Below are 252,593 nucleotides of genomic sequence, written 5' to 3'. Positions count from 1 at the left end.
AGACAAGTATATTTGGGCAAAGCAATAAGAGCGACTTTAAGAGGTTACACTGGGAGATAGCAGTTATTCCCAATAAGCAATCTTAAATAGAGTGCTGCTGACAGCAGCCTCGGGCAGGTTCAAGAGTTCCAAGATTTGCAACTAAGAGATTAACCAAAATAGATGTCTTATTACAGACGAGGTTGTATCTGAATCATTTAAAGGGCCTTCAGATGCTGTAATGTTTTTCCTCCTAAGAGCATTCAGCATTTCCGCTACTTTCTCTTGGCTTTAGTGGATAAGTAACAAGAGAACTTGGAGATGACTCAGACAACTAGGAGACCTAAATTATCTGAAATTGCATGTGTGGATGGGGAAATGCAATAGTGCAATAGGACCCCAGGACCTTGGAGACTGCCTCTCCCTACATGAACCTACTCAGATCCTGTATCTATCATCCAAAGCACTTAGTGTAGTAAGTATCAGTTACAGGTGGGTAGCCGTGTTGGTCTGCCATAGTCGAAACAAAATAGAAAATTCTTTCCAGTAGCACCTTAGAGACCAACTGAGTTTGTTCTTGGTATGAGCTTTCGTGTGCATGCACACTTCTTCAGATACGTAAGTAGTAAGTATGTTAGCAATGTAATGTTGTGGTGTTGCAGAATGACAACAACAATTTGTAGTTGCATAAACAGATGCACCATATGCAAGACATAGATGGAAGGAGTGCCACAATAGCTAGGCATCATTTGCAATGTTCTCCCAATGCTAGAGTAACCCTGCTAGGGTTCTAGTCAACAAGACAACATCATCTTTCCCCTCATGCCTCTGTACAGGCAGCGACTGTTTTAGTCGCATCCAATATGTGCACAACCACAAATACACGTATCACATCAAACCTGGGAGTGACCTGAGAACATCACAAAAACATCACAAAAAGGGGTGGGTTGCATGCTTTCATTAAGAGATGTCATTCCAGCCCGATTAGGCCATTTAAAGAACAAAGTCAGGTACTCAGGGTATAGTAACTTTGCCCACTGATGCAATACTTTCATAACATTCTTCAGTTTAACTTATGTTACTACACATATAAAAATCTCTATGCAGGCAACATAACTTTTGGTTAGTGGGCAATTCCTTCGGAACACATGACACACAATCATATCAACATACTGAGAGACCAAAACAAACACTTGGCCTCTACAATATACCCTCTTCTAGATTTCAGTTCTCAGTGGAGCGCCTCATACTTGTTATGTCCGATGCTGTTTTCTGTTCAAACCTGGGCCTGCCAACAAATTAGAAATAAACTATAGGTGGTTTTCCATCTGCTCTTGGCTAGGCTGACTGGGAATGAAACCTTGCCCTTTCAATGGACACTTTTTCTCCTCTGCACCTGTGCTGCATGCATGCAGGCCAACTGAAGCCAATCCCCCAACATTTTCACCCCTCTTTACAGAAAATAAATAGACAGCTAGCTCGAAATAGGCAGAGCCCCCTTTTAGATGTCATGTTTTAAGGAAAAGTGCAAATAAAGTGGAGAGAACTCACAGCACCCTCAAGACAATGAAAAGTCAGAAATTCAGGCAGGGCGATCTTAAGCATATCCTGCGGCGTGGTTCAAAGACCCCCCACACCCCATTTCCCAAATTTGTCACCTTTTCCCAAGCCTCTGCAGGGATCGCTTTCCTCCCACAGAGGCTTGGGTAGGAAGCTGCACGCCTGCCAGCCATATGCTTGACAGGGCACAGCTGGTGGGCTAGCTATCAGGACCAGTGGTCAGGGATGATGGGAGTTGGAGTCCCAAAACATCTGGAGGGCCGAGTTTGCCTATGCCTGGCCTAGATGAATGCAGAGATATGACTGGGGTGCAGGTGCATACAAAAACCCACATTGCTCCTCCCACTTTTTTTTCTGGCCCAGCCCACCAGTGTCATGTGGGCTCTTGAGGAAATGCAACCCTTGAGTTCATATTATTATTACTATCCTGCCTTTTCCCCAGTGCAGGGCCCAAGGCAGCTCACAGCATGAATTGAAACAAATACTGCTAAAACACACATGATCAATACAAATATTAAAGAAACTAATTAAATAAGTAACTCTGTTAAAAACAGCACTGAACACACTTAAAACAATTTAAAAGCACACACGCACACAAAGTACCCCGGAAATCTGGTTTACCATAATGTTCAAATGCAGCCCACCAGTCTAGTTGGCTCACATATGCCTTTATAGCACCTGATGAATGTCCACTTGGTGACCAGCTGCTGGACATGTGAAATCGCTGCTTTTAAGGTAATCCAAAACTGCAATCTGTGATGGTCCAATCCTACATACAAGTCACCACAAGATGTTGCAGCCATCAAGAAATGCACATGCATGTGTGAAGCAGCACCTAGGAACACTTCGGTTACATTTCTTAATAACTAGTCCATAAAACACATATCAATTTAACTGCTTTTCGCACGTCTCTCATTCCCCCTTTTCGGAGCCCAACACGACACCAGTTCTCTGTGCCAAGCTACCTTCCGCTCACCGTTCTCCAGTCCTCACTGTCTCTCATGACTACTTAAATTGTCAGATTTAACATTTTTATTATTTGTGACTGTGCTGTTCCCAGCACAATGGTCCTTGGCTAGGTCCTCTAGGTGCTAATGTAGTAGTAATAATCATAATAATAATCATAATAAGAGTGTTAAACTATAACTTAGGACTCCCTGGGTTTTGTCTGCCAGAGTCAGCCCCTGCATATCGTTAATGTTGGGGGGTAGGTCAGGGTTGTGTTCAATGAAGCAGCCACACTATAATTTAGCAATTACTGTAACCCACACTTGTAATTTGAATGGTTTTCTACAAACTCTTACCAGCGCTTTCTCTCCACTTAGTTTAATGCCTAATTTGATAAGCTGCCTTTAACCCACTCAGCGCTGGCCTTTTCCCTAATGGCTTGAGGAGAAGAAATGCCACAATTAATCAAGCAGTATGGAAATGGAGAGGCTTGTCTAGTCCTTGGTGGTCTATTCTTCATGGACTTAACTGTGTAACCTTCAGGAAATCACCTTAAGCTCTCCAAGTCTCCCACACAGCCCATCTGCACAATGCTGTTATTGTTACCGACCTTGCGGTTAGGGGGGAGGGCGTGAGGTTTAATTAATGAGGGCTGGTATTAGGAGAGTTAAATGCAATGTTTTATTACCTGCTGTTCCGTAACTTGTATTTATCCTTTTCCAGTGGCATTTCCCACAGGTTCAAGGATTTCAGAACCGCAATCGCTTCAAGCTAGCAGTCAACTTAACCAGTCATTTAAAAGCGAACCTATATTTACGTTTAGTGCCATTGTGCTGGAGCAAAGCTCTGTAGCTAGTGTTTTAAATGAGAGGCTCAGAAGCCCGGGGCTCCCAGGCCTTTGTGTAACTTGGTTAACTTCACAGGTCTTGGGATTTTGCCCTGGTATGTCAATATGCAAATCATGGGGATGGGGGTAGGTCCTTAATAAAATCCAAAATCTCTCCTCTCCCTCCCCCCAATGTTAGGGCAGCCTTCTAAATGCAGTAATTAAAGGAGGCACCATAAAAAGTAAAGGGACTGGTTGGTTCCCTCTGCCCTCTGGCCAGTTATATATTGTCAAAAAAGAGGACGGGCATCACCAGAAGAGAAAGAAGACAAAGGCGGCAGCAGTCGGCATAAAGCTTGCAAAGGTAATTTATATGCAAAGGTGCAAATGTGGAAATAATTGCTATGGTTTAAATATTTAGTATTTGTTTGATTATTTCATGTCCCATCCTTCCTCCCAAAGGAGCCCAGGGTGGCAAACAGCAAGCGATGAAGCAATAAAAACATTTAAGAACATATTTAAAACAATTCCAATACAGATGTACACTGGGAAAGATCTCAATTTAAAAGGCTTGTTTGAAGGAGGAGGTCTTCAGTAGGCAACAAACCAGAGATGGAATTCAACAGGAATTCCAAAGTGTAGGTGCCACGACTCTAAAGGCCCAATTCCCATATTGTCTGGAATGGACCTCCTGGTAAGATGGAATCTGCAGGAAGCTTGTACCTGCAGAGTGCAGTGATCAACTGAGGATGGAAGGGACACGATTATCTTTCAGGTATCCTGATCCTAAGGTGTATCGGGCTTTATACACCCAAACAGCACCTGAACTTAGCCCAGTAGCTAATTGACAGCCAGTGCAATTCTTTCAATAGCCAAATAATGAATTGGTGATGCCCCAGTGAGCACTTCTTTGAAGTCTCTCGGCCCCACTCACCTCACAGAGTGTTTGTTGGGGGGGGGGAGGAAGGGAAAGGAGATTGTTAGCAGCTTTGAGACTCCTTCGGGTAGTGATTAAGCGGGATATCAAATCCAAACTCTTGTTCTTCTCCACATTGCAGTAATCCAGCCTGGAGGTTAACAGTGCATGGATGAGTGTTGAGGCTATCCCAGTCCAGAAATGGCCCTAGCTATTCTTAGCAGTTAAAGGTGATAAAAGGCACCGATGTCATCTGGGCCTCCAGCAATAACGATGGATCCAGGAGCAGCCCCTGACTATGAACTGCTCTTTCAGGGAGAGCACGACTCCATCCAAAGCAGGCAATTAACCAATTATTCAGACAAAGAAACCACCCACACATAGTGCCTCTGCCTTGCCAGGAATCAGTCAGTTTCTTGGCCCTTGTCCAGTCCACCACTGAGTCCAGGCACCAGTCCAGGACTTGCATGACCTTCCCCGATTCAGATGTTATAGAAAAAATAGAGCTGAGTAGCATCAGAGTACGGATGACACCTTTCCCCAAATCTTCTGTCCAATAGCTTCCTACAAATTTTAAACAGCATTGGACACAAGCTACCCTACAGCGTCCCACAGTATAACTGCCAGGGGACTGGAACACAACCACCCACTGCTATATAGGGTAACCCTACGTCCGGAATTACCCAGACATATCCGGGTTTTGGCCATCAGAAACAGCATCTGAGTGCAAATCGCTGAAATGTCTGGGGAAATCCGGATGTATGGCAGCCTATGTCAGAAGTGTAGATTTTGGTGAATTTCATTAACTTTGGCAAAAAATAAAAATTCACTTTTTTTGAAATATGGCAACCCTACTATAGAACTACATTAAATCAGAGCCTCAGATAACCATCTCATTATGTCATCTCAGGATACTAATGGTATGAAAAGCCACTGAGAGATCAAGTAAGAATAGCAGAGTCACACTTTCTTTTTTCCAATAAAGGTTACCCACCAGGGCAACCAAGATCGATTCAGCCCCATAATCTGGCTTGAACCCAGCCTGAAATGGGTCAAGAAGATAATATATGTCTCATCCAAGAGTATTTGCAATTGTTGCACCACAACTTCTTTCTCTAATTGTTTCTCAAAGTTTGGTCCCCAGCTGTTGTTGGACTGCAATTTCCATTATCCCTAGCTAGCAGGACCAGTGGTCAGGGATTTTGTAGTCTAACAACAGCTGTGTACTCAAAAAAGTGCCCTAAAAAAGTGAGTATTGACAGTATGAATACTTCTCACCATAGTAGGGAAAGCACCTGGTGATTTGTGGACCTGCTCAGTATGCTGACCAGGTGCTGCTAACTGTTCATGGGCAACTTTAAAACACCTGCTATCCCTTATGATTTTTATAGGATTTAAACAAGGACTAGGATAGCCATCAAATTGAGGACACCTTCAAAATAGAGGACCATGCCCCATAAATTAGGACAAATGGCCACTCTACTTCCTGGTAATTCAAACACTGCCTGTGGCATTGCAAATAAGATAAGGCAAACCCCTTGATAAACCCTGGCTTGAGTGACTTTTGCCAGAAAATGGGACCCTGAAATAATATGCAACCACTGTGCATCCTATCTAGTGTGCTGGTTCCTTTTCCTACTTTGCAGGGGTACAATTTCAGGAGTTGGAGTCACACACATGCATTTCAGACCACACATGGTTCCTCAAGAGCACACATACCTGGCTTGCATTGTGAGGTATGTAACATGCAGACTGGCCCATATTTTGCTGAGTGTCACCTGTGTCATTTGCAGGATAGAAGGCATGGGAATCTGGGAAAGCCTAGCCACAGAGTTAGCAGGCAGGAAAACAGACGTGTAAGGCACGGAATTCTGAGTGTGGATTGGTCAGAGGGATGAAAGGAAAAGGAACAGCTGGAGGGGAGAAGAAATGCACAATGGACAATATATTTGGGTTACTTAAGTTATTGCTGAGAGACAGGGGAGTTAAACCAAGGGTGAGATTCAACAGAGCAACAAAATGTCTGTTCCCTCTTCTCCATTCTGTGCCCCTAAATCTGTTCCTGGGGTTCACTCAACCCTCTGGAGCAGATTTGGGAGGCCGTGGGCTATGTGCAGGGGGAGAAGAGGTGGGAAAAGTATCTTTGCACAAGTGAAAATCCTTGCATCTTTGGTTTGCAATCGTTGAACACCGCCCCAGGCAACTGACTTAAACTGGGTATCTGGATGGGTTTGTCCATTAGTAGAAAATTCACAGAGGCAATAATGTCGCTAGAATTTTATTATGAATTAGGGTACTTTACCAAAAACTTGCCTGCATAGATAAGCTAAAATCAAGGGTTTTTTGATTCAGCAGCCATAGGTCACATTCAGGATGGACGTGACCAGTGCTTTTTTCTGGACGGATGCAGGGGTACGTATACCCCCAAACATTTTGTGAATCTTTGTACTTTTGTCCATTTACTGTATTTATTTCCCCCAATTTGAACTATAAAATGGTGGTTTTCTTGAGTCAAAATGAGAGTACCCCTAAACATTTTTTTTTTAGAAGAAAACACACTGGACATGACTAATTTAATAAGCCAATCAATTTCAGTGGGCCTACTTTAAGTGAAACAAAGGTAAAGGGAGCCCTGACCGTTAGGTCCAGTCGCGGACGACTCTGGGGTTGCGGCGCTCATCTCACTTTACTGGCCGAGGGAGCCAGCGTACAGCTTCCGGGTCATGTGGCCAGCAGGACTAAGCCGCTTCCGGTGAACCAGAGCAGCGCACAGAAACGCCGTTTACCTTCCTGCTGGAGCGGTACCTATTTATCTACTTGCACTTCGTGCTTTCGAACTGCTAGGTTGGCAGGAGCAGGGATTGAGCAACGGGAGCTCACCCCGTCGCAGGGATTTGAACCACCAACCTTCTGATCGGCAAGCCCTAGGCTCTGTGGTTTAACTCACAGTGCCACCCATGTCCCTAAGTGAAACTTACCGGTAGTTAGCTACAATTCCATGCCTATAAGGTAGTTGCCAGCCACCCCATAGCTAGATATCCTTACATTTGGGAATAGGTTAAAATCCAGCTGTGTGCAGATCTGCCTAATTTACTGGGTAGAGATCAGTTTGCAAAGCCCCTACCACTCAAGAAGTCCTGGCAAAGCTGCTATTATGGGCAATGAGAGGCATGGAGGTAGTTTAATGGCGTCTCCAAAACTGCCCATCATGAAGCTCAGTATGAACCTACAGGGTACACTGAAGCACAATATAGATATGTGCCTCAGTGCAGTGCCCTTTCAGCTCCATATATGCCTTTCCATGAACCCAGGAGAATGTACACAGATGATAATCTGATGAGTGGTTGAATTTAAGCCAAGATAATGCTATCTTAACATTTATGAAGCCTTGTAGAAAACAAGGACCTACATTATTTGTGATTGTTTGCTTGACATTGGTCACATCATTGGGTATCTCATAGACATTATTGTTTCTGTAACAATGTAGAATATCCTTTGATAATCAGTGCTGAGGAACGGGTGTGTAAATTTAAGCAGATGGCACTTGGATGTGTGTGTTTTTGCTTTAATTCCTTTTTTAAAAAAACGTTATTTAGCTAATAGCATCGTAGCAAGCAGTTTCTATCTCTGAAAACATGACATAATTCCTTCTTGAGAACTTGGCTCCTTCTGGAAAAGAAATGGGGTGAACTCTTGAGAGTGCTCTCTTTTTCTGAACAGCCATTTCAGGAGGTGCAACACAGATTTCTCACCCACCCTCTCGAGTGCAAGAAAATGGCGGCACTGGCTGCAAGAGCTCCCTTTTCTTTCTTCGAGTCACCCCCTTCCTACCGCTCATCTTGACACTGTGAGACAGATGGCTGTAAATCTCTCGGATGCCTGTGTTTGTTGCCTGCAGGTTAGGCGTGCTGACTTATTAACACACAGTTTTGTCACTCAACCTTGTGGGCAAAGAGAGAAGGGAAAACAACGCAGCATAAAACAAATTTACAGCCGTTCACCCTAGGCTCATTTGCATAGCACACAACTCCTCTTTCCCTTACCATGCACATCTTCATGTAATTAATTAATACCACATCCATCAGAGTTTAATTCATGTTTGTGTAGTACACAAAGATGTGCGGGGGGGAGGGGCTGGAGAGACCCGCCAGTGGTACGTTTCGGCTCCAGTATTCCATCGGAGCTTCGGTATTAAGCTTGGTAGAGCTTAATTAGACCCCATGACAATATTAGATCACTTCCTGCAGTTTCCATGTCATCTGCTTAGGAAACATTTTACCGCTCCCTATTGCCAAGACTGTGCCACGGAAACCCTGCTGTCTCTCAGAGATGGCACGCGCTCACGAAGGCAAGACAAAATGTTTTTGCAAAGCCTCCGTTGACTGCCAAGTGGAAACCCACAAGCGTGCATTGCAGCTTGGTTGACAAAGCAACGCACACCATCTGCAAGCTTGGCTCCTGGCTCCTGCCACTGGACGCAGCATCTTGCATAAACAGAACTGTAATCAAGGTGTAGCCAGTCCAAAATATTCTTACGAGCTCTTAGTATTGCTAATTGCAGGGGTACTTCCCTCCTCCCATTTTTCAACTTCTTTTTTTAATGACCCACTTTCAGAAGCAGCACATCCTCTATTGTGAAAATCCCCATGCTACCTTAGCCACAGCAAGAATCCCACCCAGAAATCCACTAGGGTAGGGTGGGGGGAGATGGGCATTTCTCCACATCGCTTCTACTCTGTGGCAAAAAAACAACAACCCAACAACAGTGAACCTAAGCAACAAACAAGTCACATTCCAACCAATATGGAGCATTAGAAGACGGTCATAGCTACTTGGAGACCCTCAGCAAAAGCATCCAATCTTTAAGGTAACTTAATTGCCTGCAGTTTAATTTGCACTGGTCTACCACTTGTGTTAGGATCTATGTACGTGCCAATTTTTCTTTTCATTAAGCTTATGAATTACATCTTCCCTCCATCCCCCCTCCCAAAAACAACAACATAGCAACAATTCATTCATCAGCACTGTATGACGAGAGTCGACGGGGGTGGGGTGGGGGGAAGAGACCACAAACAGAGATGCAAACAGAAATGGGATGAAAAATCAAAACGAGTCTATTGGCTGGGGGAAAAAGTCACAATCCCTCATCAAAAAAACAAAAACAAAAAAACACCTATGCTCGAACATGTTTGTTTGGTATTCGCCGATTTTTTTTCTTTTAAGTCTGCTCTCAGTATTAAAAATGAACGTGCGGAAATAATGGAGGCAGAGGGAGACTAATTTTTTTTTAAAAAAAAATCCTTTGCCAAAAACAAAGACTGAGCCAAACAAAAGCGGAAAATATATACTGCCCAGCGTGCCGAGGTATTCAGTGTGGGATCGGGCTCCTTGCCAACTGAATGCAAAATAAGCGGTTTTTAGCGTGTATGCAAAATGCCATTGTCTTAGCTAATGGGAGTTGCGAAAGACCATGTCTCGATTGCAAAGAAGGGTGACCTGTTGGGAGGAGGAGGAAAAGTTAAAAAGGGGGGGGGGAGGACACGAGGATCCGTATCTAGGCAGGTTTGTGTCTTCCTTCATCTTTGCCCCACTGTTTCCTTTAAATCCAAAATGGCTGGCCACGTTCCCCATGCCTTCCCACCTTTCACTCCCCCTGCCCCCATTTTCTTTCCTTCCCCTCTGTTCCTGATTTCTTTCCCCCCCTCTCTTGTCCTCCCTGTTCAAGGATCTCTCTGTTTAAAACGTCATAGGTCTTGAGCTTGAATGCAAAGGCTGTTTTCTGTCAGTCCGGCACACCATCCCTGCAAGATGCCATCTCGCTCGCATTCTTCCCAACAACGCTAGACAGGACTGAGGAATCTGAAAGGCATTATTGGTGCTCCAGCAGCTTTGACGCGCCTTGTGCACTTGACTCGCTTGATTTGCATATGCAGTGCAGCCATACTTAATGAGTGTGAGTAATTATGCCAATCAGACTTTCGGGTTGTGTACGCGCGGGTCTTTTATTTTTTTAAAAAATATTATTATTATTATTATTATTATTATTATTATTATTTCCCCCCCTTTCCCCTCCTTTTTCCACCCCCACCAAGAAGCCTTTGCCATTAAAACTTAGCTACCTCTTTTGGCGCAGGGTAGGGGAGCAATAGGGGGAGGGAGGGGAAAAGGGGGTCAGTTGGCACAGCAACTGTTGTTAAGGGAGAAGAGAAGCAGCTGCCAGCCTGCATAGCAAATACGTAAGACTTGGCACCACGCCAGCTTCCTTGAGGGTTTCAGAGGGATGGTATGTTGGAGGGTAAGACTAGCTAATTAATCTTCCGGCAGGGAACAATGTAATATCAGACAATTACAAAGACAGAATGAAATTACAATGGTGGGAAGGCTGGCATACGAATTTCTCATCAAGTTCCCTTCTTCGGCTTCTCTCTTATAGATTTATTTATTTTTAAAAGGTGAAGACGGGCAGTGCGAGAGAGCGGACTGGCGGGGGTGGGGGGAGGGAATCCCAGCCACATGCGCAGGTGGTTATTTTGTTTTCTCGGAATTGAATTACACCCACTGGAAACTGGGGTGTGTGTGTGTGTGTGTGTGTGTGGCTGCAGCAAGTAAACCCTGGGATTGATTTGGAAATAAAAGAATGAGATGAAATGGCTCCTTTCTAACAAGGGCTTTCTCAAGTAGTGCAGCACTTCAAGGAAGCAGGCAGCTGGCTATCTCCAATGCCACCCAGGCCACTGGAATCTTGTGGTGGCATTGTGATGCAAGATGATGTGGTCAAAAATTTTCATAGGTTGTGAAGGGGCACTGACTGGTCTGATGGGGCAATGCCCAATGCCACTTTCAAAGTTTGTGAGTAGCAAAGTTCTGAAAGTTCATATCACTTCTGCACAATTGACATCAGGGGGTTGGGAAAACACCTAGACCTCATTCCATCCATTGCACCTTATTTGCCGTTATCTGCTATTGGGACAGTTGGTAAATATAAAAATGCATAAGGAGCAGATTTGGAGATGCCATGGGACATATATGGGGGTAGGATAAGGAGGAATTCCCATTGCTGTAGCAGGAATGCTTGCACTGGATTCTGCCAACACAACAGGTTGGTTCAATATGGCCCATACTGTCTCTGAAAATGGAGGTCATATATAGCATTACGACTAATAGACAGCCTTATTCTCCACGAATTTGTCTAATTCCCCTTTAAAGTTCTCTGCACTGGCAGCCACCACTACATCCCATGGTACCAAATTCCATAGATTAGCTATGTGTTGTATGAAGCAGTACTTCCTTTTTCCCCTGTCCTGAATCTTCCACCATTCAGCCTCATTGAATGGCACTGGGTTCTATCATAAAATGCTAATTCGATGCACATTTCCAAGAATCAGCATCCTGGTACTTGGGGACATCTTCACCAGTTGAAATCATATGCTGATAATCTTAAAGCCAAGTGAATAATGTAAATATTTGACCAATATCCATTTTTTCTCATTTTTCTCTCTTTAAAACTCTGATTTCAAATTCCCACAACCTCATTTATTCAGATTTTCTTTTATCAGTATAATAAACATTGGTAAAAGAAGCCCTATGATTCCCACCTTCACATCACCAGAATTTGTGTGTGTGTGTTCTCCAGACTATCTGGATAAACTGTATTTAAATCAGCATTACAACTGGTGGTGGGAAATGCCTATAAAGCAATATGGGAAAGGGTGCATGAAATACCAGTATATGGGATACCCAGTCTTAAAGCAACTCAGCTGAGGATCATGAAAGACCCATTTTCCTGTATTAAGTGGTTCTTGGTGGCTGAGAGTCACTTGAAAGGGCTGGCATAAAATACACAGAAGACATGGGATTCTACTTAGCTTAAAGCAAAAGTTGTACAACCATTTCATCCCAAATAGCCTGAAAATTTAGCTGCAGCTGAAGATTTTTTTTTAAGTATATGAAACCAATTGCGATCGCAGTCATACTGAAATTAAAGAAAAACATGGTGTAAACGAAGGTATACCTGAAGAACAGACATCTGTAGATTTGTGTTGAGACAGAAACACGAAGGATGGCAAACACACCTTTCCAATACTCAGACCAAAAGATGCAGCACAAATCTGGTAGCATGAGGCATTCCATCTCTGAACACTATTTAAAAGGAAAACCTCTAATTCCAATAATACACCACAGTAGGGTCCCTCTGATGCTCCAGAAGGAAGAAAACCACTATAAAACCTCTCCTGTACTGCCTGAATGTTGCTGATGCAACACCTCCTTCAGCCCAGCTCCTAGATGTGGAGTGCTACTTCCGATTCCTTAGCTGGACAGCTCCCCTGCTGATTCAGCAACCTTGCATGCCCTACTATTCCTTCGCCTTGCTGGACAGCTCCCTGACCTCTCCTCACTAGTAAGAAGGCAAATTTCAACCTAGAGAGCTCTGCCTTTCTGGGACCGGGACTCTTTACTCATGTCAAAAGACTGCGACTCAACTGGGCAAGTCATCATTCACCAATGGACTAAAGTCAAATGGCTGGAAACAGATACATACATAAGCAAAATGATATTAAATAGAGGGAATGACGAAAGCCCCTACCGCTGAAATGAGGATTCATGAATTCTTTAACATATACAACTGTCCTTCCCCCCCCCCAAGTCTTCTTTAACAATCAGCAGAGGCAGAAAAGTACTTTTAACACTCGTGCTACGTTTTTGGAGATTCTACATGAAGCCCCTCACTAACACTTGATGAAGGCTTAGCATAAGTGAGTTCACAGATACATGTTTATCACTGGATGATTGCAATATCAATCAATATCAATGGAGGTCTTCCACATGTGAAACAGTCATCACTACAAACCACTTTCATATCACCTGAAATCAGTTCAAATGTCTGAACACAGAGGCAGTTCATGCTTCCAAGTGAAAGTAATCAAAGGATGGAACACAAAGGTGTCCAACTAGGGGGCCTATGAATGGATTGCTGAGCTTCATTAGGGCAAGAATGAATTCAAGGGCAGGTGAAGACAGGGTCCTGGATGCCAGTGAAATGGGCTCAAGAAAATGCATGGTTCTTAAAAAAATATTTCCTGAATACAGCCTCAAATCCTGATATAGAACCTGATAGCTTTAAGATTTCTTCTCTACATTAGTCAATGGCAAAGACAGATCCTGTCTTGATGAAAACATGCAGGAACTTCCTCAAGCTTAACCTGTTCATAAAAATGCATAATATAACTATGCTTTTGCCAGTTGCTTACTGTGTTATTACTACCACTGAAATTAGTCTTTACTTCATACTAATGCAATGATGATGGTTTGCTAGATAAATGGCCCATGCTTAGACTGCTTACGAATCAAGTTAGATGAAACAGGACAAAGGTGATTGGAGAGAATGGGGAATAGAAAGAACAGAATAACACATTGCAGTCTCAAGAAATGAGGCGAGGGCCTAACAAACCACCCAAGTAATCCAATCCAAAAAGGAAACTTCTTTTAGAATCACGTTCCCAGCTCTCTAACCCAGGTGACCAATCACAGACAAGCAACTACTACTCAGGTAGTTTGAAGTGAATACAGATGGGGCCTGGTTCCAAAGAACAATTTAACTAGTTCCACAGACCCAAGTTAGACTAGGATTTGTGTTTCTCAACTAACAGTCCACCATTGCCTCGTGGGAAACAATAGTTCCAGTATCTAGAAAATCTGGATTAGTTTTTCTTTATGGCAGAAATTTTGGATCTGTTGTCAACTGCCCAGTGCCCTACCTCTCAAAGTTGAGCTGCTACCCCATATGAAGAGGCCTGGCTTCAACTTACATGGCCATATTCTCACCACAAAATGACTTCATGACAGGTAATTTGTGGTGGAAACTTGCATGATTTTAAATTGAATACAAATTGGAACAATGCTGGGAATAGACTGAATCCAATCAAAATAATCACCAGCATTAAAAACCATCTCCAGTATTTCAAAAAAGAAAAGAAAAGAAAAGATTTGTCTTGGTGGATTAGTTTAAGGTCCATAAAAACAAAAGAGCCCTGCAGCATCAGACCAAAGACTTATCTACCATAGTTCAGCAGTCTGTTCTCATAGTGGCAAACCAGATCAATTACGTGTGAATAAATCATTCAAAAGGTCCCAAGACAGAAAGTAAGGTAAAGGGACCCCTGACTGTTAGGTCCAGTTGCGAACAACTCTAGGGTTTGTGGCACTCATCTTGCTTTACTGGCCGAGGGAGCAGGCGTACAGCTTCTGGGTCATGTGGCCAGCATGACTAAGCCACTTCTGGCGAACCAGAGCAGCGCACGGAAACGCCGTTTACCTTCCTGCCAGAGCGGTACCTATTTATCTACTTGCACTGCGTGCTTTCGAACTGCTAGGTGGGCAGGAGCTGGGGCAGAGCAACAGAAGCTCACCCCATCGCAGGGATTTGAACTGCCAACCTTCTCACTGGCAAGCCCTAGGCTCTGTGGTTTAACCCACAGTGCCACCCGTGTCCCAAGACAGAAAGTACATACACATTAAAAAACAAAACAATGTAAAACTAAAAACGTAGCAACAACATTATAATTTAAAATCAAATCACAAACCAAAAGCAGCAAGAGCAGGGGAAACAAAGGACTCTCAACACACGAGTCCCTACTCATTGCTGGGTTTTTTTAATGAAGGAGTAGTGGGTGGCAGGCACTGGATCTGTACTATGACTCATACTAATTTGGATTTGATGCTTACCTGTGTCTGGGTTGGGCCATGCTTAGGCAACATATGGTCATGATCTCATCAGTGCAGCCCACTGAAGTTTCCCTTTCAGGATGGCTAGCATCATCCATACATCTACGTTGTTGACAGGGGTGGGGTGGGGTGAATAACTGGTGCAGCCCTTGGGCCAGGCATTGCCTACTCCAAACTCAGGTTTGGGTTCTACTCAAACCTCTGTTCTAGGGTCCTGCCTGTAACCAGGAATAGGTTTGTTTGCCTTGTAAGCAGCGAGTCCTAGTGTTATGTCGACTGCTTCCTCCTCTTTTCTTTCTCTGTCTTCAAAGGAACGCAGAGAAGGAATGGAAAGAGAACCAAATGCCTGCATGCCGCGTGGGCCTGCAGTGGACTGAGAGAGGAGACAAATTCTGATTCCCCTGCTCTTCTCCCTTCTTGACCCTCTCCTCTGACTTCCTACTATGGGTACTCTTTGGGAGGTGGTAATTCTGTTCCTAGGAAGATGCCCAGAGAAGAGAGAAGGACCCAATTACATTATATATGTATGGGAAAGTGAGGGGGGCCAGGAGAACATTAGCATACCATTCTGTTATGCATAAAACCCAGAGCAAACCCTTCCTCTGGGGGGGATATATTCAATGGGTACACTGAGGTTTGGACAGCACCCAAAATACATCACCCCCACATTGACATTTAAAGTACATGGCTTCCCCCCCCAAAAAAAGAATCCTGTGAACTGCAGTCTATCCCTCAGAGAGCTACCATTCACAGCACCCTGAGCAAACTACAGTTTCCAGGATTCTTTCAGGGAAGCCATGCACTTTAAATGTATGGTGCGGATATGGCCATTATCTGTATCTCCTGCCTATGGCAATGCATTTCCCCCTTTTATTAAAGTGGTGCTTCTTCAAGTCAAACACTTGACTTGGGGGAATTTAATTTGCAATAAATCTAAATTACAGTACAAGTAAATCAGCTGCAGTGGCTATGAAAATTAATTTCCTATCCTAAACATTATTATATAGCTTTTAAAATGAGTTGATTGTGGTTGGGCATGCCAGTAGGTGCCATTATTGGTAATTAGAGTGACCAAATAGCATTGCAGTAACAGCTCCCTCTTCTCTACCCACACACCCACCCCCTCCCCCTTTCTATTTTTCTCGCATGCTATTTCTTGTCCAACAGTAGTGTGTTGTGTGTGTGTATTTTGTTTTTTTAAAAAAATTACTGTGGTAGGGACAGTATCCATTCCGTTTTCATTCTCAGGGGAAAGACATGCTTTCAAATTTTGCTGGAGGATTTATGGCATTTAAGCATGACACCCATAAAAAGCTCATGATCAGACTGACTCAATAGCTTGGGACTGACTACTCCTAAAGACCGGGAAGTGCCCTTCAATCACACCTTTCCATTCTCATCCTCTGCTGCAACTAACCTGGTAAAACACTGGCTTCCCAGGGAGAAAGTGAAAACAGGCCAGACCAGTCATGGATAAGGAATGCAGTTATAAAAAGCTCCCACAACTGCTAAGCGTACATTTGTAATTATGAACGTGGTCTTGCTGACACTAATGGAGAATTCCACTGGAACAACCTTTCCTCTGCAAGGAAACACACGCGGAAGGCATTATGTCACATGAAAAACTGAAGATGGGCTTTGCAGAAATGAACTGTCAACAGCATCCTAGATTCCTGCCCAGTTTTGCTCAAGTTCCTACTCCACTCCCCAAACACGCCTTAGTTTTTCATTCTGACATAATGTTTTCCATGTGTTGGGGGGAGAGGTAGTTATAGCAGAGACTGAGATTGAGAGTCCTCTAGCTCAAACCCAGCCTCTGTGTGAGTGTCACCTGGTAACCCAGTTGCCAATTCAGAAGGAAAAGAAGGAAATGGTTACTTGACTTTCCAGAAAAGTACTCTAGGGAATGAAGAATGGAAGCTTGGCCCATTATCCTTACTCTATCTTCCTAGAATCTCTTCCAGAAAGTTGGAGCTGTTGATAGGGCAGCAATCCTAACCTCATGCAGCCAGGAGGAAGCTTCGTTAAGTTCAAGAGAACTTACTTCTGAGTAGATATGTTAAGGATTGTGTTGCAAGTTGAAGCAACATGCCCATAGACATCAAGGAAATTATTGCATTTCATTCCATTATTTTCAGGGTTAGGCTGCAACATGACACATTTTCACCTATATTTATTTTATTTATTTCATAAAATTTATACACTGCTTGATTGTAAACCACTTTGCATAGCTGTCAACTCTCCCTGCTATTTCCCAATGCTATAATAAGGGAATTTCCTGCAAAAAGAGAGGGAAATGTTGACAGCTATGCTTTGAGGTTGCTGTTTCTACAAAGTTAGTGGCTTTGGTCCAAAATTTATGGGAATGGAACTCTGCTCACAGGATACTCTCTGAGGGGGAAAGGGTTATGACAAATTTTGTCAATTCCCTTTCCCATGCGGCCCCTCTGAAAATTTGCTTTGGGGAGTTGGGGTTCCCTCCAAAGCAGTATGGGAGGTATTGTGGAAGACTGTAGGGTGATAGAGGAATTGCAAAAACTCTGCTTCCCCTCTTCCTCCAGCAGAAGCCTCCCCTGGGTCTCAGTACCTCTTGTTCATAGAAGGGTAATCCTGGATCCAACCTGGCATGTTTAATATTACGCACCAACTACCATTGCTTATAGTCTGCAAGCTGTTCTGTTTAGTTTTACAGAACTCTTCTTTAGAAAATGAAACCACCTTATTTTACCCCCACCCCATGCTTACATTTTTAATACTTTGAGACTGGGATTCAACCCCATACTGGCAAATTCAGATTGTGTGATTGCACAAAAACCTGCTCCCCGCCCCCCACCCCCACACTTCTTGCAATACAGAAACCGATGGCAAACAAATCAAGGAGAATGCTTAATAAACAAGGTGTTTGGAAGCAAACTTAAATATTGCTTTTGCAAGTAAAATACTGATCCTGAACCGTTAATACTGATATTTTAGTAGGGGAATCTCAGACAGCATACATAAGAGTGGTTTTACCAGCTCTCTATAAGCCTACCCTGCGTCCTTCAGGGATTCCGTCCAGGCAGTTAGCTGTTGCAACACGTCGTAAACACATACATACACACTCAGTGTATGGGCAGAAAGCAATTAGAATACTTTCTCTAAAATACAACAATACAGTGAGCCACCACCCAGTTCTGAACCAAAAAGATATTTTTTGTACAGAAAACTTAGCAATTAATACAGCTCAAAACTTACAGGAGTTTGGCTTTTGAGTTCATCGGGCTTCCCTAGTCCTTCACGTTCTCCTTTCAGCTGGCATCGCCTGGCAACAGGCGCTTTTCCTTTGCCTCGTTCATTGGTTGCCTCAAGTTGCCTCTTGTTTTCCATTCCACATGGGTGGAGTCAGCAGCAGGGGGTGTAGAGGGGAGGGGATTGTGCGGGGTTTCAGAGCCTGAAGGCACCATTTGCTACTTTCCTGCTCAAAACTCGCAAACTCTGCCCTGTTGCATTCACCTGCACTCACGTGCACGACCTCTCTGGTATCCCGAGGTTTTTGCTCTTGGGATCTGCATTCCACTGTGAGACTGGAGCGCCGGAAGCTTAGTTGGATTGGGGAAATAAACTTTGCAGCTGCGTGCCTCTAAAAGGCAACACGTGAATCAAGTTGCAAACAATATACACAGCTGTAGGGCAAAACCAGTACAAGAAGGCTTGTGGGAAGCAGTGTCCAAGGGAGGCAGGCGCTGTCTGGGAAAGGTGAATCTCTCTCCCTACCCCCCAATAATAATAAAATAAAATAAAATAGGCTGATCCATTCGCATAAGGTTGAGCTCTCTCAGGTTGCATGACCTCCTATTGTGTGTGGGCTTTGAAGTGCTGATTAGCAGGGCTGGGAACATGCTGATCAAAAGTTAATTTCTATTTGCTGTTGCTTCATAATTGGATGAACACGAAAGCAATTAAATATTAAAACATACAAACAAATAATGAAGTCACTGTAATTAGCCAAAGTTTGATCACTGTCATATTTATTTAGGGGGAGATGATATGTCTCAGCAGGTGACATTTTAAATACCCTTGGACGCTTTGGCGCTGCCTTTGGAGAATGCTGAATAATGTACGTAGGATTTAATTAAACCCCATTGTAAATCAGCTGTGATGACAGGCAAATGACAGCCACATGTTGAAGAGAGAATTAGGCCACAGAGAGGGATATTTAATTAAATGGGCTCGGTGAGGTTCAGTCTCAGCTTCTGGAGCTGGTGGCTTTGGGCTGGCTGAAAAGAGTCTGCATTTTAAAAAACAAATGTTACATTTGAAACAAAGATGGTGGTTAATCAGTCAGGCCTGCTTTAAAACATCTTCACCATTTGAATGGCAAAAGGATGGCATGTCCCTGAGGTAAACTTTGAGGCAAAGTGTGCATCCCCAAGGTAAACTTTGAGGCAAAGTGTGCATCCCTGAGGTAAACCTTGAGGTAAAATGTACATCCCTGAGGTAAACTTTGTCCAAACATGCTGTTGGATGATGTCACAGGATGGTACTCTTTTTCTTTTTAAGCTAATACTGTATGTAGTTATGTATCTACCTACCTACCTATCTATCTATCCATGTATAATTGCTAGTTGTAACTACTGTCTAGGTAATGGTTCCTTAGAGAGTGTCCACTACAGTGCAGGAACTGGCAGAAGCAAAATGGCTACCACATACAGGCAAAATGCAACTCCTCACAAAGCAGAGAGACATGCAAGAACTGCCTTGCGTTCTGCTTCAAACTTCAAACACTTTTACATTCGCATGTTAAAGCTGCCACAATTTTCAGAATAAGAAAGAATACCACTCTCTGGGTTTCCACCAGAAAAAAAGAGTTGCAAGGGGAAAGTAGCTGTCATATGAAGTAACCAACATATATATATATATATATATATATATATATATATATATATATATGTCTTTTGAAAGTGAAGGCAAATCCGGTACATTTTCGTTTGCTTGCTTGCTTATAGGCATTTATAGTCAACCGTTTACCATGCAATCCCAAAACAAGTTAATAAACCAGATGGACTGGTTCCCAGCCATCTTTCCAATGTCGCAGCTGCCCCCCCCCCATATCTCATGTATGAGTCACAAGGTTTAGTCAATTCATCTGCCAATGAAGTCAGTGGAGGTGGTGAGTGGCAGGTGTGCTGCTGGGTCCACCTGATCCCGCACAATGTAAGGTCCTGTTGGTGGGTAAGGGCTTAATCTTCCTAGGTGAGAGGAGGGGAAGATGTCCATACTGAGTTGAGAGGAGAGATGGAGGGTGGGAAGTTTGTTTTCCTGCTGCTGTTGAATTGTGTTATTCAGTGGACCTTTTTTGTACATTATTATTGGTTAGTTCAGGGGTGGTCAACCTTTTTATACCTACTGCCCACTGATGCATCTTTCTTGATGGTAAAATTTCCTTACCGCCCACCAGTGCTTGATAGAAGGTGGATTCAGCTTGTGCCGTAGAATCCCCTACCACCCACCTAGAATCCTGAAATGCCCACTAGTGGGTGGTAGGGACCAGGTTGACAACCCCTGGGTTAGTTGAACATTTGAATGTTTTCTTGAATTGAGAACTGAGTGGACGGAGTAATGCAGTGGATGTAAGGAGAGTGTGATTGTGTATGTGGAGGTTGTGTGTTTAAATTAGCTGTGTGTCGTATGAATGTGTATGCAGATGAATTTGGTGATTGCACTGTTACGTGTGTTGAGTTTTTTGTAATATCCATGATATTTTTGTGATATGTTATATGATTATGCTTTGCATATGATATGTTTTGTACTACTTAAATTTTATTTACATACATTCCTCAAATATACGGTACTTATTATTGTTAAATAATATTACTTAAATGAAGTTGCCTTATACTGAGTTAGACCATTAGTCTATCTAGCTCAGTATTGTCTACATTAACTGGCAGTTATTCTCCGGGATTTCAGATTGGATTTTCTCCCATCCCTACCTGGATATGTTAGGGATTGAATTTGGGACCTTTTACATACTAATAGCAGAATAGTTATGATTTTGAAATGTACACTGTATTTCTTACCTTTGTTTCTTTTTGTTAGGATATATAAACTGTGTGGTGATTTTTCTTAAAATTTGAAGGGGGATATAAATTAAATAAATGAACACAGTTCAATTCAAGTAAAAGATACAAACATTACTAGGATATATACTAAACCGAATCAGCAATAATTGGAAACAACAACACTGCAATGGGAGGTGTATTCTGGTCTCATCTTCCACCATCTGCATAAAGGGGGGTATACAGAGTCAGAGTGGCCTGTGCAGAGGCACCACAGTCTTGCACATAGAGAAGTGTGAATTAATACTACTGAAATTGCAACCGCTGCTTTCTGTACTTTCAGCTGCATGCTGAGAGGTTCAGTTATGACTTTGTCAGGCAGCCCTGGAATTGGCTTCACAAGAGGTAGCCCACTCCAGTGCCCTCTGTTGTCCTGTACTTGGGAGTCCAAATTAGAGAGTGTTCACTTGTTCCAGCGATGCTGCTGTGATCAGGATGAACAGTTTCAGCTAGTGGTGTGCCAAATATGTATCTCATTTTTTAAAAAACAAAACATTCTATGGAGTAGCTTAGTCAGTACAGCATGAATCTCAGGGTTATGGGCTTGAGTCCCATGTTGGGCAAAAGATTCCTTCATTTCTGGGGGTTGGCTAGATGAGCCTTGTTGTGCCTTCCGATATGATAGGTTGTCTTGAAACCCACTAAAATTCTAAAGTCCACTGAGAATGAGGCAGGAAAACTTTTGAGAAATTTGAGGACAGGTTTTGACACAGCACTAGTTTCAACAGACTGATGCCTGAATTTGTAGGACCACTGTGACCTGTTTTGTGAAGCAACTGATTGTGGTGCCTTATTACTGTTGCTATTATTTTTATAATTTCAAGATTGCTGTCATTTTCACAAGGAGCTCAAGGTGTTGTAAATGGCTCTCCTCCTCTCCGTTTTATCTTCAGAACAACCCTGTGAGGTAGGTTAGACTGAGAGACTCTGAGCTGGCCAAGGTCACCCAGTGAGAGGACATCTGAACCTGCTCTTCTAGGCCATAGTCTTATACTCCAACCACTACACAACACTGCCTTTATGGGTAGTTTGACTGGTAGGGAAGTGTTCCAGCCTACTTCTTGATATGAAGCTCTTCCCAGCCAGCAGATCTTCAAGAGACTGCTTTTGAACAGCAGGAAGGAAAGCAGCTTGTTAGTCTGTGCTTGCTGTCAAGTCATTTTTAGGCTGCTCTTTACAGGTATGAAAGAAGCCCTGTATGTCTGCAAAGAGCAGCAGGAGAACATTCTGCAAGGAAGAACAACAAAGAGAACTCATTCGTATTTCCTCTTTCTAGAAAAAGTATATAGTGGTGCCATCACACTTTTAAAAATTGTGACCTGATTCTTAGCTTCAGTTGGTGCTGGTACTGAGAAGCATGATATAATTTTTTAAAAAATAAATAAATATTAAATTTTATTAGAAGTGCTGGTATATTTGCTGTTTAGATGCCAGAACCAGACTAGAATCATAGAGTTGGAAGGGTCCTCCAAGGGTCATCTAGTTCAACCCCCTGCAATGCAGGAATCACAGTTGAAGCATCCATAACAGTTAACCATCCAACCTCTGCTTAAAAACTTCCGAGGAAGGAGAGTCCACAACCTTCTGAGGGAGTCTGTTACACTGTCAATCAGCTCTTACTGTCAGAAATTTTCTCTGTATGTTTAGTCGGAATCTCCTTTCTTGTAACTTGAAGCCATTGGTTCGTGTCTACCCTCCAGAGCAGGAGAAAACAAGCTTGCTCCATCTTCCATGTGACAGCCCTTCAGATATTTGAAGACAGCTATCATATAATATATTACCTGCATGTGCTGGTAAAAGTGTAGGTAATTTCCTCCCTGAATAGTGACCCCTATTCTTGATGTATCCTGCAAAAGTAGGCATATCTTAGGTTGTGGCAATGAAGTTATCGTATATTTCCAGATACTAACAAATCCAGGTAGTTAAGCGACCCCCCCCCCCCCCGAGTTTCAGGAAGCTGAAACTGGTTTAAAGCAGTCTTCAGGTTTTTTTTAGTTTTTTTTAAAAAAATATTTTGTAGTGGGATTCAGATCATCTGATGTGAAAGTCATAAAAAAAGATATTTGCACACCTTTTTTATGAAACGTTGAAAAGAAGCCAGAAATCCTTTTGTTTCTGCACCAGTTTAGCCTATCGGTTTTAAACTAATCTACCACAGCTGAGAGCCTGTGAGAGAAGATGACAGGTAGCTTGCTAGAAAGGCTGATCTGGAAAGCAATGTGGAAGATATAAACTTCATTTCCAGATGTAGCATTCTGTGGGCAATGGGCTCTCTGGATCTGTTCCCTTCAACCCACAGGTTCCATTCTCTCTGCTGGTCATTCATTGCTAGTTGACACTGACTAGCATGGTTACTCTAACAGCACAGCTACCACCAGTACAAAGTGGTGACTTTGTTTTTAAATCCTTGTATTGGTGTTATCCTTGCATTTCATAGAATCATAGAGTTGGAAGGTATTGTGTCCTTTATTGTATGGAAGGAATTCAACATAGTGCTGTGGCAATTGTCCTGTCAGTGCAACCATGTCAGCTTGCCAGATGGATTGACCCCTCTTCTCTTCCCTGCCCCTGTGCATACTATTCTAGAGGTTCTCTCAATACCACCCCAAGCCAATTTTGAGGGGTAGGCAGTGGGAGGAAAGTGTGGTATCTACACTGGTTGTCTATAGGCCACAGGGTCCGATTTAAGGTCCTAATGTTGACTTATTTACTGACTTCAGACTAAGTTACTTCTTGAAGTTCCTCTGCCAGTACTAGCCACTGCAGGCCCTGAAATCACCATTGGGGTATTTCTTGCTGTTCTGCCAGTGGGTGATGCTTGCAGTGACATGAAAAGGCACCTTCTCTGTAGTGAAGTCCTGACTTACAATGTGCTGCTTCCTATTAGTTGCTAAAAGCTCTTCTGCATGCACCTGATTTCCACCAGAATTATATATGCTGCTCCGCTGCCTGTACATTGATTTGTAATCAAACATTATCTGATAAAAATATTACTGTCTTGCCCCTGGAGGCATGGATGGCTTCAGCTTCCTTTGGATTCTGTTGCCAGGTTAAAATATATCTGCTCTCTTAAGCCTTTGGGGGGATTTAAATTATGTTGTCTGTTTTAATGATTTAATAACTGGCTTTAATTTTAGTTGTATTTTATTGTATATATGTCTTGGAAATAAAATACACAAACTATACAAGAGTGGTTCCAAGGAAACGTGAGATGAACCTTCAAAATCATATCATTTCCTAACGTGCTTCTTACTGATAACTGCTTCATGAAATGATTCTATCTACTGTGAGAACATTTTTTTAAAAAACTGTTTGGAAAGACTGAGCTTTATGTACATAGAATTGAGCGTTGTAGCACGGTGGTTAAGACAGTGATTTGTGAATTCGGATGGGAACCCACTGTTTGAAGGATATTGGGGAAAGGTTTCTTGCTGGCAATATTAGGAGACAATTAAGCTGGCAATATTAGGAGACAATACACAACCAGCTTCTCTTGCAAAATTTGCAGAATTGCTATCCCATCCCCCGTGTTTAACCCAAGAAAACAGGAGTAGCTAACCTGTGGCCCTACAGATGTTGGATTATTAGTTTTTGATTGAATGCTGTGGGGGGGGGTGCATCCAGATCAGCCCTGATGCTCTCAGCATTATTTTCCTCTGTAGTATTCATCACCATCAGTTTATTTATATGCCACTTCTCCTTGAAACTGTGCTGAAAGTGGCTCACAAAAAAATACCAAATGAACAGTAATAAATAGAACAACTCAAAAACACATTTAGAACAAAAATAATCATAATGTCAACAAACAGAGAAAATAAATCCGTACAACATCATATAAAGCAATACAAATAAGTCAGCTTGTCATTGTAAGTTGATTCTCCTTCCTCCTTTCAGCTCATCTTCTTCTTTTTTCCTCCCACAGGGATGCCACTGATCTCCAGGAAGGTCTTCAGGGAGGATGGGTTTGAATGGTTTTTCATGGGAAGGTCAGCATCAGAGATTCTGCAGCCCAACCTAGCCAGGTAAGAGCTATGTGAAGTGGGGTTGCAGACTCGGCTTGTCTTCTGTGGAGCTTTGATTGGGTCATCATGGCTATTGAGCACTGGTGGAGCTGGGGATGGGTGTCATGACTTCTAGTTGTGCCATTTCCCCTACTACTGTGGATTTCTATGGTTGGTTTTTAACAGGATTTATAGCTAGCATTGGATCAGTTCCACCTTCCATTTTGTACCTATTTATGATTGTAATCCTATAGCTGCTTTACAAATATATTGTCTTCCACAGCTGGGATAGCGTGTACTAACTTTGGGAAACTTTAGCATTTGCTAATGACACTTTAAATGAATTATATGCAGGTTTGCGGTTTCCAACAGTAAAACGTACCTTTATAGGTTGAAAGGTAATGTATATACAGTATGTTCTCATTTATCAGAGAGCGTTGGGAGGCATCCAAAATGTATGGATAACCAGATGTCTGTGGCAGAGGATGGGGTGCTTAATATAGAGAGCTAGTTCAATGGACAACAAAAAGTCAACTTGGGTAACGAACAGTGCATTCCTATACCTGCCTACTCATAAGTAAGCTTCACTGAGTTCAGTGGGAGTCTGTGAGTATAGGATTGCAGCCTAAGAGACTTGGATAATTGGAGGTTATGCTGTATTTTGAAGGATAATATTTCAAATATTTTCCAGACTCCATAGAAATGTTTTTATTCTATGACTTGATCACAAGTGTGGTATGCAGGACTCACATAACACAAACCACATGTAACCGATTCCTTCTGGCAAATGGAGAGGATGTGAACTCCTGCCTTCCATTACCCGTTTCTTAATTTACTAAGCCACTTTTAATTGCCATCTTTCCCCTGCACAGATTACTGCACCCTTTCTTCAGAAAGAGTCGTATGGCTGAGGGTATTATAAGGTTCAGGTGTCCTAACAACAACACTCAACCTAACTTAGCTTCTCTGCCCAGGAGGGACCAGTCACATGTGGAACCTTGAAAGCCAATGTGATAGAATGGATAGAGTGTTGGACTATGACCTGGGTGACCAGGGTTCGAATCTCTGATCAGCCATGAAGCTCACTGGATGACAGTGGACCAGAAGAGTTTGGATTTGATATCCCGCTTTATCACTACCCGAAGGAGTCTCAAAGCGGCTCACATTCTCCAGTCACTGTCCCTCAGTGTAATAAGGTTGTTGTGAAGAGAAAAGGGGAGAGGAGAACCATGCACACACCACCTTGCGCTCCTTAGAGTAAAAGGTGGTACAAAAATAAAACATAGTTTCCCATCCTACCTGTAGAGGCAGTTTTAGGGTAGTGCAACTGCTTCAACCACACTGGAGGGTTGCACCACACCAATGCTGTAGAACACAGCGAGAGAGATTGGGGTGCACTAACTTTTAGTGTTGCACAGCACACTGTTGAAATTTGAGACCCCAAAGTCTGCCACTGGCTGCTATCTTTTTTTCCTGACCTGGAGTTTATCTGGTAGTAATGGATGGGTATCTTTGGGAGAAGAAAAGGCTAAGGAGTAAACACTACAAGAATTTGGAGTGGAGTCCCTGATGGTTGGATGGTGCTTTGTATGCCATCTTCTGGCAACTCCTGCAGCCAAGCTGGTGCCAAATGCATTGCTCTGCTTTCCTTTGGACCACATCAGCAAGAATGAGAGAGGGGTCTTGTCGTGTGGGCAGCCCAGGACTTCCAGACACACTGCCCAGGCTTGTGCCCTAGGGAGGTCACTTTGGTATTGCTAATGCAGCAGTTTGACTTCACCCCTGGAGGCACACTCCATCATCTCTTGAGACAGATGGATGCCAACATTTTAATGGATGGGTCTGGGAAGTCATGCACTCTTTTAAATTCCTTTCAGCATCTCTGAGTAATATTATTTCAGGAATTTCTGGGTTATTAAAATGGTGGGTGGTTTTAGCTGCCTGCCACAGATCACACCACTACTGTTGTTAGTTGCACCTGCTAAGACTACCAGGAGCCCCAATGATGTTGGGGAACCTGTGGCCCTCCAGGTGTTGCTGGACTAGAGCTCCCATCATCCCTCTCCATGGGCCTTGCTGGCTGGAGTTCATGGGCGATTATGTCCAACAACGTATTGCAGCCACAGGCTCCCCGTCTCTGACCTGCTTCCTTGCTCCCATTCTGCTTGTATGAACAGCAAGATCAGAGGAAGGTCAAGAGTGAAAAGTATGGGAAGGAGGGGGGACAGGTGTTTCTAAGGTTAAAGTTGCAAAGCAAGGTCATGAATTGTTTTGCTGGATCAGACTAAAGGAATATTTAGTACTCGTGACAATGGCAAGCCCAGTGTTCCAAGAAAACTCACAAGGAGTGCCTCAGATTGATAGCAATTCTCTATTGTTTAATTCCTGTTTACTTTCCTGGGACAGAGGTGTATTCGTTGTATTCTATAGGTGTCTTGGAAAGAGGCAATTCCTTAAAAGCAGGTAGTGCTATTAGTGAGGCAGTATATTCAGTTAATTGAAGAAAGTGAATGGACTGGTTAAATGAAATGCACAGGGAGCCATCTTGTGGTGGATGTTAAACACATGTGAAAGGTTCCTCTGCTGGGTCAATTTGTATTGCGGTGTGTGTGTAAAGGAAATAGGGATTTAGAAACATTCTGGGATTTTCCTCCTCTGTATGCATTTATGTCCCTTATCACACTTTCAGAAGCCTTTTCTAGGGTTTATTTCTAAAATTATTTTGCTTGTGCTTTGGGTAAAAATGTCACGTTCTAAAAGGATGTGTATGCTTTCTCCCTCTGCCCTATCACCAATAGCATCCCACCATCGCCATCAGAACTAGCATAAAATACTGGCTGTGTATACAAGGCCAAGTGTGTTCTGATGGTGACAGTGGGATGATATTGGTGCTATTAAACCCAATTGGTGTCTTTATTTATGCTACAAGTAATATTCACTCCTACAACTATGTCGATTTTTACTAACACTTGCATATTAACAGTGGTGATCTTGCTACAGTGTGCCTAGGTGAAGTAATATTATGAAGTATTCCTGGAAGTTTATACACCAGCAGTAAAAAAAAAAGTATTGTGCTTTTCCCTTACCACTAGTAGTACTTGAACATGAATATCAGCTTCATGATTATTTTAGAAATGCTCAAGTCAGACTGGAATTTAGTGAAAAAGCATATTGCTAATGTTTGGTATAGCCTTTTTAAAAAGAGACAATTCTTATATTGCTGGAATATGTCCAAACTTTCTGGGAGTAATTCAGTGCAGGTCACGCCATCAATGGGAGCATTTCTTCTTGCCTGATGGAACAATCTCCCACCCCCGTTGCACTGTTCTGTGAGGTTCTCCCTGCAGCCCAGCCAATTTGGGTGTGTGCAGGGGGTGCACAGAGGAAGAAGAGCCGCATTGCACTAGTGGATGCTCTTTGAATCTAGCCCCCTTGTTGGGTTTTCTCTGTTCTAAGGCAGGGGCAGTGAACACGTGGCCCTCCAGAAGTTGTTGAACTACTGTACATCTCCCACAATCCCTGAGCATGGGCCTTGCTGGTTGGGGCTGAAGGGAGTTGGAGTCCAGTAATACCTGGAGTGCCACAAAGTTCAATATTCCTGACCCTAAGGAGTTAGGGAACAGGGGGTGTTTTCATAGTTGGTGTTTCTTCTGTCTCTTTTAAGACCACAGAATATCTGACTTTTAAAAAGAGAGTATAACTGTAGTGCAAGATTGCTTTAGCATGACTCTTCTATCCCGCCTCTCCTCCTCCCACCCCCTGAAATTGGCTCAGAGGGTGTGTATCCTGGAGAACCCCTGGAACAGCACTAGGGGGGAAAGGGGGTGTGTTTTTTTCTGGTAAGCCAGAATGATTGCACTAATGGAATGATCACTTTATGGTGGATTCCTCCCATTCTTCACAAAACAAACTGTATCTGTATGGAAGCATCTGTTGGGAAATAAAGCTAGTGAGCAAAGTATTTCCTTAGTATGGGAACTTGTATGCATTCTTATTTTCTGTTGAATATATCCTACTCCAGAATGGGACACTTGTGTTTGTATGTCTGTGAGTGTCTGAGAGAGAGAGAGAGACAGAGAGAGAAGCAGAGAGCACCCCCTCAGCAAAGCTGCTTACTATTGTCTTGGGATTTTGTCACATTAGTATTTGCCCAGATGTTAGCTTCCTGTCCTGATTGCCTGTTGTGGCACAAAACTAGAAGCTTCTGAATTGCCCCAGACAACGGCAAGTGTGTTTCCCACAGAGCACTCGCAGGAAGCCACCACAGCTGGTCTTTGTTATGCTGTGTGCACCATTCAGAAGTTGAAAAGTCTCTCACATCTGGACTGTAGGAATTGGAAGTGATCTGAATCTCTAATATTAGAGTTGTCTGGAAAAGTCCTTGGTATTGGAGCTCAAACTTTTTTTCTCTACACAAGTTTGAGGGTCAACCCCACCCACCCACCGCCACTTTTTGAATTAGAGGCAGGGTTGCAATGGAAAAACCTGAGAGTTTCTAAATACATCCAGTGGCGACATAATCTGTATGCACCTTGGGGCAAGAAATTCTTGGCAAATGCAGTAAAACTGTTTTCAGGAATAGAGTTTACACTGAGCCCTGAGGCTAAGGGACATCTTTTACTTCCAGCAATTCAATTGCAAATGGACATGCCCTTTCCCATCCTTAATGACCTTTTTTTGGGGAGGGGGGAATTGATTTTTGTATATAAACTGGGAAGGTGTTACAAGTACCTTTTTAAAGCTTCCTCCTAGCTTTGTCCAAATTTCTTTGATTTCCATATAGATCTTCCTGGTGAGTGGAACTGACAGGGCCCCGAGGGCTGCCTGTTCATTCAGAAGGATCCTTCTCTTCCCTTCATACTCTTTATCTTGTCAGTTGGGATAAGACCCTGATTACGGTGCTTTCCACTCCTTTGTGGTGTCTCTTCCCTCAGCCTAGATGCCTGTCTGTCTCTACAAAGTGGAGGTGACATCTGCACTTCTCTGGCACATTACTGTAGTGAGCAGGGGATTAGGCAAAAGAAAGGAAACCTGAGCAGCACCAGGTTACTTATAGGCTCAGAGCCAAGCTAAGGCTTGTGTCTGTCTGCAGTAGGGGAGATGACCCTGGTTACGGAAACAGACATAATTAAAGCCCATTGAAACAGCAGGGAAATCTCTGGCTGGGGAATGTCGCGTCTGACTGCAGCTGAAAACAGATGTTCCCCTCTATGTCTATTCTCCAAGTGTTAGGAGAACAGATGCAAAACAACATTAAAATGGTAGCAAGGCTGTAAATACCATCCCTAATTACTTTCCCAGGTAACACCACTTGCAGCAAGATTCTTTCTTTCTTCTGAAGGTTGCTGCTGGCGCTGCGTGGACTTGATTTTTCTTCTTTAAATATGAATCACTTGCTCCTTTCTCCCAAGCCCCTGGTGTCTACTGGGATCCAAGGAATGAGGCTGCTGTGGTGTTAACAGCTGTTTTTGAGCAGTGGAACATGCCCCTAAATTAGACTAAAAGATAAGCAATTTTGGTGAATGGGAAGGCAACTATGAAAAAGGAGAACTGGTTGGCCACTGTGAAAACAGGTCACTGGACTAGATGGGCCTTTGACCTCATCCAGCAGGGCTCTACTTACCTTCTTAGGTGGGGGGTGCCCATGTAAATGATAGCATGTTCACTTTCTCAAATTAGGACAATAGAGTAGCAACCCAAGGTTACAACACAGATTTTTAAAAATAAAAAGATGGTGAGTGAGTGGGTACCATTAAGGCACATGGAATCCTCTTGCCATTAAAACAAACAGAGAGCCAGATATGTGTGATGTTCACAAGTCTTGTTTGTTTGAAATATTTGTATTCCACCTTTCCTTCCACCGTGGATCCAAAGGGTGGTTTAAAAACAGAGATAACAATGTTGGCTATAATGAAAGCTGCATAACCACCACAATATATGTATAATAAACAACAACCAGAAGATGAAATAATTTATTATAGAGTGAAAAATTCTCTGACCATATGCTGAGTCTTTGTATGCTCCTGCTGTTTTAAAGTTTTTATTAAGCTACATACCACATATCTTTTCCTGAATGTACACAGAAGCAGACCTTTTACTGTTTTTCTGGTTGACCAGTTTTCTCCACCTCCAAGCTACCCGGTATTTCTGCTCATGTCACATTAATCCTTGGCTATCCTAGTACAACATTCAACATGCATGAGTTAAAGCAGTTTTCACCATTCTGGCATCCCCCAGGTGTTTTGGACTACAACTCCCATCAGCCATAGCTGTGCTGGCAAGGTGCCAGGTTGGTGAAGGAACGAAAGAAACAAGGCCCAGCAGTGCAGCTACTTAACAGTTTGAGTGTTTTTCATCTCCATTTCACTGCCATTGTAGCATGCTTAAGCATTTATAGAGTGGTTTAGAACATTCAAAGCATGCTACCACCCTTATTTTGCTGTAATCCACACAACAATCCTGTAAATTAGGTCTGTATTATTTCCATCTCATTTTGCTGATGGGGAAGGCGGGGACTGAAGCTGAGAGATGGTGGCCCCCAAAGACCACTTAGTGCGTTCACAATACTGTATAGGTGAATTTTTGCAACACAACTTCCTGAGTTGTCAGCTAGACTCTTCACTTCTACACTAAACCCACTCTGCTGTTGAAGGGGCCAGTTCCTTTGGTAATTTGTACTGGGAGCTCAGTGTGAACTGAGAGCGCTGTTTCATGATATATGCAAACCTGTATAAATGTGCACACACGTGTGTGATTATTTTTCGACAAAAAGGTGTGCTGTTGATTTTACCTTCTGAATTCCCTTCAGATTCAAATCCTCAAGAGACATGAAGAAAAGGTGCATTAACTAATCAAACTGTGATTTCAAATTGATTATTGCAAATTGCCAACCATAATAGAATTCTCATAATGGGAGCCATAAAAAAAGGTAGAGCCTGCCGCAGCTGCCTGCAACTGGCTGTCCTTGGCTGCCGTCTCAGCATGAATTTATGTTTCCACTCCTAATGCAGAGATGTCTCTGTGAGTGAATAACTTTGGGCTGCTGTCCTATAGCAGGGACCCCTAACCCTTTCATACTGAAGCAGATGTTCAAGCTGCTGCTTCAGAGTCTCTCTCTCTCTCTCTCTCATACACTCTCTCTCTCTCTCTCTCTCTCTCTCTCTCTCTCTCTCTCTCTCTCATACCTCTCTCTCTCTCTCTCTCTCTCTCTCTCTCTCTCTCTCTCTCTCTCTCTCACCCTTTTACAAGACACCCCTTTGTCCTGCCAACCATACAATATAGTTGGCAGTAATTGGCAGAGCGCCAGCCAGGTGAGTTTGGCTGTGGATTGCTGGCATTTTTTCACACTTCACAATGTGGCGGCAACCCCTCTGTACCTCTTTGCTGGTTTCCTTGGTAACTGCATCACTCTTCGGGAGCTTTGCAATGTAAAAAAATAATAAAGCAAGATGACATGGGGGCACCTTTCGCACAAACAACTGTCCTGCACTCCCTCTCTTTCTCTCCCCTCCCCCCCTGAAAGGAGAGGGTGTTTGGGAAGCATCCAGGAGGAGCTCATTGTGCATGTCTGGACTTTGTATGAGGTGTGCATAGGGGAGGGGAGCGCAGGGATCATTCTTGCTTGAAGACTTGTCTGCACAGAATACACAGTTCAGCCGGATGCTTAAAGGCTGCTAGTTTGGAAAATGGCTGCCCAGCAAATTGAAGGTGTACATGGAGATGAACAACTCCAGAATTTCTGTGCTGCCTGTTCCCTTGCAGCCAGCTTTAGCAGAGTTACTGATGAACAAAGATTCAGGACAATCTGGTGTATATTGCAGTAGATTAGGCCTGCGTCAGTGTTTACCTCTCTGAAATGTGGTGGCTTAATTCAGTCTGGTTTTCTGAGCCTCTTCACCATATTTGCCTTTAAGCCTTCGGTACTAAGAATTATATTTATACAGCAGTGCAAAAATGTGTTGCTAATGTAGACCCTATATGTATATAATACCTTTATTGAAGCTTACTTTTATAAATGACAGAGGAATGAAATAAGTGGCAGCAGGGGCGTACCCAGGATCAAAACTAGGGGGGGGGGGCAAGCCATGGTCGTTCAGGTTGTGACATTTCAGCACGGAAAGGCAAATGAAACCAAAATTTTAGGAAAATTATATATAATTATAGCAGTGCTTTATTACGGTAGTTATTACAATTATTTGCTTGATTTTTTTTTTTATTCTAGTTACATGTCTTATACCAGGGGTGGCCAATTCCCAAGAGACAATTCCCGTTTTTTGGGGTTCAGCTCAAAGTTGTTGACCTTTTTTGGGGATGAGGAATGCTCCATTTTTAGGGGTTCCCCCCAAACAGAAAGCCCCCAAATGGCTGAAAAACTCAGTTTCCTAGGATCCTCAGCCATCGCAACTCACCATGCAAGGGAACTGTTTCCAAAGCTCCTTTGCAACGATCAACCGGCGCAACACACACACGCGCACACACACGCAGTGGCCGGCTCAATTGTTATTTAGATTTTGGGAGGGGGAGAAAGACCGGTAGTTGAGCTTTTTAGGAGAGCTTTTTTCCCTTTTAGGCTGCCGATAACCATTTAATTATTATTATTATTTGCTGCCCCCCCTTGGGTACGCCCATGAGTGGCAGGTTAAGGTAAGGAAATTGTGTGTACCGGTAATTGCCTAACGTTTAAGCAAAGTTCACTTGGCTGACATTGAATGACCGGGGCCTAGTGACAACCAGTGGCATAGCGTGGGTTGCCAGTGCCTGGGGCCACATGGGGGTGGGGGTGGGGGTGTGAGAGAGGAAAATAGATGATGTACACAAGGGCATTTTAAGGTTACCTTAGTGTTTCATGGTATTTATGCATCACCCTTCCTCCGACGGAGATTAAGGTGACCTATAGTAAGGGGTGAACAATGGAATTACATCCATGGTTAAAGCAAATTCTCCAGGTTCTTTGGTGCATTTCCTCCCTTGCCATGATACCTGACACCCCTTATCTGAGTGTGTGTCTGGGACCTTTTGTGTACAAATCATCTTCCCTGCCCCTGAATTTGGCTCTACCCTGTTGGAAGGTCATTCTTAGTAAGTGAAGGTTGATGGTGAATATACCCATCTGCCTTTGGCAGTCAACTTGCAAGATGGGTGCCTATCTCAGTTATCTCTTTCATATATATTATTCATTATGAACTGATTAGCCAAGTCCCACAATTGCAAAGCTTGTATTCTTCCTATGTACTAACATTTGAATGAATGAGCAGTCAAGTAGAAAATGAATTTATTAGTGTCTGATTGTATTACCAAATACTTGTACAGGCAAACAGGGAGCAGTCTTTAGTGCAGGGGGAGAGGAGAGAAAAAAGTATTTCCAGAAATTATGCATATTCCTTCATGCTTACTGCCAAATAAACGGTATATCTCAATACCAGTTGGGTACCTCTTTTATTCAGTATGAAGGGAAATGTAGGGTTTTTTCTGTATTTATTTATCTGCTATATTATTTATATAAGGGTGTCCAGTAACATTGTTCTGTGTCTGACTTACAAACATAAAATAAAAATTGCAGCTAAAATGCAATATTCTTATACAACCTGCAGCAGGAAAATATCTATAGCGAGAAGAAAGCATCTTAAAACATACCGTACATAGCATGTCCAGTGAAAGTCGATTGTGGGGTGTGGTGCTTATCCTGCTTCAGGCCAAGGGAGGTGGCATTTGTCAACAGACAGCTTTCATGGTCATGTAAACAGTAGCTGACCATAACAAAGGTACTAGACAAGCGCCTCTGGGCAGGCCATTCCACAACCAGGGTACCCAACCAAGAATGCCCTCACCTTGGTCGCACCTGCCTTGTTTCACTTGTTAAGGCTTAAACTTTAAGTACCGTATATGCAAAAGACAGTCTTTCAGACATCTTGATCCCAAGCCCCTTAGTATTATGACCCTGAATTCAGGAGCAGCAGGAATCCTGACACAGTTAGAGGCTGAGAGGCCAGCTCAAGGACTCCCTGGTCTTGAATGGGGTAACTGTGCCTCTGAACTGCGCAGCCTGGGAGTCATTTTGGACTCACAGCTGTCCATGGAGGCACAGGTCAATTCAGTGTCCAGGGCAGCAGTCTACCAGCTCCATATGGTACGCAGGCTGAGACCCTACCTGCCCGCGGACTGTCTCGTCAGAGTGGTGTATGCTTGTTCAGCCCAGACACTGAGGTCCACCTCCGAGGGCCTTCTGGCGGTTCCCTCACTGCGAGAAGCAAAGTTACAGGGAACCAGGCAGAGGGCCTTCTTGGTAGTGGCACTGACCCTGTGGAACGCCCTCCCATCAGATGTCAAGGAAATAAACAACTATCTGACGTTTAGAAGACATCTGAAGGCAGCCCTGTTTAGGGAAGTTTTTAATGTTTGATGTTTGGTTTTATTGTATTTTTAATATTTTGTTAGAAGCTGCCCAGAGTGACTAATGATTCTGTTACAATGGGGAATGGCTTCTTGTGATTATGTGTAGGTCTATCCAGGGCCGTCTCGTCCATTGGGGCTGGTGGCGCGGCGCGCCAGGGTACAATGGCCTGAAGGGAGCCTCCGCCCTCCAGCCCCGCTGGCAGCGCCCGCCGGCAGCGCCCTCCGGCTGCCCGGCGGAGCAAGGGAGCTGGCCGGCCATGCCACGCCCTCCGGCTGCCTGGCAGAGCATGGCAGCGCGAGCCGGCTGGCTGCACTGTGCCATCTGCCAGCCTGGCAGAGCGTGAGCTGGCCAGCCACGCCGCACCCTCCGGAGCTGCCCGGCGGAGCATGGGAGAGCAAGCCGGCTGCCCTCGCCTCCCGTCCCAGAAGCACTGGAAGGGCGCGCAGAGCCCCGCGCAGATCCAGCGCCATACCCCTCATCCCCCGCTCGCCCAACCCCCTCCCGAGGGGTGTCAAGCACGGGAGGGAGGCGGCACGCCAGGGGCGCCGGAGGGATCGCCGTGCCACGGCAGCCGATCTCCTTAAGACGGCCCTAGGTCTATCCCACCCCATGACTGGAATTTGCCCTAGCCAATTGTGGCTCTTCTTCTGTTCTTAATGTGGCCCTTAACTTCAAAAGCGTTCCCCATCCATGTGTTGAAGACTTGAAAACACACACACACCCCGAAAAGAAATTGACAACCCATTGCTATCATTGCAATGATACAATGACCATTTACAACAAAAGTGGACATTTTTCTTTAATGGTGATGATATGATGGGGAATGGGGTAAGCAGAGTCAGTTTAGTGCCCTCTTTTCTTCATAGAGTATAAAGAAAGGCTCTCTTTTTAATACAAGACAGCTAGAACAGAACGTTTTGTCTTGCCCACCCAGATTTCCCAAGAACAGTAGGTGAGATTCATTGGGAGAATTCCCAGTCCATTAAACCAGATAGGATCGTTCAGATGAAAAGCTTTTTGTTAAGCATTAAGCGTCACATTTTAAATAAGCATTAAGAAGGAGAAATAGGGAGTTTGAAAGGGACCTGGCCAGCCAGTTGCATTCATTTCCTTCCCACTTGTGTTTCATGCATCTGATGAAGAAGGTGGTTTATGAAAGCTCAAAACACAATAAACCAGTTAGCTTCTAAAGTGCCGAGGAGGAGGAGAAAGACTCTCAAAGAGCTGAAGAGCTGGTTTTCTTTGTTAGCTTTCATTTGCTTGGCACTTGGGGTAGCTTTGAAGTGTAGCTCATCTTACATCTGTAGTTCCTCATTGTGCAAGAGGTATTAAGTCAAATGCTACCTCTTACCTGTATGTGTGCTACTTTTGCTGCACATGCCTTTCATGGCTACTTTTTCAGACATAAAGATTTTGAAAGACACAATTATCCCTTCAAATAGCTATAATTGTTTTTTGTTTTTGTTTTGTATTCTTACTACATAATTGCATGGCCCTAGCCACGTATAAGCTGTTGGTGTACAGTTACAAGCAGGTAGCTATGTTGGTCTGCCATAGTAAAAAAAAAATCAAAAAAAAAATCATTCCACTAGCATGTTAGAGACCAACTAAGTTTGTTCTTGGTTCTTGTTCTTGATATGAGCTTGATGGCAGAAAGCTTTCATGTGCATGCACATATCTGAAGAAGTGTGCACACACACGAAAATTCATACCAAGAACAAATGGGAGTGCCGGATCACCTCATTTGTCTCCTGAGAAATCTCTATGTGGGACAAGAAGCTACAGTTAGAACTGGATATGGAACAACTGATTGGTTCAAAATTGGGAAAGGAGTACAACAAGGCTGTATATTGTCTCCCTGCTTATTTAACTTATATGCAGAATTCATCATGTGAAAGGATGGACTGGATGAATCCCAAGCCAGAATTAGGATTGCCAGAAGAAATATCAACAACCTCAGATATGCTGATGACACAACCTTGATGGCAGAAAGTGAGGAGGAATTAAAGAACCTTTTAATGAGGGTGAAAGAGGAGAGCGCAAAATATGGTCTGAAGCTCAACATCAAAAAAACTAAGATCATGGCCACTGCTCCCATCACCTCCTGGCAAATAGAAGGGGAGGAAATGGAGGCAGTGAGAGATTTCACTTTCTTGGGTTCCATGATCACTGCAGATGGTGACAGCAGTCATGAAATTAAAAGATGCCTGCTTCTTGGGAGGAAAGCAATGACAAACCTAGACAGCATCTTAAAAAGCAGAGACATCACCTTGCCGACAAAGGTCCGTATAGTTAAAGCTATGGTTTTCCCAGTAGTAATGTATGGAAGTGAGAGCTGGACCATAAAGAAGACTGATCGCCGGAGAATTGATAGTTTTGAATTATGGTGCTGGAGGAGACTCTTGAGAGTCCCATGGACTGCAAGAAGATCAAACCTATCCACCCTTAAAGAAATCAGCCCTGAGTGCTCACTGGAAGGGCAGATCCTGAAGTTGAGGCTCCAGTACTTTGGCCACCTCATGAGAAGAGAAGACTCCCTGGAAAAGACCCTGATGTTGGGAAAGTTGGAGGGCACAAGGAGAAGGGGACGACAGAGGATGAGATGGTTGGACAGTGTTCTCGAAGCAACTGGCATGAGTTTGGCCAAACTGTGGGAGGCAGTGGAGGATGGGGTGCCTGGCGTGCTCTGGTCCATGGGGTCACGAAGAGTCGGACACGACTGAACGACTGAACAACAACGTACAGTTGGTTTTCTCATGTCACAATACAGAGGGCAGAGTCCGTGCAGAATGGTAGGCTTCAACCTTATTCCCACATGTTTCAGAGATATTTTGCATCTATAGGCACAAAATCAGCTGCTTGTCATGACCCCCATCTTTAATAAACTGGGAATAGCAAAGAGGTTGGTGGCATTTCGCACCCAGAAGATTCTCTTGGGCCACATCTATCCATTTGTCTATCTAATGTCAGTTTTGCTTGAATCTGGCACTGTTAATTAGATCTCAGTGAAATTCTGGCATTTGAATTTTTTTAATCCTCACCCTTCATTTCTGGTATGTCATCTGTTTATATAGATGAAGATGACCCAGTCATTTGCATTGAACCTAGCAGGGCTTGCCTTAGGGCTGCATTGGACCTGATATGGATTTTGCTCCTTATGACTGAAATCCTTCAGTTAAAAAGCAGGGCCTTTAGTTCTACTCAAAAATTATGGCAATCAGCCCCCTAATTACTGACTCTTTAAAAAAAAATATTGTGGAATCTGGCCTAGAAGCTAAAGTAATGGATCAAATCATTATTTATTTATTTTGGTTGGTTTGCACTCCTAATTCTCAAATGGAGACCCTTCATTCATAATGCTAAGGTACAAACTGAAGGAGCCTACATGAAGCACTGGGACTCATGTGACCACTAACCCTCCACCATAAAAATGATTTAATCAGAGTTAGCCGAATCCAGACCATTCAAGTGTCCCTATTTTCCAGGGACATCCTGGTTTCTGATTTGATCCCGGAATGCCCCACTTTTCCTTGGGATGTCTCCATTTTCATTGGAGAAATGTTGGAGGGTATGGAGTTATCCAACCCCTGAGCTGTCTGAAGGCAATCTTGTATAGGGAAGTTTTTTAAAAATAAGGTTTAATGTTTTATTATGTATAGATATATATACATATATACATATATATATATATATATATATATATATATATATATATATATATATATGTTGGAAGTTGCCCATAATGACTGGGGCAACCCAGTAAGATGTATGGGGTATAAATAGTAAAAGTATCATTATGGAATGGGGTGTCCCTATTTTCATCAGAGAAATATTGGAGAGTTTGTGAATCTTCCATGATTCTTGACTTGTTGTTACATGCAAACCAGGAATCACAATGTCAAAAAACCTCTGGTTCATGAAACGAGCCTGTTTCATAACCCATAGTTTGGAGTTGGCTTGCTTTAAAACTGACCAGGGTTTGATGTTTAAACCATGATCCCCGGTATGTGTGTGCTGCAACCCCCATTGCCCCAACTCAGCTAGGAGAATAAATTTATTGCATGAGATTTTCACTTTTCCAGTCACCTCATATTCCCTCTATCGGCCTCAACATTAATCCATTCTGACAACCCACCCCTGTGAGGCAAATACTCTTGTCCACGCTTTATCTCCCAGGGTGTCTCGCTTCCTCCCATCTGTAAAGTGATTTCCCTGAGGTTGCATATTGCAGCGTCAAATGGCATCTGGGCGACCTGCCTCTACTAAACACTCCCTTCGCAGTGGAATGTCAGCGGCTTTCTGTCAGGGCCTCTTTCTCTTGCCCCAGGAGATGTGTATGCAAAAGCAGGGTGGGATGCTGTGAACGGTCCTTTCAAATTATCTTCCGTGCACCTTTTCATCTTTGAATCACTGGCTGTGAATAACCCTTGTAGGCACGTTCTTTCACTTGGACTGGGGATACACACACACACACACACACACACTCATATATATATATATATATATATATATATATATATATATATATATGAAAGCCATCCTTTAATTTTTCAAAGCTAGTGATGTTTTGTCAGTAGCAATCTGATATATATATAAAATAACTTTTGGTTTTGCATAAGGAATGCAGCCATAGCCATTACTCTTTTGTTGTGGATGACCCAACAGACATGTTAGCTGCCTGAAGAGGAACCCAAGTGGTGTTGTTCCTTCCCATGCTGTAGAACCAACACTCCAGAATACTTGATGCATCCTTCAGATGCTAATTCTTGCCTTCACCTCCTTCAGGTTCCTGAATCAGGTTGCTTCACCCTGCTGCATGGCAGCTCTGGCCCGGTAACCTGGACAGCTTCACCTAATAGGAATTGTTGTTATGTACTAAGCGGGTGGCACTGTGGGTTAAACCACAGAGCCTAGGGCTTGCCGATCAGGTCGGCGGTTCGAATCCCCGCGATGCGGTGAGCTCCCGTTGCTCAGTCCCTGCTCCTGCCAACCTAGCAGTTCAAAAGCATGAAGTGCAAGTAGATAAATAGGTACCGCTCCGGTGGGAAGGTAAATAGCGTTTCCGTGTGCTGCTCTGGTTCGCCAGAAGCGCCTTAGTCATGCTGGCCACATGACCCGGAAGCTGTACGCCGGCTCCCTCGGCCAATAAAGCGAGGTGAGCGCTGCAACCCCAGAGTTGTCTGCGACTGGACCTAATGCTCAGGGGTCCCTTTACCTTTTAAGCTTGGATCCTAAAACAATAGGCAGGTAGGATCCTAGAATGCTCCAACCTGACTGGCCTGCAGGAGCAGCCCAATCAGACCCCAGGAGGAAGTTAATCAGCCTATTAGGCCGGTAGGATACTAGGATGCAACAACTGATTGGCTTGCAGCAGCAGCCCAATCAGGCTCCAGGAGGGAAACATAATCAACCAATCAGACAGTACTCATTGTGTAAATAATGTATATAAAGCCTGAGGTTGGGGGGGGGGGAACATAGGTGGCTGCCTTATACTGAGTCAGACCATTGCTCCATCTAGCCCATTTTTGCTGACTGGCAGCAGCTCTCTAGGGACTGGAAACGCTATGGTGGTGGCAGGGGGATCGAACCAGGGACTATCTGCATGCAAGGCAGATGCTCCCCTACTGAGCGTCGGCACTTTTTCATTGTTGCCAAGATAGCACATTTCCCCAATGCTCAAATATTTCATTGGTCGCACAACGCAATTCTCTCAGGAGATTGTGCCACCATTTCTTAGAATTTGACATGGTTTCTGGCAGCACAAATGTCATGGGCACCCACTGAATAATTCTCATGATGTGACAAGTAGCGCACACGCATGCACACACCTCCTGCCTCTGCCACATTTTTCTTTCTTTCTTTCTTTTTTACAGGATGGCCAGTCCCATGATATACGTACCAGTAGCTTCATCAACAAATTACTCAACCAGCTTTTATTTTATTTTGTTTTATTTTATTTTTTAAAAGAGAGTCAGAAGCAGTTCTGCATATAGGCACTTCAGCAAAAGGAGACTGAAACCCATCAGTATGGAGAGGGGCACAGGTCTATATATTCAACCAGAATTCCACAAATGTATGTTCCCAGCCTGGGTGCACTCATCCATGCTATATAAGCACAGTGATGGTCAGCTATAGATAATACAGGCTAAGAATCAGTCCATGACCTACATAAAGTAACTACTTTTATAAAAGATGTTCTTCCTGTGCTTTCAATTCAGTATAACAACGATCATGCTAATAGTTTCATTCACTACTCTTGGCACTCCAGAGCCAAGATTCCTGCTCCAGGACTGGTAGATAATATGTGACCTCTGATTATCTCTCCTAATTGCTTTATATATACACAAAAAAATGATAGAAGTGCAGATCCCCAAATAAATCCACAAGGCAACTCCCATTCTTGTACTCTCCTCCCCCAGGTCAGGCCTGACCACGGGGGCGGAGCTGCAGCCAGGCACTAGCGCCACAGCCAAGGTGCAGCAAAGTTGCACCCAGGGCCACGGATCTCATGGACCCCTCCACCTCTGTATATTATCTCTGCAAGCATCTGGACCAGCTAAGCTGGGAACCATGTGTTGTGGCTACACACTCTCTCTCTCTCTCTCCTTCCTCCATCTTATCCACACCACTTGTTGTTGTTGTTCAGTCGTTCAGTCGTGTCCGACTCTTCATGACCCCATGGACCAGAGCATGCCAGGCATGCCAGTGCAGAACACACCAGTGCAGAACACCAAATCCAGTATGTGATCATCTCCGCTACCTTTGTTGGGCTTCTAATACACTGGAATAGCCAAATATCTGCATAGCCACCCCCCAAGTGCATCCAAGGGTCAAAGAGGTGCTGCCTGAGGGCACTAAAGTTGTGTCCTTACTCTGCTTATTAGAGCACCTAATGAGAAGGATGAACACCTGTAACAACAGCAACTCGCAGGAAGCTGCTGCTGTTAAAAGGGCAAACAGGGGAGAATGTGTGGGTAAGGATTAAGGGTAACCCAAGGTCAATTCAGATCTGTCAGGCAGGGATGAGTAAGGAAAAGAAGACATAGTACCACTTCCCTTTCTAGCTGCCTGCTCCTCTTTATTGTCTTATGGGTGGAAGGATGACAGGGTTGCACGAGCAACTCGTTTTAAAGCAAAGTTCATCTTTGTCCTCTGCGCATGTGGTGTGCACACATGCCTGTGTTTTCATACCATCTCTCCCCCTTCCTGCTGCCTGATATTCTTTATTGTCTTGCTCAGGTAGATCATTCATTGCTATAAATTTTCTTATCTCCAGTGCTTTTCCAATTACAGATAACAACAGAAAAGCAGTCATTGGTTTCTAAAAGGTCATCAAGATATAGGACCCGATTGGGAAGTGAATGACTTATGGAGTTGGCTTGTGTAAATCTAGGGAAGTTTTATGCACAAATCAGGCACAAAATGTAAGGGGGATTCATTTTTTTTCTTTTCTTTTAAAAATGAGATTTGCATTTGTTTTGGTTAGCAGAAACCAGGGCAGCTCTGATCATTTCCCACCTTTCCATGGGCTTGTATTTATTAAAAAGAAAATGCCTCTGAAGTCTAGCACCGGGCACTGGCATTTAGGCAAACACCAGCTGCTTGCTCTTCACAAAGTGTGGGTAAAGGCAACACAGAATTCCCACTCCCCTCTAGCCTTGCTCATCCATTGACCTAGAAATGACCCCATCCATGGATGAGAAGCTAGTCTAGTCCCTTCCGCCTCAGCACAAACTTTGCCAGCCATCCCCTCAGCTGTGGACACTTGGTGGCAGATGCTGTGAGCTATAGGGCTCTCCCCTCCATTTTCCATGTGAGCAGATATGACATTTTTGCTGACTTTGCCTCCCACAAAGGCTAAATGTAGGGATGATGCCATGCCTATTCTTAAATAGGGATGAAGCCTATTTACCTTCCTCAGTCATTCCCCACTGAAAGGTGTAGTTCATTTCAGTCAGAAGATACTTCACAGGCAGTTATTGGCGTAACATGATGCCAACCTTCCATTTTCTTAACAGCAACATACAGTCCTATGGATGATTGCCTTGTGAATGGGAATGGTCATCTTAAGCAAACAAACTCACCACAGATGCGTCTGCATGTTCAGTTAATTTGAGGACCTGTTCAGTGTACATACTGGCCTTAGTCCACTTCGTCAGCCTTGGGACTATGCAGAATGGTTGGTCTCAAAATGTTTGCATCTTCCTGTATTGTCCTATTCACTCATTACAGCTGGCTGCAGAGAGGCCCTCTTTGTTGTTCCACATTTCAGAGGAGCACTTTTGTTGGTAACCCTGATGAGGGCCTTCTCTGTCATGACAGCATCTGCCCATTCAGCTAAGACTGATGCTTCCTGTGATGTGTCAAAAGCTTATTAAGCCAGGACTAACCTCCTGTGTGAGGTGATAGCCTGGATGATGGACGGTTAAGACAGCAAAAGATCATAGGAACTGGGAATGAGACACCAATTGAGTAGGGCCCATCCATCCCTCTACAGTTACAGAGAGCTTACAGTAAAGAGAGGTAAGCAATAGAAGCAGTGTAGGCTAGAAGCTTAGAGTATGAAGTTAGGAGTGAGGTAGCATAGATAGTAAAACAGTGGGCTGGAGAGAGAGACATAATGGCTAATGTCTGTTTGAATCCAGGAGGTTGGGTTTGGAGCTGGCAATAAAATGTCACAGCCAAAAAAATAAAAAATAAAAAAATTCACCAGCCATGCCATAAGCATAGAAAAGCCAAGGTATCACAATCAAATGTGCTGAAGGACCATGTTTTTCATCCAAAACTGTCAATTCCACCTGAATCTTAATCAGAGTCTAAAACTTTAAGGGGGATTAGAAATGGATCCTGCACCTTTGGCTAGTTATCTATTCTTAAACATTGTGAAGGAATATAACCAAAATATGTTATGTATTCAAACATGCATTTGTAAGACCTTGTTATGTCAGCCAATGATGGAATAAAGTGATACGGAATGGTCTTTGCCTAATAAGCGCATTGAGGTCCCAGCATAGCGGGGGTTGGACTAGATGACCCTAAAGATCCCTTCCAACTCTACAATTCTATGATTCTAGGTGATATGGGTTGGTATTCAATTAATTGTTACTCAGAGTACAGCTACTGAAATTAATGGCTCTAACTTAGCCATAATTCTTTTCTTTCAAGGGGTCTACTCTGGGTAAAAGTTAGTTAGTAATCTGTGGGGATCGTGATATAGACATAGCTGTCAACTTTTCCCTTTTTTAAAGGGAATTTCCGTTATTCCGAATAGGATTCCTTGCAAGAAAAGGGAAAAGTTGACAGCTATGGATATAGAGGTACCATGGGCTGCACTGAGGAACTTGATATGGGACCTGGGGCCTTATGTTTGGCAAATCTTCGTAGTATGTACTGCATCATGGATGCAACACTTTTCTAAGAAAACATATCTAATATATGCGGAAGTCAAGATGAGGTCATGGTCAAGTATGGCTTACTTCATTTCATGTAAATTATTCTCCCTTCTTTGAAACCTGTGCATGGTCGCCCCATCTCGAAACTCCCCTCCAGCTCTAATATGGTCTCTTTCTTGACAATCAATCATCCTCCGTAGCACAAGAGAGGAGAAAGACAAATTCATGGTATTGGCATTTTATTTTTCTACAGGACAAAAAAGCTGGCAATTGAGTGAGTTTTCCTGTTTCCAGATTGACACAGCCTCCAGTAATCTGTTCATCCAAGCATTTATCACTTCTGTGTGTTATGAAGTAGGGAGCAGGTGTGTGACCTGCAATGACAAAAATGTGGCATATAGAGAGCAAGGGTGGGGAGGAAATAGATAAGATGTCATTTTTCAGCACAATTCCTCTTGCCTTAATGTTCTCCTCAATTATGAGAAACAATCATAGCTGGCAGTCCACTGATGTTTTATGGTGTCAGTAGGGTTTAAGGTTTTAGCAAAGATGAAATTAAATGTACATTTTGGATACTGTATATTATGGGACATTTATAGGACAGGGTGGTAGTGGTGGGTGGCTTGTTTGTTTACTCAAGGGGAAAAAAGATAAATGGGTTTTGCTATTCAAGGAAATGAAGGTGCCGTGCTCTTGAACTTGGCCTCCACACAGGGCAGCAGCTTGCTCCAATAATGACTTTGGCTAGGGTTGGAGAGTCTGGGTATTCCCTTCAGAGAAAATTATCCTGCCTAGACTGTTGAATTGAGGTGTGCTTTCACTTACCCATCTCTGGTTGCATTCCTTAGTGAGGTAGCCTGTGGACAGGGCTCCACAAATTTTGACTGGCTTTGGGGGGAAAGCCAAAACTTGTGGTCACCAGGACCTCATCCTTCCCCTTGTCTCTGATGTCTGACCTTGTATTGTTGTGCCTCTGTATGAGGCTAGGGACAATGCCCATGTCTCCCTGCAAGGTTCTAGTTTGGAGTTGGAGAGGGGGTTGAGGGTTGTTTCCACAGCTGATCTGAACTTCAGAAGCCCACAGAGCAACTGTATCTTGGAGCTGGGCAGGAAGGCTAGGGGTCCCCTCTCCATGCTCAGCAGAAAGGGATGGAACACTTGATATGGCAAATATGGTAAGCGGAGTTGTGGATCCATGCTCATTGACCTTGGCGTGACTTCTGAGAAAGCTTTCATAGGACTGTGCACTCTAGCACAGTTAAATATTTCAAATATTGTTCTTCTGCCAGGTAAAGGGTGATTTGTCTCTCCAGTAAGCAAAACAGTTGAGGGTTGTTGTTTTTTGGTGTGGGGAGGTAGGCTGTGCTAATGGGCAGCTCCTTCCTTAAGCCTCTCAGCAGCTCCTCTATCACTTATGCCATTTTGAAATCTGACATATAGAAGAGCCCTCCCCCTCTAACTTATCTCAGACTACAAGTTTATGCTTGAGTAATAAAGCAAACCCACCCCCCTGCCCACATCATTTGCACCAGGACTGGAGGATCACTGCAGATAGCAAGTGAAACTTCCCTTCTAAAAGAATCAGCATTGGGAAGGAGCCTTCCCTTCTTTCTGTAACCACTGTTACCCTCCTGGTGTTGATGAATTTTATATGGCCCTGCTGTAGATCTTATTTTCTGAGAATTAAACTGAGCTCACTGGTGTAGGAAGGGCGGGGCGCCCCGTGCAGCGGGATCCCGATAGGGTTCCATCTCAGCGTGCCCCGCCCCCAGAACACGCGCCAGACCCACCCCGCCTGCTTCCCGCCCCCGGTGCCAGAGCATGAAGCTCTGCCACTGACTGAGCTGCCACACCCAACTCATGTCAAAGCCTCAGAAGTCAAAAGGTATTCAATATTACCAAGGGGTTTTGGCATAGAGAGCTGATCCCTCCAGTTCCACGCAGCATGTGTGTCCCACCCCCGCCCCCCGCTGCTCCATATTTTTACATGGCTAAGATGCCCCTTTTGGCACAGAAGCAAAATTGACAAAGCTCACCTGTTTCCACTTTTCGCATAACGGCATTGTTCTGCCTACAACTATTATCTGCTATTATGCAGATACGGAGCTGTCTTCAAAGCAACATTCCAGGGGAGCTTTAGCTTTGAATCTGGATTTTCCCCATTCCTCTAAATCTGACAAAAGAATTGCTTACAAAATAAAGGATAATTGGGATTGTGTGTTGTTGTTTTTAAGTTCTTAATTTGAGGTTATTATCTTGAGTCAACAACCTCAAATTTATTTTTTATTGCTGTAAGAAGGAAGAAAAAGAGAGAGCTGAAGATGTGTGGACAGCATAAATGGATTTTATTTTATTTAATGCATTGTTGATGTTTTATATCAAAACTCTACGAAATCATTAAGTGGGAGGGGGACTCTGTTTACATAGGCAGGAAATCCTCAGGTCATGAAAGAACATGTAAATGAGGTTAGAGAGCTGCATGGGCCAGCCTTCCCTCCCTGCTGTTCTGCCTGGTGGTGAACTCCCTATTGTTCATGCATTCAACTGGCATGGGAAGGGGCTCTAGTAATGTATACATGTGAGGGGGGGCGGAATCCTGGCCTAATCATGATAGCCCTTTGGTGTTCTTGCAGGGTCCCTTCTCACACTGCCTGAATATAGGGCCAGCCTAGTACATTTTGGTACCTGAGGCAAAGCACAGAATTGTGCCCCCCTCCCACCAGGGAAGAAAAGGTACACCAGGAACAAGGTGGGGAATAAAGAAATATACCAGGATGTGCTTCCCATGTGGCTTCTGCCGTATGAGGCAATTGCCTCACCTTACCTCATGGGTGGGCTGGCCCTGCTGGAATGCTTGCGTGGTGGGTACATTGGTGCCAGAAGGTGGAGCTAGTCTATGTGGCCCTGTGGCATCCCTCACATGGAGGGTTTGTATGCTTACATTGAGTAGTTAATGCATCTGAAAAGCATCTCTTGAGGTATGTGGCAGTAGTAGACTACCACCTGTTAAGGAAGTGAGAGAAGTGGAGTCAGAGCCCCTTGCCTTGATTATCCAGGGGCTGTTTTCTGCAAGATTGGAACTCCTATCTATCTATCTAATCTATCTATCTATCTATCTATCTATCTATCTATCTATCTATCTATCATCATGTCATAATCAGGGGGAAACACCAAAGGCTTTCATTATCAATTGAAGTCTGTCCCCATGTTCAAATAATGAGCATGAGCATCAATAGGAACTGTTAATGATTGGTTAACAAGCAGAAACATTTCCTCTTGATTAACACCAACATTCCAGATTAAGGAGGAACCAAGCACAAATCATGCCGGAGACAGAGGCTCGTCCATGGCAGGAACACACTCCCAGGTTGCACCCATTCTGCCTTTCAAGTTGGCAGACACAGACTTAAGTGGCACAGCGGGATGTGGTGAGCTCCCCAGACTCCACTGGAGAACATTGCCAAGATTTTTGCCTCATAAATACTGGCTTTCCCCTGCCTGAACCTCCCCGCTGCCCACAGAGGGCAGCGAGGAAGACCACCATTGACTTGTGATGTAGCCGGAAACCCTGAAATACACATCTCTTGAACTTTCCAGAGTTACCGTACTCAGTGGCCAGTGGTCATCAAAACTTGCATGTCACATCAGATTGTAAATAGGGAGGAAAATAGAAAGATCTGTAGTTTGTTTGAGACCACTGATGAACACGATCATGAGTGAGTGTACTCAAAATACAGATAATTTCAACACAAAGGATGATAGTTGTTTAGACAGGCCAATTCTAATTACCATACAGGCAACATGCTTTATGAAAAAACTGTCACTTCCTTTTGTGAAGTTATTTATTTTTTAGTATAATTTGAAGGCACTGCAAAAAGATCAAACTTATCCATCCTTAAAGAAATCAGCCCTGAGTGCTCATTGGAAGGGCAGATCCTGAAGTTGAGGCTCCAGTACTTTGGCCACCTCATGAGAAGAGATGATTCCCTGGAAAATACCCTGATGTTGGGAAAGATGGAGGGCACAAGGAGAAGGGGACGGCAGAGGATGAGATGGCTGGACAGTGTTCTCCAAGCAACTGGCATGAGTTTGGCCAAACTGCGGGAGGCAGTGGAGGATAGGGGTGCCTGGCGTGCTCTGGTCCATGGGGTCACAAAGAGTCAGACACGACTGAACGACTGAACAACAACAACAAATAATTTGAAGGCACGTGAGACCTTGCTGAAGCCAAGCAGGTGTGGAACTCGATAAAGTCCAGATGGGAAACTGCTTGGGAACCCCAAGTATATCACATTGAGTTCCATGATAGAAGCAAGGTGGGATCCAAATATAAGAAAATTATAATTATATGTACCTGATGCACTTTAAGATGTTGAATGTTGTGAAGCTTGCCCCAGAGAACACTCTGATTGCAAGCCTCACCTCCTTCCTAGACAGCTATGTAGTCTCAGAATGAAGCCCATGTAGGTCATTGGATTAAATTTAGCAGCCAGGTTTGAAAATCTTCTATTTCTCAAGGTAGGTCTCCCCTCTCCCATTTTATTCTCCATATCCAGCCTGCCCCACGACCACACCTTGCATCAGGGATAGCTAATGTGGTTCCCTTCAGATGTTGTTGTACTACAGTTCCTATTATTCCTGACTGTTGGTCATGGGGTAGGGGCTGATGGGAGTCATAGTACTGTATTTAACTACAGTCTGCCACATTGGCTGCTACTGCCCTGCATCTGTCTATCTGATGCCTTTGTAGATCTGTAGGTCCACATGATGCTCCCATAAAAAAGTTATCTACATGACTGTATGACACTTGCACAAGCAAACAATTAATACAAAGCCTAGATGAGTTTCTTTCAAATGAAATACTAGTTTGTGGATGCTTTCTCAGGAACATTGCAGTGTGTAGCAAGTCTTCTTTGTTGGAATGGCAACTCTGTGTTTCAATGGCATTTAATGGCCCTATGATTGTGCCATAAAGGACCAGGTTGATAACTCTTGTCTGTTCAGATCAATGTCCAAACCCTCATGCTGAGGGCAGCCCATCAGCAAGCAATTGCCAAGAGGCACCCTTGAGAAGCAATCTCCTCTCTCTTCTCTTTGACAGAGACAATGTCCCTGAGATCTCTTCCCATTAAATCTGTAGCTTTCATATCTCTTGAATCAAATCAAACTTTGAAGGTGGTGATGGTGGGAGTTTAGGATTTTATTTTATCTTGTCTATGGCAAACCTCCCCCAAGAAACCTGAGTCTGAACAATAATTTGAAAGGGACAATATTTAAATTAAAAAAGGTGCACAGACTAGATGGATAAGTGTTTCAGTATGGAAGGAGAGCCGGAGAACCAGGGCAGAGGGGAGAAGAAACGTGCATCTCTTTGAATTGTCAATATCTCAGGGCAAGGTTGCTCCAGACGTAATGAGAATCCCTATGAATTATCTCTCGCCTTTATTGTCTATTGCTACCAAGGAAAGGGGGAGGAGGAGAGCAAACCAACTTTTTTTTTTAATTTGGACAGACTTAAAGAAGTGGCATCAAATTTGAAGGGCACCCTATCAATCTGTTGTCCTAGCTGCATGAAATTGTATTTCCCTGCCACTTCATATCTTATTTGCAGCAGCTGGGCTGTAAGTCATTGGTGATAACATTCTTTATTATGCAGCCGTGTTTATGAACTGTGCCTGGAAAGAGATGATAGAAATATGCAGCAATATGCAAAGGGTAAAGGGGGGGGGGAGAGAAATGGAAGGGGAGGAGGGGAAATAAATGCTAGTTGCTAAGGCAACCAGGGGGCTATTTTGGGCATCAAATTTTTGCAAATGATGAAAAGCATTTTTATGCAGTGGTTGGTCTTGCCATGAGGAGAAAGGGTGGAGGGTACACAGTGAACTGTGAGATAATATTTGAAAAGGCTGCAGTTTATTTTATTTTGCTATGTTTAAATTTTAGCTAGATCAGATCCAGGGTGCCCCCGCCCCGCTGCAAAAATGACTTTGGATTAGGAAAGGAAGTTGATGCATGCTGATTTGGTATGAATTGTGGCTGTTTTCACTAATACACACAAACACCATCCAAAAATTGTACCATCTTTCCATAATATCTTTCTTTTCTTTTCTTTTCTTTTCTTTTCTTTTCTTTTCTTTTCTTTTCTTTTCTTTTCTTTTCTTTTCTCAACTTCTTGCTAAATTTTAAAACAAGGCACCACTCTTAAGACCCACAATAGATGTGACTTCCTGTACAATATCCTCCTGCAAGCTGAACTCCCAGAAAGACTCAGTGTGCCTCATAAAGAAATATTAGCCTGATTTCTTGAGCTGATTCCCCACCCCCTCCATCTAGAGTTAAAAAAGCTAATTTAAAGATGACCTTGGGTTTCCCCAGGGTCTCTGGTTTATCAAGGAAGAGAAAAAGTGAGCTGATAGAACCAACTGGGGCTTCATTTATTCAGACATCCCCTCTGGAAACATCTGGGTTAGGGCGTTCTGGGTGGGTTGGCCAAATAAATAAGCTGCTGAGAAGGAATAAGATGCAAAGCAAGAAACGACTGGGCAAAAAAGCACCCAGAATTCAGATAAGTAGCATTTCATGCCAGAAAATTTCCCTCTTAAAAGCAAGAATAGCTGGAAAGTAGGAGGTTGCTTCCAGGTGTGGGGTCTAGAGCAGGAATGGCTAACCTGTGCCCCCCGATGTTACTGAACTACAACTCCCATCAGACCTGGTGGCCAAAGCTCAGTGACGATGGATGCTGCAGTTCAGCAAAATCTGGATGGCCACAGGTTAGCCACCCCTGGTCTAAAGCAACCATCTCCTTTTGGGTATCACATCAAATAGTTCTTTCTTCCACGCTGACTGATCCTGCTAGTCTGTCTTGACTGCAACAAACTGGAGAGGAGATTGGGACTGGCACTCTGATTCAGAGTGCATATCACTTATGAAACCGTTTATGTGGAAGTGCTGTGAGAAGGGGTATCTTCACTATCAGTCTCAGGAATGGGCAGACTCTGGTGGTGTTTGTCCTCAGACAGCATCTAGAATTTGCCTCTGAGCATGAGTATTGTAATTTTGGCTCTCATGCTAGTGGCCATCTCTGCATCTTATGACAATTAGTGCCATAAACTGGTTATGCATTGCGTGGAAAAGGAGAAAGCCTGCTCTTGGGAAAATAGGAGGCTGACTTAAAGTGAGTCAGACCATTGGTCCATGTAGCTCAGTACTGTATTGTACACTGACTGGCAGCAGCTCTTCATAATTTCAGGTAGAAGTACCTGGAGATGCTGGCGATTAAATCTGGGACATTCTGCAGGCAAGGCAGATGCTCTGCAACTTTTCATTTTGTTTATCCTGACCTAATACCAGAATTCTAGTGTATTATTGAAAAACTAAACAAAAAACTCATTTGAATTGCCATTTTAGCAATGTGGCTTTTCCCCAATTCCCAATTTATTTTCCAATTTATATTTCCAATCCAAAACAAATGTTAAATACTTCAGGGTTGTTGTTTTTTTTTAAAAAAATCAACGGGTGATCACAATTAAATTAATTAAGTGCTTAGTGCTAAATAAATAATGTATTGGTGGCGCTGTGGTCTAAACCACTGAGCCTAGGGCTTGCCGATCAGAAGGTCGGCGGTTGGAATTTCCGCGACAGGGTGAGCTCCTGTTGCTCGGTCCCAGCTCCTGCCAACCTAGCAGTTCGAAAGCATGTCAAAGTGCAAGTAGATAAATAGGGACCGCTCTGGCGGGAAGGTAAATGGTGTTTCCGTTATCTGCTCTGGTTTGCCAGAAGCAGCTTAGTCATGCTGGCTACATGACTCGACAAAACTGTCTGCGGACAAACGTCGGGTCCCTCGGCCAGTAACCGAGATGAGTGCCGCAACCCCAGAGTCATTCGCAATTGAACCTAACTGTCAGGGGTCCTTTACCTTTTTTACCCCCCCCCCCCCAATCCTGCATGGCCACTCAGGTAAATTGCACCTTTCTCACCCACAGCAGCAGCAGCAGCATCGCAGCTACTGGTATGAATGAAATGCAGCAGGAGGCACATATAGGGAAAGCGCAACAATCCCAGTCGTGTAGAATGTTTTTTAAAGTCTGTTTGTAGCTTAAAGTGGAAGAGCAACAATTGATTCACACTACCAGTTGCTTGTCTAAAATCAGCTAGAGAGGCCATCCTTTCCCCCTATCCATGGTGCTGGTAAGTCTTCCCTTGTGGCACCCAGAATGCTGTTCATATCCTCTCTTACCAGGAAACTGACCCATCGTCTTCAGAATTTCTGCCTTGGACAATACCTTTTCTTGTCTAGAATATTGTTCCATTCCTCAGAATTGATCAGAAATTCTTCCAGGGAGATGGGTGGAAATAAAATAAAGTAAATGGTGCCAGTTTTATCCAAAGAGGCTAAAGTTATTTTGGGAGGGGCGCTCAGCCTTTGAGCTACTTTAAAGATGTCAAAGTAGAAATCTGGTTTTTGATATAACAATTCCATCAAATCACTTGTCACATACCCTAGAACTTTTCATTATGTTCAGTTGTGGACTACAACTCTCCATCAGCCCCAGCCATCATGGCCAATACCTAGGAGGTGGGTAAGATCATAGCCAAAAACATCTGGAGGGCACCACATCGGCAACCCCTGATTTACAGGACCTTGAAGGTATTGGTAACATAAAGCTAGTGAAATTGATAGTTTCTTCCTTCTGTATCATTGCACATCTGCATTATTGCTCTTGTAAGCTTGTGCCTTATAATTAAGTAGTGTGCAATACTGACTTCCACTTGTAATAATTGAATCATGGTAGCTTTGTGAATAATTATAAAAGTGAATTGTTGAGACCAACAAGCTCCTGTTGAGATAATATGGCTTGTTTTCTGAAATTAACCTAAGGATCACATGCTTGGGGGGGGGGGGTTGTAAAATGTTATCAAATCAGATTGAGGAATGCCTGCTATACCTCTTGTTTTCAGCTAACTAGAGTAATTTTCTCTCCAAACAAATGGCACAACCCAGTCAAAATAAAGCACATTTAAATCCCATTGATTTCAGTGAAGTAGAGATGACATGAAGGCTGGCAACTTTAACTCCTTTTTTTTAAAAAAGGAATTTATTGGTATTTTAACAGGCAACTTTAACTCCACCATGTGATAATCCCTTGCAGACAACCACAGTGCCTGGAAACAGTCAGTCAGGTGTATCCACAGCAATGACCAGAGAAGGAATGACCGCTGGGAGGAGTGCAGAAAAAGAAACGCCATCGTATATCTGCATCAGCACAACTAGACACTTTGATCTGCCCCAGCTACAACAAAACATGTATCTCTCATATCAGTCTCTACAGCCACAGCAGGCACTGTAATTTGACTTCACCCCCAAGACACACTGTTCCATTGTCTCCTAGGACAGATAAATGCCAACCAACCAGAGAGGACCACATATTTAACCCATCCAATGAGAGAAAGAAAGATCTCACGTCTTGAAGGGAATTAAGCGGCTTTAAACTCTGGGTTCATGCACTAAAGCAAAATGACACATGATTAGCAAGTTTCCACCACTGATACACTCAGGGTACCACTAGGTTGAAGGTCAAGGAAATAGCTCATATAGCTATATTTTCCACATATTCTTATACACATTCTTAGCAGTTGTGAGTTATCCAATGGAATGAGATCCATAAATAAACTAAAAAGCACCTAAAGAATGGTAGAAAACTACAATTGACATTCGTGACTTTTAGACATTACTGAAGGATGAGATTAATTCTTAGCATTCATGTATCAGTGTTTCAGCAATACTTACAGCAAACATGTAAGGCAGAGGTAGAGAACCAGATGTTGTTGGACTACTCCCTGCCATTTGGCCATGCAGGCCGGGGCTGGTGGGAATTGGCTATTTTCAATTATTTGTCTTTCTATTTTCTTGCAAGGGACTGGTTTGGATGTTTGAAAGTCCTTCATGTGGGGCAGCCCTGTGGAAAATACCATATAGAGATAGAAAAGTCTGATCCACCTTCTGGGATATGATATATGAGATTAAGAAAATGTTGAAATATACATATGTTAAAAAAACCAAAAGCATTTCTACTGGGAATTGTAGGTGCAGAAATTAACAGACGAGATATCAAGCTTTTCTTATACGCAACAACGGCAGCAAGAATTTTATTAGCACAGAAATGGAAACAAGAGGAATTACCGACAAAGGAAGAATGGCAATTGAAGCCAATGGAGTATGCGGAACTGGCCAAAATGACGGGAAGAATCCAAAAACAGCGGGACCAGAAGATCATCAAGGACTGGACCAAATTTGTAAATTATTTGAAAGACAATTGTATTCAATCAAATACATTGGTAGGATTGCAAGAAGCTTTGTAAGGAAAGGTACAAAAACCACTGCAGATAAGAATAAGAATGTATGATTTTATTTTTTTAAAGCAATGGTTAAATAGTGAAAATGCAGAAATTTGAAATGAAAGATATAAAATCATAAGGAAGGTTTGAAGGAAGTCAGGGCCCTAAAAAGCCAAAATGTATTATGTAAGAGGAGATATTGCAATGGAAAGTATTATTGTAAAACTAATAAAAATGATATATATATATATAAAAGAAAAGTCTGATCCACAGTGTATGTTTATTCAAAAATGCGTGTTTACTTAGAAACGTCACATTGTGTTTAGCGGGGGGGCTTTACTCCCTAATAAGATAGCAGCCCTGATATGGTGTTTAGTTGACTAAGACCAAGGAGAACTAGGTTTGACTTCCTGCTCACTCATCCATGAGTCTCGCTGAGTGAATTGTGACCAGTCATGCACATTGTCAGCCTAAACTGGTTTTTTATTTTATTTTGAATATTTGTTGTCCTGCCTTTCCTAAAAGTTAACGGCAGCTGACAGTAATCTATAACCATAGAATATAGAATCTTAGAGTTGGAAGGGACCCAAGGGTCCTGTAGTCCAACCCCCTGCAATGCAGGAATCTCAGCTAAAGCATCCGTACAACCACACGTCAGTAAGTGTCCAAATAAAAACAATAAATACAAATGCAACACAAATATACCCTACCCTATGGTTGTTAGGATACAGCGGGATAATCCCCATATATACTATGCCATCTTAAATTCCTTGAAAAAAATGAAAGGATAAACATAGCAACACAATACATATATTGTACCTAACTCAGTGAATCTGTGGTTATAGATGCCCTGGAAAATGTATTACTAAGTTCATGCCAAACACCACCCAAAAGTGGTACCTTTAGCTGTGAATGTGCTGGGTCAGACTTCACTTTCTCTGTGTTTGGCTGTGCCCACGATGCTGGCCTTGAGTGCTGCTGTAGTGCTGTTAGCTGTGCAAGCAATGTTATGGTGATAACTAGGGATGGAAAACAAGTATCGCTATGCACCTTTAGTGAACCCAAGGCAAAGCAAAAAGTACCTACATGTGCCTGTCCAGAAAGGTTGCACTTATACATGGAAGTCTATACCTTCTGATATTGAATACAAGTGATCCAAGAACCACACAGAAATATAGAAATAACTCAGCCACATAAAGATACCCATCATATGTGGGTGGCAAACTCTCAATGCAGCCCTTGGACTGCAAAAGCTTAGTCTCTTCTGTGGATTGCTGATATGATGAACGGAATTCTTTCAGGACTTCTAAATGGTAACCATAATTTTAATCATACAGAATAATTCATTTCACAACTGTTTTCAATATATTTCTTTGTAGAAACTAGCCATACCTGGTTAAAAAACAGGATGTAAGTACTGTGCATCTTATTGACACTGAATGGTGATTGATCTTTCGAAATATGGCAGTTCTTGAACTGTTAACAAATGTCCCTAAATAACAAACACTTATTTGGATATCAAACAACCACAGCTCAATTACCTGCATTTTTAATAGTTGATAACAATATGACGGCACTCTTTCTTTTTCCTAGGACATGGAAACAGCTACATGTGAATATAAAACCAAAGTAAACGAGGATCTCTATGAGAACAGAAAGGTCAGTCTCTGAAATTTGCTTCACATGCTTTCACTGTTGCATCATTCCAGTAGATATTTTAAAAACCCAACCCCCTTTTCTCGTATATACATTACATGGTGCATAAAGTAACAGGCAGCCCCACAGGAATGCTCAAGATGTCTCTGAGATAAAATATATATGCATGTGATCTTTTTATTGGGGTGGGGATTTCCTTAACTCATAGCAAACTAATTAATGCGGCATAAGTTTCCTGAAGTAGGGGTATATGGATGTGGTGCATTTTTAAGAACCATGCAGTTGTATGTGCTACATAGAAATAGTAGGAGCCAAATCCCACAATGGGAAATGTAGCTTAACAATGATTTGCAGGTTTTGCATTTAAATATTATATAGAATGTGAACTACCTATTTTATTCTTATGTCAGAATTGTGTTTTCCACTTGCACAATGGTTTTAGCATAAAGTATGCTTTAAGTAAGAGACTAGACCTTGATTGACCTTAGTGGTACTAAATGATCTCAGGAATCTATGGTTGCATAAACAGGTAGTCATAAGCTTCCAAGAAGAACATTGCAGAGAAGCTGTTGTAATGTAACATTTTGTGAGTGTAACATTTTGTATGGATTCGAAGTGGATCGCTCAACAGCAGGCATAGGCAAACACCGGCCCTGCAGAGGTTCGGGGCTACAATTCCTATCATCCCTAGCTAACAGGACCAGTGGTCAGGGGTGATGGGAATTGTACTCCCAAACATCTGGTGGGCTGGAGTTTGCCTATGCCTGCTCAACAGACTGTCTGACATTACAGTCTATCAGCATTCTGGTTTAGTTGCTTACCTTGGGACCTATGAAGGCTGGAGGCCACTCATTTTTAAAAACTTGTTCTTTACTCTTGAACATGGATGTGGTCCTCCAAATCTTGTTGAACTCCATCTCCCATCTTCCCAGCTAGCAAAGAGGCCCAATGGCCAGAGATTATGTGAGCTGTAGCACCGAAGCATTTAGACACCCCTGTTCTACACCATCAGTTCCAAAGAAAATAAAATATGCTTCTTATCTCAGATGTCAGAACCCCAAATCCCACCTTTACTGTTTTAGATGGCTTTATGTATAGGATCTCCCTGTTTCTGTAAGCCACTTTCGCATGAAACTGGAGCATTTTGCTGTCAACATATTATGGGGTGCCAGAAAGAAAGCCATTTCCAATCCTCCTTAAATGCCCAATTGATCTTGCCTCAAAGTCTAACAGTCTTTCCCCCCCCCTCCCTGTGACAATTGTAAATTATTCTTTTTAAAAATTATTATTATTATTTTCAAGATGCTCTCCCCCCCTTCCGATGTACTGCACAATAACTCTCCCCTGGAAACCCAGCTGAATGTATAATTTTTTACCACTCTGACTGTCAGATGCTTAAAAGCTACTGCTGGAGGTGTTTGCATAAAAGAGTTCCTTTGTGGATCTCTGAGAGAATCTAGCAATGTTCTTGATAGTATCCCACCATGCTGATAAGGGCTGGCTGCTCTAGTTGCATCTGACTTAATGACTATGCATGCTTTTTCTCGGTGTATCCATCCCATCAATTCTATTCTACATTAGCATGCAGCTTGTGGAAAGCTTGTACAAAGCAGTGGAATTTGGGAGCTGTTCAAACCTGTTTTGGGTAGAAAAATAAATGTAGAAGAACAATACATACAGGAAATCTGGACCTTTTTGTCTTTGGGCTTGTTTCCTTGCATATGTCCAAGTTCCATGCCAGAGAGGGTGTAGGAGGGTGATGGGGTTCAAAAGTTCCACCTGATTAATTGGAGTCTACTCCATTTATGTCATGATAGATTTGCTATTTTTAAAGGAAGGTTGGTATTGTAGAATTGTTATCTGATACAAGAGACAATTGTCTGTAACTGAAAATTGGTGGGGCAAATTCCCCGGACCTTTTTTTTTTTGTCCTCAAATTTCTGATTATTCAGTTGGCCTGGCACTCCGTGTGAGCTCTAAAAAGCACATGGGGATGCTGTGTGTATGGAGATTTCAATTCCTTTCAGCAGAGGGAGTTGATAAGTCGGTGCTGCGGGATGCCTCTGCAGACTGGCTTCCTCTTTGGAAATGCATCGAGAAGTGGAGCAATGCACCAGAGTCCCCACACAGGCAGAACAGATAGCTGGCTTGGAAGTTTTAAAGCATTTGTTTTCTCCTTCCCCAACAGCTCAAGGCCTGAAAAATACTTCAGAACAAAATGTAAATATAGATAGTCATTGGGGGAGAAACATAATGCATTTATGTTAATGCCAGCTTACACTTACCCTATTGGGAGCTAGTGAAGACAGGAAGAAAAACAGTCAAAACATACATGATATTTGGCTTTTCTCTAAAGAAGGCCTGTCTGTTTCAAACTTCAGGAATCCTCCTAAGAATGCTCCTCTGCACACCCTTTCTGTTTAAACACTAAGAAGAGATGTGAGAGCTAAGATGGAAAAATTGTGCTTTTGTTCCCCTACCCCTCAACCCCAGCTCCCTGCTCGATGCTCCTCTTGGTCTACCCATCCTATTAGGATAGACACCACTACGCTGCCTATTGGGATATTTACTAGCACTGTGGGTGCACCCATGGTTTGGGAAGGCTGAGGCTATTTCTGCATACATGCATGCATGCATATTCCCAAATGGTACACCCTTTATCCCACCAATTTCTTTCTGGCACAATTCAAGGGGATGGAGTTTACCTTTAAAGCCATATATATATTAGGTCTAGGTTAGTCATCTCCTTTACTATCCTGCCCTAAGACCTGATGGGGTGCTCTTCTCTGTCCCAAATCTGGCAGATTTTTCAAGTAAGCTGAGAGAGCGCCTCTTTGTCCTCCATTCCTTGAGAGGGATCTTTGGACTCCCCTCTCCACCAGTCTTCCACCAGCTATTTAAAACTTTTAACAGTGTTATTCAGACTTCCTTTGCTGTAGAAGTGCTGTCTTTACTGTAAAAGGACAGGACAGAAAATTCCCCAAAACAAATAAATAAGCTGCTCACCTACAGCCATCTGGAACTGCCATCAAGTCCCATGTAAGGATATTTATTATTACATTGTGATCTGAAAATAGCAAAGTATGCAATCTGGACAGAATTGCATCTCTGAACTAGACTGAAGCCAGGAGTAGATGACCATTGTTTAATGAATGCCAGAGACTTCGGTAGAATAATAGTAAAAGTCTAATATTATTTTTAAAAAGACTAAAGAATAAAACTTCACTTTCTATGCCAAAAAATACAGTATATGACATTGCCCATCATAGGTGCCAAATCCTAGGGGCTGTGGGGGGCTTTGAGGGGGCTGGGCCCCCCAAAAGTTGATGGGCATTCCCATTCAAATGGTGTGTGTGCACTGCGTCATGTGATCAGTTATGCAGGGCAGGGCTTTCCTGAGCCCCCACAATATTTTATTCAAGTTGACACCCCTGTTGTCCGTAGAAGGCATTGTTCTGAGTTCAAGGTCACATATCACTACAATCATTGTATGGTGGAAAGTGGAAGACAAAGGAAAAAAGGATTGACACATGGGTTTCTCTGTGATTCTGCACCATGCCATATTCAGATGTCTGGAAACCTTCTCAGGAGAAATTGAATATTTTAGGATGAATATTTCTCTTTTGTATCAGTTTAGGATTCTTCTTGCTGTGTCGTTATTCCACACTTACTCTCACCCCATCTTTCTTTTGTTGGCTGCCACATAATAGTTGTTGTATTGTTTGTTTGTTTAATATACATCCCTTCATCCGAGGTTCACAGGGCAATTTACAGTATAATACATAACATAACAAAAACCAAAAACAGTAACCGTCCATCACCCAGCTTAAAAGGCCATAGAATGTTCAGTCAGCAAAAGGCCTGGTTATAGAGGAACCTTCTCTTCTGGTGCTGCTGCTGAGAAGGCACTGTCCCAATGTACCTGCTAAAGTGTACCACTCATTGATGGTTGGGGAACTTCCTGTAGGGGTGAGGATGGTGTGTGTTGCTCCAATGCAAGATCCTGGACTAGATGACCTTCAGGTTCCTTCAAGCCTCACAATTCATGACTGTTTAGTAAAATATATAAAGTCAGATTACCACCCAAAAGCTGCCCGTAGGACATAATTCTTCCTGCTTATGTTATTAACGAGGCAGACCTGTTGTCCCCTTACAAGCTGCAAATTACACAGGCAAATGTAATTACCCATTCCCTTTGTTATTAGCACTCAGTGAGGAAGTTTCCAGCCACCCTTCCTTTCATGGCATTTCAAAGCTTTCTCATAAGATGCATTCCTGATATTAAAGACAATGAGATGTCCTTAAAAAAAAAAAAAAGAATTCAATTAAACATATGCCTACTGTGACTCTTTATTCACAGCAAATTGTCTCTGTAAATAATCTTCATCAAAAGTCAGAACCAATCCCCATTAGTTGTTTAGATTAATTAATGAGTCCCCCTGGAGCCACCCAAATGAATTCAATTTAAACGTCAACAACTTGGCTACGGAGTTTCCCAGGTTGGCATTAAGACAATATTAAACCTGCAATAAGTCACATTTAAAATGTTAATTCGGAGAAGCTCTCCATTTAGAGCACTTAATTAAATCCTTAAATAAACTGCATGGGCTCTGTACCAGATGGTTCTGCATTTTCATTGCAGCAAAGAGCCTTGAAGTCATTGAGGGAAGTAATATCGTAGGCATGGTGAAGATAACCAGGATATATAGTGTAATAAAATCTAATCTTGTTTCCAGCCGGGAGATTCAGTGTATGTACACAACCCAGGCTAAAATTGTAAGTTAATTACATTAACCCCAGTATACTCTGGTATCTGAGCAGCCACGAGACAAAATTAGTCTTTTCCCATCATAAGATTCTTTTCAACTTCACTATATTAATTTTTCACCAAATACTTACTCATAAGGAAAATTGAAGTTAATGTAACCAAAGACAAAGTAATGCAGTCTTAATATTCTGAAGGGATTAGAAGGGGCTGCATAAATACACTCAGCAAATGTCAGTCACTTGGAATGGATTTTAAGGAAGTGGAGGGGGAGGTGCAAAGGGGAAAAAAATTATAGCATCCAGCTGTGTTATGCATTATGTTGAGGTGCCCTGGAAGTTACTATTTCAGGAATGCAGGCCTTCAAATAAATAGCTTAAGAGAGGTGGCCTGCTGATAGGAAGCTGGGATCCTGAGTGAACGCTTTGCATGGTGGTGGCTGTAAATCAAGGTGGCAAGTATGTCTTCCCTCTTACCAAAGGCTCCCATACGACAGGTAGACACTGGAAGTGAACAAAAGGGGCTGGCTCCAGCTGATGAGGGTGATCAGCAGGGTACTCAGAAACTGAGACTCCTCCTTCCTCTTTCTGCCTTCTAAAAGTTAAAAGAAAATACGTCGCATGTGACATTTTACCGGCAGGGAAATAAGTGCCATGTAGCAAAGAAAAATCCACTCCTAGTGACAGATAGGAACATATGGTAATCCGGGAAAACCCAGATTGCCATTTGCTCCTCTGAAGCGGTTTTCCTGTGGGGAAGGGAGTGGAAGGAAAGGAAATGTGGATAAGCCCAAGCTTGGCTTACCTCTGAACCAAGCCAAGACTAGCCATACAGGTGAAACTCGAAAAATTAGAATATCGTGGAAAAGTCCATTTATGTAAGCCATTGTTTTCATTAGCTACTGCAGTTTAATATATGAGGTAGAATCATATATAATATAATCATATAATCATATATATATAATCATATATATATAATCATATTATATAAAAGGTGAAACTAATATGTGAGATAGACTCATGACATGCAAAGCGAGATATGTCAAGCCTTTGTTTGTTATAATTGTGATGATTATGGCATGCAGCTGATGAAAACCTCAAAGTTGAAATTGTTAATTTGGGGTTCTCATCAGCTGTACGCCGTAATCATCACAATTAAAACAAATAAAGGCTTGACATATCTCGCTTTGCATGTCATGAGTCTATCTCACATATTAGTTTCACCTTTTAAGTTGAATTACTGAAAGAAATGAACCTTTCCACGATATTCTAATTTTTCGAGTTTCGCCTGTATATGGCTCGCCCATTGCTAACTTATACTCAGATGTTTCAGGGTTGTGCTCTTCACATTGATTATTTTGAGCAGAACCAAATACTGGAGTGTACACAGTCTCTTTCCCCCAAGCAACCTTAGAGAAGCTGTCCTAGCGCTACAGGACATAAGAAGCTGCCACTGAGCCATTTCCCTAGCCTAGTACCAGAGTGAGTGCAAGCCATGCCTGGGAGGCCTAACCTTATAAAAAAAAAAACTATTTTAGCTTTTTTTGTAGATCAGGAGGGGGAAGAATGTGGAGGGGGTGGGATGCATAGCTGTCAACTTTCCCTTTCTTATGGGAAATCCCCTTATTCCAGGTCCGTTTCCCAATGCAAAAAAAAGAGGAAGGTTGACAGCTCTGGTGGGATGCTTCAATAATCACCACTTCCTGAGCTCCCCTCCAAATGGAAGAGCAGCTATAATAATCTGTGTGGTACCATTTCAGTTGATTTCAGTCTCCAGCCACCATTATGCTTCAAAATCAGCTCTTCTTTAAAAAAAAAATTAAAAAAGAGCTCTTCTTAAAATGAGAAGGAAGATGGATTTTACATCTGGGGTTGCAGCGCTCATCTCGCTTTACAGGCCAAGGGAGCCGGTGTTTGTCCGCAGACAGTTTTTCTGGGTCATGTGGCCAGCATGACTAAGCCACTTCTGGCAAAACCAGAGCAGCACATGGAAATGCCGTTTACCTTACCTACTTGCACTTTTTGGCGTGCTTTTCAACTGCTAGGGTGGCAGGAGCTGGAACAGAGCAACAGGAGCTCACACCGTCGCGGGGATTCGAATCGCCGACCTTCTGATTGGCAAGCCCAAGAGGCTCAGTGGTTTAGACCACAGCACCACCTGCGTCCCATGTAGGGATGGAAGGATATGTCAAATTTGGTTCCCTCAGTTGTTGGCATCTGTCTTTCTTGGGAGACAATGTAAGAGTGTGCCATCAAGGGTGAAGTCAAACCATTAGAGAGTTACAGCACCATCTGTGACTGTAGAGACCAATATGAGAGAGACATGTTTTGTTGCAGCTGGGGCAGGTGAAGGCGTCTGGTTGTGCTTCTGCAGGTGCACCATGGCATTTATTCTTTCTGTTCTGTTGAATTCACTGTTCTGCTTCAGTTGGGATGGTCTTTACTGTTCACTTGTTTTTAATGTATAATTGTAACCTTATAAATAAATATAGGTCTGGGAAAGACTTCCTGCCTGAAGCCTTGGAGAGTTGCTGCCAGTCAGTATAGACATATCAATGATCTGACTATAATAAGGAAGCATCCTATGCAGGAAAGTAGGGTGTGCAGCACAGGATCAGCACCAGTCAGCTCACTTGTGGCTCTATGTACCGGTAGATACCAAGGTACTACCACCCAGCTGATTGTAAAGCAAAAAGATAGTGGCAGCTTCTAGTGTTGGTCCATGGAGTTGCCCCAGCCTCCTTTGCAAGTAATCTCAGAGTGATTTAGAGTCTGACAAATGTTTGCAACAGGCTGTACCCAGTGACATCCCCACCCCTCATATACTTGCACGTATGAAGTATTTATGGTACTGCTGGTGAATAGCTCTGTGACACCCTCTTAGCTTCGAGGACAGTGTTCTCGAAGCTAACAACATGAGTCTGACCAAACTGCAGGAGGCAGTGGAAGACAGGAGTGCCTGGTGTGCTCTGGTCCATGGAGTCACGAAGAGTCAGACACGACTAAATGACTAAACAAACAAACAAACAAACAAACAAACAAACAAACAAACAAACAAGCACCCTCTTAGCATGCTGCTTTTAGCCAAAAGTGAGCATTGGGCACGAACATTGTGCATACAAAAGTCCCACAGGTGAACAGCCACAGCTAGCTGCAACAATGTCACCAGCTAGTGTCCTGACCACTGTGTGCTTGCATAGGCTTTGTCAACCAGTGTCAAATGCAGCCCTATAATAACTAGCTCCTAATGCTATCTGCATGCTCTTAGGTTCCTGCAAGTGACCTGCTTCCCCCAAACGACATTGAGAAGTGAGGAGATCTTGACACATTTGTGGAATGTCAAGCATGACTCAGTTCGGGGAGCTTCTCCCACCTTTGACTAATTGCTGACCTGACATCTTTCTGATAGTGACCTTGTTTCAGCTAGTAATTCAAATATCTTTCAGTGTCAGAAATAATAAGTGCCACAGTGAGATGAACAAGCAGAGCTTAAGTTGAGCACAGATTAATGGGGTTTTAATATTCCTAATTTAATCACTCCTTTCTGTCTGAATGTGTGCAACATGATGTAGCAGCTAATTATTTTTTTAACCATGATGGGGATCTTTCCTAATCATTTTTATATTTAACATGGATGAAGGAAGGGCAGTGATTAATGATGGAATAAATCTTATGACACAGAAGCAAGCACAAGATCAGTTGAAAATATGGCTCTCTGGTGTGTATCTGTGTGTGTTTTAACCCCCGTTTTCCATGCAAATCATCACCAGCACATTTTCATTTCATTTGTAAGATTTCTGCCACTTCCTACCCCTCAAAAAAGGGAGGGACCCTGAAAGTTTTATTTTAGAGTAATTCCACTAACAGATGCCTGTAAGCATCTTTCAAAATGCTGAGGTACTCCTGAAACTTTTGACTCTAATAGAATCGCAATTACAGTGGTACCTCGGGTTAAGAACTTCATTCGTTCTGGAGGTCTGTTCTTAACCTGAAACTGTTCTTCTTCTTCTTCTTCTTCTTCTTCTTCTTCTTCTTCTTCTTCTTCTTCTTATTATTATTATTATTATTATTATTATTATTATTTTGAAACTGTTCTTAACCCGAGGTACCACTTTAGCTAATGGAGCCTCCTGCTGCTGCCGCGCGATTTCTTTTCTCATCCTGAAGCGAGGTTCTTAACCCAAGGTACTATTTCTGGGTTAGCGGAGTCTGTAACCTGAAGTGTCTGTAACCCGAGGTACCACTGTATTTGCATTTGCAGGAAGATCGGTGTCTTTTCAAACATTTGTTCTTGACATAGTGTTCAGAATTACAGGTGAGGCAGAAACCTGCTTTTTGAATCTCTCTGTTGGCCTAAAATGCAGTCAACTGACCTTCCAAGATGACTGCACTGAGTAAAATGATCCTGTTTCTGAAAAATGCATGGTCAAAGGATCAAATTATCGTTCTTTCTTTCGGCATTGGTTTTATGACTTTGTTGGGACCCTGGGTCAGTCCCTTAACGAAATTCAGTGCCATGATCAACCAGGCTGCATCATATACATATCCAGTTCTGGTTCAGGATGATGGCAATATGCCAGATATTCCCTCCCACTCTTGTGACAAGGAAGGGCCGTCTAAAGAACTTCTGAGATAGGTCATTGTGATGCACAGACCTAGAGAACGACCACTGAAGTGGCAACCCAGGCATGCACTGCTCTCTGCTCTTTTGTGCACATGTGTAACATTTCCAGGATATAATAAACTTGCTAACTTAAAAAAAAATGCAGTCAACTGCTTTACAGTTTCACCTTGTGCTGAAGTAGTGAAGAAAACCAGGTCACTGGAATCATAATGTCAAGTTAAGGCCAAAGCTACCTGGAGTGGAAAGTGTGTTTGTTTTAAAGAATTCCGATTCAATATGGTCATTGGATAGTTTCCCCCCCAAAACTTTGAAAATGCATTTATTCAATGTCAAGCATGATTTTTTTTTGGTAGGTTATGATATTAGTGTTTATACAATGCCTTTTGCAAAGCCCTCCATGTACGTTATTGCAACAATCCTTAAAACACATTTGTAAAGCAGACCAGTGAGTATTGTACACGGGGCAGAAAGATTATAACTTGAGTTGAGGCTTAACCTGGGAACTTCCTGTCTCACATCCCCTGCTCCTATAGTTGGAGCAGACGTGCCTGTCTCATAACCATTGTTCAGCAACCAGGAGTATGCTGTGGGCTTATGTGCTCCCGCCCCATTCTTCCACCTCTACAGATTCTCCCATCCCTTCCCTGTTACGAATAACAACAGCACATGGCAAGCAAAGTGGCAGTGGTGCCTTGCTGGGAGCAGTGCTCTTGCTTGCCAGGAAGGAGATGTGGTCAGGTAGGGTCAGGTGTTGGTGGTGGTGAAGTCAGGGGAACTTCAGGTTGGCAGCAGTGTCCCCATGCTACCAAACCTGTGTCCCCTGGCCTCACTAGTATCTCTTCTCACCCCATATCCATCCAGGCTAGCCGCAGCACCACTATCAGAAAAGCATCACTGCCCTTCCTCACACGCCACTGACAGCTGTTGGTAGCTATACTGCAACCTTGAGAATCTACTGAAACTAGCCAAAGCTGATGATAACTCTGTTTAGCTTTGGGACCAGGGTTAGAAAATTTCAAGCCATGATTAAAGCTATCTCTGGTCAATCCTGGTATAGACATGATTCTAGTCAATAATAAATAGGAACGGAGGAGGGAATTCATGGTCAGAAAGGAAGGAGGAGTATGTACCGTATATGTACCATATTCTCAGTCTCCTAAACCATGGTTTGGAGACTGCTAATACTACATCTGCACTGGGCCTTAGTTGCTATTCCATTCCAGCTCTCGCATGTACAAAGCATCTGACATGTCAGTATTGGGACAATTCCCATAGCTATATGTTTCAGATTTTGAAAATTCATTGTTTTGAATGTGAAAATTCTTAACTGAGGACTCAAGACTTTAAATTCAATTTGCTGTCATATTTACTCTGCAAACAGAATGGAAGCTTCATGAATATGGAACAGTGTATTTGTTTCAGACCAACATAAATGGGCACTCAGCATAGCTCTAACATCAGATTGTTAACAGCTTGTATTACTGTAGATAGGGAAACATAAAGCAAGGCGGAGACAATGCTTAAACTTTCAAGATCCTGTTCAAATGAATATATACATGATGATTAAGATGGCAGATTTACTAAGCATTAGCAGATTCCGCTCCCTCCCCATAAAATTTAATTCTGAGTTTTTCTTGAGCCTTTTTCTTATACAACATATAGCAGTGCACATATTTATGGTATAATTGCATTTGTCTTACAAACTCCTCCCCCCCCCCTTTGAGGGCATGTTCACTTTTGCCTTGATTTGATTGTCTACTTCTAATCTCAGAGAAAAGCCCATCACATAAGTATTCATTACAAAATTGTATTTTACATGGTCAGTGTCCTCTTGTCTAATTATTGACCTCCCAAAAGTTATATATTTTTGGTTTTCTGTTTTTAGCTCTCCTGCTGTGATTGCGTGCTGCTCTTTGTATCAGTTTCACATTTTAACATATTGAGGGGTGGGTCACTTTTTCTTTCTTTCCTAGCTGATGGGACTCAAGGCATATGCATCTGTTTGCTACTTGATATAATAGGACTCAAAGTGACAGCATTTTGTAATTAAACTGATCTAGGTTTGTAATGCAGTATCATTAGCTGAGGGAGTTTAATTACAAATTGCAGCCCAGTGTCTGCTTTGGCTAACTCAGAAGATATGTGATTCCATCAGATATGTTAATTCTGAACTGCTTTTCCTGATGGAGATAAATATCGTCCATGACCTTCCAGTGGTTAATTTCTAATGAGAGGTACAGGTGCTCATGCTTGCCTTAGAGGTAGCACTTTGCATGAGGCTTTGCAGATGCTACTGGTCAGCTGATCAGTGGCGAGACTGCCCCATATGTCACATATCAAGTTGGGTGTGACTTTTCACCAGATGTGGATCCCTGTCTGGGCTCATCAGGGGCACAGCCTGGAGGTTCCACACCCTTCCTTTGCATGCTCGGTAATTTTATATTTAATAATGTTTTCCACCAGTTTTCCTGAAACAGATGTTAAACCAATTGTCTTGTAATTTCCCAGACAACAACCCCCCCCATCCCATTTTAAAAGTTGAGGTGGCCCCTTCCCATTGCTTGAGTACAGAGACTTACACTAGGGGTAAGTTACATATTTTCATTAGATCAACTATTTCTCATTTGAGCTCTTTAAGAACTCTCAAGTGGATGCCGTCTGGACCTGGCTATACCAAATTCCAGAGAATAGAAACCTGAAAGGGGGGTTTTCTGTCAGGGGAGTGGACAATGGGTTGTGATTTCGTGAGCAATAAGGTGATAATATGGTGTCTCCTATCAACTCTCAGCACCCTTAACAAACCGCAGCTCCCAGTATGCTTTGGGGGAAGCCATGATTTTTCAAAGTGGCATAGTGCTTTAAATGCGTGGTGTGGATGTGGCCTAGGTAAGGATCTGTTGCCCCAAGTATTTCTACTCATCTAAGAGACTGACAACTGATTCAAACAAGAATTTTGCATATCGGGGTATGATCCCAGAGTACAAAGTAAGCACACACTGCCCACCCATCTGAACTGAACTGTGCACCATGCATGTTTAGCTTCAACCATAATCTGTCCCTTTTGTTGTTGTTGCCTGAGCGTGGGACAAGCATATATAAAGACACAAATATGGCGTGTGGCCAGTGTGTATTGTACCTGATTTTCTTTTTTTAAGGAAAAGTGTGAAGCAGGTGTAGAATCTTGTTCAGGCATGAACCACAAGGCATGAATATACCCTTGAACAGAGACTGACACCAATCTTGTTTCGTAAAACTTATCCTTTTCCCCCAACCTCTGGGTATGCTTGGTTCACCGCCTGGTCCATTACAGGCAGCCCGAGTAAATTAACATTCTTTATTAGCCTCTCACTTCAGAAAATGAAATTGAGGAAAGGGTCTATGATAGCAGTGACACCAGAGTTCCACTGAAGAAGAAATGCAGCCACAGGGCTTGGTCATATATAACCAGCTTGGAATGAGAGTGTTCAGGTAAGGAAATGGAGGGCTGAAGGGCTCAGCTGTGCAAGCAAAAAATAATTAGAGCCTGTTTGTCTTCATCTCAGACCTATGAAAATGGAAGTGAGGGATGAGCAGCACGACGGGGGGGGGGGGGCTGACCCACAGATTCATTCCGGTACAAACTCACTCCCACTCTTTTCTCCCTTACTGTCCTTTGAATAATTGTGTTTCTTGCAATGCCAATCCCAGCTTTCAAAAACCACAACTGAAACCTGAAACTGTTTTGATACTGCCTTAGTAGTCATGGAAGTTTTAAATAAGCGACAATATGCTTTTATTTTGCTACTACATCTAAGCATTTGTCTGACATTTCCTATTTCCTAACAACAGTGAGGAGTAGAGTTGTAGTTGTAGTTGTTTTATTTCGCCACAATGATTTTAATGTTGTGAATTGGTCATGTTGTGAATTGGTCATAGTGCTGGACATTGCTCTCTCAGGGGTGGGGGAACCCTTTTCAGCCTGAGGCCTGCATTCCCTCATGGACAGTCTTTTGGTTGCCGGGGGGGGCAGGGTGGGGCGGACATGAGGTGGATGGGGCCTGAGGTGAAAGTGAGTGGAGCATTTGAACAGTAGGCCAGTCATGCAAAAGACAGAGGTTTCTACATACAGCAGCCCCCTCCCTCCTCCAACAAGTTTTATATTTGGGCATTTGGCTTCGTTGGTTTAAAACTGTTTTCTTACTAAAATGTTCTCAACATGCTGACTACATGGTTGTGAAAACTAAGCTTATGTTATAAGGACATTTCACCAGGTTTTATCTCCACTGGACTTTGGGAAAGTATATCCAGAGCTTCTCTCCTTGTTTATACTTTCTTGTGGCTGGAAGGAAGGGAGGGGCTCAGAAACTCCTCAGTTAACTGTACCTACTAGGGTAGTATGGGACGCGGGTGGCACTGTGGGTTAAACCACAGAGCCTAGGGCTTGCCGATCAGAAGGTCAGTGGTTCAAATCCCTGCTCCTGCCCACCTAGCAGTTTGAAAGCACATCAAATGCAAGTAGATAAATAGGTACCGCTCCGGCGGGAAGGTAAATGGCATTTCCGTGCGCTGCTCTGGTTTGCCAGTAGCGGCTGGCGACATGACCCGGAAGCTGTCTGCGGACAAACGCTGGCTCCCTCGGCCTGTAGAGCGAGATGAGCGCGCAACCCCAGAGTCGTCCGCGACTGGACCTAATGGTCAGGGGTCCCTTTACCTTTTTTTACTAGGGTAGTAGGGTCATTCTGTCTGGTGGCAGTCAATCATACTTCTTTTTTGGAGGAGTGGGGTAGACCCTTATACAAAAAACCAGGTCAGCCAGTAAGGAAAAAAACTCTTCCCCTTCAATCTATCACAACTGCCTTCTCCATACATATCTCCCCAAGCTTTAAGAGCAGTTTCAGAAGATGGTATTCTTTATCCTGTTGTCACATGAGATAAGGTAAATAAGACAGGCCTTTGGGGCCCAATTTCGAGGTGTGCCAGGTTCCTGCTTTCAGTGTGTATTGGACAAGACTTTTTACAATCTTTAATGATCTGCTGCTTTTAGATCCTGTCCTGCTGTAGTTTTGCGTGCTCAGGTGGAGACCCCCAACCTCAAGAGCCACCCGGAAGAAATGAATGACTCACGACAATGTGTTATGGGATTAAATTGGCCACAACTTTATTTAAATTTTCAGGAAGACCTTGGCTTAGGCATTGGGCATGTATCCCTCCCAGTCCCCAGTCGGGGATCTGGGGCACATCAGGGTAATCAGGTCTGTCTGGGAAGTGGGCTAGCTCTGGAAGACATTTGTTTTTGCAGAGTGCCCGCCCCCATTTCAGCGCAACTCTGGGGAGTGCACTGACAACCTTTCAGCATATGGTCAGTGACTCCCCTCCAACTCAGCCCCTTTAATGGGGAACTCTGGGATCACCGTCGCGGGGGACACGCGCATCACCGCTTCATCCCCCCCCCCATTTAGGGAAGATAGAGTAAAGGATTCCGCCCAAGGCCTAAAACTGCCAAAGTTGCGACATCTGCTATAGGGAAGATGAAACCTGCCAATGCAGGGAAATTCCTTAACAGCAACCATCCTAAGACCGTAGCAGCACCCGCATACCTGTAAAAGAAGTTAACCTGTAATAAAAAAGCATTAAACAAAGGTAGGGTAGGGTAGGGCGGGTGACTGCGTGCTCTCCCCCCGCCACAGATAGGTTCATTAGAACTGAGGTTTGGCGGGAACCTCAAAGGGCTGTGATGTTGTCGGGATAACCAGTTGCCGGGATAACCACTCGTCTGAGAGCCTGCTCCGGCTGGTTATGAAGGTTCGCTGGTTATGAGGGTTCTTGAAGGTCGTGAGGAGTTTTAGGAGTTGCAGAAGGTCTGAAGAGGATAGGATAGGCAGCAAGAAGCAAAGCAAAAGGTGTGGCCGAAGAAGCAGAAAGGAGGCCAAAATAAAGAGACTGCAGTCGGTAGTTTCAAGTGCACTCAATGCGAGCGAGCTCTCTGTCGCTCTGCTCGTACTCGTCGTCAAGCTAACAGAGGCAGGGCTATTTATTTGCAAATTATACAGCGTCATCAAATAAGCATCAACCAATAACAGCATTGCAGTAACGAGTGTTTCCGGGCAGGAAACCAGCCTTGCGACCATTACTAGGAGGCTTCCTTGGCGCGCTTTCGGGGAGGTGCGGAGGGATCCAGGCTCCAATCTCTGGCCGGATCTTTTTTCCTTCCACGCAGTAGCGCGGAAGGATTAACAAAGCGGCTATCACGCGGGAAAACCCTGAAACGTATTCCCACATGATGTGGGGAGGTGGACCAGGAATTTCTGCCATTGTGTCAGGGATCGAGGTACTGCATGCGGCCACACAAAGGGTACCTTCTAGTTGATGGGAAAGTGGTCATTATTATTTTTAGCTATCTTGCATTTTGAATTGGCTTGTTGTATTTTTTATTTTTTTTTTGCAAGTTACTTTGGGTGCTTTTTAAGCACAGACGTGGGCTACAAATCCCCCCCCCCAAAAAAATGTGCAGCTGTAGGAAATGGTTGAGTATGACCTGGTGGTCACTCTTGATTCATGCAGGTCTTTTCAAACTCCAGTAGACCTAGACAGCCTTTCATGTGTCTCCTAGAGCATGCTTCAGGATCTCCTCCATTGCATGGAACTTCCACAGAAAATACTCAGAGGTTTCTCAGTAAATGAGTCAACCCTTGGAAGTAGAAAGCTTGATCAGGGACCTAGGACCATTTGTGGCCTTGAGAGCACAAGCCATGGCTTGGTTAGCAGCAAGGGCTTTGGAATGATGGACCTTACACCCACCTGCTATCTGCTTAATGTTCCAGGTTCAGTCCCTGGCATATCTAGGTAGGACTTGGAGACTCCTGTCTGAAACTCTGCTGGGACCCTGCCATTCTGTGTACACAATACTGAGCTAGATGGGCCCAGTGGTCTAACCCAGTTTAAGGCAACTTCTTATGCCTCTTATAGCTTTCCATAGATTGCATGTTATTGGGCTAATTTGATAGGACATGATGGATCCTGCCACCTTGTAAGGGACTCGACTGCATTGCTTTCACATCCTATCTGGTCCTACTACAGTTCTGGGATTTCCTAATTTTTAAAGCTCATGAGAATTGCTTGTTTTTAAACTGGCATGCCAGGTTAAGTTAGTCACTTGGCTGCCTACAGCCCAATCCCAAGTATGGAGGCTTTCTTGCTTTTAAATCAGCTTGGCCGGGATTTCTACAAGATACAATTGCATCCAGGATATGAAAATACCGTACATGCGCTTGAATGGTGAATCTCTGAGCCTTGGCGGAGCTGCCTCTTGCTCCGTGAGAGGCCGTTGCCATGGCTACACCTGGGTGCAAATAGTTTCCTCATCAAAGTGCCTGCTTCTGCTGCCAGAGTCACTCCTGTGCACTCAGTAGAGATCACAGATGAGGGGCAAGCTCGGGACAGCATCTTGGCAGGAGCAAGGTGGCAGCATCAGCATCAAATAATAGCATCAAAATAGCCTTGTAATTTGAATTGGAGGTGGGTGAAGGAAAAGCGGTGTGCGTGCGTGTGTGTGTGTGTGTATCAGGCCAAGGTTCCTGATAGATCTGTCAAAATGCAAAGGTGCTATTTTCTGCTTGAGAACAATGCAGCTGGCAAAAATGCACTGGGCTGGAATTTAGGCAAGAAACCTGGCTTCAACTCCTAGATTCTTTCTTTCTTTCTTTTCTCTCCCACCCTCCCCCGCCCCGCCATTCTCTTGCCCTTCTGGGTGAATCAATCTTCCGATGAAGCAAGTCAATTTCCCTGTTTCCTCACCCCTAAAATGGGAATAATGGCCTTCTCCCCAGGTGTGCCAAGCATTTTGCAATTTATCAGATAAAACTGCCATATGTGTTATAAGCATTATGGTTAGTTGAACTTGCTGTAGGAAGTGGTCTTGCACTAGGCAGGCTGCAGGGGCGTGGTCGAATGTATGCCAACCTTGCAAAAAATATGTGTTGTTTTTTTAAAAACCAGTGTGTATTTTTAATTAATTAGACAGGATTACCTGAATTTGCAAGTTTTACATTTGCATATGGTGGTAGTAGTAGTAGTAATAAATAAATAATAATAATAATAAAAAGATCAAACATATCCATCCTTAAAGAAATCAGCCCTGAGTGCTCACTGGAAGAACAGATCCTGAAGTTGAGGCTCCACAGGGCCGTCTTAAGGAGATCGGCCGCCCTGGTGCGGCTATCCCTCCGGCGCCCCCGCCATGGCGACTCTCCGCCGCCTCCCTCCCGCGCTTGCCGCCCCTTGGGAGGGGGGGTGGGCGAGCGGGGGATGAGGGGCGTGGCGCTGGAGCGGCGCGGGGCTCTGCACGCCCTTCCAGCACTTCCGGGACGGGAGGCGAGGGCGGCTGGCTCGCGCTCCCGCACTGCGCCGGGCAGTCGGATGGCGCGGCGCAGCCGGGCAGCTCGCGCTCCGCGAGCAGCCGGCCGGCTTGCGCTCCTGTGCTCTGCCGGGCAGCCAGAGGGCATGGCGCGGCCGGCCAGCTCCCTTGCTTCGCTGGGCAGTCGGAGGGCGCTGCCGGCAGGCGCTGCCAGCGGGGCTGGAGGGCGGAGGCGCCCTCCAGAGCATTGCGCCCTGGTGCGCCGCGCCACCAGCCCCAATGGATGAGACGGGCCTGAGGCTCCAGTACTTTGGCCACCTCATGAGAAGAGAAGGCTCCCTGGAAAAGACCCTGATTTTGGGAAAGATGGAGGGCACAAGGAGAAGGGGATGACTGAGGATGAGATGGTTGGACAGTGTTCTCGAAGCGACTGGCATGAGTTTGGCCAAACTGCGGGAGGCAGTGGAGGATAGGGGGGCCTGGCGTGCTCTGGTCCATGGGGTCACGAAGAGTCGGACACGACTGAACGACTGAACAACAACAAAATAATAAATTCCAGACCACACATTCAAAGAAGCAGCAAAAGTAATAGTAGGGTCTGCCATGTTTCATTTCTGCTTCCCATGGAAAATGACGCTCATGGAACTCTTTCTGCACTTTCTGCACCAGATGATCATGAGGATGGGAGATCAATGAGTCCCACTGTCACAGTGTGCTGAAAGTGTTTTTTAAAGGCAGCATTACTTCTTTACATCCACTTCTTCTTTAAATATATGACTACTTGAGTTTCAAATCTGGCATCCAAATTTTATGAATACACTTTCATTTGGGGGATGACGATGAATGATTGATTAGTGGATCAGTGCACATAAGTACTGTGTTGTGTATGCTTGAATTTCATATCCCCAAACAATTTTGAAACTTCAGTATAAAATTTCAGTTAGTTTCCCAGTACTCGCAGGAAGTTCCCTTATGAAATATTCAGTGGGTTGGATCTAAGAGGGACTCCTTTCCATTTGTGGAAGGGACATGGATGCAGTAGAAGGTTTTGCAAATGAAAGTGTATGGTGGGGTGCAGATGTGATTTTTGCCAATTGCCTTACCTCTGGGCCAGCTCCCATACTATTTCAGAGGGTCTTCCCAACACTCTGCAATGGGGTTTTTTGGGGTGGGGTGGGGGAGGGAGGTGACAGGGGGAAGGACAACCTGAAACCAGAAAGCACCCCATGAGTCAAACACTGGATCCAACCCAATGGCTTTCTTGCTGATATTTAGGTACTCTGTTACCCCCCCCCCCCAACTGGTGCTGAAGAACTGACGTTCTAAAACTCTGAATGTGCAAATCTTGTTGAATTACACTCAGGGCCGGCGCGTCCATTAAGGCGAAATAGGCAATTGCCTAGGGCACCAAAATGGAGGGGGCGCTGGCCAGGCTTGAGCGGGGGTGGTGGTGGTGGTGGTGGTGGGGCTAGCAGCAGCTTCTCCACTGTAGCAGAGAGGTGCTGCTTGCCTCTCCACCACCCCCCACCTCCCGCTAAAGCAGGCTTTGGCAGGCAGCGGGCGGCGGGACGGGCGAGCAGCAGCTTCTCTGCTGTAGCGGAGAGGTGCTGCTTGCCTCTCCACCACCCCCACCTCCCGCTAAAGCAGGCTTTGGCAGGGGCAGGCGGCGGGGGACGCCAGAAGATGGTCTGCCTAGGGCACAAGAAACCCTAGCACCGGTCCTGATTACACTTCAGGTATAGCAGTAGCACACACTGACCCTTTCACATCAGAACATACACTTTCCTGACTTTGGTATCAACTAGGGCTGGACTCTAACTGAACTGTGAGTTTCGGTTTTCACAAAGGAACGTGCACACATAGCTAGGTAGAAATAATCATGTTAGTTAGATGAGAGCTTTATCCCCATGATTTGCCAAGATTTCACTGGCTTGCCTTTCTTGTTTTGTTTTCCAGTGCATGTGCATGCTCTTTAAATGTTACTGAACAGACACAATAAACTAGTGGTGGAAGATGAGGGACTTTTTTGTGTGTAATGTATGAAGCCACTTCCAGTCAACCTCTTTATTGAGAATTCATGCTGATAGGTTTGCACAAAGTTTGCAGGGAGGTGAGCCAATGTTGCCTATTTATTGGCCATTCATTCTAATTTCTTTGCAGGGAGGTTAGAGGATGTTACATCAAGCAGATATTGTACCACACTTTCTAGGACATTTCCCCAATCAATTTCTTTGTCCAGGGTTTTCTTGGGTGGTAGGATGGGGAGAGTCTGTAGCAGAAGACCTCCAAATCAGCTTTAACTGTGTTACCTGAATTTACTGGTATTTATCCCACTGGTAGAATCCCACCTAAAAATGCTTTCCAGAAGTGCTCTGAGTCTTGGGGGACTCAATGGGACACTATAAAGAACCCAAGCTGGCCACCAACAAGGACAAAAAGAACAGAGACAGAACTTATAAGATGTATATGAATGCCTTTCAAGCTGTTTAGTTTCACATGGGAGAGTTCTGAGGTCATTGTGTTCAATTCTGTTGTTATTAATTGTGGATTTTTAATATGAAATTGCAGCCGAAGTCCCTTATTAAAGTGGCTTTCTGCTGCCGGAGACTCTGTGTCTTAACGAAAACCCTGAAAATCTCCCCCTGAGCTGCAATGTGGAAATCCAATTCTTTGTAGCTGATGATTCTGCAAACACATTTCCTGGAATTCATGAAAGCCTTAGAAAGCCTCACAATCATTTGAATAAAGCAAAGGACCATTTGCTGGCAAATATTCTCTTTTGCATATTCAAAAGTCCAATCTCTATTCTGTGGCAGCATCCTTTCAAATGAATAAGACCATGAAGAGGCAAAGTAGCAGCGCTGAGGATTTAGCCAAACAGCTTTCATTAAAATGAACCACATACATTTTGGTGTGTGAGAGAGATGCTATGTCTTTGGTTGTCATTTACAATATAGGCAGAATAGGGTGTGCCGGATGGTTTTCAGATAGGACCTTTCTATTGTATCTCATCTCTTATTGGGCCAGTCTTGGGGCAGCAGGGAAGATCTTCAAGAGGGTTTTAATTGGATCTCATTGCCTTTAGCAAGAAATCAGGCAGCTAACATATGCTTCCCCAGAATTTAAACTAGGGGTGGGGAACTGGATCCAGCCTATGGGCCAGATCCATATCTCACCCCCAAGCATAGCTGTCAATGTTTCCCCTTTTTAAGGGAAATTCCCTTATTCCAAATAGGATTCCTCGCAAGAAAAGGGAAAAGTTGACAGCTATGCCCCCAAGGCCAAGTTTTCCATTGTGGCAAGATCGCCTACCTGTATTATTATTATTATTATTATTATTATTATTATTATTATTATTTAGGAGTAGTAGACTGCTTCACAGCATATAGCCATCAATGCAACATAGATCAAAACAGAACAGAGAAACGCAAGTGCTAAAAACAATACAATCAATTCAGCAAACTCTGAAAGCACTAAAACCATCCCTATAAACTTCAGAAACAGAGCATTACCCTTCAGCCCTACTAGCTGGTATCTTGCCTAAGTTTATTCTTTATACATATCAGTTGTATGTACCTGTGTGCTGCCATTTTCTGTGCTGGCCCATCTGAGAGGGAGGAGGCTAGTGCGGACTGCGGAGGTGCACTGAATGACCCCAAGACTATTAAATGTTTGCAATATGTATTCGTCTTGGGCACCATTTGGGTAGCACCTGCCATTTTAAGAATAAGCAAACACCAAGCAACACTTGCCCAGGGAGTAAATATCCCTTTCCAAATGAAGAAGCGATTAACAGTCAGATTTGTTCAGCCTTAATTTTGCAGCAGCTTGAGCGCCAGCAGATTGGCTGGTTCTGCCTCTTTGGCATCATTGCGAGATGGCGTATCTCATGGTGTTTTAAATGGGGATGGAGCAGCATTTCTGATCTCATTTTCCAGTATTTCAGCTGTGCCATAATCTATTTACCACACAATTTGTGTCACTTTGATAAGCGGCTGCTTCAAGACGGCATTTATTAAAATCAAGAGCAGGGACAGCTTTCAAGTCTCTCATGTGTTGTAATAAATGTTTGAAATTAGTTATTACAGTGTTTGGCATGGTTCGTATCATCTACTCTATCTTAAATGACAAATGATCATATCCTGGACATGCATTTTTGGGTGTGTGTGGACAAGCGATCATACCACAGACACTTTGTGTGTGTGTGTGTGTGTGTGTGTGAGAGAGAGAGAGAGAGAGAGAGAGAGAGAGAGAGAGAGAGAGAGAGTCAGAGTTGCTTGGGAGAGAGATGAGTGATGAGAAGAATCAAACTCTGCTAGCCCTACAAATTGGCAATGGTTTTCGGGAGGGGGGGAGGAAAGGTGAGCTAAAAATCAATTGGAACTATGAAACAAGACCATTAGCATCAGCTCAGGAAAACAGTTCAGTCCAAGGAAACAATAGCTTGGCTTTAACTTCCATGGCTAAAAATGAAATTAAAATTGACCCAAAACATGCTTGAAGGCTAAGAAAGAAGAGCTTTTTAAAAAAAATAATAATGTGGGAATATCTTGTATGATGGTGGGTTCACATGTTAACTTTTGGGAGAAGTCCAGCTGATGTGAGAACTGTATATACCTTTACATACCTCCACAAATTATGATGTAAATTCATAATGCAGAGATTTGAGCCACATACAGATCTGTTTGCTCTAGGGAACCTTTGGGGATATGTATCAGATCACAGCTGAGATTCCATATATTATTAGTGATTCAAATTTTACATTTTGTTTCTAGGTATGAGGCATAAAGTAATATTAGGATTTCATTTTGGTTGAAAATAGCTCCCGCATACCAAACAAGAAGTAAATCCTCCACTCCTTTTAATGCATTATTTGCTGCTTTTGTTTGTTGATGTGCTTGCCAATGTTTGAATTTGTCCTTAAATGTATATTCTTGTGTGTGTATAATTTTATATGTATGGGTATGTGTGTGTGTATATATACACACACACACACACATAAACATATACATACACACATACAGATGTATTAAACACACACAAACACACACACACACACACACACACACACACACACATACTATAGAAAAGAGACACTTATTAAGACAAATATTCTGTCTCAATTCATTTCTTTCTTCATTTTCCCATCAGGAACATAATAGCTAAATTTATAGTGTTGAGTCTGGGCTATAAATTCTATTATTTTCAGTCACAATATCCATTATGTCTCTTGAAAGGGCCCCCAGGGCAAGGGGAGAAAAATCTGAGACAAAAAAAAATATCTTTGAAAGATGGGGGGGGGGGGGAATGCCTTTCCTTTAGTTTGGTGTGTACCTTTGTGCATTCTTGCTGATACTCTTACCCTAGCTTAATCCATCTGCCTAGTTTCTTGATCACTGGTTGTTGCAATCACATCCATCCCAGTATAACTGACAACTCATCTGTGATGGAAGTATTTAATTATCAGGTAATTTATTGCACCTCTACAAACCCAGGTATCAGGCAAGAAAAAATGAACTGTAAGAATGGTGATTTGGAAGGTGGAGATGCATACATTCTGAAAATGTCAGTCTGGAACCTATTTCTGCCATCAGAGTGCTTTTGGGGAGATCCAGGGACCATTTGGTTTGAGGCTGAGATATAGCATAGCAGCCAGTTATTCAAAGACCTCACACAGTCCCTTTGTCTGGCACAGAAAAGAAGGGTCAAGGAGATAAACAACTACCTGACATTCAGAAAATACCTGAAGGTAGCCCTTTTCAGGGAAGTTTTTAATGTGTGATATTTTTGTATCTGATTTTTGTTGGAAGCCGCCCAGAGTGGCTGGGGAAATCCAGCCAGATGGGCGGGGTACAAATAATAATAATAATAATAATAATAATAATAATAATAATAATAATAATTATCCACACTTACCTTTCCTCTGGTCTTTCCAGACATGGTCCATGCTTTAAAGCAGGCATAGGCAAACTCGGCCCTCCAGATGTTTTGGGACTACAATTCCCATCATCCCTGACCACTGGTCCTGTTAGCTAGGGATGATGGGAGTTGTAGTCCCAAAACATCTGGAGGGCCGAGTTTGCCTATGCCTGCTTTAAAGCTCTGTGTCTGAATGCCCTTCTTTGTGCTGGAGCTTTCCCTACAAAACCCACTCTTTGGTGCTCAGTTGAAACAAACAGTGATCCACGGAAAACCTAAGTTCATGTTTGGTCTGATTGAGCTCTAAAGAGTGGATTTCCATGGGGAAAGCTCCAGGCAAAACAAAACAAAACAAAAAAACAAAAAAAATGCTTGGACTTGGAGCTTTTAAGTGTGAACCTGTGCCTGGAAAGAGCAGGGCAAAAGGTAAGTGTGGATAAGCCCTTAGTGTAGCATTGTGTGATTGGTAAGCTAGGTAAGGTCTCTGACTTGGTCATGCCCATTATAATGTCTGACCTTCTGCATTGCATGGTCAGTAGACCCCGTGCCGTGGAGACCCAGCACTTGACTGCAGAGACTAGAGGGTGGAGAAAGTCATCTCTGGGTCTTAAGCCAGGTATGCATGCTTTCAGACTAGTCTTGGCCTTCTCTAAGTTAGAGTATAGAAATGCACAGCTGAAGTTCATAAGTTCCTGCTCTGGGCATAAAAACAGAATGGGCCTCTTGAACTCCTAAAGAAAAACAAGTATTGACCATTTAGCAGGAGCTCATCATGTTGATATTCCTCTCCATTTATGGCCCTAACCGGCCCATGGCACATACTGTATTTGCATAGATGTATAGAGATTAAGGGCAGATTAAGATTGTTGAGTGGTCTCACTGGCACTGCATTTTGCAGCACACCCAGCTGCCTTGAAAGGAAAGTTGGGGTTATTTTTAAAGTGATCTTGGGAAAGGCAGCAGATCTGGGGTCTGGCACAATAAACTCAGTGAATGACCCTGGGCTGCTCCCTAAGAACTCCCCTGGTCACTAATGTTTCAGAGGAAAGAGGTAGAGCACTACATCCACATGTGTGGTAGTCACTTTAAATTAGATCACCCAGAGGCTGCCTCTGCAATTCTAGTCATTTGTCTGCAGGGTCAGCACTGTGGTTTCCCTGCACACACTGGCTTCCTCCCCCATCCTGCACCTTCTTCCTCCCACCCTTGTTGCAGCACTGCAGATATGCTGAGTCTCTCCAGGTCCTCACACCTAAAAATGCCTCCCTTGGGCAAAGAAAACTGGATCAAGGTGTGGGTGGGGTGGTCCTGTAGAGTGCCATCTCCACTGCCATGTTGCCATAGTGGTAGGGTGTGCCAGGTGTGCCCAAGCACAGCCTAATGTTTGGGTTATTCTTAAAGGGCGGGTCATGTAGGGAAGCTGCATGGAGAAACAGTGGTGAGAGACAGACAAAGGCAGAAGGGAGCAGGAGGGAAGTAGTCAGAGAGAGAGACGCAGGCAGAATAAAAAGGCTGGTATGGATCTGCAATTTCTGCTTGTGTCTGTCCCTGGAAGCAGTGGTAGGGTGAATCGCTCCAACGGTGACAGTGAGGGAAGAGGAGGGAGTCATTCTCTAGGCAAGGAAGATGAAGAAATCTGTTTTGGTCAATTCGGGTTACTTCATCTGACTAAAGATAATGAAAACAGAGTGAATCTTTGTATATGCCTCGTTATCACTATGGCAAAAATAATAATTAAAAAAGTGTATTTTGCGCCTCATTTTTTAAGTTTGCTTTTTTTTAAAAAAAAGTAAAGTTTAGTTGTTAGTTTAAAAAGTTAAATTTAGTGAAGTTTTAGTTTCTTTTGTTTATTTGATGAATAAAAATAATGTCCTTTATGACTATGAGTATGCAGGTTAACCTTTTAAAAAAAAATATCTCTGGGTGCATGGCCTAGTGAAATGTGCTGCACGTGCCTGTGGTAGAAAATACTATATTTACAGTAGTAACTTTTATTACTATAGCTACTATAAGCAGTATTTGACTCAGCATAGGGGCAGTGGTGCAGACACTCCTTGGGGCCACCACTTCCAGGATGCCTCATGCTGATGAAGGACGCTTGCTCAGAGCAAAGTATGGGTGTCCGGGTGACACCAGAGAGCTCTCTAGGACCCTGCTGACCTCTTTGCCACAGCAGCAAAGTGGAAGTGGCACTTCTAGTATTAAATAGTGAGTGACTGGGCCAGGGGAGTACAGCATACACAAATCGGCTGCTCTTTCATTGTGCCACCTGGACAAAGGTCTCAGTGTGATTAATGGTTGGGCCGGCCCTGTCGCAGTGGCCCATTATGGAGAGAAGTTGGGCACAAGAAACCCACATCTACAGAGAGGAGAGTATCATGGCATCATAACAAAAGGTGTATTTCACTTACTTTTGTACAGGTATACATGACAGAATGTCCATTCTTTACTGAAGAAGTCAGCCAGTTTTCTACATCATCTATAGCTTCCCTGTACAGACTCGTGATTGAGTTCAGACTTATTTGATTTTTTTCTCTTTGTTATCTTCCACATTGCTATTATTTTCCCCAGTGGGAATCTTGGTAGCGTTAACACAGATCACTTACAGACAAAGCTGTTTTTTACCTTTAGTAAATGCATCCATTCCAATGTTACCAGGGAGCTTTTCTGAGCATCCTCTTGGAAATTCATGCAGATGATATTTAGACATGCAGATCGGCATTCCTGTTTTGCATGAATGTTTGACCTTGGGCAGAACTGCTCGATATGCGATGAATTTGTTGTGGCTGCATTTAATCATTTGAGTCAGAGATGAAGCCATGAAAGAGAGAGAGAGAGAGAGAGAGAGAGAGAGAGAGAGAGAGAGAAGGAGAAGAAACACCAGTGCACACAAACCCAATTCCCAGCCTCTGGATGGTAATGAACTTCTGAGAAATAGCTAATCAATAAATTGAACAAAAGACTCAGGCAGCTCAGGCAGTTTGTCAGGGCCTTAATTACAATTGCAGAAATAAATTAGGAGGGTTGGGGTGGCGAGGTGCATTCTCCAGGCAAAACTAACCCTTTATTCTCATGGATTAACCTTTTCCAGGCAGCGTGAAATATTTCTTCTGATGCTGTTTGATGTCAGTGGCTGCACGTTGGCACTGAGTGATGACCTTGCTGATGGACAGCAGAATATTTATCATGCCCTAGCATCCTTTTTCTTTGTGTGTGTGTGTGTGTGTATGCTGCCAACTTGAAGGAATCTAGATGCCGTTCAGTCAGACCTCGCATACACCAGGCGTATGTTTGGTATTTGATCAGTGCTGGCTCTTTCAGGCAGCATATGCACAACCAGATAATATTAATGCAACTGAACACCCCTTAAATTTATGCTCATGAATATACATGGGCAGCAAGGCAGGATTAAAGAATGGATTTCCGGTGCAGCAGCCCAGGGTCGTTGTCCACACACACACACACACACACACACCAGCATTCTAGACTCACTTCCAAAATGCCATGCACAATATTTTGTTCACCGTGTGACAGACCACACTTTCCACACAGAGCCCACTGGCCAGAGATAGGCAGGGTGGCATTCCCTTTTAAACAACCCCTTTTAAGCAACAAAGGAGCATTAAGCCAAATGTTCCTTTTTATTTTATTTTAAAAATGGGCCACTTACATGCAGACAGGTAGGCTTCCCTGATGTAGCCACTCAATGTGCAGCTGCCAAGGGTGGGGCCAGGTAGGTTGTGTGATGTCAAGAGTGGATCCAACAGCACAGTGCCATGACGCTTTGGACATGAAGAGAGTACTTCATGTGATCAATGCTTGAAGGCTCTGGAAAACATTGCTTTCAGGAGAACACAGATGATGAAGTCCCACCAAGTTTTGTAGTATTTCTCTGGCCCCAGCATTGACATTGCATACAACATGGGCTTCTTTGACTATGTGTGTATGCCCTCGTGCAAATGTTGTATGTGTGAATTCACAGTTGGTGGAGTGGGGGGGGGCTCTTGATAAAATTCATAACCATTCCTCCCGTCTCTCCATAGTTTTGGCCAAATTATGCCGCTCTGTAGCCTCCTAAAAAGGGCAGCTAAGAAAGCCATCATAAGAATGAACCCAAGGGAGCAGAATTTGGGAACTGCAGGAGATCCAGTTTGGTGCTGTATTATTACTAAAATTATCAAAAACCAAACAAACAAAAACTACAGCACAAGAAAAAGAAACCATCTACACAAAAGCAGGAATTGTATAAGAACGTAAGAACACCATACTTCTAGATCATTTTATGACATTCAAAGCACTTCACATACATCACTCATGAATCTTGGTACCAGCCCTGTAAGGCAGGTTTTGTTATCTTCATCTTCTGGATAAAGACCAGAGGTGGAGAGAGTAAGTGATTTGGAAGGTTACTTTTAAGTTATGTGTTGTTGTTGTTGTTGTTGCTGCTGCTGCTGCTATGGTATGTATTTTTGTGCTTTTCTATTGTAAATCACACTGCGATCTTTGGATGAAGGGCAGTATAGAAATTTAATAAATAATAATGATAATACTCCATGGCAAAGGTAATATTTGAACTGGTGACATGTGCCCCAAGATCAGACTCTGTACCAATCCAATAGAGATAATTGATTTCCTTATTCATCCCTCCTGAGAAATAAACCACACACACACATTTAACCTGTGTGTGTGTGTACAGGTGAAACTCGAAAAATTAGAATATCGTGGAAAAGTCCATTTATGTAAGCCATTGTTTTCAGTAGCTACTGGAGTTTAATATATGAGATAGACTCATGACATGCAAAGTGAGATATGTCAAGCCTTTGTTTGTTATAAATGTGATGATTATGGCGTACAGCTGATGAAAACCCCAAAGCTGAAATTGTTAATTTGGGGTTCTCATCAGCTGTACACCATAATATCACAATTATAACAAATAAAGGCTTGACATATCTCACTTTGCATGTCATGAGTCTATCTCACATATTTGTTTCACCTTTTAAGTTGAATTACTGAAAGAAATGAACCTTTCCACGATATTCTAATTTTTTGAGTTTCACCTGTGTGTGTGCGTGCGTGCGTGCGTGCGTGCGTGCGCACCCACTTTCCAGCTTCCCCCCACCCCCACCATAGGTTTTCAAACACATGTTTACAGAATAAGTAACCTGAATTGGCACACAAGACTGTGCATCTGAAATAGGTGGCAGTGAATAGGAGATATTTTATGGGTTGTGGAGATCGGGTGCACTGAAATAATGCATCAATCACCAAAAATTGACCCGTGCCGACACATTACTACTCTGTGGCATGTGGTGATTAATCCAGCCCTGCTTTAAAATAAGGAACATCCCTTAACCTCCATTTGGCAAACTTGAACATTAAGCATATACATTAATGCCATGCTGGATCTGGGCCGAGCTACAATAGCTGTGAACTGTTCATGTCCCAGAGATAAATTTCTACCTCCTTTAATTCAATCCAGTCTGTTGCTACTGTTGAAAAGAGGTGGTGGTGGTGAGGAGGAGCAGCAGCTGCTGCATAACAAGGCAGCCATGGCTGCCAGTGACAGAGGGCTGCTGTGAACAAGACAGTTAGCTCCCTCTGTGAGCTGCTCCTTCGTTGCCTCTATGCCAGGATTTATCCTGGAGCAGCAGATAAATCGCTTTCTCAGCGAGGTGGCAACGTTCAGAGAGCAGTCCCTTGGAAATGAGTACAGCGCTGCTGTCAGTGCTGTGTTTACTGCACAGATAAAATATTTACAGCTCCATCTTTGGTGTGAAATGTGACTTGTCCAACCCTCATGAAGGTCACCAGAAAGTCAGTAAAATTTATTGGTGGTTTATAGCACTTTTGTGCCGGAAAGCAAGGTTACAGGAATGTACACCTCCAACACGCCAGGCACAAAGACAAAAGGGGGGGGGAGGAAGGCAAGAACTGAGCAGCTCACCGTACATCACCAGGTTGGCCCCCAAAACCCAGGCATTATTTTTAATTAAATGATAAGCTCCAAGTAGCCGAGGGTTAGTGAGGCTTTGAACAGTCAGTAGCCCTAGATATCATCACTTCAGGAAATGGATGGGTTGCTCTTGGAGTGCGCCTCCATTACACAGTGTACTTTTTTATTTTACAGTGTGTTTCTCTGTTCTTAGATTTAGTCATGTTACTGTATGGATGAAATGCACAGGCGAAGAATCCCTCCTTTTGTTCTAGTCATTACTACTAATTATGGGTGAAACACCCAACATTATAACAGGTAAGATGCATGTGGAGAGTGGGGACCTGCATAGTGCAAGAATCCCAAGGTGTATATGTACAGTGGTTGCAGTGTATGGATTGCAATAGATTAACCTGCTCTGGTAGGGTCCTCTTTGGCTGCTGTAGTGTGTGTGTGTGTCCCCCCCAATAAACAATGACAGGTGGGCAGGTTTTGATCCTGCATCCCCCCCCCAATCCCTGGCACCACAGCAATAATGTAGGACTAGAAATTTAAAGGGGGCATGATGCCCCACCCTCTTAAGTTTCTCGAATATCTTCCTTGGCATTTTGGGAAATGGACATAGAAATTGGATTCTGGTGAGGGACTGACTAACTAGCTATCTGAGGAGTGGAGATCCCCCTTTGTTGAACTCCATTTCTCTGCTTTGTATCAGCCAGGCAGCCAGGTACATGCTAGCTGAGTCCAGTAGTGATGAGGACCACTTACTGGTTTACATTTGCATGCCAAATAGCAGCATTTAGGCAGCTGGTCTGTAGGGCAATCATTTCAGATTTTAAGGGAGTGGGAAGGAAGATGCAGAAGGTTCACAGAGCCTATTCTTTGCATAAAAATGGTGAATAAGCTGTCTATTTTAAGAGCTTCTTAATGCTGCATAATAGTAAAGTGTGTCCTCCATCAAAGAGGGCACGTGTTGCAGTGTGACCTGGCCACCTGACCCAGTGTTGTGGGTGGGTAATCTTGGATTAGCCACAACCCCTGATAGGTGGGTCCCGTGTTGCTGGGGTGCGATTTGACCAATGGGGTGCTGAGAAAGAGCAGCAATGCGGGACCATGTGAGGCTACTGAGCTTCCTCTTTGGGGCTATCGCATCGGAACACCCACCCACTTCTCCCTATATTTAGGGCTTGCGCTTGACCTTGCTATGCCATCGTGTGTCATCTGTCGTTGGAGCAGGAGCATGGCAGGAATTTTCCCCGCTTGGCTGATTGGCTGATGCCATTTGGGTTTCGCCTGCTGCGTAGCAAATAGTCACAACTTGTAAGTTGCGGATAGGCTCTGGTTCAGGTGATAGACGTGGCACATGATGTGGCCATGCCTATGCAAATGTAGGATATTCTGGTAAAGGAATCCAGGGACTCACTGGTTTGGTGTTCCCTGAAAGGGGTTCGGCCTGCGCCCGAGTCCAGGGGACATCAGGTTGGCTGTTTGGTGATCCCTCCCATCAGCTGTCCCTGGTGTTCATCCTTGGCTGTCCTATGAATGTGGCTCTGGGACAGCACTGCCTGCAAGGGTGCAGGGAGATAGTCGAACCAGAACCTATGCAACCACTCACTTGATTGTAATCAATAAAGTTGTGGCCTAAATTCTGCCCAAAACCAAACCAAATGTCTGTCTCCTGTGTGAATTTATTTTGGGGAAAGGTAAAAGGTCTAAACATGCAACAACTATAGTAGTGTTACCAACACAGGCAACACTTCTTTTTTTAAGCAAAGGAGTATGAGCATACAGTATGCATCCCTAAAGCATTTCTCCCATTTAAATGTTTGTAATAAAGTCTTGGCCAAACTGCGGGAGGCAGTGAAGGATAGGCGTGCCTGGCGTGCTCTGGTCCATGGGGTCACGAAGAGTCGGACACGACTGAACGACTGAACAACAACAACAAATAAAGTCTTTGGCAGCAGAGTATTCTTTGGGGTGGATATAGGGCAAACCAATTTTATCTGAAACATTGGCCATTGATGAGAAATAAGAATTCACTTTTGGCTGGACTGGTTGTCATGTTTAGACAATGAAATATCTACCTGTGCCCTCATTCCCACTAAGAGCTGGCAATGGACATTTTCCATCAGAACTCTTTCTTCCTGCAATGTGTATTGTTCAAATGCGCTAGTGGCATCAGGTATGGAATATATATCGTTAGCAGAATCTTCATCAAATATATTTTTATTAGCTGCTGTCAGTATTGTGATGTCTGAAACCATTGTTACACTGCTTTATTAAGCAGCCTCTTCAATCACCACAATTATTTTAAGGGCCTTTGCTCAAAGGGAAGGTACAGGGGTTATTTTTCATTCTGCATATGATATTCTTCTTTTGTGGTTTTACATCCTCCTTTGAAATCAGGGGTGGGGAATCTACGCCCTTCTTTTGCCATCTACGCCCTTACCATTTGCCATGCTGGCCGGAGCTGATAGAAACTGGAACCCCCATCTGGAGGGACCACAGATTTCCCACCCCTGATGTTCAGTGAACCCCCAGAAATGGATGCCCAAGTTGCATGGAGCATCTCATGGAGCCTATAAATATTGAGCCACCCCATAGTGGTAGTAGAAGTGGGACAAGGAGGAGACTGGAAAATGGGCATGGGAACGGTGGTGTAGCCAGGGTGGGGCATAGGGGGTGGGGTGCCCCTTGTTCCAGGGGAGGGGGGTGACACTTGGGCCGGCTTTGTCCTGCCCCGTCGGCAGGCCCTGAGCAAGCCGCGGAGCGAGGTAGCCTCGCCCCGCAGCCTGCTTGCAAACCTGCTCAGCAGCCTGTGAGGAAGCAGCGGAGCGAGGCCGCACCCTGCCTGCCAGCGCTGCTATGGGGCTGCTGCATGCAATCGGTGGCTCGTGGGCTGCCACCGCTGCTAATCCCATGGCAACCTTGTGAGCAGCTGAGCGTGAGCAGCGGGCGTAAGGCCATGCTGCTTTTTGCACGTGGCAGCCCCACAAGCTGCCGATTGCTCAGCAGCTTGCACGGTCGTTGCGGGAGCAGTGGCGGTGGCCCGGCGATGGAGTGAGCATGCGCTGGATTTCGCGCGTGTGCACTCCGTCCTGATGTTGCGTCGTGACGTCACAACGCAACGTCACGACGCCCTGCCCCCAGGGAGTGCCTCCGTTCGCCGCCCCAGGTAGTGAGGAGGCTTCCTCCATGCCTGCATGGGAATATTGGGGAAACAGTCCACCACACCTCCTGTTATGATATGGCTCTTCCCACAAGGCAAGGAGAGACCTCTCTTTTTCTTATGAGCAACCATGCTCTAGCTTAAGAGCCAAGCAGGGGTGTTCTTAGGGGTTGACACATGGAGTCCTCAGTCTTGTGCCCCTTTCCCCCACTCTGAAGACCCTAAACACCAATTGCTAAGACTTGTTAAGTGGGGAGAGTGGGCTGTTGTGCTCAGGCCCTGCTTGTGGGCTACCTATCAGCAACTGGCTGGCTGCTGTAAGAACAGTATGATGAGCTAGATGGGCTTTTGGCCTGATCCAGCAGGGCTCTTCTTATGTGCTTAACAAATAGTTCCACTTTTACAGGGCAATGTCAAGTGTCTGAGGTAAGCTTACCCTGCTCTTGAACAAGGGTACTACTGGGGCACATTGCTATAACCTTCTAGAGAACCTTCCATATGTGTAGGTGTAGCTAGGTGACTAGGTGACCACTTGTTAATTGTTATCTTACTACAGTCATTGTTTGCTCACCACATCACTATTTGCTAAGCCAGTCAACTCTATTGTCCTTTCAAGTGATGGGAATTATCTTACCACACTTCTGAAGCTGATAAGAAATCCAGTGAAGCGGAGGCATAACATATTTCTCATGACTTGTTAGAAATCTTTGCACCCAATGTCTCACATTGTTCAACCAAGCCTGCACCTCTCTCTCTCGCTCTCTCTCTCTCTATCTATCTAATTCATATCCCACACTTGAGCCCAGGACAGCAGGGTTCTGGTTTTTTAACAGTTCAGATGAAGCAGTAAAATAAACTCTGAATTTATTTTGGACCAAAATACAGGGTTTATCTACACTTACCTTTCCTCTGCTTTTTCCAGGCACAGTTGATTCTTTAGAGTTTTATGTCTGAGAACACCCCCCCTTTTTTTTCTTCCAGAGCTTTCCCTGCAAACACCTGCTCTTTACAGATCAATTGGAGCAAATGGCAATCCACAGAAAACCCTAATTGACATTTGCTCCGATTGAGCATTAAAGAGCAGATTTTCTCATGAAAAGCTCTGGCAGGGCGGGGGGGGGGGGAGAGAGAGAACCACTCAGACACAGAGCTTTTAGGAATGGACCTGTGACTGGAAAGAGCAGAGCAAAAGGTAAGTGTGGATAAGCCCACAATTTCCATGAAATTGCCTATCATCTGATCCTAAACATGGAGTTCAGTGGGAGTTAGATCTTCAGGAGGATGTATAGGATTGTAGCCTTATGAACACAAACAACTTAAGACCTGGGCCATCCAAAAAGCAAGCCATCCGTGCTGCATGTTTCCTCTGGTTCATATGGCAAACCTCATCATGGGATGATTTCTATGCAGTTGGACTGGTGCCAAAGTTGCAAAACTGAGGGTGCCACCATTAAACTTCTGAAACTAGTGCTCAGTAATTGTACTATGCAGAAATGCCATGGGAAAGTATAAAACATAAGCTCCCATCTGATATATCTGCATCGTTTGGTGGTACATTCTCTTCCTGGCCTCCACTGCAAAGAGCAATCAGTTTCAGGAGTAAGGCGCCTGACTGGTCCCCTGGCAAAGGAGGAGGAAGCCTTGAGAACATTTTGACGAAGAGCACCAAGTTGAAATTAAATATTGCAATGATATAAAACAGTAAGCAGATCCGCTTGACAGACCTGACAGCTATTTGTTATAGAAAACAGCGTTTATGATGTCAGTCCTATAAGGGAATGTATTTGAATTAAAATAATTACAGCCGATAGTACAACAAAGACTCCTTGTAGTCAATCATCCTTCACAAACACACTGTATAAAAATCTTTCCAGTGACTGAAGGTAGGCAGGCTGCAAAGAGACAAATAAATACAAACAGCTGGTGCTGAGCAAGATTTAAGCTTGCATTTGCAGATTGTTGTTCGTTTTCTATGCAGCTAGCCTCCTAGAGTTATATATTTAAAGCACTGGAGGGGGAGGGGGGCCAAGGATAAGTAGAAGTCATAAAGATTGGAAGGGAAGAGGTGGTACAGGTGGATGCATTGAAGGATAATTGAAGCTGCTCTGGAAATGGGAGAGTGTATTTGTGTAGGGAACAGGAGCCATTCAGCTGCTCAGCTCTAGCGAGTTCACAAGATTTCCAACTCCTGGGCATTCCATATCTTTGTTTATTTATTATCTTTCCAGTGGGCATTTTCATGGCAGATAGATATGTCACACTTGCCATGATCATAGAGCTAGAATTGTGAGGGATTTTTTAAAAAATGTGACCAGTAATACAGTGGTACCTCGGGTTACAGACGCTTCAGGTTACATACACCACTAACCCAGAAATAACGCTTCAGGTTAAGAACTTTGCTTCAGAATAAGAACAGAAATTGTGCTCTGGCGGCGCAGCGGGAGGCCCCATTAGCTAAAGTGGTGCTTCAGTTTCAGGTTAAGAACGGACCTCCGGAACGAATTAAGTACGTAACCAGAGGTACCACTGTAGTATTGTTTTCTGCCATTCCGTGTTTCTTCATTTCCCAATTATTTTTGAGCAGGTTGCACATCTCAGAATAGTGACTGCCAAACAATCTGGACTGGCTGATTCACAGGATTAATTCAGGGCCATATAACTGGATGTGGGTTGGCGGGAGAGTGGTCGTTCCTCTCTATACCATCTCCGCAATATAAACTCACCCGGCTGGTGACTGGAGAAGACACCTTTTCAGTCATGGTGCGCCACCTGTGGAATCTCTTCTGTGGGGAAACTCACCTGCCTCCAACTTTAATATCATTTTTGCACCTTTTAAAAATTTGCCTAGCTGTTATATGACAAAGTGGACATTTTGTTTTATCCAATCTGGCGGATGTTATATTTTTAAGTGGTGCTTTTGATTATTCTGTTTTTAAATTTATTATGAACAAGTTTTTTTTTGTTTTGAGGTACCCTCATTGTACCTGTCTCTCTTTACACACAAACTCCACCCACCCTGCTTTTAGCAAATTCAGGGAGGAATTTAGACTAAGTCTAACACCACACCATTTATCTGATTTGTTACCCTTGCCTTCTGTAGCTGCTTTTCAGAAAAAGGCACTGGGAGATCCAGCCATGGATCTCTCACATAAGGTGTAGTCTGGCCCATATAAACATTAATAAAATAAATGAATGAATGAATGAATGAATGAATAAACCACAAAATTTTAGGCGAGGGAATAAAGAAAACATAGTTCCTTGGGAAATTCCCTCTGTTTGTTAGGGAAACCAGCTTCATTCCATGAGAGGCATTGAGACAGTTTCTCCCTGATTAGCCATGGAAAAGCACTTGTTTTGTTTTGTTTTGTTTTAAAATTTAAATAAATAAATTAAATTAAATTAAATTCCAGCCACACTAAACAAAACTGAAATAGTTTCAAATATTAGCCCAGTGAGAATGCAGCATTCTCCTTGAATCCTATCAGCAAACCAACAGCAAAGCCACAAATTTCAACTTTCCCATTATGGTTGAAACCAGCATGTCAAGATCAAAATAAACCCCATTCTCTCCTTCTGGGTTGCACTTCCTGACCTGAAACTCTCTGCTGGGCAGCAAAAACAACAACACAAAAACCCATAGTGGCTGAGATTAGCTGTCGCTGTGCATTACACTCCTAAGGGCTTGAGCCACCTTGCTAAGGAACGCTTAATACAGTTAATCTCAAATCAGCAACTTGCAGGCTTCTCAGCCTCCTGCATTTTTATGTCAACATCCTGCATGTCCTATGGCATACTGGAGTCCACGAGCACGTGCAGGCTGGAGTTTAATATCTTCACAGATATTTAGTTGGCCTAAATGCTGGAGGTTTTGCCTGAGTTTCTGAGCTAATGTTTGTATATATTACCGGTACTCAAAAAGCAAATACAAAGAGTCTGATCTCCCAGCACTTTTCATGCAAAAGGGCGCAACTTAAATTCTGAAAGGAAAGGTGCTGGAACTCAAGTGTACCTGGATGTCTTCAGCTTTAATATCATGTTGTGCTGGGGGTTGTTACAGTTTTTTCAGTAATAGTCAAATGCTTTGATGGATTCTTTTTATTATTATTACTCAACATGTTCCAGGCACTGAATATAGAATGTGGAGAGCAGCCTTAGCGAGTCCTAGCTGTACCTTGCAACATGGCAGCTTTGCTCTTCTTCTGGGCCCCTTGATGGAGAACCATCAACAATGTCACCCACATAAAGAGATGAGCAATTCCTGTTTAGCTAAAGTTCGGAAAGGGAGAGATCTAAGGACAGACTCACTCTTTCCTGGGTTTTCTCATGTTCTGGTTTCTCATTGTCTGCATTTTCTGGTTCCAGCCTTTCCAGATCTCCTACCCAAGCCCCACACTGACCAATTTGTTCTATAGAAAAGTCACCAGTATCTGGGGTAGGAGGAAAACTCCCATCCTGATTTTTGTTGGATTGTTGTTAAGATTGCTTCTTTGTTCTGACTATATTAGGTAGCTGTTGAATGGTTAATGGTCTGTCTTCTTCAGAATGCCTTCACAAATTGAAAAATAGAGAAGAGGGAAATATTTCTGGCAGCACTTTAGTGGCACACACCAAGTCACTGTCCCAGATGACCCTGCCTAAGAGTTGGCTAGATTGGCACATGCCCAGGGGGGCACAAAAAGGATGCACCTCTCCATTCTGGCTCAGAGTGGCTAGGAGCCTGCCCACCTGCACACTCCCTGGGTTGCTCCTCTACTGCTCTGGACAGCTGGGCAAGACATGCAGGCTCCTCTGGGTGTCTCAGCAGAGGAGTGCACGGGACAGGGGGACACAAAAACAACTCCATTACCAGGGAGCCTAGGTATGCCTCTGCCCACCTTATATACCTTGGAACAAATTGGAGAGTCTGGCTCAGTCTTTATTATTTCAGAAAGAAGGAAACTTCTTCAGACACAGTCTCTCCAGCCACTACCACTTGCTCCAAGCACGGGTCTGAGAAATGTGCCACATAGGGCTGTTTCAGATGTTACATTCCTGGTTTCAAAACTATGATTTGAGAAACTGCTGGAGGAGCAGTAGGGAGAAGTGGCACCAGTAGGGAGGAGTGGCACCACACGCCTGGCCTCCCATCAGGTGTGCAGTTCGGCTTACCAGGAGGGAGAAAGATGAGGCAGCAGGGAGGCAAACACAGCATTGGAACCAATCTGGTGGCCCTGCTGTTGACATCTCTATGGCCTCACGCCTTCCCCTCCCAGTAAGCACAGTGACACACCTGACATGAGACCAGATGTGTTGTACCATTCCTCCACTCCTGTGAAGCTGGGAATGAGTGTTACATAAAATATAAGGAACTCTGCTTTAATGTCAGAATACTAACCAGATTATGAACCCTGATTTAGTAAACTGACATTAAACCATAGTTTCCTGTTGCACTTGGACACTTGCACTTGAAATGCAAATAGTGCGTTCTGAGAGGTACAATTTTGTTTGGAGGGTGGGGAGGTGCAGAATTAAATTCCTCTTCCCACAAAGGCAAAACATAAAATATTATATTCCAAATTCTGCTCAGTGGATAATTGGGTGTTCCTGTCTTAAATCTTCCAATAAGTAAATATGTTGCCTAGATTTTTTTTTTTTTTTAAGAAAAAGGCAAGATTTGAGCTTGGAAGGAGCTAAAGGTGGCATACATGGTTCTCTTACTCTACTTTTTCCTCACAGTGGCCCTATGAGGTAGTTTAGGCTGAGAGACTGGCTCAAGGTCACCCAGTGGGTTTCATGGCTAAGGAGGGATTTGAACCCTGATCTCCAGGGTCCCAGTTCAACACTCTAACCATTGCACCACACTGGCTACAACTATAGCCAATGGCTAGATGCACTGCTTTTCAGATGGTGGCACAAAATTCCCGCCTTTGGTGGTTTATATCCTTTGGAAATCCTAACTTAACAGTGGATTTTTATATGAGCACCTAAGTGCTGAAGGTGAACCAGGAAATTGAAACTACACTTTAGCAACCTTGTTAGTATAATTAGTTAGGGCCCCCCACCTAGAAGTGCATTCCTGGCAGGAAAAGAAACACTGAACATTGTTCAACAGACATTCAGAAACAAATGATACCTGGGTTTGTGAGGTACAGCCATTGGCCCAACCCTGATTCTGTAGCCCAGGGAGTCTCCAAATGTAATCCATAGAACCAGGCACTGGAGGAAATCGCCTTCAGTTCAAATTCCTAGGCTTCAGTGGCTTTCCATCAAACCTTCGATGCTATTTGAACACATATTTTGTTGGTGTGTAGTTTAATTATAGTATGGTGCTGCACTGCCTCTCCATTAATAATACAGTGAATTTCAGCAGCAGATTAAATTTCTATAAAGTAGTAAATTGCCGGAGAAAGTGGAGGAAAGTCGTGGTTGAGGAAAATAAGTACATTATGGGTCCTTTATTAGATAGAAGCCCATGGCATCAGGCAGATGGGCTCTCACAAACACACATATATGAGAAAAACAGGGACTGCATCAATCAGCTTATCAAAATCACTTAAAAGAAATGGGCTTCTGCAGAATGTGTGGAGTGCAGTGAAACATCAGTGTAACCCTGGACATATATTAACCGGCACAGGAAGATTATGACATGTCCATTACTGTGCTTGCTACTCCAACTGGCTGCTGAGAGGCTCCCAAATCCTGCCTAATGTATTTTTTAAACATTATTTTTATTAGCCTCGTTATAAGCAGGCATATTGTAAAATAACATTAGGTGCAGAGCCGCCATGGCGGAGTTGCTGAGTCTGCCCTGAACATATAATGTATGCTTCATAAAGGGGCATGCAAATAGGCTGCTAATCCAAAGCAAAGTGGAAAACACAAACCAAATGAAAAGTGAGGAAAAGACCTTTGCAAGCACTTCTCCTTTGTTATTAGTTTTGCCCTGATAGCTGCATCCCTCCACCTCACCCCAAATCATGCTATTTTCTCCTTGGACATCCTTCTGCCCCCCCCCCCTCTTTTCAGGTTAGTATTTGTCATTATGCGTGTAATGCAAATTTTAGGACTGACAGTGGGAAATGGTTTCTTGTTTGTTATGTTGGGCAAGCTCCCCTAAGCCTCAGCTAGACTAACACTGCATTTCTTCTGCTGCCCAGGGAGGAATAGAGTGCTAGACATGGAAAAGAGCCACCCTTTCCTTTGTGCAGGGAAACAGAAGAGAGGTTTTCTAAGGCTCTCCCTGGTGGGGTGTCCCTGCACCAGGAAGGCATGGATCCAGCTGATTAAAAGAAAAAGAAAAAATCCTAAAGATGCTGTGAGATTCCTTGTTGTCCTTTTCTGCTCCCTTTGTCAACATTTTACTTTTGAAAGCTTTCTCCCAGTTAGGCTTAAAAAGGGTCAAGCTGTATGTTGCACTGGAGATTCAGCATTCATCTCCCAACATACTTTTTGGTTCTTATTGAAGTTTGTGTGCTACTAATTTATTTGGTGCTGTGGAGAGGGATGCCTGCATCATTATCTGATTGCACTTGCCCCTTCAGTTTACACTGTGGGCATTGGGGATGCAGGCACTACTCAGGAAATCAGGATCTCTTCTCTGTATTCCAAGAACAGCCACTGAAAGTTCCTAGGGACTCTAATCAGCTGTTGCCACAAAAGGTGGTATCCTAATTCCACATGGCGGTCGCCATTTCCCCTGGTGGCTGTGATATGAGCAGCAGGATGAGTAAAGGACAGGCCGTGGGGGTGCCCAGTGGTTGGCTTCCATGTGTCATTGCCCTTTCCCAGATTGCTGCAACAGTTCAGAAGGAATGGCATCTGGCAAGAGGCACATATGGCATGTTTCTGTTGTTGTTCAGTAGTTCAGTCGTGTCCGACTCTTCGTGACCCCATGGACCAGAGCACGCCAGGCACGCCTATCCTTCACTGCCTCTCACAGTTTGGCCAAACTCATGTTAGTAGCTTCGAGAACACTGTCCAACCATCTCATCCTCTGTCGTCCCCTTCTCCTTGTGCCCTCCATCTTTCCCAACATCAGGGTCTTTTCTAGCTTCTTCTAAAACTAAAAATGGGGAACCCATGGCTCTCCATATGTTGTTGGACTTCAAGTCCCATCAGCCCTAGCCAGTGTGGCCAATTGTCAGGGAAGATGGGAGCGGTATTCCAGCATCATCTGGTAGACTGCCATCCATAGTCTAAACTTTCATCACTCAGGAAAGGGTTTTGTTTTTTGTTTTGTTTTTTGTTTGTGAGTCAAGATAAATTTCCTTACAGTACCTTTGATGAATGATATTTCAACCCAATCTATAAGAGACCTCAGGGGACACTGGATTATGGGCACTTCTGACTAATATAAAATAAACAAGACAAAATTATATGTAATTACTCCTTAAGTCGTTTACGTGTCTCGGTAATTGACCTGTGCATTCTTTAATCTTTAATGCTCCTTTCAAATTCAACCTCAGGGGCTCATAATATTTATTGACATTTGTCATGGACGGAGGCTCTGGAAGAATCTGGCTTTATTAGAAGTCTTTAAAAAAAGAAACAACCCACAAAGTTTTCAAGGAAAACTGCATCAACATTTTGAATGCTGCATTTTGATTCTATGAGAGCTTGGAGCCTGCTTCACAAAAGAAACATGGGAGAAAATAATGTAGGCAAATATGGTGATTGGCCCTGGTCTGTAGGTGGAGTTGTGCCATCCTTCAATAATCTCTGCTGCTTTTCCTGTGCAGCATCTTTTCATGTGGATGCGCAAATGGACCTTTGCCCAATCCATCAATCCTTTCCTCCACCGAAGCATATGTTTCATGCTTTATGTGGGATGCCATTGCACTATAGAAGAATTTGAAGTGGCCGGCAATCACCACGAGTTGCCTGTTAGGTTTAGAAGAGAGATGGGGAGTTTTTTTTGTGTGTGTGCCTGCTCCAGATTTGTGCCTCATGCATGGATGATGTCTGGCACCATTAGGGCACATGTGCCAAAATGACATAACATCTGGAGATAGCCCAATCTGCTGCCTGAGAAATCTGAGAAAGAGTGGGCAAACCATGGTTCATCCATATTAGTTACAGCCAGTGTCAACCTAGCATCCTCAGATTCTCTCATTGTGGTTCCCTGGATACAGCCTGGCTCCTTGCACACAGCACCTGCACCACAGAGGTCTGAGAGACGCCTTTTTCCTGCCGAGTGGCAAAGCAGAGGTACCTTCTCGTGTTGAGCATTAAAGATTCCATTAAATGGTGGAGGAGGGAGCATTGGACGAGTGGGAGCCTCACCTCAGAGACATTACAGATTGCCTCGCGCTATTTAAGTGGGCTAAAATTAGAGGGAAAGAAGCGGCAGCTAATTGGACATGTGCATTAATCATAGTCTGTTGCTAGAGTACTTCACCCATTAGAATGTGTTAATTTGGTAATTACAAATCAGGGGTGGTGGGGAGGGGAGGGGGCTGAGGAAAGGGAGGTTTCTCTTTGTGATCCAGAGCTCTTGCCTTCCACATTGTGCATATTGGGCGAGTTCCCTGCCAGGTTTCTCGTTACAAAGCAGCAGCATTTTGCCACATTTTCTTACAGCGGTGCCATAGATGGACATGCTATTGGCCAGGGGCTCGTGCATGATTATTGTGTACTAATTAATTAATTCAGAATAAATGTCACCCTCTGATTCTGCTCCCTTAATTGCTAATATGGATTAGATAATTACCACTCCCCACTTTAAGGTTCATTTTCAACTTCACAGAACAGATATCAGCTATTCCCTAACATTGTGTGTGTGTGTGTGTGTGTGTGTGTGTGTGTCTTTGTGTGTCTTTTCTTAAACCAGGGCACTTACAGGTGCTCCGTTGGTGTGATTAATGAGAAGGGATTTCCACCCCCTCTCCAGAAAGTGCTTAAAACATGGCCCTGTGCGTCTTAACAGAATCTGCCAGATAATCTTGTTGGGTAATATGGGATTTTGAGACCAATCTGATAGACATGAAATGAAAGAGAAAGTCACTTTTTTAACAGCACTTCTGCTTTAATGCTGCAATGCGCATGAAAATTTCTCCCCATACCTCTGCACCTTCTATCCAGTTCTGCTGGATGCAGCCCAAAAAGTCCCCCCTCCAATTTATGCTGACAGTGTATCAGGTCTGCCATCTTGCTATTTGTATGAGGAGTTTTCCAGGGCTCATTGCAAGGTCTTATAGCCCCTCAGCAGCAGACCATGAGTGGCCTTTCAGCCCCAGCTCCAACCAAATTCAGTGACAGAACAATCATACAGGGGTCGGGAGGGAGGAGACTCTGGCAAAGGACCTTCCACTTCTTAAGCCCTACTGGGCTTGCACAAGCCAGGCATTTCCACCTAACTTTTCTCTCTCACTTTCCCCCTATTGCTTTCCATTTTGGGGTGGTGTATGGGAAATATAACCTTGGAATACCCCCCCACACACACACTCTTTGTTGGGTTGCTGTTATCAGTAGGGATAACCTCCACAGAAGACTTCTCTCACTCTCTCAGCTTGCAGATGGAAAGGACCACAGTATCCTAAGACCTGAGGGATACCAAGGACCATGAGATTTCACCCTTCTGTAACTCACTATTAGAGCATCTGATTTGCATGCAGAAGGTCTCCAGTTCAATCTCTTGGATCTCCAGGTAGGGCTGGGAATGTCCCCTGCCTGAACCTTTTGGGAGCCACTGCCAGTCAGTGTAGACATCACTGAACTAGAGGAACCAATTGCCCAATTCAGTATAGCACAGCTTCCTATGTTCCCATGCACTTTTAATCACACAGTAGAGGATGCAAAACAACTTTCAAAAGTATATATTTACTTATCTAGAAAGTCTATGTTCATCTCCACACTCGGACTTTTATTTATCCTCCCCAATCCTATCATTTTGCTGATTTCTCAGCCCTGCACATGGATGCCCAGATTTCTGCAGTGGCCAGGATTGCATTTACACGGTTAAAGCTAGTGCACCAGCTGTACCCATTCCTTGAGATGTCTGATTTGGCCATTGTAACCTGGGGTGTGTTGATTTTTTCAGCTTTCAAAATCAAAAAATGAGGGGTGCTAAAAAGTTATAACATGACTTGGGAATTCAAAAGATATTTTGGTTAAATTAATATAATATAATTTTGCTTGGTAAGTAAAATGTGTGTAGAATTTGCACAGAAAACATTTAAAATGCTTGCCAAGAATGTGCTTCTATCTATCTATCTATCTATCTATCTATCATCTATCATCTATCATCTATCTTGCAACCTCGGTGTTATCAGCACCACACTTTGAGGGCCACTGGGGCCAGAAAGTATAACAATGAGTAGAATTACTATTATTATTAATAATAATCTCATAGTAATATTTGTCATTAATTTATGCATATTCTGTTATACATCCAACTCAATATGGATATTTTAGAATTCACTGGACACAATATATTGAGACAGCCTCATAGGTATTGTTGGCAGACAAGCTCAGATACAAATTGAAAACATGTAGCAACAGCCAGACGTGAGAAAATAAGGAAATGTATCTATCGAGCAAATAATATTTGCAATTGTTATTTATAGTGTTCATAACAAGGGAGCTTAGAAAAATGGGGGGAATAAATCATTTTATATGCCTCTTTCCATTCTAGTATGGTGTGTAGAAAAATCACACCTTTTCATACCATAGTACTACCATCCTTTCCATAACAGTATGCTATTTAGACTCACCCAAAGGCCATGCATCAAAGGCCATCTTTTCACTGCTTTTTATCTGCTCTGATTAAGGGCAGAAGAGGATGGGGGAGTAATTAGATTGTTTCAAACTATCTAATGCAAACTATCTCATTTGCACTTCCCAAAACAATATGTGAATCAAAACACCAGCCATCCTTCAAAACTGCGACTGCTCTGAATTTTTTGGTGCAGTTCTCCAACCAAAGGATGTGTGCAGAAAATGGCCTGAATTAGTGAACATAACATATGAAATGTGTTATATTTAGGGGAGATTCCTTGCAAAAATGTGTATATTGGGCAAAATTACATAGAAAAATGAGTCAATTGTGTGAAATTTGCACCAAAAACACTGGTGAATTTTCATGAAGCCTAAAAAAACAAAAACAAAAAACCCCCAAGAACTGCAGCAGAAATGTGAAGAACGAAAAAAGAGAGAAACAGAGAGCAACTATCCCTAGTCCATCCCTGGTCCCAAGATAACTAACCACATTATGCTGACTTCAGGACAGAGCTAAAGACGAACCAATGCTATAATCGGCTGTAGCCCACCCTTTAAAGTAGTGATATCTTCTTTATCTAAAAATTTTAAAGTTTAAAGTTTATATTTATAGTTTATATTTTAGAATGTATTTTGGATTGTTTTTATGGGTATATATGTGTGCTGGTTGAGAACCGTAACAATAAATCATCATGCTGACTTCAGTATGCCCCACACTTCCCACATTGCAAAAGCACTGAGCACATGGGCAAGTGCAGGGCATACGGCAATCCCTCCCTTCCATTCCAAGACTGAGTGCAGAATATATAATGCTGAATACAGAGGGAAACATAGCAAGAAAGCAAGTAACAATGAATGCATAGAACTCAGCAGTGTCTGTGTGTGCATCAGAGATAGTCATGATCCCATTTGAGATGGGTCTGCTCCTGGATGTTCACCAAGTTTGCTTGGTGCTGCAAGTGATTTGGGAAGCCAGGCCATTAGTGGGTTTCCTATGGAGGCATGGGTCCTGGGGGGGGGGGTGGGCCCGAGTTTGTACACATATGAATGTTTTGTACTAGTTGCTATAGAATTTCTTATCTTTTGCGCCATTAGGAATGGAGAAAGGAAGGGGAAACTGGGAGGCTCTGCAGGGGAATATCACAGGGGATTTTGCTGACTTCTTAGTAGATTTTACTGGTTTTTCACAGCCATTGAGTTGCAGTCTGCTGAAATTCACCCTTCTGTGTAAACATTAATGACACAAGAGCCCCTTTGCCAATACTCTCAACTTGGTAACCAGCCCTGGGCCTTCTGATCTGAGCTATAACACATGGACTATTTTCTATTCACACACCAGCTGTGTTTGTTTAAATAAGTGCCCTAGTGCTCTTGAGCCATTGGAATCTACAGTGGAGCAACAGATTTTAAGGACTATAATTGCATTCTTCGCTGTTTGCTGCGCAAAGAGGTTATTTTAGTTAATTGCTTACCTGTCCTGTGATTTTTCAGATATCTGCATCATAGTTTAATAAACTGCTTTTAAGATATGCTTTGGGACGTGGGTGGCGCTGTGGTCTAAACCATAGAGCCTAGGGCTTGCCGATCAGAAGGTTGGTGGTTCGAATCCCCACGATGGGGTGAGCTCCCATTGCTCGGTCCCTGCTCCTGCCAACCTAGCAGTTGAAAAGCTCGCCAAAGTGCAAGTAGATAAATAGGTGCCACTCTGGCAGGAAGGTAAACGGCATTTCCGTGTGCTGCTCTGGTTCACCAGAAGCAGCTTAGTCATGCTGGCCACATGACGCAAAAGCTGTATGCCGGCTCCCTCGGCCAGTAAAGCAAGATGAGCGCTGCAACCCCAGAGTCGTCCGTGACTGGACCTAATGGTCAGGGGTCCCTTTACCTTTTAACATATGCTTTAGCCTCTGGATAAGCTGCTTAGCAATAGAACTAGTGTGGAAGTGTAGCATTTGGACGGAACTATTAAACGGAGGAGACTCTTGAGAGTCCCATGGACTGCAAGAAGATCAAACCTATCCATTCTGAAGGAAATCAGCCCTGAGTGTTCACTGGAAGGACAGATCCTGAAGCTGAGGCTCCAATACTTTGGCCATCTCATGAGAAGAGAAGACTCCCTGGAAAAGACCCTGATGTTGGGAAAGATGGAGGGCACAAGGGGAAGGGGACGACAGAGGATGAGATGGTTGGATAGTGTTCTCGAAGCAACTGGCATGAGTTTGGCCAAACTGTGGGAGGCAGTGGAGGATGGGGTGCCTGGCGTGCTCTGGTCCATGGGGTCACGAAGAGTCGGACACGACTGAATGACTAAACAACAATTAAATGGCTGGGATGATGGACAGACTGCTCTGCTGCTCTCACACACAACTTGCCTCTTCTACTGTGGGTGCCTTTGGGTGCCCTGTATTTGTGTGGTTTGTTAGATCTGCTATGCAGACCTCACAGGAACAGTGTCCTTTAAAAAAAAAAGAAGAAGGAAAGAAGGAAGAAACCCACATAATTTTCCACTTGGGCAGCCCCAGATTGGCTCTTGGAGTCTGGAGAACCAGGGGGATGGTTTTCTTTCTATCACAATAATTTGTTGGCTCATTAGCACTCATGCCTTAAAGGGGCTCTTGGAATGTTAGCAGGTGTGAAATGTGATTTCCCCTCCTTTTCCTTCTCCTGCCATGATATCACCTTACAATCTCCTTGTTATTAATCTTTGGATGTTTTTAACTTTCTTCCCAAGTCCATATCTTTATGAGCAACTGTTTCCCCCCCCCCCCTCAGTACCAAAATACTAATGTTCGTTTAGTGAGGTTATTCTGCTCCCCCTAAAATCAGGTTGGTTAAAGCAAAAAACAAAAAACAACTGCGAAAAAGCTCTAACAAGATCTCTACAAAGTGGGTGAACGGGTAGTAAAATGGCAAATGCAATTCAGTGCAAACATGTGTAAAGTGTTGCACATGGGGTTTCCCCTTCCTAATTTCACATATACGCTCATGGGGTCTGAACTGGCAGTGACTGACCATGGTCAATGGTCAACTATGGGGACATAATGGATGAAGATGTTGTGTGGCAGTTGTGGGGGGAAAGACAAATTCCATTTAATGTGCATCACAGCTGTGTGTGAAGGTGACATCTACTGCACAAGCTGCTTTGTGCATCCAGTTGCCACTCCTTAGTGTCTCCACACTCATCCTATTCCAAATAGATCCTTGAAAGGCCTCCAATCTGCATAGCAGCAAGTGAGGTGGCAGTCATAACCACAAGACTGCTGCCACCTCCTTGGTCTTCATCACACAAAGCAGCAGTCAAGCTTCAACAGTCAAACATGTGTTTCCTTTGCAAATTGATTTTTTTTTATGAGTGATATGAGGATTCAGTTACATGCAGGCTGGGATGTGCACCTGTGTCTTCATTACAATGTTTCTCTGCTTCCACACTGCACCCATGGTTTGCACTCCAACAAGGAAACTACTGCTTCCACATGGGGGCCTCCCTGGCTAAACCATGCCAGAGTTTGTTTGTACCATTCTTGCATTCCGCCTCCCATCCCCAACTCTTGTTACCGGTAGTGGATGAGAACTGGTGTTTTGTAAGAACAGTCAAAGACACTCTCATTTACCCATCCAATAATTTGAACAACATTATTGCGCTCATGGAGTGAGATCCTGTTGGTGCTTGCATAGGGAAATGGGGAGTTGGTGCAAGGCTTGTGCTCCAGAGTATTGTTTTATGGTGGCTCTGGGTGGCCCCAAGTTGTGTGGAAATTGCTTTGTTTCACAGCCATGGGACTGTAAATGTAGTTCAGAATATCACGTTCCCATCTCATGTTCTGTCCTTCGTTGGCAACAGCTGCAAAACCCCTGTGCTCTGTAATTGTTGTTGTTGTTCAGTCGTTCAGTCTTGTCCGACTCTTCGTGACCCCATGGGCCAGAGCACGCCAGGCACGCCTATCCTTCACTGCCTCCCGCAGTTTGGCCAAAGTCATGTTAGTAGCTTTGAGAACACTTTTCCAACCATCTCTGTAATAGGTCTCCTTTATTCACTTCCAAGAATGATCATCATGATTGCCTGGGAGTAAATGCAACTTGGCAGGAGATGTTGCGGGGGGGAAATGTCAGGAAGAGAAAGACCCTACCTGCCCTTTATACCTTGCAAAAAAATGCCCCCCCTTCCTTTCTGAAGTTTGCACCTTATTCTACACCTCATTGTTCTGAAAAAAAGCTATTACTGCTTTGCATTGCAAGACACAAAGGTTCAAATACCTGTGCACCCTTCAAAACTAAAATATAATGAAGCAGAAGTTTATTATTACTCTCTCTCTTTAAAAAATGTTACTTGAAGGGCCGTTCCAGATTGCCAGGGTGTTTTTTTTAAAAGTAATCAATAAATAAACCCAACATTTGCAACCTTGGGATTCTAAATTGATTTCACCCCGAGGCTTATGCTCTTCAGAACCAACTCTCAGTCTTCCCAGTAGTAAATAGTCTGAGGCATCCCAAATCTTGGGAAGTTTATATAGATCTCTGTAACAGAATTTTTGTAAAGCCTCTTTCCATAAAGGCTGGAGGTAAAAGCCAAGTCCAATGCAGTCTTATTCCAAATGCACTGTGGAGGGTAGATGCAAAACATCCAAATTACTTGTTCCAGGGACGATGCTATTTTTGTAAGGTAACACTAATAAGGAGCAAGGTAGGTGAGTGCATAGTGGATTAGGGGAGTTGTCAGCTTTGGGTAACAGAGGCTCAGAAACCTGGGATTCAGCTATACTGCAGTTGGGTAAAATATTCCTAATTCTGATGCATTCCGGGGTCAAGTGTCTGCTGCGGTGGAAGGTCCTTTTAAAACCTGAGCCCAGCAAGTTCTTACCAAAGGAGCTAAATAGGATCCCTAAATGCTGAGATTGAATTTACAGTGGTGCCAGCATTTCAGCCGAGTGCTTTATTATATCTTTAAAACAATGGATTGACACCAGAAAATAGAAAGATGGATTGGATGACGGCAAGAGCCACCCTGCATGAGCTATTCTTTTCCCCCACACACGGGCTCCATCTAAATTGTGCAATATTAGAAATGCATTCTGGTGTGTTTGTTAATAAAGACGCACAGCTGAATGAACACTCCCCCCCCCCCCGTTGTTGTTGTTTTTCTTCCAGCCTCACTGTCTATCTCTAGAGAAATGTTATTGGAATCATATTGCATTTTCAGGTCTGATGAAACTCCAGTAAAATAAGCATTTTATGCAAATATAGTGTGGTGGAAAGAATAACATGTTATGTGCCATAAATCTTTAGGTAACTGGGGCTCTCATTTCTGTTTCCTGTTTAACACATCTCAGTGGGAGGCAATTATTTTTAGGCTGGGGTGGGCTACTTATTCAGCACTGAGGGTCATGCTGGAAATGATACAAATTGAAGGACTACAGCAAGTTTTGTGCACTTTAATTTGCTCCTAAAGTAATATACACTCTTTACCTGCTGTTTTCTGTGGATCGTGGCTGCTGGTTTCATGGTGTTTCATCTGATGCTACTTGTGAGATGTGGCACTATGTGGGCTACTTACCTTGCTCACATTAAAAATCTATCATGTACCAGAGGAATAAACACAACGGATGCAGCCAGCAGTAACCTTTGTGCTGTAATATTACTATTGTTCTGAAACTGGTACTCTCAAATAAGAAAACTGGAATCAGTCCGGGGGGAGGGGGCAATGTTAGGTAGATTTAGAACTCCTGGGAGTTTAAGAATAATGAATTGGGGCTGCTCTTTACTTGCCTCTTTTTTTCCTGCCCTCATTATACCTGCTATTAATTAAGGTTCACATATAACCTTGCTTGCAAATGTATAGACCTGGATGAGTCATCTGAATCTGTTCATTTGCCTCTTGTTTTGCCTTGGTGCACCTTTCCTCTAGCTGATGCACACTGTAATGAGGATTGTGTTGGTAGGTCTGCTTTGGTTTGGTGTGTAGCTGGTCCTGTTTGGCACCAAAGAATTGGAATACCTTGTGGTTACGCTTCCTTCCTGATCGTGATTGTAATGTCAGCTTAGATACACATTGCATCAAAGTTGGTATATCTTGAAGACAGCAATATGGTTGGACCTTGGGATGGATCAGCATAAGTCCTTATGAAGCTTCTCACAGAACAGTATGTCAATAAGGCAGATGCATTCATCTGAAATAAACTTTAAGAAAAGACAAACTAGTGCATAGGAGTTCAAAGGGTCAAGTAAATCCATAACCAAAGACAGAAGCTATGAAAATTAATTCATGACGATTCATTCATTGAAAGTTACAAAGCCTACAATATGCCTGATGCGTATCTTAAGAGTATTTAGCACGTATATATTCATTCCAACTGTCCCTGTTCACTAGGGACTGTCCTTATTTTATCTTGCTTGTCCCTGGTAAATCATTTCTTTATTTTCCCTTTTCAAGGACAGCAGGATAGGAGGACTGAGTAGGAGAACTGGATAGGAAAGAAGGGGAAAGAAGCTGATTTCTTCTCTAGCTGTGATAAAATTCAAACTGGAGAATAATTACAGTATTCTAATTGGGGTGTGTGTGAATTTGTCACATTTTTGTAAAGCAATTCCCCCTAATATAATGCATTTTTGAATGCTATTTTTACTAATGTATGGATTTTATATAACCACTTTATACAAATATATGCATGTTTGTGCACATTACTTGGCTGGAGAACTGCACTGCAAAATTTGGAGAAGTGTGAATTCTGAAGCATGGCTGTAGTTTGGTTCATGCATTGTTTCAGAAAATGTGCATTAGGTAAGTTTGCCTTTAAATGTGCACTGAATCAAATTTCTCCCTCATCTCTAATTGTAATGCTCACTTCATGTTGGAGGCAAACTTTATAAGCACATGGAGTACATATTTCTGAACCAGGTAGTGCGAACTTCAGCCACATTTTGTTGTTGTTGGCATTCATCTGCCTCAAGAGTGTGTTAGCAGCACGAAAGTGACCTCTTCAGGGCCCAAGCATGGACAGTGCATATGGAGGTTCTGGGCAGCCCAGACGATAAGATTCCCCCTCCTGGCCTTGCTGATGTGATCCAAAGGAAAGCAGAGCAATATGTTTGGCACTAGCTTGGCTGCAGGAGTTTCTGTACGGAGGGATACAAGGCATCATCCAACTGTCTTAGGGACTCCACTCCAGATCACTTCCCTCTACAGCACGTGCAGTAACCACTTTCTTGACCGTTGGACCCACTATTGATCTCATCCGCTTAATCTGCCAGAGCCTGTATTCGCATGCAGGAGAATTCCCTAACTCATTGGCTTTGAGACCCATTGGCTACCCTCACCTGGTTTAGCCAGTCAGTCAAAGGCGTTCCCGGGGTGTGGCCCAAATACCCCATACTCATTACCAGTCCAAATTATGCACTATGCAGGCAAGTATGTAGTATGTAGGGAATTCTGCAGTATTGATTGATTGATTGATTGCATTTATACCCCACCTTTTCTTTCAAGGAGCTGAAGGTACCCCCTTCCTCATTTAATCCCCACAACAACCCTGTGAGGTAGGTTAGGCTGAGAGGCAGTGACTGGCCCAAGGTCACTCCGTGAGCTTCATGGCCAAATGAGGATTCGAACCCTGGTTTCCCAGGTCTTAGTCTGAAACTTTAACTGCTACATCACACTGACTGGCTGATAATAGACTGTTCCCAGTGTTCCCAGTCCTTCAAGCAGCATGTATGCCCTGACAAATGCAGGGGGTGGATTAGTATGAGATGTGTGCCTCTAATATAGATTAGGGCCCCTTGCAGAAAAGTTATCCTTGTAGACTAGAGGCACCCCAACAGACACACAGAGCAGTGATGGAGGAAAGACAGTGACTTGTGGGTCTGACATTCTGAATATCCACTTGTTGCTTTCCCACCTGATGTGATACGGCTCAGCTTTGTTTAACTCCCTGCCAGTGGCAAAACAGCTCAGTCCTGGAAAGGGTAAATAGTAAGCACTGCAGAAGTTAAATAGAAAGCAGCTGGGGAAATCAAACAGAATACCTGAGCCCAGCAGCCTGGGCTGATTTCATTGTGGCCAGGGAAACAAGAGAGAAAGTGGAGGAATGATCTCTCTTTGTCAGACAGCTAAGCTGTTAGAGGTTATGAGATTCTTTTATTGCGCTAATTTGCAGGGCGATGCGCTGACAATCTCTCCCTGTTGCACAGAGAATATATAAATTATGCCTGCAGGACGATTAACTGTTTGTCCAGGCTAATTGTCAGCATTAAATCTTGCTCAGTCACAATTTTAAAGCTCAATTTAAACTCTCTATCTTTAAGGAAGCCTTACTCCCACTCCCCACTCCCCACTCCCACTCCCCCTCATACACACACACACACTACAGAGGGAGGTGGGTATAATAAAGATTTAATGGTTTAAGTCAGCTTCTCTTGTAACGGCTAAAGTTATAATTGGGTGTGTGTATCCACAGACGACAAGCCTGCAGAGTTTCCCTTTGCCTTGGCCACTAATGCCTTATTTCAAATCCCATTGTCTTTGCTACCATGTATTAATTTCTGAATTATGGATTATTGTTCAGAGACCTCAGAGTCGGAGCAATTCCCTGCCTCTATTACTGCATAAATCTCTCCCCGCCCCCTCCTGTCTGCCACTCTGCTTAAAATAGCCATGATTCATCCTGAAGGACTAAGAAGAAAAGCAGGGACTTAAGAACACATATCCTCTCTGTATAGTCATATTCAGAAGCAGAGGGGACTCTGTGGGGCCTTGTCCCCCCACCCCCCAAGCTGGGTATCTACAGGGCAAGCTGGCCCATTTGCAGAAAGTGGCACCCAATGACGTCTGCCTCTGCAGCTGGCTTGAATGAGTAGTTAGGCATAAGGCTTACCCAGGGAGGAAACAGCAAAGAGCTCAGCCTTTTCCCAGACAAATGCACATATAACTAATGTGGATGAGGGGGCAAGGGCAGGTTCCCCATTACCACACACGTGCTTGTGTTCATTGTGTACCTCTTCACCCTCACCTTTGGAACTATACATTCATTCACACAATCTTACACTTCGCACCCACCTGATTCTTCTGACTGTAAATTGTTTTAACTGATTTTAAGTTTATATTGTTTTATCCCTGCCTGGGTCCTTATGGTGAAATGCAGTTAAGCAATTTAACTAGCTGAAGTAGTTGTAGTAATTATTAATAATAAATACTATCTGAATGCACAACACACATTTGGAACTCCTGGAGAAGAAGGAGTTAATTATTCTCAGTTGGGAATGCATAGCTCAGTCTGTTTCCAATCTGTGGCAATTCCACAGTTGCATTTATGTATAAGACTGCCCCCCCCCCCGTTTCCGAATTACTCCACAATTTTATGATGGAAAAAAATTGCATGCAAGCTCATGTGAAAGGAGTGATTCCAGTAGTGCTTAAATACATATTTTTTTTGTTGTGAGGGAACCCATGTGAATCCATATTTTTGTTGCAACATCTGCATTCCTTGTTCCCCAGCCCTTTGCTCTCCATGACAGTTTCTCAGTGCTTACGGGGGGGGGGGGGGAGAGAGAGAGAGAGAGAGAGAGAGAGAGAGAGAGAGGAGGGCCCAAAGAGTTGTCTAAGAATTGAACTGATGACTTTCTGGGTAAAAGGTGAGGGATGCGATCAAACGAGCAGCGCCGACATCCCATGTAGCTCTTAGACACTTTAATTGCTGTGAGTGAAAGAGCAGGCTTCCCTGCATCGCCATGGACGCTGCACAGCAGAGCACCCAGGGGTTTCACTCGAGAGTGGCAAAAGGTGAACGGATCGATGGGCAGCAGAAGAAAATAGCCACCTGGGAGCTGGGAGGGGAAACACTCTTTGCTAATCTCGCTGCTTTTGACAACCAGTGGAGACGCAAAAGGGCTTCTACCAGCTCTTTTGTTCTGTTTGCGTTCTCCTGGATACTGACAGCTTCTCTCGGGTTTTTTTCTTCTTCTGCCTGCTTCTACAAAATTAGGCAAGCGAGAGAGGGTTGTCAGGAAGGAGAACAGAAAAAGGAGAGGGAGAGGGAGGCAGATAACTGCAGTCAGAAAAATCCCGAGGAGATGTGGAAGCCTCTAAAGCTAAGTGGTAGTTAAATCAACATTCACTTTCCTCACAGTCTGCTGGGCCAGACAAATGTCGCCCCCCCCCCCCATCTACGGTGGGGGTTAATGCCAGAAACATCAGGGGAATTCTATGCAAGCAAGGACCAAGCAACAAGGTCTCTTGGTACTTTATGAAAAAGAATTTGGAAATGATGGGTCTGGGAGAGAATTTTATGGAAGGAATTGACTCAACATATAAAGAGCAGAATGCAAAACCCATTGCAAATAATGTATTATCAGAGAGTTTTCAAATATCAAAGGGCACCAGACAAGGGTGCCCATTGTCGCCCTTACTGTTCATATCTGTGCTTGAGGTATTGTTACAAAAATTAAGACATACAAGAGCTGTTAAGGGAATAACATTAGGAATAAAAGAATATACAGTGGTACCTCAGGTTAAGAACTTAATTCGTTCTGGAGGTCCGTTCTTAACCTGAAAGTGTTCTTAACCTGAGGCACCACTTTAGCTAATGGGCCCTCCCGCTGCCGCTGTGCAATTTCTGTTCTCATCCTGAAGCAAAGTTCTTAACCCGAGGTACTATTTATGGGTTAGCGGAGTCTGTAACCTGAAGCGTCTGTAACCTGAGGTATCACTGTAAGCTGAAGGCTTTCACCAATGACCTAGTGTTAACATTACAGGAACCCCAAACGAGCGGGATAGTAGCGCTGCAAATAATTGAAGAATTTGGATCACTAGCAGGATTTAAAATTAATAAAGCTAAAACAAAAATGATGGTTAAAAATATGAATGAGGAATTTACAGACCAACTACAGAAGGAAATGGAAATCAAGGTGGTAAAGAAAGTTAAATATCTAGGTATATGGTTATCTCCAAAGAATATAAATCTATTTAAAGACAATTATGTAATAATATGGAAAGAAAACAAAAGAAATTTAGACATATGGAATAAACTGAAAATGTCATTCTGGGGAATAATAGCCGTGGTTAAAATGAAGGTGCTACCCAAACTATTAAACTTGTTTCAAACCATCCCAGTAATTACAGAATTAGGACAGTTTAAGGAATGGCAGAAAACAATCTCAAGGTTTGTGTGGCAAGGGAAGAAGCCCAGGATAAAATTTAAGTTGTTAACTGATAAAAGAGAAAGAGGCGGATTCTCCCTACCTGACCTGAAACTCTATTATGAAGCTGCCTGTATAACATGGTTGAGGGAATGGATGAAACTTGATAACACCGATGTTCTAGACCTGGAAGGGTTTGCAAACAGGTTTGGGTGGCACACATACCTATGGTATGGAAAGGTCAAAGTACATTGGGATTTCTTAAATCATATTATAAAAAGACCATTATATGAAGTATGGATGAAATATAAAGACTTGTTTGAAAGGAAAACACTGTGGTGGTTGTCACCCCAGGAAGCGTTTTCAGTTAAAAAATTAAATATGAAAGGAGATTGGATAACTTACAGAGATTTGTTGAAAGAAGACAATAATATAATCAAAATCAGACCTTATGAAGAACTAAAACCTAGATTGTCAGGATGGATGGAATATCACCAAATTAATGATATATTCCGTAAAGTTTAAAAAATGGATTTGATCATGATAGATCAATACTGGGGATTGGGATATTACAAGGTCGTACAAAGATGTTGTCTAAAGTATATGAATTTTTATTGGAATAGCATACAAAAGGTGAAGAAATTAAGGAGGTCATGACTAAGTGGGCAATGGACCTAGGATATAATATCGAATATGAGAAATGGACAAGACTATGGAATTTAGGAATAAAATTTACCGCTTCCATGACCTTAAAAGAGAATTTGTTTAAAATGATGTATAGGTGGTACTTAACAACCACCAAACTAGCAAAGATGTACAAAATGAAAAATAAGAACTATTGGAAATGCACTTTAAAAGAGGGCAATTTTTTCCACATGTGGCGGTTGTGTGACAAGGTGAAGACTTTTTTGGGATAGTGTGTATAATGAGTTAAAAAAGATATTTAGGTACACACCTTTTATTTTAAAAAGGGAAGCATTTTTGCTAGGAATGGTTGGAGAGGACATTAAAAAGGAAGATCAGAAATTCTTCCTGTATGCCACAACATATCTCCTCGCACAGAGATGGAAACAACAGGATATTCTGACAATTGAAGAATGGCAACAGAAAGTATTGGAGTATGCAGAAATAGCAAGGCTAACTGGAAGTATCCAACAGCAGGATGGTGAGAAATTCCAAAAAGAATGGTCCAAATTTATGGTATACTTAGAGAAAACTGTACATAAATAAAGACACTCACAGGACTGAAATAAAACTCACAACGTTTATTGTAAACATTTGGTTAGACCATAAGATGTAATGCTGTAATATAATAAGGAATGTATGTTTAAAGTATACTACAAAAAATTATTAAGGAATTATAGACCTTTATAGAATGTATATATACCGTAGTATACATATACATGCTTGAGTAAGAGCAGTGTAGAGAAGCCAGAAGAGTGGTGGAGAGAAGTTAATTTGGATAAAATATAGATTTAAAGGAGAATAATATTGTTAAGCTGTGTTGTGTTTAAGATATTTGGAAAAAATTAATAAAAATTATTGGGGGCGGGGGGCGGAGGACCAAGCAACAATGATAATCTGCTCCCATTAATCTTACAGCAGGCTAGGGGTATACCCAAGGGCCACATTCCATTCTGGGCAACCTTCTGAGGGACACAAGCCACTGGTGGATGGGGCCAGGCCAGAGGCAAAAGTGGGCAGAGCAATGGATGTAAATTTTGCCTTTGTACAATGAGGCTAGATTCTACACACACACACACACTATATATATATGTGTGTGTGTGTGTGTGTGTATATACTCCATCTAGGACTGCAAGAGTTATGATCAGAGTTCAAGGATGCATTCCTGGGCAATGACGCTTGGGGTGAGAAGCAGGGCAAGTGAGGGGTATAGATTGAGGATAGTGGCGGGCGCCAGAGTTGTGGCCCCCAGTCCCATGGTTTTGTACTCCTCCGCTCTATATTATACATGCATGAGTGTTTGTGCATGTGTGCACATGTTTTGAATGAAGGATATTATAGGGGGGGGATTTAGCATGGAGAAAAGGCAGTAGAGGAAGGGTGTCCTCTGCTCCAAATCTCATCCCACCCCCCCACCCCATAAGCGATGTTTGCCTCCTTGGGGTCCCAGAAACATTTTGGTTCACATTTCAAACATGAATATGGCATCGTATTTCATTATGGAATTGGGCACGTTACTCCAGATTCCAAACCCTGCCATCAAAGCCACCTGCCCACTAAGATGGCCTGGTGCACAAGGGGAGAGGGCTCCTGCACTTTTAATAGTTATGTTAGAAAGGGGGGGGGGGGTACAGCAGGTGTAACTGTTATGACAAGCTATGCCTGCTGAAACTTCTGCACAGTTATTAAAGGTGCAGGAGCCCTGTCATGGTTTTCGCTTTTGCTTTTGTTTTGTTTGAGAGCCAGTGTGGTGTGGTGGTTAAGAGCAGTGGACTTGTAATCTGGTGAACTGGGTTCACTTCCCCACTCCTCCACATGCAGCTGCTGGGTCTAGTCACGCTTCTTTGCAGTCTCTCAGCCTCACTCACCTCACAGAGTGTTTGTTGTGGGAGAGGAGGGAAAAGGAGATTGTTAGCTGCTTTGAGACTCCTTAGGGTAGTGTTAAAGCGGGATATCAAATCCAAACTCCTCTTTTTGTCAACCTGGCCTAAGGTTTTTGTCAACGGGTTTAATGCGCAGATTGCTTTGGTACACAATTCAGATTGCAAAGCACAAGGTCAACAGGTGCAGCAGAGCATGGGGCAGGCACAGTCATTTGTGTGGTTGGCATCCTAAGCCACAGGACTGTGCAAGCAAGTGGGCACTCCTTCAAGTGGTCTTGGTTTGCTGAGTCTGTTCATGCTAGCACACTGGTCTCCACATCCTTGATAATGGAGTTGAAGTTGACAGGACCAGCTCACTGTCTGATCTGACTCGAAGCAGCTCCCCAATGGGAAGCGATTCTTCAGGGGCAGGATGTATCCCTGGCACTACATTAGGCTGCTGTGACATAGGACCTGAGGTGTCCAATGTCCTAAGAGTCTGCTTGGCCCATCCCCAGAGTTTAATTCCTGCTGCTTACCATTCTACCCCCTTTTCTCTTTCGCCTCTGGAGGAGGAGTGGTGGGTGCAGAGGTGGGCAAGCAGGAAAAGAGTGAAGTAAACAAACTAACTAACTAACTAACTAAAAAAGGTCATGTGACCAGCTGTGGCAAGAGGTCTGCTGCAGCCTGCAGGTAGCCCAACATGGGGGTGTATATGGTACAAAGAGTGTGGGATGATGGGATAGTGGGCAGGCAAACTGGCTCGCTGGATGTTGGAGCATTAGGTGCAGGGATGCAGGTGGACATAGCCTACATGCAGCAGGAGAGCCTCACACTGTGGCATAATTAAAGACGAACCCCCATGTGAAGGTCCTTCTGTGCAGGCTGCATTGGAGACAGGGGTGAGGGGCAAAGAAGGCTTTCCTGGGCTGGGGTTTATTTTATTTTATTTTTTAAAGGCAAGTTGCGAAAGCAAGTCCTTCAATGACAATGGCAAAGTGAAAGGAAAATGCTTTTTGCCGACAGGAGAACAAAGGACGGGTGGCACAAGAGATACCTGGGCTTCTCAGCTGAGGCTGGTAGGGTGGGGGGAGAGGGAAGGCGGGAGGCAGGGAGGATGTTATGTTGCTCCGACTAGGCAGGGGAGAGGCTTTCTTTAGCATACGCTCTGCATATTTTACTGCCAGCAAAGATGTGGTAATGATTTAATATGCAAAGGTAGATAGCTTGGCATTGATATGCATCCACACTGCATAACATGCGCATACATATTTCAAAGTGGGGTGTGAGAGAGCGAGGAAGCGGGTGGTTGAAGGCAGGCATTTGTCAGGGTTTAGCCCTGGGAAAGATTTTTCTCCTTGAAATGGAGTTGGAGTGTGGGGGAGGGAAGGAGAAGGAGAAGGAGAGGGAGAGAGAATCATGGTCAAATCAAATGATTGAGACCTTTAAAGCATTAGTGAATGATGCACAGAATATATATATATTTTTAAAAAATTATTCAACAGCATTAAATATCAGAATATTAAACAACACTTTGGAGATGGGGAAGAAGGCCAAATGGGCAGGCAAAGGATTAAAATATAAATAAATCAGGGGAAAACAATGCACATTTGTTTCCTAAACAAAGCACTGGTGGGGAATACGGGGGTGTGGGGGGGGGGAAGCTGAAATTGGAATCCTTCCCCTCTGCCCACCTTTTCCTTTGAGAATTTGCAACAAGCTGGAATGAATAGAATAAGTGCGGCATCCTAAGGGCTTTGTTTGGCTCTGGTTCGAAACTGAGCAGTGCCGGGGGAAGAAAAGGAGGCTGGGTGTTTTTCAGAGTCATACAGCTGAAAGGGAAGGAAAGGTTTTGGAGTGCCAGTCTCTGTGTGTTTGGCATTTGCTTGCCATTCTCCTCTCTGCTGCTCCTGGAAGAAGAATCTGGTGTCTGTTTCACAAATCTAACTTCACTGGTCACACCCATATCATGCATTTAAGAACTATTGTAGCATGCTAATGGGTCATGGAGAGCCCTGGGAACTGCAGCTTTTGTTTAAAGGTGCTGGGGATTCTAGCTCTATGAGGTCAACCCCCCTAACAAACTACAGTACTTTACAGGATACTTTGTGGGTGGGAGCTGGGACTGTTAAAGTGAGATGAGTGCTTTAATTGTATGGTGTGGGTGCAGTCTATGAATTGACAGTGAAGTGAGGGGTGGGGGAGTTTCCATTTAATATTGGCTACATCTATGTGCAAGTGACCCATGGCACACAATCCACACAGTGCCACTATGGGTGGGTCTACCTGCAGGAAGATTGACTGCCCCCAAGAAGACTAAGCTAGGTGGTCAGAGCTAGCCCACCCATGACACAGGGTGAGGCAGCTGCCACAGGCAGCAGTAGCAGAAGGGGCAGCATCTCCACCGAGTCGGCAAGAGGGGAAGCGTTCTTCTGCCCAGCTTTGTTGCTAGGTGGAAAGGGAGTTTCTTAAAGGGTTTCTCCTTGCCGAGCCTCATGGCCCCCCCATCACTGTGGTGGCAGGGGGTGTTTCACCTCAGGCACCAAAATGTCTTGGATCAACCCTGTATGTGGCCAACAAGCAGCTTCTTCTGTCTTTCCAGCATAGCATTCCCAGGGACCAAAGTGAGCAGCCAGCCACACTTATCAGCTAGCAGGGACCAAAGTGGGCCAGTACAAACCACACACAAAGACATTAGTAAAATGGCTGTTTCAAAACTAAATAATAAATGTGAACAGGATATTAAAGGATGCAAACATACCAAAAGATGCCAGCATGGTTGAATAGCAGCCAGACATGCTGCAAAGGCAAAAGAAACGTTTATTTTAATGTGGAAACCTTGGGCCAAATTAAGAAAACTTAAAAACAAAGAAGGTGCATGGCTATGAGGTTTGGGAGAAGGGATGGTGCTCTTCACCTATCATTGGTGGGCATGAACACATATGAGAGGTGATGTGTGTGTGTCCAGAGTGTACAAGAGTGAATGGTGTGTGTGCCTACATGTACACACAAGAGCAAGAGCACCCTTTCTCCTCCAGGCTTGCCTCCCCCGCCTACCTCATTTGCATGCCCTGTAGTGCTTATTCTGTGCTGTGGATTTACAATATCTGCTATGGGGAACTTTTTAGGTAAACATAATGCAGGAAACTCCCAAGGAACACACAAAGCCTCTGAGAGCACATAGGAAGCATTTAACTGGCCAGCAAGTGATCCCTGCCTGCTGTGATTGCCCCTGCGATGAAAAGCAGCATTTCAGATGTGGTTCCTAGGCAGCTTTAAGCCTCCAGCTCTTAACCACAGCTCCCTACAGAGCCTAACAGCAACCTCCACAGAGTTTGTGGGTGACTGAACTAGGCATCAGGTAGTTTACAAGGGACAGATGGATGCGAAATCCATAATGATCCTTCCATGTGGCCCAAATATGCTACAAATTGGTCCAAACGACACCAGAGCGTGTGGCAGGGAACAGCATCTGTTTTAGTCAGACTGAGCTCTGTATCGCTCCCATCTCTGGGGAGCCAGCCACCGAGAGTGCAGCTTGCAATGAGGTGTGAAGAATAGAGAGGGCTTTGGTGGTGTTAATGACAGTGGGACACACTTCCCGAGCAGTAGAAGCTACTCTAAGTCGATCGCTCTTTAATTATCTGGAATTATAGTGCCGTTATCTAACCCTTTTTATGTTACGGTGAAGGAAATCAGGGCATACATTAATTATCTAATCCGTATGTAAAGTGTCATACATAATTTTCCCAGAGCAAAATGGTTCCAGCTTTCAGACCCGCATTGTCTCTTAGTAACCATGTTAAGGGGAAGAAAATAACAGCCGTCCCTGCAGTGGTTCCTGGGCAGCGTGCTATTGGGACTGGGTAAGCTTACTCAGAGGAGAACCTGACCCAGAGGGAGCAACTTTACCAGTAAAGCTCTATATAGTGTGTCCTCCCAGGTTAGGCACTTGCAGGTGGAGAGGAGAAAGCTGTTTGCAAAGTAGCACCTACTGTAGTATTGATGTAATATAGGCCTTCAGCACTGCCCAGTCCAGATGTGCCTCACCATTCCCCAAACTGGCATGAGTAAGCTCCGTGGTCCAGCTAGGCAATTTTAGACACTGGACTTAATGGTCTTTAGAGAGTCCGTTTCTTTGGCTGTGAAGCACACAAGTGACATATCTCTTCCACCTTCTGTCCAGACAACCCACAACCATTCCATTCTTTGCAAATGTTTTTACATTCCTGGTATGTTAGAGCAAAAAACAGAAACAGTTTGCCAACCCTGTTGTAATGCAGCATACTTACTTGAAGAAAGAATCCTCATCGGGCCTATTACCTTGTCCTAAGATTTGATGACCTGCTTGTTTGTACATGCAGTCAACGTACTGAAAGGGCCAGATTCAGCTAAGTAGTTCTGCCAGAGGAAGCCCACGTAAGGACATGTGCTAGCATAACAAGGCCTTCCCTCCTCTCGTCGTCCCATGTGCCCCTCTATTGACTTGGGGAGGCATGTTGAGAGAACTTCTGGGACAGCACACAAGAGGAGGAGACAGCTCTGTTGGTTAGAGCATGGTGCTGACAATGCCAAGGTTGCAGGTTCAATCCCCATAAGGGCAGCTGCATTGCAAGGGGTTGGACTAGATGATTCTTAGGGTCCCTTCCAACTCTATGATTCTATGAGATATCTGTGATAGGGCAGAGAGTTCTAGCATGCAAGTAGGAATGTTCAAGCAATTTGCTAAGTGCTACATTGCATTCCACTCAAGATGACTGCACGTACTTGCTCCAACCTTGGTCAGAAATACCACAAATATAATACAGATTGGGGGTAGGAGTATCAGAAAAGGGTGGTGCTTTAATATTCATTTCAAGAAGTCTAGTAGGTTAATGAATAGCACCCACATGTCCTGATGTTTTTGGACACTTTTTTTTTAAATAAAGGCATGTGTATGTTTCCCTGTATATACAGTAAAACCTATGTTCTCCTTCCCTCTTGTAATGTCATAACTGGCATATCAGGTTGCTTACATTTTTGTAGTGCTAAGCCCAGCATCCATGAAAAACCAGTCAAACATCCAGAAAGGGCTGGTATGTCCTGTTACTGAGGTGTGAGTAGGGAATGGGGTGGGGGTGGGGGTGGGGATTCATTCAGTTAACCTTCTAATGTGAACCTACTTCCTTTGCACTTCTCAAACCGATGTGTGAACCAGTTATCCTTTTGATATTTGCATTTCTCCAAACTTTGCAATGCAATGCAGTAGAAGGTACTGGTGGGCATACTGTCACATGTGGATGCCACATGTGCCACCCCTGAACCACCTTACAAAGATTCTCAGAGGTGCTGCAATATTTCAGTGCCATGTTTTGTTTACTTCTAGTGTTGTCATAAGGAGCTCATAGCTACTCTGCAGGTGTCCCCCACCCCATTTGCTGTTATATGATAGTACTGTTACAAAGTTATTAGCGCCGAGCCTAAATTTCACAGAATAGATTTTATTGATAACATTTCTGAGCATTTTCTCCTCCCCCACCCCAAAAGTCATTTTACTACGTGTTTTCAGAATATTCTCTGCCATTTTAAAATGATGAATATTGTGGAGGATGCACCCGTTTTAATATCCCACAGTGATCCTATGTCTGGGACACTGTGGTGAATGCATATGTTGGCAAACAAACAAACAGAAACCTTAGTATAGCAAAATTAAAAATTAAAATTAAAAAAATGCATTTCCCCTCCCAAGCATATTTGGTGCCCCCAGTTTTGCTATCGGGAAATTGGGTGCGCCATTTCTCCTCAGCTCTAAAATGTCTACAGATCATTTGTCCATGGCAAAGATGACTCACCTCTAACAATATCTACACTTGGAGGAGGAGAAGAAAATATGCCAGACTTCATCTTAATCTGTTTTAAATGTGCTGAGCCTGTAAACGCAGCTATCTAGTTAAACATAATAACGCTAACTTAAAAATCACTGTTGCATTTGTTGTCTTTCACCCATGAGGCATCGTGGTATGCTAATATGCATGGCCTAATTGATGTTATTAATTCAATAAAAGGAACCACTTCACATGTACAAGCAGTGAAAGCTTATTAAGGGCACTGGGAACACTGTATAGCTGTGTTGATGTCATGCTTATTATATTCGTTGGATTAGACAGGCCTGGATGTACTCTATACCAAAAGGAATTTGGGTCCTGGGCAAACACAGCCAAATTCTGCACTTGAGTTATCCATATATTTATTTTTCTTTGCGTAATTTCAGGCTTGGTCGGACTATTCATTAGGCAAACAGAATATTTGTCCTTGGCTTCATCACTGAAAGGCATTGGATCTTCCTGCTGGAGACCATGAGAGCTGTTTGTTTGGTTCCACCTTTTGTTTGTCTGCTGCTGCTGCCACTTTTCCTCCTAACCTCTTGCCTTAAATGCCTCAATGCTGCCTTCTCCCTTAGCATATTTCACCCCCTATACCGCTTGGCCAGCCAAAATTTGGTGCAGATTTAAGCCTTCTGGCAATACCATGGAACCATCATAAAAGATCACGCACTTGTCCTACCCAACCTTTTCCATTTCCCCATTCCCTTCTTGGCCATTCCATCCCTAGAACCTCAAGGGGACAACAGTACATGGCATCATTAAGGCATGCAAGCACATAGCCCCAGCACATTACATAACATGAAATCGGTCACCCAGCTACCATGCCATTGTTCATCTCCCACACAAAGCCTGGCTATGTTTCCAGCACCTGCAAGCACAAATAAGGTGGAAAAGAAAGGTATTCAGTTGTGTGAGGTAGGTTGTAGGACAAAACACAGAGAGGAGGAGAAGGAAAGTCAGTTATGGCCAGCTGAGGAAGAATGTAACAGGGTGAAGGAGAAAAAGCCCTATGACAGTGCTTCTTTTCAGGGGATTCTCAAGGGCATGCAGTGCCGGCACCTCTTTTTGTTGAGAGAAATAGTAGATGAACTGATAGAGCAGAGAGGAGAGGTGTAAAATGGGAGACGCAGAGAGGAAAAGGAATGTTATGTGGGACAAGGGAAGCTGAAGTTACAGAAATGTGGGGTTGTGTGTTACACTAAATATATTAATTAATTCCACCCATCATGTTGTTGTGGGTCCCCCACCTGTTTCATGGAATACAGAAAGGAATGGTGTGGGTCAAATGAAGAGAAATGAGGGAGCAGAGCAGAGCAGAACAGCACATACACATTTTGAGCAGTTGGAGAACTAGAAGTGTGCTTCAATTTGGACGTGAGAAGTGAAATTCTCAGGAAACCAATTCTGGTCCAGATTCCATTTGACACATGCAGCACAAACACAGAGGAGCAGAATATTGAGACCTTTTAGCTATGCTGCACATAGTAATTAAAGAGGGGAAGTAATTAAAGTGGACGGTAGGTGGCTGTTGGAGAGTCAAAGGATTGGATCTGCTTCACGACAAAGTAGCAGCAGAATATAGCTATAAACTTTAGGTGCCACAATACTGTTGTTAGCTCTCCCTATGATCCACACACCATTAACAGAAGTGCTTTGGGGTAATTTTCCATACTAACAAACAGAAGCATGGTAACCAGATTTCACAGCTGCAACTAATTCATTGCAGCTCTCACCATCGTAGGTGTGTGCAGGAGATGTGCCCCAGTGTTTCAAAAGATCTGCCCTTTCCTCTGATCAGCTTGGTCTTTTTTCTGTATGATAAATCTCCAGTTTTGGATTTTCGACCACTCTTGTTGAAGTTATTTTGTTAGCTTTTTGCCTTTTTATCTCTTGTTTGTCCTTGGTTGCTGGTCTTTTCACACAGCCCTTCTTCCTCCATTGAAACAAGCAAGCAAGCAAGAAATTCTTGGTTTAGCACCCCAATGAAATGCAAACACCTGTGTTCACCATCCTAGTCTTGATTATTTAAAGCCAGGGAGAACTGAGTTCCCTACAACAGATAAGAGTATACAGTACATGATATGAGTATATTTGTAACACTTTCCTTTGTTGTTGTGCATCATATTACAAACTAACATTCAAACCATTTCCTGCATTACCAAAAACAACTCAGGTGTAGCACAGTTCCAAGAATGAGAGGTTTTTTTTTTTTGTTGGTCTTAGAAGTTTTAAATAATCAAAAGCAGAACAAGGAAGCACATCTCCAGTAGTGATATTTCTTTCAGAAACAACAACAACAACAACAACAACAACAACAACAACAACAACAACAACAACAACAACAACAGAACATAAATCCAGGAGTATAGAAACATGAAAAGCTTTCCACTCAGGTGTTGAGCAAATGCAAGATGTTGAGTGCCACAATTTAGGGGGAAGTATGTGAAGTTTCAGATTGAGATTCTAAAAATGGGAGAGTTGCAACACACATGCACAGCTGGTACCTGTGCAAACTGACCTTTTGAGGAAACAGGAGCATAACTCTCCATGGTGGTTTGAGCAGTAGCAGACAGTGGGGTGGGGTGGAGGCACTTATCTGACCTCCTGGCAAGTGAGTTGCTGCTGCTCACTGGGAAGGAAAGCAGGAGGCAGAGAGAAGAGCAGTGCAGTACAAACACATCAGCAGTAACACTGGATCGGCTCTGCTGATGTGTTTGTACCTTGCCACCACCTCACCCCTCCCAATAAGCATCAGTGACTTACTCGCTGGAAAGTCAGGTAACCACACCATTCACTACAGCTTTTGAGATTTGTCTAGCATGACTTTGTTTTTGAGGAACACACATGCTGGAGTTGGAAGGGATCTTGAGGGTCATCTAGTCCAACCCCCTGCAATGCAGGAATCTTTTGTCCAATGTGGGGCTCAAACCCCCAACCCTGAGATTAAGAGTCTCATGCTCTACCAACTGAGCTATGTTAGTATATGACGGCACTGATGCTGGTGAGCTTTCGGCTCCAGTTAAAGTCTTGGTATTCGCCCAGGCTCTCACTGGAGTTTAATGTCAAATTGGTACAGTGGTGCCTCGGGTTACAAATAATTCGTTCTGGAGGTCCATTCTTAACCTGAAACTGTTCTTAACCTGAGGCACGGTTTCGCTAATGGGGCCTCCCGTTGCCACCGAGCCGCCAGTGCGCGATTTGCGTTCTCATCCTGGGGCAAAGTTCTCAACCCGAGGTACTACTTCCAGCCCGGGATAGCGGAGTTTGTAACCTGAAGCGTTTGTAACCCAAGGTACCACTGTATTATTATTTGGTTGCATTCTTATCTGCCTTTTTCTGCTGTTGCTGCTGCTGCTTATGCATACAAATTTTATTTTTAATTGTTACTTGCTCTGGAATTGCAGTTTGCAACGAAGAGCAGGATATAAGCATTTTAAAAATTAGTGAACAAACACCCTGTCAGTCAGACAACTCAGTCTTTGCCTAGGGAAGAGATTGTCAGCCCCACAGTGATGTCAGACCTACTTGGGGCACAGCCAATCAAAATTATTTGTTTTGAAACTTTCCACTTAACAATGTCTAATCAATATGCAGATAGAGGTTAGCAGGTTGGTAGGAAAGCAGTTGAGTTAGCTCTTTATTAACCAATTATTTCTATACAAAGAACATTTGCATAGCTGCCTAGCTAGACTTGTTTGACCAAAAGAGACATGACAGAATGGATGAATACTATTGATATATCTTTCAGGAACATAATTATTTTATTTTATTTATTCAATTTGTATCCCACACTTCCTCCCAAAGGAACACAGAATGGCAAACAACAAGTGATGAAAGTTCAGTCTAGGAGGGCTAACCCTGTGGGATGAAAACTCCACCCAACCCCCCAATTCAGAATCTTGCTAAAACCATTCATTCATAATTTTTTTATCTCCACTGTAGAAGATTTAACAGCAATTCCCCCCACCCCCCGTAATCTCCTCTTTGCTACTGGTTGCAAGCCTCTTTGAAATCAAGCACAGTGGCAGGTCCTGAGCAGCTCACGTACTTCCCAGAGTTTCTGAGATGGCAGTAATTGGTATTCCACAAGACAAACTACAGGCCTCGCAAAGGCCATCACTCCACAAGATCATTCAATCATACTGAGGACCAAACTCTCCAGACTGCTCTTAATGGGAAATGCAAGTCCCTGAGTGGCTCTACCCACACAGCCCCACCTTATTTTTGTGCGGAAGGGAGCCTGCCGTTCTCGGTGACCTCCTTTGGATAGCCTCACCACAGCTAATTGCGGCTGATCAAGCTGACAGATGTCCCTGGCACATGCAACAAATCAGCTCTGCCTCATGATAAATTTCAGGCCTTCTTTTGTCATATGCAAGCCTTGTATGTACTTGAAATTCTCCCCTCCCCTCCATCTAATTCGTTTCGTTTCATTTTTCTAATGGCTCAGAAAATTTTTTACTAGAATTCTTTCTGTGCCTTCCTCGCACTCACCCCATCCATGAGATATTTTGCCTTGGTTATTTATTGGAGATCTTTTCCCTGTTTAATTTTCCCTCCCCTTCAGTCTGCTGCCCCAGCCATTGACAGCATTTACATTAGGTACTTCTGCATTAACCGGGTAAAGGAAAAGGTGGGACACAGCAGCCTTTCCTCCAGTAATCTTGTGTCTACATGGTACCCTAAAATTAAGAGCCACAGCCTATCATTTTGTTCCCGCACCCCTCCAATTGGAGATGCACTTCTCTGTTCTCTGCACACTTTGAGGTGGTTTACTTATTCAAAATTTGGGCATAGGTCAGGTACCAACATGCACCTTGTCTTCTGAAGAGTTGCTGATCAAGGAGAAAGCAATGAGATGTGGCTAAATCCTACTAATTCCTTTGTTACTGATCTCTCTGTAAAGTAGTATTGTGGTCACATAAACTGGCCACATTTGCACACACAATGATCATACGTAGAGCCTTTTAACAATGCACACTCTCCATGCAGCCAGCAAGCACACAGAGCTACATGCCTTGCCAATGTGGTTTATACTACCTATCTGGTGTCAGTCTGGCTGAAGTCCCTTCCCTTCTACACAGCCAGGGCTGGCATCAGGGATAGGCACCAATGGGCACCTGTCAAGGCCCAACAACAGCCAGAGTAGGGAGCCCGCTGCTACCCCTTAGATTCTCCTCGCTCTCCTCTCCTCCATCTTGCCTTCACTGCCTGTTGATCTGTCCTTTCTGAGCATGCAAACAGTAACAAGAGGGAGGATAAACAGAGCATCCTCCACTTGGCCCTCATCCAAACCTTAAATCATAGCTGTCAACTTTCCCCTTTTTTGCGGGAAATTCCCTTATTCCAGCACCATTTCCCATTGCAAAAAAAGGGAAAGTTGACAGCTATGGCCGTTTCCCAATGCAAAAAAAAGGAAGGTTGACAGCTCTGCCTTAAATAGATTGGCCATAAGAATGGATTGAAGTGATGGCACATGGACTCACTGAGCACACCTTGTGCCAGAGACCTCTGAAACCTGGAACCAGTATGGTACACAACAATGGATTCTCCCCTCATTTCATAACTTCACAGACCAAAATGTCACAAATCGTGATGTCATCAACAGTCAGGCCAAATAGCGATGCCATGAAATGCATGCTTGTGTGTTTTTCTATTGGCTGAATAAGAAGTGTAGTTGGTTGTTAGTCTGTAACATGCTGCAAGGCCAATTATTTAATTGGGTAAATGATGCCAGTGTGGGAGGTGTCAGTTGTGGGGCTTTGCTAAAAGTGCAAGGTACACTTTCATTTTTCTCATTTGTGCCACTGAAATACAGAGAAATGATGGTAATAGAACCAGGTAGCAAAACAAAGCATAGTGATGAAAACATACAAGTAAAATAATGAAAAGTTTATTGGTGGTTTTCATAAAAACGAATGTGGAAAAGAAGTTGTCAAAGGAGATATGAACCCATTGAATCTGTAAAATTGGTTCTAATTTGGTTTTATTATAAACACAAAATAAGGTGCTTTGTTTTATAGCACCAACTTCTGTTGATGTAACAATATGTAAGGTTTTGGGATAATGCAGAGCTGTTCAATGAGAAGTACCCTTCATATTGTCCAGTGAAGAGTTCTGTGAGTCTCAGAAGTTTGCTTCTAAACTAATTCTGTAATGTGCATTCCCTGACAACTACTTCATGTTATTGCTGCTCATTTCAACATAATAGTGATCTGCCTGATCGTAGAAGAATAAATACAATAAATCTTTTTTTTCTAGTGGGAGGTGGGCTTTAATGGGATCTTACATGGGTAGCAAAAATGAGAGTAAAATAAAATCTTACCTAGTCCAATAAAAAAGTGAGTGCATGCTTTAAAAGCAGTGACTCTGTTTCTGCACGTAGTCCCAAGTTCCCTACTGACTGGCTGTCTTATAATTCACCCTCTCTTGGCGCCGCAGAGAGAGCTATAAATAAGCCTCCTGATACCTCAACATTAATTAACAGTGGATTTCGCTGTTTTTATAATGTTCTTTCTTTGCCTTTGTTCTTTGGGTGGGTGATGCATCAGAGGACTGTTAAGATTCTCCCCCCCCCTTCTTTCACTTGGATTTGCACTGCCCTTTCTGTTGGATACAAGGGATTTAATTGTATTAACTTAATTGGCAAATGTATTGTTCAGACAGCTGTGCACCAGAAATGACTTTGTGTATTAGTCTGTGGGTTAAGTAGCTGATGGCAGCTCACAGTGTCATCTGCCGCTGCCAGTCACCTCTGGACTAATTCGGCACTGACCAGCTTTCAAGAAGGTCCAGAGGCAAACTGCTCAACAAACAAACCCACCCACCCACCCCACAGACAAAATGTAGGGGACAGGGGGAATTTTCTGCACGATGCTTTCCACAAGCATGCTATTATCTACCACTGAATTAAATGAACAAGTGGATACAGATGTACTTCATGAACAGCACAGACTGAGGGAACCAACAAGGGGGGGGAGACCTTGGAGATTTGAGCACCCCCAATTCACCCATGGGAATCATGCATTCATATTCCTCAAGCAACTTTTAAAACCCCCATCTTCGCTGCTCTTGTTATTAAACCTAAAAGGAAACAGATTTTGTGCAATTTGCCTAGATTCTAACTGGCTTATGATGCACTATTTAACAATGAAGGAATTAAAGTGTGGTTGAACGTTGTCATCCCACCCCCCCTTAAAGAACGAAGGGGAAATTTGCATCTAAGGTACCAGCATAGCTTTCATGCATGCAAAATAAAGGCCTGTTGCAATTATAGACATGGGTCTTCTCACAGCACCCTGGAGGGTTAAGATTATGCAATTCGTCACGTCTTGGACAACAGTGAACCATACTAAAGAGACACTCCAATTCTCACACACTGTGTTAGCTACAAGTTGTTGTTGTTTTCTGCTGCCATTATGGATCTCTCCAATTGCAACAGCACAGTGCAAGTCCAATAGCTATTGTTGGGGTAGCAATGTAGGTGGATAATGGGCACCTGCTCACCAGCCTTCTTGAACGGCCCCCCTCCTGAACAGGAGAGATGTTTAGCACAGCACTGCAAATAACATCAGGTGCATATGTTACCTGGGAAGGCAGGGAGCACCATGCCTTAGAAAGCTGCACATAAATAAAACAAATATGGCTCTGTAGTTGCGGCTCCAGATTGGCTACCACTTTCTGCTTTCCATCTGGCTCTGGCTACATGTGAGGCCCACGTATCTTCAGGTCATCTGTCTTCCCTCTCAGGAGGCCCTGAATGTAAACAGAACCCCAAGTGACGGCGCTCCTTCTCAATCTTGCAGCGGGCGCAAAGACCCCCTGGTTTGAAGCCTGTGATCTCAGGCACTTCTCGCTGTGAGCAACATGATTAACTTTCCTTGTTATTTCTTCAGATTTGGAAGCAGACAACAAACAGTGACAAGAGAATAACGAGGATTCTTCTCTTCTCTCAGCTCCCCACCCGCCTTTCTCCCCCTCTGCCATATCTTCAGCCTCCTTGAGAAATACTGCCAATCCTAAAAGAATTGCCCCTTCAGTCAAATGTGGCTTTAATGAAAAATACATATCCACAGGCTTTCTTTCAGCCTGTATTATTAATGTGACCTTTACTCAACTGCGTCCCTCTCCTTTTGATTTCTGTGAATAAATGTAATTAGGAGGGTGGGTGAGCTACAGCTGAGCTTCAGCAAGGGGTTCGAACTCTGGGTAGGTGAGCGAGATGTTACCCAATTAACTCCTTCAATAATGCAGCCATAGTGACAAGTGGAAGGTTCGTGCGGCAACTAACACTGTAGGGGGAAAATAGACCCTTGTTTAAAAATCAGATTGATGAGGAGGAAATTCTCCCTCAATCGGCGCAGCCCTGTGATGAATGAAGTTGTAATCTCATGTGTATACCTAAAATGTGCAGCGCAACTGGAGAAATCAAGCCCTTCAAATAATCAAATGCACAGCTAACACTTATAAGAATATGTTTCTGCCTTTCAAAGATGCATTCGCTTTATGTCATTATAAGCAATTTGCCAGCTTCGCACAATGGAACGCCAAGAAGGATCGGTGAGACAAACCAGCCCGCGTTTGGTACACAATTTTATACTTTCCTACGTCCTTCTGAAGTCAATGTGTTCTTTGAAATCTAGAGCTCACACATAACATTGAAAGCAATACTTTTTGTCAAATACCAGTATACATTTACAGCAGTCGAAACATTAAAATGACAATGGGGCATATTTCCCCCCCCCACTCCCCCAGTAGATATTTTCTATGGCTTTTCCTCATTTCATAGAAGTAGGATCTATGCCAGTGGTTGGCAAATTTCGGCACCTGTCCCCACCAACAGCCTCATTCTCTTCTTGCAACTCTTCTTCCTAGCTATTGATCTGGTTTGTATGAGACGCTAAGCCAAAGCTTGACTTACCGAGACCGTGTGAACGTGCAGGCTACTGGAGAGGAGCTCACCAGCACTTTGTTCCTGGCTGGACCTGTTTCCTGCCATGTCAAGCTAAGCCAACCTTAGTTATGGAAAAAGATGGAGAAGAAAGTAGATTTGATTGCATTTAAAGGCAAACTTACTTAATTCATACTTTCAAAAAGAAAATACAAACTGAAACTCAGGTTCTCTGAATTTTTCAATGCAGTTATCCAGCCAAGTAATATGTAAAAATAAAATGCACATACTAGTGTAAAGTGTGTCTATAAATGCAAGTATTGGGGGAAATTGGGGAAAATTTTCTGCAAAAACTTGTATGTTAGTCAAATCTGCATAAAAATCGGAGAAGTTTACATCAAAATGCTGATGAATTTTCATGAGGATTAAAAAAAACCCCAACAAATCTACAACTTGGTCTGGAAATGTGGAGCAGGTCTGTGTGCCTGTCACTTTTCATGCTCCTTCAGATATTGTTATCGATTTTGTGTCATGCCACATCCATTGGCATAACCATTGTGGCAGCCATTTTGTGACTTGTGCTTACAGTCCTTTCCTGAAATTCCAGATGTACCCACTACTCTCCAAAATGTTGGTGACCACTGCTATAACATCCACTCTGAAGTGTCTCATTGGATTACCTGAGGCTTACTCTCAGGTAAGAGGCTATAGGATCCCAGCCTTGGACATAGTTCTCATGTACAGAGAACCAAAACACATGGAAAGAAGGCTTAAATTAAAATAGAAGTCCAGGTTATTCAGCATAGCACAAGTGTCGTCACAGCAAATATTACGCAGGTAGAGACACAAAATGAATTTGTAACAGGAATGATCTCAAGTATCTGAAGAAGTGTGCATGCACACGAAAGCTCATACCAAGAACAAACTTAGTTGGTCTCTAAGGTGCTACTGGAAGGAATTTTTTATTATTATTTTTAAAAATGACTCAGGAAACATGTTTTTGTGTTGGTAGCAATAACCCGGCAAAGGATATACTGGATTCATTCCTTAGCTCAGAAGGAAAGAAAATGACAGGTTAAAAGGAGGGGAAACTATTCTGCATCTGCTTTGCATCAGTTTTTACAAGGGATAAAACCTGTGTGTGATGAGACGTTCAGAAACACAAAACTGAGGACACAGAAAGATGGCAAAGGAGAATGTCGATGAATGCTTGAAACACAGAGCAACTGAGAACATACCTTTTATTTGGATCAACCACTATTCAAAAGGTAGTATGCAAGTGTTGCTTTGTGTTCTTGATTCTGTGGGACCAAAGACTACTGAGGCTTTGATATCCTTATAAAGAATCCTTGGACAACTGGAATGTGTTCAAACCAGTGGGACATGAAAAGATTCGCTGGTGAGAGTTGGTTGAGAAAATCCCAGGGCCACTGCCGTGTCACGTAGCAACAGATACAGATGAAATTGGGGGAAACTATTATGTTCCCTGAAGAATGAATACGGTGTCTATCTTTGGAAAGAATGGTATAGAGAGTTACTGTTTTGACTTTTATAGCTTCAAAAACATCAGCATACATTGTACCACACTTGGCACCTTGCTTAACTTAGTTGCTGCAATATATGTAAAAGTGGAGCTGCCACCTGGAACTCTGCTGTTCTCTGGCCACCCAATGAAGCTGAATGTTGGAAGATTCAGGGCAGAAGTTAAACTATGGAACTCACTCCTATAGGAGGTAGTGATGGCCACCAACCTGGATGGCTTTTAAAAAGGGTTAGACAAATTATTAGAGAAAAGTGCTACTGGTGGCTGCCGGCCATGATAGCTCTGCCTCCACACCAGTTGACGAAAACCACAAGAGAGGAGAGGTCTCATGTGCTCTAATCCTGCTTGCAGGTTTCCCATGGGCATCAAGTAGGCTATTCTGCCAATGGAGATTCAGAAAGTGCCTTATGTTTCAACTTTTAAACTCCTGCTGAAAGCTTTTCTACTCCATCAGGCTTATGCAGGCAATTAAAAAAATACATCTTTCCACAACAGCTAGTTGATTTCTGATTTTAACATTTTATATGGTCCTTATTGCACAGTTTTATGTATAATTTGTTTAATTGCTGCAAACGGCTCTGATGATTTTCTATGAAGAGCAGTATACACACACACACAGAGAGAGAGAGAGAGAGAGAGAGAGAGAGAGAGAGAGAGAGAGATATATAGAGTTACTGGTAGTTATATATATTTAAGTAAATAAACAAGCTCATTCCAAGTCAGGCAAATGGGGATTGGGAGGCATGGCTACAGAGCTCCAGAGGTAAGAGCTGCAGCAGCCGCTGTGTCAGCACCACGGACAGTTGGCTTGATGGCACTTAGAATCATAGCTGTCAACCTTTCCCTTTTTTTGTGGGAAATTCCCCATTGGGAAACAGCAGGGAGGGTTGACAGCTATGCAAGTTAGAATCCTCTCAGGTAGAGTTGCCCCTGCTTCCTTGCTAATGCCAGGGGCACTTTGGTCTGTCCTGACTTGGGTGGTTGGTCAAAGCAGAAGCCGTCCAAGCAGGGGTGGAGCAAGGGTGGTCCGCCCCAGGTTACACCCTGGAGGGGAGTGACACTTGGCACACACACACTCCGCAACTCCCAAGCTCACCAGCCAAGCAAGGTAGGCTGGAGGGGAGAAAAGTGCCAGAGCTGTCTTTCCTATTGGGCTTACTGGCACATCGCACCAGGCCACTGCCCTCTCAGGGGCACCAAGGTGCCATCTTCAAGGGGCTGACATTTGGCACCTCCACCTAGAGTCCCAAGCAAAGCCACAGCAAAGCCAGTTGCTGTAGGCTTGGGACTCACCACAGCCCTGCTAAGGCATTAGCCCTGCTTGCCTTACTCAGTCCACCTGGACCTGGGCTACCATCTGCCCACACCCCTTCAAGTCACAGTGAGCATAGACAGTGCTGCCCAAGGGCCTTATCCCCACTTCCTTTCACTTGCCTGCAGTCGGGCATCATCCACCAGCCCAGCCTGAGGGAGCCCCGATCTTTCTGAGTGCCCCGCATTGCCGGTTTTGCGCTCCCCCACAATGCTCTGTGGCACCTCATTTGCATGCAAGAGTTGCTCCGCCTCTGGCCCCAAGCAAGATCCTTCTGTCTCTTCAATGATTCCCTTCCACAGAGACGCTCCAGCAATCCCCTTTGCTGCTCCAAGGCAACCTGCATTCTTGCAGCTCAAAACTTTCCCCTCCGAAGCAGATTTTGTTAAGAGCTCCTACTGCTTGGTGCCACGTTTGGGGATCCCTGCTTCTAGATGGGGGCAAGTTCTCCTTTGGAAGAGCAAGTCTGGCCTGGTGGAAGGAATCCTGCAAATATCAGATGGTGCCACTTTGCAAGGTGTGTGGGGGGGTTTTGTGTGTGTGTGTCTATTATATCTCCCCTCCCGCTTTTTAATGCAACCAATAGTACAAGCCTCTCTGTTGTTATTTATTTAAACGTATTTTTTTATTAAAGATTGCTGGATGCTCAAGTTCCTAGTCCCTGGGGTTTGCTTGTCTCATGAGTCTCATGGTGGGAAAGGAAGTATGTAGGACAGCCCCAAAACGTTATATTGATGCATGTCCAATGGAAAGGACGTTCAGAAGCACCTAATGTTCCCTGGACCAGCGTTTCCCAAACTTGGGTCTCCAGCTGGTTTTGGACTACAATTCCCATCATCCCTGACCACTGGTCCTGCTGGCTAGGGATGATGGGAGTTGTAGTCCAAAAGCAGCTGGAGACCCAAGTTTGGGAAACGCTGGTCTAGACTATTAGGGCAATGCATGGTGCTTTGTTTGACACATAAAAATCTGCTTGCTTCCAAAGAATTGTCTTTCTGTCTCTGCACCACAACACTGCTTTGGAGTGACGTCTTTCTGATTGGTGGCTAAAATGACTATTGGATGGTGCTGGTGCTTGAACAGGTGCTTAACAAAAAAAGTTTTTTAAAATAAATAAATAAATAAATAAATTCTTGAAAAGATTATAACTCCCAGCACCCGTAACAAACTACAGCTTCCTGGGTCCCGCTCTTTCTAGGTGCTTTAAATGTATGGTGTGCACTCAGCCTAAGCTTAGACTCCACTTTCTTGAGCCTTTTGTCCATTTTTTCTTGAGCCTTTTGTCAATTTTTTTTTGGGGGGGGGGAGTGGGGAAGATTCCATCACTCCAGTTTCCTTCCAAATATTAGAATATTAGAATTTCCCCCCTTAATTTTAGAGTTCCAGTGATGGCTGCTGTGGGCTTTGTGTTTCAGCATTAATATTGCACTGACCGCTCTGTAGACATGGGTGTTTGAACAAGCTAGGCTCTCCCCTTCCTGCAAAGCACCTGCAAGCAAGCAAGGGTGCATGGCTAGCACTGTTCCAGGGCTTAATTGCATTAAACAGGCTGATCTGCCAGAGAAATCAGTGCTTGCACCCCTGGTGGGCGAATTGGTAAAAAAAAGCTGATCAACTATGTGTGCAACCTTCCCTAAAAAACAGCTCAACAACTTTGGGGCACCCTCTGTAAAAAAAAAGTATCAGTGGGGGGTGACAAAAAAAATCGCACCCGGGTACCAATTTACCTTGCTACGCCACTGCCTCCAAGGAAGATTCTGCCCTCCCCAGACCAAATCTGGGAGCAGAGCAGAGAGCAGTTTCAGAGTTAGGAAGGTATGGAACTAAAGTTAGTATGGAACTAAAGCCCACTTCATACTGCATTTTTCATGTGTATACCTCAAATAATTTAAGACTATTGCTAAAACTTTAAAGCACGGGTTACACATGCATGTCTATCATGCAGGTATGCAGGCTGCCCACAGCTCCTTGGTGAGTGTTGCATACTCAGTAGCGAACCTAGGTTTTTCTTCTGTTGTGCAGTGTGCCCAAAGGGCAACTGAACAGCTCTTGTGGGTGCATGGGGCATCACTGGAACGACACAGGGAGATTTAACATACTACTTTGCAATGAGATAGCTGTAATGTTTGGAGCCGGTCTATAAGTTAAGAATAACTTGTACAGAAGAGAGGTTAGATTAATGCAACTGTGACAAAGGCTCCCTCTAACAAAGGCTAAGGATTTTGTAGGGATAATGCAAGGATTATGCCTGAGGGTTAATGCAAGGATCACACCTAGTTAAGATTAGTCGTGCATATTCCATATGTTGTCCTTTCTCTTGTGCAGTGCCTTTGAGTGGCATTCATCCCCTCTTAGTTCCCTGAATGGAATAAGTATCTCTCTGTTTATCCTGGGGTAAAAATAACAACCTGCTAAAAACTCATTTCTGGGTTCCTTCTGAAGAGGACCTACTTGGTTTCCTTTTCCTCGTCTGAAAAAAGGAAGTACCAGAATACAGTATAGAAATTGGGTACCAGAAAAGAACACTGGAAACAGATCACTAGGCAGGCAACTGAGTTTCAAAACGCTAATGCAGGGAAGAGTGCTGGCATCAAAGGGGTTGGGAACTCAGAGAGAGAGAGAGAGAGAGAGAGAGAGAGAGAGAGAGAGAGAGAGAGAGAGAGAAATACAAAAATAGCAAAAGAAGCATGCTCTGGACCCAGAGGACAAGGCCATAAGGACAGCTCATAGGAATACAACTTGCTCCAACTAAGGATGGAGGTGAACTGAGGCCCTTTGGGCCTCTGCCTCTAAGCCCATCTCTCTCAGGCTCCTCCCCATTTGTTGGATAGCTGCAAACCTTTTAAAAGGGCAAACCCACTGGCATTTATTTTGCTTTGTGCCCTCATGCCTTGTGCACTCACTATGCCATTGGACTGACAAGGCAGTTTGGGGAGCACCTGGTTCCCCATGCCCAAGGGAGGGTGTCTGTGAGAGTCCAAGATCTGGTTTTGCAGGCCCTGGTGCTGTAGGATTCTATCTGCCAAGCTCAGGTTCACTTGAGAATATTAGGCTCAGATCCAGGAACCTCATGCAGTTCCTCAGCCAATGGCTCTATAGTCTCTAAATCACTGCCATGCTCACTGCTGGACTCCAGGACCAAGGCTACTACAGCAAGGCCCTTGGACTTGAAAGTAGTTCTTGCAACCAAAATGATTATCACCTACATTGGACACCCAGGCATTGGATTTGGACTGTTCTTCATCAATTAATGAGAAAAAGAAACACAATTTGAAGATTATCAAAGGTGAAAGCAAATGTCAGGGAAATTCTCATAGGTGGGGTGCTGGAGTTTTTATTGTGTTTTCCTTACTTTTGAGGTGGCTAAGGTGGCTACTGGACCAGGGCTGTAGTGGGATCTATGGCTCCACGATGACAATGTTGTTAAGAAACAACATATGATTATATCTTTCCTCACATTTCTCAACTTTTCCCATGCTAGTTCCTCACATTATCTTAGCCCATTTTACTTGACATTTCATTCATGTCTTTAATACAATGGATCTAGTCCACACATTTGTTCACACTGTTACTTTAACCTATCTCTGTGTAATTTATATATAAAAAAGAAATAAGGAGAGCATCTACTTCACATTATTTGGCCAAGCAGACTGAGATATTCAGCTCATAGCCATTGAATTTAATTTCTTTGCACCGGAGGTCATCTAGTTAAATGTCCTGCAGGATGTGTGTACACATGTTCCTAACTGATTAGCCCATATAATCTAGGTTTGCCACGAGCAAGGAGAAGCTAATAATAAAAGTATTATATCAGACAGTTTTCTACAGGGCAAGGCAGACACATAAAATGCATTATCCATATGACTCCAAGATGTGAACTAATTTGCTACTACGTAAGAAAAAGAAATCCAAGGTCAGCATGTTGTGATAGGATCCTTTGAAATGAAATCCATCCAATCGTGCTTTAGCACAGATCTACCCCATAGGGCAGGGGTGGCCAACTTCTAAGAGACTGTGATCTACTCACAGAGTTAAAAACTGGCAGTGATCTACCCCCTTTTGGGGGATTCAGGTCAAAGTTGTTGAGCTTTTTTTAGGAAGGAAAGCCCTGTTTTGGGGGGTTCACGTAAAAGTTGTTGAGCTTCTCTAGGGAAGAGGAAAGCGATGCTGAGCTTTTTTAGGGAGAAAAGCCCTGTTTTTGGTGGTTCAGGTCATTTTAGGGGTGCAGGGCAAAGATGGTGAGATTTTTTTTAGGGGAGCCAAAGTTTTTTAGCTTCTTTGGGGGGAGCCACTGATCTACTGGTGATCTACCACAGACTTCCAGTGATCTACTGGTAGATCACGATCTACCTGTTGGACATGCCTGCCATAGGGCATGTTATCCAGCCAGTAGCTGTAGTGATCTCTTATGATCTGGAAGACGGGGGAACAGTAAAGAAAGCCCATTGCAATCAGAGATAGGGAGGTAATGAACGCTTCATTTCAAGGAGGAGTGGTCTTAGGCTGCCTGATGGAGACAGTAGTAAGACCATTACTGAAGAAGCCCTCCCTGGACCTGGAAGATCCCAATAATTTCAAACCAGTGCTGAATGCCCTTTCTGGGCAAGGGTCCCAGCCATCACTGGCAAACAAAGAACTTGAACCCCCAGCTCTAGTTTTCTGAAAGGCTTTGATGCTCATATCAGATAGGCACATAAGACAAACTACAGGTTACAAGGTTCAGCAGGAGACTAAGAGGTTTGGATACATGGTTGAGCAGAAGCTGAGACAGTGGTCCAGCAAGCATCACACCCGCTGTACCTTCCTTTTGAAAAGAGGAACTTGGGAAGCATACCTTTGAGTGGGTTGGCTCTGTTATGCCATGATAACCAAATGTTACCAATGTGTCATTTAGGGCAGACAGACTTACAGTAGAGGCAAGCTGTACTCCCTGCTTGAACCTTACAGAGGGTTACAAATCAATTTAGAAGTAAGCTCTTGGGGTTCAATGGGACTTACTGTCAGGTTAGCGTGACTAGGGCTGCAGCCATTATACATTTGGATTTCCTTTGAAACAAAACCTTTCCTCTGAGGATTAAGTATAGAAGCCGTTGTTGTTGTTGTTGTTGTTGTTGTTGTTGTTGTTGTTGTTGTTGTTGTTGTTGTTGCTGCCCAAATCCTGGTGCAAGCTTGTTGAGAGAGCTAGCTAACTGTCCAAAAAGGTACATGTGACTTTCCTATCCATGCCTGATGTTGTATTTCTTTATGTGACTCGTTGCCACCAAAGAAAAGAGAGCAGATTTGATTTAGTTAAAAATAAAATTTCAAAGTAGGTTTTTTTTAATAAAAAAAAATAACCCAAGAAAACAAAAACAAAAACCACCCTTAATTACTGAAATCCCGATTGCTTTAAGTACTGGCCAGGTGGGGAAGAAATTAAAGATATTGTGTGTGTGATTTGGTCATTTCGGATACCTTTGTGCATGTAGACATGTGGAGGTAGGTTAGGGTGGGAGAGTCTGTGTGTTTAAAATAATCACACAGGCTGCACCACCCCATCGCTGGCAGACTCCTTTCGTCTGCTCTATAATCCATTAGGGTATTTTTCTTTCCCTTTTAGATCTAATCACAGCTAGCAGAGCAGGTTGAAGCATTTCAAGTGATTTCTGTCGTCTTATCCGGCTGCCCTTTTAAGGTTGTTATTGAACACTGGGGCTTGTGTTGATTTGCATGCTATTTTGCTTTTGATCTCCATGGCAACCACTACCAAATGGCCTGAGAATAATAGAGGTGCTCCCCCCCCCCATACACACACAATTCCTGGAGCTGTAAGCAGGCTTGGGTGCAAAGAACAGATCCTGGAATGTATTTTTTTTTTAAATAACCTTAAAATTAAAATATGTATTTCAGTAGGGAGCAGGGGTAGCAAAGCAACACACTCCCTTTCCCCTGCAACTTCCTCCCCGCCCCCTCTCCTCACTTTCACACCCACCCTTTGTGTTGCTGCATTTGACAGATGTTCATGATGGCCACTTAAAATGAAATAAATGCATTTGGAAAAGGGCTGTAATAAGCAGCCGGAGAGCCACAGTGGTAGCAAAGCGGGGTGCACAAGACATTTGCAAGATTGCCTTATTGTTCCCTACTCTTTGTGTCAGATCAGGAATTCTCAAACTTTGTGAACTAACTCAAGTCTAGAAAACTCATTTTGAGTTTCCCCAACAGACAGCTTGGCTTGTGGCGGCGCCATTTTATTCTCTCCAGTGGTGATACTTATTAAAGCAGGCCCTGGCTAATTTTTTTCTTTTTTTACGTATTTATTAAAGCATTTGCTTCCCACCTTTCTCCAAGAAGCTTGAAGTGGTATACTGGATTCTCCTCCTCTACATTTTAATCTCACAACAACTCTGTGAGGTAGGCAAGGCCTAGTGACTGGCCCAGGGTCATGGCCAAGGCGGGTTTAAACAGTTGTCTCCCATTTCCTACTCTGACAGTCCTAAGGCCATTAGCTTGCTGAAGTTAAGCAAGCCTGTGCCTGGTCAGTGTCAACATGGGAGACTACTTGCAAACTACAAATACTTACCCGTTGACTACCCTGGAAAAACAAGGACATCCCACTTTTCCCTGAGAGAGCATGGTGGCCATTTTGGTTGTCTTGCTCTCACACGATTTCAGACTGAAATCTCGCTGCAAAAAAAGCATTTTTAATGGTCCTTAATCTTACATGTGTCATGTGACTCACACAGGATTTCGGATCCAGAAGATAGTGTCCGAGATCTAAGGGCATCACATTGTAGGGTATGCACATATGCTGCCTTGGGTTCCATGATGGAGGGGAAACAGGAAATAAATGTAAGGAAATAAATAACTGAAAGGGAGAAAGCATGCAACTGACTGTTACAGCCCTGCTGGGAGCTAGCTGTTTTGCTTAATAGAAAATTCATTCCTCCTTTGTGAGCCACTGCATCATATGGTTGAGAAACTTGCACCTTTATCTCCAGCCTCAATCGCTGTTGCCCTCTTGCAACTGCTAATGAAGACCTTTTCCATACTGCCTGACAAAACCTGCAGCTATGAATACTATGGAACACAGGGGCTTTTTGGACCTGTTGACCTCATGTAGCTGCTTCTGCACGGCACTTGTTGCAAGATAAAAATTTCAGGCATATTGTGTTTCACTTAACATATTGCTGTGCTTGCTGGTTGCTTGCTCACTGCATCCCTGTGTAACAATTCCTACAGAATCTGTGTGAGGTTGCTGCAGAGTCATTTCTCGAAAACTTGCCAGGATAGGAATGTCATCACCTCCTTCCCTGCTTCGATGTTGCTCATAGAGATTGGAAGCCACCTTCCTAAATCTACCACCTTACTATTTTAAACAAGGGTGGCTAACAAGATACTGCTGGACTACAGGTCCCATTGTCCCTGACTCTAGCCAATCAGCCATGGTCTGTATTTTATGATTGCACATGGAAGCATTCTGTCTCCCAACACAGAGGGTTGTTGCTTGGGGGGGGGGGGCTTAGTGTACATTTGAAAATCTAAGACACTGTCATTGTTATCACAGAGTACCCATTTCACAAAAGAAAAACTGGCGACCTAAAAACAACAACTTAAAAACAGGCAAAATACCTATATTCCCCCGACATACGTCAGAAAAAGTCCAACTAACCTGTTTTGTTTTGTTCAAATATTGTGAGAGTAAAATGTAGTCTTGGTGGCTGTTGTGCTACTAAGAATGACAAGTGGACACTCCCTGCCCAAGCAATGCCCAGAGTTAATCTATAGAAGAATGAGTAACTTTGGTTACGGTTATGAACTCCATTCACCACGGATAACAACCCTCCTATTGTTTATACGATCGCACACCCAAAGATAAAAGGCAGATGGTCTTTTGAGAGAGTGTTGATTATTTCAACCCCTGCCACATTCGCCCCTTGAGCAAGTCTACAAACCGGAGTGTGAAGTTGTTATGAGAGTACTAGGATCATACACACTGAACCCTGAGGCAGACTCTTTAGAACTGGTACAGAATTATAGGGCTTTCATGGGTCTCTCTGTATGTCTGCCTGTCCTTCTCTCAGATAATAAGTGACACAGCACACTTTGGATTTTATATTTACTCTGTCCTAGAAAGTATCTTAACTGTATGACATCAATAGCATAATTGTAATCCACCCAGCCACTATTTTCCATTAATCTGAACCAGCAAATGTACTGCCTGATCTTAGCAATTTTGTTTTGCTAATCAGCAACCTTTCCTTTTTACTGAAGGTTAAGGGAGATAGCTAGCCAACCTGGTGGCCTTGAGGGTACTACTAGTCAAACATGCATTTCGCTTCCCGTTGTCGTCGTGGTTTGTAGCCATGGGGTGCAGCTTGATCCTTCACTGTAGCTGCCTTTTCAGTTTGCAGAGATTGCTAAAGAAAGTTCGCCCAGACTTTTACAGTTTCAACTTATAGAATGAAGCTACCAAGCTCCTAATGGCTGCGGGTTGTCCACTGGGATCACATTATACCATTTACACTCGCACTTGTAGGTATCATTGCCCTCAAATGTGCGTTCCCACTTTATTCTTCATTTATAGTTTGCTCCTCACCATAATTTGACTTACTTCCTTATGGAGCCCTATTAATGTCTATGTTGTTGCATAAATTTTCAGAAGCCAGTAGGCAAAACTGAGAGCAGCCCATTTGTGATTTGGATCTTGACAGTAGCCTGTTGTCTGCAAATATGGTCTTCGGGGGGGGGGGTTCTTTTCAGGTAGAATATGATTGTGCTGGATCAGCCTGAAACTATGGCACAAACTAGGTGCACCCTGGAGCTGTATTAATTTTATTTTTAAATAGATATATATGGTGCATAGGAACAAGCTGGATATTTGTAGAGGATATCCCTTCTGATTGCATGAAGCCAGTATTAGTGACCACAATGTACCAACAGATGAGCATAAGAAAAGCCCAGCAGGACCAGGCCAAAGACCTACATACCGGTAGTCAAGCATCCTGTTATCAATCACAGTGGCCAACCAGATGCCTATGAGAAGATCTAAAGCACAACAGTGATCTCTCCACCTAAGAAACCCAGCAACTGGTATTCAGACTGTGGTGCAAGGAGGGGAGAAACAAGAGAAGGGGAGGGGCAGAGAGGAAGTGGGAGAGAGAGGGAGAGAGGGACACACACACACACACACACACACACACAGTGAGGTGGAGGCACCCACTCACCTTTGGCTCTGCCTCTAGCCCTGTCCACCACCAACATGCAGCCCCTGACAGATTAACCACCCCCCCCACCCAAAGGGTATGTGGCTATTTGTATGTGTTTGGTCTCCATGTAGGTTGAATGCATTGTACACATGTAAGAGTGAGTTCAGCTGCCATTTTGGCCATAATCATCACTGGTGTCATCAAAGCTTGGAGAGTTGGCCAACTTTGAACATGGCCCTTGAACTGAAAATGGTTAGCCGCTACTCATGTAGGTTAGTTGTGCCAATTCAGTTGTGCCAATTTAGCTGCCCCAGAAGAGAGTTTATAAATTGGCAGAGATTTTATACCAGTCCACTAGATTTATGTTTTAGAAGCACCAAAGGGACCCCAATTCATACTTGTTTCCCCACACACAACCTCTCTCCCCCCCCTCTCTCTGCCTGCCTCTTCCCTTCCCCACTGTCTCTGTCTCTCCTACTTTCCCTTAGGTTTGAAAAGGGGCCCTGAGCCCTAGATAGTGAAGCAGTTTTAGGGTAGTGAAACAGGAACAGGTTTTGACATCGTTTTCCACCGTAAGTGCTTGGAAGGCCATCGGAATGGAGAGCCTGGATGTGAAATATTGAGAGAGCTGTAAAGCATGTGATTTGGAGCAGCCCTGCCCTCTGGGATCTGTGTGCCATGCCAGCTGACTTATGCCTGCCAAGTTCCACCCTGCTCCCTCCCCACTTAATTAACACAGCAACCACAACTTCGTTACCCTGAGCATGAAATAAAGCTAATGAATCATGTCGTACTTTCGAAGCTGCATTAGATCTGCAATTGACACACGCTTTTACATCTATGTCAGTACCCACCCTCTCTCATTTTTCCCCTCCCCTCTGCCGGCATAAGTCAGGGGCCTCACACAGTTTACCTGTCACTCAACAGCAGAATTTGCATGTTAGTTAAGCTGTTAGACTGAGTAATTACCAAGAGGGTCAGCAGCTCCTCCCATCAAGCCAACATGTGAAGCCTAGCTTAACTGAGTGAGCAACTGATGTCTCTATGTGTCACATGAGGCTTTGGCGGCGGGGGGGGGGGGGGAGATGCATGCCAGTATGACTCAGGGCTAATTGTGCTCTTTTGCTGTTGTTCAGGCAGCTTAATTAGAGAAACAGGAGGGCTCTACAGCTGCATGAATGGAAAGCATCATGTGGGGTGGGGGAGCCATTGGGAATCCCTTTGCCTGCCAATAATGCAAGCCATCATTGTCCTCCAAAAAGGGTATCCCTTCAGCAGATATTTTGGAAAGGGAACCAACATAGTCAAGAGGGTGGCTTTTCCCCTTCCTTCATGCTTTGGCCTGAGGCAGGAGATTTTCTGTATACGTCAATTAAATTTTGAACTCAGCCCAATGCAGTGCATTGAAATGTGGCAAGAACAAGCATAAACAACTTGTGATCCACCAAACCAGCCTGCTATCCCATGTAGGCATATTGTCCTTTGCATGCATATACATGCACATTTTCATATGTAATGGCCAGGAGCAGTGAAAGTGCCATAGTCCACCAGCAAACCACCCATTTCGCATTCATAAAGTCCCAGATTCAGTCCATGTAGGATTGGGGAAGACACCAGTCTGAAACACTGGAGAACTACTGGCAGGCAGTGTAGGGTAGACACTGTGGAGCTCTAAGAACCAGTGATCTGACTCAGTTTTCTGTATTCACTGGGAGCAGCAAGAATGCTGGACAGTGGTTGCCAGGTTGAGTTAACTCCCAGCTGTCTTCTCTGAAGATACAAATGGATTAATACTAATATAAGACTTAGCTCTTTCTAAATTATTAAGGCACAATATGCCTACAAAACTGCATTCAAGTAAGATGGCACACATTTGGGACTTCGGTTTAGTTATTAGCTTACAGGATTTTCCATTCTTGTGATGTATATATGTATGTATTAAATGCTGCATATTTCAAATACTTGAAGAATAGATCATTTAGTTCATACGACGTATGGGAGGTTTTTTTTAATCTTTTACAAATAGCATTTGTTCAGAAAATAAATTACAATTGTTTGGAATGCTTAAACTTAAAAAAAGCTGTTCTTAAGGATTAATTTTTAAACAATTGAATCGTGAGTGTAATATGAATGTAGTTAAGATGATAAATGCAACTAATTTTCTCCCTCTATTAGCCCCTTTCATATGCTACTTACAAATGCCAGTCAAACCCAGCAATCCTTTCATTTTATTATTCAGTGATGAGGTAGCTAGATTAAAAATACATGATGGCATTTTCCGAGTTGGATTTATAAGTACCATGACTGTTTAATTTTGGGCTGCCATTAGCTACAAATGGAAGAAAGTGCAGTTTGCAGACGAAAGACCACCACTGAAAAAAGAGGTTAGGGTTTGAATAGCACCTTCTGCAGCTATGTCACCACATGCCATTTTGAAACTGCAATTCTGAAATACTATGCCCAAATATCCATTGTTAGCTGGCAATGTAATTGCAGTGCAGAAATAATATTCAGTCAGTTTAAAAGTTCAATTTTTTTAGATCTTTTAACAAATTTTAATACCTGTTTTTATCCCTTCACATTTTCTTCTCTCGTTTGCAATAGCTTAATTCACCCAGAGCTGCCACCCTCCCTTCCCCCCATTGAACTTCACGGCAGTAAGTCTTGTTGACTTGATGGGACTCATGAGGAAATGCACCTAGCATCAGGCCACACGTTTGGTTCACTTTGTTTGACAGCGCATGAGAATGTGAGCAAAACACACAAACTAGCTTAACAAAACGGAGTTCTCAAATACACTACATCAGTGCAACCGAGCAATGGTTTGGCTGCAGTCCTATGCTTACCTGGGATTATGCCCCATTGAACACAGTCATCCTTGATTCTGAGTAATGTAACAGCAGTGCATTCCTGAGCAACATGTAGATTGAAACATTAGCTTGTTTAGCAATAATTTAGATGTATCATTTTCATGTTTTTGGACCATAACTTGTGCTGTAAGCCGCCCAGAGTGGGTGGGGTAATAATAATAATAATAATAATAATAATAATAATAATAATAATAATAATAATAGAACTATGGGTCTAGTATAGCCCTTAAAATGGATTCCATTCCAAATGTATTAAATTTGGACTTAACTTCAAATTTGGGGGCTCGCTTCCAAGGAAGTGTGCTAATGATTGCAGCCACGGAGCACATGAAAATTTCATCGGAAGAAATAAGTACCATACAGCTGAATAACTGCAGTCTTAGATATTTAAAGGTAGTGTCAAGGCCATTATTTTCAAACCAAATCCTGGGAGTGAGTGGGTGATATGGAAACAAAGAGTCCTGTGGCAACTTAAAGGCTAACAGGTTCACTGGATAGACCTGACTTTGTCAGAGCTAATTGTGTTTTAGAGATTTGGATCCTGGCAATGCTAATATAATGCATTGTTACATGCAGGTGCATCTTGCCTTGTAGGGTTCCCAGTCAATGCTAATGAAGGCAGCCTATCTGGGGTGGTTGTTCCATGGCTTCTATTTGGAAATTGGTTATTTTTGGGTGCATTCCAATTAAATGTAGAGCTGGAGCCTAGTGGTCCACGGGGTGAAATGCCAGATTCCTAAATATTCAGCTCTTCAAATAAGATAGTCTTTTCTCTCTAAATGAAGGGGATGCTAAATCCAATTATTGCAGTAGAATAGACTGCTTCTTAAACGAGCAAATATGACTCACCTCAAGGGATATTTGTGGTTGCCTGTGGCGTCCCTGAAGCTAAAGAGAGAGAGAAATTAGATGCTTTCCCTCCTCACTAAATTAAAACATACTTGGATTGATAGCAGGAATGAAAGACGTCCCTGCCTGAAACCCCCAGTGTCAGCCTGCTTTGCAAAAGTGCAAACTGGTAATTGGTGTGGAAAGTTTGAGCAAATAGGTAAAAAGGCAAATTCAGAGCAACCACTGGTGCATCACATGGGTTTCCTGTGGTGATGGTTTGCTTTGTTTTGTTGCCATCTTTTGCTTCAAAAGCTGTTAATTTTAGTATGCGATATGTAAACATCATTAAGATTAGCACTCAGCAGACAACTAAGTAGATAGCTGTTGGGAGTCACAAACTGCTATATAGAAAGTGCCTCTTAGGACAGCTTCAAACTGTGTGTACGTGCATCAGAGAGCCACAACCACCCCCATCTGCCTGGTGTGTAGTTGAAGCAAGAATTTTTCATTGGGGTTCATTGCTTGCGAGTGCCAAAATTTGCCTGATTCAAGCGATTTCTGATTCCACATGAACATGCCTATGCACATGGGTTGTTTTTTTTTTGAAAAATATTGTTCAGCACTTTTGGCTTCCTGAGCTGCTTGACCTCATTTGATATATATATATATATATATATATATATATATATATATATATATATATATATATATATATAATTAGCTCTGGCATCCCATGTGCGCTTTTTTTTGTCAATGACTTCACGGTGATATGGCTAATGTAAAGTCATCACCACTGTCCATGAACCAATTCAGATGGGTTACTGCAGTCTGCAGCCAATCAAAACTATGCTGCAGTGAAGGCAAGTGAGGCTGAGAATGAGGGCAAATAAGGCAAGGAACAAAGACGAAGGAAAGCCATGCCCAGCAGCAATAGCAACCAGGAGAGCATAAGGGGGTTTGAACAGAATCACAATAAGTCAGTAAGTTCAGCAAAGCGAGGGGGTTGAAGGTTGCTTCGTTCATATTTTCAACATTTGAGAATAGATGGCACTGCCCTAAAGCCAAGGCGGTCGTTCTATACATTTTTTTCCAAAACTTATTTAAAAAGTGAAGTAAGTTGATAACTTAACATGCAATTAGCTTATTATTGGAGACAGAAAGCCAGTCTAAAAGTCCAAGTCTGAAACTGTTAAAATCAATTGGATTTATGTGTAATTTGCATTTTCTTTCTAATGTTACTGCAACGTAATTGAACTTAAACTTACCTGAAGAGGTGTACGATTGATGTAAAGAATCTTTTTTTTTGTATAATTATTTCTACTTGTTTTCCTTTTCCTTTTTTTGTTATGTACTAAAAATGAATATTTTTTTTAAAGTCCAAGGGGGGAGGGGCTGTTTAATGGCAGGTGCAGAGTTGTACTGAGATAATTTAGGCAGGCAAAGAAACATCACAGCAGTGCAATAAGTAAATATAGCCTTCCCTATGCCTTGAGGCATGTTTTCACAACACCCTCATGCTGTTTTGCTCCAGGCATGATGACTTCCATCACTCGTAGGAATCACACACAATGTCCCATGCCAGCCTGAGTGGTGCCAGGTATTCCATAATGGGGCAAACGGTGAAACAGATATTCCCATATTATTTCAGTTGTATAGGGTCATAGAATCATAGAACTTTAGAGTTGGAAGGGACCCTGAGGATCATCTAGTCCAACCCCCTGCAATGCAGGAATACGCAGCAGCCCCATACAGGGATCAAACCTGCAACCTTGTCAGTATCAGCACCACGCTCTAACCAACTGAGCTATCCAGGATAGTGAAAGCCTTTGTATAAATATTTGATTGGTGCAGCTTCTCACATCAATAACACAATAAATAAACCCATGAAATGTTGATTTCACAGCCACAACATCATAAGAAAAAGCTCACGTAAGGCTGAATTGAATATTCTAATGGTGATTTTTTGGTTTGAAATTGCATTTTTGATGTGGCCAAAGTTAAAGAAAAAATACTTCACCACAGCAATTTTTCAAAAGTGTCCACCTCCCTTTCCCACCCCTTGGTATCATGACCTCTGTGCCATTCACTTCCTTTGCTCTCACATTCCTTGGCCTTATTTGCTTTCAGTGTCATTTAATAAGATTGTCTGTACCAACCCATGTGATGTCATACACAGTGGTGCTGTGACATAATCCACAAAAATGACATGGGTGGTCACAATCAATCACGCTGAAGAACAGTACAACAATGTAAACAACATTTGAAAGCAATCATTGATGGCTGTACCCAACTAAGTTGTACTCAGAGTAGACCCATTGACGCAAATGGACCTAAGTTCGCAGTGTACATTGACTTCAATGGGTCTACTCTCAGTGGGACTAGTATTGACTACAACCCTGAATTGGAGGGCACTCAAAAAGCACAGCGCCTGACTATGCAAGAAGATTTGGCTCAGCTCTATGCTCACACTGGAAAATTAAAATATTGCAATAAAGGGTGATGGGGTTAATTACTTGTGCTTTCTTAGAGGGAGATCTTCTCAGGAAACATATCTGTTGTTTGTTTGGCCCTTTATGTCTCAAGCAATCTTGTGTGTGTTGTAATATGCCATGACACTGATTGTTGATGTGCCACAAATGATACAGGGTAGATTTCTGATCCACACCCTCTGAAGCAGATTGGGGGAGGGGGAGCAGCTACAGAATGGGAGTGGGGGAAAGTGGAAGTCCATTCCTTTTATGGGTATAGATGAATCTGTCAATTTCAGGTTTTTCTCAGTTTTTTGTCTTTAATTCAGTTCTCTAAATTTCTGCGTCCGTTTGTATTTTTTTTAAAAAAAATCATTGTGAAAATTCATCAGTGAGTTTCTCTTTATTCGTTTGTTTGTTTGCTGTATTTATATCCCATCTATTTTCTCTAAGGAGCTTAAGCAGGGTGTACATGGTTCTTAACAAATTAAGTTCTTAACCCGAGGTACCACTGTACACAATTCAGAGAAGTACAAATACAGTGGTACCTTGGGTTAAGAACTTAATTCGTTCTGGAGGTCCGTTCTTAACCTGAAACTGTTCTTAACCTGAAGCACCACTTTAGCTAATGGGGCCTCCCGCTGCCGCTGCGCTGCCAGAGCACGATTTCTGTTCTCATCCTGAAGCAAAGTTCTTAACCCAAGGTACTATTTCTGGGTTAGTGGAGTCTGTAACCTGAAAAGTCTGTAATCCGAGGTACCACTGTATTGAAGGAGGGCTGGCTGTGTTTCAGACCATGTGTTGTTATGGAAAGTGAAAATTAGGTGGGTTCGCCTTTAAATGCAAACTGAGTTGAATTTCTTCCAAATTACTGCTGTTGGGTGGGCACGGCCAGATGCCACCCACTGGTTGGATGCTGAGCCATGCCACCTTAATGCCTCTAAGTCGGGGGGGGGAGGGATACTCAAAGGGGAACTCACCCAATATTTTGAGGCTTTTTTCCCTGAAGAATGGCAAGGCACACCCTGGGTTGTTAGACATTGGTAGATTCGCCGCCGCCGCCTTTTTGCTGCAAGGCTGAATTTCAGCAATATCACTATACGAAAGTGAGGACCAGGATTTTCAGATTTCCTGGAAGATTCATTTCATCCCTTGCAGAAACTTGCTGTGTGTGTATGTGTGTGTGTGTGTGTGTGTTTTAATGGCCCTGCTGGTGTGAGAGAGAACATCTTGAGCCCTTCCCTTTATGCCTCTGGTTTATTGTGCTCCGTACTGGGGTTATGACATAATAGCTATGCAAAACAGGGCCTCTTCCCCACCACCCCATAAGTGAGTTTAAGTCTTCTAAGCCAAGGTTAACAATCTATATTTATGAGTGGTAGCCAGCTGCCTCAGTGTTTTCACATGTGTTTGTTAATGAACGGTAACCTATGGGTCAGGTTATTATGTAAATAACCATTGTCAAGGGTAAAGGTGAAGAACCCAGTAATGAGTTGTGTCTCTCCATTTCTCTCTCAGGCCTCTAATGAATACTGGATATTGCCATTCATATGGATTTCTTTTTCTTTATTTCTTTCCTTTAAAAAAAAAAAATGAAAACCCAAACCTCTCATTTTATCTGAATTGTGCAAATGGCCGGGGGGGGGGGGAGAGAGAGAGAGAGATGAGGGAAGCCTAAATTTGTAATTAAGTTAAAATTCTGTGATTGTTCTCCTCCTTCAGTGCATCCACATCGAGTTATATGTCCTCAGCTGGAATTAGTTACATATAATCTGGTGGCCCAAGGTTTGGACAAACTCAACCCTCTTGCCTCCCCCGCTCCCGCTCCCCTGTCCACACCTATGTTTTCAGGCCTGCCGAGCAGAATTTAACCATTTCTTTTAAGTTTCTGCAGCTTTTGCTTTAGATGCCCACACATCAACAGCCTGCATCTTTGCAGATAATACTTAACTGTGAAGCACAGCCGGCAAGCCATCTAACAGGCTTTTCCATTAGGGAGGTTAACAGCAAACCTTGCCTGTGCAGGATTACTGACAGAGTGTGAACAGAAGGTGTAGCCTCATTGCATATGCTTTTTAATATCATACCACAGTTGGCGAGGAGGATTGAAGAGGTGCAGCGGGGGGCCGGGGAGCACAGCTGACTTTAGCTCTTGGATATCTGATTCCTCACATCACTGTGACAAAAAAAGAGATGACAACAACCCTTGCTTAGTTTATATAGAAACCTGCAGCAGCATAAGTTTATCCGAGCTGGGGACAGGTCATGGTTAGTATTCATGGTCAGATTTTAAAGTACATTCTCTGTCCCGCATCTGGGTTGTGTTATCTAATGTAGGGGTAAAAGTTGCAAATGAGAAAAAAATACAGTGTTGTCAGCTGAATCCACTGTATATGCTGGCTCAAAGTCTGTGTGAATATTAGAACATTAAATATATATATATCCCTCTTGGACAAGACTGAATCTGTCAAATGTCCTGTTTCCAAAACTGGGGACCCAAATGCTCCCAGGAAACCTATAGGCATGGCACGGAAGAAGAAGCCGTCTCCTGGTTTTTGTTCCTACCCCAAATGGCACTCAGAGACACAACCATTCTGAACTGGACAGTTCCATCAGCTAATATGGTGAATGGCCACTGATGGACCTTCACCTTCATCTATTTACACCATGCACTTTTAAAACCACCTAAGCCAGTGGCCACCACCACATCTTTACTTTAATTGCCTTTTTAAAAAAATGCATATATACATACACATACGCCATGTAGCTGGCAGGACAAAGCTGCAGAGCTGCCCTCCCAACATCGACATCGCTGCATCTACCTGGCCAGTGCTGGAATGGGGCTAGGCAGAGAGGCAGCAAGGGCAGGGCTGTGGGCACCAGATTGGCTCTGCTGGTGAGTCCACACAGCCCTGACCCTTCCACCACCCTACCCCACCCCAACACCACCCAAGCAAGTGGTGGCAATGCCAGTGTCAGGAGGGAGGCTCTGCCCTGCATCAGACACTGCTGCATTCACACATACACACACACCTGAAAAAGACCTGCAGTTCATAGTGTACAGTTCAAGTAAGGTAACCTGACTGTCACAGATCTGTAAGCTGGCAAAGAGTAGCACAGCCATTAGCATGGTGGCCTTGGGTGGAAAATAAATGATGACCCACCTAGTTGTTTAAAAAGAGTGGCAAAAATGGCTCCCTTGCTGAAATGAAGACAACATGGGAGGAAATCAGAACTGGATCTTTAAGTGAAATGATTGTGAGCTCAGTTCTGGTATGAAAACAAACCCCTGGGGAAATATTGCATGTGGAAGCACCTTATTCCTTCATTCTAAGCGAACACATGCTCTCCCCAAACCACTCTTTTGCTCCTGGCTCTGGCTGGTGGACAATGAAGCTCTTTCAGAAAACTAAGTCGACCCCCCCCCATGAAACCTGGAGCCTCCCCACCCCTCTCTAAAACATTACAGACCCCGAGAACGCATGGGGTGTCCCTTCCAACAGAACATGGCTGTTCCATTGCTCTGCTGATGCAACAGACTCCCCCATTTCTGTGTGGCTGTTTATATATATATATATTACAATTTTATTCCAGCAAGAGTATAACAAGGTTAGATGTGTGTAAGGGCGCACCTGCATTACAGCTAATGGAGCCATTGGTTTGATTCAGTGTTTGCAGAGGGGACAAAAAGGAGGACGTTTGCATGAACTGCATGTGCGAGGCTTATTTTAGCCATTTGAATAATGTGATGTTGCCACTAGGGTGTCTGTGCAAACGAGTTCTCATATCTCCCAGGCTTTCCAGGTCCAATAAAAGCAAAATATGAATGATGGTCTGACTTGCTCAGCCTCTGCTTTTTGCTTTTATGATTGAGAAATAGTCACTGAAATTGTCAATAACAATAAATAAAATCAAGCCGCCTTGTTATAAGAGGAAGGAAGGGGCAGGGGAGAAGACTCCTTTCTTTGCTGACATCCTGTTTTGTTCTTTTTTGGCATGATATGTGTGGCTAAGCACACATACAGAGACACAAAATTGAGAGTTTCCAGGGAGATGGGATAGGGCTGGTTATATCCACTTCTGCATCTTTTATGCTGGTTTAAATCCACTTACAGATATGTTGCAGTCAGAGGCAGACATTTTTTAACCAGTAATTGTCTTGTATACAAGCGTCTGTATATGTCACCAAAAGATCTCACTTAAGAAAATAAATGTGCCTTTCATCTCTGGTTGGCAGGAGTGAGGCTGTTTGGGAGGAGGGTAATTGGGGTTCTTTTCCAGTCTGATAACCAAGACAAATTAGGGGTCATGGTTTGAGTTGGGGAGGGCACTCTTCCTTTCTTTACAGTATTGTCTTTTATTCCAATTTTTGTAGTTTATCTTGTTTTCAAAAAACATCCCGGAACCTTTGCTGAAGGGCATTATATCATTTTTTTAAAAAATCCCCCCTCTAAAAAGTCATTAGTAATTACCCAGAAATAATTTACAAAGGAGGGTGTGGCAGGCTCCATGGCTACTGAAGAGATCCATATATTGTGGGGCAGGGGGAGTGAAATTGGCTTTGGATGTGCCATAGTGCCTTTGGCTTCCAGCGCCTATCGTTTCCCCCCTCTCCAGTCCTTTCATCTGAGAAAGAGACTACCCTTAGGCCAGGAGTAACTAATGCCTTCTATATGTTGTTGGACTGCAGCTCCCATTATCCTTGACTGTTGACCGTGCTGCCTGGGGTTGATGGGAGATGCAGTCCAGTAACATCAAGAGTACACCATGTTATGGTGATGTTTTTGCCGTTGTGTGTGTGTGGGGGGGGGGGCAATTGCATCTTGTAAATGGTTGAGCACATGGTCTAATAGTGCAACAATACTGGTTGAGTATCCTGAACATGCTTTGGCCCATGACCTGGACACATGTTGACAGGACTGGTATGCGCATGGACATCTGCAGTAAAGTCACCACAAAAGTACAAGCCTGACAGTAGGAAAAACTGTTCTGTGACAGTGGAATTTGCTGCCAAGGAGTGTGGTGGAGTCTCCTTCTTTGGAGGTCTTTAAGCAGAGGCTTGACAGCCATCTGTCAGGAATGCTTTGATGGTGTTTCCTGCTTGGCAGGGGGTTGGACTGGATGGCCCTTGTGGTCTCTTCCAACTCGATGATTCTATGATTCTATGACTTGATGAAATTGTTTTGCTTATGTTGGTCACTTGTGATTAGACTTCCCAGTTCCACTCAGTAAATCTTTAATATGAATTATCTCAAGGTGAAAGTGTATTCATTTGGGGTTGGGATGCTTCTTTCTTTCTTTCTTTCTTTCTTTCTTTCTTTCTTTCTTTCTTTCTTTCTTTCTTTTGACTTTCAGGAAACTGGGCAATGCATAAAAGTTGCAAAGGCCACCTGTGGCAGATTAATGTCAGTTCTCATTTCATCCCCTGGAGAATTTTCACACATTGCACCCTAAGGGGTGCATTGACATTCATAGCTCCTCCAGGGGTGGAAACATATGGAGACTCCATGGGGACAAACTTCATGATCTGAATTACCAATCAGTGTGCGTCTCGAGGCTCAGCTGTGGAAAGACTTGCAGATAACAAGACTTCATGCTTCTGCAATTCTCATTTTAATCTGTCTGTTACTAAATATGGTTTCGCTGTCACTCAAGTCTCGGTGAGCAGCTTACTCATCCGTTTTGCTGGTGTAGCCCCATTAGAGTTTATGCGGCTACGCAGCAGCAAGTGATCAATGATCTCCTTGCCCCAACAGAAAAGTGATTTTATGTCATTCCCACGTTATTTAAAACCCCAAGATTTTCTGTTTGCTGCCGTATTCACATTAGCCACAGAGTCTAAAGCCAAAAGTGTAATACCCTTTCTGTACATAATTGGAGTGGACCACCTGTACATTATTGAGGTGCTGCACTGCTTGCACCTGGGGGAGGGGCAAACGGAACAGGACAGGGCATGATGGAAGTCATAGCACGTCAGGAAATGAAAGAGGAGTGAGTGAGAATGGAGTGGCAGGAGTAGAAGCTACACACACACACACACACACACACACACACACACAAAAGTTTCAGAGGCATGACCTGGGGAAGTTGGGAGGGAGCTGATCATAGCAGGCAGTGCCCAGATCAAGTTTTGAAGGGCTTAGTAACTTCCCCACAAAAAAAAATGTGCTCACAAGCCCCAAAGGGTTGATAAGTTTTCTGCTTCCATAGTCAGAGGAGATTTCCATTAAGTAGCATGAGCAGTCTTTTATCCAGTACTACCGATAAGGAAATAGCACCTTGACAAAGGATGGTTCCCTAATACAACTGTTTCCATAGATATATAGACAAGAAGGTCATTGTGTATATTATTATGGATGGTCAGCTTGCAACTTTGCAGCTTTCCTTTTCTCACCTTGCCCATGCACAGGTAATTTGGGATATACCTCTTAATGGAGATGTGTTTCAACACAACTGACTGCCCAAAGCTGGCGAGATTTAGCAAAACAAAACAAACAAATGAACCATAGCTACAAAATTATCAACAATGTGAAGCAGGCTTATACCTAGTCAGATTATTGGTACATATTAGAGGTCACTAGGAAACGGTCTGAAATTAAAACTACCAGGATTGTGAGGCCACTGTAGTATTGTAAGCTTGCGGGGATGGGCAGAAGGGGGGTAGTGGAGCAAAAATGATTGCAAATGATCCTTAATAGTCAGTGGTAAAAGCTGTGTGCTCAGCCACACACCTGACCACACACAGGTATGGGGGTGCACATGCAAGCCTTTCCCCCAATGCCCTCGGGCTACTGTTCAGATCTTTGTGTGATTTAGCAGGTTTTAAACTGCATTCAATTGAATGAGCTTAGAAATTCTTCCGCATGATCCATAACCCTGACGTGACGCGATTCTCTTTTGTGGGGAAGTTACTAAGCACTTCAAAACCCTCTTCAGACCTTCCTGCTAATCATGGCAAGATCTGAAGAGCAGCAGAGCAGGGTGGAGCTTTGTGTATGTCCCTGTCCCACCCACAGTTAAGCCCTTTGTGTGCTTGGGGAAATGCTTGAACTGTTGCCGCTGCTGTCACCACTAATTGACTAATAACATAGAAGGAGAGGTAAACATGGAATCGTTGTGCTGACAATCGGCCACTCTTTATTAGTTTTGTGTGTGAATGTAATGTCATATGCAGCAGTCTACACCTCTGAAATATTGATACCTGAAATCTGCGAGGGCTGATGATAGCAGTCACCGAGTTTGGCGCCTTCTGTTATGCAAACCATGGGCTCCATCACTAAAGTGGCACTGTTCCTGGTGGGATGTTTTCTGAACCTGCAGATAGCTAAGAGAATGTATAGTGCAAACAATATTTCTAAATGACTGATTATTATTTTTAAAAAAATGAAAATATGACAATGGCAATAACTTTTAGGTGCATGCAATAGCCCTCAAATCTTATCTCTTGATAGAAGACAAAGCCATCTGAATCAAGTTCTGGACAGAGGAAAAGTCCGGCCATTTAACTGCAACATAGAGCTTCTTTCCCCCTCCCCTGCCTCTGTAGATTGATTTGACAGGCAGAAATGCAACAGGTGAATCAGTAATGGGGAAAGTTTCGCCTGCAGCTCTTGGAAACACAGGAGCCCTGTTAGACTGAAAAATGGCAATCCTACAGAAAAGACTTGTTGCATACTCAACAGATAACAGCAGACGAGGACTTTGCTAAGTTTCCCTGTTTGGCTGTAAGGGAAACAGAAGAACACAATTCCAGTTTCAAGTTTTCTCTGAGGGTAAACAATAAAGGCAACTCTGCAGTGATCTCTAGTAGAATGGAATGGAGACAGTGGGCAGCCAGCTGGGTGTTTAGTGGCCTGGCTCCACAGAGTGCCTCTAGACCTGCCGCCGCCACCACTGCCTACAGATTACTCTCCCTGGATGCGGAACTTCAGCAAATACAGAATTAGCCCTAGCTAAGTAATCTTGTTAGCATGATTCAGTGTTAAATGGATCTCGATTAAATGGGGCTTTATATCGTCCCAGCTGGAGATGATAAGCCTCTGGAAGAAAATGGCAGGAGAGGAGAGGAAATTGCTTTACTTCAGGCTGGGACATTTAACCCCATCAAACACTTTCCACTTCTTCTTTTCTGATCTTGTATCACTGTCATTTTCTAACTCCTCTGCCCTCTGATCCAGTTTTCTGAAATTGCAGGGAGACCCATTTCAGGGATGCAAACTGGCCCATCTGTCCAACACTCCAGATGTGCAAGGGAGACATGTAACTCCAGGCCTTGACAATTAAGTCTTCACAGGCCAGTCAAGGACCTGCTCCCAGCTCAGCCTTTCTTGGGGTTACTCCTAAATGCTAGTGGGGAGTGAGCAGGTGGTGGAGCCGCAGCAGCAAGAGCGGAGGAGTTTGGTTCAGTTTGCATTTAAAGGCAAATCTACCTGATCCACACTTTCAGAGACACTGGGTCACATTGAGGCAGTCATAGAATCAGAGGGTTGGAAAGGGACCACGAGGGTCACCTGGTCCAGCCCATGCAATGCAGGAATCTTTTGCCCAATGTGGGGCTTGAACCCACAATCCTGAGATTTAGAGTCTCATTTTCTACCAAATGAGCTACCCCAGCAGCTCACTCTCAATCTGACCTATGCCACAGGCTTGTTTTGCAGATAAAATGAGAACTATGTACATACACTACTTTGAGCTCCATGGTGGGAAAGCAGGATACAACCCCCCCCCCCCCACACACCTGTAACCGTGATATTGCAGGTAAACTGGTCCCAGTTGTTAAAGGCTTGTATACTAATACTAACACTGTGAACTTGGCCCAACAGAAAATCAGCCATGAGTGCAGATCTCTTATCTGCTGACATCTCATTCCTGTTAGCAATCATTCTGCAGTATTCTGCACTAACTGCAGCTTCTGGATAAAGTGCAAGGGAAGCCCTACATAGAGTGCTTTGCTCAGTTAGATTGTTATTAGATAGAACCTTCTGCATTTTTTATTATTTGTAATATATAATGTGGTAAGAAAGGTCTTCATTTGACTCTGGAAACTGTCATTTAAGAATAAAAAACTGAGCTGAAATCCAGCCAGCCAGCCATACATCATTTTATCTGTATGCTGCCTTTTTCATAGTTAAACCATGCTCAAGGCGGCTTATAGCATGAAAAAGAATACTTAATTTCAAACATAGCAAAAGTAAGGTAAAGGTAGAGGGACCCCTGACCATCACGTCCAGTTGTGTCCGACTCTGGGGTTGTGGCGCTCATCTCGCGTTACTGGCCGAGGGAGCCGGCGTACAGCTTCCGGGTCATGTGGCCAGCATGACAAAGCCGCTTCTGGTAAACCAGAGCAGCGCACAGAAACGCCGTTTACCTTCCCGCCAGAGTGGTACCTATTTATCTACTTGTACTTTGACGTGCTTTCGAACTGCAAGGTGGGCAGGAGCAGGGACCGAGCAACGGGGGCTCACCCCGTCGCAGGGATTCAAACCACCGACCTTCTGATCAGCAAGCCCTAGGCTCTGTGGTTTAACCCACAGTGCCACCTGCGTCCCCTATAGCAAAAGTAGTCATATGCAATAAATGAAACATCAAGAAGTACACAAGTCCAGGACTCACAGCCAAGATGGTCCTCTTTGTATCCGAGACAGCAAACATAGAATCACCCCTTTCATTTAACTGATGATCTTTGAAAACAGTAGAGAGGCTGGGGGAACTGCTGTCCATGGTAGAGATGGGGAATTCCGGATATTTGTTTGAGCTATGACTTCCATCATCCCTGCTTTGGCCATGCTGACCTGGATTGATTGGATTTGGAGTCCAACAACATCTAGGGTGCGGGTGCAGGTTCCCCATCCCTGCTCTCTGGTCCCAGGTCAGGTGACAGCCTGTAAACAAGGCCTAGTTGAGGGAGGGAGATTTCAGGGAGGACATTCAGGGCATTCCTCACAGTGAGGAACTTTTGAGGGTTATGCTGTTATTTCTCTACTTGCTGCATTTCTAAGATGTCTATTCTTTGCAAGTGGTGTCAACCCATTTCCCCTCAAAATATAGATCCTTCTCATATAATTTGGCACAAAGGGAAACGGGGCGCATCTAATAAAACCTCTTAGTGAGATTGAGGCAGCGGATCTTCTCTCCTCCCCCCCCTCCCCCATCACATTGACAGAAATATGATAAACATGCAATTACTTGAATTTATCCCTAAATATCCCATTTAAGGTAGATTTACATGCTTATGAAATTTCCCTGACGCGAATCCCGGCACTGAGAGAGCAATCCATGTTAACAATGGCTGCAAATAGATGAGAAATGATATAATCTATTGGAAATTTCCTTCATTATCCCCCTAATCAAGCCCTCTATTGGGCTCTTTTCAAAAGGCTGCTGGAGAAAAAGAAAATGTTCAAGTAAACCGATGCCGGAGATAATTAATTAACTTGCCATCATCATCGCTCACAGGCAGACTCAATATAAGAAAGAGGATGTGTCCTTCTCAATTACTAAGCAGCGGTTCGCCATTGTGAGGTGAACAGCTTGCAAAATGTGATGGGATAAATCACTTTGCTAAACTTCAGGCTTTGTATTCATCAATGTCTGGGTACCTGACTGTTTCCTCTTGCTTGTTATTTCCCCTGGATTTTAGGTTAATGGTCACGATGTTTTTAAGAACTGCCTTTTGAAAAAATAAAATAAAGAACCATTAAAAGCACAAAAGTGCAGTTCAAGAGTAGAGATGCAGGGGTTGAGTGACTTAAAAACCAATACAGGGTTTTCTCTCCTCCCCCACCCCCCTTAGACCTAGCGTACAACAAAACAGCTTTCACACCTGGCTAGCCACCCAATAGTTCCTCCTGCTGTGGACAGCACAGCTGCTGGTTTTCTTAAACATGTTGTCACCATATTCTACATTACCGGTTCTTGCGTTTACAAGCTGCTCCATATGCAGGCAGTCCTCTGCTCACCTGCCCCAGCCTGGCCTCCCAGCAGCTTAGCTGATGCTGACTAGTCCTGTTAGGGCCATGGTACTGAAACTGGGCCCCCTCTCTACCCGCCAACCCACCAACCACGAAGGCTATAAAAGGGAACTTCTTTAAGGATATCCTTCTGTGACCCCAGCTGTTTAATAAGGAGTCAATCTTAAAAGGTGTCAAGTAAAGCACTGTTCCCTGTGCGTGGCCTGAGGGAGGCTGGTTATGAATAAAGCATACTTATTTACTTTAAGAAAAACTGAAAACATGCACTTGCAGTCTTTAGACACCCCTGGGCCTGTTCTTTAATCAGCTCCTGCTTGCGCTCTGCTGAATCCAAGTACTTGCCCCCTGCCTCCCATCTACGTAGGGCCAAACTAAGTGTGATATTAAATGTATGACTACATTTGACATGGTTAGGGTCCCCCTGCCTTCAAAAAAATACATAACAGCCATAGGGGCCACCAGCCAAGACAACGGGGGTGTCAATTGTTTTCCTTCCACTGTGGTCCTGTCACTACCACTACCCCAACGGCTGGGTGGGAAGCTTGCATTGGTGCCAAACAGAAACTTCCATTCCCAGGGCTGATAGCAGCTTATCGGAGCAATTTTCATTAAGGGGGAGCTAAACCCTCTCCCATAGAAATATATGGTTCCAATCCTGATAGAGCCCCTATATATACTGCTGATATTTGAGGTGGGGGAAGGATGACTACGTATGCTAAATGCATTCATGCATTTAACTTCATGTGTTCTGTGGCCTTTGGACATTGAACGAATTAATTATTTTACAAAATAAATGATTATATCCCGTGAGGTTTTCACTAAGGAATAGCAAGGGATCTTCCACACCATTTCCCTCAAAATCTGTGGCTTAAAATCACAAAGCATCCAGGTCTGCTCTGCAGCATTCAGATTATTGTACAGTCACACCATACTGGACATCCCATTACGGGGGGGGGGGCCAAAATATGTGAGATTGCTGCACCTGAAAGCGTGTGTTTTTTGGCTCTGTGCTCTTGTGCAGATGTGCGCCCTGGTTTTTGGCGTCAACATGTTGGAGTGTATGTTACACATGGCTATAAGCACGGGTGAAATCAAAAGGCACTTAAGAACTCCAGACTGTGTGTGGAATAACAATCTCCCTTTAGTCCTACCTGTGATTCCCACTGCCACATTCGCGTGTAATTCTGTGCCTTGGATGACTGAATTATATTGTTTATAACACATTCCAACGAGGTGAAAGGGCCTGAGGAGGTTGCAGATAAAAGTCCGTGAGGGGAGAGTGCATGGTCTCTAGAACAGTGTTTCCCAAATTGGGTCTCCATCTGTTTTTGGACTACAACACCCATAATCCCTAGCAAGACCAGTGGTCAGGGATGATAGGAATTGTAGTCCAAAAGCAACTGGAGACCCTTTAAGTCTTAAGGGCCAGATGGAGAGGCCTTGAGGTTCTCCACGCCTGAGGTACACAAAGGGGATAGCTCAGTGTTATGTCTGAACCTAGGACCGTGTCTGGTTTTACCCTAGTTCCAGTTACAGGTGGGTAGCCGTGTTGGTCTGCCATAGTCGAAACAAAATAGGAAATTCTTTCCAGTAGCACCTTAGAGACCAACTGAGTTTGTTCTTGGTATGAGCTTTCGTGTGCATGCACACTTCTTCAGATACACTGAAACAGAAGTCACCAGATCCTTAAATATGACTTCTGTTTCAGTGTATCTGAAGAAGTGTGCATGCACACGAAAGCTCATACCAAGAACAAACTCAGTTGGTCTCTAAGGTGCTACTGGAAAGAATTTCCTATTTTGTTTTGGTTTTACCCTAAACAGCCACAATTCCTTGATAGTGTTTCACCATGCTTTGCTGCTGGCTTTGTAATCGTGGGTTAATTAGGGTGAAAGAAACCACAGTCCTGGGTTTGGACCTAATGCTAAGCTATCTCCTTCCCCATTTGTTTACCTGCTCACATGAAGGGAGGAGCAAAGTGTTTGGGCTGCATGTACCAGTACACAGCTTGCACAAAGTAAGTTTTATTAAGCCAAGGTTTATAGCTTAGTAGCATTTCGTGCAAACACAACCAATGTTTCAAACACTTTTTACATTCCTGGGTTTTTTGTCAAACACAGTAAGTTCTGTTTTCATTAAGCATTAAGCATCTTAACTTCACTCTGAGCTAAAGCAAGGAAATAAGCTGTATAATATTGAAAGCTTTGGTATTACAGCTCAGTGTGGTTTCTTTGCTTTCCCCCGCTCCTTCTTGTTTCAAGAACATATTGTTCTCCCCCACAAAAAATGGCTCTTTCCTCCTGGCTGGCTTTAATGATAAATAATATCTAATGTTATCACAATGCTCCAGGCTAATATCTAATAACTGAGAATCTTATCTAGTTCCCTAGAGCTAAAGACAAAATTCATATCAAAATTGTGTTTGATGAACTTCCCTTCTTTCTTTGGGAAATATCCATAAGCAATTTACCAGTTTCCTGTCAGTTAAATGCCTGCAAATTACCTTTGGCTCATGAGCAGGATTTATCCATTTCAAATTGCACTCATTCTTCTTTTTGTTTGGTATTTTTAATCACACATGCCATTGTTTCACGATCAGGAGCAGATACTCAGTAGACCAGGCATGGGAACCTGTGGCCCTCCAGATGTTGTTGGACTCCAGTTTTCATCAGCAGCATGAGCAGTGGTCAGCGATGGTGGGAGAATAGTCCAGCAACATCTGGGGGGGCACAGGATCCTCACCCCTGCAGTGGAACCTGGTATTTCTCCACAGCACCATGAGAAATGTTTATTTGATTTATCTACAATGTTTATATACCACTGTTCATCAAAAATTGATTCCAGAGTGGTTCATAATAATAAAAATCATGGACCATCTGCTGCCAGGTAAGCACATCTCCAAGACAAAGAACAGATATGAGTAACAGCTGAGGGAGTTGGGTACGTTGAGCCTGAAGAGGAGATATGATAGCCATCTTCAAATATCTGAAGGACTGTCAAATGGAAGAGGGAGCAAGCTTGTTTCCCCCTGCTCTGGGGGGTAGGACTTAAACCAATAGCTTCAAGTTACAAAAAAGGAGATTCCGACTAAACATCAGGAAGAACTTTCTGACAGAAATAGATGTTTGACAGTGGAATGGACTCCCTCCGAAGGTTGTGGGATCTCCTTCCTTGGAGGTTTTCAAGCAGAGTTTGGATGGCCATCTGTCTTGGATTATCTAACTGAGATTTGTGCATACTTAAGACCCTTCACATGAATGCTGAGCAAGCATGCATACTGTGTCAGACGCACCTCATCCCAAAATGGTTGTGTGGTGCTCACAGGTTGCTGCCACCGTCCTGGTTGCTGCCCTGGCAGCTAAGCAGCCTTCCTAGCAAGTGAAATCCATTGGACTCAATGGCAATTTGCTTTGGCATGAACATGGATAGGATTGTTCTGCACAATGTTTTCAGGTGTTGAGAAGAACACATATGTGAAATGGGTTGGAGGAAAACACTGGCCAATGTGTAGAGATGCTGAGCACCTCTTAAGCAAATGCTTAACTTAAAAGGGAGATCATAATCCCATTATCTTCAAGGAAGCTCCCTTTCTGCTTAAAGGTACATTACATACACAGCTATTTTTTCCCTTTCCTTTCCTTTCCTTTCCTTTCCTTTCCTCTCCCCCCCCCTTTTGAGAGTGGCTCCTCTTGCAGGACCAAGTCCCATTCAAGTCACCTTTCCTGCTCCATTTAGCTTTAACGTGGCAGTGTGACATGCCAGCTCGAAATAGATCCTGAGTGAGGGAAGCTGCTCTTTTCATGGTCACCAGGCAACCATAAACCACCTGGCTGCTTCTTGTTGATTATTCTGGTGAGAAAAAACCAATCTTCTCCTTCTCATTTTCATTCCGGAGAATGCTGAATTCAAAGTGATGATGCTGAAACTGTCATCTCACAAAATAGCTCCACAAATGCCTTAAAACAAAACAGCATCAAAGCATCAGCTTGTAAATACCTTTAACCTCTCTGTGGAATAAAAACCACCTCTTTTGTAAGCTATAATTCATCCCTTTGGCCTAAAAGCACTGGAAAAAAAACCCTCCTAATCAGTCTCCTTTCTCACACTCCTTTATGCCACAGCAACTGCTTTATATTCTTTCTTTTTTTAATGGAGCTGCTAATTAATTTTAAGCCTCTTTGTGTGAAAGCCTAAGAGAGCTGGATTTACCTAGTACTAGGGAGCCATCTGGTGCAAAAAGACTATTTCCTTGCCAAGTTATTCCTACTTACCTGAGGGGCAGATAGGAAAAGATGGGGGTTCTTTAAATCATGGGCAATATCCACTTGTCTTATTTTTTGTAATAATTAGGATTGTTAGGTTGAGGCCTGAATAATGCAGGTTCTGGGGTAGATTGCTCTAGACTGGAGCCACTTGGATAGGCAGATGTTATCAGGGCTTCATAGTACAATGGTAGCTAGGTCGTATCCTGCCAAACCTCTACAGATGTCACATCAGTGCTTTGATCCAGTAATGTGATGGACAGGGGGTGATAAACTGAAGTTGTATCCTGACAGGGTGAAGATACTGTGCATAAGTGTGGTACCCATGTTTGGGAATTAGGTACATGTCCTGTTCTGGATTGGACTGCACTCCCCTTGAAAGAGCACTGTCACGAGAGGCCTTATAGTGGCACAGAGAACCTTTTACCAGCTTCTGTTGCTTTGCTAGCTATACCTCGCGGTATTGCTGGGGTCAGGTGATGGGTTACAGGTCTCCCAAAACCTGCAGTGGAGTGGAGTGGAGTGGAGTGGAGTGGAGTGGAGTGGAGTGGAGTAAATCTGGAAGTGCAGACGTTCATCATGACAGTCCCCAAGAGCTGTCACCAAAAAAGCTAGAAGCAGAGCTGAGCAGAGGGACACCTCTGCTCAATCCAACACCCACCCCACAGCCAGGGGCGTAGCAAGGTAAAGTGGTACCCGGCGGCAAAAAAGAAATTTGTCACACACACCCCCCCCAAGGCATGGGAAGGTAAGGTGGTACCTGGTGCGGAAAATTTCTTGTCAACGCCCCCCCCATTGATCCCCCCCGCAAAAATGGTTTTACTAATTTCATATTTTCTTACAAAGGAATAATAACATAATAATAATAATAATAATAATAATAATAATAATAATAATAATAATAATAATAATAATATATTTATATCCTGCCCTTCCCGGCCAAAGTTGGGCTCAGGGTGGCTAACATCAGATACATAACATTGGTATAAAATCAAACAATAATTAAATTACCTCCTAAAAACATCTCAAAATCAAATTAAAGTCTAATTAGATGGCTTTCCACAGGGTTAGGGTTGGGAACAGTAAGTGTTCTCTGAACTAAAATTTCAGCCTTCGTGACATAGGAAAACAGCCAAGTGAACAGCTATTTTGGTGGAGGAGGGTCAAGATATTAACCGATATGCATGAAATTTCATATATAGCTATATAATCCCTAGTAAGATAAGACCTTCGGAGCAGGCATTTTCAAAAAAATAATAATAATAAAAATTCAAATAAAATTGTCCCTTGATAATTTGTCACCCCCTCCATTATGGAATCTGGGGCGGTCCGCCCCCCCCCCCTTGCTACGTCCCTGCCCACAGCCCACCATAAGGAGGCTTTGGGATTGTGCTGCCCATTACTTAAATCCAGAGATTTAAGAATATTACTCTAACATTGCAATCACCCATTGAGTTCAGCTGGACTTACTCTTAGGTAAATTTGTATACGGTTGCATTTCTGATTTTGCACTCATGAATATATCATTGTTCTCAATGTCTAAAAATGGGAAACAGTGCTCTTACATTTGACTTTTAAAAAATCACTAGTCAGGCATTTAATTGAAATGTTTGTCTGTTTTGAGGAAGCATAGGCAACCTCAGATATGCTGATGACACAACCTTGATGGCAGAAAGTGAGGAGGAATTAAAGAACCTTTTAATGAGGGTAAAAGAGGAGAGCGCAAAATATGGTCTGAAGCTCAACATCAAAAAAACTAAGATCATAGCCACTGGTCCCATCACCTCCTGGCAAATAGAAGGGGAAGAAATGGAGGCAGTGAGAGATTTCACTTTCTTGGGTTCCATGATCACTGCAGATGGTGACAGCAGTCACGAAATTAAAAGACGCCTGCTTCTTGGAAGGAAAGCAATAACAAACCTAGACAGCATCTTAAAAAGCAGAGACATCACCTTGCCAACAAAGGTCCGTATAGTTAAAGCTATGGTTTCCCCAGTAGTAATGTATGAAAGTGAGAGCTGGACCATAAAGAAGGCTGATCACTGAAGAATTGATGCTTTTGAATTATGGTGCTGGAGGAGACTCTTGAGAGTCCCATGGACTGCAAGAAGATCAAACCTATCCATTCTTAAAGAAATCAGCCCTGAGTGCTCACTGGAAGGACAGATCCTGAAGTTGAGGCTCCAGTACTTTGGCCACCTCATGAGAAGAAAAGACTCCCTAGAAAAGACCCTGATGTTGGGAAAGATGGAGGGCACAAGGAGAAGGGGACCACAGAGGATGAGATGGTTGGACAGTGTTCTCGAAGCGACTGGCATGAGTTTGGCCAAACTGCGGGAAGCAGTGGAGGATAGGGGTGCCTGGTGTGCTCTGGTCCATGGGGTCACGAAGAGTTGGACACGACTGAACGACTGAACAACAACAGGCACCTTGGCAGAACTGAGCCAGTGGGGAAGATCCAGTGGATTCTTTAATGAACAAGAGGGTACTTGTACCTTTTACCTCAACTAGTTAAATTACTTGAATTGATCCAGTATTGCAGCTGGTCTTTCTGGGAACACCAAAGTTTGCTTCTCATGCTACATTTTGGTCAGTTGTGAAGGCAGAATGCCCTGTTCTCTGCCTACCCAGTTTCAGAGATTGAGGCGAAATATCAAATCTCCATAGGACAGAAATCACAGTATGGTGCTTATTTTTTTTGTAAAAAGTTGCTCTTACAGCCCTCATTAGTGATACCATTATCCAAATGTAGACAAAACAATAACACCAACTGTAAATCTCCATATTAGCTCAATATTTTATTTTATTTTTCCTTCTGTCTTTCAGCAACGAATAAACCATCAGATAAGTCCTTGCCAGAAGGCAGCCTTTGAAGGAGTCAAGAGCAGGTAGGGATTTCATCGAGCGCGACATCAAAGTGACAGATTCGCTTGTGTGTTTTATGATGACATGGGGGGCTCAAGAACTTCTTTGTCCTGTCATACTGTATAATTTCCCATCATGGTTTAGCCTGCAAGGTTTACCATTTTAGAATCAAGATAAAGGGCTGCTTGCTGGCCTAATGGGAATTTTTAGCAAAAAGTGTTTTTTAAAAAAAATCATTTTGAAGATACCTGTTAGAGAAGGTGAGTTGGGAAAGCTCTGATTCATATTTCAAAGTGCACCGAGTCATTAACTTTGTGTATTTGGGTTTGATGTGGACACAAGAGACAATGTTGGGTTGAGGGCCTAGATGCTGAACCACAGCATGATCTCTTGCTAGGGGTTTCAAAGAGGAGTTCAAGGTGAGACCCTCATATGCCAGGTTCTTCTTTCTCCCAACATCATGCTGGTTATTTGGACAATTTCATTATCATTATCACCAAAAAGTGAAAACCCACATCAATACATGCAGCTGATTTTGCTTGTTCCCTTAATAGATGGGGGCTTGCTGTGCCTGCCCTTATTGCTCCCTCCTAACTATAAAGCCAGCCCCCCCTTACACATTAAACTAGATTTAGTATTGTGTGAATGGACCACTATATTCTGAGTGGTACCCTTGGATGAAACTGTACCATGCAGAAGAAACTGTGCCGTGTCTATTTATAGCCTGCAAAGCTGGATTCCTATGATCAGCATTCAATTAGGAAAAACAAGTTTCTAGCCCTCACAGTTGTGGAAAAACCTACTCACACATCACAGTAACAATGCTGAGCCTTTATATGGTAATAGGTGGGTAGGGATGGGGGAATAGATGAGCATCATGAAAGACTGTACATTGGTGCTCCTTCAAGAGTCAGTCGCAAAAGTAGAGGATTTTCCAGGTTTAGTTATCCAGTTTCCTGGCTGGCGACATACCACAGCTTTAGATTCAGTGTGGCAGAATGATATTTTGGCTGTTCCTGTTATGGTAGGGCAGGATCAATGAGCTCAGTTACTCTGAGGTAAAAAGAGAGACGAGGCCCTCATCATTCAGGGGATCTCACACTCAATTAGCTTTAACTCACTTCTGTGTCAGATGTGCCCGTTAATTCCACAGCAAACTGAATCAGACAGCCAGACAAGACACACCAATACACATTTTAAAAGTCTTTCACCTCAGGATATGTGCTCATGTAACTAACTCTAGCTCTGTAGTAACCCCTCAAAGTAAGAGTCGACTATTTGATTTGAATCTTGCAAGCAGTTTCTATCCTTGAGGGTTAAATGCTGCTTAGGCCATCTGGCCATCTTTTAAGTCTAAGGTTCCTGGATTTCCTAATGCCCAACCAGCTGTATGTGTCATTTCAGGAAAGGGGTGTGAAGAGGAATAGGGATAACTAAGAGGTTTATCTGAGTACAGTAGTGTAATTGAAAGCCACAATAAAAGTAGCTCAGCTAAGATGTATACCAGCATTCAGGAACGATGCCATCTAATCCAAGAGGATGCCAATGTGGTTAATGAACAGAGTCAAGAAAGCTATTAGAGGCAAGGAGTCTTCCTTCAGAAAATGAAAGTCTTGCCCAAATGAGAACAAAAATGAATGCAGAATTTTGCAAGTGAAGTGCAGGTAGACAATAAGGGCTGCAAAACAAAACAAAACAAAAAACAACCCTGAGGTTCTAAGACCAACAATACAAACATTCTTTAAATACACTAAAAGCAGAGAACTGGTTAGGGAAGCAGTTGGACCTCTGGATGACAAGGGAGTTGAAGGTGTAGTAAAGGGAAAAAAGGAGATTGCAGAGAAGCTGAATGAATCGCATCTGCCTTCACTGCAGGTGACAAATTAAAATGAACAAATCACTGGGTATAGATGGCATCCACCCCGCAGTTCAAACACATCTGATAAAGGCACCTGGGAGCTCTCCCTGTGGGTCCACAGGTGGGCACAGTTCCCATGGTGATACCGCCTGAGTTGACTCTCAGTTAGAAGCTCAGCCGGTGTTTGCCACTCTCAGGGCCTCCTGAATGGGCTCCAGATTCAGTGTACTTCATGCCAACTTAACTTACCCTGGCGTAACTTATGCCAGCTTTCTATGCTCAGCCCAAATGGTATAATTTAACGTGCATTTGTTTACCTGGTTGTGCCATATCACACGGCTGTTGCGTATGCCTCTGTGTTAGGCAGAGTGTGTGGTGGGTGTGCCTGGGGTATGTGATGTGTTGTCTGTGCTGGTTAGCTGCTGCAATGGCCATTGCTACAGCTACTGTATAGGGTCTGTACCATTTGTTTGCATTCCTGTACTGGCATGCACCATGGGGGTGGGTGAGGAACATACCTGGGGTGTTTGTTTGCTTACCACATGCACTTCTTGCATTGGGTCTCCTCCTGCTGAGGTGAGAGGTTCAGTTTCTGTGAAGCAAAGGAGAGAGAGGTATTACTGGATCCTTGATAGTACCACAACCAGGATGCTATAAATTATACTTAATATTTTTACATAAGGGGTGGCTTTTCAGGAGCACCCTTCGGGGTGCTAAAATGTGTCAAGTGAACTAGCCCTCAGATAAAAGAGATTTAGGACGTTACCAAATTATCACCAAAGCCCTGAGATAAGTTGTATTAGTGTGATGGACAGAGGCACAAAAACAACAACAACCAGGTAATGGTGATTAAAATAAATAGCTTTAAAATACAAGATCATACCATTGCATTCAGTCAATAAAGAACTAGGGAACTGTGGTTGTTTGAGGATAATTAATATGATTAGTAGTACTATGTATGTTGGGAATCAGATTCCTTACCTTCACCATGAATATTCATTGAAAGGGCAGTGGGAGTGAGAAAAAAGCACTCTTCTACTACGCTTTAACCCACCTCACTTATGAGTTTTAAGAAGGCGGTTAGTAAAAAGAGCTCTTCAGTGAGTAATCCTCATTAATTGTTCTCAAGTAAGGATCCCGGAAGATGCCTTTTCTGATGCAAGTGCTCCTGTTTTCTCTGCCTGCATTAGAACAAACATGGCCAGATGCTTACAACCATTGCAAACTGCCATGGAACACTGTAATTGAAAGGCAGCCTATAAATTATTATTATTATTATTATTATTATTATTATTATTATTATTATTATTATTATTATTTATTTTATACCTTGCACATTTGGCTGGGTTTCCCCAGCCACTCTGGGTGGCTTACAGCATATGTTGAAATGTAATAAAACTTGAAACATTTAAAACTTCTCAATACAGGGTTGCCTTCAGAATTGTTGCAGACCCTCCGCATCCTGGTCATTACCTGTTTGATTTACTTCCATCCGGACGTCGTTACAGGACTCTATACACAAAAACGTCTAGGCACAGGAATAGTTTCCCCCCTTGTGCCATCAAACTGTTGAATTTGTAGTTGTGTGTGGAGGGGAGGGGTTTCTTTGCTGTGCTGCTGTATCATGAGGGGAATAGTGTTTGTATGAGGTACGCTTTTATTTACATTGCAATGTAGGCGAAGCAAAATTCCAAGTATGATTGATACTTGGCCAATAAATCATTCCTTATTCCTTATTCTTATTCCTTCTAAAAGTTATGTAGTTCTTTATCTCCTTGACATCTGAAGGGAGGGTGTGCCACTACCGAGAAGGCCCTCTGCCTCGTTTTCTGTAACTTTGCTTCTTGCAAGGAGGGAACCAGCAGAAGACACTCGGAGGAGGACCTCAGTGTCCGGGCTGAACAATGGGGGTGGAGACGCTCCTTCAGGTATACTGGGCTGAGGCCATTCAGGTATGGGGGTGGAACAATGGGGGTGGAGACGCTCCTTCAGGTATACTGGGCTGAGGCATTAAAGGTCAGCACCAACACTTTGATTTGTGCTTGGAAACGCACTGGAAACCAATGAAGATTCTTTAGGACCAGTGTTATATGGTCCCAGCGATCACTCCCATTCACCAGTCTAGCTGCTGCATTCTGGATTAGCTGTAGTTTCCAAGTCACCTTCAAAGGTAGCCCCACATAGAATGCATTTCAGTAGTCCAAGTAGGAGATAACCAGAGCATGCACCACTCTGGCAAGACAGTCTGCAGGCAGGTAGGGTCTCAGCTGGCATACCAGGTGGAGCTGGTAGACAACTGCCCTGGACATAGTGTTGACCTGAGCGTCCATGGACAGCGTGAGTCCAAAATGACTCCCAGGCTGCGCACTTGGTCTTTCAGGGGCACAGCCTTTCAGGACCAGGGAGTCCCCCACACCGGCCCACCCCCTTTCCCTCCAAAACAGTACTTCTGTCTTGTCAGGATTCATCCTCACTCTGTTAGCCGCCATCCATCCTCCAACCACCTCCAGACACTCACACAGGACCTTCACTGGTTCTGATATGAAGGAGAGGTAGAGCTGGGTATCATCCGCATACTGGTGAACACCTAGCCCAAACATTTACTACTGTGGATTGATAAGAGGGAAGGGCACACAAAAGCAGTCACAGAAAGAATGAATGAAAGCAGACTTGGACACTGTTTTTCTGTGGTTTATAATTCCATTTAAGGTAAATACTCTGGTAAATGCTACCTGCAAATGTTGTAACAGAGTCCAGTGCAATTTTTACAGTGCAATCCCAACCATGTTCACGCAAAGTAATTCCAATTCAGTTCAACGAGACATTCCATCAGGTATGTGAGCACAGGACTGCGATCAATAAAAAATTAATAAAATCAGCTCTGCGACGGGGTGGCGGGCAGGAAATCAAGCAGGGAGGGAAGTGGTGTGAGAAGGGAGGCTAATTTATCCTTTCCCCCAGTTTTTGTTTCTCTCTTCCTAAAAAAAAATCTCTCCAAGCAGTTTCTGCCTGCCACACCACCCCTACAGATGGAAGTCTGAATATTTAGAATTCTTCAGGGCAAAAGGCACTTGGAGAAACAATTTTGAGTAAATTACAGTAAGTGGAAGGAAAGGGTTAAGCATCTCCATCTTCTTCAATTACTTCTCGATTCTACATTTCCCTCCTCTAAAAACATATTTCTTACCTTCTTTTAAAGTTCCACTACCAAAACCCACGCTGTGCCTGTAAACTTCATCCACTTTGGCCAAAAGGGGAAAAGGTTATAAGCTGTTTTTAGATGCCACATTATAATGAAAAGGGAACACAGAGCTTCATTTGGCTTGGAATCTGACACACAGATTGGTGAGAGCACAAAGTGACTGAGAAACATACATGAAAATTTAAAAACAAACATATACAAAATGGATCTTGGGGTCCATGCACCCTACAAGCTTCAAGCAATATTTGTGATCCTAGGAACTAGAAAAGATGGGGGAAGTGCCCAACAGTCTTTGAAGTTGCTGCTTGCCAGTAATTGGCAGTCCACACCTTACACAGACATTGTGTTGCATTACACACACACACACACTTTAGAATAAGGAATTTCAAGTTGAAGTCCATCAACGCTTTTCTGCTTTTCCCTGCCTTTCTCTTTAACTCCCATTACTGTATAGATGTGACAGAGAGGCACTTTTTCACAGAGTACCCATGTAGCGATGTAATGCCTTCAGTCACTTTCCCATTGAGGGCTGCGGTCCCTGGCTGATGGATGGGGCAAGGTTGTTGCAGACACATTCTATCCCATTATATTGCCCCGAGGTGATAAGTAAGCAACATGGAAGGGGATTGAAAAGGACCGAGAGATTCATTGTTCGAGAGGCAGAAGCACGGGGATACAAAGGGGGCAGACGCAGTGGCAGAGACCTAAGACAGTGTGTGAATAAATAATAGAGTGGCAGGCGGGAACTGCCGCACTGTGAGAGAGACCCTGGCTCCTTCCATCTTGGAATGAGGTCACCACACTTTCCATTATCCAGGGAAGAGGGGTATATGTGTGCTTGTGGAAGTATGGCTGTGCAGAGAGACAGGACTGAACTTCTCTAGCTAGCCTTTAACTGGGTCCCTTCCCCCCCCTTTCTGCCATGCTGTGCCGCATATGCAGATTGTACCAGCAGTGCAGCAGTGAGGAAAATGATTATGCAGAACTCCCTCTAGGTATGAGCGCATACACAGACAGACAGATACAATCACACATACTCAGCCCCCCTCCTTTCGCTTCTATCATGGGGGGGGGGGGAGAGAAGGGAGACCAGAGGGACCAATGACTGGTACCAAAGGAAGAACACAGTCCCCATAAACATCAGCAGGGAAGCGCCGTTCGCATTGTTCTTTTCTTGCCCGCTGCCAGAGTCTGTCTGGTTTTAATAACCATAAATCAGCTCTGGCTCATGCACTCGCTCACAGTTCTTGGGAATGGGGAGTTGTGGGGAGGGGGGGCAAGTTGGGAAACCTTGCCTAATGATAATAAAAGGGGGGGGGAGTCTCCAAGCTGCAAATGCGAGCAAGGGAAGAAGACAATAGCAAGATGGCTTTCTCTTCCCGGCTGTGGTTGAGAGCCTCTCTTCCATGCCGCCATAAAGGAAGGGGAACTCAACTTTTTACAGCTTTGCCTGTCTGTTGGGTAAAGCAGCCCAGAGTGTGCAAATGGGGGGGGGGGGGTAATTTGAGCCCAGCTCCAACCTGCAAATATCAACAGAGAGATTGGGGGGGGTGAGGGAGTGAGGTGTGCAAGCATATTGCTAATTCAGAGGCTTCTTTAAAGGGAGAAAGAAATTAATCAGTCATTAAGGCTTCAGGCAGAGGGGAATGAATTAACCATTTCAGACACAGCTAGCTTTCACTTGGCCAATTCATTAAAAGCATTGCTGAACTGTAAGCTGCCTTCCTCGCCACTATTTGGGGCCCAGCCAAGGAAGTGGCTGGGTGTATTTATGAACAATCCCTCCCACATCTCCCAATGTAATAAGACAAGAAGGGAGGGAATCAGCCCACTTTTGTTGTTGTCCGATGTTTATTAGAATCATTTCTCTGTTCTCTGGACTTGCATCCTCCCCTCTCTTCCTGCTCTGCTCTTCAGCTAGTTTCCTAATGCCTACCAGTTGCACGGATGTCACATCGTGGCATCAGGTGGCCAGAGGGCACTGCGGACACACTGGAGTGTCCGCAGTGCCCTCAGGCCACCTGCTGCCACTCCAGAAGGCTGCCTGGAGCAGAGCAGAATATGTTAAACTCCATCACCTCCTGTGCAACTTGTTAGAGGCATGGTTCTTCTTTGAGTGGTCAGGGAGATGTGAGTTCAAATCCCACACTCAAATATGAAGCTCACTTGGTGACATTGGGCCAATTGTTCTCCTTCAACCTGACCCGCCTTGTTTTTCCTTACCTGAAGATTGTTACCCCCACAATTTAGATGGATGGGAGCATTTCTACTCCTAGATTGTGTCTCTACAGGTTTTGCATTCTGGATTCAGATCTGAAAACAAAAGAACATACATTTGGTTTGATCTCACTGTGGTGTATAGAAATTGGTGGCTATCTTTGTAAGAGTGGATTGAATTTCTAGCCATCATGGCAATGTGCCAGAAAAACTTGAATGTATATAGGACATCTCTGTGACCGAGAGAGAGAGAGAGAGAGAGAGAGATGCAGACTCTTGCATATGCTGCTGATGCACCTGGATCTTCATGATAAATAATATGCTCGTCCAAATGCCATTGAAGTAACTGGATGCATCTTTTGATGGAAATGAGAATGTTGAAACAGGGGAGCTGGTTATTGCACATGACAAACTAGACTGGGGCTGATGTTTGCTAAATGCTCAGGAACCACAAGGTGTTTTGTGGGGTTAGGGACAAGAATTCACCAGCATTTCTTATGCCTATCTGCTCTGCCCTGCAGTCCTCCCTCCCAGTGTGTTTTCCTTGCTCCCAGACTGAGGCCTCAGTCTACCCATGTGGCCTTCCCACATCTCATAATGCATTCTGGTCCATGCATTTGAACTTCACATTTTGCATAATTCTATCCCTAGATCTTCCAGTTTGTATCTCCTGAAAATAAGTCTGGTTGTTGTTTTTTTCTTGCATGGTTGTATAACAGTTGTGAGGAATGAGCAAGCTGCTTCAGTTTTTGTGCAGTAAAGGGATGGTGACATCATGTGTCATACTGTAAGCCAACAGTGTAAAATAAACATTTTTAATGTGCAAAACTATTTACATGGTGCAAATGATATCCCATTTTAGGATTTTATTCTGAAGCCTGCTTGGAAACTATGACACCATGTTAGGACCCAAGAGAAGAAACTGCCTGGACGTGCCTTGCTTACAAAGGGATTTCACTTATCCATGGCAGAGCATTTGTCAATATATACTTGTTCCTGCAACTGTGGGGCTTTGCCAAATGTCCAGTCTATGGGCTGCTGAACCAGGGTCCACCAGACAAATTTGGTACACCCCAACAGTAGAAAAAACTGCTATTGTACATAAAGCCTATAGGAAGATTACCTACAGTCCACACAATCTGGGAGGGTGAATGAAATATTTGCTTACTGCCAGTTCCAAATGCATCCCCAAACCATTGCACATTTTCTGATATTATCATTGTGAGGCAATTTATAGAGATTCACAGCCTATATGTCTCTGAACCATATGACTGAAAGGGATCTGGCTGCTTCATGGTCTAAGTTCCTGAGGGAACTCTGAGGGAGTTGTGTGGCTGGGCATTCAGTATGGAATTATGGTCTGTTTCTGAAGACACCATATGGAGCAATCCTGAGTGGCAGTTTGGAAAAACAACCAGGGAGATGTTTCAAACTTGGGAGGAAGAAGAGCAGGGAGTGGAAAAGAAAAGACTGAGAGGAAATATAATAACCATCTTCAAATATCCCAAGGGATGCCACATGGAAGATGGGGCAAGCTTGTTTTTTCCTGCTCTGGAGGATAGGACTTAAACCAATGGCTTCAAGTTAAGAGAAAGGAGATTACAACTAAACATCAGAAAGAACTTTCTGTTAGTAAGAGCTGTTAGATGGTGGAACGGTCTCCGTCAGAAGGTTGTGGACTCTCCTTCATTGGAGATTTTAAAGCAGAGGTTGGATGGCCATCTGCCATGGATGCTTTAGCTGAGATTCCTGCATTGCACAGGGTTGGACTAGATGCCCTTGGGGTTCCTTCCAACCTTACAATTCTATGAGTGGCTTGTGATCCTGTCACACAGATCTTCAAAGATGCTTCCTAGAGGATTGAGACTGGGCTTTTCTCAATGAGGTTCCATGGAGGCAGGTGCAACAGCAGCAAGCCACATTAAGCCACATGGACTAGCCAAGTCCAGTGTAAAAACTGGCCAACAGAGCAGGCCTTTCTGCCTACTGTTCTTCATGCCCCAGTTCAAGCCAATGACTTCAGAGACCTAAGCTTGTAGTTTAGATTTGGGTACGGCCAGCTACAACCCAGAGGTCCTTGCAAAACCTGCCCCCCTATCTTTCTAAAGACAAGTTCAGCTTCTTCAGTCAGTCTAGGTGCCATTTCAAGGGTACCGTCAAGTTCAGAGATAAAGCAGTTTAGCTTCTCCAGGGGGCTAAAATGCAACGCTTTGCACATTTCACCTTGCTTAAAGGGGTGTGCATATCAGACCCCAGTGGTGGCAGTGAGTGGCAGCAGGAGAAAAGGCCCTTTCTCTCTCTCTCTCTCTCTCTCTCTCTCTCTCTCTCTCTCTCTCTCTCTCACACACACACACACCCATCCTCTGTACTTTCTCTCACTAACTTAAGAATCTGAATAGCACAGGGAGGTTTCCCCCCCTCCCTTCCACTGTCTTTTTTCCCCATAACCAAAATAGTCAAAATCAATGATGATGACAGCACTATAAGCTGAGCGGTGGGAATGGAGAAAAATGCTCTTGGTGTCAAATTTGATGTGGGAGGCAGTTAGAAGAACTTATTACCAGCTCAGTTGCCTTAGGGGATGTTGGTGGGTACATAGAACAGTGGAATGTTAGCGAAACGGGCAAACGGCCTGTGTCTCCCCCCCCCCCACACACACACTCCTTTGCCTTCTACACGTATCATTAATGTGGAAGGCATACATTGTCAGCTATTAGTTTGGGAGGGGGATATTGGGGGTAGATGTCTTAGTTTGGCTGTGCTGTCTGACTCATCACGGCATCTGCATGTGTACCTCACAGGATGTTCTAGCTCTTCTTCTGTTAATATCTTGTTAAAGACAGAATTTAGCAATCTGATTGTGTCTATGGGAGGGGCCAGGGGAGAAAGAGAGGAGAGATCCTTTGCTCAAGCTGCCTCATTAAAGAAGAAAAAATATGCATTGTGTCACTGGTGTTTTATACAAATTTTGCCTCTGGTAGATGTGTCTGTGGAAAAATCACTAGCGGGTAAAGATCACCCCCCCCTCTCACTGCTCCCCAGTCTTTGACAAAATCTGGGTGTATAAGATTTTGGTGCTCTGAAAGTAGCTGGCCTGTAGACTTTCGCAATAGAACAAAAAAAACAGGATGAAACTAAACCCAGATAAATCTAAACCAGGCAGTTAGAGATGGTTAGTAGTCACGGCTATGATCACATTCAGTATGGTGTGATCACATTCAGTTAGGGAGAATTGTGTAGCTACCGTTCAGCTTTCTTTTTAAAAAGAAGGCTCTAGTCCTCATTGTTCAGGAAGAAAAACCTAAGTATGCATGGCCAATATCTATTATAAATTATAGGAAAAGATAAAAGTAGGGAAATTGCATAACATGCATGTGGTGGAAGCAATCTATTCATTTTCAACTTAGCAAACTACATGCAACTTAGCAACATTTGTGAACTGTCTGGTGGAAGATCTCTGCAAGACTGTGCAAATTGAGTTGGATGTGAGCAGTGGTTATTTCAAAATGAACAGAGGGACTGTACTTGCAGTTTCAAGGCAATTAGAAATTCAGTTGCCTAGAAATATATAGCTGTGTATACATAGAGAAAAGGAGGACTGGGAAAGCATATATTTTCTAAAGCTGAAGGTGGGAGGCTGGATGAGCCTAGGAGCAATAGGTAACATTATTGGAAAGAAGCTATGGATTTAAGAACAATCTCACATCACCTTATTCATTCATGATGGGGATGATAATGTTCCTTTTATGTGAATAAACCTCCCCTTAGCCAGGGAAATGTACGCAGCATCACAAGAGGAACTCGGGGATCATGAGCTTCACTTCATTTGGGATTGTGTGTAGCTAATATTCTGGTTAAATAAATACATTTTGCTAATTGGATTACTCAGACAGCATAATATAGCGCTGGATTTCCAACACGATGCTAATAAATTGTGTGAAGAACTTAATCATGTTAGCTTCCAAAAGGCTTGTAAGAGATGAAATTAAAAAATAAGTAGAAGTTGACATCTACTGCATTTCATAGTGTCTTCATTTTCTTCATCCTTCTTAGAGTTCGTTTTAGCTTTGCTGCTGTAGATTTGTGTGTGTGTGTTTAATCTGCTTGTGATTAGGGAGGCTGGGGTGATTGAATACGCCCCAGAGGGTGGGGTGAGAGTCTCCTTGCAATTGTCTCTCCTGCTTATACTGATTGATATCAAGGTAGAGAGAGCGAGACCTTAACTGCTGTCTTTGGGAGGCAGAGGGGATAGCAGCTTATTTTCCTGGACATATACAGATGGAAATGAGCTGGGGAGGTGTGGAAGGGCAGCAGACACTATGAGGGAGATGAGGGAGCTTATCAAGGATGAAAGGATCCAGAGCTGCGGCTTGGGTCTGCCAACCCCAGGAGGCATGAGTTCAAATCTCAGGTTAGGTCACATTAAAAAGAAAGAAAGAAAAACCACTGGATTGGTTAGTGCCTTTGAGACTTTGAGGCCAGCAGAGGCAGGAGGAGCATGAGGTAGGGTCATGCTAGAGGTCTGGGTTAATGTGTGTGTATCAGCAATATCAGCAAAATGATAGTGCAGGCTTATGCAGCATATGGCTCTCACACAGCTGCCTCATCATGGGCAGTCTTGCCTTGTGGCACCTTCCTAGACTTCTCTGAGGAATTGCAATATAACAAGGGTGAATAACTTCTGCCATTGGTTATTATGGATGTTATCCTGTGAGCTCTCCCTGACTCCATGATCATCCCAATCCTTATGCTAGGGTCTGTTCCCCACTCTCTTTCTCTCCCCACCCGGCCCAGGCTATTACCCTAAGAATCAGCAGCAACATCCATGGCCCATGGGACTTTTTGATTCGGGGATATCAACTTCTTTAAAGCCTGGGGTCCTTGATGGTGTAAACAAGCCCTGTAGGAGCCGAGATTTCCATCTGCAGCTGCAAGTGGCAAATGTGCTGTTAGGAACAGATAACTTGTAGCCCAGTCAACAGAATAACCCTGGGAGTTATATATAGCCTAGTATGTATTATTTATGTGACAGCTTGCTGTCAGTGGAAGGACCCCCCCCCCCCCCGCTTTCCCCCCTTCTGTGAAATACAGTACAGGACAAAGCCAGGACTGACTCACTTTTCACTATTTATGCTTGGGTGCAACATACACATACAGTACTGTCAATTGTGAATTAGTAGTGCACACACATTCTCCCCCACTGGCCTGCCCGCTTTGGAGAGAGGAGCACCCTCTAAACACTTAATGGCTTCACGTGTACTTTTGATTCTTAAAATTCTGCAGATAGTGCAAGTATGGTAGATAGTTTTTTATTTTTTGTTTTCGAAATATCTTTTGCTTTTATTATTGTTGTAGTTGTTGGCATCCACTGCCTTGGGAGACAATGGAAAAGTGTGCCTTTAGCATGTTGAATTCCATGTGTGCTTATTTCCTATTAAATTCTTGTTCTTATTATTTATTATACTCTGCCACTTTTGGATTTGAACCTTCTGCACCTATGTGTGTAAACCCTCGGTTGTTTAGATCGAAAATGGAAAGTGCAATTTTTTTGTTTGGTAGGAGAAATGGAGGAATCTCTAAATGCCTATTGGGTAAAAGGAAGATACAAAATGGAATAGTGGCAGATGAATACTACATTTTTTGTGCTTTTAAAATGTTAGCAGAAACACCTAAGTATGCTACACTCCCATGTGTGGACCAAGTCCCTGCACAGGGGACTGTCTCCTCTATCTCCTTCTCCCATCCTCTTCCATGTTGTTTGTTGTTGTTGCTGCTGCTGCTGCTGCCACCGCCGTTAAATTGATTACCCACTCTTCACCAGCAGGTCCCAGGGCAGGACATACAAATTTAAAATTTATAATTAATAACAGCTGAAACAACTGGCTACAGGGGAGCAGTAGCAGAGTAGAGCAGGATGGTTGTTGTCCCAGCTTGTTCTGCCTGTTCTTCAACACAGCTTGCTAGGTCTGGGTGCCACCTGCACTGTCCACCCCCTCACTCAGCCTACCTGCTTGCCTGCCTAGACTGCCAGGTTGCCTGCTGGCTCATTCCACCTGCCTAACTGCCTGGGCCACCGGCCTCCTGTTCTGTCATCACGCTGTAATTCATGTGGCTGCCAATTGGCAGCCATGAGAACAGCAGCATGATGACAGCCTTACAATTTTATTATATATACTAAGACATGCGTAATATGCATTGCCCCCTAAGAGCTCACCTGCAGCCAGCCAAGTTAATTAGGATGTTCTGGCCACTTTCCCAGCTGATGACTGCATGAGAAGAGACAGAAAAAAGAGACTGGGGTGAATGGAAGCATCCTTGAGATGAGATTTGAGACTCACCTTGAAAGCTCTTTTCAGGGGCTTGCATTCCCAATGCAAACATCTCTCTGCTTGGGCAAATCTAATTTTTGTTTAATTTTTTCTTCTTTAAGGCAGCTTCAAGCCAATTGTTAAGGTTCTTCCTCCTCCCTCCCCTCAGCTTCTTAGTTTTTATCCTTGGCTCTCAAACAGTAAAAGAGTGCACATCCTAACAAAAGGAAAATAATGTATTCATTTAATTCTCCACCTGCCCCAGTCCCATCCATACCATATATTTAAACCATTTAAAGCACATGGCTTTTTCCAAAGAATCATGAGAAATGTAGTTTTCTAAGGCAGTTGGGAGTTGTATCTCTGTGAAAGATCCCAGGATTTATGGGTGGAAACCATGAGTTTTACATTTTTATTTTTTTATTAAAAAATGTGTTTTAAATGTATTGGTGGGAAATAATAGATGACCCCTTCTCACCCTCTCCAGAACCACCAATAAGAGGAATAACTATGATTGACAGGAATACAAAATATAAAAATGGAGATGGGCAGGTGCAACCAATGCAACCAAGGGCATAAATTCAGCGTGAAACAGGAGTGTTAACCTATGGCCCTCCAGATGTTGTTGGACTACAACTCCCATCATCCCTAACCATTGATAGAGGTAATGGAGTTGATGGGAAACAGAGTCCAACAACACCTTTAAGGTCATAGGCTCCATATTCTTGGCATAAAATGTGTTTGTTTGTTTGTTTGTTTGGTTGGTTGGTTGGTTTACAAAACTGGGAGACAAAACAGAAAACACATACGGTACTGTGAAGAGAAAGTTAGTACCACTGGAGTGCATGTTTACTTATGTAGGCTGTTAAAGGTGTTTTTATTATAAGCTTGAGGAAGCAGCTTATAGGCAATCAGTAGGCATATTAATAAGGCCTAAAGTAGATCAGGCCAAAATGAGGAAAGTCAAGAGCTGTGTGCTTTGTGAAGAGGCTGGCTATAAGCAAAACGTGTGTCAGAATGGTGATCACATTAAAAAGTCTCAGTTCTGTGGTATGAAGTAGTTGACAAATTGCATATGGTCCAAAACTCTGCAGCATCCTCCCCTGAGATGTTTGCAAAAAATGAGGGTTAATTAGTGTGGTTGTGTGGTATTATGAAGGAGATGGCTGAAGTCTTGGGAAATCATCCAGCTCACTCACCACCACACACTCCAAAAAAGCATGTGATATATACACTTCATTGCATTAGCTATGTACAATAATCAGGAAGCACAGTAAAAGACCGCCAGCATCTTCTCCTTTGTGTTTTTATGTTCTTCTGCAGTGGTTTCTTTGGTTGAGAAGTGTTGCTATGATGATGCATGCACCATCATGTTGCATTTATTTATAGTTTAGCTCACAGCAGGATTTAAACAACAAAACACAACCCAGCGCCCCCCTTTTAAAAAGGCACCAGCTCCTCAATAACCAGAACCTCATTGAAGTACTAATCATGAGGTTTTGAATCAGCTTTGTGGGTATTAATGCAAATGTGATTGGGGGGGTTGTTCCTCCACTCTCTCCAGGTTTAATAGCAACATCTTACACAGCTCTAATTAGCATAACAAAATTCAGTGATGAGGAGTAAAATGCTTGTCTTGTTTGATGTTTCCTGGTAATTAGCAAGCGTAATGATTTATTCAGCATTCCAGGTTTCCAAACCACAAAAGATGGCAGACACTGCTTTCAGCAGTTAGTTCTTCATGTGTTAATAATGGGGTGCAGATGAGGACTGAAAGCACAGGGTCACAAACATATGAACAAGTATGGAAAGGTGTGCCACTGTGTGTACCTGGACACACAGATTTACGTTCATCTGCCCACCTAGCAGTTCAAAAGCACGTCAAAGTGCAAGTAGATAAATAGGTACCACTCCAGCAGGAAGGTAAACGGCATTTCCGTGTGCTGCTCTGGTTCGCCAGAAGCAGCTTAGTCATGCTGGCCACATGACCCGGAAGCTGTCTGTGGACAAACACCAGCTCCCTCGGCTTATAGAGCGAGATGAGCACTGCAACCCCAGAGTCATCCGCAACTGGACCTAACGGTCAGGGGTACCTTTACCTTTTACGTGTTATGTAAGGTATATAGTATATACAGTAGCAAAATGAAATGTCTTGGAATCCATCCTTCACCTGCTACTGGTCTTGAAAACTGTCAAGATTCCAGAGATTGATTTAGCGCGTCTACATGCTTGTCATTCTAACCACTGTGTAATATTTGTTAGCGTGCGTGCATGCGGGCGCGCGCGCGCACACACACAAAACTAACCAGATTTCACACCAGTGGAAATTCACAGGAGCGTCTTCCTCCCTGTTGTCCCAATCCAGCTGTAGCTTACAGTTCACTGTGTGAGGCAACACACATACCCATCACCTTTGAAAGAAAGACCTGACTAGTTCAAGGAAGGCCAGATGAGTATCTTAGGGCACAATATCTAAGACTAGCGCGCCTGTAGCTTTTCATTCCAAAGCTCTTGAGAGCATGAATTCATCTATGACCTCTCCTCTATCAAAGTGAGTAATGGAGAAACATGCATCCATTTCTTGGAAAACCAGGAGACATCTAACCCTGGCAGAGGTAGCTGCCTTTCTCTGCACACACACACACACACCCCCCATCTATGTGTGTGTGGTTTCAGAAGAGTGGGAAACAAAGGGTTAAGCCAGCAAGATTATATAGGGGAAAGTTACTTAGACTCTGCTTACCAAACCACCTCAAGGTTTGTCATCAGGTCCACAGTATGTTACAACTCTCTCACTTCAGAGATCACCTTCTTGAAAAAATAACTCCAATTGCGCAATATACGGTACTATTGTTATTAATGGCACATACCTTACATAAAGTAAAGGTAAAGGGACCCCTGACCATTAGGTCCAGTCATGTCCGACTCTGGGGTTGCAGCGCACATCTCGCATTACTGGCCAAGGGAGCTGGCGTACAGCTTCCGGGTCATATGGCCAGCATGACAAAGCCGCTTCTGGCGAACCAGAGCAGCGCACGGAAATGCCATTTACCTTCCCGCCAGAGCGGTACCTATTTATCTACTTGCACTTTGACGTGCTTTCGAACTGCTAGGTGGGCAGGAGTTGGGACTGAGCAATGGGAGCTCACCCCGTCACAGGGATTCGAACCGCCGACCTTCTGATCAGCAGGCCCTAGGCTCTGTGGTTTAACCCACAGCACCACCCACGTCCCTTACATACCTTACATAGGCTGGTCCTAATAAAGGTTTTGCCCAACTGTGGATTTTGGAGCTGTTGCTGTTTTTCCTTACGCACTGATATAGATACCTTTGGCTTTAGAGATCTTCCAGTTTAGTAGTAGTAGTAGTAGTAGTAGTAGTAGTAGTAAGTAGTTATTATTATTTTATTGTTTATACCCTGCCCATCTGTTTGGGTTTCCCCAGCCACTCTGGGTGGCTTCCAGCAAAATATAAAAAATAATAAAATGACAGACATTAAAAACTTCCCTTCAGATGTTTTCTAAAAGTTGTGTAATTCTTTATCTCCCTGACATCTGATGGGAAGGCGTTCCACAGGGAGGGCAGTCTGCCGAGAAGGCATTCTGCCTGGTTCCCTCAATACTTGTGGGGGGTTTTATTTTCATGCCACTGACTCTCTTCTGTGTTTCTTCAATATTTGAAATGCTTCCATTGCACACAAGTGTCCAGTGTATTAGGCAGCCACAAGTATATAATGCAGAGGGCATTAAATCACTTTGGACCGCAGGAAAACCATTAATCTGTGTCATGTGTGAGTTTACTGATCCCATTTGGCTTATTGCCCTGACTGAATGAAACCAAACTTGGTGAATATTAATAATGAATGAAAATCAGGGGTTTATGTGTAGGTAAAGTAAATGCTTTGGGCACAGACAAGCTTCTTCTGCTGACCAAGAAGAGACTACACACACACACACACACACACACACACACACAACACATCACCATCTTAGTGGCATGGCAGTCAACTAATGGTATGTGTATGTGACGACTACCATGATTGTATCTCAGATGCAGTGGCGAAGGAAGCCGCTTGGCCACCCGGAGCGGCAAAACCAGGGGGCACCCAGGGGCGGGGTGTTGCTCTGTAGCGCACATGCACAGCGTCGTTACATACGATGCATGAGTCGCTACGGAGCGACACTGCGCATGCGCGCTACAGAGCAGCAGCGCCGGCAAACCATGAGCAAGCCGCAGAATGAGGTTTTTTACTGGGCGGCATTGCCACCTGGTAAAAAGCCATGCTCGGCGGCTTGCTCACAAATCTGCTCGGCATGCCCAAGCTGGAAAAAGTGAAGTACACACCGAGCAGGTTTGCGAGCCCTGCCGCCAAGCGTGAATTTTTACAGGGTGGCGGGGCTCGGCTTGGGCATTGCGGGGGGGGCGCCCAGAGTGTCACCCCCTCCAGGGTGGCACCTGGATCAGACCGCCCCCAATGCACCTCCTTGCTCCGCCCATGCTCAGATGTGTGTAATGCTGCTTCCTTAGATTGCCCGTTGCAGCTGCCTCAACTCTTCTCCATCCTTCTCTTGCTTCTACCACTTACTGAATGACAATTCAGCTTTCAATAGACCTCTCCACCCTCCCTCCACAACCAAGAAGCATTCATTCTTCTTGACCAAATCATACCATCTTCAGAGGCAGGCCTGCTTTAACAGACATTCATAGATGTGATATGCTGTTTGTCCAAGAACACTCTGCATGGTGTTCTGGAGATGTGCTTTCTTGCAGTCATTCATGTTAAGAAGCTTTTGCCGTCTCATTCACTTGAGTGCCTTAAAAGCTCATCTGTGACCAGATGAGAGTGCAGGCCTGGAAATATCTACACGCTCACTCAGTGAGTTTCAGATCAATTTGTACCTCTTATGGGGTTCTTTTCAGTCAATTTTGCTTAGCCTAGTGAAGTGCTGTGCCAAAACTTTCTCCTGCATTTCCCTCCTATGCATCCTCTGTCAATTAAAGGGGAGAAAATTGCACCCCAAAATTCTCATGGGTAAAATCTAGAAGTCTTTTGTGCTTGCATTACTTTCAAGGTGAGGGGTATTTGTGAGTGTCCCTTCTACAAATTGCCTCTGTAGTGTTCTGTGCTCTATAGCCTTTTTGGGTACTCACAAATCTAAGAGCACTTCCCGATTACCAGTATTTTGAAGAAGGGATTCAAGCACATACTGAAAATTTAGGTTTGTGCAATTGAAGTGGATTAAAGGGCAGTGTCACCCTGGTGCAAAAATCCACTTTAAAAAAAACAACCAGACTTTTTGCTTCTTGGAAAGTTGTGAGAAAATGCATTGAAAAGTGTGGGATGAATGAATGATTAACAGGAAGACATATAAACATCACACAAGCAAATCAGGATGCATGCAAGGTGAAGGCTTATTGTGGTGTAACCTCCCAGCAAAAAAATAAGAACAAATTCTCATTGAAAACTGGGCATTTTCTAACCACAACATACTTTAAGCTTTGTGCAAGCAGATCAGCATGAGCACTCAATAAATAGGTTGTCTGAAGGAGCCCCAAGGCTACCTTATGAAGACTTGTGGGATTAAGCTCCATTAAACACTGTGGGACTTGTTTCTGAGTAAACATGCATAGGATTGTGCCGTTTGTCTGTTAGACAAGTAGCCCTCAACTCACTAGCATGTGTATACTAGGTGCTCTGCCTTTTGGGGTGCTATAAGCTACAGAAGGCGGCTACTGTTGTCTGACATTAGAGGCAGTTTCAGAGGGGAAGGTGCACTTGTATGCAAAATTGGCTTTCTGAGATTCTCCTGTGAGCCATTCTGATGCTGGAGATGGATCACTGATCTTGTAGGGAATTGTGCTCTACAAGGTTAAGCATGTTCGCCAAAGAAATGTGGATGGTGCTCTTATCATGTATGACCTTTACTATGTGTGTAGCACCGTCAGTGACAAAAATGCCATTTCTAAATGGTTTCCACACTGTGGTATCCAGTCATTAATCATGATGTATGTGAGTGACTCTATATTGTTTCTCCAAAATTGCAGCATTAGATTACTTTCCATTCAGGCGGCTCGCGTGAATCGAACTGCCAGTTATTTTGAGCAAGGTTCTTATTTTCCTTGCCTAATGTCATCCTGGCCTTCCATTTACCCAGAAAGTTATGTGACAAAGGGAAGGCGCCTTCTTTTCTTTCACCACTGCAGCAGTCCCTTTGTATGCATGTGCATACAAATGCCGCACTTATTTTAAGGCGCCTCTCTAACCCTGGTGTTGATAAATTGTGTGTTTCAGACCCTTCTGCTGATATTGCATTTTTAATGTAGACAAATTAGATCTCAGTTCTTATCTCAAGCCTGCCCCTCATCTGCCTCCCCCTCCCACAACAACACTTTGCATGAGCCTGAGCTATTGCTGTCTCCCACGTGATATTACATGCTTGTAATAATGATGATGTTATGTGAAACTTTGGGTTTTTGAAATGCTTACCTCCTTTAAAAAGAAAAGTTTGCTTGTTGAATAAATCTCAATTTCAAAGATTCGAGCATCGATCTGTAATGACGAAGGTTGCTCTAGAATTTCATAGTTAAAACGGGTAACAAATTCTGCAGTCAAATGTTTTAAAGCAATAGACCTGTTTGGTCATTACTCACATGAGTGGGCAATGTGATACATCTGCCAGGCTGTGCCTTTCGCCTCGCCCCTGTTCCCATGGGCATGGCTACTTCTGGCTTCCTCTGCACCCAGGGCAAGCGCCTGGAGGGATGAGCTTGCTATACTCATATAGCTTATAACCCTAGATTGGACCCATGTCTCATGGCATGATTGCTTGCTTTGTACCACTTCTAAATGTCTGATTGGGCCTATTCTCTGAAATACCATAGAAGCCTGTTGTTCTTATGTCCAGCATCATTCTTAAAGAATGCCAAAATCAAAAACTGTTTCTTGCGCTAGCCCTGTTACAGCACATCTTTGGATGAATAATGTCCATGAACAAACAAATCCAGTATAATTCATAGAAAAAGACTTTTATTAGTCTTATTGTAATAGGGTGTGTTCACATTACCACCTTAGAGTACAGTGAAGATGTAGAGTACAGTTCCTGATGCAGTTCACAGCTCCTTCCCCCCAGCTGTTCACATCAGCATGGCTTCAGTTCCTTTCTGTTCACATACAATGCAGGGGGCCCTGACAGGGTGATGTTTTACCCTGTGCAAAATTTTCGCACCTTGGCTACAGAAGCGTCAGGAACAGCTTATTTGCTCCAACCAGCGTGAAGTTGGTTTGAGAAACAGCGCTTCAAACTGTGGTATCTGATAACAAAGTACATCTGCATTTTGGATTATGTCATGTGAACATGGATTAAAATCTCAACGCTGGAAATGCAGTGACTGCCGAGCAATGGAGTTTTAACACAGCCAAAGAAGGGTTAGACTCTTGTTGTGAAATTATTGGTTTCCCCTGTGTTTAGGTCTCTGGGCACATTTGGAAACAAAAACGAAAAGCAAAAAGCCATGCTTCAGGAAAAGCCGGAGCCACCCTTTCACTTTCTTTCCAGCTCCTCCACCTTGATTTCAACCCCTGTTCCTTTTTTTTTCTTCATCCCACACATATTGATAATTTCCCATCTTGAATTATTTTTCCTGCTTTATGGCTATTGTGCTCTGCGAGCAAGACACATTGCCCAGGTACCCAAGCTGGGGGTCACTCCCCATCTCCTTTTCTCCTTGGGAAAGGTTAATGTCAAAGGTGCCAACACACATTCTGTCATATGCCACAGAGTCAAACTCTGCTAAGTAACTAAATAAAGATGTAATTTTAATGATGATTAAATTGAAGCACCTCATTAATTTCATGTGAGAGGTGGGGAAGTACACGGCAGCTCTTTCCCTAAATTCATTGTTTGTCTGGCTGCGAGACATCCCCTCGCAACGTCTGGTTGAGTCTAATTTAAGTATGTAAATTTAATGGTTCAGTAAGTAAAATTGCCTTTATTGTTTGGAATGGTTTGTGCAGTAATTTATGAGTTAGCAAGCCTCATTTGATAGGAGTGTATGATAGAGCAGGTGACAACAGTGAAGGACATATTTATCTTTAAGGAGGTAGCTGATCCACCATAGTACATCTGGGCTTTAAAGTCAGAAACCAGCCTGCATCTTAATACTCCAGTCAGTGAGAATATTACAAAGAGCCTGCTGGATCAGGTCAGTGGCACATCTGGTCCAGCATCCTGTTCTCACAGTAGCCAACCAGATGCCTGTGGGAAACCCATAAGCAGAAACCCACAAGCAGGAACCAAGTACTAGTATTCAGATGCATTACTGCTTCTGCGTGTGGAGGCACAACGTAGCCATTAAGGCTGCTAGCTATTGATTGCTCTCTCCTCCATGAATTTGTCTGGTCCTCTTTTAAAGCCAATCAAGTTGGTGGCCATGACTGCCCCCCTTGGGTATCATTTTGTTTACAGAGCAGGTGCTGAGATTGCAACAGAGGGCTTCAGAAAACAGTCAGAGTTGTGTTTAACAGGTTAGTAAGGGCTTGTGCATACTTCTGCTTGTCCTGCCGTTTACCGCAGAATCGGAGCAAACGTCAATCAGGTTTTCTGCAAATTGACATTTGTTCCAGTTTAGCGGCAAACAGCAGGTTTGCCCAGGCAGAACAAAAAAAAACCTCTCAGAGCCTTTCCTATAAATTACGAGACAAGCAGAAGAGTGGACAAGTTCTAAGTGGATAAGTGTTCTGTGGCTTCATTACCAAGCCAGAAAACTGGGAATTCATGTTTTGTTGACTCTTGCAGTATTGACTCCTGTCCTGTGATTGAGGTGGGTCTTCCTTTGAAGACAGCCCAGAGGCTGCAGTTAGGTGGGATTCTAGAGCGGGGTGGGGGGGCCTCCCTGCATTACCTGCCTACATGCTTCCTGGTCCAATTCAGAGTGCTGATCTGTGGTCTGAGGCCTGGACACTTTTGGCAGACTCTCCCTGTTCCCTCATGTCTACAGAGAGGGTGATTTTTCTATCTCAGCCTTTATACAGTTGAGATCCACAAAGTCTCTTTACAAGGCCTTCTCTGTGGTAGCACCCAAGCTCTGGGATACATTTCTTTTGGTGGCATGCCAGGCCACTGGTGGTTTCAGGGGACTTTGTTTTTATGCTGATTGTTGCTTATGGGCATCCTTGTTAAAAATTGTATTTCTTGACTTTCCCGCTTTTGGAAATCATTTTCAATACAGTGGTACCTCGGGTTGAGAACTTAATTTGTTCTGGAGGTCCGTTCTTAACCTGAAACAGTTCTTAACCTGAAGCACCACTTTAGCTAATGGGGCCTCCCGCTGCCGCTGCACCGCCAGAGCACAATTTAACCTGAAGCATTATTTCTGGGTTAGCAGAGTATGTAACCTGAAGCATATGTAACATGAGGTACCACTGTATGCTTATTTTAATGATTTTTATTGTACTTATTTGTTTGCTTCAGGTGCTGTTTTTTGCTGGCAGAGAAAAGCTAACTGCTGTATGAATGCTATGAAAATGCTAAATAAATAAATAAATAAATAATGGATTGAAAAATAGAATAGCATCTAAATGCAAGTGTGTTGTGCACTTGTTTGGTGACAGTAACGGTTCCTTTTGATGAAATACCACCAACATGTAATTTATTGTCTTTAAGCTTAAACACTTTATTCAAGTCAGATGATGAATGTGGTGTATAGACAGCAATACCAAGAAAACCAAAACCCTTTTCATGGCAAAAAAACCCCACACCTTTGTATTGATTGATTGATTGTGCATTAATCTATAAATGGGCCAATTAGGCTACACTCCTATACCCACTTACCTAGAAGTAAACCCCACTGAACTCAGTGGGACTTACTTCTGAATAGACATGACCTATTAATAGTTTTCACACCCGGTCTTGACACTATTTGTTGAAACATGCTGCATTTCTCTTGCTGAGAGAGGGGGGGGGGCAGATTGACACAGAGTACATAATGCCTACCACTCCTATTTGGACCTACCTGCATTACCTACCTGCTTGGTTTAAATATCCATTCAGAAGGCACGGGATAGGGCTGGCCAAAAACAAAAACAACCCTCCAAGGCACAATCTGGGAGGTGCCAAAAAAGGGTGCTGAGGATAACAAAGCGGAGGCACACTACGACCCAAGAGTTGCACCCCATGCTTAGGGGTGTCCATAAGAGCAGTGTTGCCATTTTGGGTCAGTACTGGCTCAAGCCACAATGCACAGGATTCTGTTTTGTTTCACAGGAATTGTCTTTGCATACGAACCATTAGCCGGCCTTGCTCAAGAATAACAATGCTGATTGTTAGCAGCTCTCCAAGGTCTCAGGTAAAAGCCTCTCCCAGGCCAGCTACCTAAGATCTTTATATCATAGAGGTGCCAGAGTGCACCAGTACCACTTCACTAAGTTTTTCTCCCTCCTCACTTCTGCAGGTAATTAATATTATATAATTGAAAAAGCTACTCTGTTTCAGTGCTCAATGAATCTAGGTATCAAAACAGGACCAGAAAAGGAGACATTTGTCAAGTCTCTGCCAGATTTGAGGATTTGCTTTTTTGATGTACTTAGAATTCTCACCGAGCCTAGGGGCTTGTCCAGACTGTGGTTTCCTGGATGTCTGGGTTTGGCACTGTGCTGTATGATCAAAAGTGTGGGAAGTGTCCCTGAAGAGTTTCCCCCCACCCACCCTGCCCCCACCATCCCTCCAGCTGGGAGCTCAGGAATTCAACCAAGATTTTCTTTCTTGGAAACAAAGGTTTAAGGAGACGGGGGCTTTTTCTCATTTAAGAAAAATGATACCAAGAGGAACAGAATAGCAAAATTATGAATGGTTTGGAGAAAATTAATACGGGGGGAGGGGGAATGTTCCCCTATCCCAAACACTGCACCTCAAGAGTCATCCAGTGAAACTAAGTAAGCAGTGCATTCAAGACAAACAAAGGAAAAAAATTGTTCTTGGTATTCTTTGAACATATGGAATTCATTGCCACAGGATGTTGTGATAGCAACCAGCACACATGGGTTTAACTGTGGATTAGTCAAACTCATAGATAGGTTTATCTGTGACACTTAACTGCAATAGCTAAGAATGGAACCTCTGCACTTGGAGATAACCGACTTCAGACTCCCAAACGTTAGGGAGGAACAACTAAGGATAGCTGCTTGTGAGTTTCTCAGTGGATTATGGCTGGCCACCATCGGGGGTGATTATCAGACCTTAGAGTGATCCGGAAAAGTGATTTTAATGGGCTTTATGTCCCACAACCCCAGAGTCGTCAGCGACTGGACTTAACAGTCAGGGGTCCCTTTACCTTTACCTTTATGTCTGTCTGTACTCATGTCTGTTAGCAGCACTGGTGATCAGCAAGACCCAGCCTATTCTGAGGACCCCACATACCTGAACCAGAGGGATCAGAGCTGCTGAAAGAACACCCTCTGTTCCCCAAAAGGGAACTGATTGGACAAGCCATAATAGTTCTTTCTTTAGAAAACTGGTGTTACTCATAATGGCTTGAACTACAGGCAGATTCTTGATTGGAAAGGATGCTTCAAATGCTTCAGTAGCTGCTAGGTTCACCTTCACTCTTGTTTTGCATAATATTAAAGATCCAGATGATTAGGTACTGAGCTTCCTCCTATTTTATTATTGTGTCTGGGTACCAGAATGTAGAGAAAAGGTCAACTTCCCTAAGGACACACTGGTCTTGGGATAGACACCTTAGTGACCACAGTACATATTTAGTGGCTACAAGTAAGTTACTGTACGCCAAGGATTATCCTAAAACCACTTCTAATTAGCCAAGTTCTCCACTTACCTGAAGGTCCTGTGGAAGGGATTTCCACCCAACTGGTCATATTTATATGTATTTTCTCAAGATGCAGACCACAGGCATTTGCATTGGCAGACCCACCCTCCAAACAGCTGCATATAATCCTTACACCTGCATAACACCATAGTGATGTTCATGGGCAATGCACCATACCTTTAATGGCTGCTAGTTGGTCCATTCAATTTTAGGTAGAGCTGTGTGTCTCCCAACACCTTGCGTTTCTCTGATGCTAATGGCAAATACTCTCTGATCTTTCAAATATTCAAGAAACATCTGATATTCGTTCAAGATTAAAGGTAGTCAATAAATATGAGATCTCTGCATGGTAGATGGATATGCAGCTATCATGATGGACATGGTGGTGGTATCTAGAAAATGGATGGTTAAACCATGACCACATAAACCACTTTGTACATTTTTCCGCTCCCACAGAAAGACACAGTGGTCCAACCAGCAGCTCCACGTGAGCCTGCTTGGGTTGGCAGCCTTCCAGTGGCCAGGCTTAATCCTTTCAAAATCACTTGCATTACAATGAGTGTCTGAACCAGGCCAGAGTTTGGAGTTCTCTGTTATTTGCACTCTTGCTACAGTGTATGTCTTCTGCTGCATTTCATACTATCTTCTGTCAAAGATATGATATCTGATGGACTGCTGTTCTTGGTCAATAAGGCTGCACTTATAGCGTGTGTGTGTGTGTGTGTGTGTGTGTGTGTGTGTGTGTGTGTCTACCTTGAGGTAGACACACACACTCTTCTATACTTAATCGTATGCCTTAAAAGAATTTCCTTTCTTTTCTTCATTTCAGTATCCATTTCTGTGCCTCTTGTATTTGCTCATCCCATCACACATGTCACTGAGTAAAAGGAAAAAGGAAAAGAAAAAAAATACACATTAGGCTAGAAAAATCTTATTTGCTTTACTTATAGTCTGCCTTCTTCCAGAAAATCTGTTTAGGGCAGTTTGCAATCATGTAACATAAGCATGAAAAGAAGGAAGAAAGCATAAAAACAAGCAATAACTCTCCACGAAGGAACATAAATATGTAAGAATATAGGCAACAATACAAAGAAGAAAAATCCCAGAGCAGGTTTTAAAAGGTAGCCAAGCAAAGTAAGATACATTATTTCTCCCTGTTGCAAATTTGTATCCCACCTTTTTTCAAAGGAGCACAAAGCAGTGTGTGTGTGTGTGTGTGTGTGTGTGAGAGAGAGAGAGAGAGAGAGAGAGAGAGAGAGAGAGAGAGAGAGAGAGAGAGAGAGAGAGAGAGAGATTTTATCCTCACACCAACCCCTTGAGGTAGACACACTGGTTACTCTTCCAAGACCTCTGCACCATGATGGTTATCTGAATCACAGAAATTCAAATGCCTTGCAAACCTCTGGCTTCCAAAGCGAAGAAAGACATACTCTGACCCAAAGCAAACTAACTTGATATAGGGGTTGTTGTTGTTGTTGTTGTTTAAAAAATGTCCTCCTGAAATTTGACCTGACATTTTTTTTCAAGCTTTCAGTAGCAATTGAAGTTTTAAAATGTGGTGTACAGTTAGGGACAAACCCTGGCAGCCCACTATTACCCCTGAATAAATAACGGAAGAAGGTACATATGGGCTGAATCACTTGCCTGATTCACTTAGAGCTCTGCAGGCGCTTTGAGGGGGGGTTGCAGTTTGCTCTCTGTTTTTGGCACACTGTGGTCTACGGGTCACATTATTCTGTGGGGAGCTGTTCTAACCCTTCTGACCCAGTGACTCCAAGTGAAACATACTTGCAGCTATAGTTGGAGTTAAATAATCTGGAAATACATATAAGGAAGTTGTGTATTTGTGGTGGCAGTGATAGCATCTGCAGAAATAAGGAAGGATCCTGGTTAAAGAGGCTCATGTAAATACAGTATATAATTGCTTTATGCTAGAAACTGTGCTTGAGAGAGTAACATCACTGGAAAATCCTGATTCAGTGCCCTTGCAATCATGAAATGCATGTTATTTTGGATCAGGGATTTCAGATTGATTTGTGAACTCCAGTTTTCCTCTATGGAGAAAGAATGGGCAGACAGCTGACTGGTTGTGTGCACCTGCCTCTGTACCCATTTGCCCCACTCTAGCTTCTTCCTCTTTCCCTTTGTATCTCTGGACCCTTCACTCTTCCACCCCTCTTTTCCTAGGTCCCCTGCCCCTATGCTTCCTTATCTGCTGCCTTCTCACACCTCCCTTCCTTCCTCCATGTTCTTCTTCCACCCTACCCCACCCATTTCCCAAGGCCAGGGATGGGAGAACCTGCTGTGGCCCTCCAAATGATGTTGGGACTGCAAACTCCCATCAGCCTCAGCCAGCATGTTGAGCAGTCAGGAATGATGGGAGTTGCAGTCCAGCAACATATGGAGGGCTACAAGTTCCCCCATCCTTGCTGCCTGCCCTGCCTTGCCCTCCCTTTGAGTAGATGTAGGCTTGGTACCATGCTCTGTGTAGCTGATTTACTTGAGTCTCTCAAGGCTCTCATTCATTCCTTGTTGCCAAGAAAATTACACAGCTGATTTTCTCCGTGTTAAAATGCAGCACAAAGTTTGAGTGAGCATGCTCTACTTTGTAAACCGTAATGGGAAGACATTATTCATCCATGAGATGTTTGCTCTTGCATTGTCAGAATGTGTCTCAACATTGGCCCAGCCAATGGCAATAATGTCAAATCAGTTGGTGACTGGCTGTCAATAATTGCCTGTTTGGTATCGTGTGTGTCTCACGGTTCATAATCCAGGCCAGGACTTGAACTTGACTCCTAGGTCATAAAGGGTAGATAGCATAAGTATCCAGTGTGGCCAATTGATACAGCATTAGCTCTGCCACTATTTCATTCAATTTCCTTGACACAAGCATCTTGTTTCAGGTTTGGAGCCATTTTCAGTGTGACAGGTCTAAATCTCCCCTCACTTTAAAGGCCATTTGGGCTTCCTTGTCAGATCAGAACAGACATAAATTATGACATTTTTTTCCATTTTGATTGACAATTACGTTTGAAGGAAACCAAAAGCTACAATTATGCCACATGAAGTTGGACAAGTGAAACAAAAAAGGACAGTGATTGTTTTACAAATGCGTATATCAGTCCACCTCAGTTAAATGTGTCTTTAAAAACATTTGGGCCTCGTTGAAATTCATGGCAAGAAAATGGACAGTATTATCTATTGTGTTCATATCTCACTCTTCCTTTGGGAGGCTCAGAGCAGCTTACATATACTTTCCATTGAATCTTCCATTGAGATTTTGACCAGTGGGAGACATGCTTAGTTTTAACATGGAAATAATAATAATAATAATAATAATAATAATAATAATAATAATAATACATTTATTGTCAATGTATAACCTGTGTACAATGAAATTAACACTCTTCAAGCAATTTCTTTTTTCCTTCCTCACACGCCTTCTGAAATTCAGGAATTCAGATTTGAGATCTGAACTGCACCAGTTTGGGTCTATCAATGTTTATTTGAAGCTATATGCTTACTCCTTGTACAATGGTACCTCAGGTTACATACGCTTCAGGTTACAGACTCCACTAACCCAGAAATAACGCTTCAGGTTAAGAACTTTGCTTCAGGATAAGAACAGAAATCGTGCTCTGGCGGCGCAGCGGCAGCAGGAGGCCCCATTAGCTAAAGTGGTGCTTCAGGATAAGAACAGTTTCAGGTTAAGAACGGACCCCGGAACGAATTACTGTAAGTATGTAACCAGAGGTACCACTGTATAAGGACAAGGAGATAATGGGGCAGAGGGGTGACACATAACACATTATTCCCATTTTTGCATTGTTCCCCACACCTGTTAACTGACTTGCTTGGACATTGATGTTTCCTGAGCTCCATCCAAGCTTGGTTGTTCAGCTTCTACTGTCCATGCTGAGTCAGTTGAGTTATGTATAGCATGGTGGGAAGTCATTGGAACTGACCCCTTGTAGAATGACAGGAGTGACTGTGAGAGTTACTGTTCATCCTCAGTTGGGTGTAGGAAATGTCCCTATATCTCCTATGGCCCTTTACCCAAGGCAATAAGCATGCCAGCCAATAATGCATTCTTAGACATACCACATGTCTCTCACCTCACCTCTACTTCCAGCAACATTTTCTTGAAAATTAGCTGTGATAGCAGGTTTCAAGACCATCTCTGCATGCACTCTCACCCCATGTCCCTTTTGAGAACCAGTGGTGGTACAGCTCTGAAAACTAATCTGCAAAATTGGTTTTCTTGCTGTTTCTTGGCTGCCTCCTTAATTTATGTCCAGCTTTACACCTCTGTCTGTGCAGTCTCCAAAATGAGAGAAGCCAAATATAGATCCCAGTCCACTGGCATTCTAGGATTCACCCCCCAAGTTATTCCCAGGAAGTTTATTTCAGCTAGTCAAAGATGCCACCTTCTGGTATGCCTACAGAGGCCATGGCTTTGGATAAATGCACCATTGGTCTGATCCAGCAGGGCTCTGTCTCCTACGATTGCTATCCATAGTTGTGCGCGTGAACTAGGCTAGTCTTAGATAAAATACATTACTTCCTCCACATAGTTTTTGTGGCTTCGTGATGTACCGCTGTCTGCTATCACTCTCTGCAAATACCAAGTAATGTAATGTAATAAGAGTCCTGCTGGACCAGAGCAACGTTTCATCTAGTCCAGCATCCCTTTTCCAGCTGTGACCAGCTAGATGTAGTCAGGAAACCCAGCAGCATGACACACCTGTCATGTTTTCAGCCTTTAGTGAAAAGCTGGTCAGAGGAGATATCCAGTGATTTATTTATTAAGGGTGTGCACCAGCCACAAGATTCAACTGGTATCCTTATCAGTCACTTTGGGAGGTAGCCTAATCTGTTTTAAAGCTACTAAATTTCCAATTAGACTTGTTTCTCAGGACCAAATTAGATCTGGGAGGGGAGCTCTGTTACCTACCCAGTCCATTCACTAAACATGACTGTGGGAAACATGTGACCACAATCTCAGCCCAGTTAAGGAGGTTAGGATCAGTGCTACAACCCTGTAGCAGACAAATAGAACCCGTCCTCCTGTGCTGTTTTCCTGTTTAAGAATCACTCCACCCCCCCACCCCCCAGTGTTGTTATGTGGACCATGAAGGAGGAAAGCATACAGGCATCATACCAGGCATACATACATTCCCCCCCCCATGTGGCAAAGTAGCAGCTGGGGTGGTTTTAATCGGATATATGGCTGGGGGAGAGGGAGGCTTAGGGCTGCTGCAGCCCAATTTTCCTCCTGCTCCACCTCTGCAGGAGATCCCAATCACATATTTCATATGTCACATAATGTTTGGCCCTAAGATTTCAGGCTGAAGTCTGTGGCATGGAGGATCCCAAACATATTGTTGAACTTGGAGCGCAGATAACAGCAGCATCCTTCAGACTTGATGTTCTAAGTTGCAGTGAATAATTCACACTGCTTTTGATATGCCCCGATTTTCCTTTCTCTCATATTGTTTAGTGTTTTGTTGTTGCTGCTCAGTCATTCATTCGTGTCCGACTCTTTGTGACCCCATGGACCAGAGCATGCCAGGCACCCCTATCTCCCACCGCCTCCCACAGTTTGGCCAAATTCATGCCAGTCGCTTCGAGAACACTGTCCAACCATCTCATCCTCTGGCGTCCCCTTCTCCTTGTGCCCTCCATCTTTCCCAACATCAGGGTCTTTTCCAGGGAGTCTTCTCTTCTCATGAGGTGGCCAAAGTACTGGAGCCTCAACTTCAGGATCTGCCCTTCCAGTGAGCACTCAGGGCTGATTTCTTTAAGGATGGATAAGTTTGATCTTTTTGCTGTCCATGGGACTGTTTAGTGTTACTATAACCTAATCTGATCAATTATGTAAAGAAAGTAAGAGTGAAACCCACTGGGAAGAAAAGGGCGGACATTTCCATGTCTTGCAGTTTCCCGTTCCACCCTTTTGTTTTGTTTCCCCACCCCCACCCCTCTCTCTTTCTCTCTCTCTCTGGTTGTCATCTTCTTTCATTTGAGCAATCCTTTGTGAGACTTGAAAAGGTCAGTGCCCCCCACATTAGGATTATAGGCAGTGGGCTGAGTTGAAAGATATAATTGAGCCCCTAGAACTCAAGAGACTTCAACCTGTCCTGGTCATCAGACAGGGGTTGTTCCTTTGAAACAACTAAAGGGTCTACTTATGCCAGTGTATGTTGAGAGTGGTGGTAGGATTTCAAAAAAATATTGGTGGCTCTATCAAAAAGGTAATTAATGTCATCTAATTGGTCTCGAGGCTCAGCATATGCAGCCTGCTCTGCCAATGCCCCTTCCCACTCAGCTTTTCAGCAAGGGAGATAATGCTTCCTTGATACCTGCAGTTGTCCAGTAGCACAACTGGAATGTGGCAACTCTGAAAAATGCCCCAGATGCAACCAAGACAGGTTATAGCAAGTGGACTTCATTGGATGCATAATATAGTTATGCTTGTTTTGCTTTTTTTCAAACTCTGCAATATATATTTTTCAGGGTGGAAGGATTAGATATGCTTCCCAGGTGACAGATGAAAAGTCATATATCAGTTTGCTAGCAGTATAGATTACAAAAGCAGGCCAGGCAGAGTGGCACCTTTGCAACATCTACCGGTAATTGGCTCTCTAGGGCAAACTACACATTATACACAAACATGTGGAATGCAGCCCCAGTGATAACAGGGCGGGGGTTGAGAGAGGCTCATTTTGAAAGGAGTGCTGCTTAATGCATTTCCCATCTGCCTTTTTCTGCCTCGCCCCTCCCCTTCCCCTGCATCATCCTCCACACACTACTTGGAACCCTGGTGGGAGAGGGCAGCTTGGGGAGCAACTTGGCCAGCTGACATTAAAAGGGTTAAGCAACCCTTCCCGACAGCATTTCTCTCTGCTGCTGCTGCTTTTCTACAGGGACTGAGTTACTTACATTTGTAAGGGGACATTACTTACATTTCTAAACTCCAGATTCAAGTCAAGTTGAACAAACAACATTCATCTTACAATATGTTTACCTCAATGAAGAAACATACAAATATGAAGTACAAGATTGATTTTCAGAATTCACTTACCGGTACTTGAGCCGAAAAACAGGAGTTGTTATTGTAAACTTGATTCACCCAACACTTGAGAAACACCCAATTCCTGTTTATGGATGCCATGGCCAAGGTTGCAACAATGAAAGTAACGGTGGGGGGGGGGGGAGGTTTGTGCACAAGCACTTTTTCTTCAGTGGAATCCTCTTGCAAAAAAATTCCAGCGTGCTTGACTTGTGTGGAGTTTGTGCTGCTGAGAGTTGCCCTGAAGCGGTAACTCTTCGTTACAGCAACTTTATAATCAGTTTAGTTGTGGTCCCCAATGATAGGAAATTCTGAAACATTGTGTTGGGTTCACTACATTCTACATCTGATGCCCATTTGGTGCACAAGTAGATTCTGTATGACCAGTTGCAGCTTACTTACCGGTAGGTAAGATTGCCATTGTTGTGCAGTCTTTGAATAAACTAAATTTGTCTGTACATACATGTTCGGCGCAGTGGGCTGGGGTGTTTTGGTTCACCTTAAAAACTGCCTTAGGTTAACTACGTGACAAGAGCATCTCACAGATTTGGGAATGTTGGCCATTCAATCAGGAAGATTAAACATAATGGCAAGAAATCTAAACTTTGATTATTTGATAGAAACATTTGCTAATAGAAAAGTCCAATGGCTTTAAAAGAGGATTATACAAATTCATGAAGGAGAAGGCTATCAATGGTTATTAGCCATGATGGCTATGCTTTGACTTCATGGTCAGAGGCAGAAATGATTCTGAATACTGGAAATTGCAGGAGGGGAAAGAGCTCTTGTACTTAGGTCCTGCTTGCAGGTTTCCCACAGGCATCTGGTTGGCCACTGTGGTACTAGATAGGCCATTTGCCTGACCCAACAGGTTCTTGTTCTGCTCTTATTTTCACTGTTAGAATGTGTTGTGGACAAATAGACTGATGATCAGTCATAAACAGTGTGTATCCCAATGTATTAGCATTACTTATTAAGTAGTTTAGTAATGTTAACATTACTAAAAAATATTATGTTTATTTCCACATGGGTTTGTGGGCAGTGAAATTTTTAAAATAATAATAATAATAATAATAATAATAATAATAATACCCCACCCATCTGGCTGAGTTTCCCCAGCCACTCTGGGCGGCTTCCAATCGAGTGTTAAAAACAATACAGCATTAAATATTAAAAACTTCCCTAAACAGGGCTGCCTTCAGATGTCTCTTAAAAATAGGATAGCTGCTTATTTCCTTGACTTCTGATGGAAGGGTGTTCCACAGGGTGGGTGCCACTACCGAGAAGGCCCTCTGTCTGGTTCCCTGTTATCTCACTTCTCTCAATGAGGGAACCGCCAGAAGGCCCTTGGCGCTGGATTTCAGTGTCAGGGCTGAATGATAGGGGTGGAGACGCTCCTTCAGGTATACAGGACCGAGGCCGTTTAGGGCTTTAAAGGTCAGCACCAACACCTTGAATTGTGCTCGGAAACGTACTGGGAGCCAATGTAGATCTCTCAGGACCAGTGTTATGTGGTTCCAGCAGCCACTCCCAGTCACCAGTCTAGCTGCCGCAATATACATATTGACTATCCCATTCTGACATTATTATTTTTCATTTATTTCCAATCTTTCTCATCTTTAGCTAAACCTAAGTCACTGAAAAAACTTGTTTAAAGAAAACACTGGCATTTGGTTTGTAGGAAGATTTAGGAAGGAAGGACCGAACATTCATCTTGCCTTGGGCCCAGTGCCAGATCTCAGTGACCCTGGTCATCCATCCCAGACCAAGTACAGGATGCAAGGAGAGAAGGGAAGGAAGTTGACCAAGAGGAGGTCAGAGCTGTTGGCCAAGGGGAGGAAGGACAGGGTGGAGAATGGGAAGACGGGGGAGAATAGTTTAAATGCAAATCACAGGAAAAGCATTAAAAATAATGTTTGAACAAAGTTTTTGTTACAATGTGGAAAGTGTTTACCGTATTTTTTGCTCCATAAGACGCACTTTTTTCCTCCTGAAAAGTAAGGGGAAATACCTGTGCGTCTTATGGAGCGAATGGTGGTCCCTGGAGCTGAATTGCCCAGGGGCCAAAAGCAGATTGTGCTTTTTATTTTACAAAGAGAAAGGGGAGTGTTGAAAGGACCCCGCTCAGCAGCTGATCAGCAAGAGATCGGGAGAGAGATAAGAGTCCCTGCTCCCTTTCAGCCACGCCCTCCTTTGTTGAATGTGCTGCAGAGGGAGGTTGTTTGTTTCCCCAGGACATGTGACTGGCTGATTAGATTATCTGTCTGCAAACAGTAGAAATGGCTCCCTTTCCTTAAGATTTTTTCAGAAATGTGAGTTAAACCCCATAAAAATGGGGCTTTTCCTCTTTGCTTTTCCCCCTTTGCAAAAGGAGCTTTGCTTTTTCCCCCTTTGCAAAAAAAGCTGCAAAACCTTTAGCTGATCCTAAAAAAAAACAAAAAACCAGGGCTTTTCCCTTTGCAAAAAAGCTGCAAAACCTTTAGCTGATCCTCAAAAAACAAAAACAAAAAAACCCAGGGCTTTTCCCTTTGCAAAAAAGCTGCAAAACCTTTAGCTGATCCTAAAAAAAGGTCTTTTGCCTTTGCAAAAACAGCTGCAAAACTTTTAGCTGATCCTTAAACCCCCCCCCCAAAAAAAAAACACCCAGGGCTTTTGGAGGAGGAAAACCAGAAAAATATTTTTTCCCTTGTTTCCTCCTCTAAAAATGAGGTGCGCCCTATGGTCCGGTGCGTCCAATGGAGCGAAAAATACGGTAGTTATTTTAAAATTGAACATTTCGTTGAACAGAAAATCCATCTTTCCACTCCAGGAAATAATATGGACGTGAATTACAGCAAACTATGTTTTCCCCCCAACATTAAGTAATAATAGTGTGGCAGCTTAGTTCCACCTTTCATGACTATCACCCACTTTTTCAGAAAAGCATCACATTTACACCATGTATGTTATAATACATTGTGATCATTATAAGATTTGGAAGCATGTGGTATTTTGTATGTGAGTACATGAACAGCCAAGTTAATATTGAGCATGCTCTAACAGTGATAATCTATGTGTGAAAGGGAGAGACAAACAACCTTTGCTTACTCCCCACCTTACCCCTACACTCACAATTCTTGGTGGTTCCTCACTTGTTGGTATTTTTAAGATGTTAGTTAGAATACTGTGGATTTGTTTGGAATTTGCTGATTGCAGCTAAATACAAGTCAGTTACAGGTAGGTAGCCGTGTTGGTCTGCCATAGTCAAAACAAAACAAAATAAAAAATTCCTTCCAGTAGCACCTTAGAGACCAACTAAGTTTGTTCTTGGTATGAAGTGTGCATGCACACGAAAGCTCATACCAAGAACAAACTTAGTTGGTCTCTAAGGTGCTACTGGAAGGAATTTTTTATTTTATTTTGTTTTAAATATAAGACAAGCATTGAATAATGGTGGAAAATGAATTCTGAGATTTCTGAGTTGTTAGAGTATGTAAAACATAACGGGGTGCCCCAATTAATGTACTGTATTTATATAAGAGCTGAAAGAAGTCAATGGCGGCTATATGTGCCTGGAGGGCAGCAGTTGAGGAGGGAGCACAAGGGCTTCCGCCTCTGGGAATTGTGGGACTATCCAGGCTTGTGTGTGTATCGGCGCGCGCAGTTTGACCCATCCTTTAGATAAAGGGTAACTGGTCTCAAGCGTTTATTGGGGCAGTCCTAGGTTTCCTTTTTGTCCTGACTTAAAGCTTTTCAGGATGGAGGGTGAGGGGACAACCGTAGTCACCTGCAATTCCTGCGCAATGTTTGTCTTCTTGCCAAAGGATGTAGGCAGCTACACCTGCAGCAATTGCAAGTTGGTTGCCCTACTAGAAGACAAGGTCCAGCAACTTGAGGCCCGTATATCTACACTTCAGAATATTAAGGAACTGGAGCTTTTCATGGATACAGCAGAGCACACTGTCTGCACCAAGGGGGAGTCAGGGCACATCCCTGAGGAGGAGGACAGTTCCCCAACACAGGAGCCAGATGTATGGAGGAACGTGACTCAAAGAAGTAGAAAGCCCAGGGATGGCTCTGAGTGTTTGGAGCTACGCAATCGTTTTGATGTGCTCTCCCTTGGCATGGAGGATGAAGAACAGACTTCATTTGAGGACCTCTCCCTCATCACAGTTGATGAGGAATATGAAGACGAGCAGCACAGTCAGTCCTCCGGGATTGTGCAAAAGACTTTGGAAGGGACTGCACATGGAAGAATCCCAACCAAGCCTAAGAGGAGGCGTGTAGTGGTGATAGGGGATTCCTTACTGAGGGGTACAGAAGCGGTGATCTGTGGGCCTGACAAGATGTCTCGAGAGGTGTGCTGTCTCCCCGGGGCCAAGATCCAAGATGTAACAGAGCAGCTGCAAGGAATCATAAAACCCACTGACAAATACCCCTTCCTTTTGGTCCATGTGGGAACCAATGACACTGCAAGCCACAGCCTCCAGAAGATCAAAAGTGATTATGAGGCTCTGGGCAGGAAGTTGAAGCAATTAAATGCACAAATCGTCATCTCATCTGTCCTCCCAGTTGAACGGCGTGGTCCAGGGAGAGAGAGAAAAATAGGGGAAGTGAACACCTGGCTTCGCAAATGGTGCCAGCAGGAACGGTTTGGATTCTTAGATCACGGTCTGAAGTTTCTTGAAGATGGACTTCTGGCAAGAGATGGGCTGCACCTCACAAAGGTTGGGAGGAATGTTTTCGCCAACAATCTCAAAAACCTCATCAGGAGGGCTTTAAACTAACTTATGTGGGGGAGGGAGATAGTGGTCCTGAAGGTAGGAGTCTATCAAGTGCTGAAGATGATCATCCAAATGTCAAGAACCAAATGGAGCAAACAGCATGCAGACCTAGTAGTGGGAAGGAAAAATCCTTAAATAAGAGACTAGGGGGAATGATCAATGGTCTTCAATGTCTGTATACTAATGCACAGAGCATGGGAAATAAACAAGATGAACTTGAGCTCTTGGTACACCAAACTAAATATGACATAATAGGCATCACTGAAACCTGGTGGGATGAGTCTCATGATTGGAATGTAGTAATAGAGGGATACAATCTATTTCAGAGAAATAGACCAAACAGGAAAGGAGGAGGGGTGGCATTATATGTCAGGGATGTGTATACCTGTGAAGAGATCCAGGATTTAAAACTTCAAAGCCAAACTGAGAGTATCTGGGTCAAAATTAAGGGAGAGAAAAATAACAGTGATCTCATTGTGGGAGTTTACTACAGATCGCCAAGCCAAACTGAGGACACAGATGATGCTTTCCTGGAACAGATGACCAAGTATTCAAAAGGAAGTGAGATAGTAGTAATGGGGGATTTCAACTATCCTGATATTTGTTGGATGTCAAACTCAGCCAAGAGCACAAGGTCAAACAGATTCCTCACTGGCCTTGCAGACAATTTCATTGTCCAGAAAGTGGGAGAAGCAACAAGAGGATCAGCCATTTTAGATCTGGTCTTAACCAATAGTGATGACTTGGTAAGTGGGGTAGAAGTGGCAGGATCATTAGGTGGGAGTGATCATGCTCTTCTAGAGTTTATTATACAGCGGAAAGGAGCAACCAAGCATACTAAGACTCAAATTCTAGACTTTAAGAAAGCTGACTTCAGAAAATTTAGGGAAATGCTGGGAGTGATCCCATGGTCAGTAATACTAAAAGGGAAGGGAGTTCATGATGGATGGGAGTTTGTTAAAAGGGAGATATTAAAAGCACAACTTCAAGCAGTACCAATGAGACGAAAACATGGAAGGTGCCTAAAGAAGCCAGGGTGGCTATCTAAAGAACTTTTAACTGATTTAAGATTTAAAAGGGATATGTACAAAAAATGGAAAAAGGGGGAAGTCACCAGAGAGGAATTCAAACAAATAGCCAGCAAGTGTAGAGACAAAGTCAGAAAAGCTAAAGCACAGAATGAACTCAGGCTTGCTAGAGAGGTTAAAAGCAATAAAAAGGGCTTTTATGGGTATGTCCGTAGCAAAAGGAAGAACAATGAAACAGTGGGGTCACTTAGAGGAGAAGATGGTGACATACGAACAGGAGACAGAGAAAGGGCAGAACTCCTCAATGCCTTCTTTGCCTCAGTCTTCTCAAAAAAAGAAAACAATGCCCAACCTGAAGAATATGGGGCAGATGATTCAGCAGGGGAAACACAGCCCAGAATAAGTAAGGAGGTAATACAAGAATACTTGGCTAGTTTAGATGTATTCAAGTCTCCAGGGCCAGATGAACTACATCCAAGAGTATTAAAAGAACTAGCAGAGGTGATTTCAGAACCACTGGCAGTAATCTTTGAGAATTCCTGGAGAACTGGGGAAGTACCGGCAGACTGGAGGAGGGCAAATGTTGTCCCTATTTTCAAAAAGGGGGAAAGAAAAGACCCAAACAATTACCGCCCAGTCAGCCTGACATCAATACCAGGAAAGATTCTAGAGCAGATCATTAAGCAAACGGTCTGTGAGCACCTAGAAAGGAACGCTGTGATCACTAAAAGTCAGCATGGGTTTCTGAAAAATAAGTCATGTCAGACCAATCTGATCTCATTTTTTGACAGAATTACAAGCCTGGTAGATGAAGGGAATGCTGTGGATGTAGCCTATCTTGATTTCAGCAAGGCCTTTGACAAGGTGCCCCATGATATTCTCGTAAAGAAGCTGGTAAAATGCGGACTAGACAATGCTACCATTCAGTGGATTTGTAACTGGCTGACTGACCGAACCCAAAGGGTACTCATTAATGGCTCCTCTTCATCCTGGAGAGAAGTGACTAGTGGGGTGCCACAGGGTTCTGTCTTGGGCCCAGTCTTATTCAACATCTTCATCAATGACTTGGATGATGGGCTTGAAGGTATCCTGATCAAGTTTGCAGATGACACCAAATTAGGAGGGGTGGCTAATACCCCAGAGGACAGGATCACACTTCAAAATGACCTTAACAGACTAGAGAACTGGGCCAAAGCAAACAAGATGAATTTTAACAGGGAGAAATGTAAAGTACTACACTTGGGCAAAAAAAATGAAAGACACAAATACAGGATGGGTGACACCTGGCTTGAGAGCAGTACATGTGAAAAGGATCTAGGAGTCTTGGTAGACCATAAACTTGACATGAGTCAACAGTGTGATGCAGCAGCTAAAAAAGCCAATGCAATTCTGGGCTGCATCAATAGGAGTATAGCATCTAGATCAAGGGAAGTAATAGTACCACTATATTCTGCTCTGGTCAGACCTCACCTGGAATACTGTGTACAGTTCTGGGCACCACAGTTCAAGAAGGATACTGACAAGCTGGAACGTGTCCAGAGGAGGGCAACCAAAATGGTCAAAGGCCTGGAAACGATGCCTTATGAGGAACGGCTTAGGGAGCTGGGTATGTTTAGCCTGGAGAAGAGAAGGTTAAGGGGTGATCTGATAGCCATGTTCAAATATATAAAAGGATGTCATATAGAGGAGGGAGAAAGGTTGTTTTCTGCTGCTCCAGAGAAGCGGACACGGGGCAATGGATTCAAACTACAAGAAAGAAGATTCCACCTAAACATTAGGAAGAACTTCCTGACAGTAAGAGCTGTTCGACAGTGGAATTTGCTGCCAAGGAGTGTGGTGGAGTCTCCTTCTTTGGAGGTCTTTAAGCAGAGGCTTGACAGCCATCTGTCAGGCATGCTTTGATGGTGTTTCCTGCTTGGCAGGGGGTTGGACTGGATGGCCCTTGTGGTCTCTTCCAACTCTATGATTCTATGATTCTATGATTCTATTCTATGATATTATTTGAAGTGAGAACACTTTATTGAGTATTATTATGATTCAATTAATTAATAAGAGTCAGTGTTGTTAATTGTAGAATAGTCATGTTTTCACATTGCTTTATTTTTATGTATATAAACCCCCCTTTTGGTGATGCAGTTTTAATAATAATAATAAATCAAAAAGAAAATTTAAGGGCAAAAGTGAGATTACTCAACAGATGGTGTTTGATATCACACTGTGAGCTGCTTCACACAAGCTGAATGGCTACATAGCTCCATGTTGAAAGATGCAAGCATTTCTCATGAGCGAGGTACATATTATGTAGCACAATAGGCTGCTCAAAGCACTTCATATGTGTTGTCCTGTTTTTACAACCAGTAATAACCTCCCTGTAAGATAGGTCATTATATAGGTGTGCAAGGCTGAGTGACTGACTCAGTGGATCTTAGTCACTACCCACCAGCTTTCAATGTACGGGGTGCATTGTCTGGTGACATGAGATAGAGATAACCAAGTTTCTTAAGTCACCTGGCAGGGTTCATTAAATTGATTCCATGCACCATTAGCACACTGAACCTTCCCCCTTCTCTCTGCTTATGGCACATTACCTTGATTTCTATCCTGCATTCAGAAGGAACTCCAAGGCATGTTCCACAAGGCAACAGGATTTAATTATTTTAGGGTTGCTTTTAGCCCACTTCAGCATGTAGAATTGTTTTGGGTAGCTTATCCTTCTCCCCACAATAAAGAAATCCAGTTTTCAGCATGTCATTGTGTTCCCATCACCTTTCATCATATCCAGGCTACCGATTGAAAAAAAAACTGCGTATGATCTGCTGGCTGGTTCTCCAGTGTTCTTCTGTGATGTACAGAATCCAGCCTCAGCGTCCAAGATGGCAAAATATTTAATTACATTTTTATCCCACCTGTCCTCCAAAGCATGGTCAGCTGGGTATATGTTCACCTCTTAAAATAGTAGTGAAAAAAATTCTCACAACAACCCCGTTCAGGCCTGTGACTGGCCAAACATCACACCCAGTGTAGATCTGTGGAGAAGTGAACCATGTTCTCTCCCGCTAGGTTGAGCCCCATTATCCACTCCTTTCCCAGTTCCCACCTAGCCGTCCTGTGCTTCCTCAACGGATTTTTTGTATTCTTGTTTTTTTAAGAAGGAAATGCAGTACCACTTTATGCCAAGTGCGCAGCAGAGCCTGCTGGATAGGGAAAAGATGCTGCTGAGGGCAGAAGGACAACAGTTATCATTAACAAGAGGGACTAATGACATGGGCGCGCACATCGGTACAGGATGCAAACAACCCTCCGTTCATCGCGGATTTTGCTAGTCCGCCCTGCGTGCGCCTCTCCTCTCCCTCCCCACTTCTTTGTCTCCCTTCCTTGGCAGCTTCGCATCAGGGTGGGACTGAAGGAGTGATGTGTGCAGCGGAGAGAGGAGGGTTTGTTCCGATTAATCTTAACAGGGCGTCTGCAGCCCTTTCTCCGCCAATTCGGACGTCGATCTACTGATTTGTTCCGGACGCGGAGTGGCGGAGAAAGAGTAAAGGAAGAAGAGGGTGGAGGGTAGAGGGCTGAGATCAATAGAAGAGCCATGGCAGGCTTCCTCCCTCCCTTCTCCTCCTCAAAACAAACGCACCTCTCTCTGTGCGTGTGTCCATTCGTTTTAGATGCTGCTTTCGTGCAAGCGAGGCATCGCTCATGTGAGACTGCAGCTCGCAGAGACGCCACAGAGCAGCCCTGAGTAAAGCGTTGTGGGCTTTGTGTGTGTGTGAGAGAGAGAGAGAAAGAGAGAGAGAAAGCAAGCGTGTCCTTTGAAGTCACAGGATTGTGGCCAACCCAGGGCTGGCACCTCCACAAGCAGGCAGGGAGGGGAAGGGAGCGAAGGCGTTTTTTCCTTCTATACAAGGGGCGCTGGGGAAGCCATTTTGACTAGTGGCGCAGCAGCGTCCACCCCGCCAGCCTGCCGTGCAACGCAGCGAACAAGCTCCCTCCTTCCTTTCGTAGGAAACGAATGGCGGCGGCGGCGGCTATGCCACCCCCGCCGCCTGGGCGCACAGGCAGCCTCTCGCGCACGCCACTCCTCCCGCCCATTACCCTGCCCAGCCTGTTCGGCCGGGGAGGGAACTGCAGCAGCGGTCTCTTTTTGCACCCCCCCCCTCCCCGCTCTGCCCCCACCCTCCCCGCCTCGCTCCGCCGCGTCCCCTTTCCGCTCCTCCGCATCCTCGCTTCTTCGCAGATTGGCTGTTCCCACCAGCGTCTCCTCCTCCCACCTCGTCTCCTTCGCCGCGCGCCCAGCAGCCCTTGCGCGCTGCCTCCCTCCTCTTCGCTTGCTTCATCTCCTCCCTCCTTCTCCCGCCCTCCGTCTATACCGATATGCTGTAATTGACATTTTCCATCTGACAGGTTCTGAGTGTGTGTGTTTTCTCTCTCCCTTCCCCTGCCTGCCGTTGCTAAGGAAACGAGCGGCGGGGGCCCTCAGACGAGGGAGCGGTTAGCTGCCTTTTTAGGCTGCCTGTCTGCATCAATGTCACTTTTGCTAATGAACGGTGCAGGAGGAAGGAGGGGAGGTTTTTCCTTCTCTCTCTCCCCCACCCTTTCTTAATTACAAAAAAAAAAAGCACCACGACGATGCGCAACAAAAATCCACGTTAGTGTTAAATTAAGGGGAAAGGAAAAGCCTCTTTGTAGTGCCGACCCTCTAACCTCTCAATGAAAGGTTTGCTTTCCTTTCCCAGCGTGCCAAACAATTAAAGAATGTGAGATCAACCGCGCGACATGGCTCCCGGTTCCTCTCGCTCCTTTCCCTCGCAGAAAAGGAAATTCTCTGCCCGGCCAGCTGCAGCTACACGTTGGTAGGAGCCACTTGGCATCCACACAACAACAACAACAACAACAACAACAACAACCCCCTCCCCAATCGATCTGTGCTGGTGTCTGTCTCGGTGACGCTCGGGTGCCTGCCCAGGAGGGATATGTAACTCGTCAAATCTAGTCAGGAACAGAGGAAAGCGCCTTCTGCCGACTGCCAGGTCACCGGGCCATCTTTCTAGCGCAGCATTGTTGACTCTGGCAGCGGCAGCGGCTCTCCAAGGTCTTGGCACATGCCTTTGCCAGCCCTCTTCCTTCAGATCCTCTTAACTGGATTCTGGCACGTTGCTGCCTATCCTTCTCTAACTCAGGCTTCTCTCTTTAGACAAGGTTCCTGCTTCAGATTTAGGGGAAGGGGAGATGCTAAGGAAGCCCCCCCCCCCACTGGCACAGTCCAAATTCGACTGCCTTTTTTAAGTGACATAGTTTAATAGCATTTGTTGTGGTTTACTTTTTTGCCTCCTTGCAACTTAATCTGCATCAGTGGGTTGCCTTACTTCATCATTACAGCTGTTGTTGTAGAAGTCAGAGAGCTCAATGGTGTCATTTTCTGCCAAAGCACTTCACCACTAGAAGAAGCTGGTGCTGCTTAACCTCTGTGCAGTTGGTGAAAGGGCAGGGAGCATCCTACAAACTTGGATTGCAAAGGCATAGTCAGTGCTTGGTTCAGAACCAGCGTATGGCAATAGAAGCCAGGAACAATCTTGTTGTCTCTGTAGGTATCCCTGGGTACCACTTGCAGCTAGACTCATCAGTTTCCCACCATTCTGAGTTAATTACATTTTCACCTTTACTTTCAGATGGACTGGGCAAGGGAAGGACACCTTTAGAATGCATTGCATTAGAATCTTGGCTTCAGTGCAAAGATTGTGGAGCAAGGCTGGGCCAATACATTTTGCTGCCTGAAGCAAAGATAGTGCCCCATTCCCTGTTCAGAAGCTGATCAGACCGGCAGTTGAATCTCACAGGTGACAAGGATAGCATCCTCCACTGCATCTGAGACAGCATACAGAGCTCTGTCCCCGTCCCACCCAGAAGGAAGGGGATAGCCAAGAGGCTGCCGCTGCTACCCATCATCACCAGCTACCTGAGGCTCTTGCCTTGCTTTACCTAATGGTAGGGTGGGCCCTGCTGTTCAGTTTTCAAAGCCTTGTTTGAAGCATTGGCTTGGCCACTAAAACAGTGGAAGCAAATAAGTAAGCGATCAAGACTAGCTTGTAGGCTGCCTGTCATGGGTGGAGGCTAGTAGGTTTGGACTTTGATCTGAGAAGTGGAGGAGGGAGAGGAGACAGGTTTTGAATGTGGTGAAGAGTGATCAAATGGTTCATGTGCTGGCTCCCAAGAAGCAGTATTGGGGAGCTCCAAAAGTATGTTGCAATGCCTGTATATAGGTACATGCTTGTTTTCCACTTGCTCTACCCTTTTTTTTTTGGTAGATAGGAAAATAAGTTTCCTCAAAAGGAAACTAGCCCTTTAAAGCTGCCTCTGGAACGTCCTATCACATCAAACAATACTTTACATAAAACTTTTCTTTTTGTGAGCTTGCCCCATGACCCAGATTGTTCCCTGCTTCCTCAACCTCCTTAAACATGGCAATAACAATGAAGTCAAATTAATTCCATTCTTGCTGTAAGTCATATAAAGGGACCCCTGTCCGACTCTGGGGTTGCGGCGCTCATCTCGCGTTACTGGCCGAGGGAGCCGGCGTACAGCTTCCAGGTCGTGGCCAGCATGACAAAGCCGCTTATGGCGAACCACAGCAGCGCACAGAAACACCGTCTACCTTCCTGCCAGAGCAGTACCTATTTATCTACTTGCACTTGGACATGCTTTCGAACTGCTAGGTGGGCAGGAGCTGGGACCGAACAACGGGAGTTCACCCCATCACGGGGATTCAAACCACCGACCTTCTGATCAACAAGCCTGCGTCCCACCCATAAGTCATATATCTATATCTATATATGTAGAGATATAGAGAGAGATATAACAAATGATTTATCTAAGTCTGTATATGGTAGCAATATGCCATGAAAAGTAATTTTCAGGTCTTTGCACTTTTTACCATTTGGAGTCTTTCAGTTTTTGTATGCCTTATAGATAGATCCCGTGTAAAATTGTTAGGTGGCCCAGGGATTCTCCTTCTGTGCCATTGAACAATTTAGATAATGTGAATCATCTTGTGATAAACTAAGAAGCTCAGTATCTTATGGGGCAAGAAGCAACCCCTCCCTCCTGCCCCACCTAGGTTTCATTCAGCAGATTTAATTGGGAGAAGGAATGACCAAAAACTTCTATAAAACATTTGCTAGGTATCATATTGCTGTTCTTTTTAAAGCATTTCTTTTTTTAAAAAAAAACATTCTATCAACTTACATTTTCACTGCTGTTCAGAATTTAAGGGGCTAGACAAAAGCCACTTAATCACACTGAAGTTATTAAGTTACATTGTTAAAATGTAAATTGCCAAAATATACGAAGTAAATATTGTTAGATCTAGCCACCACATCTGTTTTTACTAGCCACCCGTTGTTTAGCAGTGTTGTAAATCTATGCTTTCTCCCAGATTAATCACTCTCCTTAGCTGTAAATTTCAACCACTGGAAATTATTTGTCCATCTTATTCTATGCACATGCCGATGCCTATTTGCTGCTGCTGCTGCTGTTTTTTAAAAAAAACTATTGGATAGTTCCAAGTTGGTGTTCATACAGTAAGATCATATTCTTTCACATGACCTCCAGAGGGAAAGAAAAGACCAACTTCATTTACATATATCATCGCATTGCACACATTACCAGCTTAAAACACAGGTAAGCTGTTCTTGTTCTCAATTCAGATTGAAGCTGGTTTGAAGCAAAGTGCAGTATTTCCTAATAAACAGCAGTGGCTATTCGTTGTGGACACATGGCTTCTCAAACCAATGGTGGAAGCCCACTGGATACAAGGTAAATGGGAGTGTGTACCAAAGTACTGCACCCCCAGAGGTTGTTGTATTACAACTCCCATCACCCCTGACCAATGGCCATGCTAGCTGGGGCTTTTGAAAGTTGTAGTGCATTAATGTGTGGAAAGCACCATATTGGCTACCTCCCATATATACATGAGAATTGAGGGCACTCTTGGCTTGCTGAAGTCTTTAGAGGCAGGAATGGGGTCCCTGATGAGGGACAGAAGAAGAAGAAGAAGAAGAAGAAGAAGAAGAAGAAGAAGAAGAAGAAGAAGAAGAAGGTAAGCCAAGTCAAGTCAAGGGGAGCCATACGAAAGGAAGTGCTTGGAAGAATGGTGCTCCATGCCTTCCTATGATCAAATATATTGGGTGTTAAGCGTTTCTCACTGGGGATCTGATTTGGGGTCTTGCCTGCTAGAAGTACAATGCTGCTTGCAACTATCTATGATGATAATATTTTTGCAAATAAACCAAATGTTACATTTCCATGGGTAGGCACAACCACGTGATTTTGGATTAATTAGCCATGGTTCAGTTACCAGAATCCTAATGTTGCTGCTGCAGACACTTATATCACTGTGTTGTGTCCCCCCACCTTTTTTCCCCTTTGGTGGGATGCTGTTTCAGACCTCTTTCTGCTGGTACTGGGATTGCCAATATGATGCACACATGCATGATGGCACTTTTGAGGAATCCCTGTGACATCCCCCCCCCCAACTCACTGCACTCTTTGTCATGGGTTGGCAAGTATATAGAGCTTCAGGAGGAAGATGAAAAATGGATGATGGTGCTAGCAGCCAAAGAAAGTTGTACAAATACTTGTAAATGTAAATGATTCCTTCTGAGAATCAGGTAGGAGTTCTCTTAAGCCCTAAGAAAGAGGGAGGGAACACCACATGACATTTCATGAGTGCAAGGATAAGAGATTTATGCAAATGATTAAAATGATGATGATGATGATGATTACTGCTATGGTTATAATGGGGTTGTACCCAATGCTGCATCAGTAGGCTTCTGAAACCATGAGACTTCTGTTTATTCTCCTCCAACCCTCCAGAGATTATTTAGAAGGGTGCAAAGGTGGTTGGAATGGACAGGAGATGGAGAGGGAGCTCCATTACATGCACTGAAGTCTGTTGCACCTGTAGGTCTGCATCATTTGATGATGATGATGAATACAGCTCCAGCAGTGTCTCTGCCTCAAGGTGCTTACAGTCTACATTTCAACAGCTAGGTAGGGGGAGAAAGGAGAGACAAGGGGAACAAGCAACATACATAGGAGAGGAGTGGAAGAGACAAGGGCAACAAGGAGTAACAAATGTGGATGTGAAAGCTAAAGGATTAAAGTCTTCATGGAGAATGCAGAGTTTGATTATTTATTATCCCATGAACACTAGAGGAAAGTTCCACACTATATCTACCCAGTGGTGCCTTACTGACAGCTTACGCACACACAAATCTGGGCAACACTCCATGCAGCTGTTTGTACGGCATCACATGTTCCATTGTTTCCCTGAACTAGCTGCTGTGATTAGAAGAATACCAACCCCGAGGGACAGTGACTTGCATCTCCTTTCTTTTCTTTTTCTATTTTTTTGTGACTGCAAAAAGCCAAAGTGATCATTTGGGTCAGCCCTGACATACCTTGTGAACAAATGTTGCCTTTTGAATGGCAGCATTCGTACCTATTGTAGGAGACGGAAGAAGGGGGTAAAAGAGCTGCTGCCACAAGAGATGTGCTTCAGTGAATATTATCACTTGAATGCAACAATCAAAGCCAGAATAATGCTAATTCCTGTGGGGCACTAAAGCTCTGCTTTCGCTTTTATTTCTTTTCTCTTTTTCCCCCCTTCAAAAATCCTTAACCCTTGGGTATTATTTTCAAATTAATTACTCTCATTACATTAATTGTGCGAGCGCCTGCTCTATTATTTTCCGCCGCTCTTCCGTGCAGGAGCTATAACTGTGTGTTGCTAACGCTACAATACCAAAGGATCATCTTGCAACAATTAATCAGCAAAATAATGTTATTGCCACTGCATGTGCCATCCTTGCTCAGCAATTAATAAATAATAATAATGAATGCTTCTCACAGTCAGAACGCCACTTCTCCTAGCAACGCCGCACTGGTAAATTTCCCTCTTCTTCCTGGACAGACTGTTTTAATGATGTATCGGATCTCCCAAATAACAGTGAGTTACGTTACGGTCCACGTTAAACACCCACAAACTGGGTGATGCCAGCATAACTATACAGGCACAATGAGCAGCCTCCTGGGGTGGCACAATGCGCTGGAGAAATCACTGGAGGTGTATTGTCATTGCCTCTTCCATCTTGGAAGTAGAGCATGTTGCAGCAGCTCCTGCTCTGTTTTTGTCTGGGGCAACTCCGTGCATGGACTCAGAATGGGCTTTTGAAATTAAAAGACAATGCTGGTTCATTAGGAGAGCGGGGGAACTCCAAGATCTACAGTTGGGCAATACCTTTACTGGGACCAACCAAAGTGTCACAAAACTATGGTTCTGTCAAACTCTTCATAGTGTTACGCAAAACAAGGAGTGGGGAGAGAGGAAGGAGGGGAAATGGAAGGCATAAAAAAGTGAAAATAGTCGGCTTATGACAAAAGTAGACACGATGTTAGTTTGTAGGCTCAGTTCCAAGACAGAGATTGAAAGCTGTGTAAATTCCTCCCAGGTGCTACAGATTAACACCCCAAGGATTCTGGGATGAAGGAGCAGTAGCTCTTCCCCAGCCCTGAGAAATTATTAACCCAGACCTGTCCTCGACCTTAAATGAAATGCACAGGTTCCACTTTTCATCAGACTTCCAGAGAGAAGAACCTAGCACCCCAGGATGCTGCAACTAAATTAATGGACAAGAAGTTCCAGGGATTGGCACAAAACATTAGTGAAGGAGGGAGGAAAGGTTTAGATGGCTAATCCAGCATTGGAAATGCCTGCATCTTGAGAAGGGATTTGAAGGATTATAGTGAGATCATGGCCTGATTTATAAAGAGAAGTGGGGAAAGCATTGTTTTGAGTTTGGGGAGGGGCAGAAACACCATTTTAAAGGGCAGAATCCCGGATATGTCCAGGAAACCCTGGACGTATGACAGCCCTAGCTACTAGCTAAGTTTGGTCACTTCTGCACCTTACATTTAAAGCACTGTTCCACCAGTTTAAACAAAAATGGCTACCCCCAAAGCATCCTGGGAACGGTTGTTTGCAAAGTTTGTTAGGAGACCCCTTTTCCTCTCACAGCAGTACAGTTCCCAAAATTTCCTGGGGAAAGAGACTTATTTGTTAAACCACTCTGGGAATAGTATTTCTTTGAGGGGAATAGGGGCCCCCTTGCAACTCACAGCACTCTTAACAAACCACAGTGGTTGAAATGGAAGGATAGTGCTTGAAATGTAAGGTGTGTATGTGGCCTTGGTCAGCTTAAACAGTTTTTAATGGGTGAAGGGGTGAGACTGTGTTTGTCTCAGCAGCAATCAGGCTCAGGCCGCTCCCCATTTGTCATGCTTCTCTCCCTGCAGCACCACTGCATCCCTTTTAGCAGTATGAATCATTCACCCAGTTCCCACATGCAACTGCCATTTTGACTGGTGGTTATTAAATAAACATGTAATGGAAGTAGGTCAGCCATGTTTGGGACTGATCTGGGATAAGTCTGGGCCACTTGGAGCTACTGCAGAACGGAAACGTAACATGCTTTAATTCAGGGATGGGATGTCTGGTGCCTATTGGGATTAGTGGGACAGAAGGCAGGAGGACCAACAGTAGGTAGAGCCAGCACAAACTAATTCTTGTTTTGTCCTTTTTATCCTCCCCGCTGAGTTCTGCAAGGGGCAGCACTGAGACTGAGGAGGAGGAAACTGACAGGCAGTTGCACCCCCTCGACTGGTAGGAAAGTAGGAAGGTTGCAGGGAGTGCACAATAAGGTTGATAGGGCAGTACCTCATTCACTAATGGACCAGCCTCCACTGGAGTTCCTCAGCTGCCCCCTTACTCCAAATGAATGAAGGCAACTCTCTCTCTGTGTGTGTGTGTGCCCAATAGAGGAGCAATAGAGCAATAGAGGAACACTACTCTAAAAACTCTGGGACCATACAAATTAGATTTGACACACAAGGCCTTTCAAAGTATGACTGTCACTAAGCCTCAGGAGTGCAATTGCATAATGAACTAATCCTTGGAATATTTTAAGAGGATTTTGTGTGTATGTGTGTGTGGTGGCGTTCTATTATCAAAATTCTAAGCTGTCCTTCTTAGCGTCTCAGCTCCCATCTGAGGGGAGAGAAAAGAGAGAGCAACAGCCCCACAGCCCTCCTTGAACAATTCACATGAAACAAAGTAGAAAAGGATGCTGGGTAATCAACATAACTGAGGTCACAATCAGTTTGGGGTGTGGTTTTCTTGTTTTTAGTTGGTTTTGCAGCTTTGGTTCTCACCTCCCTTGGAAGCAAAGAAAAAGGGGCACAATCAGAGTGACTGGAAGATCTAACTGAACAATGCTAAACTCTTGTTTCCTTTCCACAAACATTTGTTGTGAATTCTGAGCTCTCATGCACCAGCTTTGGATTAAGGCCTGTTTAAATGAGCAGAGACACCCACAACTGTTGGTTCTGGTCTCCTGCTCATCAGTTTCCACAGCATTGGTTTGACATAATTTGCTGATAATGCCAAGGTTGCAGGTTCGATCCCAATATGGGACAGCTGCATAGTCCTGCATTGCAGGGGGCTGGACTAGATGATCCTTAGGGTCTCTTCCAACTCTACAATTCTATGATTCTATGGTTCCTTGACTTGCACCTCACAGCTCCATGTGCAAATGTTTCCTCAACTGATTTACCAGCAGGCAAAATATAGCAATGGTTGCAATATTATGAAGGCTTCAGACAAGAGTTCCTTCATGAGAGCTGCAGCTTCCTTTGGCTACAGTCTTGATGGCAGCATGTAAATCTCCCTGGAATTATTTATTTTCAAGCAGAAGGGAAGGACTTGGCGGCATTGGATTCCTACACCAGTCTCTGTTGCTCTTCCCGAGTTGATGGTGCTGTTGTATAAAACTATGCTTTTTTTACAGCTTCTTTCTTTAGTACTATTCATTCCAGAAAAGGCAAGCACTCAGCCTGGGACTTAAAGCTGGCTGGAAATCATCAGCTAGTGCAGCAGCCTGGTCCCCTGCACAGCTAGCCTTGTGACATAAGAGCCTGCTGCAGGAGCATCTAAAAATAGGATGCAAACCCCATTCCCTCCATGTCAGCCAATCAGTAGGAGGCATTTGGTAGTGCTGTTTGCTGTCTCTATATACCCGGCTGGCTCTTTCCCTGTAGCTCTCAGGCATGACCTGACCAGCTGGAGAGGTTAGCTTTCTTCTTTCTTCCATTATGGAAAGATGAGTTTCTCTCTTTTCTCATTTGATAGGAGATTACATCTGCAGATGCACTAAGGCAGTGGGGTAGGTGAGGGTGGGGGGAGGTAGGCAAAAGTATGGCACGTAACATGTTGGAAATATTTTCCCCAACTTAAGCTTGACCCTAAATATGGGGAATTTATATTGCAATAAAGCCTGCTGTTGCCACCCAGACTGCCAACATGCTGTGCAGAGGGTGCAGATCCTGTGTCCTTTGTTCACATGTTATATAGGGGATAATAAAGGGGGTGAGAATCTGTTGGTAGCAGACCCAAGCTCCCCATAAAACGGCATCACCTGCTATATGATGCCGCATTCATGTCTCTCGGGAAAATAAAGGTAATATTTAGGCCGTTACTTCTGAGTTTCTCCTTTCTGTGTTTCCTGCCTGACGATCTTGCAACCCAGATTCCAGGCATGTTGCTTTAAATCTCCAAATACACTGTGAACCTACCCACCCATTCCTCCCCATCTCAAACAAATCCATTAGGGGAAGGGCTGCAACTCATTGGTAGTTACATGCATGCATACTGCTTTGCATGCAGGAGATCCCAGGTTCAATCCTCGCCATCTCCAGTTAGGGCTGGGAGAGACCCGCCTGTAGTCCTGGAGAGCCTCTGCCTGTTGGTGAGGGCAATACTAGATGGACCAATGGCCTGACTCAGTTCAAGACAGCCTCCTATGTTTCTCTGTTCCTATATCACCTGCAATGGCAAGCGAGTCACCATGTGAGTCACCAGCCACACAATACCTGTAGGTATGGAGAGGTTGGCGGGTGGGGGACAAGGAACAGAGCTGTAGAGGAGAAGGCTGTTGAGAACCCAGGTTGCCTGACTGCTTTCCCTCCTACTGCATCAGAAGTTTTATTTTCTTAAAAATATTTAAGTGGTCTATAGAAAAGGGAGTGTGCATAACATAAGGGCAACATAATACCATACAAGGAATATGAAAACAACATTCAGATGACCAAAATGCTAGGGTGGTGGAATAAACAGACCTAATTTGGAAAGATCTGGGTGGTAAAAAATGGTTTTAAAAGGACATGTCTCGTGTCTAGGAAGATGGTAATCATATCCTGGTTTGTTTGTGATGAGAAATTTCAGCTTAATGTGGGAAGGCTACACTACAGTCACAATCACTATGAAAATCAGCACAAATTTTAAGGATAAAATGTGCATACATGCCAATTTTTTAGTAACAGAAAATGACATTGCTTCTGACTCACAGTGCCCCATCCTCTAAGCCCAAAGCTGTCTAAACCCATTGAGTAATGAAGGAATGGCAACCTACACACCCCTAGTGGTACTCTGATATTTGCACCCCTGCTTTCATTTTATATATTCTGGAGATGAGCTGTGATAGTGAAGGCCGTTTCCAGATCCAAGCCCTGGTGGAGGCTTGGTTGACTAAAATTAAACCCTGCACTCTGTCCATGTTCCAGGGAACTCTCTTTACTATTTCACAAATTCATAATGGTGTTCAATTTTCTTAAAAAGGTTCTTCAGGACTCAGATTAAGCTGTGAACTCCTGTGAACACCACGATTCCTGGAGTAGAATCATAGAATCATAGAGTTGGAAGAGACCACAAGGGCCATCCAGTCCAACCCCCTGCCAAGTGTATAGAGTAGTCTATACGAACCTCATTACAATGGTACCTCTGGTTGCAAACGGGATCCGTTCCGGAGGCCCATTCACAACATGAAAAGCCCGCAACCTGCAGTGCCATATCTGCGCAGGTGCACGGTGCGATTTGACGCTTGTGGGCATGTGCGAAGTGCAATTTAGCACTTCTTCGCATGCGCGAGCGGCGAAACCCAGAAGTAACCCTTTCCAGTACTTCCGGGTCGTAACATGAAGCAAATGTAACATGAGATGTGACTAATTAAGCTGGTAAAGCTGCCAGTAGTATATATTTTACCTCAGCCCTGAGAACAAAGGATATGAACAAAAGATCACCATCCACTCCTTTCTCTACCTAGTAGAAAATGTTGTGGTGACCAGGACACTACTTTTGTGAGATTAGAATACAGCAGCACACATGAAAGATGCCATATAGTAGAGGCAAAACTTCATTTCAATAAGGTAGCAATCCTAAGTGTACTCACTTAGAAGCAAGTTGCATGGTGAGGCATTAAGACATAAATTCATAATATGAATTGAAACGATCTCTTTCTTGAAGAGTGAGCAAACACGACAAAGTGTTGTGGAGGGGACAACATGCAGACAATGGACTAACCCTTATAATAAATAAGCTTCTGATAGTTCATTTTTGTCTGCCAGAGAAGAATTCATCTCACTGGCGTATTTAGGTGCTGGTGTCCTCTAATGCATGCAGCGAAGCAGCTCGGCTGCTCATATGATGCTGCCACAAATTCCTTGGCATGACATTTTTGCCTTGTATGGCTGACTGCAGACATGAATTTTTTATATCTCACTGATTAGTGGCTCTTCACTGTTTTAGGTGCTTCACCATCTCAGAAAAGCAGGTCCTTTCCTGCTCAGTCTGTTCACTCATGTTGCCTGTGATCATGATCCCAGATGCTTATCAAGCCATCTAACAAAGCCAAAGTTACAGGGTGGAATCGAACATGCAGCCAGTGGAAACAATGGAGCTTCCATTTCCTCTCCTTCCCCTGCACTCCCCCCTATCTGATACAGCAGGTGTCCTTCAAGCCTCTAGAGGAGAATTTGGGATTTATATGGGGTTGCACGATGGAGGAGTGGAAGGAGACGCCTCATATGCACAAGCAAAAGTCAGTTGCACAAGCAGGACACCATAACTGGATATCACCGTTCTTTTCTTTTCTTGCTTGTTGCTCAGGTTTTTTTCTGAGCTATGCGTCTTTGGTCACATGGTCAAGAGCTTAATTTAAGATCTGTAATGCCAGAGAGTTCTGTGAGAAGAATGACTGGCAAAAATATATATGCAACAATATTCCTTTAGCTCATAACGTTAGGAGCGATTAACACAGGGGTGGGGAATCTATGGCCTTCCAGATGTTGCTGAACTACAACTCTCATCAGTCCCAGGAAGCATGGCCAGAGGTCAAGGATTATGGGAGCTGTAGTCCAGCTACATCTGTAAGGCCATAGATACGCCACCCATGTTTTTAACATAACGGGTTAATTATAAAACAAACATCCACCATAAGCAATCCCAAATCCCAACCCCTGCTAGATACTTGGCAGCAGTGGGTTTGTTGAGTAGATGGAGCAACACTGGTGATCTTGCTGCCCCTATTACAGTTTTGCCATCAAGTACAAACCAGGCAATCATTTTTTCCACCTGGTGGAATTGCAGAGGATAATGCCAACTATCTGGAGGATCTGGCAGTGCCTTCAGTAGTGAATGCCTCCACAGACAAAGTGCAACTTGCTTGTCAAATGTATAAGTAACCCAAGGACCAATGGAAATGAATTTGTTTCAAAGATGCAGCATGATGTACGGACAGGGATTCAGATGCAAAGTCTAGCAGTGTGGGAGTTGCACAGAATAATGAGAAGAGGGTGACAGGTGTGAACTGCAGAACACAGGAGAAGTGCTCCAAATAAAGTATTTAAAATGCTAAGGCAGCAAAAAATATTTGCATGAGGAATGAGGAGATTAATTAGGAAAAGCGGGGATCCTAAGTCAAATGAGATCTTGCCTGGGCAGCATTTATGAATAGGGATGGAAAGATCTGTCAATTTCTGTTCTCCCAGTTTCTTATTTTCCAATCTTAAACTCAATTCACCATATTTCTTCAGCAATTTACAGTATTTTTAACCCACATGAAAATTCTGCAGCATTTTAGTGTGAATTTCTAATAAATACCTTTTTTGTATGCAGGTTTGACTAATACACATTTTTGCAAGCAATTTCCTAATATCCAACACATTTTTGTATATCCCCCCACTAGTATACTGCATTTTTTGCACATTTTCTCCTAATGTATTCATTTTTGTAAACATTGGTTGGTTTGTGAACCAAGTCGTAAAATTCAGGTCAGGTCAAATTTCAACAGATAACTATGTCCCAGTTTTCATGTTCTCTTGGGAACTGCAAATTTAATCAGTTTGGCTTTAAATGAGAACTGAACTGAGTTTCTCCTCCATCCCTGTTCAGGAATGAATGACACTAGGGGTTCACTGGGACATTATGGATGTAAGAAAAAAAAGAAATGAACACTAAGCAACCATTCTACAGTGCAGGAGTGCAAAAGGTTTGTGAAATGCAACCTGATGAGTCGATCCAGACCTTCAGAAAAGGCTCCACTTTGTCCAGTTGGCAATAGTAGTCCTTGAGAGTTGGTGGCTGTGAACCATCTGAAGTAGGGGACTTTCCACAATTACCATTGATAGTGGTGTAGTTTAATCTAATGTTTTTAACAGTGAATTGGTGGCTAATTGCATGCACCTTCAATCATTTCGTTGCTAGGAGTGTGAGGTTTTCCATATTAATGGTGGGTGGTGCCTGACTTGGGATGGGGGGGGGGGTTATTTGTCTGTACTCCCCTTACGGATCTTCTTGTTCCTCCAACCAGTAAATGTCATAGTTAGGAGCATGCACACAGTTTTCTTCTTCACAGTTTTGGTTTCTTCATCTTTCTTCCTTTTTTGTATATAATGCTTGCCAGTATTCTGGAATTCTAATCTTGTGGTAGTACATATTAGAAGAGGAACTGCATGTGTGCCTGAGCTATGGTGAAGCTAGTTAGCATGAGGAAATATTGTCTGCAGAAAATTATTGCTGTCATTGACAAGTACTTTAACTCAGCACCATTATCTGGCATATAATAATAACCATAACCACCACAATAATTGTATTATTTATATGCCACCCATCTGACTCGGTTGCCCCAGCCACTCTGGGCGGCTCCCAACAAAGTATTAATAATACAGTAAAACATCAACCATTAAAAACTTCCCTGAACAGGGCTACCTTCAGATGTTTTCTAAAAGTCAAATAGTTGTTTATCTGTTTGACATCAGATGGGAGGGTGTTCTACAGGGCAAATGCCACTACTGAGAAGGCCCTATAACTGGTTCCTTGTAGCTTCATGTCTCACAGTGAGGAAACCACCAGAAGGCCCTTGGAGCTGGGCCTCTGTGTCCGGGTCAGACGATGAAGGTGGAGACGCTCCTCTGAACTGAGCTCGCAAACTGATTGTTTGCACTGGTAAGACTGAAGTGGAACCAAACAGATGTTGCCCAAACCACACCCACCAACCCCAAACCTTCCACACAGATACCAGGATGTTGCTTATATACATGCCACACAAATGAAAATACTGAAGATCTATTCTGGATCTTTCACAAACATCAGATTCCCCCCATTCCAGTGATTGCTTGTTTTTTAGTACATTGTTGTGGAATACTAACTTAACAACAGTGATGTTATGTGGAAGCATACCCCCAAATCCCAAAACCCCAGTAACTATACAACTATAGATGGTAAGTATAGAAAGGCCCTTAGAGCGTGGCAGAGATGCTTACTTGCTTGTAATGACTGATCATTACAGTAAATTTGTGGTGACAGCACCGGTGGAAGATTTATCAGCACAGACAACAGCTCAGGTCTTTCTGACTACAAGAGCCTATGGATATCCTTCAAGTGTGTTAACAGACCAAGGCCATGCCTTTGAATCACAGCTCTCTAAAGAGCTTTGTACCCTGTCATATGGCTGTCATAAAAGCAGGATTGCAGCATTTCATCCTCAAACAAATGGCTCATGTGAGCAGAGTAATCAGATCATAAGCAATCTCCACAGAACCCTGAGCAGAGAGCAGAGGAAGGACTAGTCCCGAGTGCTGCCTGAACTTATTATTATTATTATTATTACTATTATTTACACTGGCCCATAGTACATAAACTATACTACTTAATATTTGGAAGACATGGGCATCTGCCCATGGACACACTACATGTGAAGGTTGGAGAAGTGAGAATCTCTCATGTTGCTGTCCTTCGCACCTCCCTTGGAGGAGGCAAAAAGTGCCTCATATGATGGATGCAGAGGTTGGTTCATGTGGAGAAGACAGTCCTTTGGGTATTTGGGTCCTGAACCGCATAAGAGTTCAGAAATCAAAACTAGCACTTTGAATTGAGCCCAGAAACTAATTAGCAGCCAATGCAATTGCACCGAGATTGCTGCTGTATGTTCAGACCATCTTGCCCTGGTCAGCAGCCTGACCACTGAATTCTGGACCAACGACAGTTTCCAAACCATCTTCAAAGGAAGCCCCATGTATGGCAGTAGTTGTACCTAAGGGTCACCAGAGCATAGACACCAGACGTTTGCTGTCCCCATTGAATGTCCAGCAACATCTGGACATCCACAGGTTCTCCATTCTTGATCTAACTCATAATTTTTTATTTTCAAGTATATTGGCAGTATCTCTACTCCATGCAGCTGGGCAGGCCTGAGACACTTGGCTGCCTGAGGTGGACAGAGTAGCACCATCACTCAATTCCATGTAAAAAGGTTAACAAGACTGGTATGATAGCTTAGACGAGGATGAAGGTGCAGACCATGCTGCTACCCTCCCCATGCATTTGCCGCCTGAGACCGCCTAATGTAGAGTGGCCATGTGCCCTACTTTACTGATGGCAATCCTGTATCTGAATAGCTATTGGTCCCCTGTTCAAAGGGCTGTCCAGTTCAAGAATGATGTAAATGATTGAGAAACATAAGAAGAGAGAGCTGGAGCCTTGAAGTTTCCCATGAACACCAAGCATGTATACAGTGGACTCAACAGGTGCATAGGTAACCTGGTGACAGCCTTACCTACTATGGTGAGATGTACTGTATTTTCATTGAAATTAATGCAATTATTTCTAAATCTGTGCTCTTTCTCTATATAAATCTTTATGCAAATCAGAGTCTTCTTTCATCCTCTCTTTTTTCTGAGTATTTGCATAAGTGGCTGGCTACTGTAACCTATAGTGCCATCATGTTACCTGGTTAAGGATTCCTGGAGTGGAGGTGAGAGGCACCAAGGGGAGGGTCTTTTCAGAGGCGTTCTTATTCCTTGTGTAACATGATGCTCAGTTGTTATTCTCAGGTGAAAAGAGGGCTAGCAGGAGTGCTTCCCACAGACCCTGGTACCCCAAGACTCCTCACTTTGAAACCATTGTACAATTGTGGAAATAAATCGAGGTGAAGAAGTAGTTACCTTGGGCTAAGAGACTATATAAACAAATTCTTAATGAGTGCTTTCCTTTGCCTCCACCCACAACTCCACTGCTAATATCATTTTAATTTATCTTTCCCTACCCAAATGAGACAAGCGTGATGATGACCGACAGCAAAGAATGACAAGTAGAGGTGCAAGGACAAGAGACTGGAAATCACACAGCTTGCTTGCATCTTGTCAGGAGAATGAAGCCTGTTGCAGTTTTGACACTGAAAGGCAATCTGATATTTCTGAGATATGTTTTCGTTTTAATAAGGCAATGCCACACACACACACACACACACACACACTAGTGACAAGGAGGGAGGAGAAGCAGAGGACTTGGGAATTAACATTGCTCCTGCTTATTCTAATAGCATACCAGTACTTTTAGGAGTGTCTCAGAGCTTAAAGGGTGAAAGGGGAAGTTATCTTTCAAGAACAGGGCTAACGGTACAAAGCTACTTAATGCAGGCAAGGAATAATGCAGGCCCATCAATTTACCCGGACAATGTTGTACATGGGTTGGTTTCACACTGTGTGCCTTGGATTGTAGTGTTTCCCCATTGATTTGGGGGGTTTAGCCTCCCTCTTTCTCCGCTCTTTCTTTTCTTTTCCTTTTCTTTCCTCTTTCTCCTCCCCCAGCTCAGCACAGCCAATTATAATATTGGTTATAGTGTGTGTGTGTGTGTGTGTGTGTGTGTGTGTGTGTGTGTATTCATTCCCTGGTGCTATATGGGGTTCCCTTGTATTGCCAGGATAAGAGCGAAGCTGCTGCTGACAATGGTGGCTTATGTTGTACTGCTTCCCTCTAAGCCTCTGGAGTGGCAGTGTGAATTTATGAAGCTCAGTGCTTGCCTTTCTCTTCCCTTCTCTTTTTTAAAATTTTTATTTTAAGTCTTTTCATTTCCCGAGAAGCTGTGCCGTGCACAGGAGAGAGTGAGCAATTGCTTCCAGAAGGGCTTTTGTATATGAAGAGAGAAACTCTGCAAATCCTTCTGCATTTACCATCTTTCCCCATTTAAAGTATATCACAATGCAGAGATTCCTTGTTAGCGTTTGGGCTCCTTTCTCTTTCTTCCTGCTCCACTTTCAGTATCTTTTGCAGGCTATTACAGTGGCTCCCAAAGGGTGTGGCACACCACACGGGTGTGGCAGGAGAGGAAGGCAAACTTGGAGGGAAGATTTGAGGACAATCAATATTATATTTTGGGAATGACTCGTCTTCTTATGTAGCAGCATTGTTTTATATTTTCTGGATGTCCCGTGATCATATTACAAAGTAGTTGTGTTCTATTCTATAAATCAAGCAACTGCTACGAGTTGTTCCTTTCTGTTTTCCAATGTATTTCTTATCCAAATAATAATAATGGGTGTGGTGTGAGCAAATTTTTATTCTGAAAGTGTGACCCAGAGAAAAAAAGTTTGAGAACCACTGGTCTAGCAGGTTCTCCTCTACTGAAGGCAGCTCCTAAGTAGGGTGGCATTGAATTCCACTCAGAGTCTCACTTTCCCCAGAATTAAAGTACAGCCCCCTCCTTGCTGCCCTGACGTTCTTTTTTTATTTTGCATCCATAGTGATTCGTGCTCATGATAGAATTGAGGTGGTTCTACTCAATCCTGCTTTCAGCACTCTTTGTGCCAGCAAAAGTTTCAGAACGGACACTTAACTGCTTTGTTTCCAGTTGGTGAATGTCTGGCAACTTCCTCCTGCTAAATCCTGTAACTTTTTGTACCACAAATATTTGGGCTTATTTTTATTTATTTTTTGTACCACTCTTGTTGCGCTATAGCACAAGAGTCTCTCCAGCCAGTAATAGTGCAATAACATTAAAGAAGCATCATAGAACAACTAATAAAATGGGATGGTATGTGGATGGTACCGTATAAATCCACCACTGATGCACGTCATTGCGTCATTATTGCATCAATGACATGTTGCAAAATACACCGGGGGTGGGGGGGAGTCTAGAGGAGCCCACAGTCTTCAAACTATTTCTGTTTCTTTTTCAAGGATGTAAACCTTTAGATTGACCACTCCCTCAATAACCATCAATTCAGGCTGATCTGGTTGCATATTTGCCCTGGGCAATCACTCAAGACAATGTGTGTTTGTTTGTTTGTGTATGTATGTACCGGTAATTAAAAGCTCCAGTTCACCTAGAACATATAAACCTGTTACTGGTACATAGGAATTAGAAATACTATTCCAGCTTTTTCCTTTGAGGGAGGGGCACAGAATCAGTAGCAAATTTAGTATGTGCAAACACTGCCTTCCCCATGAGGTCTTTCATTAGTCATATCAAACTTAGTTTCACTCAAAATTTATTGCAGATTGTGCCTGTGCTGCTCAGTGAGCAAGAATCTCCAGTCACCTCAAATTTCACATTAGATGAATTTGGCGGGAACTCAGTTTTTAATGTATTTTGATTCTAGGCCAGTTCACTCAACCATTTTCATGCAGTCATTAAACAGTGAACACGCGGGTGGCGCTGTGGTCTAAACCACAGAGCCTAGGGCTTACCGATCAGAAGGTCGGCGGTTCAAATTCCCACGACGGGGTGAGCTCCTGTTGCTCGGTCCCTGCTCCTGCCAACCTAGCAGTTTGAAAGCATGTCAAAGTGCAAGTAGATAAATAGGTACCGCTCCGGTGGGAAGGTAAACAGAGTTTCCTTGCGCTGCTCTGGTTTCGCCAGAAGCGGCTTAGTCATGCTGGCCACATGACCCAGAAAAACTGTCTGCGGACAAACCTTGGCTCCCTCAGCCAGTAAAGCGAGATGAGCGCCGCAACCCCAGAGTCATTCGCGACAGGACTTAACTGTCAGGGGTCCTTTACCTTTACCTTTACACTACAACTAGCCATTTTCTGGCAAGGGTATTAGTCTTGTGGAAGTATAAATGTGTGGCATGGTTGTGGTTTACAACAGGATCTGTTTAAAACATCACTTCTCTCACATCCAAGTTTTGCAGAATGGATTTGTAAAGCTGGAACTGTAATTACTCTTCAAAAGTCTGTACATGATTAACCCACTGAGATGATTAACCCATTCAGCAAATATCAGTTTCCCATCTTTCTTCATATTGTAATGTTTCCAATAAAGGAAGCAAATTTTGGTATCTTCTACAGGGATAAGGGTTGCAGTGCTGTTTAACTGAAAACAGGTCCCATAGAGATCAGTGGGTCTTACTTCTGAGTAAAGATATAAAGGATTGCACTGTAAGAGAAGGTTGCTACTTTGATCCTCAAACAAAAACAAATATAATCCAATATGGTGGACATGCTACTGGATACACATAGAACATTTTCCATAGGCCAATTTTACTAATTCTATGGAAGAGACTGGTAAACGGAGAGCTGCATGTTCACTGTAGTTTTCATCTCTCTGAGTAGTACTGAAGACCAGCCTTCCCCAACCTCCCAGTAGCCCCAGACAGAACCATGCTGGCTAGAGCTGATGTGACATGTAGTTGAAAACATCTGGAGGACACTAGGTTGGGGGAGGCTGTTTTATAATGAGAGATAAACGAAGATTCAACCTGACATTTTCAGCTGCCTTTTTGTCAATGACTCCGCAGTATTAACTGAGAGCTTTTTGTCATAGGTGAGAAAGCCTGTTACATAGACTCTGAATCATTACAAAATAAAAAGTGTGCATGAAAAATATTAGGCATATTCATCCAGCAATTCACAAATTAATGCCATGTTCCCTTTCTGCACTGATCTTCTTCAAGTTTGGCACCCTGACCTTTGATCAGAATACAATATGGCATTTTGTAGCATACTTTGGCATCCCATGATGCCAAGTCAAACTACTGCAAACCAAAGGACTTTAAGCAGCCAAGGGAGTAAAGAATGAACAAGCATCTATTGACACGCAGCACAAGACTGATAGTGCCACTTTTACTTCTGTTTTCATCTTACTTTGGTTTCTTTGCAAAAAAAATTAAAAAAACAGCCCAACACCCTAAATGCTGTTAAGCCACAAGAAGGCAGGAAGAAACTAAGGGTTTTGAAAAAGGTCCTTCCTAATATTTGTTGCCAAAGGTTGACTAGCTACTGCCTTGCCTTCCTCACCTCCATTGATTGTAGGGCAGGCATTTTGTTTGTTAAATTGCATACGTGCCATATAATGGATGAAATTTGCAGTTGTGCCCCCAGTATTTGAATTTGTGCATTTATTTATTTGTTAAGAAAAGAAAAGAAATTGGAGAACTATGAAAGTGGGAATGAAATCATTGGAACTGAGCTTGCTGTCAATTTTCAAAAGGCTAATTAAAACAAAACAGAATTCTTTTACATTTTCTGGTAAAATGCACGCTGTGTGATTGTCACCCAAGCATACAGCGAATGAAATTGCTTACTTGGGGTTGGGTGATTCCACTGGAGCTCAAAAAACCTGAAGGATGTTATACTGGCTGGAGAATTCTGTTTCCTGAATAGCTTAGTTATCACTTTCTCTTTTAGAAGCAAAAATTTCTAGCCCTTAAGGTTTTGGATATGGTTAAAAATGTGTGGCAAATGTCTGGTGGAATCTCAGAAGCCAGAGAGGGAACTAAATAAAACTGTCAGCGGTTGGGAGTAGCAATTTGGTGTCCCACAAGGTTTAGGGTAAAGTACACAAAGTGCTGTTTATGCTAAATCAGACTGTTCATTTAAGTAGTCCATTAATCTGTTCTAAAGGTAGTAGCTTTCAAAGATCTCAGATCAGTGGTCTTTCCCTGTGGTCTTTCCCAACAATTTGGGCTTGTTCCACAGAAAAAGCTTAACAATTTTGGTGGCTTCCTAAAAAAAAAAAAAAGCTCAACCCTATTTCATGATGTCTCCTGTGATAAGAAGGCATACATCCCACATGGCTTCTGTAAGATACACCCCACATTGCTCACAAGTTCTTAAAGCACTTTATATACATTGAAGATAATAGCTGGAGATAGTTTAGAGTTGAGCAAGATCCCGAGTGATTTTTAAAAGTTACTCTTGAGGCTTGGTGGTGGTGAAATCTATCCCCCCCCCCCCGATCTTTTTGGACATTGAACCTCCTTAAATAACTCCATGATCTGCCATTCTAGACTGGGATCTTTCCATTAGAGCTCTTAATGAGGAATAATTAAGGGGTGATGGTGTATCTTTGGAAGTCTTCACATGTTTGGGGAAATGAGCTCTGGAGGTTTCCGAGAACAGATGCTGCTCAAGGATTACAAGAATAGGGGAAGGAGGAAGGAAAGGGTTGTTAACTGTGAAGGCTCCAGTATCTTGCTCATTATTTTGATCGTAGTAAGTTAGCTTTGCAGCTAACAGGCAGAAGGTAATTTGGTTGCCCATTTTCTCTGTTTTTGTTTTTCTTTAAAGTCTCCCTCCTTTGTAAACTTTCCTTTGATATATTCCTTCCGTTCCTTGTGCTGTGAACCCTTCAGGGATTGTTTGCAAGGACTGTGTATCTTGATCAGCACATTTTAATGCATTTTTTTTTAATCTTCCTGAACAGCAGTAGGGACTTGGATCTGGCATCCCAGGATGCTGTCTTCTTAGCTTGGGGAAATTAAGGTTGTCTTCCCAGTAGCTGAGCCTTCGCCTCCTGCGGCCTGGGGTGATCCAGGAATTGCACCTCCAGTGTCTTATTGTGAGATGCATAATAAACATGGCTTTAGTTGCTTTTCTCCAGAAGCAAGGAGAGAGAGGACATAAAAGTTAGAGCCAATGCAGGCTGGTAGGGGGTATTGCCATCAGCAGCAAAGCAAATGCAGTTAGAAGGAACACTGAGATAAAAGAATGAACAAAGTATGCAAGCTGCAGAATGGGTTTTAACGTTTTTGCTTATGATGGAATATTTTGTTTTATTGTTACCTTTAAGAAAACATCCATTTTAGTGCAAGGAAATATATAACTCTCTTAATAGTAAATATATTTAAAAAGTAGATTCTGGTGCCATTAAGATGTGCTGCTGAAGAAAGAGCTTAGTAGCAGTTTTACTCCTTAGCTATGTGTTTTGTGCCACATGACTGCATAAGATGTCTCGCATACAAAACATGGATACAACACTGTTAATGTTACTCAACTATCTTCATTTTACAGACAGTAAGCAAAGCTGGTAAAAGTTCTACACTCGAGCCATTGAGCCATACTATTGACTGAGAAATTATGGTCACCTCTCTAGAAAGGACCAAAAGGGTTGGCATTATTTTGCATAGTTGGCTCATTTAAATGTATGCAAGCTATCCATTTAAAGAGTTCACAGAATAGTCGGAATAGAAATATAATAAATGAATAACATTGTGGTTAATTTAAAAATACAGTGGTACCTCGGGTTAAGTACGCTTCGGGTTAAGAACTCCGCTTAAGAACAGAAATCGTGCTCTGGCGGCACAGCGGCAGCAGGAGGTCCCATTAGCTAAAGTGGTGCTTCAGGTTAAGTACGCTTCAGGTTAAGAACGGACCTCCAGAATGGATTAAGTACTTAACCCGAGGGTACCACTGTAATAATTCCAGTTTCCAAAATAAAAATAAAAATGGAAAGCTTCAAAGCTGGCCAGATGGAAAGTCAAGATCTTTGTTAGAAATATGCCTGCATTGTGGGCCAAAGAAAATTAAAAGTTCAGAAATGAACTACCACCAAGTATCTCTACAGTTGTAATAATGAAACAAATACCTCACATTTCCCTAAGTACTTTAGACATCCATCTAACCATAAGATCAGTTTTTAACCAATTAAATAATAGATTAGTATACCTGCAAAATGGGAAAAGGAGGGGACAGGTACACCAGTCTGGAAGAGCTCATAGTAGTGCCCAAATGCTGCTATTATATTAATGTTTGTTCCTCTGGCTCATCTTGCCTGCCATGGAACCGTCTAGTTTCTTGGACCTGTCAACCACTGTTTATCCAGAGCCCTGCTTAATTTCATTTGGGCAACATTTTAAAAATAATTTTCACCATTAAAAAAAATCTATGTGGACGTGTTGTGATGGAGTGGAAAATCTTATCTTTATTAGCTTCCCCCCAAATTATCTACCATAATGTTTATTGTGACTACTTAATTAATCAATTGGTTAACAGCAAGATAGTTAATTGGCAAAAATATTTTAGTTGGTTGACAGCTCTAATAATAGCTTATGTATTGTTGCAATAAATTGTTCTAGGAAATACTATTCCAAATCCTTCTCTGCCAGAGAGACAATCTCATGTGTTTTGGGTGTAAGGTTTCTGAATATTATTTGGATAGTATTTAGTTTCATATATTCAACATGGACTTCAGTTGCATTTTACATTTGCCATATCATCATAACAATGAAATAGTTATGTCTTATTCTTACAAAGAAGGGGCTCCAAATAGAGAGGGGTCTTTGTCATGGCTGCATTATAAATAATGCTGCTAAACCATTTGGGATTATCAGCAAAAGAACTTGTCAGCCTCTTGGAGAACAGATGCTTAATTAGGGGTTGGATGACACAAATGGGTGCTTATTAAGAGAGAAACACCTGTTTTGGGTAAGGGGGGTGGCTTTGGAAAGAGCCAACACCAACTGGAATAGCTTTTTCACCCACCTAACCCAGTATGACAATTCCTGTGTTCATAAAAGGAATAAAACATGACTAGTTTATAAAGAGCAAGTTCGACAGAGCAAATGAGTGATCTTTCAGAATAAATTTTCTCCGGCTATTGTTGCTGCTGGGACTTATCTAAGGAGATGGTTATTTTGATCATAATAGAATTGAGTGGCAGGATTTATCTGCATTCATTTGGCTTGGAGAGGCGGTGTGTGTGTGTGTGTGTGTGTGTGTGTGTGTGTGTGTTTGTGCTGAACTTCTCACAAAGTAGGAGCTTGGTGATTTAGTAGGAGCAGAGCTTATAACCCCCTCCTGTACATTTTTATACTTCTATCTACGTATTAGGGTCACTGGTGGCTAGTAATCTATTGTCTTGGATTATTTACATTTGGTAAACTGCCTTGGACCTTTTTGCTGAGCGAGCAGGATATAAATATTAGAATTTTTTTTAAAAAGGAATCTTGGGTGGCTGGGAATTAACTATTGCGGGGGTTTTGCTAATACAAAATTCCTATTGACCATTAGAGCCAGGAGAAAGCCAAATTTACATCCCAGAACTTTTTAGGTCTTCCACTGGAATTTCATTCATGAAGTCAGTAACAGCAGCTGCAACAAAGTGGAAAAAATTGCTTTTCTCTTTAAACAGAATTCATTTTCTTAGTTTGACGGCGAGAACACTGATTTTTATAGAAGCATGTGTGCGTAGAGTTATCATACTCTTTCTTCAGCATGATCACAACATTGAAATGCTCTCCACATGCTCAGGAGCCTGGGTTTTTGTTTAAGTTGTGGGACAGAACTGTCTTACAAGCTGGCCTTTGATTTCTCAAAGAAATAGGGGTGGCAGACATTTTTTCTTCTACACCCTAGAATCCCAAGTATCTGATATGTCAGCACCCTGGAAAGAATTAGCTTGGTGATGGGCAGATCAATCCTAACATCTAATCCATGCTGCTGGTTGTGATTAGGATGTAGCAGAAGTTACTGTCCACCTATCCTTACCAGTTGTGGACAGCCTCAATTCACTTGCGAACAATGCAGGCTACCACCAGAGGGTGGGATGAGAGTGGACAGGGTCCTTATCTGGGCTTTCCTGCTATGCAAGCCTCAAGCTAGCAAAGCAATGCTTAGGGAATGAGGTCCTCCCCCACCTTCCACCCTGACCAGTGTGAGAAGCAGAGAGTTGGAGGAGTGGGTAACCCCCACCACTCCATTCAGCTCAGTCAGTAGAGCAAGAGTCTCTTAATTTCAGGGTCATGGGTTCGAACCCCGCATTGGGCAAAAGTATTCCTGCATTTCAAGGGGTTGGACTACATGACCCTTGTGTTCCCTTCCAACTGTACAATTTTATGATTCTATGAAAACCATGCCAGTAGCCAGTGTCCAAGTAACCTTTGACCTGCTGACCCTCCTGTGTGCATGGTTTTTTAAAATCCATTCTATAATATCAAAAGAGGGAACTCCCACAGAAAAAGACATTATCTTTCATAAAAGCTTTAATCTCATCATACAGGCACAGTTGGCCTTCATCTCTCACCATGCCTCTGCTTCCAGAGCAGTCATTTAAGCTCTGCATTTGTTCTCTGCATATGGAACTGAGGACAGAAAACTAATGTAAGAGGGGTTGCCACATTAGCCTCCAACAACACAAATGGCAATGAGCAGTATAAGCTTTCATGGACCACAGCCTTTTCACCAGAAGCATGGGAGTGGTAACCTTAATAGACAGATACCGGTATTTATAGGGGTAGGTATGCACCAGCCACAAGATTCTACTGTGTAGCCTTGGGAAGCAGCCCAATGTGTTTTGGAGCCTCTCTGTGGCTTTCCGATTGAACTCATCATTTGGGACTGAATTAGGTCTGTTAAAAACTAAAGTCTTTGCCCCTCACAAAAGTGGAAAATGTGCAAATGTGCCAGTGGGGATGAACCAATGACCCCAGTGCATTTTAAGCCACTAATGTGTACAGAGTCCGTAAGGCTAAGCAATACAATATATTATTGCTGAAATGATGAAAAGAGCATTGACACATATCCCCCCCCCCCAAAAAAAAAATGTGTAGGAAAAGTTCCACTAAACATGGACATGGGAATATATAACACCTGAAAGCAGCATTTTGTTGTCAGTGAATACTAAGCAACCATGCAGCCAGTTTCTTTTTGTGCTTTCAGATAAACTGTGCTGTGCCTCCCAGATAAACTGCAGCTTCCTACAGGTGCATTCCAGCATGATGGAGTCAGTTCTGCTCACATGGGCGTCACTCCATCTTGTGAAGCAATGCTTCACTTCAAAATCCCCCTGCATAGGATCTGACACAGGGATCTTGGAACCAGCATGAAAAGGAGGCTTCCCCCATGCCATCAATTCAGCTGCCGCCATGGAGCCTTCAATCGGGTCTCTTCTTCATGTGAATGCTGTGCTGCATAGCAGCCTTGATCCCTTGCAATTCCAAAGACTTATCTGCAGTCTCTCTCCTACAGCATCCCATGGCCTTTTGGGGGCTGTAGGAGTGGTAAAAGCTGCCAGCAAGCTGTGCTGGTTATAATTTATGCTAATAGGCAAATTTAGAGCTTTCCTAGGAATTGCTTCACAGCTAGCCATCTGATTATCATTCTGGACTTATGTTGTGGCATTTTCAAAACATGTTCCAAACTTGGAGGAAGGTAGCAGTACGCTGACCATTCCACGGCAAATGGCGTGGTTTGCAAGCGCAAGCCGATGGCCGAAAATCAAGTAAAATTTAACATGTGATCAAAGCAATATGAGAACTGTTTGCAGTGCAGTGCCACTTCTTGTTAAATCTGCCTCAAGGGTCATTGTGAGACTTAACTACTGTTTGTAAAGCACTTTGCAATCCCCCTGTGGAAGGTAATACAGAAAGACAGTGAAAAGCGTCTGTACACACGAAAGTACTACATATGGAGAAATAATGAAGTGTTTCTCATTTAACTTCTGTTTGCTTTTTTCCCCTTTGCGTGAGCCTCTCTGAGGAACTCATAAGTTACATTCCTTTTCATGTCATTTTCTGTTATCTTCTGTGTATTAAAATAGTGTCTATGTGCTCTTGTATATAACCCCAGCTGCTAATGTGGTTCATAATATCATCAAGTTGAATTGATTGTTCATAATGTGAGGTTCCTGTCTATAACCCAGTCGGCATATTTTACCAATTTCTCAAGAATTCACAAGGAAAAGCACGGAAATCTTGAGGCTTAAATTTGTGAAAACCTTGTTTTTTAAAATCTCTAATAGATGCAGAGGGGATATGAGAGCATGGCTTCAGTATAAAGAAGCAATAAAAATGTTCAATGAAACATTTTAGTGTCCCAATCACTACAACTCCCATCATCCCTAGCTAATAGGACCAGTGGTCAGGGATGATGGGAATGATGGGAATTGTAGTCCCAAAACATTTGGAAGGCCGAGTTTGCCTATGCAGGCTGGGCTAGTTGCTGCTACGGTGCAAGCCAGGTGACTCTTACGCAGCAAAAGATGCATGTCTTGTGCTTCTGTGCTATCTCGTGTGAGCTGCAATCCTAGGCACACTTTCTTGAGGGCAAGAAAGCCCATCTGGACATGGCAGGGCTTACTTCCAATCAAAAGCTCCTACACCACCAAGCTCGCCCAGCCCTGTGTGCCTGTCTCTCGTGAGGCAGTTGCTCAGTGCCTCAGAGCAGCCATGCTGGGCCGGCCAAGCCACCCCGAGAGGTGCTCCTCCCACTCCTTCACTTGCCCCACCCCCACCCCCACCCCAGTTGCAGTATTTGTCCATGTGTTTACACATTTACTGTAATTGGTAAAATGTGTGACTGAACTGTTAAATATATTAATGTTTTTGGTTTGTAATCTTCCACACACACACAAAATGGTGCCTAGACATTCCATTGTGGCAATCACAACCTAGGTTTAAGGTGCCATTTGGCGAATAGCTTACATACCTGAGTTTCTGCAGGTTGTGCTGGGAGAGAATCCTCTCTTGAAACCCGGAGAGCTGCTGCCAGACAGGGTAGCCAATACTGAAGTAGCTGGATCAATGGTCTGACTCAGTATAAAACAGTTTCCAACCATCTCCCTAACCCAACTCCCATGGTTCTTTTGCATTTGCTCCTACTGGGATGCATGATGCTGCCCTCCTAAGGCTGGCAGGCAATATAGGTTCTTCTTCTGATGTGGCTACTGCCCACTTTGGTAGGCCTTCTTTTCCCCTCAAGACCTTGCAGAAGTTTGAAAGCAGACAACATTTCTTAACTAAACAGGCAGGCACCCAAAAATGTAACCCTGCATCACAGAATTTACAAACCAGTCAAAACAACATAACCCACCCTATTTAACATGTATGAAAGAACACAGACTTTCGGACAGCACGTGCAAGAACAGTGATACTGATTAACCAAGCAGTGCCTTTCATTCATTTGCCATCAAAGAAAGAGGGGAGAGTCTCAGATCTTTCACTCACTGACTCGACTGCCTGCAATTTCATCCCAAGTACCTGAGGAAATTTGGGGTTGCGTTGGTTCCAACCCACTCCCCCCGCTTCTGCACTTTCAGTTCCCAGGGACAACACATGCCTAGATAAACCCTGTAATGGCAGTGTCCACAAGCACAGGTGTTGACTCTGCTTTTCCCAAGCAAAATTAGAAGTGCTGATGCCTCATAGGCGAAAAGGTTGCTCCGCAGAGAGCAGCAGCAGCAGCAGCTCGCTTTGCATAGATGTTTCAGATCAAACACCTTTTGAGGTTTTCCCCTTCATTACTGCTTCTTATCTCCTCATTCTCAGGGGCAGAGGGATTTGAATATGAGCAAGTTCCCACTAGTTTCTCAGGGGTATGAGTTCATTAGAGTGTGGAATACATACGCTAGACTTAACAGTGGAGTGAGAGAATGGGATGAAGTGCATTGGGGGGAGGGCGGGGGGGGGGGAACAGTGGGGTCTTTTGCTGTTACTGGCTCTGTCCACAGCACTCCAATCTTGGAAAACACAGATAATTTTGCTCTCCTCTGGAACTTCCATTGATGCCAAACTCAAGGGAGCTGCCAGCCTCTCTGAGATTACCGCCAGTCCAACGATACAGAGTTGCTGGTGTACACTCCGCTCAAACTCTCCTTCTTCAGTGAAAGTCCTCTATTTAAGGTATACAAAGGTTAATTGCTTGGGGGTCGTGTTTATTTATTTGCTTGTTCTACAGCTACTACAGAGTTTTTCCATGAAAGGGAATAACAATCCAAATTGATGAGATGGTTGGAGTAGAAGTAACTTTAGTTGGCTCTCTCTTTGCAATCTGAATGAATGTTCATTTGTTTTATTTACTTACTTAGATATTTCTATACTATCCTTCACCATATGGGCACAGAGTGATGTACAGTCGTACCTTGAAAGTCAAACGGAAACAAAAGTGCGGCTTCTGATTGGCTGCAGGAAGCTCCTGCATCCAATCGGAAGCCGCAGCAGCCCCGTCGGACGTTCAGCTTCCAAAAGAACATTTGAAAACCGGAACACTCACTTCTGGGTTTCAGTCATTTGGGAGCCAAGGCATTTGAGATCCAAGGTATGACTGTACTACGTATTAAAGTGCATCAATACATATTGTAAAACCAAGTCAAACCTCAATACATAGTGAACACAACACTAGTGAAAATAACAGCAAACAAATCATACCTTCTCACCTCCAAAAGCGAATGAGGTGAGTTTTCACCTAACCCATGAAGAATCTAACATAGAGGAGAGATGTACCTTAGTGGGTTGATTGCTCTGACCCCAGCTATATTATTCCTCAGAATGATTAACAAACAAACAAATACTTGATTCACTTCAAACTAACAGTGCAATTCTACACGTGCCTATGCAGCAGTAAGTCCAATTGAATGGGACTTAAGAAACGTTCTGATGCAACTTGTCCACCATTCAAGCCAAGGCTGTGGGCAAATGACTGTTGTTATAGACTCTGCAAATACAGGTTTCATCTTGGCCAGTACTGCTGGTAAAACTGAGTTGGGGAGAGACCAAGCTAACTCCACACTTCCTCAAATGCTTGGGGTGAAATCGCAAACAATGGAGGCAGTGGGTCAAACCTGGGTCTGACAGATGGGCTTTCTCCAAGTCTTAAATTGGGTGTCTTTACATTATTTTTAAAGGGTTGGATATGAGTCAGGGAAAAAAGTTGTGGGATTGTGGTCCATATCAGAAAGGGATACGTTCCACTTAACCCCTTTAACTTTATGCCCTTTGGTAGGTGGGTTTGGGGAGATATTAAGTCTTCCAAAACTCCTAAAACCATTTATAGTGTTCAAATGTCAGAGTGGAGAGAGACTGCCTAGGTTTAACGTATTTATTTGGCTACTTTTAACTTCCTTTGGTATAAGGCCAGCAGGAATCAAAAGATAATAGTTGTAAATAGTCTGACAGCTAAGGATTTTTTTTTTACACCAGTCAGTACTGTGAATCTCAAAATTCTGTAAATGTAAGTATAGTGGCTGTCCTACCAAACTCTATCAATCTTTGCCTATGGACCATACGAAAGGAGTCCCAAGTTATGGGGTGGGTTGTTGTTTTTTTATAGAGAAATACATTCCTGCACACACATTCCTTCAACCTATTATTCATTGGCTATTCTTGCTGAGATGTTCTTTGGGGCTATGCAAGCCCTGAAGCTTAGTATAATAAAAAAAGAAAAGAATCAAAGGCAATATTTCTGTTCCTGCAAATACTACACAGTGGATGGCTCAACATTTAGCGGAGCTGACCCTATTAGAGCAGCCAAAGTGCTGCCAAACGTGCCTCTGTGATCATCTTTTTTGAAAGGATATAAAATTATTCATCTTTTTTCAGGGAGAATAAATGATCTGGGAGCCAATCCACATAGAGCAGAAATATGCTAGAAAGGGGAATCAGCTTTATAAAAAATGCTGCCTGTTCATTCTTTCCTTTTTACTGGAGGGAAAGGGAATGGGGGGTTAGTTTTACACACACACACACACACACACACACACACACACTGCACCCCATTCCTTTTCTTTTCGTTATATATTTACCATCAAAGCAGAATGTTTACATTTTGGAGATTTGTTGCTGTTGTCAAAATCTAGTTTTTATAATGTCAGAAACTAGCTTTCTTCTTTCTTTTTTCTTTTCTTTTTCTTTCTTCTTTCTTTCTTTCTTTCTTTCTTTCTTTCTTTCTTTCTTGTCCAATCACCAAGTCCATTTTGTGAAGAGTGCCACAATCTGGGGGCCATCTTGAGATGCAATCCTGTTCCCTGTCTTGTGATCTGCATGTCAAGGTGAAACTGCAAGAATATGATAATGTGCTATCCCCAGAAGGCGGGCGGTAAAAGATACTATTGCATTTCACTGAAGGCTTCAGAACAGTCAGCAGCTGGAAAGCTGAGAAGAATGTTGATGCTATTCCTATAAGGGAAGATCCTCTCCTTCCTCCAACACACCTTATTCTGTTTGTAATCTATTATAGAACACGGGAAATGAAGAGGGGGGAAAGAAAGCATAAAACCAGCTAAAGACTTTATGATTTCCATTATATTTTGTGAGCTGTAGGTGGTCAGGAGATTATACAGGAATACCCCTTGTTATCAGCAATAATAACAGTGGTTTTATTTATCACCAATTTCTCTGCACAAATATCATAAGCACCCCTATACTGGGGCAACCATACAGAAAATGAAATATATATGCAGTAAACTTCCAGAATAAAAGAGCAAAGAGTGCTTGCACGGAATTGCTGCACTTTGTTCACTCACTTTTTACAGGGCATCCACATGATATGGTCGTCCAATCATTGCTGTCCTGTTTTTCCTGTGGGTTTTCCCCATTAGAATGCAGTAAGCCTGACTTCTTTCAGCAGAATGAAGACTAGTGCAGTCTCCACAGGTGTAAATGCTTCTCTTAGTGTTTTTTAAAGGGTGAGGTTTTGACATGGGCACTGTATGCATGGGGAGCATAGACGCCAACTCTTGGGGGCTGAGGTCCCTTCAGCTCGCCCAATGAAATATTTGAGGGGGCCAAGCCAGAGCCCTTCAAAGTTAATGGGCATTGCCATTTCAATGGTGTGCATGTGCCACGCCTTGTGATCAATTATGTTGGTTGGGGCTTATCTGGGCCCCCCCAATATTTTTTGCAAGTTGAGGTGGGTACCATTTTCGTGAGAGGTCTTAATTCTTGCCAAAATGTTTTCTCCAGCAAACATTTTTTTAATCACACACACACACACACACACACACACACACACACACACGTAACACCATAAAACTGTAGCATTATATGAGTGATAATTAAGCTTTTTAAAAATAAAAAAAATAATGGCCCCACCCACAGCAGCAAAGTCATGCACACTGGTGTGTTGACAGAGCATAATGAGACATAAGTACACAAAAAGTGCAGTACTTCCAAGAGTGTGGAAAGTCGAATCTAGCTTATAAGAGAAGATGCAGTTGTAAATTCAGGGAATGGTTTGCACTTGCTTCTATGGTAGTTTATTTCCAACAGGTTGACCATTTGAGGATGGAAGTATGCAAATGCACAATCTTTAGACAATTATTATACAGTTGTATTATAAAAACAATATACACACATTGTGAACAAAAAGGAAAGAGGAAGGGGGGTTGTAATTGTATTTGAGGACAAGTGGAGGAGAACAGCTGAGCTCTGTTTGCCTGAGTGCCCATATAGGTCAACGAAGGGTCCTTAGTTTAAACATGGATGTGCAGTTTACAATTATCATGGTACCAGAGACGGTATCAGGGGGTGGGACTCAGTGCTCAGTATATACCTGGGCTCTTAACCTCAGTCTCAAAGCACAAGGGGTAATCCGAAATCAGCTACTTTTCTCTTCTAATACCACTTGACCATTCCTTTTCCTAAGATGTGCCTTGCCAGCACCTTCACATAGAAAGACTAGCCGATTTCTGTCCATTTCTTCAGAACATAGCACAATTTTAGAGGAGGGTGTTAAAGTCTCCAGGGTAGCCTTCTGTTTTCAGCTTTCAACAGATTTAACTTTAAGCACTTTCTAAAAAAAAAAAAAAAAACAATAGAAAGAAGAAAGTGGAGGAGCATATAAGATACAGAAGAAACATAAAACAGCAATGACTAGATGGGATATGGGTAAGTGGTGGAGAATTATTTAGGCTCGTCAGGCCTCCCCATTTTGCACACAAGGACATTCAGCCAAGTTGCACCACCTGCTTTACACCTGATATTATATATGAGATCAGGTGTGGGGCAAAGATGTGGCTGAGCCAAAAGGGGGGGTTGCAGGTATTTGGTGGCTCCTGCAACACCTTATGCAAATTCCCAATGATCAGCTGACTTTTGAAGGCTTGCAAAGACCCATGCACTGCACTTTGGAATCACTACTACCAACTGATCATTGGAGCTTATAAAGCCCCATGCATGCTTCCTTTCAAGCTTTAATGATCAACTGATCATCAAATCTTGCAAAGCACAGGGCTGTGCCTCTGCCTGCACAATTTGATTTCAAACCATGCAAAATAAAAATAAAAATGGGTCACCTGCCAGACTTGGCCTGTGGAAGGTTGCGGAGATAAGCATCTGGCTCACTGGCTGGATCCAGTTCCCCACCCTTGATATAGACAGACATGGATGTGTGCTGGTGGCCCAGAGTTTTCATTAAGTCTTTGACCAAATACTGGATGAAAAGGTGCCCCCAAAAGACCTGTGTAGAGTGGAAGAAGAAGTAGCTTCTGTAGCCAAGGTGTGTGACTTGTACCTAGTGTTCTGGGACTTTCATCAGTTGCAAAGGGACTAAGCTAAACCTGTTGGTATACACACACTTAGATGAGGTTGTTTCAATTAAAGCCTATTGCTTTCAACCTAAGCGCTACAATGGAGGGGGGGGGTGAATCTGAACATATTAATAAGTTTTTGAAATGCATCAGTCCTGTGGTTTCACTTAGAATTCATGTCATTAAACAGGCCATGTTGGAAACCCTTATTTCAAAACTCAACAGGGTACAGATTGAAATAACTAAAATTATTAGAGATGCAGGAAGATGTGAGATATATATGAACAGTGCTCAATTTAGATGGAGTATCAGTCAGAAGGACACAGACCAATATCCTAGTAAACTGCCTATCATTAAGATCATTAAGCTGTCTGCTTCCATACTCACACAAACACAACCATCTCTTTTTCACAAACACAGAATCCCGATCACACACACTCACTCCATGCCCCACAACTGTAGCTCAGTGGTATAGAGCATGTGGATGGCATGTAGAAAGTCATGGCTTCCATCCCTGCCATTTCCAGGTAGGACTGGGAGAGACTCCTGCCTGAAACCCTTGACAGTTGCTGTCAGTCCGTGTAGATAATATTGAGATACATGGGCCAGTATTCTGACACAGTGCAAGGCACCTTCATATGTTCAGGTGATCCACTCATGAGGAAGGCACTCTGTCTGCTGTGCATCATGACAGCTGGGCTCCTTCCTTAGCTCAGATTCCTTGTAAGTAGATTTAAAGACATAGGCTAAGCTGTACAGAGGGAAGGAACTACAGTCTTGGCTCAGCGTATTGCCACCCACCCCTCGCATCAGTAGTGTAGGGCAGGTTCAGGGGGACAATAAGTCCACATATAACAACACATATCTATTGAATTCTCCCTTCCAAGTTCTGTGAAAGGGAGAACTCGGTTCACCCACACATTTCCAGCAAGGGAACAGAAGGGTGATAGGGGTACAGTTACTCCTACTCTTCTTATAACTGCAGTAGTTTTAGAGACAGCTGGCAAGTGATACCACAGAATATGAATGAGGGGGAAGGAAGGAAGAGCCTTGGATAAAGGGGCAAAGTTGGACTGGGGCCACCCTGCCCCTCTCCTTTGCATTGTTCTGCCCTGATCTTGGTCATGTTAGACATGTGGTCAGAGGTGCCAGTATGTCTCCAGTACCTCCTGGGGCACCTCTGAAAGGTCTCAGTGAATATCCCCTCAAAAATCCACAGCACACAAGAGACTGTTTCCTCTTCCCTTTCAGTTCCAGTTTACACTGGCTTAACTTCTTCTACACTGAATATGCTACTTTAAATATGCCCCCATTTTGTTGGATACCAGGATTAGACACTTGACATCCCTTCCATTCTGAACAGAGGAGAGAGGCAAAGAGATTCTCTGTGTGTTTGCACAACACTGGCTGATTGAAGGGGCTTAAGAATTAGGGTGGCCCACTCATTTTCTGTTCTTTTAAATGTGACAACCACTTTGTTATGCCATGAGCGCAGCAGCCATTTTTGTTATGTTGCACCCCATGGCAGCCATTTTGCATTATTCTGTGCCCATTTCCAGAGCAGCCATTTTGTTTTATGCTATCCACCGCCCATCAGCCATTTCGTGACTAGTGTCCACAGCACTTTTTCACAACTCAGTTCAACTTTAGGAAGTTCCCAATGGTATGAGTGGTTTGATAGGGGGTCAGAGAGCCTCAGATGCCAGTGCTAGTCTGAGGTTTTTAAGCAGAGGCTGGATGATTTATCTGTCACAGATACTGTAATAGTGAGGGTTTTGCATCAGCACAAGGGTTGGACATGGAGACCTTCCATCTCTATACTGTATACATAACATAAAATTTTCTATTGAATAAATTGGTTAGATGTTTAGGTGCTACAGGACACTACAGTCTTTACCACGTGGCTTTAAAGCAATGTTGTTCAACCTTGGGTCCCCAGTTATTATTGGTCTGCAACTCCCATCATCCTTGACAACATCTGAGGACCCAAGATTGAAGAACACTGCTCTTAAATCAAAGGAGCAATACTGCAGGTGCAGCCCCACATTCCAGAGATGGTGACAAAAGGTGTGGGTGAATGCAAATGGACACCCAGAAGCTCATGGCAGTGTACATGGAGTTCCTTCCCACCCCACCCCAGCCCATTTTGTCATCACAATGATCCTATGACGTAGGTCTGGCCAAGATTGTGTAATCGGTCCAAGGTCATCCATGACTAAATGGGGATTCACACCTAAGCCTCCCCTGGTCTTAGTCCAACCATCTAACCCAGGCTTTCCCAACCTTGGGTCCCCAGATAGTGTTGGACTACAACTCCCATCATCCTTGATCACTTGTTCTGCTAGCTAGGGATGATGGGAGTTGTAGTCTTACAACATCTGGTTGAGAAAGGTTGCTCTAGCCACACTGGCAATTAACTCCTTAAGTCACCTGTTCCTCACTCATCCCAAGCTTCCCATTTGTGCAACAAAATTTGTCAGGCTTGGCCAGTTAGTTTTATTTGTCAACTGCAACAAGCAGCATTTGGAAACCACCTTAAAAAAGATCTGTTCATTGTTTTTAATCTAAAAATTAATTTTATTGAGGACAAGATACCCAAGCTACAAGATCACACTTGTCGGTGGAGTGCTGGGGAACTGATTGCAATTGGGTGGAAAAGACTCTGGTCATGACGCTGCTTGCATACATACAAGGGCCAGAATAACAGCCACATGCTGCCCTGCTGCTGAACAAAGCTCTCTCTCACTCTGCACAAGCTGCTGTTTTATAGCTGCAGTGGGTTTGCCTGAAAGCCTCACAATTTATTATTCTCTATGAGATTAACCAGAAAGGTTGCAAGCAACGACTCATCTCTCTATAGCACAGGCTGCATTACAATCTTGCCTAGAAGACATTCCTTAAACCCATCCCAGTTAATCACCCCTCACTGGCTTAGAACTGTGCAAAGTGGCTTCTGCCTTCTCCTGTTTTACCCGGCTTTGGCTGATCCGGGCGGCCTTGCAGTGGCCCCCGTGGCGTCTGCTTGAACAATCTTCTGGAGTGCCATGAAAGATTCATGAGGGTGAAGTGTTAGCATGTGTACTGACTGGGTAATAGGCTGGGACTGTTCTTGCAGGATGTCAGGAGGACGGGAAGGGGAGGGAGGAGGAGGGCATGCCACTCAGTAGCATGGCTTGGCAAAGGCAGTTCTCTGGGCAGGCAACCCCAGCGGTGGAATCTGAAGGGTGGTTGTGTGTGTGTGTGTGTGTGTGTGTGTGTACGTCTGTGCTACTGCGGCAGCCATACCAGTGGACTGGAGAGGGCGAACATTTCCTTTTGTACTTGCACAGGGGCGGGCAGCTATATTACTGCAATAAAGAATAGAATACCTGTCGAAAGAGAGGGAGAGACCATTATTAATTGGGCTGGAACCGCTCGTGTAACTACCAGGTTCTGAGCTTTTTCTTCATCTGCCTGTTCTTTTCAGACATCGCTGGAAAGATCAAAATTTCCTCACTGTAGATTGATTGTGAGCACCTCAGACCCCTTGATCTCAACATCCTTGCCCCAAATCCTAACACCTACAATGCTGTGATTGCAACTTCTGCAGCTAGAATGTTGTGAGCCATTTCTGCATAAGGTCCTTAACTGGCATCAGATAGCTGGGTTGCAAAACATGGGGGTTCTGTTTGCAAGTACTGTTTTTTCTTGTGCAGTTTTGAATTTGTGGGCATTTGCTTGGCATTTGCAGGTCCACAACTTTTAGCTTTGTTTCCTGATCATTGCTCTCAGTGCTATTTTTCTAGAAAAAGAGGTGCTGGAACTCACCATGAATGCCTCCCTTGTTCTCTTATAATGGCAATGGCCCCCATCTGAGAGGTTCCAGTGAGTTCCAGCTGGAAAAAACAGCCCTGTTTGCTCTTATAAAAAGAAAAAAAGATGTTCTGATGGTTACATAAATAAAGTAGTAGGATATTGTTGGTAATCCATGCTGGGATCAGGGATAACTGGCTTCTGTTTTCATATTTAAGCTGTGTACACATTCCCATTTACTCCCATCAAGTGTGCTCATGCAGGAAGCATTGTATACACACATTATTAGCCATAATCCATATCTCTCTTCTTTCTTTGGCAATCACTTGTAGTTGAGTAAGATTGTATTCCATGAACACGGTCTTAACAGTGTGTCTGTAGGCCACAACCTTGCACATTTGGGACATAGGCTTCCAAGCGGGAGCTATCATGGTGAGGGTTTGCCAAATGTGCCTTCCTCTTAGCTTGTTTCTCCTTTTTGCCCTGAGTTCATGCTTCTTCAAAGTCTGTGACACCTTTGGTAAAGGCTGTTGTATCTATCTTGCCGTTTCTGCTGAAACACTGTGCTCAGTCTAAATGATCTACCTGAGCTTTAAGCCAGCATTGTGTACACAGCCTTAGATTCAATGATCCAAAACATTTATGGAGAATTCCCTAGAATTCTAAGGAATCCTGGTCACTAGTGGGGATTGCATTCCATAGAGATATTCTGGATCTCTCCAGAATCCGTGGCCTGTATCTGTTGTTAGTCATACACAGAGCCGACCCATTGAAATGGGATGACTAACTTTGGTAAATTAATTTCATCTATTCTGAGTAGAACTTGGTTGGTTACAATCCTTTGATTTCTGAATTATCATGCAAGGTGGTGGGAAAGAAAGGTCTAGCCTCCCTCGCCCCACTGCTTGGCAAGTTTCTGGTGATTAGAGTGGTCAGAAACCCCATTTTCAAATACAGTGGTACCTCGACTTACGAATTACTCAACATACGAATTTTCGACTTATGAATGAAAAAGTGCCCGCACGCCTACGAATTTTTGACATCTGAAGGACACCCGTTGGCGGTTTTAGATGGGGTTTACTCGACTTACAAATTTTAGATGCGGTTTACTCGACTTACGAATTTTCCTGAATTTTTCATTTCCAATGCATTCCTATGAGGAATCGCTTTTTTCGACTTACGAATTTTTCGACCTACGAATGTGCATTCGGAAAGATTAAATTCGTAAATCGAGGTACCACTGTATAAAGAGGTGTGTTTAGCTTAACAGCTTGCCCCTGTATCCCAAAGATCACTTCCCCACAGTACAACATGGTCAACCCTTATTACAATAGCTACAAGTTGGTGCCTAAGGTTGATGCCACAGTTCCATAGTGCTCTTTACGGTGGAAATGTGGACCGGGTAATGCTAATTGAGTTCCATGTTCTGCGTACACTGGCTGGAATCATAGGCTTTACTGTGCAAAAGCGAGCGAATGTGCCTACGCGAAGAAACCGCCTTCTCCATTTCAAAACATAATTTCCCTAACAGCTTGCACATGCAGGCCAGAACTTGCCTGCTCAGAATGTCCTTTGCCCCAAGAATTTCCTCCCCGCCTTCCCAGTGCAACCACACAACACACACTGTAATTCCTGCTGTTGTGAAGAACAAGACATCTTTGCTTGTGTTTGCATTTTTGAATTAAGGAAATGCAAAGGGTGTGGGGTTAAAAGATTGCCCCCTTTTCAACAGAAACAGCCTGGGATTCTCTTCCCAGCATGGCAACTCATATATCAAGTTGTCGCTGCTGCTACTGGCTAGAGCAACACCCTGAACTGGGGCCTCTTAACAGCACAGAGCAGCCAACTATTGCATCACCAGTTTGGCTCTGTTTACCAAGTTGTGGGGGTGGGGGGCTGGGAGGGAAAGGACTTGGATTCCCCAGCGAGCCCAGAATGCTGATGTTTGCAGTCAGCCCAAATCTAATTTCCAAAGGGAGCAGTACAAAAGAAGAAAGACTGAGCCCCCATCCACCCCCACAACCCCCTTGGCATATTTCTTTCTCCCCACCTCCCTCCCCCTGAGTTATTTCCATTTCCTGGTTTTGGACACAAAATATGAAAACATGACATTTAAAGAGTGTGGGCCTGTTTTCTCCAGGTTTGCTTTTTTAATAGAGAGAGCGTGCGTGCACGGTCATATGCCATGTATATAAAATGCAGCACCTGGACGAGAGAGGGGTTTTCCCCCTCCTCCCACTTTCCTTTGCCAAGCATGGCTTTCTCCATGGCACAGTGCCAAAGTGCAGGCGCGGTGAGGGGGGGCAGGCAGGCAGGCGGAGGGAAACGAATCAGCAAAATGGGGCACATAAATCGTGTGGAATTTGTCAGCTTGCATGGAGAGTTGGTTGCAAGCCCCCCCCACCCCACCCGCTTTCCCCCTTTCCTGCATGCTTTGCGCTCTGTTATGTAAATGCTATTGTTCCTTTGTTAGGGCTCAGGGTAGGATTCTGTAGCTTAGGAACAGAGTCCAGTTGCCTCTCCAGGGTACGCTGTTCCCTGCTGTGTGTCTCCCAGATGCCACTCAATAAAGCAATGAGGGCAGGAAGAGAGACAGCATGGATTAAAAGTAGGGAAGCTCTCCCTGTATGTATGTATGTATGTATGTATGTGTGTGTGTATGTGTGTGTGTGTATATATATGCACACCAGCATCCAGTTTAATCCAGATAGCTGAAGCAGTGGGAACCTGAACTAGAGTCCTTGGGGGGGGGTGTCCAAGTCTTTAGCTGATGCACCTACTTGAGTGTGATTTCTTTAAAGGGAAAATCGGTGCCTTTTTTTTTTTTTGGTCTTTTTGTCACTATTGCTAAAATATTGAAGTTTAAACAAGAAGGCTTTTAATGGAGGGTTGTCTTGCAGGCTGTATTCATTGGGATTCAATCTCGGTTTCACTAATTATATATTACATCTGAACAGTAGCACAGCTATAGTTAAGGTTGCATCAAAACTTCCCCTTAAAGTAGGGGTGGGGGTGGGAGGGTTTCTGTCTGCTGAACTGCAAGAAAAAGAGAGAAAGGTGTAAAATTTAAAGGAGGCTTACATTTTCTATAGACATGGTTGTGAGCGGATAAAAATCATGGTTGTGTGAGTCGTACTTGTGCTTGAACTAGCCCTGAGAAATGTCTGACGTGGCTTTTTGGGGGCTCCCTTTATCTCACACCACCCTTGTGAGAACAGGGTTCCCCCCTCCCCATGTATTCTGTCAGTAGAGATGTCTTCCTTAGTTGTTTTCTTTGATGTTTGTGTGTGTGCGTTCGCCGCGGTGCATGTTTTTAAACCTTAACTTGGTAAATTAAGGTAAGAATGGTAAATAACAGGCAACAGAAGCTATGTATGATATGCCCTCCCTTCACTCCTTGAAAAATGGATTTACCAAAGTAAGTGCCAGAATGCCAGTGTATTAGATTATATATTGTTACAAATGTTGGATACCACCCCCATTATCTGCCCAGCGGTGGCAAGATTCCAGGGGGTTCTAGGCACTCACCCAGGGTTTGTGCTCCTTTGAGAAGCAAGACACAGTGGAGACTGTCGTAGCTTTAAGATATATGGTTTATTCACATATATACACCTTTAGTCTGCATGGAGGGAGTCCAGATCTTACAGCATGGTCATCCCAAGAGGGACTTGTTCCCCATAGCAGTGAAGCCCTTGAGTCCATCTCTCCCAGCCTGCCCCCAGATGGATCTGCCGCTTTTTCGGCTACACTATTCCAGGCCTGGTGCCATATGTCCGAAACTCTTCCTGTGACACCACACCCAGTTACCCTGACAACCTTCCAAATCCCCCCTCCTGTCCCTGTTCACACCTCAGGGCAGGGGAGAAGGGCAGTTCTCTTGCATTGCCAATAGCTCTTAGTGGCCCTGCATTGTTTCTTAGCTTGGCCAGGTGGTTTTGCATAGGCTAGCTCAGGAATTCTTCTGCAGCTTGTATCTCCCCTCCTATCTCAAAGAATCAACATTATACCATTTATTAATTTCTAGGATTTAGGGGGATCCTCCTCCCCCTATGTTGTCAATTTAGGTGTTTTGGAATTCTCCCCGTTTGTGTTCACACATAATTCTGCTGCTTCTCTTCACTCTGTTGGGGCACTAAAGCTCTATGTTGACATCCGTCTGACTGTGGAGTTACTTCCGGAGGTTAAGTTAAACTGCTGAGTTAGCAGCACCGGAGTGACCTCCCTGGGGCGCAAGCCTGGGCAGTGTGCTTGGAGGTCCTGGGCTGGCATCGCTGATGTGCTCCAAAGGAAAGCAGAGCAATACGTTTGACACCAGCTTGGCTGCAGGAGTTGCCAGAAGGAGGTGCACAAGGCACCATGCAACCGTTTTAGGGACTCAATTCCAGATTTGTTTCAGGTTTACTCCTTAGCCTTTTCTTGTCCCAAAGGTATCCCCAAGGCATCAGAGGTTTAAGACCAGAGTTTTCTGGGCAGGCTCTGGAATGGCATGGAAATTGGGAGCGCTGTACAAACGTGGTTCCACCACCATCCATGGAGCAGGTTTCAGAGAGTAGCACAATGGGCAAGTTCTTTTCAGCTGCCTCACAGTTATTCTATCAGGGGCCACAGGACACTGTACCAACAGTTTTCAGTACATTGAAATCAAAAAAGTATTTGCTGGCAAATGTAAATGCGCTATCAAATCTAATGTGCACCCTAATTTTCACAGTGTAATTTGGACAAAAATGGTACGCATCATATTCGAGTAAATAGAGCAATTTGCTGTTTTAGGGTGCAGATACCCAGATTGCTCTGAGAAGCCAGGTCAGAAATGGTTGCATTGACTCTCTGTGTGAACTGAGTAGGGAGGGGCATGGTAAAGAGGCCCCACACCCATGCTGATATAAGAAGAATCTCTGAGCAGGAAGGCATCTGTCTTGCCAAGGAAGTAGAAAGCAATTCCTTTTAAGGTACCTACTTCTCAGGTGATAAACTAAACTCTCTGATGCACCAGGGATGCTATTGGGAGTGGGGACATCTCATGGTGGAATGGTTTATCTTGGGCATTTTGTAGTGAGCATGTTGACTGGCTGTGTTCTGTGTCTTTGAAGAGGGAGTGGAAATGATAATAAACAGACAGAAACAAATGAGAATCAGATGAAAAGACCGAAGGACAAGGGCAGGTGATGTACCCTCATCACTACTACCCCAAAAAACATTTCCGGATCATTTAGGTGCTGTTCTCAGGCTAGAAGTTTGAAAGCCAAAAGAAGTGATTTAGAGCAGTTGTCTTGAGAAGAGAATATAAATCTAGTAGAAATACTGGATACATTCCAAAATAAATTATGAGGGATGCACAGAAGGAGCAAAGTGCATTTTGGGGGAGAGCTCTGAAAGAGAAATAATTGTATATTTCACATAAGCACTTTCATTCTGAATACATTTCCTCTGAAGGAAGCGCTGCTGCTATTCGAATTACCCTTCAGGTAAACAGGCTTAGAATTGCAGTCTTATTTTAATTTCTAGTTTATGATTCTGCTATAAGTAGTGATGTCACCAAAGCTTTTAATTGGTCAGTTCAGAGATCGAAAATAACTGGATGTGTACCAAACCTGTGTCTCTCTAGAGAACTGTAATATTCTCGTAATTCAAATCAAATGTGATTAGGAGTTAAGTTGTATGTTTTGAGCTTGCACATTCAACACAACTAAGCATAAAACATCACCATATTTGTGTATGTTTTGATGCGGATTGCTGCAATCTGTAACCCTTTACTGGTTAAAGAAACATTGAATTCAGAAGTCAGCCACATGGAGCTCGGCGGGACTTAACTTCTGAACCACAGCACTTACTGCGCAGCTGAATCCTCTTCCTGCACTTTTTCTTGCCACTGCCAGCAGCTTCCATAGCTCCCGTTAGCTCCACCCCAGAAAAAGATGCAGCAGGATGTAAATACAGGTACACATGAAGGAAGCCAATCAAATAGAGAGTTGTGACACATTAACAGTACAATGTGTGCCATATGTACAACACAATCTGAACATGCACAACAAAACTGGCAGTCCCCCCCTGCAATTATACTGCAAATTTCAGTAAACGGCACAAAAAATGAGATTTATAACAAGGGAACCTCACCCATACCTAGTTATAAATTGTGTGTGAAAGGTGCCTTCCCTTCAGAACCACAAGAGGTGGAGGAGAAAAGCTGCTTGGGCTTGGGGACACTTGCCCTGTTTTAGCACAGCAAACACTCCATAAGCTGGGTAGTTCCTGTGACTGTGGGTGAAAACCACACCTTGTCCAGGCTTTCCCATGTGCAGAGATTCTTGCAGGAAACCTTTGCTCCTTTTTTCTACTACTGGGGACTTTCTGTTTGTCCTGAAATGTTGCATGCATTTGCCTCGCTGTGGCTCCAAGCCTTTGCAAGTGTTGTGCTGATACTGCTTCAGCTCTATGTGTTACGGTATTATTTCAGAATGTTCAATGACATAGTTTGCTTTTAAAATGCAAATGGCATTGAAATTCTTCCCCATCCTACTTTGAGTATATATTTATAGGATTGCAAGTGGGCTGCCTAACAATATTGCCATCCTTATGAGCTTTGTCTGCTAAGCATGCAAGGGAGACCATGAGCATCCCTAATACGATTTGCACCTTAGCCCCAGTACCGACTTCAGATAGCTAACAACATGGGACAAATCTGACATGAATGCTGCTGGAGGGGGGCAGTGGCTAGAGGGAAGTCGTGGGGAGACCCAAAGCTATACGGGCACATTATTTTAGCATGTCGCTCTAACACGAGTGCTCTGTGATGGGGATCTTCTATTAGGCTTTCAGAGTCATTGCTTGCAAGAGGCAAGGTCAACAGCAATGTGTTCCACAGGC

General features: G+C 43.6%; 1 protein-coding gene and 1 long non-coding RNA gene across 3 annotated transcripts; both read left to right on the top strand.

Annotated features, from left to right (window-relative positions):
- The first annotated feature begins 9,008 nt into the window (after positions 1-9,008).
- LOC117041092 lies at positions 9,009-166,011 on the top strand. Of its 2 annotated transcripts, XR_004425930.1 has the most exons (5): positions 9,009-9,096; positions 9,980-10,182; positions 24,969-25,068; positions 56,761-56,826; positions 165,946-166,011. It is a non-coding gene; the product is annotated as an uncharacterized LOC117041092 (long non-coding RNA). The 2 variants fall into 2 exon arrangements; XR_004425929.1 differs by lacking the exon at positions 9,009-9,096 and having other exon boundaries at positions 9,860-10,182.
- LOC117041091 (NADH dehydrogenase [ubiquinone] 1 alpha subcomplex subunit 3-like) lies at positions 65,969-66,223 on the top strand. Its single transcript, XM_033139450.1, has one exon. It carries the CDS (start codon positions 65,969-65,971, stop codon positions 66,221-66,223), a length of 255 nt encoding a protein of 84 aa, XP_032995341.1.
- Positions 166,012-252,593: the final 86,582 nt, after the last annotated feature.

This window comes from Lacerta agilis, chromosome 2 (assembly GCF_009819535.1).
Source record: "Lacerta agilis isolate rLacAgi1 chromosome 2, rLacAgi1.pri, whole genome shotgun sequence".
Classification (NCBI taxonomy): domain Eukaryota; kingdom Metazoa; phylum Chordata; class Lepidosauria; order Squamata; family Lacertidae; genus Lacerta; species Lacerta agilis.
Note: the sequence above shows the minus strand (reverse complement) of the source record. Positions and strands in the feature narration are given on the sequence as shown.

Bases quoted from the DNA above. Each gene is read 5' to 3' on its own strand.
- LOC117041091 (XM_033139450.1), top strand. From the start codon at position 65,969: ATGACTGCACTGAGTAAAATGATCCTGTTTCTGAAAAATGCATGGTCA.